This window comes from Citrus sinensis, chromosome 5 (assembly GCF_022201045.2).
Source record: "Citrus sinensis cultivar Valencia sweet orange chromosome 5, DVS_A1.0, whole genome shotgun sequence".
NCBI classification, from domain to species: domain Eukaryota; kingdom Viridiplantae; phylum Streptophyta; class Magnoliopsida; order Sapindales; family Rutaceae; genus Citrus; species Citrus sinensis.
This window is the reverse complement of record NC_068560.1, coordinates 35,713,600-35,990,741: the sequence shown is the minus strand read 5'-3', so window position 1 is coordinate 35,990,741 and position 277,142 is coordinate 35,713,600. Positions and strand designations below refer to the sequence as shown.

General features: G+C 35.1%; 37 protein-coding genes and 1 non-coding gene across 66 annotated transcripts; 16 read left to right on the top strand and 22 right to left on the bottom strand.

The window, feature by feature from the left end:
* Positions 1-5,109: 5,109 nt before the first annotated feature.
* On the bottom strand, positions 5,110-7,444 carry LOC107175414 (patatin-like protein 2). The gene is made up of 6 exons (XM_052440818.1): positions 7,167-7,444; positions 6,678-6,859; positions 6,370-6,556; positions 6,103-6,264; positions 5,534-6,009; positions 5,110-5,431 (listed from the first exon to the last, which is right to left on the bottom strand). Exons 1-6 carry the CDS (start codon positions 7,302-7,304, stop codon positions 5,350-5,352), a joined length of 1,227 nt encoding a protein of 408 aa, XP_052296778.1. The 5' UTR covers positions 7,305-7,444; the 3' UTR covers positions 5,110-5,349.
* Positions 7,445-13,114: 5,670 nt separating this feature from the next.
* On the top strand, positions 13,115-17,030 carry LOC102620341 (26S proteasome non-ATPase regulatory subunit 14 homolog). The gene is made up of 6 exons (XM_006473293.4): positions 13,115-13,364; positions 13,746-13,923; positions 14,634-14,715; positions 15,886-16,062; positions 16,182-16,349; positions 16,582-17,030. Exons 1-6 carry the CDS (start codon positions 13,223-13,225, stop codon positions 16,771-16,773), a joined length of 939 nt encoding a protein of 312 aa, XP_006473356.1. The 5' UTR covers positions 13,115-13,222; the 3' UTR covers positions 16,774-17,030.
* Positions 17,031-20,192: 3,162 nt separating this feature from the next.
* Positions 20,193-21,696, bottom strand: LOC102620063 (probable carboxylesterase 2). The gene has a single exon (XM_006473292.3). The coding sequence runs from the start codon at positions 21,469-21,471 to the stop codon at positions 20,479-20,481; it is 993 nt and encodes a 330-aa protein (XP_006473355.2). The 5' UTR covers positions 21,472-21,696; the 3' UTR covers positions 20,193-20,478.
* Positions 21,697-30,463: 8,767 nt separating this feature from the next.
* On the top strand, positions 30,464-32,873 carry LOC102619787 (succinate dehydrogenase subunit 5, mitochondrial). The gene is made up of 4 exons (XM_006473291.4): positions 30,464-30,755; positions 31,676-31,986; positions 32,076-32,261; positions 32,629-32,873. Exons 1-4 carry the CDS (start codon positions 30,584-30,586, stop codon positions 32,683-32,685), a joined length of 726 nt encoding a protein of 241 aa, XP_006473354.2. The 5' UTR covers positions 30,464-30,583; the 3' UTR covers positions 32,686-32,873.
* Positions 32,874-33,248: 375 nt separating this feature from the next.
* On the bottom strand, positions 33,249-34,889 carry LOC102619479 (uncharacterized). The gene is made up of 3 exons (XM_006473290.4): positions 34,686-34,889; positions 33,983-34,166; positions 33,249-33,881 (listed from the first exon to the last, which is right to left on the bottom strand). Exons 2-3 carry the CDS (start codon positions 34,151-34,153, stop codon positions 33,405-33,407), a joined length of 648 nt encoding a protein of 215 aa, XP_006473353.2. The 5' UTR covers positions 34,154-34,166; positions 34,686-34,889; the 3' UTR covers positions 33,249-33,404.
* A 6,003-nt stretch (positions 34,890-40,892) lies between these two features.
* On the bottom strand, positions 40,893-45,179 carry LOC102618221 (uncharacterized). 2 transcript variants are annotated; one of them, XM_006473289.4, is made up of 7 exons: positions 44,646-45,179; positions 44,426-44,514; positions 44,203-44,323; positions 42,268-42,366; positions 42,033-42,161; positions 41,552-41,814; positions 40,893-41,441 (listed from the first exon to the last, which is right to left on the bottom strand). In XM_006473289.4, the coding sequence occupies exons 1-7, from the start codon at positions 44,809-44,811 to the stop codon at positions 41,331-41,333; spliced, it is 978 nt and encodes a 325-aa protein (XP_006473352.2). In that variant the 5' UTR covers positions 44,812-45,179; the 3' UTR covers positions 40,893-41,330. The 2 variants fall into 2 exon arrangements, with proteins under 2 accessions (XP_006473352.2, XP_006473351.2); XM_006473288.4 differs by having other exon boundaries at positions 44,203-44,341; positions 44,646-45,177.
* Positions 45,180-48,885: 3,706 nt separating this feature from the next.
* LOC102617750 (uncharacterized) lies at positions 48,886-52,337 on the top strand. The gene is made up of 7 exons (XM_006473286.4): positions 48,886-49,334; positions 49,506-49,563; positions 49,877-49,957; positions 50,097-50,132; positions 50,423-50,662; positions 50,746-50,887; positions 51,435-52,337. The coding sequence occupies exons 1-7, from the start codon at positions 49,156-49,158 to the stop codon at positions 51,926-51,928; spliced, it is 1,230 nt and encodes a 409-aa protein (XP_006473349.3). The 5' UTR covers positions 48,886-49,155; the 3' UTR covers positions 51,929-52,337.
* Positions 52,338-54,208: 1,871 nt separating this feature from the next.
* On the top strand, positions 54,209-56,777 carry LOC102617063 (uncharacterized). Of its 2 annotated transcripts, none has more exons than XM_052441558.1 (6): positions 54,209-54,382; positions 54,525-54,853; positions 54,987-55,115; positions 55,195-55,359; positions 55,765-56,070; positions 56,422-56,777. In XM_052441558.1, exons 2-6 carry the CDS (start codon positions 54,590-54,592, stop codon positions 56,536-56,538), a joined length of 981 nt encoding a protein of 326 aa, XP_052297518.1. In that variant the 5' UTR covers positions 54,209-54,382; positions 54,525-54,589; the 3' UTR covers positions 56,539-56,777. The 2 variants fall into 2 exon arrangements, with proteins under 2 accessions (XP_052297518.1, XP_052297517.1); XM_052441557.1 differs by having other exon boundaries at positions 54,221-54,382; positions 56,398-56,777.
* Positions 56,778-56,918: 141 nt separating this feature from the next.
* Positions 56,919-60,061, top strand: LOC102616768 (B3 domain-containing protein At5g42700). 2 transcript variants are annotated; one of them, XM_006473282.4, is made up of 7 exons: positions 56,919-57,512; positions 57,607-57,705; positions 57,835-57,866; positions 57,978-58,140; positions 58,571-58,777; positions 59,131-59,220; positions 59,722-60,061. In XM_006473282.4, the coding sequence occupies exons 1-6, from the start codon at positions 57,378-57,380 to the stop codon at positions 59,218-59,220; spliced, it is 726 nt and encodes a 241-aa protein (XP_006473345.2). In that variant the 5' UTR covers positions 56,919-57,377; the 3' UTR covers positions 59,722-60,061. The 2 variants fall into 2 exon arrangements, with proteins under 2 accessions (XP_006473345.2, XP_024951787.2); XM_025096019.2 differs by lacking the exon at positions 59,131-59,220.
* Positions 60,062-61,179: 1,118 nt separating this feature from the next.
* LOC102616087 (probable protein phosphatase 2C 12) lies at positions 61,180-66,151 on the top strand. 2 transcript variants are annotated; one of them, XM_006473279.4, is made up of 10 exons: positions 61,180-61,437; positions 61,644-61,912; positions 62,241-62,412; positions 63,180-63,333; positions 63,428-63,491; positions 63,836-63,943; positions 64,362-64,487; positions 64,644-64,882; positions 65,105-65,307; positions 65,624-66,151. In XM_006473279.4, exons 2-10 carry the CDS (start codon positions 61,715-61,717, stop codon positions 65,656-65,658), a joined length of 1,299 nt encoding a protein of 432 aa, XP_006473342.2. In that variant the 5' UTR covers positions 61,180-61,437; positions 61,644-61,714; the 3' UTR covers positions 65,659-66,151. The 2 variants fall into 2 exon arrangements, with proteins under 2 accessions (XP_006473342.2, XP_015384400.2); XM_015528914.3 differs by having other exon boundaries at positions 61,183-61,912; positions 65,460-66,151.
* Positions 66,152-67,872: 1,721 nt separating this feature from the next.
* Positions 67,873-69,748, top strand: LOC107176418 (BRI1 kinase inhibitor 1). The gene has a single exon (XM_015528915.3). The coding sequence runs from the start codon at positions 68,288-68,290 to the stop codon at positions 69,311-69,313; it is 1,026 nt and encodes a 341-aa protein (XP_015384401.2). The 5' UTR covers positions 67,873-68,287; the 3' UTR covers positions 69,314-69,748.
* Positions 69,749-72,809: 3,061 nt separating this feature from the next.
* On the top strand, positions 72,810-81,311 carry LOC102615786 (phosphatidate phosphatase PAH2). The gene is made up of 12 exons (XM_006473278.4): positions 72,810-75,066; positions 75,275-76,178; positions 76,790-77,094; positions 77,218-77,291; positions 78,420-78,504; positions 78,812-78,898; positions 79,014-79,086; positions 79,765-79,808; positions 80,013-80,141; positions 80,246-80,344; positions 80,662-80,810; positions 81,039-81,311. The coding sequence occupies exons 1-11, from the start codon at positions 73,756-73,758 to the stop codon at positions 80,716-80,718; spliced, it is 3,168 nt and encodes a 1,055-aa protein (XP_006473341.2). The 5' UTR covers positions 72,810-73,755; the 3' UTR covers positions 80,719-80,810; positions 81,039-81,311.
* Positions 81,312-85,118: 3,807 nt separating this feature from the next.
* On the bottom strand, positions 85,119-85,457 carry LOC107176372 (polcalcin Che a 3-like). The gene has a single exon (XM_015528787.2). It carries the CDS (start codon positions 85,455-85,457, stop codon positions 85,119-85,121), a length of 339 nt encoding a protein of 112 aa, XP_015384273.2.
* Positions 85,458-100,508: 15,051 nt separating this feature from the next.
* On the bottom strand, positions 100,509-101,537 carry LOC112497733 (calmodulin-like protein 6). The gene is made up of 2 exons (XM_025096996.2): positions 100,955-101,537; positions 100,509-100,757 (listed from the first exon to the last, which is right to left on the bottom strand). Exons 1-2 carry the CDS (start codon positions 101,220-101,222, stop codon positions 100,720-100,722), a joined length of 306 nt encoding a protein of 101 aa, XP_024952764.2. The 5' UTR covers positions 101,223-101,537; the 3' UTR covers positions 100,509-100,719.
* A 2,774-nt stretch (positions 101,538-104,311) lies between these two features.
* On the top strand, positions 104,312-108,534 carry LOC102615483 (protein TIC 22, chloroplastic). Its single transcript, XM_006473277.4, has 8 exons — positions 104,312-104,796; positions 104,908-104,970; positions 105,238-105,312; positions 105,570-105,620; positions 107,378-107,437; positions 107,545-107,616; positions 107,854-107,889; positions 107,966-108,534. The coding sequence occupies exons 1-8, from the start codon at positions 104,431-104,433 to the stop codon at positions 108,056-108,058; spliced, it is 816 nt and encodes a 271-aa protein (XP_006473340.2). The 5' UTR covers positions 104,312-104,430; the 3' UTR covers positions 108,059-108,534.
* Positions 108,535-110,662: 2,128 nt separating this feature from the next.
* LOC102614817 (WD repeat-containing protein ATCSA-1-like) lies at positions 110,663-115,835 on the bottom strand. 4 transcript variants are annotated; one of them, XM_006473275.4, is made up of 11 exons: positions 115,356-115,835; positions 115,225-115,273; positions 114,854-115,070; positions 114,398-114,658; positions 114,139-114,298; positions 113,834-114,000; positions 113,031-113,274; positions 112,583-112,737; positions 112,381-112,470; positions 111,194-111,265; positions 110,663-111,106 (listed from the first exon to the last, which is right to left on the bottom strand). In XM_006473275.4, the coding sequence occupies exons 3-11, from the start codon at positions 115,001-115,003 to the stop codon at positions 111,065-111,067; spliced, it is 1,341 nt and encodes a 446-aa protein (XP_006473338.2). In that variant the 5' UTR covers positions 115,004-115,070; positions 115,225-115,273; positions 115,356-115,835; the 3' UTR covers positions 110,663-111,064. The 4 variants fall into 4 exon arrangements, with proteins under 4 accessions (XP_006473338.2, XP_024952603.2, XP_006473339.2 ...); XM_025096835.2 differs by having other exon boundaries at positions 114,854-115,063; XM_006473276.4 differs by having other exon boundaries at positions 113,031-113,259; positions 114,854-115,048.
* Positions 115,836-117,775: 1,940 nt separating this feature from the next.
* Positions 117,776-121,183, top strand: LOC102618695 (UDP-glucuronate:xylan alpha-glucuronosyltransferase 2). Of its 2 annotated transcripts, none has more exons than XM_006473823.4 (3): positions 117,776-118,115; positions 118,214-118,847; positions 119,874-121,182. In XM_006473823.4, exons 1-3 carry the CDS (start codon positions 117,921-117,923, stop codon positions 120,821-120,823), a joined length of 1,779 nt encoding a protein of 592 aa, XP_006473886.2. In that variant the 5' UTR covers positions 117,776-117,920; the 3' UTR covers positions 120,824-121,182. The 2 variants fall into 2 exon arrangements, with proteins under 2 accessions (XP_006473886.2, XP_015384296.2); XM_015528810.3 differs by having other exon boundaries at positions 117,982-118,120; positions 119,874-121,183.
* On the bottom strand, positions 119,000-119,072 carry TRNAR-CCU (transfer RNA arginine (anticodon CCU)). The gene has a single exon. It is a non-coding gene; the product is annotated as a tRNA-Arg (tRNA).
* A 5,205-nt stretch (positions 121,184-126,388) lies between the features above and the next one.
* On the top strand, positions 126,389-132,241 carry LOC102613729 (protein WEAK CHLOROPLAST MOVEMENT UNDER BLUE LIGHT 1-like). 3 transcript variants are annotated; one of them, XM_006473272.4, is made up of 5 exons: positions 126,390-126,574; positions 126,668-126,732; positions 126,840-126,906; positions 127,773-128,658; positions 129,968-132,241. In XM_006473272.4, exons 4-5 carry the CDS (start codon positions 127,807-127,809, stop codon positions 131,846-131,848), a joined length of 2,733 nt encoding a protein of 910 aa, XP_006473335.2. In that variant the 5' UTR covers positions 126,390-126,574; positions 126,668-126,732; positions 126,840-126,906; positions 127,773-127,806; the 3' UTR covers positions 131,849-132,241. The 3 variants fall into 3 exon arrangements, with proteins under 3 accessions (XP_024951737.2, XP_006473335.2, XP_006473334.2); XM_025095969.2 differs by lacking the exon at positions 126,840-126,906 and having other exon boundaries at positions 126,389-126,574; XM_006473271.4 differs by lacking the exons at positions 126,390-126,574; positions 126,840-126,906 and having other exon boundaries at positions 126,582-126,732.
* A 38-nt stretch (positions 132,242-132,279) lies between these two features.
* Positions 132,280-134,483, bottom strand: LOC102613058 (photosystem I chlorophyll a/b-binding protein 5, chloroplastic). 3 transcript variants are annotated; one of them, XM_006473267.4, is made up of 7 exons: positions 134,178-134,483; positions 133,947-134,079; positions 133,389-133,501; positions 133,165-133,269; positions 132,984-133,072; positions 132,720-132,887; positions 132,280-132,622 (listed from the first exon to the last, which is right to left on the bottom strand). In XM_006473267.4, exons 1-6 carry the CDS (start codon positions 134,390-134,392, stop codon positions 132,745-132,747), a joined length of 798 nt encoding a protein of 265 aa, XP_006473330.2. In that variant the 5' UTR covers positions 134,393-134,483; the 3' UTR covers positions 132,280-132,622; positions 132,720-132,744. The 3 variants fall into 3 exon arrangements, with proteins under 3 accessions (XP_006473330.2, XP_006473331.2, XP_006473329.2); XM_006473268.4 differs by having other exon boundaries at positions 132,743-132,887; positions 134,178-134,482; XM_006473266.4 differs by lacking the exon at positions 132,280-132,622 and having other exon boundaries at positions 132,692-132,887; positions 134,178-134,482.
* Positions 134,484-135,099: 616 nt separating this feature from the next.
* LOC102612748 (protein CYPRO4) lies at positions 135,100-138,723 on the bottom strand. Of its 2 annotated transcripts, XM_052442769.1 has the most exons (3): positions 136,777-138,723; positions 136,231-136,314; positions 135,510-135,654 (listed from the first exon to the last, which is right to left on the bottom strand). In XM_052442769.1, exons 1-2 carry the CDS (start codon positions 138,424-138,426, stop codon positions 136,258-136,260), a joined length of 1,707 nt encoding a protein of 568 aa, XP_052298729.1. In that variant the 5' UTR covers positions 138,427-138,723; the 3' UTR covers positions 135,510-135,654; positions 136,231-136,257. The 2 variants fall into 2 exon arrangements, with proteins under 2 accessions (XP_024952857.2, XP_052298729.1); XM_025097089.2 differs by lacking the exon at positions 136,231-136,314 and having other exon boundaries at positions 135,100-135,654; positions 136,777-138,717.
* Positions 138,724-140,628: 1,905 nt separating this feature from the next.
* Positions 140,629-142,978, bottom strand: LOC102612446 (alpha-amylase). Its single transcript, XM_006473264.4, has 4 exons — positions 142,239-142,978; positions 142,008-142,140; positions 141,104-141,909; positions 140,629-140,997 (listed from the first exon to the last, which is right to left on the bottom strand). Exons 1-4 carry the CDS (start codon positions 142,320-142,322, stop codon positions 140,746-140,748), a joined length of 1,275 nt encoding a protein of 424 aa, XP_006473327.2. The 5' UTR covers positions 142,323-142,978; the 3' UTR covers positions 140,629-140,745.
* An 848-nt stretch (positions 142,979-143,826) lies between these two features.
* Positions 143,827-145,118, bottom strand: LOC102612144 (sterol carrier protein 2). Its single transcript, XM_006473263.4, has 4 exons — positions 144,790-145,118; positions 144,607-144,667; positions 144,279-144,381; positions 143,827-144,182 (listed from the first exon to the last, which is right to left on the bottom strand). The coding sequence occupies exons 1-4, from the start codon at positions 144,916-144,918 to the stop codon at positions 144,101-144,103; spliced, it is 375 nt and encodes a 124-aa protein (XP_006473326.2). The 5' UTR covers positions 144,919-145,118; the 3' UTR covers positions 143,827-144,100.
* A 1,506-nt stretch (positions 145,119-146,624) lies between these two features.
* Positions 146,625-149,246, top strand: LOC102611856 (thioredoxin-like 4, chloroplastic). Its single transcript, XM_006473262.4, has 4 exons — positions 146,625-146,777; positions 147,234-148,012; positions 148,364-148,417; positions 148,942-149,246. Exons 2-4 carry the CDS (start codon positions 147,536-147,538, stop codon positions 149,062-149,064), a joined length of 654 nt encoding a protein of 217 aa, XP_006473325.2. The 5' UTR covers positions 146,625-146,777; positions 147,234-147,535; the 3' UTR covers positions 149,065-149,246.
* Positions 149,247-150,843: 1,597 nt separating this feature from the next.
* Positions 150,844-154,086, bottom strand: CYP707A4 (abscisic acid 8'-hydroxylase 3-like). Its single transcript, NM_001288907.1, is given in 9 exon segments — positions 150,844-151,169; positions 151,653-151,771; positions 151,965-152,071; positions 152,252-152,330; positions 152,443-152,532; positions 152,676-152,924; positions 153,019-153,168; positions 153,377-153,698; positions 153,812-154,086. Coding segments are annotated over 9 exon segments (1,413 nt in total). The 5' UTR covers positions 154,009-154,086; the 3' UTR covers positions 150,844-151,069.
* Positions 154,087-165,567: 11,481 nt separating this feature from the next.
* Positions 165,568-168,464, bottom strand: LOC102611279 (uncharacterized). Its single transcript, XM_006473260.4, has 5 exons — positions 168,131-168,464; positions 167,597-168,015; positions 167,186-167,381; positions 166,394-166,525; positions 165,568-165,930 (listed from the first exon to the last, which is right to left on the bottom strand). The coding sequence occupies exons 2-5, from the start codon at positions 167,914-167,916 to the stop codon at positions 165,808-165,810; spliced, it is 771 nt and encodes a 256-aa protein (XP_006473323.2). The 5' UTR covers positions 167,917-168,015; positions 168,131-168,464; the 3' UTR covers positions 165,568-165,807.
* A 371-nt stretch (positions 168,465-168,835) lies between these two features.
* LOC102610375 (cold-regulated protein 27) lies at positions 168,836-171,644 on the bottom strand. Of its 6 annotated transcripts, none has more exons than XM_052442128.1 (5): positions 171,384-171,644; positions 170,497-170,652; positions 170,085-170,343; positions 169,376-169,491; positions 168,836-169,262 (listed from the first exon to the last, which is right to left on the bottom strand). In XM_052442128.1, the coding sequence occupies exons 1-5, from the start codon at positions 171,477-171,479 to the stop codon at positions 169,188-169,190; spliced, it is 702 nt and encodes a 233-aa protein (XP_052298088.1). In that variant the 5' UTR covers positions 171,480-171,644; the 3' UTR covers positions 168,836-169,187. The 6 variants fall into 6 exon arrangements, with proteins under 6 accessions (XP_052298088.1, XP_052298090.1, XP_006473320.2 ...); XM_052442130.1 differs by having other exon boundaries at positions 170,214-170,343; positions 171,384-171,643; XM_006473257.4 differs by having other exon boundaries at positions 170,085-170,346; positions 171,384-171,642.
* A 2,719-nt stretch (positions 171,645-174,363) lies between these two features.
* Positions 174,364-180,666, bottom strand: LOC102610056 (uncharacterized). Its single transcript, XM_006473255.4, has 12 exons — positions 180,081-180,666; positions 179,508-179,682; positions 179,317-179,400; positions 178,797-179,038; positions 178,012-178,222; positions 177,661-177,825; positions 177,452-177,583; positions 177,107-177,220; positions 176,831-176,878; positions 176,186-176,264; positions 175,843-175,899; positions 174,364-174,721 (listed from the first exon to the last, which is right to left on the bottom strand). Exons 1-12 carry the CDS (start codon positions 180,266-180,268, stop codon positions 174,660-174,662), a joined length of 1,557 nt encoding a protein of 518 aa, XP_006473318.1. The 5' UTR covers positions 180,269-180,666; the 3' UTR covers positions 174,364-174,659.
* Positions 180,667-184,708: 4,042 nt separating this feature from the next.
* On the top strand, positions 184,709-186,553 carry LOC102609741 (protein DCL homolog, chloroplastic). Its single transcript, XM_006473254.4, has 3 exons — positions 184,709-185,292; positions 185,407-185,521; positions 186,146-186,553. Exons 1-3 carry the CDS (start codon positions 184,913-184,915, stop codon positions 186,332-186,334), a joined length of 684 nt encoding a protein of 227 aa, XP_006473317.2. The 5' UTR covers positions 184,709-184,912; the 3' UTR covers positions 186,335-186,553.
* A 5,793-nt stretch (positions 186,554-192,346) lies between these two features.
* LOC102608792 (bZIP transcription factor TRAB1-like) lies at positions 192,347-195,720 on the top strand. Of its 4 annotated transcripts, none has more exons than XM_025096482.2 (5): positions 192,349-192,559; positions 192,805-194,064; positions 194,981-195,052; positions 195,163-195,192; positions 195,295-195,427. In XM_025096482.2, the coding sequence occupies exons 2-5, from the start codon at positions 192,880-192,882 to the stop codon at positions 195,298-195,300; spliced, it is 1,293 nt and encodes a 430-aa protein (XP_024952250.2). In that variant the 5' UTR covers positions 192,349-192,559; positions 192,805-192,879; the 3' UTR covers positions 195,301-195,427. The 4 variants fall into 4 exon arrangements, 3 of the variants coding, with proteins under 3 accessions (XP_024952250.2, XP_052298086.1, XP_024952252.2); XM_052442126.1 differs by having other exon boundaries at positions 192,351-192,559; positions 192,893-194,064; positions 195,387-195,720; XM_025096484.2 differs by having other exon boundaries at positions 192,351-192,559; positions 195,387-195,720.
* A 947-nt stretch (positions 195,721-196,667) lies between these two features.
* Positions 196,668-201,617, bottom strand: LOC102609464 (THO complex subunit 5A-like). 3 transcript variants are annotated; one of them, XR_008055008.1, is made up of 9 exons: positions 201,218-201,617; positions 200,842-201,132; positions 200,427-200,763; positions 199,720-200,057; positions 199,337-199,596; positions 198,386-198,989; positions 198,166-198,297; positions 197,385-197,732; positions 196,668-197,196 (listed from the first exon to the last, which is right to left on the bottom strand). XR_008055008.1 is itself a non-coding variant. In XM_052442125.1 (9 exons), the coding sequence occupies exons 1-8, from the start codon at positions 201,458-201,460 to the stop codon at positions 197,466-197,468; spliced, it is 2,472 nt and encodes an 823-aa protein (XP_052298085.1). In that variant the 5' UTR covers positions 201,461-201,617; the 3' UTR covers positions 196,668-197,196; positions 197,429-197,465. The 3 variants fall into 3 exon arrangements, 2 of the variants coding, with proteins under 2 accessions (XP_052298085.1, XP_015384324.2); XM_052442125.1 differs by having other exon boundaries at positions 197,429-197,732; XM_015528838.3 differs by lacking the exon at positions 196,668-197,196 and having other exon boundaries at positions 197,204-197,732.
* A 304-nt stretch (positions 201,618-201,921) lies between these two features.
* On the top strand, positions 201,922-208,691 carry LOC102608303 (uncharacterized). Of its 2 annotated transcripts, XM_006473249.4 has the most exons (13): positions 201,922-202,121; positions 202,229-202,274; positions 202,370-202,424; positions 202,512-202,597; positions 203,237-204,038; positions 204,114-204,342; positions 204,429-204,521; positions 204,628-204,797; positions 204,934-205,165; positions 205,617-205,752; positions 206,250-206,344; positions 206,455-206,578; positions 208,365-208,691. In XM_006473249.4, exons 1-13 carry the CDS (start codon positions 202,039-202,041, stop codon positions 208,440-208,442), a joined length of 2,229 nt encoding a protein of 742 aa, XP_006473312.2. In that variant the 5' UTR covers positions 201,922-202,038; the 3' UTR covers positions 208,443-208,691. The 2 variants fall into 2 exon arrangements, with proteins under 2 accessions (XP_006473312.2, XP_024952248.2); XM_025096480.2 differs by lacking the exons at positions 201,922-202,121; positions 202,229-202,274; positions 202,370-202,424; positions 202,512-202,597 and having other exon boundaries at positions 203,237-203,344; positions 203,448-204,038.
* Positions 208,692-213,288: 4,597 nt separating this feature from the next.
* On the top strand, positions 213,289-217,508 carry LOC102607337 (uncharacterized). 3 transcript variants are annotated; one of them, XM_025096743.2, is made up of 8 exons: positions 213,289-213,623; positions 213,804-213,954; positions 214,084-214,179; positions 214,280-214,933; positions 215,416-215,776; positions 216,058-216,139; positions 216,834-217,091; positions 217,233-217,508. In XM_025096743.2, the coding sequence occupies exons 1-7, from the start codon at positions 213,438-213,440 to the stop codon at positions 217,041-217,043; spliced, it is 1,740 nt and encodes a 579-aa protein (XP_024952511.2). In that variant the 5' UTR covers positions 213,289-213,437; the 3' UTR covers positions 217,044-217,091; positions 217,233-217,508. The 3 variants fall into 3 exon arrangements, with proteins under 3 accessions (XP_024952511.2, XP_006473308.2, XP_006473309.2); XM_006473245.3 differs by having other exon boundaries at positions 213,291-213,623; positions 217,229-217,508; XM_006473246.3 differs by having other exon boundaries at positions 213,293-213,623; positions 213,804-213,948; positions 217,229-217,508.
* A 201-nt stretch (positions 217,509-217,709) lies between these two features.
* On the bottom strand, positions 217,710-220,864 carry LOC102607820 (triacylglycerol lipase OBL1). The gene is made up of 5 exons (XM_006473247.4): positions 220,439-220,864; positions 219,872-220,065; positions 219,695-219,728; positions 218,321-218,934; positions 217,710-218,175 (listed from the first exon to the last, which is right to left on the bottom strand). The coding sequence occupies exons 1-5, from the start codon at positions 220,743-220,745 to the stop codon at positions 217,924-217,926; spliced, it is 1,401 nt and encodes a 466-aa protein (XP_006473310.2). The 5' UTR covers positions 220,746-220,864; the 3' UTR covers positions 217,710-217,923.
* A 19,225-nt stretch (positions 220,865-240,089) lies between these two features.
* LOC107176388 (transcription factor HEC2-like) lies at positions 240,090-241,502 on the bottom strand. Its single transcript, XM_015528814.3, has one exon. It carries the CDS (start codon positions 241,108-241,110, stop codon positions 240,292-240,294), a length of 819 nt encoding a protein of 272 aa, XP_015384300.2. The 5' UTR covers positions 241,111-241,502; the 3' UTR covers positions 240,090-240,291.
* Positions 241,503-245,452: 3,950 nt separating this feature from the next.
* Positions 245,453-251,099, bottom strand: LOC102607043 (protein ROOT INITIATION DEFECTIVE 3). Of its 2 annotated transcripts, XR_003064522.2 has the most exons (9): positions 250,642-251,098; positions 250,435-250,548; positions 250,221-250,354; positions 249,957-250,104; positions 249,166-249,365; positions 246,969-247,093; positions 246,251-246,498; positions 245,783-246,061; positions 245,453-245,652 (listed from the first exon to the last, which is right to left on the bottom strand). XR_003064522.2 is itself a non-coding variant. In XM_025096623.2 (8 exons), the coding sequence occupies exons 1-8, from the start codon at positions 250,849-250,851 to the stop codon at positions 245,885-245,887; spliced, it is 1,356 nt and encodes a 451-aa protein (XP_024952391.2). In that variant the 5' UTR covers positions 250,852-251,099; the 3' UTR covers positions 245,453-245,884. The 2 variants fall into 2 exon arrangements, 1 of the variants encoding a protein (XP_024952391.2); XM_025096623.2 differs by having other exon boundaries at positions 245,453-246,061; positions 250,642-251,099.
* A 3,742-nt stretch (positions 251,100-254,841) lies between these two features.
* LOC102606748 (heat stress transcription factor B-4) lies at positions 254,842-257,020 on the bottom strand. Of its 2 annotated transcripts, XM_052442127.1 has the most exons (3): positions 256,522-257,020; positions 255,493-256,390; positions 254,842-255,034 (listed from the first exon to the last, which is right to left on the bottom strand). In XM_052442127.1, coding segments are annotated over exons 1-3 (1,149 nt in total). In that variant the 5' UTR covers positions 256,771-257,020; the 3' UTR covers positions 254,842-255,032. The 2 variants fall into 2 exon arrangements, with proteins under 2 accessions (XP_052298087.1, XP_006473306.2); XM_006473243.3 differs by lacking the exon at positions 254,842-255,034 and having other exon boundaries at positions 255,089-256,390; positions 256,522-257,019.
* A 14,447-nt stretch (positions 257,021-271,467) lies between these two features.
* LOC102631343 (probable BOI-related E3 ubiquitin-protein ligase 2) lies at positions 271,468-274,812 on the bottom strand. The gene is made up of 4 exons (XM_006473242.4): positions 274,645-274,812; positions 274,454-274,557; positions 273,689-274,005; positions 271,468-272,058 (listed from the first exon to the last, which is right to left on the bottom strand). Exons 1-4 carry the CDS (start codon positions 274,710-274,712, stop codon positions 271,531-271,533), a joined length of 1,017 nt encoding a protein of 338 aa, XP_006473305.2. The 5' UTR covers positions 274,713-274,812; the 3' UTR covers positions 271,468-271,530.
* Between the last annotated feature and the right edge of the window lie 2,330 nt (positions 274,813-277,142).

The following is a 277,142-nucleotide window of genomic DNA, read 5'->3' as shown; positions in this document are numbered from 1 at the left end:
GTCTTTGATTGTTCATGCTTTTCATTCTTAAGAGATTATAATACTCACAAATTCCATTTCCATACCTCAAAATGTGTATTTCTTGGTTACAGCCCTTTACATAAGGGTTACAAGTGTATGCATTCTTCTGAAAAAATTTTTATAGCCAGTCATGTGTTATTTGATGAAACCTCTTTTCTTTACACATCAAATTCAAAATTCTTAACTTCACCATCTAAACCCTCTGATTTTCATTACAGTCTTCTTCAAACTTATACTGTTTCACTTTCCAATAGCAATCAAGAAACCTTTGAAGCTAGCTCTGCAGAAGATGAAGCTCCATCTCATCATTTTAGTGATCATTCCTCACCTAACAGTCATAATACAACCTTTGATGTATCACATTCTCAAATACATCTTCAACCATCTACCATAGTTACTTCACATATACAACAACCATCATTATCTCCTATTCAATCCACACAACCATCCCAACATTCTCTGCCAAATCATCCCATGATTACTAGAGCAAAAGCTGGTATATTCAATCCTAAAGCATTCTTAACAACACATAACAGCCTGGAACCATCCACTGTTGATGAAGCTTTGTCAGATCCTAAGTGGAAAGCTGCAATGCAATTAGAGTTTGATGCTCTAACCATAAATAAAACCTGGACTCTAGTACCTGTGACATCTCAGCACAAGTTGGTTGGATGTAAATGGGTCTTTAGAACCAAGTACAATACAGATGATACAGTTTCTAAACACAAAGCAAGATTGGTGGCCAAGGGCTTTCACCAGACAGCAGGAGTGGATTATAAGGAAACTTTCAGTCCTGTGGTAAAGTCTTCTACAGTTAGAACTATACTAAGTTTGGCAGTGATGAAAGGTTGGAAAGTCAGGCAAATCGATATAAATAATGCCGTTCTTAATGAAGATATTTTAGAGGATATATACATGACACAACCAGAGGGCTTCATCACCAAAGAGGGCTATGTCTGTAAACTCAGCAATGCTCTTTATGGCTTGAAGCAAGCTCCTAGAGCTTGGTATGACAAACTCAAAGGGTGTCTTACAAGCTGGAATTTCTTCAACTCCAAGGCTGATACATCTCTGTTCATCAGACATGACACCAGAGGTATCATCCTTGTTCTTATCTATGTGGATGATATTCTCATTACAGGACCAGATTCTTCCTTGTTGGAAACATTCATCACTAAGTTTAGTAAGGTTTTTGCCTTAAAAGATTTGGGATTGGTATCCTATTTTCTTGGTGTTGAGGTGTGTTATACTGACAATGTGATGCATTTAGCACAAACAAAATACATCAAAGACCTCTTAAGTAGAGCTTCACTGCAGAACTAAAAAGGTTCTGATACACCTTTCAGCACAGGTCAAAAGTTAGAAAAGGTAGCAAATGGTTGTTTGGGGAAAGAATTTAAAAATCCAACTCTCTATAGAAGTATTGTTGGAGGGCTCCAATACTTAATACTCACCGGGCCTGATATTGCATACTCAGTTCATAAGCTCAGTCAATATCTAAGTGCTCCTACACTTCAGCATTGGCTTGCTTGTAAGAAGGTACTTAGATATCTTCAAGCAACTGTCACTCATGGAATATATATTCAGAAAGAATGAGAGCTTGAGGTTACAGGTTTGAATGGGTACTCAGATGTAGATTGGGCTTGTGATACAGATGATAGAAAGTCCATTGGAGCATATTGCATCTATCTTGGCAACAATTTAATTTCATGGTCCTCTAAGAAACAAGTCATAGTGGCAAAATCTAGTACTGAAAGTGAGTATAAAGCACTGTCATCGGCAAGTTCAGAAATCTCTTGGTTGGAATCTCTATTTTCTGAGCTCAACATTGTAAAGCTGCCAACACTAGTGCTTTGGTGTGATAATCAGAGTTCTGGAGAATTAGCTAAAAATCCTGTGTTTCACTCCAGATATAAGCATATCGAGTTGGACATTCATTACATTCGAGATAAGGTACTTCAAAAACAATTAGAGGTGAGATACATTCCTACAAATGAACAAGTTGCTGATGTTCTCACAAAATCTTTATCTCTTCCAAAATTCAGCTACTTCAGGTCCAAGCTCAATGTCATTAGCAGACCCTTGAACTTGAGGGGGGATGTTAAGGAAGCTCATATTTGCAGTCAAGCAGAAGATCACAACAGCTTCTATAATCAGTTGCAAGTTGATGACATGTACTGCCAGCTGGCACTAGGTGGTTATGTAGCTGCTTGTACTCATGCACGTGATAAGTTTGTTAATCAATTTATAATTAGTTAGTTAGTTTTGTAATCTTCAGCTGAGTAGTTACACTTGTATATATATGCTTGTAATCGTTCAGTAGCAACTTAAGCTTGAGAAAATAAAAGAAGAAAATTTTTCAGATCTCAGTTTATTTTCTTATTAGCCAAACACTCATTTTCTGTTCTTTAACTCACACAAACTATCCGTTTCAATCTTGAGCCGTCTGATGCCAAGGTCTCAAGCAAGGAGGATGCCTTGATATAAGCCCCACAGCTTAGCCAACGTAACAGAACAAGAGCCAATCATCATTCCAAAACCTGAGAGCCAACGACCAGAGAAATCGCGAATCACCCCACCTGCTGTCGAGACTCCATTAGCCTTATGAGCCCCATCTATATTCAGAGTACACCAAGGCCATGTTGGGGGATCTATCTAATCCATTGTGTAGCCCTTATCTTCCCCGTGACTAGAGGATGGTTTTGAATCTTACACATCTCAGTCGTGCGCAGGGAGACATCCGCCATCAAAGCTCCAGAACCCGTAGAGGTTTGATTAAAGACAAATTGGTTCCTCCAATACCAAATCCTCCATAGACCAATACCAAAGAAAACGGACATGTTGGCTATGTTATTAACCTCACTTTTGTCTTCAATATTCATGCAAAGCCAGTTAGTGAGATTGGGAGAAAAAAACGGACTCTACATGAAAAAGTTGGAGGTATTATTAGCTGTGGAATTATGTGAGTTTGAGAATGAGATTGCAATTATACGAGAGTTTGTAGGTTTTTTTTTTCTCTTTCAACGTAAGGAATTTATGATCTCTTATGATAAAATAATAACATTAAGAAGGAAATCAAACTTCAGTGTCTGAAATTTGGATCGGTATACGTGGGGACAATGAGCCAGCAGGTGGAGGGCTTGTAATAATGATGAAAATTTTCAAGAAAATGAAGGTGAATGCGATTATCCCACTGGTGGAGTGGAGTTGAGAATTCTCTCTATATATACCTGCAGCTTTCATGGAGTTTCAGCCTCAACTACAGTATATTAATTCTTCCCTATTAGTTCCATTTTTTTTTTTTGTTTAAAGTTACGAGTTCTTCCACTACTTGAAATCATGAGCGACTCATGAAACGGTCAAAATCAGGACTAAATTAAAGTTGATCCCCAAGTGAAACACCACGGCTTTGGTGTGCATATAATCGGTATCAAATTATGAAATGATAATTTTGAAGACTAGGTTGATCATTCACCGAAACATCACTGCTAATTTGGGTCATATTGAGTGACGATGATCTGTGTTTGTCACTCGGAGTAGGTAATTGATTCAGAATCAAATTAAACCTTGAAAGGAGTTGTTGGCGCAATAAAGCATGTAATGGAAGCAGAACAAATGCATACCGAAAGTGGAATAAAAACAACTTATCCAATGTTAAATCAATTCTCGCATTCTCTCTAAAGAAGCCAATGGATTTCCACATTACAGACTTATTTCGTTGATGTGTATTGCTTCTGGTTCTTTGTTTTCATTTTCTTGCGTTATTACTTTTCTTCAATGCCTCTATGTGGTGTGAGGCTCATTTTATTTGTCCTAATTAATACGTTATATTATTTGCTATCAAATCTTAATAAATTACCGAATCATTTAATACACAAAAAAAATCTTAATAAATTACCAATGTATTAAGGTTTAAAAAAACAACAATTCTCGCAAACACACCATTGCACCAGCCAGCTGTGGCGTAGATCCTCCCTTGCCAAACAAAAACAAAATAATAGATATTTTTTTAATGTATTACTTATTTACAATTTTAACTAATATTATAGATCATTTTATTTACAATTTTAGCGAAAGTGAAGAATTTAAAAAAAAAAAATCAGTACCAATTCATTTGAGATGAGAGATTATAATAGATTTGCAAGAGAATAAGAGATTTAATAATAAGTAGTGGCAATTGGTTAATATTTATACAAAAGAGCTTTGATGCAAACAATAAAATTTTCTATGCAAATTAATGTAAAAAGGGGGGGGGGGGGGGGGGGGGCTTGCAAATTGTCTAGAGAAATATATCATATATTAACACTTCATATAAATAATCATCAACGAATACGATAGCTTAGACTGACTCTACCTTAATTATTGCAACAACCCCTATGGGCTATGATTATTAAGAGTCATCGTTCAAATCTCTTTCCCGAAAAGCGATGTAATGTTATACAATATGGTAGCTTACAAATACTTCTGTAATATTTGTCATAGGATCACGACAAAGCAGTGTCAAAAGCCAATTTTTGTTTTTTTTAAATGGAGGAGCGAGAAAGCGTCAAGGGGAAATGTATTGGACGCTACTTTCTCATTCGTTTCTTCTCATATGTATGTTTTAATTAATTATAATAATATAAAAATCCAAGTAACAAGTATTGAACTAATAAAGAACAATGATCAACAAGCACCTAAGACGTTCTCATTATTTCGAACCCTTATATTATTAATTTAAGTATTTTGTCACCACATATAAGATAAGCACATAGTTAGCTGGCTATTCGACAATCTGATCAATTGATTTTCTTGAGCGAAATTGGGAAAAATTATTGTTGACCCCTATTTTTAGCATAGCATCCTAATATGTCAAAAATACTCAAAACCCCAAGTCGTTGCAACATTAATGAAGTATTAAAAGCGAATAGAAAAGCTTTTTCATGATCTTTATCTACAATGACAAATTGAAAATAATGTGTACATGCATGTATCGCAAAGTCAACGGGGCAATGTCATTTCTTTGTGAAATTTTCAAAATCTAAAAATCACAATAAACAAGTGAAAGGAAAAGTCACAATACAATAGATATTTGTATTGAAAATAATATTGAAGGAACAAAGAATTATGAGTTACAATTCCGTGTCTCAGGCACCGTATCCCATTCAAATTTCATTGGGGGGGGGGGGGGGGGGAAAGAGACAATCAGTAGCTAGTATAGGATGAAAAATCAGCCTTCCCCGTAATTTTATTTTGACAAATTGGTCAATTATCACATAACACTACAATTAACAACATTTAAATGAATTAAAAAATATATAATCCTTTGTGCTGGGCGATTTATATTGTTCAATTGGTGGCTTTTGCAACCTTTCCTTGCGGTGATCTCATGTCACGAATCCGCTTCTCCTTAGAAAGATCTTTTGCTAGTCTGCAAAATTAAATAAATAAAATAGAAAACATGAATTAGTATAAACATACACTAATACACACATGCATTGAGATACATGCTAACTGATTAACAGTTACGTACCTTATGAGAGCCTCGTCATTAGTACCCTGACCACAAGGCTCACATAGTCCAGTTTCGAAATTGACCTTTGTAACTGGTTTCTTCAGCAGTCTTTCACCAATTCCCACAAGACTCTCGAGGTTCTTTTTGGTGGCAACATCAACTGAAGCCTCGTCTCCAGTTAGTGTATCATCCTGGATGCGAAGATAACCGTTTTCAGAATGAAGGGCTTTAAAAGCAGTGGAAATGTGAAAGTCCGTCATGTCGCTGCTTGATTGCATGAACACATCCACCAATGGAGTCGAACTTTCACTCGACAACCAACCCAACACACCCCACTTAGCTGCTTTAATGGCGTCGTACTTCACTTCAGTTTTTGGCGCACCAGTCCCTAACGATATCACCAGAAACCGAGTGTAATCCATTGCGTTGATTGCATAGTAGTCAGAACTTCCCCGATTGATTTCTTTGGTTACCTCGTTCAAAGCAACTAGAGTCTGAAAATTATACATATATTATATAAGTTTTCCATCATTGGAGAATTTTTCAATAATTAATTAATTAAGATCGATCGAAATATATAATTATACCGGATTGTTAGCGGCAACGCCACCGTCAATGAGATCAAAACTTCTCACTTTTCCTGTGCAATCTTTGGTTTCAAACGAATGGGCTGGAAGATAAGTAGGGGCGGCTGAAGTTGCAACGCAGATATCGGAGAGTGAGGCATCTAGGCTGGGATTTTGCTTCATCTGATAATTAAATCACGAGGAACACATGCAATCAAGTTAGAGCTTAATTATTATAATGCTTTTTTTTTTTTTTGGAGAGATAGTGGTGAAGTTTTATGTATGGACCTCGTAGCTGGAGAAGATAGTTGGCTGGAGATTTTTGATGTCAAAAGTTGGAATCACAACGTTTGTCAATGTCTCGTGCAGCTTTTTATCTCCTAATTTTTCCTTCACGAGGCGATGTAGATATTTGCCATCATATTTTGGCCCAGTTAGAGACTTGATCAGCTTTGTAGCAGAACCAAAGGGGCAACTGTAATACATAAAATAAGGAAAATATATCAATCGAAATTAAAAAGTTTTTTTTTTTTTGTCTTTTTTCTTTTTCCTTTTCCCCCCTTCTCTTTGCCACACATGTGTATCAAGATTGTTACCTAGATTGGGGAAAGATTTTAGGGCAGTGATTCAGATAAAATTCCTTGATATCCTTAGCAGCAAACAGGGGGCGATTTTGCTCATTTGGGGCCGTTAGCATAGCGGTCACAAGACCACCGGTGCTCGTTCCTGAAATCACATCAAAATAGTCTGCAATTCTTGCTTCCTCTCCGTCGAGTTTCTGTTCAAATTTCCAAACAAAAATCATTATTACTCCATAAATCTACACATCCCAATTTTCTTATCCCAAAATACTATTCCATATGATGTGACAATCATTAATTCATTAATATGGATAATATAATTAATTCACTTCAATTTTGTAAAGAATTACTAGTCAATCAATGAATGATATATCATTTAGAATAAAATTTGAGATGTTTGTCATTACTTATATCTCTTAAGTATTGATACATGAAATCATATATAATATGCGAGCATGCTTATGTTGTAACCACATAAGTACATACTAAATCTATTAATACTACCTGAAGCTCAGACTCTAGGAAGGCAAGGATAGTTGCAGGGATGACTCCTCTAATTCCACCTCCATCGATGCTAAGAATGGTGATAAGGTTACCAAAAGTTGGAGGTTGTATCGGTGATCTTGGAGTTTGAATTTCCATTAGAAAAACTACAAGGTAATTCAAAAAGGAACCAGGGATATATGGATTAAGAAAGAAGGAGATCGTTCAGCTAATTGAAGTTTTTGGAGCCTTGAACTTGAGTGTCTCTGCTAAAATGATGTTGTAGTATTACGAATTCTTAAGGAAAGGCATGCGCTGTATTTATAGTCCTCTGCTTCGCGCAAAATTGATTTAGTTTTCAAGCGACTTTTCTACACTTTGACCCAGTATTCGCAGCTTCTCGGATGGCTTCAGTTCACATTGATCCAAATTCTTTCGGTTGCCTGGACTTGGATTGAGTTGGACCAAATATTCGAGTCCAAGAGGGCAACTGAAAATATATATGTAGAGAAATAAAATATACGTTAATGGAGGGTTAAAAGCACCACGTTGAATAGGTCAAAAATAAATCATTTAGCCGTGGGTCTGGGTTAAAAATAACTAGTGGATGATGAATTTGGGAATATCCCAGTTACAATTAATCTCCAGGCAGTTGCATTAACATGACTATGAAAGAATCAAAGCAACGACAAGAAGTAACTGTCTGAAAAGTCATCCAGTAAAGAAGACCAATTATATGTTAATGAGTTGACAAGTGAGCTGCCTTTCGCAGTTATACCAAGTCTCGAGGACGAGAATGTTTCCTCCGCCGAGGTACATTCAAAGAAAGCGCTTAATTTTTTTTTTTTTTTTCAAATTTTTAATCTCTAAGGTTATGTTTGGGAGTTAGTATTAAATATGGGATTAGATTAACTTTGTGATTAAATATTTTATCTCATTTTTAGCTACTTTGCTTGGATTGGATTAGATTAGGGAGGACTAAATTCTTAAATCATGAGATTAACAATTCCAATTTATAAGTGGGTTTAGATGGAATTAGAATAAGAGAAAAAATTTTATTCATATTTCTTTCATATATAATACTATTTTTTATTTGTAAGCTAAAGTTTAATTAATTAATTAATTATTTTATTCATGATTTACTTGAATTTATATTTTTTTTTTATAGTTTAATTAAATTGGTACTTTTACTCCAATAAAATTAACTATTTAATAATTTGTTACAATAATTGATTGTATTAAATTTAATAATCACCAATGTAATATTAAAAATAATCATGGAAATTAATAATACAAGTAAATAATTCGTTTTATATATACATTATTTCCTAACTTTTTGATAAAATAAAATAAATGTAAAATATCTTATAAAAATTAATCAAATAATTTAAAAAATTATTAATTTATATTTGTTTATTATAATTATGACTATCCAATGATTAATTTACTACATATTTAATGCTCTTGTTAATTACCTTTAAATTAATTTTAATTATTACTCTTTAACATTCATAAATATTTTTTTATATTTAAATATGATTTAACATTGTTCAATATGATATTGTACCAAATATAATATAGTATATAATATAATCCAGTTTAATTCAATCCAATCTTAATAATTAGTTCAGTCTAATCATTCGTTGTCAAACGATAACCTAAATTCTGATCGTTTGCAATTAGTCTGGCATATCGAATTGAGACAAGGTAATGTCAATCATTCACCTTATTTTTTTGTTCTATTTTCTTCGTTATTGCGGGATCATGCACGACTGTTAAACCTGTTAAAAAATTACTACAAGTGCCAGTTTCGAGCAGCCGTAGGCGCGCGGATAATCTTATATTAATCATTGTTTTATCACGTGAATTGAATTAATGGCTTGCGTTTAGGGGTTATAGGGCCGCCGCCAGTTCGGTCGTTATCCTCTCCTTAACGTCCTGGGAAGAAATAAATTGCTTAAACAATAATAATATAATCTAATCATAAATTATTATACAATCTCTTTCCTATAAATTAACAATCATGCATTTATTCATATGGGTTGAATGAAGGAACTGGCCGAAAAATAAAATAGTCATGAAAATAGTTACATGGGTCCTGTAATACTTTTATTCAGCTATAATTTATTATAAACGTTTGTGCAATTATTTGTAAATATAGCGCTATTTTATATAAGCGCCGCCTCTCACATAATTTAATGAATTTGAAAATTACATCCAGCGTATGCGTTTCCTTTACTTGGGTTGATGCTTGTCTTAAACATTATTGTTAAATTTTTAATAATAATAATTACAGAATAAAAAAATATTCACTAAAAATAATTTAGAGTATGGTGATGGTATATTAGTTTTTATAAATAAAAAAAAATGTTCATTAAATGATACACACTTTTTTCTTCTATTTGGAAATAATTCCATATGAGATTTTATGTTAGCGAATATAAATTTATCATCTACGGTTTGATTGAGTTGATGGACACCTCTTTTTCCCGTCTTTAAAATGAGGGTTCAAATTTCCTCGTATGTGTAAAAGCATATTTATTAATTAATTTTCTGTTTCACATTTTTAGCTTGAATTTTAATTTTAACAAATCAAAACCTACATTAGAGACTATATTTACTAGTATTAGTGTTGTGCCATCTCAAGTAAAATTAAAAGAAAAAGTGCCAATAACTATGTCCTTTTTCTTATATGATATTTTATATATTTTAAGAGATCATTCAGAGCTTAATAAGCTTAATACGGAGAGGAAATCTAATTTAATAAACCAGAGGCTTTTTTATTTTTACTTGTTTAGTTGTTTCTTATAATTTAAATTAATTTTAACTATATTAACACTTCCCATGTTTTTTAATATTAACTATATTAACACTTCCCATGATATTGCTTTACATCAATTTTCAATATTCTATATTTCAGAGAATTGTAAGCTTTGTTCGGGTTTCTGCAGAAGTGACTAACAAAATAAAGTTAACGAGAATTAACTTGATTAGCTAGAGATAATGAGAATTAAATAAAGTTAATTTGCAAAACTAAAATGGTATAATTTAGGAAGCTGATCAATTCTCTTGTACAATGGCTCCAATTATTTAAATATCGCAACAAACTTATCTGGGACACTCCAACCTACTTAATGCTCCGATGGACGACAAGTCGTGTTTAATTAGAATATGATCCAATGACCAGTTCTCTACCTTGTAAAACCGTGCATGACATTGCGCTGGTGACATGTGATTCACATCTTATTAATACAAATCGTTGGAAAGATAATTTTATTAATGCTATTCATGAAGAGAGTCTTTGGCCTGCCTGATCTCCGAGATGCACTTAAATTAAGATACCACTATAAAATTAAGTTGTAACTTCTGAATGCAGACCGAATTATTTAGACTTTGCTTTTTTTTTTTTTTAATGAACATAGAATAAATTAATGTAAGGATAAATACTTATTTAGTCCATATATTTTGAGTTAAATGCCTATTTAATCTTTATATTTTAAAAAATGTCTTAAGACATCCTTTTCATAATTATATTATAATCATACCCTTACTTTTTAGCTTATTTTGCAATAATATCATTGCAACAATACTTTTGGAGATATTAAGAAAAGAAAAAAAATATGAATTTATCAAATTAGCCTAGAAGTAAAATAATAATAAGTAAAATAAAAATTAGTAGTTATTATTCTACTTTAGGATTAATTTGGTAAATTTATTCTTTTGCAAAAAATTATTTGTAAGATTGTTGCTAGAAACATTAAACATTGTTTTAAATTGGCTTGTATTAATTTATTTATAAATAATAATTAGCAAGATTATTGCAAGGGTATGAAAAATATCATTTGTTTGATACTGATATTTATTCATTATTTGCTAATAAGTAATTATTGGTTAACTTGTTAATTAACTTTTTTTTATAGATTAAAAAATTAATGTGAAAAATATTGTTCTAAACATATTATTGTAAAAATAAAGAAAAAGTAAATGTAAAACTCTAATATATTTAAAAGTAAGGATATCTTGAGGAAAATTTCAAAATAAAAAGACTAAATAGACACTAAAATTAAAATATAGGGATTTTGTTTAACACTAAAAAACAGCTAAAATTCATGAAAAAAGAATAAGTCATTTTTTCTACTTTTTATCAAAATTGGAATTAGTCTAATATTTATTTTCAGGATAAACCATAATATTTAACATCAGTAAAATCTTATCTTTTACCCATTTTTTCATCCCAAAACTCTAATTAAAAAAAAAAAAAAGATGAAGAAGAAGTTGTTGCCTAAGGAGAGTGGCATTTTAAGTGTTTATTTAACTGACCACCTAAGCTCGAATCTTTAAAAAGGTAAGAAGATTAAATATGAATTTTATCTTTATAAACCCCTGTACCATCATATATATAATATATTCTATAATGCAAAAGGAAATGCTAACTTCCAGTACACAATTTATCTATTTCGTACCATATAAAAATCCAATATTTTTGTCGTCTCTATAGCTAGTGAATTATCCATTGTTTAGATTTATTATCAAATTAAAAAGAATTTTATAGTATTATTTTGTTCAGCTTTATATCAAAGAAAAATATTGTTGTAGAATAATAGCTGGCAAAGGTCAAATGCTGTTATGATTATCATTATTCTATAAATTAAAAAGAAATTATGGTTATCGTAATGAAATCATCTTCGAAGAAAATGAAACGATTTCAACAGTCTAAAACGTACTGCAACAACCTTATACAAATGCAGCGCTGCTATATACCACGGGTCAAGCCCCGAATATTGTGAAAAACGATGTCATTTTACTCTGATGCTTTTCCTTTTAATTTCAGCTGGGCAGCACGTGTGCGAGCATTCCATATGAAATTAAACGACGTCATTCTGCTTCAATTCATTCCAAACCAAACCACGTCACGAGCATATGCTTCGTCCTTTTATTTGCTTTCAACCACTTATTAAGAGTAAGAGGCCCTCTCTCTCTATTCAATAGGTGGAGTCGTGTCAATGCATCCCACCATGTCGATGAAAGAGAGAGATGAAACTTTAAGGGGGGAAACGAATTCAAGGGAAGGAGAGTTGAGAATCAACGGCTAAAAGGAAAGCAAAGGATAGTCTTTGCTATGCCAATGTCAGCAAGCTACTCTTTCTACTGTACCAGCTAAGGAAAAATGGAAAGAAAGTCAGTCCCGAAAGTTGGAAGTAGATTCTTTCTTTAATTGATAATGTCGAGGCAGAGGTCCAGGCTAGACCTTGGAAGCCGAGAGTGGAAGCAGATCAAAAGAAAGATAAGATTAATTTTTAGTAGTGAAGGGTGCAGATGAGCGAGAAGAGGCTATGAGAACAACCCTTTGACTGCAAGAGATCCCATGAAAACGATTTTGATATTGAAAAAATTGAATGAAGGCAAGACAAAGCATTTTCTTTCTATTGGTGATTGCAAATTTTGTGGATGTAAGAGTAAGAGAGTGCGTTTCTATTTCTGTGGTTCGTCAAAAGGAAAGGAAAAATGTATTAAACAGTGTTTTTAATTTAATCAAAATGGTGCGTTTTCAATTCGGGGCACGAGTTGGGGTTAAAGTCGGGGAAAATCGTTTTTTCCATACAAATGTGGCAAGAGCCAAACAGCTAAAATAGGGAGAAAAAAGAAAAGAAAAAGTTAAAAATAAATAAATGAAATAAAAGCAGAAGTGTGGCCGTTGAAACTTGAAACCTTAGCCGTTCAGAGTTAGGAGCCCAATCAAATCCAAGCCATGCCCAAGGTAATCCGAATTCTAAAGGCACCCCTATTTGTTGAAACTTGAAACTTTGCAACCCAACTTGAAACTTAAGCCGTTCAGAGTTAGGAGTCCAATCAAATCCAAGCCAAGCCCAAGGTAATCCGAATCTAAAGGCACCCCCATTTTTCCTTCATTCACACCCACTTTTTACAATATAGGCACTCCTGACTTGTCTTGCTACAAAAGAAACGCACCCAACATATAAAAATATCATCGCCTGCCTTTCCCCGGAAAAAAAAAAAAGAAAAAAAAAAAATAATATCGACGAGAAGGTTTTGAGGAATTGAAAAAAAGCTAGAACATGTCAGGTATGGAGCGATTGCAAAGAATGTTCGCTGGTGCCGGTGGCGCCTTGGGTCACCCGCCACCAGACTCCCCGACTCTTGATTCATCGGAGCAGGTCTACATCTCCTCACTCGCGCTCCTCAAGATGCTCAAACACGGTAAGATTTGAGGAATCCATTCGTCTTTTGGGTATTAATTTGTGTTCTTTTTTACTTTTAGACCCTCTAATTAAGCCTAAATTAGGGTTTCATGTTGTGGTTCGATTTTAAAGTTTGGTTGTTTCAGCTATCTAACAGATTTGTTAATTTCAACTAATGTCTCGTGTTGCTTAGCTCAAATTTTGGTTTTTCTTCTTTGGGTTCAGATTATATGTTTTGAGGTTTTACTGAGACTTTTTAGATATATGTGCATTGTGAATCATATGTAGGTTTTTTTTGCCTAAGTTTAATGGACATTGACTTCTGGTTCATGCAGATTAAGAATTTGGAGTGAGGTTGTGTAATGCTTTATTATTTATTATTATTTTGTGTGAATTACAGGTAGAGCTGGTGTGCCCATGGAGGTCATGGGTCTGATGCTGGGAGAGTTTGTGGACGAGTACACAGTTCGGGTTGTTGATGTGTTTGCTATGCCACAAAGTGGAACTGGTGTTAGTGTTGAAGCTGTTGATCATGTGTTCCAGACTAACATGCTTGACATGCTCAAGCAGACTGGAAGGTATCTTCCACTAATTCAAAATCTATTGGTTGATTGATTTATATTTGATTTGATTGATTTAGTTCTTCTACATGTATGCTTGTTTATCTCTATTATGAATGGCGGGATTATATATACCTTCAAAACTGCTGCATATTGCTGATTCATTTGAAAAAGTACTGGAAAACATTGTTGAAGACAGCAGACAATTATGCTGGAAAGCCAGGGTGTGTGTGACCCTGCACTAGTCGATGATAGTCTACTCGAAAATTGAACAGTGTGGAAAATCTGTTGTACTTCATTAAAACAAATTTGTATCAGAATGCAATGTTATTACTTCTTATTACTTTGATGGATAAAAATAATTGCTATTGTGATTGATTGAATTCTGCTATTTGGAAACTTATATTACACAATTGATTGGATAGAGGGAGCTGGCTGATTAAGTTGAGAAGTATAAGGTAAAAACTGATGTGTTAGGAGACTTAAGGTTTGCACACATATTATGAACTCATGTCGCTCTCATGGAAAAAAAAAAACACCAATGATTGGACACTCACCTTATTTTGTTCCTATTGCATCGTTATGGCATCCTCAAACATAATGATTTGATAACTGACATATGTTTCTTATCATTTTGCAATATAAAGCCATAATTGCGAACTTGGCTCATGATCTTGTGTTGTTCTGTATCTGGTTTGGCTAATCTATTCATATAATTGGTGTTGCAGACCAGAAATGGTTGTTGGATGGTATCACTCACATCCTGGATTTGGTTGCTGGCTCTCTGGTGTTGACATAAACACACAGCAGGTTGTATTTTATTTTCCTGCTTCTTCATTACCCAGGCTTGATTAGGGATGGCAATTAAACCCGGACCCGGATGAACCCGGAAAATCCGGACCGGGTTCAACCCGCACCGGAGTAAATAAAATCCGGTATCCGGATTCAATATTTTCAACCCAGACGTTTCCGGGTCTAGATCCGGATTCGATAAACCCGCAAATCCGGAACCCAGACCCGGATAAGTTTATTTTAATATTAATTTTTAAATTATTTTGATATAAATAGAAAATTCTAAAAAAATCAGCCCTAATGCCGATATTCACAGCCGTGGCTACCAAACCAAATCCAAACATTTCCTCTCTCTCTTCAGCCCTTCCTTTCATCAAATCGTCGTCGTCACTCATCATTGCTTCACCACCTTCACTGTGTTTGTGTTCATCGTCATCATCAACCATCGTTTGTCCAGCCATGTCATGGTTTTGGCTGCCGTTTGTCCACCTTCGTGAATCGGGATCTCGGTTTTGGTCGCTGCACTTCTAACCCCAGTTGTTTTGCATCTAGAAACCTAAAAGTTGTTGTGATTTACTCTCGGATGTTCATTTGTTATTTGGAGAAAAAAACTTCAGCCGCCATTTATGCTTTCCCCTTTTCTTGACCTAGCCCCACAAAGCCCAATTTGTCATCATCATCATCAAGACACCATGATTATGTTTGATAATTGAATTTGTGTTGTCTGATATCTTGGGTTTTATTTCTTTTTTTTTTAATTTCCATTATTGGTGTTAATAGATTAGGGATTAGAAAGGAGTTCACTGAAGAAAGAGATGGAAAGATGCATGTCGTTAGGAATCACCCGGGTTATAAACCCGGAATCCGGGAACCCGGATTTTTCCGGGTTTAACCTGAACCGGACCCGGGAGAAAAATATCCGGGGTTTACATCCGGGTCCGGAACCGGGAAGCCCGAACCCGGACCCGGATTTTGCCATCCCTAGGCTTGATTCATGTCATTCAAAGAGTAGTATGTAGTGGAACTTGATCTATAATAGAAACTTTCTGTGTGGAAGTAAGTTCTTTCTGGAGGAAGTTTACTTTTAGAACTATGATGGCTCGATTCTCTTTTGAGCATTTTGGAAAATAAACTTTTTGTCTTTGTCTTCTCTTTTGCGTGTTTAGTGATACTAATATTTTGACGCAGAGTTTTGAAGCTTTGAATCAAAGGGCTGTTGCTGTGGTTGTGGATCCAATCCAGAGCGTGAAAGGGAAGGTAGTGATTGATGCCTTCCGCTTGATTAATCCCCAAACCATGATGCTTGGCCAAGAACCACGGCAGACAACTTCCAATCTTGGTCATCTTAATAAGCCATCCATCCAAGTGAGTGTTGAATAGATGGTGCCATTTTTATGCACACAGATGCACATGCACCTGCAAATTCCAAAACCTATTTTCCTGTCACATTTTGATCTTGCCTAATATTGTTTATTTTGTTTTAGGCATTGATCCATGGCTTGAATAGACATTATTATTCTATTGCCATCAATTACAGGAAGAATGAACTTGAAGAAAAGATGCTACTAAATCTGCACAAGAAGAAATGGACTGATGGATTAACACTTCATCGCTTTGATTGTCATTCCAAAACCAATGAACAGACTGTCCAGGTCGGTGAAGCTTTCATCAAATTTAATAGATGCGAGAGAGATTATAAATATTATTCTTTGCAATTTTTGAAATGTGAAAGCTTTGCTTTAGTTAGTTTTGTAATCTTTTAGTTTAGTGATTAAGTTTTGCTGGTGTTGGAAGGCTGTATTTGGATTTTAAGTTAGGATGTGCATTCTATATGTAGTCAAAACTCATGGTATCTTTTTTTTTTTTTTTTTTTGGAATGTGCAGGAGATGTTAAATTTGGCTGTCAAATATAACAAGGCAGTTCAAGAAGAAGACGAGCTGCCGCCAGAGAAGCTGGCCATTGCTAATGTGGGAAGGCAAGATGCAAAGAAGCACCTTGAGGAACATGTCTCCAACTTGATGTCCTCAAACATAGTTCAAACTTTGGGAACCATGCTTGATACAGTCATATTCTAGATGTTGGTTTGTTTTCTGTAGTTTCACTAGCTTCACTCTTGTTTGACTATTTGTATGGCATTTACAGTTTGAATTTGTGCTTTATAATTTAACATTTTAATTCTGAAGGCCTATCCTTTTGTCATGGATGTGCTGGTTTGTGCTGAAACGTAGTATATGATTGTGGCTTACTTTTTATGTGGTTGGACAATTCATTGCTGTATTTTGCACTCAATTTTGATGCTAGGCAATGCAAAATAGTTTTGAGTTATAATTTAGTGTGGATTTCTTCGCTTTAAGAACTTGATGCACAAATAGATAACCATCTGCATTTTGAAAAAAATATGTGGACATTCCAAATCCTGATGATCTTCCAATAGCCTATAGAACCAAATATTAAGTAAACAAAAGAAAGGCAACGGTTATGAAGTACATACGCAGAGGATGCCGCTTTTTAGAATCACATGCTAGTGGGGTACTGGGGTTATTAATTCCTGACGAGGAAGTATTGTTTAGAGAGTATTCTACGGTTTATGAAAGAAGCTAGGCGCTTGACCAAGCTCTTAGCCTTGTCGGAATCGGGATAAAACCTCCTCCGGCTGTCTCCTCCATCTCCACCTTTCTCAGCCATCCACTGTTTGCCAACTTTTTCATAATAATCCGTAAGCATATCTTTCGCAGCAGCAACAGCAACAAGCACCTTATCACTGGCCAACCCACAAACAGGTTAACACGCGGATCATCCCACCCTTTTCCTGAACGGCAAACATCCATCAATTGTCCACCATTTTTTTTTTCCGCCAAATTCATCTGTTTCCTCAATTCCAATCGGCTCCTTTCCCCAGAGGTGGGGATGAGTAGAGCCAAACACCAGAAACCTTCAAGTCCGAACCCACGTGGGAGCGCATGGCCATGTGATGTAAAATGTTAGCTCCGGCACTATCAGCCATGAAAATCACTCTGCCAAAATCAACATAGTCTTTGAGCCAAGTTTCATTGGCATTGTTCCTGAATAGCTTCTTGCAAAGGGGCTTCTGCTTCCAGACTTTTATTAAATGAGAAGAAGAATTAGTAGCCGGCTATCAAGCTGCCGGTTTCTGGTAATGTCCTTAAGGGCGTGTTTAGGATTGAGATTGGGCAGCTGTAACTTAAAAGTTATAGCACCAAAGTGTTTGGTAAGGGTAAAAGCTTGTTTAGTCCCTATATTATGAGGTTAGTGTCCATTTAGTCCCTGTATTTTTAAAAACACCTCAAAACGTTCCTGATACTAAATATTGACACTTATGCCATTATTATTTTTTTTTTAACTTGCTTTTACACTATTATATTTTTACAATAATGTTTCTTTTTTGGATATTAATAAAAAATTAAATTATCAAATTAAACTCAAAAATAAAATAAAAACAAAAAGGTATATATTAATTTTTGTGGAAGCTCATGTATGTCTAAAAAATTAATATCGTAAAAAATTACATTATCAATTTTTTTAGAAAAATTAATATTTTAACTCAAGAGTGTGTTCCACAAAAATTAATATATTTTTTTATTTTATTTTATTTTTTGGTGTTAAACTGGTAATTTATTTTTTTCTTTTTAATAATGTCTAAAAAATTATTATAATAGGGCAATATTATAAAAATAAGTTAAAAGGAACAAAAGATAATGGCAAAAGTGTCAATAATTTAATGATAGGGATGGTTTGAGGTATTTTTAAAAATATAGGGACTAAACGGGCACTAACTTCAAAATATAGGGACTAAACGAGCTTTTACCCTGTTTGGTAAACACTAACTGCTGCAACTTGGAAGCTATATTAATATAATTTTTCATTTATACGATGAAAAATCTATTATATCTTTAATAATTTTGTAAAAAAATTTTATTTAAAATTTTTATTTATTACATATTATTAACTTTCATTTTATAGTTACAGTTTTTTTTTTCACAGCAGCTGTAACTTAAAATGTACAGCACCTCAATATCAAACGCAACCTAAATAAGATATTTGTTTTTGGATCCAAGCCAGCAGGAATGACTTGGGTTCCTTCAAGTCTTCTAATGGTTCCATCCTTCAATACCTATGGCTGTAGGAAAGGTAACACATCCTGGGAGTGGCGGAGCGAGGTAGAGACAAATGGAATCAGTTACCATGTGAGTCTTAATTTTTTTAGAAAATACTATCTAAAATTCAACCAAATTTTTTATTTGTCCCAATAAAATTTTTAATTTACCCCCACCGATTTTAAATAAAATATAAAAATATAAGCTCAAAATTAAATTATTATCATTAAAATCACATTAACTGAGTATGTTATATCCAAAATCATTTTAAAACATTTTAAGAAAATCGAATTTCTTAAAGAAACTAAATTTGCCCAGTTAGGTTTCAATTCTGACTTCGCAATGCCGGGATACTTCTTCATTGTTTGAACTCTTTTTTGTTAGGCTGATGCTGATCTATAACGAGAAAATGTTAGCAGTCGGTGGAAGATTTCTATCCAACAGATGATATGTATCCGCAGGTTACAGGCTTTTGATAGACAAAATGATGAGCCTGGGTGGTCCTGATAGCATAGAAGATTTATTTCAAGCTTCTTTCAATTTTTATAATGGCTGTCCTTCCATGAAAACGGGGAAAAAAAGAAGAAAAAAGAACACATTTATAGCCGTGAGTTTTCTACATACTGATTGGTTTCTGAGAAATTCTTTTGTATATTCGAGCTGCCACGTTACTAGGACAATAAAATCAATCACATTCATTTACGTGTGTATTTATTTAACAAATAAGTGGAGACATTGGGATAACCGGATTTACCCGTAATGAAGGCTAGATTCAGGGAGAAGATCCGCAACAAAACATTCACAAATAATTATATAGATTATTAATATGTCTTTCTCTGCGTTACAGAAAACGAAAAAGTCCAACCAAAAAAATCTTTGTAACATCATTAGCATGGCGCAATCATTAAGGACCATGAGGTATTAAGTAAAACACGAGATCGTAGATCCTGGTTACAAATTAGCCATAATCTCATTCTGTCTCATCAATTGTTCGTGTGCGATAAGCATAGCGCACTCATCAAGGGCCATGACACGGGGCGCTTGTTGCATTGCAAAGCAGCCGAAGGGAAAAGCAAGTGGGACTGGTCATTTCTCATCTTTTTTTTTTTTTATATTAATCATGAGGTATTTTGGGGAGGGCCCCAACTGTGGGAGGCACCTTTAAGTCCGTACCACAACTCAGACTAGAAGTCCCCGCTCGAACCGGTAGGCACTGGTTCTCCCAACAAAGGCGACTTCCTTGCGACTCGAACTGAGGAACAAACTCAGTCAAGCCACTTAAGGGGACTCCATTACCAGTGGAGCCAACACTTTATTGGTTCATGTCTCATCTTTAATATGGATGGTTTGGCTAGGATTTGTCTTGTTGCTATAAATAATTCTATCGAGCAAAACAACTTATTTATTCATAGAATAATACAGTAAACAGAATTTAAGCAGCGATCTTTTAACAACGAAAGTACATCGTTCAGGAGCGGTCAAAAGAGAGAAGGGAAAAGGAAAAATGGAAAGACAAACTATTAATGAACTTAAAATGGGTACGGGTAGCTTTCAACAGACTTTTATTTTCCACATAGATCAGCATTGAAAAAAAAGAAAGAAAAGAAAAAAGTTGGACGATTCAGTAAAAGTAACAACTGTTTCGGTTTCACACAACTGTAGCATTCAGTTCACTGAGTCTGAGTTGATGAAAGAAGCCCACCGTTTGATCAAGGTCTTGGCGTTGTGGGAGTTCGGGTCAAGGATATGGAACACATGATCCTCTCCTTGAACTTGAACAAAATCTGCCTTCCCAGCCCAGTTGCTACCCTTAACCAAATTTTCATAGTAAAGCCTGCCCCTGTCCTTGAGTACGTCTTTCTCGGCGACAATAACAAGCAGCTTCTCACATGCCAGGCTCGCAGCGCTCGGTGCGCCTTCCACCAACGGGTTGATAAGCGGATCATCACAGCCTTTATCAGAAGGACAAACAAAAAGCCACCAATTGTCAACCATTTGTTTCCTGAACTGATCAGTCACCTCAACTCCTATCGGCTTCTTCCCCCAGAAATAAGGCATGATCATAACAATACCTAGAATCTTCAAGTCCCGGACCTCGTCCTTGATCCGCAGGCCCAAGTAATGTGCAATAGAAGAACCAGCGCTGTCGCCAGCCAAAAAGACCTTGTCGAAGTCAACAAATTCCCGGAGCCAAGCTTCTTGATTAAGTACAGGTAGAGGGCGGTTGCCATCTCCCTCACCCTTAGCATGGGAAGCCACCCACTTGAGTGCACCCAAAGAGTCCTCAAATGCAGCGGGAAGAGGATGTTCCGGGGCCAATCTGTAGTTAACGGAGACAACAATGATGTCAGCCTCGGCAACCAGGTTGTTGAGGCTGGTGTGGTACTTGGGATCTGCGGATGATGCTATGACAAAGGCACCACCGTGAAAGTATACAACGAGGGGAACCTTATTTGTGATGTTACTGGGACGGTAAACTCTAGCTGAGACGCCGGTCTCTGGTATGATCAGGACGTCTTTGGATAGAACGTTGGTTGCAGGATCCAAGCCAGCTGCAGCCACTTCAGTTCCCGCAAGTCTCTCCACCGTCCCATCTTCGTATACTCGAAGATAAGGAAAAACCTCCCTCGAGACTTCTGCAGATTTGATTGAACCCATTTCGGAATTCAGAGAGAGATGCAAGTATCGTTTGTTAGAGTTGAGATCCTTTACGTGGCTTAAAATAAAGATAGAAGACGATTTCTTCCAACCTGCAGGACAACTGACACAGCTGACCGCTAAAACTTTTAAACAAGGGCACAGTGACGATGACTTTTTTATTGACAATTTGGCTTTTTTTTTCCCCTTCTGCCGGCGGGTATAGCCTTTGTTAGCAAATAGTAAATGCTATCTAGAACGTCTCCGAGATGAAAGCAAATTTCTCTCTGTTACACACGTTTTGAATCGTTGACAAGTGAAGCATCCGTTGATTCTGTATACCAATAATTTAATCACTTCCCATCTGTCAACAAAGATGTATCTTAATCAAATATTATTTGGAGTGCCATTTAAGAAACGTTTTCACGAAAAATTGAACTCGTCTTACCAGCAATATCCCCATTCCCCAGTCTCGCAAACAAACTATCGTGGGCAGATGTTGATCGTTCCCTGTGAGGTTATTATTAATTTTTGCACTATAGCAAAATAATTATAAAAAAAAAAGAAAAACATTAAGAAAGCATTATTGCACAATATGTCTAAGCATGCTATGCGACAATCATTTCTTTGGGAGTGTTCATTTTAAGTTGAATACCTCAACAGAGAGATAATTTTAGACGATGAGGCATTGAGTGAATGCGACACCATCGATATTATTGTTATTATTATTGCTAGTCTAGTAACCGAGAGGGACCGTTACACCCTGTTGTTTGGTTTAATATAATCAAATATCATTTTTTGTTTCTTTTTAAATAAATAATCCAATTCTCCATGAGATTCAATTTTCTCAAAGTATGACATTTTTAGTTCTACTTGACCGGCGATCTGATTCCAATCAACTCGACTCAAATTTCATTTTTCAAAATATCAAAAGATTATGACAATTTGGTGTTAAAATGTCTTCGAATTCAAGTTTCTCAAAGTAGGACAATTTTAGTTCTACTTGACCAGGGATCCGATTCTAATCAACTCGACTAAAATTTTATTTTTCAAAATATAAAAAAGATTAGAATAGTTTGATGTTGAAATGTCTTCGAAGCACCAATTTAATATTGTTCTGACAGATAAAATAAATTATTTCTATTATATTAATGTTGGTAGAATAAGTCGTCGTTAACTAAATATTTAATAAATTGTGTTAACGTTGTTAAAAAATATAATAAGTTCTTTTCATTTTTTTCAAAAATAAAAACAATTGCCATAGGTCCAAGGACTAAGCATGCGATGTGACAATTATTACTCGGTTGGGTTCATTTTAAGTTGAATTCATCAATGATGCCTGCCGCGACACCGTTGGATCATTATTTTGTTTGTTTATTTAGTTATTATTATTACTGATCTACCACCCGAGAGTTAACGTTTCCACATTGATTTTTTGTCTAGTGCCCCTGCCCCCCCCCCCACCCCCCCTTTTAATTTTCAAAAATACTATAATTTCCCATGCTATGATGCTAAAAAATTATCAAAGTTTTACATTTTGCCGTATGGGGTGTGGATTTTGATCATCAACTCTGACTCAATTTTCATTTCTTAAATATCAAAAGACTTGGACCACTTGGAAATGTCCTAACCTTAAGCTATGTTTATAAATAACAATTAGACCAACAAACCAACTGAGTAATTAGTAAATGTTTTATACACCTCGATTAATATATGTATATAATATAAAACTAACTATTGGAATCTAAACATGTAATTAATAAATACATGTGTACCTTGAAATTCTAAGTCATACACAAATGAAGTAATTGGGTAAAGAGAGTACAAAATTTAGATTTTTTTTTTTTTTAAGAACTTCTTATCAACATTTTGTCGATGTAATTTTTCTAAATTTATTTAGAAACCAAAGAAACAATTAACATTTTTGTCATGATGTTCATGAATTTTAATCTTTACAAAAAAATGAATTTATAATTTTTTCCATTTATTTGAGTATTGTTGACTAGCGAACTCAATGCTCAATACAATTTGAAGGTATGAAGATCCATTTAATACATGTTTACCCATCATTATTTATAACTAGTTCACTATATATGTGTTATAGTGTAGCTATGAGTTTGAACGTTTGGGACTCAATGGAGTATTTTTGTAATTACAATGTTATTTTCACTCCCACTCATAAGATTTTTTGTAATTATCATGTCATCTTTGTGTGAATTGGTTAAAATAGGTAAATAAATAATCATTCTTATATTATTATTATTTATTATACTTTAGAAATTAAATTTATTATAACTGTATAAACTTGGGAGTTTTTAAGAAATGCCTTGGCAAGGAATCTGAGAGAAAAAGTAAGTTTTATTTTTTATTTTTTTATTTTTTTTCCTTTTCATGCAAACGGACTTTGAATCAATGAATGTGGGTATGTTCTGGGGAGATATGGAGTCGATATTATTTCTCAAAAAAAAAAAAAGTATATGTATGTGAGTGTGTGTTTCTTCTTTTCCTATTAAACGAAACAATAAAAAAGAATCTGAAAAAAGAAAGAAAGAAGATCTTAGAAATATTAAATGGATGGGGGTTATTTTTTTTATATTTATGCGATGGATTTACAGAATATATTCATTTTAAATTTTCTAATGGGGTGAATTAATCATTGGAGTAGTTTTACAAAAAATAAAGAGCAGAGAATCACCAGTTATTTTCTAAAAGTTATTGTCAAGATCTAAGTCAATCTTTAATTAATTATTTATGTTTTTATTCCAAATAACATACCAGTAATCAATAACAGTTATGTGGTAAATAATACTTAATTTTTTATGCTATTACTAGTGAGATAATTTCACATTATCAATAGATAAATCACATGTGGTCACAAATCGTATCATTTTCTATGTATACTTTATAAGTATATTGTTACTCATCTATTTAATTATTTAGTTTAGAAGTAATACTCAGCTACCTCTAAGATTTATCGAATCTGAAATAATATAGGAATTTGCATCATCTAAGATTTGATATTGATTCGAATAAAGGTTTGATTTGGATTAATTAAAATGCACCTTCACTCCCGTTGTCCTTTGAAAATATTTTCGTTATTGTCGGCGAGTGAAAACCAAAATTGAATACAGAACAACTCATTCCTTTGCGCTATAAATAAATGTTTTGTACCAAATTTCAAATGAACTGTTAAGATGTCTTTTCCTGTATAGCGCACTTCATGAAACACGAAAAGTAATTAAGCAGGCCATCGAATATTATTTTATTAATAATATATACATACACAAATATATACATATAAACACATACACACATACATACATACATACATATATACATACATACATACATACATACATACATGTTGATGTAGAATCCGCCATACAACTATGTTAACACTTACATTTATAATTGATTGGGGACGATTATGAACTGCTTCCTTTCTTCACAAATAGGACTTTGCGATCTTGAGCTTCTCCTCTGAAGACTCCTAAACTCACAAACAACCCGTCAAGGACGCCAGAGGTTTTTCAGGCGTAAATCATTCGATGCTCAAGTCAACGATATGAGTTTACTTAGAAAATTTATGCCTCCAATCTTGTGGTTTAACTATTATTATCTTTGCTCCCAAAATCAAAAGAAATTGGTTTTAAGGCTTAAAGAAAGATCAAATAAAAGTTGTAAGGTGGAGAGAAAAATGAACATAGGTCAATTCAATCTGTAAGAGTCTAACCCCTTTACCTTCATCCTTTCTATCTCTTATTCTCAACCGGCATACTCGGTTTCACTACAAGAAAAATAATATTTTATTACAAAAAAATTTAGTCATTAAAGATAATAAATTAGTCACCTTACATTTTTTATGACAAAAAATAAATTGTCATATGATAGTTGTGGAAAGACCGTCTTAAAATGGTCTAACGACTAAAATTATTTTTCTCATGTTATAATATGTTTTTGTGACAAAGATAATTGTCTTAAAATTAAGTTAAAATTGTCACAAATGGTATTCAAAATGGTCAAATTAGAGACTTAAAAATGCAATCAATTACACCTCACATTTGTCATAATATGTGATCTATAGTGACAATAATTTTGTCTCGAGAGTTTGTAAATATAGTCGCAATAATTACTAAAAATCGTCATTTTAGAGGTTCAAATATACAATTAGCAACACTATTTTTCTGTTGTTAAAATTTACATATCGTGACGTTACATAATCGTCCCAAGTAGTTGTCATTTGTGACAATTTTTGCAAATACAATTTGTAATTAATTTAGTCTTAAATTTATTTTAAGGACAATTCATTTTACTATTTCGTGACTAATTATATTGTATCAAAAAAAATTAAGTGACCATTATCTCTTGTCATAAAATTTAAGCATTCACAACTATAACATTTAGTTAGAAAAATTAACATGTTGCAACGGATTCTTTCATTGCAAAATCTATGTAATATAGTCTCAAATTATTTTTAATCATAATATACTTTATTATTTAATGACTACTTCCAATTGTCGTTAAAAGAAAGCATCCACGATGACATATTATAGTCACATATATTGATATCTAGTGACCAAAACATTTTGATTCAAAAAATATTATTCCATGAAAATTACTTCCGTTTCAAATGAAAACCAATATTATCTCACATTATTTTTAAGGACGATGTATTTTATTATGTTACAACTAGTTACATCGTAATAGAAAAATTGGTGTGATTATTAAATACAAGTGTAGTCATTAATAAACAAACCAACAACAATGATACTAACATTAAAAAAAAAGACTTCAAAATATTTATTTATAATCCAAAAGATTTAAATACAAAGCATGACATTGAAATAATGCAGGAATGTTAAGTGAAAACGATGGTTGCTCTTTCATGAATCTCACGAGATCTTCAATTACCTGTAGTCTATTATCTTGTTTCTCAATCTTTTTTGCTTGCTCTTTAATCGTCTTCGCCATCTCCTGATTTTGTTGGAACAATGCTACGGTGGATGCTATCTTTGAAGGACCTGTCATTTTCTTCACAAAATTGGATTTCTTTCCTGACATGATTTTATAAATTTGATTATCAGTTAATGGCTTAACACTTTCCTCGATATTGAAGTTTTTCTTCATTTCTATCATTTAGTCCTGCATAATTAGAAGTTAATAATTAATATACCTTTAAAAATAATACTAAATACATCTACAGAAGAAAGAGAATCATGTCCTTATTGAATAATAAGTCTCATTGACTAAGATTAAACAAATAGCAAATAGTAAGACCAATAGCACTTGTAAAAATATGAGTGAAAAAATAACACAAAGCTAGAATAAAACATTAACTAAATTTTTCAAGCAAACACGTCCTCAATCCCAAATATACTTTGCATTCAAAATAAATATGTAAATTTAATTTCTACCAGTAAATATAAATAAATTGGAATAACTTACATATTAAGCTTTTGCTTCCATACTACACCACCCTTTTGGCCTCACTCTAGAACATCTTTGAAGTAAAGCAATCAATTCAGTAGACTCTTCAAGCGTTTCAGTCTTCTCAATACAAAAGAAGAAAATCATTTTAATATTTATAAGCATGATACAAGCACATAATAGAAAAAGTCAAAACAAAGTCTCCATCGTCTTAAAAAGTCAAATTTCTTGTACTGTTTCCTCTTCCTCACGATCATTACGGGGTCAATTGCATTATCGTGAGTGAACCGGTGTCGAGTGGGTTTTGTGCCCAAACTTTCTGCAGGAAACCCACGTACTAATAATTGTCGTTGACCAAATTTTTTAGTCAACTGGACCAGAGTCTCTCGTCGCATGTCCTCTGACCAAACATATCAGAATGACCAGTAGATGGCTCCTCGGAAACGAGTTTCCATGAGAGGAGCACGTTTGTGCTCATAGGTGTCCGGTCATAGTGCTTTTCACCCCCAAACAATACATATGATCATGTGCGTGATAGACCACATGTCATGATCATTGATCGGGTAATGGGGCGCCTACCAACAATCAGGCAGTAGGTGTGCCATTGCGCATATTTATATTTATAATAATTTTCTAATCAAGAATTCCTTATTATATTAAAGTTAGAGATAAACAAAATGATGAAATAGCACAGATTAAACTGCATATTTTATCTTATAGTAAATTAAAATGTATATTTATTAATCTTTGAACTTGTCAGTTGTCACTAACTTTAATATGGTTAGAGTTTTTTTCATTAAAAGCTCACTATATATATATAGAGTCATTCTCTAGTCAAGACATCAATGTTAGTAAAATACATACATACATACATATATATATTCTAAAAAAACTATTAAACCGTGCGATTTAATAGTGTAATGATTATGAAAGCTATTAAAATACACGATTTAATAGTATAATAGCATTATACAATTAAACTGTCGTTACACCATTGAATTGCACGGTTTAATAATTTTTTGAAATTTAATAAAGTTCAAAAAACGACAAACGTCATTTACATTGAATTTAGAAAAAGCAATCTCAGAAAGCAAGATAACAAGATAATGATAATAAAGTTCAACACATAGATTTGTAATTTAGAAAAAGCAATCTAAAGAACGACAAACGACATTTACACCCCTTCAATAGACACCCATTACTAATGAAATTACATTTCATTTGCTGTTTCTTTCCCTTTAATCCTTAAAAGAAACCCACATTTTATAATTGATTTGATTTGCAAACTCTTTCAATACACCAAAATGTCACTTTCTCTTTTCTTTTTTTTCTCTCTCTCTCTCTATCTATCTATCTCTCTCTCTATATATATATATTCCTCAATCCTCATCTATCCAATACTTTATTCAAATAATCCTTGTTTCTTTTCTTTCATGCTTTTTTTTAATAAAAAATATAATTATTTTCATACTTAGTTAAATACTACTTTTAAACTAAAGCTTAAATATGTTTATTTTAAATCGGAGTTATCACCCAAAAGAATTATTTAGGTAGAGGGTAGAGAAGAAGACTATAAGAGAAGTAATACTCCATTTATTTTCTGAGTTAGAAAACTGAAAAAACAAACAGAGCAAATGGAGTTTAAGAATAAAAGGGTATTTTTGGTATAATCGAAAACAGGGTTTCTCAAGCATTTAAAAATAGGTGTTGCTAGTTCTACTCATAATAGAATCGAGCATAGCAGCTATTGCCTATTAATGAAGCCCAAAGCCCACAAATCATAGTAAAGGAGGCATTTCCCTGTTGAAGAATGCAGCCAATCTTTTGATCATATCCTGGGCCTTTTCATTCCCCAGAGCATACAAATGAAACCCATGATCCTCACCTTGTGTCTCTTGAATCTCCACAACGCCAATCCACCCACGCCTGCCCAATTCTTGATAATAAAGCCACCCTCTTTCTTTCAACAGATCATTTTCAGCCACGCAAACCAACACTCTGCTACATTCAAGGTTCACCAAGCTTGGAGCATCTGCAGCCACTGGTTTGAGCGATTGGTCATCATGATCCGGATGTGAAGGACACAAAAAGGCCACAAACGGTCCGCTGATGCCATTGCGTCGGGATTAGCAGCTTCAGAGCCGGCAGGATCGGAACCCCAAAAGTATGGGTGGACCAAAGCACCCCCAAAACAGGGACAATAAGTTTAAGCCCACACTCGGGCTCGGGCCTAGGGTGTGAGTGTCCAGCTGTAATAGCTATATTATGAGCAATGTTGGGGCCAACACTGTCTTCAGATTATAGCCGGCATGTTCATTCAACCAAGACTCGTGTCCATGGTTATTTGAATGGGAAACAACCCATCGAAGAGCAGCCCAAGAGTCTTGGTATGTAGCAGGGATGGACCACAAACGGTCCACTGATGCCATTGCATTAGGATTGGCAGCTTCATAGTCGATAGGATCAGAACCCCAGAAGTATGGGTAGACCAATGCAACCTCCCAAAATGAGGACAATAAGTATAAGCCCAAACTCGGGCTTGGTCCCAGGCCCAGGGTGTGGGTGTCCAACTGTAAGAGCCATATTATGAGCAATGTTGGTGTTAGCAGTGTCTCTAGATAAAAATGCTCCTCAATGTCGGCATGTTTATTCATCCAAGACGCAGGTCCATGATTATTTAACTTGAATTATTATTACTATTATTATTATGAAGGATGCTGGTTAATAGTTCATTTTAAGTGTATAAAACCTAAAAAAATTAACAAATTTAATGATTTTTCAAAAGGATAAGAACATCATCAAAATGTTAAGAGCCGCATCAATATTAAATACTCTAAAAGACACTTTAATTAGGATTTTTTTTCAAATAAGGTATGTTTCTCCTTCTTTAATATTGTCCGGTTAGTTTATTTTTCTTCTATCAATATTTTATTATTTTTATTAAAAAGAGAAAATAACTATAAAACCTATAATTACTATTTATTTTTCCTTTCAAACAAAATAACAACTATTTAATGGTACTTTTTTTATCCTGTTAAATATCATTAAACTCATACATATATAGCTACATGTTTTTTTAATTTTATAAATAATATTATATATTTAATTTATTAATTACTAGTTATTTTTTTAATTAGCATGCATTAAATTAAAAATGGACAAACATAACTGAAAAACATATTAAAAGTACATCAATAGAATTATTAAATGATGATGATGATGATTATGACATTTAAAAACAGCATAAAATTACTTACAAATAAAGATTTAGTTAAAATAGTTGGAGTGATAAAATGAAGGGTAATTAAATTTGGTGAATGGAAATATTCAATTAAATTAATGTTAATTTTTACCTATTTGAAGAATTTTTTATGAGAAAGTTTATCTTTTTACTTTCTTATTTGTTGCATAAATAAATACTTAGTTATTTGAAGGATAAAATATAAAATCCGACGTCAGTTTCTATTTAAAAAGATAAGAAAATGATTAGAAATTTTCTATCTCGCTAGTTAATCATTGTAAAAACTGATGTGCGTTTAAGACGGGGTACATTGGTAATATCCATTTCTACATCGTACCTCACTTCAGCCATTTTTGCAAAATATCGTTTCTGCAATTCTCAAAAGTCGAATAGAGCAACAAACAACGCCAATTGATTTGAAGAAAACCCACAAGAGATTTTCGCATCACCACCGCAGCGAGAGAAATGGAGAAGATAGCAGTAATGAGTGTCAGATCCATACGGCAAGCAGCGTGCGTCAGATCTTCACTAATAGCCGCCGCCAACAACCATCATCTCCGCCACTTGTCGTCTTCTCGATCGCTCTTCAGTTTATCTTCACCTGCTGCTTCGATTCCTTCCAAATCCATCCCTTTTGGTACTTCCTTCTCTTCCCTCCTTATTATCAGATCCACAAATTAATAATTTATTTTTCTGTTTTTTATGATAGTCTCAAAAAAATTGATTATCCAAATGCATGCAGTTTGATCAACTTGCTGTTATTAAGTTCTGTCTATCTGATGTATCAGCTTACTTGGACTCGTAGCTCTTTTAGAAAAAAATGTCCGATTTGCTGTCCCGCTTTAACTTTGCTGTTACTTCATGGTTATGTTAGGTGATAAGAGATGTTTGAGCGAAATTTTTATTTTTTGAATTATTAGCTTTCGTGTTTTTGTCTCTTGTAGCTTTTAGCAAGCTAAAGTATATGCTACAGCAGGTTTATAGAGAGTTCTGGATGTCAAGATACTGTGCCCTTTCCCTAAGTAACAACTTATTTCAGCAACTGTGTTGGCCAAGGACCTTCACAAACATCACAAGTGATCACAGTTCTCTGCATTACTAGCAAGTTGCTGCTTTTTGCCTCTCCTATTTGTTTGAACTGAAACATATTATGCCAAGAGTTGGCTACTTTATGATTGTTTAGGGATTTTGTGAACCCTCCAACAACAACCCCCCCAAAAAAAAAGAAAAAAGAAACCAGCTTGCAATAAGTTTCAAATACATTAATAGATCTTTAAACTGCAACAGCTGTTGAGAATCATAGGCAATGGGTGTGACCCGCTACTTGTAATTTTTCTGGTAGAAACTTCAAACTAGGTATAAGTGATGGCTGCATTGCGAATATGTAGTTTAACAATTATCAAAGCATGGCCCATTTTGGCCATAATTGCTTCTGAAACTTTTGCACAATTTCATTTGTGTTTGGTTAGGTTTACTTGCACTTTTCTGTTTAACTTTTGTGCTTTTGAGAGATAGCTTCATGTTCTGAACTTGTTTTTCCATGGTGCAAATCTTTAGATTGCCGGTCTTCTCTTGTGATGAGCATAGGATGCAACCGTTCTTTCAGTGAAGATGTTGCTCACATGCCTGTAATAAGAGACCCTGAAATTCAGCGTGCTTTCAAGGACTTGATGGCTGCAGACTGGGGTGAGCTTCCTGCTTCTGTCATCCATGATGCAAAGAGTGCGTTGTCCAGAAATAATGATGACAAGGCTGGCCAGGAGGTCTTGAAAAATGTTTTCAGTGCTGCTGAAGCAGTTGAGGAATTCATTGGGATTATTATGAACATTAAAATGGAATTTGATGATGAAATTGGGCTAAGTGGTGAGGTACTATAAATTTTTATGTGAAAATGTACACTTGTTTTCTCTTTCTGCCGCTTCTGTTGTCATGTTCTGATGATCTGAATCTTTTGTAGAATGTAAAACCCTTGTCAAATGAATTATCCTCTGCAATTCGTACAGTTTATCAACGTTATGCTACCTACTTGGATGCATTTGGCCCTGATGAATCCTATCTGCGGAAGAAGGTAGAAACAGAGTTGGGTTCAAAGATGATTTTCCTAAAGATGAGATGTGCCGGCCTTGGTTCTGAGTGGGGAAAGGTATTTTATTATGGTTGTCAGTGTCATTGCGGTATTCTTGCTAGATAACTTATTCATGAATATTAGCAATTTACCTGCTTCATGGTACCATTCCTATTTGATGTTCCATAAGAAGCTTCATGTTTGGAAGACCAATTAAGGATAAAAATACGCCAATGTTTCTTACTGAGGAACAGACAAATGTTTCATTTAGGTCATAAGTTCAATTGACTTCTTCTATCTGTACATCTATCTAGCATAGATCGGCTAGTAACCATATGACCGCCTAGAAAATTATAATCCATTATTCTGTTATACGTCCTTCCCTTTCTCCTCCATCCCTTATAATTTTACACCCTCTAATAACTTGCTGTACTTCTGATTGCAGGTTACTGTTCTTGGAACCTCAGGACTTGCGGGGTCATATGTTGAACAGAGAGCTTAGCCCATAGCTGAAAGGTTTATTGTGATTATGGGTTTCTTTACATCTGGAACTTGCTTCTGAGTAGTGGGAGACAGTTTGTTACACTCACTCCAGCAAAACCGCGGTTGGAATTGCATGGCAGATGAATAAAAGCTTCTTTTGTCAGCAGTAACTAAGAATTAATAAATCTGTGGTTTATCGTGTTTTCATCTGGTTTGGGAAATTCTGGTTATTTCTCTTACTGGATATTCGTAAACTATCATCATTTCAATTTCTTGGTAGTGTGGCCTTACCAAATCTTAACCCTTCAAACAGGACCATTAAGTCATCAAAATTCCAACTCGAGTACGGCAGGACATGTACTATATTTATCTATATGACGGGATAAAAAATGCTTGAAATGGGCCAGTGGCATTTGGTTACAAGAAGTTGCACCTTCAATCACATTTGTGAGCCTAACTGACTTCAAAAGAAACCAAATGCAAAAGGAATGTCATTATACATACATTTTGAATTTACAGCTCTTAAGCATTTGCTAATTTTAATGCTTGTATTAAGCAATTGTGAATTTCTGAATGCAAATGAAGCGGGAATGAAGAGCAATATCGCGTGCCCTTGATTGAATTCAATATTCATCATGAAAAATAACAGCAAACCAATTGCCGCTGGCTCTCTTTATTATTCTTAATCGGCGGCGCCAGCAGTGAAACAAAAGGACACGATAAACAAGATTTATTCTTCTAAACGTAAGGCAACTTAGCAATTCTTCCTCGGGTGCCTTTATGCCATGACCAAGATTCAGATGGTGATTTGGGTAACGGTGGAAGTAGCACAGCCTTCCTGCAGAGACCAAATGGCCATCCTTCACAATAACAGAGTTCCCGTATTATGGACCGCCGCAAATCCTGAAAATCAAGCTTCCGAAAATCTTGATAATCAAACCCATTCAGGCTTGAACTGCGAGAGAAGTTAGTCTTAACAGAGTAAAATGTTTCCCCGCTCACGGCACTCGAATAACAGGACAAACAACTGCCAATTGAAAAGAATTCTTCTCTTGCATCTTCATCAGCTTCATCATCCTCCTCTTTTTGTTGTAAAGCTTTTATGTACACTTCTCTAGTCCCTGGAGAAAAGACCCAGGAAAAGCTATCTGTCATTAGTCCTGGCTTGCGCCTCAACTTCTCCATTGCTCGACTTCGGATCTCTGAAACAACCACCTGCGGTAACAGCAACCCAAAAGCAAAATGCATTCAATTCAAAGATTGATAATAAAATAGGATAATCCAAATCAAATCTGCATTGGTTAGTGGTTGAGTACTTCCAGTTCTTCATCGAAGTCATTTGTTTGATTCTCATCCTCTGGACGTGAAGTTGAAAGCCGTCCATGGAAACTGCGGCAATTGGAAAATGCATCCTTCAAAACCGTAGCAAGGAATTTGCATCTCTTGGAGTGGTGATGCGTTGGCTCTTCATGATAAAAGACACTCATGTTGGAGAAGCAGCTGGATGAAATATGCAAAATACAAATTGAGTTTGAGTCATGACTTATATAAAAAGCTCACTGTCTGCTTTGATGTTTGAAATCGACTTGCATCGCTTGTGTGATAGTGGCCTTACAGCTTACTGAAAATACTAGATTTCTAACACTTTGGGGTAAAGACAAAGTAAAAAAATGCACACAAGACAATCTAACAATCAGCCTCAAATCCCGCACGAATGCTTATCGCCGTTTGATGCTTATCTGTTTGCTGAAAATTCTAATACATCCATCTCTTTGAAAAAAAGTAAATTTATTAAAGCCATCCATCATCCGTAGCAAATGCTTAGTTTACAAGTTTTCGCTCCCGGAAGTCAAGTGGAACTAGACATGACACCAAACCGCACCGCTTGCTATTTGACAAATGCAATCAACGTATTATTCACAAGTTTTCTCATGCTAACAGAACCAAGAAACATATTATTCACAAATTGGGTTCCTTTCTAATACGAAAATAATTTAAATATCAGTTGAGTATACTTACCTGATTCTTCCAATTGTTTCCAATTCCTTGAACAATTGGATCTGATCAATATCTTATCTGCCAGCTAGAAAATTTTCGTTTCAATTATTGGATATTTCTTTATCAGTTACTTGTTTCTTGCTATCTTCTATTTCCTCACATGAACCACCCACTTGATCATTTCGGGTAGAAAAGATGATACTGATGATTCCACCACAAAGGTCAAAAAGCATTTAATGTGTAATTCATGGTCCTTTTTTTTTCTTTCTCCCTCTCTTTTAACCGACATGACGATGACTTAGATGACATGATGCAGTCCATTTGAAACCCGCATTAAAGTCTAAACAGTTAACAATGCCCCACCTGATCATGCTAGCAGGGCTGGATATTTGTAAAATCAACTACTTTTTGTCTTTTAAAAAGAAAAGACTGAGATGAGGAAGAAAAGTTTTCTTTCGAAGTTATGATGAGAGAGAAGCAAGTACTCAACTAACGAGGCGTGGAGTAAGCAGCCATGTAAAAAGTTCAATTGGGAAATAATTTCGTTCGTAAAATGTAATGAGTGAGCTAAGCGTTTGCTTTTTGAAGAGAATTTGTATCTGGATGTGTATGCCTATCTGTTAATTGAATCAGGGGATATCCTGAATCAAAAAGCAAACACTTAGCCGACTCATTACAGCTAGTAGAAGTCATCAATACATTCAACTATGAATTATTCTTTCATAAAATTGCTTCCTTACCCCAGAGGCGCGAACATAACAGGAGAAATATGAGACTATGGAAAGCCCTTAAGAATAATGAAAAACCTGAACGTTTTTATATATATAAAGGAATAAACGAAGAGCGATTTTACAATGTTGAGCAAAATAAGCCCATTTAGCACAAAATCATGATCATATTCCAAAATAGCATGTCTTACAAAAAAAATTTACACCCTTAGATCTGTCACATTTTCAACAGCTCAACTAGCTGAAACTGCATCCGATTCGGAATGCCAAAGAAACGCAAGAAGCAAACCTTTTCTCGAGCAAGAAGATCCTTCAACATTGTGTTCATGGCGACTTTGAGTGGTTTTTCAAAAGCTTGCCACATCTGATCTATATTCATCCCCGAGTATGAATCATCAAATAGAATCTCCAAACAATTGAACATAATGTTAAGAAAGACTGGCAATCTGACTTCTGCAAATATCAAGTCAAAGATATAGAAAGTAATTTAGTCCAACCTTGCACAGCCTTAATAAAAGCAATTTCACCAAACACTCTTTCTGGTTCGTCTTTCACAAAGACTGCATGAGACAGCAGAGCCATCTTTTAGTGATTAGGAGCATCCCTTATGACATTTGTTAGACAAATAACCTTAATTTTATCATATATAAATATTCTCACACTTTGCAGTAAATCCCCTTAACCAGAGAAATGAACTTGTAGCTGGAAGTAAAATTTTTGTTTCACAACAACAAAAACCTCCGCAACGAAAGTTAAAAATAATGAAATAAATGAATAAATAAAAACAAACACTACAATACTTTATAATAAGATCAAAGAAACATGCAATCAAGCAATTACCCATCTGAACATACAGTGTGAGCTCCATTTAATTCCACAACCAATTAAGTCAGTTAGGAGACTTGTGAAGTTGCTGAGATGTTAGAGAAATTAGCGACTGAAGTTTAGCAACAGCAGAAGTTTTATCAGGTGGGCATTTTGAGAGAGAAAGGTTCAGAGAATGAAGGGCCTCATCAAGCTTGCCAGCGGCCAACGCTGCACATCCTGCCTTATAAGCCTCATCTGCCATTTTTACATCAAACTGAGGAGTCACATTAGCATCAGAGTTTGTATTCTTCAACAGGGAAGAAGATGGAGAGTCAAGATGAGCAGTAGCACGCACATACTCAAGATTCGCAATAGCTGTATTAATCTCTGCCATGAGAACTTCAGGTGTTGATGGGATAATCTTCACACCATTAAAGACACTAAAACGGGGGCTTCCCTCAGCAGATCCCATCTCTCTTTTCAGCTGAGATTGTTAGTTCAAGTCAAGTGAAGGTTTTTCTTAGTAATAACTCAAGAATCTGACTTTCAATATTCATCACTGCAACATTGTCCACCAAGTACCAAAAAGAGGCAGTCTGCTGCTTGACTTGAACCTTAATAATATAGACAGCCTAACTAAACCTAGTCTTGACCCTTTTATGTAGGCAGTCCAATTGCTGATTGAAATTCTCAAGTGGCGCAAGCCTAAGAAGAATCACTTAAAATGTCAGAACCATAGTTCAAGATACAATTTTAACCAAGATTGTTCTGAGTACTGTTTTTGGCATATTGTTTCTGAAGCATATAACAGTTAAAAGGAAAAATAGAAAGAAAAAGAATATATACAAGAACATATGAATAATATAAACAAACAGCACAAATATTGAAGGAAAAAATAACACTCCTTACTTTAGCACAGGGTTAGAAAGAGTCCGTGAAGTTATAAAACCACAAAACAAGTCCTAGTCTGAAATCTCTCATACTTGTTTGTTAATGAAATAATTACAATCAGCAGTGGGCTCTTCAGACTAGAGACAAAATGATCGGTATTTTAATAGAACCGGTAAAATGCAATGGTGATTTCAGCAACTAATTTAATCCCATACCCATTTTTGAAATAGAATCAGCTCAAGCTACAAATCTGGAAAGTGATTTTCGCTGTATGTACCAACTACACGGCTGCTAACTGTACTTGAATTGCTTTTCTCACAGAAAAAAAAAAATGGTTTCTTTGAAATGCAAAATGAAATAATCAACAAAAGTCCAAATTTCGATTGGAGATAGATAGACTCAATGTTGCGGAGATAGCAGGAAGAAAGAGGAGAACAGAGATGATAAAAGCAGCTGTAAATAAAGAATCCATACCTCTCACACTCGTCACCCAAGCCTGTTTCTTCCTAAAATACTGGATGAGGTAAATCAGTACGAGGCCGCAACGCCTTTTTTTTTTTTTTTTTGTCCCCCCTTTTCTGTCCTTCGGCAAGATCCTGACTAGTATTATATTCCTGGGGAATCGGGGGTGGGACTGCTCTGATACGGTCACACGCGGTATTAACTGTAGTTGCCCTCATACGACGCCACGTGTTCCTAACCTTAAAGTTGAGAATTGGGATCAATCACCCACGCTGCGTAAGTCCGCATCATCATAATCTTTGCTTGTTCTTTTTAATTAAGATAGAAATGTGCAATTTTCCGTTTTTAATTCTATAGTATTTGTTCTGGTTATAAAAGATGTCCGTGTTGTACTGGGGATCTCAAGTCTCAGCTCAATGCACAAATAAACCAGAAAATATTAATCTGATATCATAGCGCCATAATATTGATAACATCAGTCAGTATTGCTGCTAACCATCATGAAACATTGAAACTAATTAATTGGAGGGAGAAATGTTTACAACAGAGGACTCTATTCTCGGGGTCTTGTCCCAGCGGGTACAAGTGAAGTGAGTGCTTTAGATAACAGCAATTCTATAACTTTGAAATCACGCTAAGCACAAATCATTAGCCACAAAATCAGGAAAAAAAAAATCATTCCACTTAATCACAAATGACCATCAGCTGTAACCTCAATGTCAGCATTGACCAACAAACGAACGTGCAGAGAACAAGAACCACAAGGTAGAATAACAGATGCTGGCGAAGTATCTGGACTTTGTAAAGAAATCTTATTCCCATTCTTTAACAATGTATAACCCATATCATCCAACTCCATTGAATCAATTGAAAAGCAATCACCACATCGACACTGATAAAAGAGATCCAGAACTTCTCCATTTTCTTCAATCATCATATCCTCTAAGCTAACATCCTCAGCAGCAATCATACCCTGTCTCGAAGCCCGGAGCTCGCTATCATACACTGCTCGGGACCTAGAATTGCTGAGTATTTCCCAAGCCTTCTGTACTTTTAGGAATCTGTCCCCTGACTCATGGTCATGATCAGATAGCTCGGATGTGTTTTGTAGTTTATCAGGATGATAATTGAGGATGGCTGATCGATATCCTGTACGGATTTCTTCATAACTCGCATCTACTCTCACAGATAGAATATCATAATGTGTTTCCTCTATTGCTCTCTCACCAAAAATCATGGTTGAATCCAATGGGAACAAGTTCAGCTTCCACTAGAGTCCCTACAAATACAATAAATAAGCTATCAATTTGAAGTTCAATACAAACAAACCTATATCAGAATTGATTATGAAGTGCAGAAATTAACACAGCCCTGCACTCATGAATAAAATCAGTAGTCCTGCAGATGTTTGTAGATCTTCTAGTTACCAACATATGATGGACAATCTACCTCAGCAAGACTTGCCAAAATGCAGGCCACTGAAACCACTTCCAACTTTATTCCAGTGACAGATTTATCAGCTCGTATTTACGATTAATCCACTAGGTGTTAACTAACATACGCAAACACATACAACGTAACAAAGGGCACTTGATAGAATGCTAGAATGGTGTAGACGGCATTGGGTAGGTGTTTTATTATATACAGCGTAAAACATCACAATGATAATTCACAAAATCCCTAAACGCAACATCACTCTTAATTCTCTGGGATTCTGATTACCCTAAAAAACCCCATTATTTCTCTTTCTCCAACCCATTGCTTACCTACCTTCCCAGTCAAAATCCAGTGCACCATTCATTACCCAACCCAAAGTCATTTACACCCAAATTGGGAATAAATAAATTGACAAATTTACATCATTATTCACACTTTTAAGATCGTCCAAATAAACAATTTGCCCATTTGTTATTAACGCTACCGGGGCCTGTTTTCGATGACAACTTAGAAAAAGGATCGGCGAAAACGAGGGAATCTGAGGATTTACCTTCGGTATCGGGACGGAACTTGATGGAAACGGCGATGATGGCGGCGTCGGAGGCAATTGAACGAATACGGAGAGCGCGCAGCTATATGAGTTTCGTGGGTTTTGGATGTAAACGTTCAAAATCCTATCAATTTTGATGGGATTTGTTTTCCCTATCTGAAATACGAGAAATTCAGTACAGCCAATTAACGTCCGCATATAGAAACCTTAAACTAAAAGTCCATATAAAAAAATAATAATAATAATATTTAATATTTTAACATAAATACCCTCATAAATATTAACAATACTTATATTTATTAGTTATAATAAATTATAAATAAATTATTTAATGGTTAAAAAAATTTGATAATGTTTACTTAATAAAGTATGAAAAATAAAATATATAGCTAAAGCATGTATTTATTTACATTAATATATGATACTTATAACATTATTTTTAGTATATTACATTGATATTTTTTTCTTGTTAATTACACAAGCCAATCAATAATTGTTTAGTCATTGGAATTAAAATAAATGTATTAATTGAAATTCAAAATCTATTATAAAAATAGTATATATAAATACAAAGAGATAGATCTATTATAAACACATTCACTTAAAGTTTTATTATATTTAAAATTCTCATTCACAAAAAAAAAGGTTGAATGCATGCATATAACAAAAGAAAGGATAAATAAAAAAATAGTAAAATGATAGTTTATATAATAGGAAATAAATCACGAGGGATATTGTCAAATTTTCTTCTATTGAAATAAAAATATACTACATATTCCTTGATTATTTTCATAATAGGGAAAAAAATGGTGACATAATTTTACACCATTACTTTTATTTTTAAATATACTTTTATTCATATTTATTATAAAACATATAAATTGGAATTTTAAAAAATTAAGTACTAAAAATAAGAAACATATGTTTTAGTGTGAATAAAAAATTAATAATAAGATATATTTCTTTAAATATTTCTTCTTAAATAAATATTTATTTTATATTCACAATATAAATTATCAAACAAATGACTCATTTACTCTTTTTTTTCTTCAACTTTTTTGGTGTTATGGAAATTTTTAAATATTATGAAAATAGTAGAAAGATAAGTGATATACATTGATTCTAACATAGGAAAATTGATAATCATCCAAACAAAATTATAGATTAATGTAATTAAACCATTTTCGAATGTATTCAGTGATCACCTGAAAACTTGGCCGAGTGAATGAAGCATAACTGATTCACCGTCAATTGCCCCAACTAAAATCATCAGGCTACATACCTGATACGGCATGTTGCAACAGGATTATCGATGAACAAAACTACATCTGAAGTGTTTTTAACAATAAAATATGGACCACAGAAAATCATAAATTCAAGTTTTTTTTTTTTCAAAGTTAAGAGATACACAGTTAGCATTAGGAGGATAATACAACATAGCTGTTTTATGTGTTCGTCTCTGCAAAACAAAACACCTTGCTTAGGCATCAGATTGCCCAATTTAGAATAATCTTTGCCAATACCATTACATCTATGCGTTACAAAAAATGACCGAAGTCATAAATAGTGGTGGAATCACACTCTCTACCCGCACCCCACTTTTATCTCCCCAAAAAGCAAAACCCGTAGTAAAGATATGTCAACAAATTCACCAGATATCGGGAGTGGGTAACGTGCAAGGAGTGTGGAACTTAATGACTGTCTGTAAATGTCTCAATAGCATGACAACAGTTGGCAGGTCATGATGCTTTTTTAGATCGACTGCCCATTCTTTTGCCAATTTCCATCCCATCACAAACTAACAACACCAGAGACCCATGGAACGACCAAAGGTGCTGCTGGGTGGGCATTTCTATATTTTTCAGAATATCTGTCCTTGAAGTTTAGTTTGGGCTTTTCTGCCTGCATTATGATGGGACAAATAGGGATATCAGACGAGAGCTTCATTAAGCCGCAAAAGAAAATGACAAAGTGACTCGATGCCTTAATAGAAAAAAGGTACTGATGCTTACATATTTCAGCCAGCATTCCTGGTATTTGTGTTCATATTTATCAGGGGAATGGCACCCTGTCTCAGCAGGGCAGTAAACCCATATATTGCATTTCATTTGACCTGGCTTTGCACGCTTTGCTTGCTCAATGCAAGCCTGGCAACAGTCAGCTGCACTGTCTCTATGGTGCGTAAGACCCCATCTGATAGCCACACCATCATAATCCGTATGAAGTTCGGCGTGACACTCCGGCGGAGGTGGCCTGCCAGGCAAAACATCTTCGTCTGGAGAGAACAATAGTACACACCTCAGAGAGTAGAAGAGAAATCTTAACACAATTTTATTCTTTCCATATTAAAGGATGTGAGGGCAGTAAGTCTGATAACAGTTTTAAATCCTAAAAACTACCCATTTCTAAGCAGCTTTTTGTTATTTTATTTATTATTTGATTGGGGAGAGGGGGTTCAGTTAAGTTTGACATGAGCAGAAATCAATTAGTTACCAAGATCTTCATCTTCTACACCCTTGGGCTTATCACCATGTTCTTTGTGAATGATTTCAGTGGGAATCCAAAGGCCAATTTCTTCAGAGAGTGCAGCCCAATCAGATTCCAGCACTCTTACTAGCATTCCTGTAGAATAATCAAAAGTGAAACTTAACACTGAATCTTGAAGGTTTTTGTTCAAATATAAATTCGAATTCCACAGAAACAAAGGCCTTGAGAGAATAGACCGTACTAGCTTCCTCTTGAAGAATGGTTGAATTTATTCCCTGCCTTCCAATACTCAACTGTTTGGCTTCTTCTAGTTTTTCTCTACGCCAGCTTTCAACTGCTTCTGTTCAACCAAAGGGAAATGCCAACAAGATGAATAGCAAGATATATGAATCACTACACACAAATTTCTATCACAAGTATCATGATAGTTTAAAATTCGAAAAAGGTTAGCTCAATCAATTACATGTTCTCATAAGTGATTATTCACATAATCATATGTGCTTATTGGTGGACACATCACAGATTCCCGGTTCTCTCAAGCAATGATTACGGTGCTGGTGAAGACACCTCAGGATACTTTCTGAACATTATAGTTTCAGAAATTCAAAAGCTTCATCCCACGGAGATGAGGGAATGCAATAAAAAGAAATAGTAATGCAGCTTTCAACCTAGAAACTGATATTTGTGAATATGTTGGAGAAAGGTAACTAAAGGGGGGAGACACAGAAAAAAGTCATAACCATCATAGAAACATATAATATACACTACTTGCATGACAAGGAAAACATGTTTCCAAATTGGTTACTGCAGTTGACACACATAAGAAGTGTACCTTAGGAAAATCAAAAAAATATTTACAAATTCAAGCAAAACCACCAATTGGATCCATATACATCCATGGAATACTGCACAAAATATAAAAACTGTCAGCTTAAGGCAACCCACGGGATGGTAATCTATGCATTCAAATCTTGAGACGATGTAAATCTCTTGGCCAAAACCTTGTCCATTTGTTTGCATTTAGAAGGAAAATGGAAGGTAGCAGCAAAAAAATTGATATCACCCTCCTTGGGTACATAAATTCTAGTGGAGAGAAAAAGGTAAAGAGGGATGATTAATCACTAAAAATTTCATAATCGCATGCCAAAATTGGCAGTATCCAGAGAAAAGGGAGCCTCGCTTACATATATATTTAATCTGAAGATAGAAAGAGGTTAGAAAAAGTAATACATTCCAAAATCTCCATTCCATATTTTAAAATTCTTTGCAGGGTTAATCCTTCAGCCCCATCACCCACTTCTTCTACAAGTCCATCTTTCATAGGAATTATGATGGCTGCTTAATTAATTTAAATGGTTAGAGATTGCTCTAGCAAGGGTACCTATGATAAAAAGCAGATGCCATTGCACAGTGTCATCTAAATGAATGTCTTTGACACTATCAGAAGGTTTCCCATTGACTATAAACAGTGTGTATCCAGGAAGCTCAATTTCCACTGGAAATAAATTTCTAAGACAATATGCAAAACTCATACAGAAGACCTCAATATCCAAATTACAGCATAACAGAAAAAATAAAATTCTCTGCACATGAGTTGCTATGTAAATTATTACAGATGCCGCATTCTCGGTCCACCCAAATTCTTCATCCGAACTATTTATCAGTTGGCATAAATGCCATACATCAACCATCAACTCCCTACTCATCCATAGGTGATCAAACTGCACCAACAGTTGGTAAGTAGCGGCCACATCAGCATGAACATAATTTATGTAAACAGAAATCGTAAACCTAGAATTATGTGATCACGTATTAAGTATTTGGATCCCCTGGTAATCAATCACCAAACTGGGACTAGACTGTCTCACCACATTACCATGCAATGAATCTTCTAAGGTTATCAAGCATTCAACAATAAGTATTTAAACTTGTAGTAGTTATCTGGTCCTGTAAATTTGACTTTCCATTTACGAACATAACAACTAGATCAAGTTTTCGGTTAAGACCTTGTGACACTCTGCGACCTTTTCAAAAACTTGTGTCTAATACAATTTGCAATACACATGCAGAAATACTACCAGCAAAAAAGTGTTGCATTACAGACTATGACAATTTGTTAATGGAATGAAAATGATGAGAAAAAAAGAAAAAACACATAAAATCAAGATGTTCTCACCTCTCTGTGCGCTAACATTGCCCTTAACATCCGAGCTTTGCAACCTCCGCAGGATCTCATCAATCATCCTCAGCTTAACAGCCCGTGGCAATTCAAAAACAGATTCGTCTCTAGAAAACTCCTGCTTCAATCCATTCACCTACGGCATTTCCATTAAGCTAAATCCAAAAACCACTCCACGCCAAAATAAGTTTATAGCCAATCAATGGAAACAAAAATTTACCAATTTAACAAGTGCCATTGGTTCATTATCTCTGCGAATCCGTACGGATTCTTCCATATTCCTAATCTGATCTGGTGTGTACTTTACAACTGTACATAATTGGAAAAAGAAAAAAAGGAAGTATTACTAATAACATAATATTTATCAATAATTACAACAACAAAAAAGAAAAAAAAAAGAAAGAAAATAATCAAAATAGAAAGAGAATAGCACTGCATACCTTTTAAATCATTACGTGAAAAAACGTAAATAGAAGCGTAGATAGAACGAAGGACATAGAGTGCAATAACAATGTTAATAAAACAAATGAGGAGAGTTGTTTTCTTATACGAACAGCACCATTTGCCTCTCCATAGACCTTGATATCCCCACTCTCCTCTCGCCATCTCCTCCCGCCTCCTTCCACGTCATCACACCATATCCCCCTCCTCTCTTTCTCTTGTGTTTCTTTGCATAGATCTGGAGTCACAAGATCGCAGCTATCGGACTTCCAATACAACACCCGCCTCTTTTAGACGAAACACGACACACGCACGTCAAACTTGTGATTGCTTTCTAGTTTGGGTTTTCTCGTTTCTGTGATTTTTAGCAGATAAATTATGTGATTGCTTTTCGTTGTTGCGTTGATTGTTCGAGTGGTCTGCGCGACGAGGCCTTTAAATTAAATGACTACAGGATTTAACGACGATGTGACTTTTAAATTTAATGATGCGGTCTGTGGTTGTGATTGTGAATTTGAGCCGTAGGAGGAATTAGGTAGCTCGGCCATCCTAATTATTATTATCATTATTATTATTATTATTATTAATTTAATTCCCCGTGTTTATTGGGAGTTGTGGGAATTAACGATTTTTTTGGTTTTATTTATCATTGCCATTTTAATGGCTAGCGAAATTAAAATAAGAAAAATAAAATGGCTAATGAAATTAAAATAAAAATAAAATTTTATCAGTGATTGATAATGCTTTGTGCTAACATGCGCCGGAGGGGTAGCGTTATTCATCGTTCGTGCACTGTTTATAAGGGACATGTTCAATCATTTGATTTGGTTAATGCGTTCCATGCGCTTGTTGATTCGAAAAAAGTAGGCAAGTGTTGTTGATGATTAGGTTATTCGTTTTTACAGTCTTATTGCCAACCAATTTGTTAATGAAGAAGTTCATTAATGAATAAATAGGTACTTCATTAAATAATACATTGCTCATTTTCCCTTTACTTTTATTTAATAGAGTAATTATACATAATTAACTAAGATCTTTTTTCTTTTTTTGTGTGTACATAAATTACAAAGAGACTATTATAAGAGTTGTTCAAACAACTTTAAATAATGGATAAACTTAATGCATTTCTTATAGAATATGTGACACAGTCTCTCTATTTGTAAATGTGAGAACAATGGGATAATGTGCATTTAATAATTTGTTCAAAATTTAACCACTTTTGTCTTAATAAACTATAAGAGTCTTAAACAACTATGAAATATATAATAAAAGAGTTGTTCGAAATACATGATAAAATAAATAATTACTCTCTAGCCGTGTCATGTTCAAAATATATGAGGTCAGTTAGTGGAGTATACATTTTGTAGAACATATTTTTTAAAATACAAGAAGTTAGGACACAAAAAAAAAAAAGAATCTATGGAAGATAAGAAATAAATATGTAATCATATTTAATCGCTTATTTTATAAGACATCTCCAGTTGTCTTAATCATGACGTAAATCTCATAAAAATGAAAGGCAATCATGAAGAAGATAGTTTGGAACCTAAATAAATAGTGAGGCAAGGCATTTAAGTTTCAGAAAACTATCCCGCAAGCTAAATGATCACATTTGCCTTTTGTTGAACCATTAATTAATGTTGATTGCGATTCAACGTTCATTTGGGAATTTTAGCAACAATGTATATTTTAGGTGTCTGACACTTGGCTCAATCATGTTCAAAATTCTAAATTTTATTGAGAATTACTCGCATAAATATAACAAAATTTACGCAAAAATTAATTATGGTTGAGTATCAAGTTTTTAACTACCCAAAAAAATAAAATTTATGGCAAAAGGTTGATGCTAGTTTTTTTTTTTAAAAAAGCCAAAATTCAGGTGGTGATTAAAGAATTTTTTGGTGAGTGGTGCAAAGATAATTTATGTTGTTCTAATTAACATAAGCCGACCAATTTGATAAAATTACCCATGCGATGTCTGCAAATGGGTAATTGTGTTAACGGCAAGATCACCGGTGGATTAAAAAAAAAATCAAAAGTTAGATAAATCTTAATTTTTTTTGGCTACATAAATCTCAATAAGATTAAGGTGGTGTTGATATAATTTATCCTTAAATAAGTGACCAAATATCGTTAGACAAGAGGCGTGACTATGAAAAAGAAAGAGGGGGGGAAACCAACCAACAAACAAACAAAAGGAGACCATATGTATTCTACCAAATCGCAAAGCAGATGACACATAACATTTAAGCTAACCTCCTAAGTTTGAGTTGGCAAAATTTGGTTCAATAATTTCATGTTAGTAAACGTTCCATGGCGCATAACATTTTGTGGCCCATGCTAAAACATGCCGCTGACCTGCTTAGTTTAAAATTTTCAAACGATGTATGTTATCTAATTAGTTGAAATTGTGAATTTATTTAAATACATTACATTTAAGTCAAAATTTATTTTAAAATTATTCAAAAATCTCATTCAATTATAATTTATTAGTATAGTTGTATAATTTAAATACCCAAGATCTAATTAAATCAATTAAAAAATAATTAGATTTAGTTTGAAAGTTGATATGATTTAATCCAAAATGTGCAACTTAATATTAATAACTAATCAAAATTAAATATATTATTTTAAAAAATATATTTCAACGCTTTGTAAGATTTGACTATGTTCTCTTAAAATTAGGGTAATTTTTAAAAACCTCCCCTGAGGTTTGGGCTTGTTGCAAGTAGATGACGAGAATTGATTTATTTGTAAAAAATCCCCAACCGTCAGTTAATTTTAACATTGACCGTTAGTTGACTGTGCAAAGACAATATTACCCTTAACAATAGTTTGTAGACGGAAATAACTAAAAAAAAAAATCAAAATTGTTGGCTATTTTATCCTCTTTAAATTATTGATATTTTCTTAAAATTCCTACAAAAAAGATAAAATTAAAAACTTGAAAAATCCTCTTTAAATTATTGATATTTCTTTAAATTTCCTACAATAAAGATAAAATTAAAAACTTGAAAATGAAATAATCATAATTTTTACCTATAATATTATAAATCTTTGGAATTGACAAGAATAAAATTATAAAAAAATAGGGTTTGTGTTTTTCGCGCCAACAATTTTAGTTTTTTTTTTTAGTTATGTCAGTCTACAAACTATTGTTAAGGGCAATATTGTCTTTGCACAGTCAACTAACGGTCAATGTTAAAATTAACTGACGGTAGAGGGTTTTTTACAAATAAACAGATTCTCGCCATCTACTTGCAACAAGCTCAAACCTCAGGGGAGGTTTTTAAAAATTACCCCTTAAAATTATAATTTCTCAAGGGGTGCAAAGAGAAATACTAATAAAATTACAAAAATGATAAAATAGGTTTATAATTTTTTTTTTTTCGATCTTTGATAAATTTTACTCTTATTCATATGATATCTTACGATGCAGTCTCAGATATATTGATTGATGCATCTAACTATGCACATCTTACTAATTGATAATGATACCCCGATGTCGAAGAAGTAGGTTTTGATTACCTTACCTGGATCTACAGTTTGGATCGAACGAACCTTAGCAATGTGAACGCAACCTATTTTGTCTCTGAAATGCAAGAAATCTTGTCTTCTTCTGAAACTTGTTTGAACTTCGAAGTGATTTTGCTCCTTTTTTTAAAAAAAAAAAAAAAATTTAAAAGAAAGAACTGCGTGTTTTGTATATACTAAATAAAATTAGCATCGCGTCAAGAATCAAGACAAATTTTAATTTGTTCTTTTAGTAATTTAGATGGCAAATACATTGAATAGACAGCAAAGAGATTTTTACATAAAGTTTCAAAGTTTGCATTTGCATCTTCCTTTTTATTATAATATTATAACAATTGAAATAATCACTCCGCTGGATGACAATCTAGTTATGTTTTTCGTTACGTCAATTACTTGTACAATAACAGCGGTGTGACCATGCCTGCATTCTCAGCTATTGGCTGGACCTCATAATTAGTATTTCTCCTTGATTTCTTTAAATATTAAAAAACTCCAATAATATCATCAACACAGAATTCTGAAGAGAGCAGCGAAATTATTCTGTAAATGTTGAAACAGCCCGCCACTTCCGTGCAAACCAAATAGAGGGGACGTTGCCATCAATGAGCTCCTGACACGACATCGTCGAGGATATTTAAGTCATTAAAGTCAACTCACCAAAAAAATTAACCTTTGTAAATTAAAACCAAAAAAAAAAAACAATGTGGCCCGCGTTTGTGGATATTGAAAAGGGTCCGTATTTGAAGCGTCTCCTTCAAGAATATGACCGTGATTGAAAAAAATCAGCAGGGGTGAGAAAATACTCCAGGACCTTATGATATCTCTAAATTTTGGTCCGTAGATCGAATCGAATTGTGCGCGTGCGGGTTTTTTTTTTTTAAATCTTGTTATTTGCAGCAAAACGAAATATCCGAAAGGGAAGTGAGTTCATCTAATCTTAAGTGGAATTGGAGAAAAAGAGAGAGAGAGAGCACAATGTGGGGATTTGGGGGTAGGTATTACTGGGGAAGGAAGGAAAGAGGAGGAAGGAGAGAAGGGATAGTGGTGGTGTTTGCTTGGATGTCTAGTGAAGAGAGACAATTGAAGCGTTTCGTCCAGCTTTACTCCTCTTTGGGATGGAATTCACTTATTTGCCATTCTCAATTTCTCAATATGTAAGTTCTATTTGATTTGATTGATGTGAGGATCATGCTCGATGGAAGGGATAGATGAATACAACCGGTTTTTTTTTTTTTATTTGGTTAATATAAGGGATTAGCTCTCCTTTTATGCTCACACGACTTGATGATTTTGTTCTCTGGGTTTGATTATTGTAATATCTGCAGGTTTTTTCCTGAAAAGGCTGAAAGCCTGGCATTGGATGTTCTGAAGGAACTCGTAGAGGTCAGTGCTTTTCTTCTTTTGTATTTGCATCTTCGAACAGTCTGTTTGGATTGTGGTGGTTTGACTTTCATTGCAAAGGTGCTTTCGAGTGAATTCACTAGCTATTAAGCAGACATGGGTTTGGATGCTAGAATTGATGTTTACCCAACTCATGTTTAGCTAATGTGGTGGAAATCAATACCATGCCCAAACACAATCTATGTTTTGATTGAAGCCTTATAACATTTTTAGACTTTAGTATCTTGAAATTTTTTAAAGGGTTGACATACTGAGTGTTTATCTTGTAAATTTATGGTTTTATTCTGGCAAGCAGGAGCTGAAGTTCGGGCCATGCCCTGTTGTTTTTGCATCTTTTTCTGGGGGTCCAAAAGCCTGCATGTACAAGGTTCTTCAGGTAATATTTTCAAGAATTTAGAGACCGCATTTATCTGTGTTTAGATGTCAGCAGCGAATTTCTTTCCTGCATTTCTGTGGAAGCTAAGAATGCATCATAGTTCTAAAGTCTTTGGTTTGGCTGGAAACTTATTTTGCAGATAACTGAGGGAATATGCGAAGCAAAATTGAATCTGGTACCTTTTCTATAAACCCATCTATTTTCCTTCTTTTTCTTTCTTTGAGAGATTTCTATATACATGCTCGGTTGTTATGGTTTCTTCCAATATTAATGCTTTTGATGAAATAACAAAACTCGCTAGGTAGGATGAAGTTTACATTTTCTTGTGTTTACCCATAAGATCTGAACAAATTTTGATATGTTGGGTTGACAAAGAGTTGCTTGATATACGTTGTGTAATTTTTAAACTTGAAAACACCATTTTTTGTGTGGTTTAATTACTTTTTCTTCTTCTTTCTTATGAAGGATGACCGCCAACTGGTTAGGGACTGTTTTTCAGGCCAGATCTATGATTCTAGTCCAGTGGATTTTACTAGTGATTTGGGTGCCAGATTTGCTGTTCACCCCTCAGTTCTGAACATGTCCCATCCACCAAGATTAGTCTCTCGGATAGCAAATGGCATTGCTTCTGGTCTTGATGCTTTCTTCCTTAATAGGTTTGAATCGCATCGAGCGGAGTATTGGCAGACTCTGTACTCCTCTGTGGTAAGAAGACAGCGGCTTACTTGATATAGAAAAGCTTTCCCTTTTCATGTCTCCTGTTTTTATTCAGTATAGTTCTTATGCAGCGGTTTGGGGCCCCATATCTCATTTTATGCTCGGAAGATGATGATCTTGCTCCTTACCAAGTTATCTACAATTTTGCTCAACGACTGTGTGATCTAGGGGCAGATGTAAAACTTGTAAAATGGAACAGCTCTCCTCACGTAGGTCTGTTTCAAAACTCATTGGTCTAATGTGTAGTCATGATCATGGTGTGTGATATCTTCTGCTGAGATTTTCTTTGACTGTTTCGGTTGTGCTTTTATATAAATTTTAAAACCAAATGGAGTCCTGTTGTGTGCTGTAGAGGGTTTATACTTTCAAATGCTCTGTATGCTGCTGTTGATGTTTTTTGTACTTTGGTTAAAGTTGTGAACACAAATTTTGGTCACTAGTATCTTGGCAGGGACTGAAAACATATGCCCAAACAATGCTTTAGAAATGATGCTGGGTTATATTTACAAATGTCAAAGGAGAATGTTATTTAATGTAGGTTTTCTCCAATGCGTGTGCTTAATGATGGCCGTGATGAATGTATGTGGGTGTGTGCATGTACAACTTCTGTTATATTGGAAGACAAATCATAACCATCATCTTATGACCATTTTTGTGAATCTGATGGCTGGTCCAACTTTCATCTGCAAATGCTTCTAGGCTGCATCATCCATATATTTCAAATCCTCTTTATGTGATTCAATCGTGATAGTTATTACAGGTCACTATCGGCATTATCCAATTGACTATAAGGCTGCTGTGACTGAGCTCCTTGGTAAGGCGGGTGCAGTTTACTCCCAACGGATTCAACGACTTGAAAGAGAAAAAATGGGCCTGGAGGGAACACATGATGATATGGCTGATCCAATGTACAACCTGAGTAAAGCAGCTGTGAGCCCAACCCGGAGCTTCCGAGGAACTTCTCTTGTGCCTAGTGATCATTTCGTCTTGCCCAGCTCTCTTGAATATTACGATGGCAGAGATGTCGGGTCCCTGCAAGATGAACACAAAGAAAGACTGATTCATTTGCCTAACCCACCAAGCATTAACACTCATGGGGTTCTTGGTCAAATTCTATTCGACGTCTGTGTACCCAAGAATGTTGAAGGCTGGGATATCAGGTCATCGGATTCTTTAAATGGATCCTGGTATAATTCATCACAGAGGCGTGCCCCATTTAATCCTATCAAATGTATGCGCCGCTCAAGATTGTAAGATTCTACTGACTACTTTTACTTGAGGATAGAATCTACTGAATCGTATCTTGTACGAGGCTCTTTGCTTAACACAGTGCTCGCCTGGCATCAGCCCAAGGGAACATGAATTTCCGCGAAGAATTAAAAAAGAAAAAAGGAAAAATGGAGACATGGGCATTTGAAATGTTATGTAAACGGAGTTGATAATCTGGCGTTTTTGTAAGACAATAAGGAGAATGCCATGTTTTGGGCTTGTGGCCTGGCCTCTATTCTGAGTTCTGACAAACTGTACATTGACGGTTACATGTATGAAAAGGCTCTAGCTTAATGTAGGGTTTGTCGGGATGATTTGTATTGAAAATAAGGGGAGGATCTGGATGTAAATCCACTTAATTTTCCAAAATGAAGAACCTCAATACTTTACGATATTTTCACATTGGCATTTCAATGTTTCCGTCATTTTTTAAAACGCTTTTTGTTGCTCGTGCATGATAATTCAACATGCAGCATCTTCTCCATTAACTTGTTAACGTTAAAAAAGGGAAAAAAACCCTTCTCATTTTTAGGGTTTCATGCAATAATTCATTTCATTCTTATTTTTTAAACAATAGCTCAAAACATCTTTCTGTTAACTCACCGTTAGTTGAATGTCGTTTGTTAATAATTCATTAAGGGTAAAAATAAATTTTCATCAAAGAGAAAATTAGAAAAATAAATAAAAGTTGACATATAACTAAAAATAATTTTATCTAATCCAACTAAATAGGAAATACTGAAAAAGATAAAAAATTTATATTTCAAGCAATTCTTTTTTCACTTCTTTCTATTTTAGCGGCATAAAACTATATAAACCCTAAATCTAAGTACCAAAAATATCATAATTTTCTTATTCATATAAGTATACTCTCTAATTACACTGTAAAATTGTTTGAATTGAGTTGGAGATAAAGAAGATATTCAGCACATGCAAGCACATAAAAATTGGTGGTATTTTGAGTTTTTCTTCCAATATTTAAAGAATAAAGATATTGTGTTAATTACAATTTGTTCCTTATAGCAATTAGGCTCCGTTTGGTACAACTTATTAAATAGAGCTTATAGCAGTAGAGCTTATACCAATAGAGCTTTTGGACAAAAAACCATTGGGTGTTTGGTTGTCAATTAAAAAAATACTTTTGAACCATTAAACTGTTTGGTTGTGTAAAACTAAAAGTGTTTTTGTGTAATTAAATTACCAAAAATGATATATATTCATAATTATATAACATGTAACAAAATGCATCTAAGCTATCAATTAAAAAGAAAAAAATCAGTTTAATCATTTTTTTAATTTTCAAAATTAAAAATTGCATAATTGATATATTCTCCTAAACAAATAATACTATCCAAATTAAAATGATAATCAATAATATAACTGAAATGTTAACGGAACATGAAGTGTCGCATTACCTAGCATCCTCCTCACTAAAAACGTTGGCTATGACTATGATTGCTCTCTCAAGTATTGGTTATGTATAGGGATTGCAAAATTAAAGTGTTGGTTATTTAAAAAAAAAAGAGAGATAAAGTGAAGTGGCGGCAACAATATTTTTAAATGGCGGTAATAGTTTTCGTAAGGTATATTTTATACAAAGGGTATTATGTAATTAATAAAATATGTCAAGGATATTTTTAATATTATATAATTTTTTGGAAAAGCTCTCTAACCTCTACTCCCAAAAACTCAAATTTTGGACTTTTGCTAGTAGAGGTAAATTAGCTTATTTAAGTTAAAAAAAACTCTACTAAAAAAATAACCAAACACCATAAAAAATTTTAAAAAGTGCTCATGGAAGTAAATAAGCACTTATGGCTCTTAAATAAGTCATACCAAACATGCACTTATTCAATGACTATATCGAACTATATTATCGTGGATTTTATTTAAAAAAAGTTTATAAATTTTGCATACTTTGTAGTGTTATTTAATTATGTAAAAAATATATTTTAATATAGTTTGTATCACTTTAATAAAAAAATCTTATTTTGTCCTCAATTAATTATTAGTTAACGGCTTTATACTAACGGTGAGTTAACGAAAAGATATTTTAAGTTATTATTTGAAAAATATGGATGAAATGAGCTATTACATTAAACTTTAAGGGTGAAAATAATTTTTCCCGTTAAAAAATACCGAGTTTGTTCATTATTGTAAGATGGAGGAATTTGAAGTCATCTTCGAGGGTAAACAAAAGTGAGGGCTGTGCAAGTGTACACTTGAAAATAATATCCATATCCATATCGGCATCCACATCCACATCCCATTTAATTAATGAATAGAGTTTCCACCGTTTATTTTTCATAGAGAGTTGCAATTATTAAACATGAATTGAACATATATTCTACAGAATATCATACGATATATCCTGCGCATGGATGGATAATATAGAAATTCCCAATAAAATATGCCATCATTCATATTGTATTGTAATTTTTAAGATAAATTCTATGTTATATGAAATGAAACATACACATTTTATAACAACCATATAAATTATATGGACTTATTATTTATGTGATTGTTGTGAAGTGTGTACGTTACATTTAATGTCAGATAAGGGCTCCCAATTTCTATTCTAATTGTGTTGACATTTTGTTTTAGCCGATTGATTCGACTTTGTGTTTGGGACAGGGAGAAAGTATGAAGATACTAGTGAGCGGCGCGTCGGGTTACTTAGGGGGGAGACTCTGCCACGCGCTTCTGAAGCAAGGCCACTCGGTTCGAGCCTTGGTCAGGCGCACCAGCGACATCTCCGGTCTCCCTTCGGAGGGAGCTCTCGAGCTGGTCTACGGCGATGTGACCGACTACCGCTCGCTCGTCGACGCCTGCTTCGGTTGCCACGTCATCTTCCACACAGCCGCTCTTGTCGAGCCTTGGCTCCCCGATCCTTCTAGGTTCTTTGCCGTAAGTTGAACCCCTAGTCACCTTCGTCGTTGAAGTTGAAGTTTAAGTTTAAGTAAAGTGTTCTTGTTCGTTTTTACTATTTTTATTTCGGGGGAATTGAAACAAAATCCGAGTTTTTAAAATTGTGCATTAGGTTAATGTCGAAGGATTAAAGAACGTAGTGCAGGCAGCTAAAGAGACTAAAACAGTCGAGAAGATTATATACACGTCTTCATTCTTTGCTCTTGGTTCAACAGATGGATACATTGCCGATGAAAATCAAGTATGAGAATTTATCTTTTATATGCGCTGTGTAAAAGTAACTGATTTATTGATTTAATTTTTGAATTATTTGGCGGCAGGTTCATGAGGAGAAGTATTTCTGTACCCAGTACGAGAGGTCTAAGGCTGTGGCTGATAAGATAGCTCTACAAGCTGCGTCAGAGGGGTTACCAATAGTGCCAGTTTACCCAGGTGTTATTTATGGTCCGGGGAAGCTCACCACTGGTAATCTTGTTGCCAAACTGGTAAGATTATTGTTTTCGCAGCACTTTTCTTTAGTTTTCTTTCATTGTCAAATTACTTGTCATGCAATTTAGGCTGGAACGAACCATGGAACATGTGCTTTAAATTGAGTCTAGTAGTGGAAGCTCTGGTTGTAGGCCAGTGATGCCCCATTGGTGAATGAACTCTTATTTATTTAGACATTGTTTTGAAGATGAACAGCAGATAGTGTGTTTCTCTCATCAGCTAATTGATTTATATGTGTTAACACTTTGCAGTTCTTTAACCACTTGTCTCTTATCGAGTACCAGATAGCTACCTTATTTCTTAAAAGTTGTATATACCATACTTGATTGAATGCTTTCACTCTTGATTGCATAGAGAAGTATCAGATGCTTGCTGTGATGATTATTGCTTTGTCCTTTCAGATGATTGAACGCTTTAATGGACGGTTACCTGGCTATATTGGCTATGGAAATGATAGATTTTCCTTCTGTCATGTTGATGATGTTGTAGATGGTCATATTGCAGCAATGGAAAAAGGTCGATCTGGTGAAAGATATCTTCTTACTGGAGAGAATGCGTCATTCATGCAAATTTTTGACATGGCTGCTGTCATCACTGGAACAAGCAGGCCTAGATTTTGCATTCCCCTTTGGTTGATTGAGGCATATGGATGGATATTAGTTTTCTTCTCTCGAATCACAGGAAAGCTTCCTCTCATCAGCTACCCGGTATGCGCTATGGCTTCTGAAATTGATTTATTGGCCCTGGTTGTAGCACTGGTTAGGATTATGAATTTTTTGAGTGCTAATTAATTTGATCATGTAGACTGATATTGACTTGTTTATAGACTGCTTACTTCAACAATATATGATGAGTCCCATCATTTTCTGCCTACACGTTTTCATTTATTCTCTTTTCGGTGCCAATGCTTACACTGTGAATCTGTTTCTGTGTATTCTTGTATTTGTTTCCTTGAACAGTTTTTCTTTCTTCTTCTTCTTCTTCTTCCTATTTAGCATGCATTATCTTCTTACAATGAATGAATTATTGAGCAGACTGTACGTGTTTTGGCACATCAGTGGGCATACTCTTGTGTGAAGGCCAAAACAGAGTTGGGTTATAACCCCAGAAGCCTGAAAGAAGGACTGCAAGAGGTGCTGCCCTGGTTGAGGAGCTCAGGCATGATAAAGTACTAAAAGGAGTATTTCATTTATATTGACAACATTGTTCGTTGCTTTGGACTCTGTACATCTCTCAATTATAAGAGCAGCCAGTGCCCGGTGATGATATCAGCTGTAGACTGTGAATACCATGTCTTATTTATTTAGATGCATCACAAAGATGTCTAGTCCCCTTTTAACTTTGATTATTTATGAGCAAACTGTAGGAGAACGATGTTCTAACTTCTAAACAGCGGTTGGAAGTGATTAAAGTACCACATGGTGCATGCTCTACGAAAATGTGTAAAGGAAATAAAATGAAGTATTACTAGTAGAAAAATGTGAAAAGGAAATTAAAAAAAAAAAAAAAACAAAATTAAGTATCTCTCTGTGTTTATAGGCGCGATGCGTGGTCATCTAAACACCGCCTTGAGTGACTAGAGTCCTCTTTGATAATTTGAAAATTTGAATTTGAAATACTATTTAATTTGGCGGCAACCACTAAAAAGTGGTGCCGGTCTGTGATCACTCACTCCTCACTCACTATGTATGATGGCTTCTCTAATGATATGATATCACATCTTTACTTATTGCAAGGGGGGAAAAAAAAATTGTCTCCTTAAATTTACATTATTATTAGTGAATTGCCATTAAAAAAATGAAAAGAAAATACAAATACATGGTGCTGTCCAATCGCAGGGCACTTTTCGGCTAGCTGGCTCCTCACTGGTAACTCAAACGAGTAGGAACTCATCGGTCACCTCGCTTAGGTCTTTACCGTTGTGCCTTTTTGTTACTCTCAAAACAAAATTACAAAATAGAAGGCTAAAGGATTAGCGAAAAGAAAAACAGGTTCGTGTTTGGTTCCAGAGAAAATGGTGAAGGCGAAGCCATCATACGAGGAATGTCGCCTTAAAAGAGTGGAGGAAAACAAGAAACGAATGGAAGCCCTCAATCTGCCCATGCTCTGTCAAGCTCTCCGCAAAAAGCCCTCTATTGAACCATCTCATGTGCCACCCTCTCTCTTGTTCTTTGATCATATATATATAAACTTTATTTTTCTAGTTGTCAATACAGCTGACTTTGTGTTTGCTCAATCGACAGGAGAAACAAGTGAAACCTCGTACAGTGAAGAAACAAGAGGATGTCGTCTTGAGGCGCTCCAGTCGCGTAGCCAACAAGCCCGCCCCTGTTTACAATGGAGTGAGCTTACCATTTCTTTACCTCTATATATCAACATTTGAGCCGTAGCCTTAGCATATAAAGCTTAATGTAGAAGAAAATGGAACTATGATGAACAAGTAACAGTGCCCGTTTTTGGTTTTGCAACAGGTTACTCTTGTTCGTGTGGAGATACCTAGAAGGTACACTTTATTCAAATTTCTCTTTTTTTTTTTTTTGCGTGATAATAACTGTAACGATATGTTTCCTATTAGTCTGATGTTGCAAGCTTCAATTTCTTCTGGAATTTTTAGAATTTCCTCCAAGAGGGATTTGTCGAACCGGGTTTATGCCTCAGATGAAGCCAGAGCAGGTGCTGTAGAGAAAGCGGAAAAACTGGAAGCTCGTTTAGGACCCGAGCATCCAACTTTTATAAAGCCGATGCTGCAATCGCATGTTACTGGCGGATTTTGGCTGGTAAGCTGCTTGGTGTTATTGGCTCCTAATGTTTTCTTCTTTCTATTAATGCATCTTTGTGGTTTTTTCTCTTTGGTTCATGAGTAAGTGGTAGCAAAATCGCGCTCATCTTTCTCATGGTTCATTTCTTTACTAAGTGTTTCTTATCTTTTGTTTGATTTAAATTTTGAATGATCCGAAATGACTTATGGAGCACAAGTTTAGTGATTTTATAGCTCAAAACATGATTGTAACTACAGTTTCACCAAGGAGGATATTGAATTTTTATTACCATGGTGTGGTCTGTAATCAGAAAGAAAAGGTGAATCCATTTGTAATTCAATTGTAAATGACTGGAATTGTGTATGTTATCTGAGGTCTAATTTCATTGTAATATATGGGTTGAAATTGAAGCAATACTCCTAATCATTTTCGAATTTATAAACAACAGGGCCTTCCAGGCTACTTCTGCCGGAGGAACCTCCCTAAACGTGATGAAGCTATCACTTTGATAGATGAAGATGGTGATGAGTATCCAACAGTATATTTGCCAAGAAAAACAGGATTGAGTGGTGGATGGAAAGCATTTGCTGTTGCTCATGGTTTGGTGGATGGGGATGCATTAGTTTTTCAGTTAATTAGGAATACTGCATTCAAGGTATGATTAAGCTATATATGAATTTTTAACCTTAGTACCTTCTAATGGTTTTCTAGAACTATTGTGTTTGGCTTAAGTTTGAGGTTCATTATGCTTCCCATGTGTTTGACCTTTCAAACACAATTGATCAGCATAATATATATATATATATATATATATATATTATGTGTTGTGTGGTGGGAACATAGCACATGCAAATTCATGCTCTCTATTCACCATAATATGTAGACTTCTGATTTTCTACTGTCCCTTCTCTGTAATCTTGCTTGTATCTATCTCTAGTGTGAATAATCTGTTTTCCTAAAATCTGAAGTGGTTAATTGGACATTGCATCTACCATATTCATTTTTCAGGTTTATATAATCAGGGTAAATGGTTCTGATCAGATGAAGAATCTCTTGAATTCCAAGTACCAGATATCAGAGCCCGTCCAATCAATTTAGGTAACCTTTTGGAAAAAATAAACACCTTCAATACATTGAACTAGTGTACTTCCCTTAAACGCTGTTCAGTAGCTTGACAGGCATGAATCTACAAATAGAATTCACATTGCTTCTTTAGGTTAACTAGGAGTATGGTGGCAAATGGCAATAATAGTAACATTGCAGCAGATATGTTCATTATGTATAGTGTTGGTTTTGGGGTTAGCAATATTTTTTTACACGAATTCCAAACAATATAGACGGACAAATCGTACATGGAAGGACAGAAGGTCATGAGTGGGTTGTATTGCACAGATTTATTTTGACAGATATTCAAGCTTAAAATCTTTGTTATATATTCTTTTCTGCAGATCTGGCGCTATGATGCTTTTATAAAATAATAATTTTCATAAATAATTCATACTTGGAACCTTCTCAATGACTTCATGTATGTTAATAATAACAATTTGGCTTATTCCATCGAGCATTTTAAGTGCTTTTGGCTATTTGTTCTTGTTGCAGGTAAAACATGCTGGGAAAAACAATCCATCTTGTCGTAAGTTTATGTCCTGGCCTTGCCTTGTTCACAGAATTAGCTGATATCAAATTAGACCATTACCGTTAGCTTTTGTTTTTATCACGACCGATCAGGAGATCAAGACGCTCTCAGATGTCTGATGTAATTTTGCTAGACACACATTAATTACAAGTTTTATGCTCATCAATTTTACAGTTAAACACTTCAATTAATGAGCTCAGCTGTGTGTATCTGTTTAACGTTCTTTTCTATTTTGGTTTTATTGTAACAATGATCTGCTGCACCTGGACCAGAACGGGCAACGCGCCAACGCCTCATTATCTTTGATTTTTGAAGAAATAACACCACATTTTTCTTCCTTGTCACACAAGATTCCATAAAACTTGACTTTTTTTTTTTGTTCAAAGTAATTATTTATCCGGGTCAATCTGAAATCTTTGTGGGGGTGCAATGACCGACTTCAGAGTCCCTGTTTAGGTGGATGTGGTGAGCTGTAATGAGTAAACCAGCAGTTGTTGATTGCAACAACACTGGCTAAATTGGCAAGCTGGACGCCTCTTTCCAGCTTGCATTCTCGAAGAATAAATATTCGAACATGCCTTGAACTTGCCATCAATCAGCTCTCGTCGTCAAACAACATGCAATGCCCAAAAACAAAGGGTCCTGATTTGTATTCATCACTGTGGTGGGGCCCATACGCGGAACTGTTGATCTCAGCCGATCGAGTTAATTTTAGTTATTTCACGCGGAGTTTGTCTGATAATCTCTCTCCCATATTAGAGATCTTCAATCCCACGCGCGCCCCGCTGTTTCGTGAAATCACGCTTCAATTCCAAAGACAGCTTTCAAATCATAGTACCATCTGATTCGATCGCTTTTGTTCACTCGCCTTACCGACGGGTGGGATTTTTAGTCTTAGTTAGGAATAACCGGCGCCGAGAATTCCGCGGTTCTCCAAGTGGAAGGTCAGAGGGTTAGGTCATACTTATGTACCCGGGCCCACCGGGCATGGTCCAATGACTCGAACTTTAAATAGAAGATCACAAAATAGTGAAATACTACTACAACGTGACATTAACAACTTGATAACTTTCCAAATTTAATTAACGAGAAGAAACTAATGATTATTATTATTCGACACTAATTAAAAATAGGCTTAAAAGCGTTTTATATTTTTGCATGCAATCCCGTCTAGCGAGGATTTTAAATTTGACTCGGTCTTTATTAAGATTATTGTCGCTTATACAATTAACTAATCCCGCGTCACTTCCCTTAACCGGCGCCAACCCAAGAAAGGGAATAGAGGGAAAAAAAAAAAAAAATCCAATCTTCGTCTTTATTTGAATCCAACCAATCAGTTTCATTTGCGAAATTACCTAACGTAGGGCCCAGGTTTAATCCAACGGTTAAACACGCAGCCTACAGCAAGCGGCTTAAAAAACGGCTTTTGAGCGCCGAACGAAAAGAACGGTGCGTTTTTGTCATGTCACTCGAGTGAAATTGAAAAACGAACCAGAAACGGAAAATAAAAAAGGAAATTGAGAAATCCAGCTTCAATTGCGCTAAAATTGTTTAGTTATTGTCTCTTGTTGAGAATGGAATTTGTCAAGGACGCCGGATCACAGCAATTTTTTCATTTCAACGCGTCTTATTTTCCTCTTCGCGCGTAATCGCCATCGCTGCGATTTTTTTCTCTCCTTGTAATTTTTCTTTTCCATTTCTCGATTTCGCCGATTGATTCACTGAGATTCGTATCATTCTTTCAAAGACACTTTTTTTTTAAATTTATTTTTTTGAATTTTATACCTTCTAAGATCCGCATTGACGAGGAATTCTGTAATTTCCTTTCCGATGTGGATTGATTTGCTCATATTTGTCAATCAAATGATTTGATTTATGTGATTAGGAATGGTGCAATAGAGTTTCTGATACATAATTTGCAAAAGAAGCTGTGATTTTTTAAATTGAAATCAAGTAATGGCCACGAGGGGCGAACATCAAACGGTCCCACTTTCGGTGCTGCTAAAGCGAGAATTGGCGAATGAGAAGATAGAAAAACCAGATATTGTACATGGCCAGGCTAGTCAAAGCAAGAAAGGAGAAGATTTTACTCTTCTCAAAAACGAATGTCAAAGAGCCATGGGAGATGGAGTCACCACATTTTCTGTATATGGGGTATAGTTTTCGATATATTTCAGTTCGATGGATTTAGTATGTGTTTTCTGAATTCTTATTCATGATGGCAAAATGTATTGATCACTTTTTAGGACTGGCTATGCGTAGTACTTAGTCAATTAGATGGGATACATTGCATTTAGATTGCTCCAATTGGATTAATGATGGGAAACAGAAAGTTCAATTGCATGAGTGACGGCCGGTTCTTAATCATGCTGATTTGATCTTTTCATTTATGTGGATAATACCATGTGTTCGATTGCATTTCTTTTGGATTCTAGATAAAGTTTATCTTGTCAAGTTGATTTAATTAAACTGTGTTCTGCAGCTATTTGACGGACACAATGGCTCAGCTGCCGCTATTTACACCAAGGAGAATCTTCTGAAAAATGTGTTAAATGCTATCCCTTCAGAGCTTAACAGAGATGAATGGATATCTGCACTTCCACGGGCCACGGTAGCGGGCTTTGTGAAAACGGACAAAGACTTTCAAGAAAAAGGTGGGGGTAGCTCCTTTCTATAATTTTCACTGTCACTACATATGTTGTGATTGTGCAACCTATACTTTAGGAGAACTCTGGTGATTGGTTAAAGTAGAATGGCCAACTTGATGTTGGATAGAGGGATTATTCACCAGAAAACACATGCACGCATGCGGACTTATACATCCAAGTGCAAACACTCTTGCGCATTCATTCCAGTATTCATATCCTTATGTGCTTGTACAGTCATACACATTGCCAAATTCTCATATATAGCCTATGTCATATGACTCTTGGTCAAGTACATATCTTCACACTCATGTATTTGAGTCAATATAAAAGCAATGGTCACTGCAATACCTTTTAGTTGCTTGCTTCAACAACTGTATTTGTGCCATATGTTTTGAGCCTTACACATGAGGCATTCATGTCGAACCAAACTTGATGCAGATATAATCAAGTTAGGATTAGTTCATTAGGTCAACATATAAACCAATCCTGATTATTAAGGATTATGATTTTGTGTGTACTAGTTTTTGGTGATATTATGTTAGACAGACAAATTTGAAAATACTTTCTATCATTGGAAAATATGAGGCTGGTGCTTGTGCATTTTCCACATGATCTGTTTGTGTAGATATTGGTGTCTGGATATATGTACTGGGACATTGCATTGGGCAATTTATTACATTTTGTTTGTCATCAATGGAAAATACCTTCTTTCTGGGTTATGTTTTGCTAGGCACATGGGTAATATTTACATTTTCTTTTGATTGCCATTTCAGCTCGTACATCAGGAACAACAGTCACCTTGGTGATAATTGAAGGATGGGCTATAACAGTTGGATCTGTTGGTGATTCCCGTTGTATACTTGAATCTGCAGAAGGTGATATCTATTACCTGTCAGCAGATCATAGGCTTGAATGCAATGAAGAGGAGTAAGTCACTGATATAAGCATTATGTGAAACACATAACTTGTCCACCCTTGAAAATAAAGACCTCACCTTTTTCTGTCTGGTGTGTTATATTAGGAGGGACCGTATCACAGCATGTGGGGGTGAGGTTGGTCGGCTCAATGCTGGTGGTGGAGCAGAGGTATCTTTCCTTTTGCATCATAATCATGTCTCTATTTGTTCTAGACTTTTAATGCACTTCTTGAGAACTTGTCTGGAAGCTGAGTTTTTCCTTTTCTAGTAAAAATTTATATGCTTCTTGATTTTTTAAGTTGGTATAGCCACTATACTTGGATAATAAGACACTAAAGACTTGTTGGCCAATTCATGTGTCAATCTGTCCATATATAATGATGATGCGGGGCCAAAATCTTGTTTGAGAAAACTCAAATTGGTGATGTCTATCTGCCATCTATGTAACTATAGATTGGTTCCTTCATTGGAAACATAAAATATTAAAAAAAGAAATGTTTACTTCATTTGTAGATTGGACCATTGAGATGTTGGCCTGGTGGTTTATGTCTCTCGCGATCTATAGGAGATATGGATGTTGGCGAGTACATAGTTCCTGTTCCTCATGTAAAGCAAGTGAAGGTTGGTTCTTCTGTAAGCTATTATTGATATATGTTAGCAATATCTATTCCATTTACTTGCTCCCTGTAGGGGCCTTGACTGTGGTGGTTGATCCATGTTTGTCCCTTCAATTATCTTTTCATATTTTACTCATGTATAACTTGAGTTTGGTTTTATGAATGTTATATCACATGAAGAAACTTTTTCATGCATCACCTTTTAGTATTATTATTGTTGTTTTCAGTAGTTCTTTTGGAACTTAACCAAAGGAATGAGTATAAATAATTCAAAGTTACTTTTTAATATTGATTTAAACTGGCTGCCTAATAGTTTTGACATATAGACCTACATAATCTTTTGATTCACATATGAGGCTGTGCTGCAATTCTTTCTGAAGAGATTTAGAAAGTTTGACGTATTAATTACTATTTTGCTGCAGTTGTCTACTGCTGGCGGTAGGCTTATAATATCTAGTGATGGTGTTTGGGATGCTTTATCAGCGGAAGAGGCACTTGATTGTTGTCGTGGGATGCAACCGGAAGCTGCAGCTGCACAAATTGTCAAAGTAAGCTAATACCAAGCAATTTCTGAAGATTATGTTTTAGGTTTCTGGTCAATGATGAAAACTGCATCATTGACCTTCACACCTCAGAACATAGAAATTTATGTTTGGTTATTCAAGCTTACTTTATCTCTTGCCATATCTCTGTTCCTTGTTCAGGAAGCCGTACAGGCAAAGGGACTTCGAGATGACACAACCTGCATTGTGATTGATATATTACCACAGGAGAAGCCTCCTCCTCCTCCTGTGCCTGCACCCAAGAAGCAGGTAAAAGGAGTGCTCAAGAACATGTTTCGCAGAAAGTCCCCTGAATCGTCTTCTAATACAGATAGGGAATATGTTGAACCGGATGTGGTGGAGGAATTGTTTGAAGAAGGATCTGCTATGCTTTCAGAAAGGTGTGCTGTGAAGGGTCATATTAGCTAGCTTATTTCTTTGATCATCACGGATAGTGCTTTTCTTGCTTTGCTCCTCCCTTTTTTTTTTTTTTTGTGCTTTGCAATTTGCTGCTGTTCTTGTTTGTGATGTTTTTACCAGTTACAAGTAGCAGTGCAGTCTGCTCAAAGAATGGCATTTTAGTTTGTCCCTTTTTTACTCAAGTCATATTTTCGTGATCACAGGTTGGATACAAAATATCCACTATGCAATATGTTTAAGTTGTTTATGTGTGCTATATGTCAAGTGGAGATGAAACCTGAAGAGGGCATTTCAATACATGCTGGTTCAACTTATTCAGGAAAGTTGCGTCCATGGGATGGTCCGTTCCTTTGTTTAAGTTGCCAAGAGAAGAAAGATGCAATGGAAGGGAAGAGGCCATCAGGAGGTATTGCTGCTCTCTCTCCCTCTCTCTCTCTCTCTCTCTCTCGCACGCTATATATATATATATATATATATGTATGTATGCATATGTGCATCAAGTATTGATGTTGCGATAGCTTAATAATTTTCTTTGTTTTTTTCTTTATTGTTTTCCAGATAGACATGGTAGTGAAAGTGACTAGCAAGCCCATCCCAGTGATTTTTGCATTTTGCAAGTGCTAACAATTGTTTTGAAGTTTTTCATAGAAGGAAAGATGGAGCTTCCATGTGATAATGAACTCCTTAAGTTTCTCATGGGGTTTTTTGTGTATTTGATCCAGCATTAACTTGTGGGCCAGTTTGGATCTTTTCCTAATTCCTTCCATGCTGCAACTGGTAAGATCAAAGTTATGAGTGCGCTTCATAAATCTGTTATCTGACTTCAGGAAAACTGTGCTTCCCTCCCATAAACTTGCGAATGCGTTGTGACACATTGGAGGTTATTTCCCTTTCTGTCTGTATACATTCCATGTTACACTGGTTCCCTGTTCATAGAGCTAACTGTGAATTATAGTGGCCTCAAGTGCAATCATCTGGTATAGGAGTTTGAGGAGTACTTACAGATTCATTCGAAGTTATGGGAAACCTACGTGTTCAGCTTGTTGAATGAGTTCGTTCATGTAGCATTAATTTTAATTTGATCCTTCCTATTAACAAGTTGGAAGGTGAACATTAAAAATAGAAAAGTTGGAAATTACGTTTTATTTTCATCCCAAGAAACCGTCTCTATTCTTTGTTAATCAGTGGCATATTTCATTTGTATAATATATATGCAACAAGCATTAGTGAAACTCTTCAACATGCAACTACGAACCCTTGTCATGTTCTATTCATAAATTTGATATAGACAGATGTATTTGGTTGAGCTATTCAAAAGGTAGGGTAGTAGTGTGTGATAATTATTATGTCTTTCGTTGAAATTATTTGCATTAATCATTGTGATCAATTTCTAAGTGATTAGACCAGGCAAAAGGCAACTCAAATTATATGCAGGTCATGACGTATTGTCTTTTATTGCCTTTTCACAAATTTATTTGATCCATTATGATGCTATGTCAAGTTCTGCTATTGCATTGAGTTGGCGTGGTCCAATCATTGAGCAGTGGAGCACGAGTGTTGGGTTCATGAATCACATGATAGGGGCCAACAAACAGACACGGCATAAGATTTGTATCTGATTGGTTGACCCAGCATCAGGCCCACCAAAAGACCACAGCGTAAAAAACAAATAATTAGAAGAAAGACAACCTAACTGAAAACAGCTTAGTCGCATGGTTTGTTTGTAATAAAACATGACTCGTCTCTATAAGTATCTACACCCATGCACGCACAGAGAGTGAGAGATCGAAAAGATTTTGTTTGATACCTCGTTTGGTGGTTGGCATTTAGTTTCAAATTGACGGGCGACTTTTGTAGAGTAGAATGGAATAAGAAATTGAGTGGCCACTGGCAATTGGCAAAAGCAGATGAAAAAAAAAAAAAAAAAAAAACAAGAGGAGGATGTGTTTTCCCACCGCATCGAAGAATCTATTATGGGCTCTGAGAGAGAAAGGTTTTGTTTTATGCAGTGTTTTTATTATTATATCTTCTCTTCTCCGTCTTATCTTTAAAAGAAAATGAATGTTGAATGAATGAATGAATATATGAATGATATTTTAAGTTGTTTTAGTGGTGAAGATGCGCCAGTGCCAGTCCATGTCCACCTAAATAATGCTTCCATGATTAAGATGCTGACCTTAACTAAACCCAACAAAATTCTCCCTATGCAATGCAATGCTTGATGCTTCTTCGTTCGTGGACCACTTTGTACACGTGTGTGTGGGTCCCCTTGGTCCTCACTCCCCTACCTAACTGTGAATTTTATTTCGTCCTTTTCCCAGACCCCATCTATCCTTTTGGTTACCCATCCAACGGCTGACACTTGACGTGTAATAAAAAAGTCAATTACCACCTAATTTTTATTGATTGACCGCGTATTATTGGGGGCAAAAATTTTGCATCCTAAGTTTATTGACCGATGAAACAAATATTGAACAAATTTTACACCTGCCTTGGCCTTGGGTATATTTTTATTAAATTAAATTGTACCAGCAGAAGAACAGAAAACGCACTAAACGACATAAGATTCAATAGAGGTCTTTCCGCGTTTTGAATCCACAGCATTTTGACTTGTTTACGTCTAAATTGGTTTACCAAATGAATTTGAACAAGGAAATTTCTTTATCAGGTTTTATTGAAGGCCGTGATATATACGTGATTTGGACTAAATCCTCCTCACTGCTTCATTCAGATCTTATCTTCTCTGCCACATGTCAACATTATAGTAGTTACCTTGCCCAAGGTACTTTGCCTATCAAATTACACGCAAAAAGATAACATAGTGATAGTAGAATTAAGAGAGAAAAAGGGCATAAATTTGTTAAGATTCCTCTTTGAGACGGGTGCACATGTATGTAGATAAGAACATGACTTCAGACATCTCTCTCTCTCGCCTTCTCATAACTCATTTCAGTTCCTCCCAAGAATAATACAACTCACATATAATAAAGACACATACCCAAATATTAAAGTTTTGCCTTCCCAATCTAGCCCTTACGAAGGCAAACTTGGATACTTGTGACCTCATTTTCTATAATCAGAACTTTAGTAGCTGTTGGATTTGACATGGACCCACCAAAAACCTTTAACAGATACTGCTAAATATATATCATCTCAATCATAGTGGCATATTGCCCACCACACCCTTTCTCGCTCTTTCAAGAATAATAATGCAAGACTATGTTTCATTGTTCTACTAATAAAGACATTTTAAGCACAAGTCCTCATTGACAATAATCTCTCTCTCTCGGTTTCTCCACTGCTTCCTGATCTTATCATTTTACTAGCACAACAGTAAGAGAACCCCAGATACTGAATCAGACTTTCAAGCATAATCCTTTTGAATTATGGATTCCCATCAGCATCAATCAAGCAAAGAGAAAGGTGTGGACAATATGAAGCACGGAGAAGGAAGAGAAAGTTTAGCGGCAGCAGCAAAGCAAAAGTCATCACCATCATGTCCTGCTGCTGCACCAGCAGCCTCGCCACCATCGGCATCATCATCCCCTTCTCACGAATTCTCCTTCACAATCTCTCTTCATTCTTCTTCGGCAGCAGCAACCACAACAGTCCCTGCTGATAATAATAATAACAAAACCAAAACAACCCCACCTTCATTTGCAATCGATTTGTCCCCGGCTGATGACATTTTCTTCCACGGACATTTGCTTCCTCTGCATCTCCTTTCTCACCTTCCAGTATCCTCCCCTCGCTCCTCCACCAACTCATTGGACAGCTTCACCCTCCCCATCAATGACTTAAGAGACAATCAGATTCCTGAAAAGAAATTTAGCAACTGCAGCACTAGCAACCTTAATAGCAATAACAGCAGCAGCAGCAGCAGCATCAAATCCTGCAACCATCATCTGCGAAGCAATGATCTTCATCTTGATCAATCAAAGAGAAGACCCAAGTCCAAGTCATTCTCATTATTCGGGTTCACAAGATGGCGAAAGGGTTTTGAAGTTAGAGAATGTGAAGACAATAGCAACAAAGATCAGAATAAGCAAAAGAGGAAGCTGAGGTTCGACGTAAGTCATGTAATTAGACGGTATGTGAGAATGGTTAGGCCATTGCTGCTTTTCAGAGGAAGGAAAGAAAATGGCCATCATTTCCAACGGCAGGCGTATTCGTTTTCAGGTAATTTAAGCTTTAGGAGCAAGCAAGATCAGTTTATTAGAGGAAGAAGAGGTGAATTTTCAGCCCCTGCATCAATCAGAACGTCTCCCACAAACAGCGGGTTGCTTGTCGCAACAACAAATATTTCTTCATCGACAAGTGATAGTACCATGGAAGAGTTGCAAGCTGCAATTCAAGCTGCTATCGCTCATTGCAAGAATTCCATTGCTGTTGAAGAGAAGATCAAATGCTAAGACTTATTCTATTTCAGCTTTTAGTATTATTCTTTTTGTTATTACCATTTGCATATTTATTTTCTTGTGTATAACATATGGTATATACATATATATGAAAAAGACAATATTACGAAGGAACTGGTGAGAACGAAGATGGAAGCAATATATATATATATATATATATATATATATATATTTACAAATACATCCAAGGATGATTGCAACATATGCTTTCTTGACGTTCACGTATTCCCGGTACATACTACATGCGGTGATGGGCTGTGTGACCAATCTCTAAAAGTTTGAATGTTAAGTATTGGGGATTCAACTCCATTCAATATTTGTTGTTATAATTTTTATTTTTATTTTCCTTCATGGGCTTATTTATTTTCCCTATAGAAGTTGAGCAATTCCAGTGTACTCCTTAGGGAAATTCGCATTTTTATTTTCTTATTTTCTTGTGTAGTAGTGGATGTAGTTTAGTGTTGAATGAGTCAATTCACAAGTACGTTTAATTTAAAACGGGGCTATTATTCATGAGATTTCGAAAGAAACAAAACAAAAGAAAAAATACTGTATTGTTAGACATATTGATAATTATTAGGTCTCTTGATTTCAGATCCACGTTAAAATTGTTTAGTTGGCCTGGGCCTTTGGATTCGGACGGTCCCAGATTTATTCAGTATCGATAAAAAGCTGCAAATTACGGATGCATAAATCAATAGTGGAACGCTAAAAAGAAAACAATGGCCTTTTGTCTGCAATCCCCATCAGAAAAGGAAATGGAGCCATTTATGGTTAGACATGACATGAGGGACGGCAGGGGCTGCAAAAAAGAATGTGGTATCTGTAATTAAGATTGATGAATGACTTGATGGTTTTGAAATTCATGAAAGGATACCAAGCAGTCCAACAATTCTATATTATACATTAAGGTATGGGGAGTACCTTAATCTGCTCCAAAATAGCATATCAATTTTCAGGGCTTGAGCCGAGTATTGTTTGAATTTCAAATCACGAGGATGTTCTGATGATAAGTTTGTAATGATTTCAGAATTGAGTGATCAAAAACTTTGGCTTTATGAATTATGATTATTTTATCCACCATCCCACAAGATTAAAACCGACCCAAATGAAAGTGCTTTCATTGTTTTGAACCACCACCATGCAGCCAAAAAGTTAAAAAAGCGGAAAAGCGCACAATGACTAATCGTTCTCCGATGACGAGGTGGCCGAAGGGAGTCCATGTTGATTTGTGCATGCGATGCGAGAGTATGCACGATCAAATATTTTGTGATTAGTGCAAAAAATATGTGTGTAATTATTTAGGAGCTATATTATTGCTGGAGTAGTCCACTCAATTAATATTCCAAGCGAGGAAACCCCACAAAAAGTGGGGTGGCTGTTGGGCTCAAGGAAGGAAAATCTCAAGACCGAAAGCGCAAACAATCACGATACCCTAAGAAACTCTAAGTAGCGATTCAGCAACACATATAAATAAGCCATAATGAGCAGAGTCACAAAATCAGATCTGCTTTTATCATCTTCCACATCATTAATTTTAATTCTTTTAAAGCATCTAATCAGAATCCGAATTCAGATCTCTCTCGGCAATCCGCAATGAGTTGAGCGCGTCAGATGAAGAGCAAAAGTCGAGGCGAACACTGGAATATCCTGCCAAAAGGTGGAACCCAGACAGCCTCACGACTCACAGGCCATAAAGAAACTGGCCGGTCCGGCCCTATTGGATTGAAATGGGCCTGGGTAAGTCCATCCTCCTCGAGGTTGACAAAGTGTCAACCCACGAAAAGTCCACTTGCTAGTTGCCACATAAGCTGAAAGCCCACGGGCCTGTAGTTTGGCCGCAGACCTACCATTCCAATAAGTTTTGCCGACTCACGGTCTCATTCGAATTACGAAGCACAACGAGCCATCACACTCGCACTAGCTAGCAATTAGCAAACGCCCCCTTATTGAAATGTTTTTGAACAACCCGCCGTTCTTAATTCAATTCAAGTTATATAAACCGCCACGGTCATAAACATTTCCGCCAATTTCCAGGAAAAAACTCTGCTGGGATTTTTCTTTTGACACCGTGACTTAATTATAATTCTTATACGATGTACGTATGATCGTTTTTAACTTAATTACGAATACATATGTGTTGGTATCTCATTGGATGGTAAAATGATGACGCAGTGGTGTGACTTTTTTAATTGTGAATCTTTTAATATATTTATTTTTTTCTCGTTTTAAGAATTATTTATGACTCAAACCTAAGTTTTATTATCTCAACTCTTATATGAAAAGAGTTTGAAACATACACTTCATTTTGAATCTCATGAAAAGAGGATGTACAAGAAGGATAGAATTGGGAAAAAAACTACAAGTTATCAAATTTCTATAAATTTTTTCTCTTCATTTAAAAAAAAAAATAAAAAATCCTCCATTTATGAATAATTTTATAAATGTTAATAGATGATATAATAGTAATGGTCGTGGACTACGGACCAGACGTAAATAAGATTGTAATAAAGTAGGCAATCTGAATCATATGTTTGCAGATAACAAAATGGAACGAACTGCGTTTACTTTTTGGATTGAAGTGGGAATCCTTGGATTAGGAGTGTGGAGTGGGAGTGGGAGTAGGGTGTTTACTTAGACTAAATGAAAGTATGGATTATCAATCAGAATCCTAATTATTTGTTTACTTTGTCTTGGATTGGGAGTAAATTATTTTAAATTATAATTTTATCCTTATGTACAAAATTATAATTTATAATTAAAAAATTAATAAAAAATAGTTGGAAAATAAAATAAATATTTTATTATATTTCTAAATTAATAATAATTACTAATATTCTTAATTATATAAATCATAATTTTTTATTAATTTAAATTTAAATTATGTGAATAAAAATTATTAATAATAACAACACAAATAAAATATTATTATTGATAATATAGTACAAAATTAATATTTTTACAATAAAATATTTATTATTATTAATTAAATAAATAATTAATATTTATTAAAATTAATGTTTAATATTATTAATTTAAGTATAATATTTATTTATTTTTATTTTATTAATTTATTTTATTAAATATTATTTATTTATTTAATTATGGGGATAAAATGGGAAGAGGGGGGAGTGGATTCCCACTCCCACCTCCTCCCATGGGAGTGGGAATCCCACTCTCTACTCCAAAATTGGGTGGGATCCACGAATTCCCACTCCCACCTCCCCCCATGGGAGTGGGAATCCCACTCTCTACTCCAAAATTGGGTGGGACCCATGAATTCCCACTCCCACTCTTCCTTTTTTAAGGTAAGTAAACACTAGAGTGGGAGGAATCCACACTCCATACTCCTACTCCAAAAAGTAAACACTACGTATACGTGAAACAAGCAAGCAAAGTGGCACAGACTGGCAGTTTGGTTCCAACAATACACGAGTAGTTGTATCTAATAGTTGCGTACATTTACATATGTGCCACGGGCCTTCTAGGCAGTTGGTCCCACACTTTTCATCAACTAACATCTGTGCGTACGTGTCACCCGCTGTCATGCAAAAGCAAACTGCGTATGATAATCGCTTCATTGTTATCTCTCAACGTCACCAAAAGTTCGATACTTCTCTCTGTTGAGATCCCGCTGTCACCCCTTGACCGTTTCTGCGTTTCCATCTCCGGATCAGCTTCGCTCTTTCTTCGTAACAATTTGTTTAATCTTCAATTCTTGATCGTTCTTTTCCCTTGCGTACATTATAGAATGGTCAAAATAAAATAAAATTAAAATGTGGGATGTGGCGTGTGGCGTGTCTTTTTGTTTTTGTCTGCTAAGCCTGAGATTTAATTAAATGATTACGGTTTTGGCGCATTCGAATAATTAAATTCGAATATGCCTTTTCATTCATTTCACCAACGGCTGCTGTTCTGCTCCTCGTTCTCGGCGGTTGGCTTTTAATTTGGTTTGCTTGGTCATAAACCTTCCTCATCTGGGCTTTCTTTGTCAGAGCTCAAGGGGAGAGGCAGAACGGGAATTTTTTGAGCTGGGTTTGGTGACATGTATATGTTATTGTTTGTTTCATTTGAATTTCTGAGCATTGAACAATTTATGACTTTGGACGCTTTCTAACTTTCTTTTTATTCTCTGGGGGGAATATTGTCTCTCTATGATCTGTAGTTCTTCTGAGCTAAAAAAGGAACTATCTTGTGTTGTGATCAATTGGGTTGTTTATAAATGTTTTATTTGGAGGCCTTTTGATGTGGGGGTGTCATTGGAATTAAGTTCTGGAGATACTTGTAGAAGTTCTTTTACTATATTTGGTTCTTGTTTGACACCACTAAAGCGTCATAATTTTGTGGCAATGATCACTTATATTCACGAATTATGACTCAATATTGAGATTTTGTTACCTGGGGTGGTTGTGCTTGAGAAATTCGGATATACAACGATGTATACAGTAGGAAGGATAGGCAGCTATATCTCCCGGGGTGTGTATACTGTTTCCGCCCCCTTTCACCCATTTGGTGGAGCTGTAGATATCATTGTAGTGGAACAACCAGATGGGAGCTTCAAATCGTCCCCTTGGTATGTCCGGTTTGGAAAATTTCAAGGGGTCTTGAAGACAAAAGAGAAGGTAGTTACTATTAATGTTAATGGAGTTGATGCTAATTTTAACATGTATCTTGATCATAAAGGGGAAGCTTACTTTCTGAAGGAGGCTGATGTTGAAGAAGGGGAATCTGCATCATATCCCTCGTCTTCTGGTGATGAGGCAGATGGGCAACCCAATAATAGTAGGAGACTGATGAAGTCCCAGAATTGCAATTGTGATGCTGATAAGCTGGATTCAGCTGCCCATTTTGATGCCAGCAATAGGAAGATGTTGCCTAGGACTGCTTCCCAACGGGCCAGGATTCTTGGGCTTGTTTTGGGACGGAAATCATTTAAGGAGAGTAGGTATCAGAAGGGAGAGGGTGATATTGACTTGGTGAGGTTGAGTTCATTGGAACGTGCTGAGTTTGCAGCTGACCTCTTGGAGATGAAGTGGTCTACCAATCTGCCTTCAAGTATGTCCAGGAAAGAAAATGTTTCCCAGATTTTACCTCATGATGGTTTGGATAATATGGTAGCTAAAGATATTCAGGTTAATAATGAAGAAATCCATGTGGACTTGTCTGTGGATGATTACGAGCGAAATAGGAATGACCAATCAATACTTGATAAGGAATGTGGTTCCCAAAGTGAGCAAATGGCCAGCGGTTCTCACTTTAGCTCTAAGAATCTGGAGAATTTTGTCGAGGAATCTGGCATTGATGTATCTTGTCTAGGCAGTGTAGAACAAGTAGTTGAATCTTCTGCCTTGGATGAAAGTATTTTGGACGAAAACTCTTCAATTGTATCTGAACTATCAAGAACAATTGGTGAATTTGGGGTAGACAATGCTTATCTAGATGAGCATGAACAGCAGAGTTTTCCTGATGCAAAAATTCAATATGAGCTTGAAGCACATCAGGGAAAGCACTTTGATGATGAACAGGCTTGTGACAATAATGATGTTGCCTCATCAGGCTGTAGAATTTCCACTGAGGCTGGATCAGACCAGTCCTTTGTATACTGTGAATCATCAGAAACCTCTATTGTTGGGTTTGATGGTAGCAATGGAAAAAGTCCGGAGACAGTTTACCTTGCTAGTGGCAAATGTGGTGAAGTCCATGTTCATCTGGAAACTGTACATGTCACAACTGAGCTACTATCCAAGGTAAATGCTTTTCAATGGTTTGCAATATTATTCAACTAGAACTTTTGATCAATATATATTTTGAAAATAAGGAAATTTTTTCAACTTATTAAATACTGCAATATTATATTATGGTGAGTTCACTGCCATAATCTATGTTAGAAATAATGTTTTCATTTCATCCTTTTCTAATTTTCTTGAGACTGAGTTATTAGAAGGTCTTCATCAGGACACAGATGTTGTGCAAGCTGAAGAAATTGAATTGGAGAAAGAACCAGGGGAGGTATTGGAGAATCATTCTGATCAAGTGAATCAAGCTCCTTGTGTGCTTGAGCATATTGAGAAAGACCTTAAGGAGCCCCCAGAGGCACCCAAATCCTCTACACAAGTGCTTGGTGAGGAGTCAGTACTTTGTTCAATCAAGGAAGTTAATTCACAAAATAGTTGCTTAACGCCCATTGAAGTTCAAGAGGAGAAAGGTATTACTGATGCCCTCCAGTATTTGGAGTCTACTGATGAATCTCAAGAACTTTACAATGATAGTGTCCTAAAAAGGGCCATAGGTAATTCACCGTCTGATAGTTCAGAGGAAGAACAGTTCCTTTTCAGTGATCTCGATGAATTCAAACTCAGTAAGGATCAGGGTGTCGATTCAAGTTCACCAGATAGTGTAAAGAAGAGTGATGATCCATCATTTTCTGCGGAAGGCATTAAGGAAGTGAATGGGTCAGTCAACACAATTGATGAGTCATCTTCTTTGTCGGAGATGTCTGGTCTATATAACCTGTTGAATGATTTTGAAAACACAACAGATAAACTGGGAGCAATATCGGATCCCATTATTATTCATAAAAGTCATGGACCTGCTGAGGAAGTTGGGAGGCTGGCAGAATCTTTGCCAAATATGAGGTCTCTCTCTGTCAAATTAGATGCTCATGACCCTCATCATCCTCTAAGCCATTCACTGGACTCAAATTGCAAATCCTTGAATTGGATGTTGTTCAAGGAAAATGATTCTAGCTGCATGAAGTCAGATACTGACATAGAACTCCATTTGGCAGAGGAACGACCTATTATAGATGATATGCAATTCTCACAGGGGCAAAAAACTGTTTTTTCCACTCCTGCAGCTGGTAAGAAAATTTTAATATGCACTCGTATGTCATTTTATACTTTTGCCGGTTGAATGCACAGAAATGAGATAGTTCCAATTTTAAGTTTCTTTTGACAGTTGTTTAAATGTTCCTTATAGCTTGTGCAATATAATGTTAATGATTGTAAGTAAGATTTTGTCATTGCCTCCATATGGTAGAGTGTTTTCATTTCTAGCATAGGGAACTCCTGTGGATGCACCTGAGAACAAAATGAAAACATTTCATTTGTTTCTGGTTTGTAAGTGCTTTTTTCTTTTTTTCCTTTTTTCTTTTTTTGGGTTGGAAAACATAGATAGCCCCATCCTTTCAGCTATGCAGAGATATCTCTTTGTAAACACTTGGTCTATGAAGGTATGGGTTCTCCTGCAGTTTCTCAAGCATTCGATGCTGAAAAATTGGATATAGATAAATTTACATCTCTAGGTCCTGCAGTTTTAAAGAATGATTGGCTTGTTGTCAGAATGGGCGGCTTTTATCTTCATGGGATGTAGCTGCTCGTATTGATCTAGGGTTGATTGCATTTGAAATTAAAGAACTAGTTGAACCAGAGGGTATGATAGCTATTGACTAAGTTGAGAGATCTCTTGTAGGGAACCCTGCAAAAATTACTGTTTCCCCTGGTGGAAGCTGGAGGCTTTGGCCTTTCTTTAGAAGATCAAGATCCGGGAAAGCAATGCAGCCAGTCATTAGTGGTACTAAAAGTTCCGATACTGAAGTTGCTTCAGATAGCATCAATGACAGGGACGGAAATAGAAGTGTGTGCAAAACCAACATGGCGAAGAAGAAGATTAAGGTGCTAACTCCAACTTCTGAACAGCTGGCATCCTTGAATCTGAAGGAAGGAAAGAACAGTGTAACCTTTACATTCTCCACTGCGATGCTAGGCAAGCAGCAGGTCCCTTTTTTTCTTATTCCCCAGTGCTATTAGCTTAAGTTACATATATTTTAACAACTGAACTCTTCTGTTTTCTGGTTATTCTTTTGGTGCTCACCTAATAGTACATTGCATTCCTTACAGGTTGATGCCAGAATATATTTGTGGAAATGGAACACACGTATAGTAATATCAGATGTGGATGGGACTATTACAAAGTAAGGTTTTCTAATTTTCTCTAATACAACAGAGTTGTTTCTCATATTTTATCTTAATCAAGTAGAGAACTGCTAGGCAATCTATACATCCTGGATTTAGTTTGTATAGGAAAGTGCTGCCTTTCCTTCCTTTCAAAGGGCAAAGTCAGAGATTCAGCCCACAGAGAGGGAAGTTATGCATAGGAAATGGGCTCATTTGTGGATTGATCTGGAGAGGAAAAGGGATAAACTGAAATTTTTAGATATATGTATGTTAAAAGTATCAAGTTCAATTTTGAACTTGCCACTCAGCTAGTTTAGGTAGTGAAGACTGAACCTCAAGTGTTGTTTTTGGACCTGCTACCATACTCGGGTTATTGAAGCCTGAAAATGGCGCTCTGTATGTATGTTAAAAGTATCCACAAGTAACTATAAAATTGAACTAGCCACTCAGCTAGTTTAGATGGTGAAGACTGAACTTCAATGTTGTTTTTGGATTTGCTAGCTTAGGCAGTGTAGTCTGATGGAAGTAGATCCCAAATCTTGTTATTGGATCTGCTTCTATGGTTGAAGAGGACAACCCATGGGCAAGGTTTGGCATTAGTCCTTTAATTGAGAACAAAAAGTCCCCTACTAAATTTTACCAGATGGGATGAAACAATAAAGTGATATGGTGGCAGGCTGTACCCTTGACTATTCTAAACCTTAGCTTATAGAGCCCTAGAAAGGTTTACTATGACCAAGATATCTAATTGCCCTGCCTGTGGTGCACGTAGGTAATGTTTCTGCATCATAGTTGTCAGACTTTTATATATGTATATTTTATATCATTTTTTTCCATAATTTCCATGCTCTAGAATTAGCTTGTAAAGGAAGTAAGTTTATGGTGTTTCTGACCTTTCTATCGATCTAAATTTTAAGTCTTAGAACTTGGTGATGCCTGTTTCTGAATCAATTCTTCTGGTTGTCTATAGTTCTGCTCTTGGCTCTATGAGGGCTGGAGTCAAACTCTCATCACTTAACTTTCTCCACTCAGTAAATTATTGTAGTCGGTCTTGATCTGATTTTTTTTTTTAGTACTTTCTTTGGTGAAGACTGTGATTTTTTCTGAATTATTTTAACACTGTTTATCACACATTCTTGTGACAGATCCGACGTTCTGGGTCAGTTCATGCCTTTGGTTGGGGTAGATTGGTCACAGACAGGCGTTGCACATTTATTTTCTGCTATTAAGGTTTGTGGCATTTCCATCTTGTATTTTTATTTCAGCTTTTGAGTGATTGGCGCTATATCATAGCCATTGACTCTAAACTGCACAAGAAGACTATTCTGATGGGTGCAACCAACACAATCTAATGGAAAGCTGCGTCTTTTAGATCTCTACTATTCACAATGATTTAATAAATTTTACTAGCTATAAGGTGCTCTGGTCCCATTCTGCATTTCAGATTCTTAAAAAGCCAAAATGCCCCACATGCATGCAATGTGAGTAATGTCTAGGGACAACATCAGTTTTTCTGAATGAACCAAGTTTGTTGCAGGAAAATGGGTATCAATTGCTTTTCCTCAGTGCACGTGCGATTGTGCAAGCTTATCACACTAGAAGATTCCTATTTACCCTGAAGCAGGTGAAATATACTAAGCTTAATTTTTGTTTTGATTTGAGAAATTCAGAATCAAGATAGTCTAATATTATGATATTTTCATTTATTTGTTAACAAATGTGCGTTCTAAAATTTGCAGGATGGAAAGGCTTTACCTGATGGGCCCGTTGTTATTTCACCTGATGGACTATTTCCATCTCTATTTCGAGAAGGTAACTGCATTTATGGAACTCATGCATTAGTTGATTTTTCCCTCCTTTTTGGCTGAATTAGACAGAATTGGCTTTGTATTTGCCAGTTAATTTCTTGTATCTCATTATATCCATTTAGATGTGTTGGGCATAGTTGCATTTCTTTTGATCCTACCAAATCCTGCAGGGACAGGTTGCACTGATGTAAAACATTAGGCCCCTAGCTCCTAAGAGAGGAAATTTCTTCCATGGATAAGAATTTTCACTCTTTGCTTCCTCACGTTTGGCAAAGATAGTATGAATTTATTGTTTTATTCAGTTCTAGTTTGGCGGGAAATATTGAAACTTAAGCAGTGTTTTTTGTTTTGGTTGTTTTCCCCACTTAAATTTTCTAAACTTGCTGACAGATTTGTGAGATGCTCATTGCTCTCCATCAATGTATAATTCTACATAGAGAAGTAATTTTTGGATTTTGTGGGTGTCAGTTTGTTCAACTCTTGAGGTTTGACGTTCAAAACCCAGTCACACTAAGATTGGGAAGGGTTTTGGTTTACATTAAAATAATATTTAATTTCTTTTTTTCCCCCTAAAAAAATTTATTTGACCTTTTTGTGCATAACTTGAATTGGTTGCAATTCATTGTCAAACTCTATCGGGACCGTAACATGTACAATTATTTATTTATTTATTTTTTGGCAGTTATAAGAAGGGCTCCTCATGAATTCAAGATAGCGTGCTTAGAGGTTAGTTTCCTTGGTATTAACTATTGCATATTTTTATTTTCATATTCCACATATGAAACTCCTCCAGTCTGATGTCATTGCTGCCGTGTAGACAACTAATGAGGTTTCTGCTTCTGCTGTACATAACTGATGATTGTTCGGATGCTCCATGTAAACCAATCAAGTCCATTATCTTTAAATGTTTGTAATTCATTTTAAATCCAGGATATCAAGGCATTGTTTCCTTCTGATTGCAACCCATTCTATGCTGGTTTTGGGAACAGAGACACTGATGAAATCAGCTATCTTAAGGTTGGAATCCCAAGAGGAAAGATCTTTATTATTAATCCCAAGGTAATTTAAGACCTCTGTGCTTAAAAGATGAAAAAACCTTCGTGCCTTAGATACTGGCAAATTGTATGCCAAATGTTCCTTCTGATGGGTTTCAACATTTGCAGGGTGAGGTTGTTGTGAATCATCGTGTTGACAGTAAAACATATAGTTCAATTCATGCGCTTGTTCATGGCATGTTTCCGCACACAACTTCCACAGAGCAGGTTTTTTTCTGCATTTTTTTTTTCTTTGCTCAATTCTAGGCTTGTTTTATTTCAGGTGTTCTGTTCTAAAATAAGGCACTACATCAGAGATCAAAATTGTTTTCAATGGTCCATTTTCTTTATTCCTTTCTTGTTTATGTTTAGAAATTGGTACTGGACTACAGGGCTATATATAAACATATCAGTTCCCAGATCATCTAGCCTCAGCATCTGTATCTGTTAGATGTCAGCTTAGTTTTGTCTGAATATTCAGGTTTCATTGATTGTTCTGTGGAGTGCTGATATTTTTATTAATTTATGTATTCTTCGTTCAACAGGAGGATTTTAATCAATGGAATTACTGGAAACTGCCGCCTCCAAACATTGATGTTTGAAGGTTTTTAGTTGCGTCCTAGATGGTATTGCCCGACTGTCCTGATATGGAGGGGGATGGGTGTTGCCCAATGCTTGTTCTGGAACTTTTGAGGTGCGTTTCAATTTCAACTAAGCAGTTTCATTTGAACCTAGTTACATTTTCCCATTGGTGGAACCTTTTCGGGAATTATATTGATGTTTTTCCTAGAAGAAGTAAAGGAAAATAAAACTTATCAAATAATAAGTTTGCAAAGGTCGTGGCCTCACAATCTCTCTGTGCTGAAGTTTAGCATCACTTTCTTCGTTTTCTCTTTAATTGTGTTGCTTTGGCAAATTACAGGCTACATGTGGCCAAGGCTGATGGCGAGAACTCCTTGTTGATTGCTGGTTAGCTGGGTTGGTTGATTTATTGGTTGCTTGGAGGTCTTGTTTCAAAATTTATATAAAAAATAGTGTGATTGATTCGTCGCATGTATATGCCGCTCCAAATTCCAGTTAGATTGTAGGGTGTTCATGTCATATCATGTTTGACGCCGTAATAGTTCTATAGGAATGTTAGTAACACTCAAAATGTATATTTGATTTTTAATGTAGATAATTTTTCATCGGTCAAGTGATGAGTTGGTGGTCAGCCCCTTTCTCCAATGGTGTAGACTGTAGATCATTTTGTTTGTTGGCAGTCTTGGAGATGACAATGAAAAAGCGCTTGAAAACAGTTTTGGACCTAACAAAATTTCTGCTTTTCCGCTGCTCCGCCCCCATTTATCCTTACCCAATAGTCTAAGGTGAAAAATAATCTTAATCGAGGGTAAAAAAAAAAGTCCAATGGTTAGTCACGTTCTCAACTCTCTCAACATTATTGCAAAAACCGGTTCAAGTCCCCATAATAAGGACAGATGTTTTTCTCTCTAATACTAACGAGAATAAAAATTTTTTTTAATTACACTTAAATGAATTTTTTTATTTGTATTATATGTAATTAAAATTCTCAATAAACCCTAGATTGTAAAATATCACTGCGGTGATGCTGTCGCATGATATCCTCGTCATACTAAGTTTCGTCATTTAATTTAATAGTCCTGCTCAAATAAAGAAGCAAATTAAAGCGTAAAGATTCTTATTCTGAAATCAGAAGCTAATAAGGGACACTTGCCTGATGCTTCGCAACAGATTGAAAAGGAATAAAGATTTTATGATTTACATCCACAAGGATAAAGTAAAAGGATTGGCAGAAAAGTTAAAAAGAATTCCATTCTTTTAACTATACAAACTCAGTAACAGAATTTTTGTATTTTATTTTTGCATCATTAGCTTAAAGGCATGGCGCGGACTTACATTTATCGTATTTATACTAAACAAGCTAAATATCATCATAATATATACAAAAGGAAAAAAAAAAAAAAAAAGGAAGTAATTCCAACTCCATTCTTTTCAAGTTCTTGTAGTCTCTTGCGGTTCTGGTGCCCTCAAAAATTGATGCAGTTTATAGTGAAACCTAGTCCTGTGGTAAAAATTACAAATTGAAAATTGTTACTCATCTTAATTTAAAACAAATACCGTGAAGTCTTATTAATGTATGATCTCAAAATAAGTCATTAAGCTAAGGCAAATACGTACGGAAATCGAAAATTTGAGGCTTCCTGGAAAGTGGAAACATTTTTGTGATTTTCGAAGTGAAAAAAATGATGTGTTTGTTAATTGTCAACGGGGTGAATAATTTAAATTTTTTTTTTTTTTTTTGGGGGTGAAGGGAAACGCATTTAATAAAATAAAAAATGAAAAAAGTTCTATAAACCGCGCCGCATGTATCCTTAAAAGCTTAATTGCGGGGGGAAAAAATTAATAAGAGATTCAAGTTCCTTAATATAACACATTGTATAATCATACTTGTATCATCAACTTGGATCATAACTCGCATTATCTTTCAGGATAATACAAAGTATGCCCCCTGGAAATGATAAGATCATAAGTGATCATCGATTTTATCCGATTCAAGAAGTTACACTCTATAAGTATATTGCCCGAGCTGCGCAAGGAAAATTTAATACAACGAATCCTCATAAAAAAATATCTAGTCATAGTCATAATTTAGTATAATTCGTGCAGCATCTACAAAGCAGTCCAAATTTTAGTAAGAGAATGATAATTGATAAGGAGGAATAAGCCGGTGGAAATGTGTACACATGCATTGTCGAATGGTTATGCCATCACCCCTTAACTAATTATATATAACTGTGTTAGATATACGCCTATAGTTATTTTTATGCAGAAGTCCATGATTTTTTACTACTGAGACAGATAACTAAAAGAATATATACATGGATCCAGGAAAAGTCTAACATAAGAATAATGATAGGGTAACAAATTGTTTCTACAAATTATATAGTTACGCTCGTGTAGATCACGTGGTATTTTCATTCAATTAATTATTGTTATACTTTCAACAAATGGTTTATATATAGCTCCAGTATTATTACCAGACTAGCTGCAAGTGTATCTAGATTTCCAATTATAAAATTTTATCTCAAACTTATTTTTGTCTTGTTTGGAATTGAGGTGTTGTACTTTATAAGTTGCAGCTGCTGTGAAAAAAAAAACTATAAGTATAAAATAAAAATTAATATTATGTAGTAAATATAATTTTGACAAAATTAGTAAATATATAATAGATTTTTCATTATACAAGTGTTAAAAAAAAATCAACTTACTTTCCAAATTACAGCAGTTAGTGTTTATCAACACTTTAATATTGTACCTTTTAAGATATAACTACCCAACCTCAATCATAATCAAACATTTTATCAACCAAAACATATAACAAAGTTGTGAAAAGAATTCAGATGTGACTTGCAGAATACGAATTTCATCTTCTTAAGCAAAGAATGATAGGATTCCAATTTTTTTTTAGTTATCCGCATGGTGTTCTATATTCTTTGTTTTTATGATGAAAGATAATATTTTGTGATAATTGCTAGTCCACAAAGATCGGCATACGAATCAGAATCAATCTAGGGAAAATGCTTGTCCATTTCTTCTTTGATAGTTATATATAAAATAAACTGATGGAGAATGGTGCATTTTTTTAAGTTCTCCTCTTGAAAAGCAAGATGAGAAAAGCATTCGATTTGAAAGAGTATACGTAGACCAACTTCTTGTAGACAAGAGGAGCCTGGATTAGACATTGTGATTGTGAGGGTCCAAATTCTATAGAGCTAGACTTTTCGGGGTTAAAGTTAAAAAAGAGTGTTTAGTTATTGGGTTAATGAGTTAATTTATTGAACTCTAATAGTGACTGTTGTTCGAGAGACAATCATGTATTGACTGGGAATAATTCTTGAATTAAATGTGTAGGTAACTCAATCTCAACCATCCGCTAGCTTTTTAAGCGCTATAGTACTACACCTTAAAGAAAATTAATTTTATTTATTGACTTTTAACTCAGACCTACAGAATAGAGTTATTTTATTTTTTATGATTAAACCCCTGCAGCTTTGACAGTTTTTTTTTTTTTACCACTTCAAGACTTTCTTTAATCTTTCTAAACATCAGCCTCTAATTTTCTCCAACAACTTATGAAAACAATCCGCATCCAACAAATATAATTTTTTTTTTATTCGACCCTGGAACTTTGACAATTTTATTTATAACTCCAAGACTTTCTTTAATCTTTCTAGACATCCACCTCTAATTTTCTCTTACAACTTCTGGGACAATCCGCATCCAACAAATATAATTTTTTGGGATTCAACCCTACAACTTTGAGAATTTTTATTTATTACCCCAAGTTTACTCTGAAGACTGTTGGCCCCTAAATTTGGAGGTGACAAAGATTCAATTAGACAATGAACGAGAAATTACGAAAGATTCTATGACTACGAGATGGTACTTTCCAAGAATTTCTCTAGAAACAGATTAATAAGACAGAGATTTATTTGCAAGACTGAGCTATTTATAGTATTTATAAGACTCAGCTATATTTGCTAAGTGCGCGCAGGACGCGGTTGCTTATGGTATATATGTACAAAGTAAAGCTAAGTTCAACAGTAAAAACATGTTTACTTGCTACCTCGAGTTTCTTCGCTCAAGTTTAAATATAAATTACATATAGTTTATTATATGCACAGAGATACAGTAACAGTACAAACAAAAGGAAAACAAAAAGGAAAACGAAAACTACTGAGAGAGAGAGAGAGAGAGAGAGAGAGAGAGAGAGAGAGAGAGAGAGAGCGAGGTGTAGAAGAAGTCAAGAAACGAAAGATATTCATAGCCCTAGCTAGCTCTACTGATCTTACCGGGGATTCAGATATATAGAATATGAATCCCAGTTTAGTAATTACTGCATGCTATATGCTATTTAAGCTAGCTGTTAAATAAAAAGATATGTAATTGAGGTAGAGATGTCTTGCTAGCTGAATTAGGATCAAGCGAGAGCATAGCCACGTTTGATAACATACTTGACAAGCTCGCGAAGCTCGTCCTCGTTAATGCATCCATCCCCGTTAGCATCGGCATGGCGTAGCGCTCGCCAAGCTCTCCAAGCCGGGAAAGTAGAACCAAGGCTTTTGAAGGCGTCTTGAAGCTCTTGTTTGGTAAGACGGCCATCTCCATCAGTATCGTAGCGCCTAAGCCAAGCCATCAACTGCTCTTCATTTACGCTCTCATTTAAGCTCACTTTTGCATTCTTATTATTATCACTTGTCGGAACCAACGTCCTATAGCAATCTTTAGGTATGCCTTTATTTTTGTGCCTATATGCCATTTCTTTAATGAAGAAGGAAGAAGATAGTAATAATTACAACTATATATTCAGTTCTCGTTTTACTTTTGTGCTGCAGTTTGAATTTATATGCAGACAACAGTTTATATATACATTTGGCATTCTTAAGTTTGATCTCCTTAACCGATAAGCCAAAGGGGTTTTCTTTATTCTCTTGGTCAAGGAGAATAATTTGAACTTTAGTTTTTTTATATTTTTTCTGGATAGATGCAATCTATTACAAAAAGAGGCCAAATCCTTTCATTGACATATGTACTCTACTTGGATACAGTGGACCAGGAGCATTTGATTTTGATACGCCGGGAAAGCAAATTTCAGAGTAACATGCATCATTGATCTTCCCTCCATCGTCGGTGCGATTCCAAGGAAAGGCGGTCAGAATATGCTATCGTATTGGCTAGACGGCCACGCTTGGTGTTTGTTATTTGTCGTTAGATTTGGACCAGATAAAGGTCAGTTAAGCTTAGGCCACTTGAACACAAATTTATTATCCGTTAATAATTGACAATAATTAGCCAGACATCAGAAAGAAAAAGATATCAAATATATGTCCTAAAGCGGTTGGAATCCCCTCCAAACTTTTTTATTTTCTATTTTGGTCTATATTAAAGATCTAGTAGCAAATTGTATGCCTAAAATTCTATATTATCTAAAATTCTATATTATCCTTTTTACCTAACAAGCTCATATTCTATTCATTATGAGCTACTTATCAACTTATTCTTTATCAATTTATTCTTTGCCCAAAACCCCCCCCCCCCCCATCCACCACCTTAATTAAAAGAATAACATATTAAATTATCATATGTTACTTAATTTAATAATTTTATGTGTCTGCAAACTAATTTGACATGTTATATATATGATTGCCACTTGCATTTTATATTACTATTCGTCGATTTCCTTAAAAATGAGAGCATGTGGCAATGAAACAATATTGCCACCTCAATTTATACTAATCAAGTTAGTATAAAAATTTATACCTGTACCATTACTCATCAAACTAAAATTTTCATTGTACATTTTCAGCCTTAGTCCTTGAAGAAAGTGATAATTATATAAGAAAAAAAGAACTTTCACTCTTGAAATTTTTAAGTGCTACAAAACCACATATTTATTTATAAATATGAAAGACAAAATAAGTGATAATGGTCACAGTTCTTCTTATATTTGTTTACGATAATGACTATGGTTCTTTTCATATTTGCATAACGTATATATAATCATACCCATTCTTGCAATGTTTGTAAGTGGAAATGTTTATGATTAAGAAAATCTCTAAATGGAGAAAGTCTTAGTGGTGTGGACACACCAGGTCATCATACAATCACCTAACAACTTAATATCATTAAGTATAAACTATGTAATTATGATGATTTCGAAGTTAGTCGTAATATCAATACTTGCAGAAGACGAAAAAAATGGTACAAATTAAACTACTTTGAACATTTAAACGTAATTTCTACTCTGTTTAACAAAAGAGAAAAGACCATGTAGAATAAAAGGACACGGCATAGTTCATACACGTTTGCCGCGGAAAAACCCTGAAAACGGAAGATAAGTAGAATGACAATTTACATTCCCAGCCACCTGGTTCTGCAAACAAAAAAAAAAACATTGAGGTGATAGTTATCTATTTCTTGGCATATAATCGTGTTTGACAAAACATTTAACAGGGACATCGAACTCTGCCTCCTTATGTGCCCATCTCCGTTTAAATCAGCATAACAACGACATCGCCAAGCTCTCCAATCTGGGAGTCTTGAACCAAGGCTGTCAAAGGAGTCCTTAAGCTCTTGATTGCTAAGCCGCCCATCTCCGTCAGTGTCGTATCGCAGGAACACACTTTTCAAATGCTCTTCAGTTAAGCTGACTTTAACTTGTGCATAATTCTTGTCGATGAACCAAAGCCAATTCCTTGGACAATTTTTGCGTATTCCTTTAGTTTGACTAATGACAAGGATCGATATGTCTAATGCAGGAGCATGCTTATGTGTTAGCCTAAAGGGCTACACATAATGTAATTTTGATGATAACAAACATGTGTCTTAAGTAAAAATAATAAATATTGTATTTCACATTTACACTAGTTTTTGAAGGATAATATTTATGCAAGTGAATCAAGTGAAATCAAGATTGAAGACACTCAACGGACAACGGCGAAATCAAGAATAAAGCTTAGAGCTCAACGGACGAATTATTGCGAAAAATTCTTGTAAAGCCGGTATGATTTAATTGATGCATGATTTAGCATTTGAGAAGCTCAAGAAATTAATTTAATTAAATACTTTTCATAAACTAAAATATTTTATTTTTATAAAGTAAAGTATTTTGTGGATTTAAGTAAATTGGACTTAAATGCTAAGATTTGAAATCTTTGATTTTAATAAGTATCAAATTTCGGAGTTGGATGTTTTTTTCAAACATTTTAAATATTTTGGGCCATACTATAATTTATGAATATTTTGAACTAAAGTGAAAGATTTTGAGAACTTTGAAAAATATGGGTATTATGTTGAAAAGGACCTTTGTGCGAAACAATAAAATCTTTGGGGTCATATCATAATTTTAAAAAGTTTGGGAAAGACACTATTCTTGAGAAGTTCTGAAATTGGACCTATTTGCAAATTTTTCTGACGTTTTGGGCCATATTATAATTATAGAAAGTTTTGGGCCAAAGTGTAATTTCAATGAACAGTGTTACTGTAGCAAATTCAAAAATAACGGTAATATTACTGTTCCTGAGCGGCTAGCCGGATAAATCAAGCGGCTAACCGCTTGAGCGCTGGAATTTGCCTATAACGGCTAGTTTTTGGGCTTCCACTATAAAAACTCAACTCAAACTTCATTTTAAGCACCAATACATGCAAATATAAGATCATACAACATATATTGAGCTTCCAAAACGCAAATCATTATTGATTGAATCATTGTTGAGCTATTAGTTGCATATCAACTCTTAAAGAGAGTTTTTGTTGTAATTTTCATTCCTTACCAAATTGTGAGTGTTTAAGTGTGGGAAACACTTGGGGTGAAGAGATTGGGGAGATAATCTCTTGGTTGTAAAGGTTCATTGACACCTTGGAAGTCAATTGTAAAACTTGAAGCCTTGGGAGGCTTAGATAGTGAAATCCTCGAGCTCGGTTGGCTTGGAGGCGTGGACGTAGGCGGGGATTGCCGAACCACGTAAAAATCCGCGTGTTTGTTTTTCTCTTCCCTTGCTCTTTTTATTTTTACGCTTGCTTGAATTTATTGTTCTCTATTTCATTAAGGCGTTAGATTGATTTATTGTGCGAATCGTATTGCATTATTTTTAAAAACCCAATTCACCCCCCTCTTGGGTTGCGTTACTTGCATTTCATTATGTTGATCCCGTCGTCCCGACAAGTATGACAGTTATTTTTCGGGGTATTGTTTGGTGCAATTTCGTCATGTATGCTATGAGATAAATTGTGTTTATTGTGGAATTATGTCATATGATTATGTATCAGCACTACTTTATTTTTATGTATATAAATTATATCCACTCACTGAAGCACTATGTCACGGGATGAATATATTGCATAGTAAGCCGTGCAGCACATAGACAACTTATAACACAAAAGTTGTTAAGTAAGCCTATTGAACTTTTCAAACTAGTTAAGTAAGGATGCTTGTGAGAAAGCTAGAGAGAAGATAGCAATATGACTAAAAAGAATTTTATTACTCGTAAGAGAGAACATAAGAGAGCTTTACAAAGTATGCTTGAGTTGCTTGTGCAAGGTGTGTGTTGTGTGTGGTGTGGTGGTGAGCAAGATGGCAAGTGTTATATCCTATTTATAGAGTGGCTTGCCTAGGTCTAGAGTCTTCCACACAACTTGTGCAACTTGCCTAAATATACTTTAGGTTCTAGGATACATAAGTGTAGAATTGTCTAGATATTTACAAGTGATTTTGAGTTGTAGAGAATTTTAGAATCGGGCCGGACTTGTTCACTTTGGCTCGTGAATTTGGGTTGTTTACTTATTTAGTGCGCTAATTGTATGAACTATTCCACTACTGAGCCGGCCCTACTGCTCTTCTACTGAGCGTACCCATGCTCACCAATTTAGCCTCCGTTGGTGGTAAATTTGAACGACCCATGACAACAAGCTTATTGTTTCCCTATTTACCCAATTTCTTGTTTCTGTAGGATTTCTCGTAGTTCAATTTATGATAAGATAAGGTTCAACCACAACATGAATTGCTATATATTTTACATTTTGAGCATGTTTATGACTATATACATATATTTTAAATGTATGCATGTAAAGTGAGATATATATGAAGTATGCAATTTTGATTATGTTGAGACAAAGATGCTCTTTATATGTTTTTAATAGAGGCTGAGACCAATTTTATATATTCATGGACTAAATTATGTTTGAGCTTTAGATACAAGCATGAGATAGATATTATAGTGATTGTCGCATGATTTGCCTTGGATCCTACAGAAAGATAGGGTGGATTGAGTGAATATATTCAGAGTTGAAGGATATGTATGTTAAATTATAGCTATAAGAGTTACCTTCCTAGATATATCATATATACATGTATAGTTTTTGGTTCCATCTCACAAATGTAAAGGCTCTTCTTAATCTTCCAAAAGAGAAGGAATTCTACAATATATTAGATATAGCATATCAAGCATACCCAAATCCTTTTTTTGATATATGCTACCCTTTTTTTCTTTAGAATCACCAAAATAGTACCTCTCTTATTTAGCAAACTTACTGTGCCTTCAGTTTAGTTTTAAATTCAACAGATCTCTGTTGAACAACTCGATTAATATAACTTTTTTTTTTAATAGAAAAATTTGACAATTATAATATGAGTGGATTTTAACATTAATTTTAAAGTCAGAAAATAGTAAGGAGCTTTTAGTAGATTTTAAATCACAACGAAAAAAGAGTTAATATCGGCGAATAAGAGAGGGATTTTGGCTGTTTTTGTTGAAAAGTCTGCACCGAATCCAATTTTCACATGCATATGGTTAGCAACTTTTTGACTATAATTGCATGTGCTTTCTAGCTCTTCACCAAAGACACACCGAAGCCATTAAAATTGAAAATGACCAAGATTTTTTTTCATGCATTCATACTGTAAGCTTTGCCTATAAATAGAGGAGCATAATGTATTTCTAAATCATCCAAAAATTGTGAGATTTAAGAGCATAGCAAGTGATCTCTCCAAGAGTTTAGAGAGAGTGTTTCCTTGGGTACTAAGAGGATCCAATTGGGTGTATTGAGTTATTGAGTTTTAAGAGTTTTTTTCACTTTTGTAAACTCCTATTTGTTAGTAAAATTATATTCCAGTCTTTGTCCGTTGATGTAGGCATTACGTTGAATCACTTAAATTATTGTGTCTTATTTTTTTTGCATTTATTTGTCACATTTATATTTCGCCAAAAGTCACAGTCATCATAATATTTGTAATTACTCAACACTTGCTTTCGCAACAGTTTTTTCATCCCAAAAGAGATGCAAATATCAGTATAATATGCATGGATAGACTACCATATTGGTTGATTCTAAGCAAAAGAGAAAGTTGGATTATAAAATGGTATCATTTTGCCTGTAAAACTACGCAAAACATGTATAAAAAGAAAGTTGGATTATAAATGGCATCGTTATGTATTTATCCTTCGTGTCTTGATCAAAAGGCGTCAATTTGTTCAGCCCATTTTCAGAAACTTTGCTCGATCTCACATATTGAGATGCTTTTCACCCAGGGCAACTTGGAAATGAAAATTTCAATCAAGATCGTGACTAGTTTTTTCTTTTTGTTAGGCTTCATTCACAGATTTGTCAATAGTTTGCAAATTTTAGGAAACAAGGTTTGGATTGCAATTAATATATATATATATATATATATGTGACGTACGTATGATGGGGTATTATTGTAAATTGCCGTCTGTTATTATCATTTTATTGTCAAATTTTGCATCTCAATATTGTATAAGTAGACAATTACTCTTTAAATATTAATGTGAATTGATTAAAATATAATGTTCTTGCGTACTATGTTTTCAAATTGTTTTTGAAACGAGATCCCTATACAAATTATTGAAGACAAGTGGGCAATTGGGCATATTGGAAGTGATTTAATTTAGGACCTAATTTACCCGAAGATGTTTGAGTGTGGGACAAATTTAATCTCTGATTTACAGTGACCTTATACTGTTGGTGTGATTTGATCGAAAAAGTATATTCGATGCTCGAGAGGTAATATTAAACCATTTTCATTTATATTCGACAGGTATTGTTATTTATCACACCATGATCAAACATAAATATGGCCATTCAACACATAAATTGATTATATAACATGTATGTATAAATTAAAATTAGTCAATCTGTATGGTAAAAGATTACATTTAATATCCAATATCATAAAATTTTTGGTTAATTTTTTTACACCACTTCTAAAATTAGGTAATTAAACATTTAATTATAAATGATCAAACTAATAAAAACAATATATGTGAGGGACCTTTCTTATATTGAGATAAGTATATATAGACACTCAATTAAGTCATATGATTTAATAGTGTAGTTATATTGACTCTATTAAATTATATAGTTTAATAACGTGTCTGCATTAAAGAAAAATAAGGGCACCTGCACGAAAGGGGAACTAAAAGTGGGGGCGCAACTAATTTGGTAATTGGTACAAAATCAAAGATTGGCAGGGACACAGGTGAAAACTCAAGATACTAAACACAGCATGTATGACCAAAAAGTTGTAGCTTAAAATTCAGTATACTTCTATGGAACTGAAGATATTCTCTCTCTAACTTTTGATATATACAAAGGATAATGTTATAAAGTGGATATCTAAATCTAACTAATTCCCACTTTCCAAAAATAAAGGCAGAGTCGAAAGATAAGTTTGAAATTTTAGCGGTGAGATTAAATTTAAAACGATAACTTTTGCAATAAATACCTGGATAATATATGTGATGTTAAGAATCTAATGGCGCATATCTTCATTTAGATAAAAAAAAATCTTCTTGAGAAGAGACGTGATGTAATGGACGACAAGTGTGGTTAATTTCAATTTACGTAATAAATAACTTAATTAACAAACTTTCAATATGAATATTCACGACACGATGTCATTATATTGAGTTGTTAATAAAGATTCTCTCACTATTTTTTTTTCCTAAAACCTAATAAAGCATTTAAACCTGTCCTGGAAAATAAATAAATTAATAAAGCACATGATTACAAAAGCATCAGTTATTATGATCTTTCGGACCATATACAGTATTTTATTTATGTTCCATCTTCTACATTTTTCTATTAATAATTATGGATTCTTATTACCCAAAACTTCTCCACTTTGGAGTTGGAGAGGTGTCAGCTCTCGAAACTATATTGATATAATTTTTTATTTATATAATTAAAATTTTATTATATTTTTAGTAGTTTTGTCAAAATTATTATTTAAAAATTATATTTTTACTACATATTTTTAAATTTTATTTCACAGTTACAGATTTTTTTTCGCAGTAGCTGTAACACCTCAATCCAAAACAGGACATGTATTAGTATACTTTGGACAAGACAAAAACTCCACATAATTAAATAAATCTTGGATATATGATTGGAACAAATTACATGAGTCAAAAAAAAATGATGAGGGATAGAACGCATGGTGCCAAAAGTTTGGAATTTTAGCTGATAAATCAGCCGTCATTCGATTATTAAGTGTGCAATTTTTCACTAACTGTAGAGTTAAAAATTTTGCAGCAAAAATCCCGATTAGGTGATTTCAAGAATCCAATATCGTATATCTTGATTTAATATTGAGGTTGTTGCTTAAAGGAAACGTCTAAAATTAGATTCTCTCCCAATAAGTAGCGTTGCTTTACACCTAATTAATCATTTAAAGCTGGACATGTACTTCATAAAATTTAATATAATAATATAAGTGCCAGTTATGTATATCTGATTATACATATCAGTGTAATGTCTGCTATAACAGCAGTTATAAATATCTGTACAATGCAATAATCTGATGCATAATTAGTATCTAACAAATTTAATCATTTAAAGCTGTTCCTCAGGCAAATAATTGAAGTACATGACTGATAAAGCTTCTATAATTATTTATATGTACATTTGGATAGAGATCAAGATCTATGATTTATTGGACGATTAACCATGACATTGCAGATGCTATTCCCCCACCTTTTTTTTTACATTAAAAAAACAAATTGTATTCGCCCCCTATTATTTAGTGAATTAATCAAATTTTCATCAGAATTTAAAATTCACCAGGACCCGTTAATAACAAAAATATTTTATGAACTGTCTCATTTTTCTTACTTCAAAATTATTGTTAGATTTCATTCATTTTTCAATTAGAGATGTTTCTTTTATAAAAGACCAAATTACTCTCCAAAAAATGTATTACATTGTCTAATACGGCTTTCCGATAGATTTTAAAAACACGAGCAGAATGGTTGATTTCCCCAAACAATTCGGGCTTTCTGCCATTGTATTCCTCGCAGTGCCATTTCGGGATTGCAAAAGGGGCTTCCCCGACAACAGCTTTCTTCTTCATTTTAGTACTCATATTAACTATTAGTTTTAATCAGATTTTCCGAATTGCAGAGAAGGTGTAGGGATCAGAAACGGAATCAGATCAGTAGTTTTTAACGGATATAGGTCTAGCTAGCAGCCTAATATCTATTCGTACAAAGAATGTATCATTAATTAATATGCAGGGTGTCACAAGAGTCAAGAAAATCGGAGGTCAACACAAAATACAGTAACAGCACTTCTCAGTTTGCTATTCCGCTGTTCTGTGCACTGTTTTGTTTCTATGAATTTTTTTTTTTTAAAACAAATTACTCTTCTTGCAGAATCTTGCTTTTTATTCTTTAATCGTTGTCATTTAAAAGATATAACTACAACCGGGGCCAGACTAGTTTGATTTTTGCTCCGCCCCATTTTTTCTAGCCGCTGCTTCGGATGATTAGTAGTAGATAAGCCCCTCCCTTTTTCTTTTGGAGAAATAGTAACAGGCAGCCTTGGTAGATATAATCATATAAGATGGGAGTTTGTGAGAGACGGTAACAATTAGATTTTAAAGAAAATACATTTCATTTATAAGATTTCAATATGTACACACAAACGCGCGCGTGATCTTGAACTTTTATTAAAAACAACTAAAATCTAATTAGAGAAGAAAAGAATATACATTCTATACAGAACAATCAATGAGTATAACCAATATATTTGACGAGCTCACCGGTTACTCATTGATTAAGAGAGAGTGTAACCAAATTGGGCGGCATATTTGACGAGCTCATCGATTTCTTTATCGGCTAAAAATCCGTCTCCGTTATCATCAGCATAGCGGAGTGCTCGCTTGGCCCTCCAGCCAGGGATGTAAGCGCCAAGGTAGCTGAAAGCATCTTCAAGCTCTTGCCTGCTGAGCCGGCCGTCTCCGTTCTTGTCACACCGCCAAAACATGCCTTTCAGCTGTTCTTTCGTGTATGGAATTGATGCCCGCCTAGGCGTAACCACATTCCTTCCTCTTGCTTTGTTATTGTTACGCATCTTTAATTATTATCTGGCACTGCAGAGATCTGTGGCTCTTGTTTACAAACTAATTGTTATCTGGCCTTTCTGCTTGCTTGTGACTTGTGATGTGTGTGTATAAACCGTGCATGAGCTTTAATTTATATAGATAACAAATACATATCCCTTCTTCATTTTGATTAAAAAAAAAAAAAAATTAAAGAGTAGATAGATTCGGTTTCTGATGCAAGAAGGCCCAACGTCATATGCTTACGCCAAGTGAAAAAATTAGCGGGCATCTCTAGGACAGCAGTTACTGAACCACACCTTCAACCACTTCACTGATCGACGCTTGGCATATATTCTCTAAAAATGAAAAAATGTGCGATTTATACTGCTGCAGTAATTCTGCATTTAATTGAAAACTGTTCGGTGTTTGAAAAATTATTCCTGAGCATTGATTTTGGATTAAGTTATATAAAAGTTGGAAAATTCTTAACTTTTAAATCAAGTTTTAAGTATAAATTAAACTCATAAACTTTTATATCCTGAAGATGAAAGAGGAGAAATATTATTACTGTTACAAGTCATATGTCAAATAAACAAAGGATTTGTATTTAAAGATTTGATACTTATAACATTAAGAGATATTGCCCCACACATGAAAGAAAATAACAGAAGTATATGAGGAATATATCTTAATCATGCTCAAAATTCCTTTCGTTTAGCTAAATTGAAGCCAACCAATTGTTTAATTAATTTTTTTCTTTTATATAAATGTATTGCCTGCTTATTTCCTTCTATATCCATACAAGTGGGTAAACAAGTCTATGTATTGCAGGAATAATTTGCCACCTGTTGGCAGAACTTTAAATGAATGAGTGACTATCAAGTTTCGTGCGAAAGGGATTTTGTCAAAAGAAGTGGGGGGGAAGCAACAATGAAGGGCTTGGGCTTGGGATTGGGATTGGGATTGGGGATACCGACTTTATAAAAAGTGGAGAATTTCATATGCGGTGCTGGTGGTGGTGGTGACCGACCAAGCTAATAATTTTGAACTTTTAAGACTAGAATCTGCTTAATTATTTTCCGATAACGTTTTTGTCGGGAAAATCAGCAACCTTCTGCCTCGCGTTCATCAACAACAAGATTACGAATTGGGATCGAATCCAAAAAGCAACAGTTAGGTATTGAGAATTAATGAAAAAACAATGGATGAAGTTCCTCTCCTCATCTTATTTTGCTTAAACTTCAAAACAGATTATGACATTCAAGATATGCTAGAACAATTACAATTTACTTTATTAGAAATCAAAATAAATCGCTTTAGTCGTTATTGAAGCAAATTAATAGGCGTTAAAGCCCTGCCACTAGTAATCTCTTTGCTTCGAATTGTCACATCCCAAATTCTCATAATAAACTCTAATTGATACCTCTTTCGCCACTTCCGTTTTGGCATCTTGAATTCCATTATTAAATTCGACCGCATTATATTTGGAAAATTTACGAAAATAACCATAAATTTTTATAATTTTCACAATTAATCCTCTCAATTTTTTTTTTATCAACATTAGCCAAACACACGCTTTTCTCCCCAAATTACCCTTCTTTACAAACCAAAACAAATTTGGTGCGATAAACACCTGTCGCACGAAGCCTGGTGCGACAGGCACCTGTCACACGAAGCATGGTGCGACAGGCACCTGTCGCACGAAGCCTTGGTGCGACAGGCACCTGTCGCACGAAGCCTGGTGCGACAGGCAGCCTGTCGCACGAAGCATGGTGCGACAGGTTGCCTTCCAAGGCACCAACAACATTCTTATTCTTCTTAGTCCTTTAATTTCCCTTTCAGTCGTAGTTACTCTTCCAAAACTGTACAAAGTAATCTGCATTTCCATTCTTTAAAGCTTTGATCTTTCACTTTGTTTCTTTAAGTAGTTGCTTTCTGCAACTTCTGGAGCTTTGCTTGTTGCAGCCTGTCGCACCAAGCTTGGTGCGACAGGCTGCAACAAGCAAAGCTCCAGAAGCTGAACCTGTCATTTTTCAGTTTTCATTATTTTTATAATCTGAACCTATCATTACTTTCTTTTGTTGTCAAACGAACTTGATCACGGTTCTTTATGTTCGGATTCATTTTCTGCATTTGAAGTTATGCTCTTTCGCTTTATTTGATTATCTGTTGTGAAACATGCAATTTTGATTGCTCATGGGGGAGTATTATCTCTGATTCAGCCATTTCCTTTTGTTTCTGCTTTAGCATTTAAGGGTTCATGAATTGAAGGCTTTGTAAATTAAACCTTTCCACTTAAAGCAAGATCATTTCTCTTTATTCGAAAAAGTTTTTAGCTGAAATTTCCACCTTCTTACGCCTCTTCGATAGGATTTTGATGGATTGTGTGGAGTTGATTATGTCAAATCTGAACTAAATATGTTGCAGCAATGCATCCTGCGACATGGGATTATCTTAGACTATATGTCCACAATTATGATTGCCCGTCTTTTCCTATTTATTAATCATCTCTTTGGAAAGTCCATAACTATGATGGCTTGTCTTTGCCTATGTATTAATCATCTCTTTGAAAAGTTACTTTGCTGGTGGTTCATAAATTGTCATTCATGGTCTGAATTTTCTGTGTGAGCACCATGCCACTAGACTATCTCTTATTCTCTTAAAATGGAAGTGTTCTTGTTAGATGTAGCTATTGTATTCTACTTTTTTACTTTTGAGTGTGCCTCATCTTTGCTGTTCCAACAAACTTATTGGTTCCAATCTAATGAGTTTCATTGAAGTTTAATTGTACAGAGGTCAAATATGTGTTTGAATACAGCTATAAAAAGTAGCTATCTGTATTTTATTTGGATTAAAAGTATAGGAATATGAAAGGAAAAACTTTAGTATGGTCCTTCTACTAGTTCATCATGTGTCCTGACACTTCTACTTCAGGTTGGATGTAAACTGATGTGAATAGTTTACATTGACTTGATATCATATGCAATATGAGAGACCACTGAGCTCTTCCCTGAAAGCAATTATTCTTCCCTTTCCGACTTAGAATGACCCTGTGCATATCATAATGAAATCAGCTTCTAAATCTGTATCTTATGACATATTGGATAGGCTAGGTTGTAGAATTTGTGATTTAACCAATTATGGAGCTAAGCCAATCTTTTAAAGATTAAGAAAAGTTTTCGCCAAATAGATAGTAACTATGAACTCACTTGATCCTTGAATATCTGCAACTGCAACCTGCATTCTCTAGTTTTAGATTGGTGCATAATTTTTATTTCTAAGTTTTACATAACCTCCTATTAGTTTTATCTGGGTCCCCATTATGGGATTTGAACCAACTTACCTTTTAGATTTGTGATACCAAACTTTTAAATGGAATTTTATGAAACGTGTTCATTATTTTGCCATCATGCAACCCCTTGATGTCAAAGTTGTAGTACTTTTAAGAGAAGCAGATGGACAGTCTCATATGTATTCCTGTGGACTTGTTAACCAATCAAGCTATAACGCTCAGATACCAGAACTAATTATGAGCACATTCCTAAATTGTTATTGAGCTATTTTACAAAGACAATTCCTCTACGGCATTAAACAGCAGCTTGTTGTGTTTGTTTTCGCCAGTCCATTCTTCTTTGTTAGCCACCTTCCCCCGATGACGTGGCAGCGCTGCCGCAACCGGCATTGGTCAGCGTCACTTCGACCGTAATCGAGGAGTACGACTCCGCTAGACCGAACGATTACGAAGATTACAGGAGAGAGAAGAAGAAGAAAGCGGTGGATGCTGAAATTAGGAGAGAACTGGAGAGAAGAAGGCAAGAGGAAGAGGAAAGGGAGATGAGAGTGAGGGGTAGTTTGGTCTCAAAGGTTCTTTTATGGCTAATGTTGATAGAAATTTGTTTGGGGGGTTAAGATGAAAAAAACCAAAATTTTTATGGTTATTGGTGTAAATTTCCGATTATATTTAATGAGTGTAAGTGCTAAAAAAATTATATCCACTCACCCACGTGTCTTAAAATGATATAAAAAATATCAAAGAGATAAATAAATTTTTTTCAAATCCGAATTGAAACAAGAATCAACATATAATAACTTAGAGAAGTGCATAACGACAATGTGCAATCCGGAATGAATTATTGGACTGATCTGAAAATATGACAACCAGCCGCACGTGATTACTAATTAGGTTACGTGCTAAAAAAATGAATAATGTCAAATAATTACAAATCTAATGGTAAAAAATAGTAAGTAAAGTTTGGACGGTGGGATTTAAATCTAAAATCAAAATCTCCCACTAAACCCACATTTCTCCATTTATAAAGACATGCTAAAATGATTAAGCTATGACTTTTGGCTATTCCCTCACTAGCTAAAGAAACCAAAACCTAAATTTTCTAAATTCAAAGAATATAAAGTTAGCAAGAGTGTCAAGGTGCATTCGCAAATAAGCATCTTGAGTCAAATTTGTTTCGTTTACAAAGAGCAATCGGGTATAATTCAAATCATTACTTCATTTATATCGTAGACCGAACTATTGAAGGATTTTTTTAATCTTTTAATGAGCAATGCTAACCTTTTCAAAATTTGTCACAAAAAAATAATCTCAAACGAAGCAGCAAGTTTTTGTATATGAAGAGTAAAAGAGTGAAATGAAAATTGTGCATTATCATTATCGCTCTAATGATCACCAAGTCACGTACACCTTATTCGGTATTAACCTTTCGTGATAAGATAATAGCAATTATGATAATGAGGTACAGATTTTGAAACTTCTGAAACCGCCATATTGAACATCAATACTATATATATTTGTATAGTAAATGATGTTTTAACAGTCATATTTGTCATGTCTTATTTATTATTGATTTTATTTTCCATCATTAACATGATAATCCCACACAGCACCAATAAATGAATGATTAGTAATGTTCTGGTTGTATTTCAGTTATAAATATATGTGTAACAGTGCTTTTTATTATAATATCATGCCACATCAATTTATACACTCAAGTTTCTACAAAGAGTTTTCATGACTTTATTGTTATTCTTGATTGAAATTGTGAAACCAAAGACTTAATTTCTCTTCAATTTGCTATTGAACATGTGTACCAATTAAAAGTACCAATCTGAAAAATTAACGTCATTAATTATTATCAAATAGTATATGCGTTTTAAAAAATCGATTTTATTTTTTTTTATTTTTTTTCTAATAAGCCTTAGAGCATCAAACATGAGCGTAGGGATGGCCAAAAGAACCCAGAAACTTGGAGCAAACCATTGCTTAAATCAAAACAAAAGCTAACAAGATCTATACGAGGTCAATTGTAAAATACTTCGTTGCTGCAAAATTGTTTTAATTGTAAACTTTAATTTATTCTTAATGAGTTTTCACCATATATGCATACACCCTATGAAACGGGGCTCCAAAGAATTGTTCCTACGCACAGTGGTACTGATAAAATTAAACAACTGATCAACACAAAATCGATCCCTAAGGCCTAAAGAAGATACCAATTGAGGTCGAGGGTTTAAATCCAAGAGGATATATTTAATTTGAGATGGCGAGGGTGGCAGTGCAAAGTGACTAAAAATAATAATATCATATGCTATCCAACAACCAGAGTCGATAATCGGCCACACACATGCAGTACAGCACCCGGCATGTGCACGTTAGCATTAGCCTTCTCTATCTCGATCTCGAAGAGTTCTTTTCTCCAGCAATCCCTGATCAATAGAAAACCGCAGAGTCCAATTATTATATCAGCAAAATGCATGTTGATTTGCAGAAACACAAACACCCCCTATATATATATATGCGCTAAATAGTAGCATGGTATACCAATTGAAACAAAACATACACGAAACGAAAATATTTGATAGTATTTCAGAGATCAATTCAACTGAAAGTAGAAAACACTTACTGTTGGACAACCTCCATTTAACAGTATATTTGACAAGGTCATTCATCTCTTCCTCATCAACGCATCCGTCTCCATTTACATCGGCGTAGTGGACTGCACGTTTGGCTCTGAATCCGCTGAAGTGCAGTCCTAGGTCTTTTAAGGCTACCTTCAGCTCGTTCCACCTAAGCTTACCGTCTTTGTCATCAGTAGCATATCTCTTCAGATAACGCTTGACCTGCTCCTCCTCTGGCGTTAAGCCCATACCTTTTGGTACCCACAAGGGCATTGCTCCTCCTCTTGTTGATTAGTTACTGTTTCTCGCTAATATATATGTTGATTAGCTGAATGCGATGCAATTGCAACAATTGAAAGGCTCCTTATATATGCAATACTGAATTGATGGGCATACAGAATTTAAAAGAAGAGTTTCCTTCTCGCCGATGTTTCTATAGTTTCTAAGACAACTTTAGTTTATTTAAGGATTATTAATCAACACGTGTTCTTAAAATATATAAAACGAGCTGAAATCTTAAAGCTGATGGAAAGAAATTAATATATCCCCATGTTCGTAAAATTAATCGCGCGTGCAGCCGAACTAATTAATTGTCTCCTCTTTTCTGATGAAACTTTTTGATGAAACTAGCCGTGTTATATCACAGAAAAGCTTTTTGATGAAACTTTAGTACCATTAAAATATAATACGAAATAAAATCTAGCCGCGAGGTTCTCTGAACCGAAACGTACAATGTATTTTGTAACTATATTGACATGCCTTTTGTCCTATATATAAAATAAAAATCTAACAGCAGTGCTACAATGGTTTAAAAAGGAAGAGGGTTAGCATAACGTACACGATATCTATATATTATTGTCGTCGTTCCCGAATCAGTATATATATATATATATATATATAGGCAAGCTCTAATATATATATATATATATATATATATATAACACACTTGGACTAAACAACTCAATACTCGTGGCTAGTACAGTGAATCTGTAGTGTGGTCTCGAAGTTTCTGACTTTCTGTGGGTGTGTTCAGCTAATTGCTGAGTGGAGCATTGCCTTTTAGATTATTTTTCTTTTCCTCATTTTACTGCCTGGTTATTGAATTTGGGTGCTAAGAACGTGCTTAAAGATAAATCAATTCAAAAAATTATGGGATCTGATGAGAGTCATTGTACCCGAACCCGCTCGGATTAATTAGAGAAAAACGGTGCCGAACTCAGTCTGAATTGTGAACCTGAGCCGGTCCAAATTTATAGTCCATGTAGGTTTGAGTTCAAGTGGATTCGACATGTACTTAAAGAACATGCTTAAAGCTAAATCAATTCAAAAAGTAACTTGCATCATACTCTGGTTCTGTTAATTAAAATTCCAGTTTTAGTTCGAACTTCGAATTGACCAATAGCATCATCCAATCATACCAACCATACTCTTGTTACAAATACTGAAAATAGAACATTTCTAACCAGACAACAACAGCATTTAAAGTTGTATTTGGGCCGACAATACAATTTTTTTTTTTTGTTTTTGATGAGGTTCTTATCTTTTATTTTCCATCCAAAAGCATCAGCCACTGGACTGTTTGTCGCCCAGAGTTAATAACACAACATTGATACAACAACATTTTAACAGGACAAAACAGAAAAAAAAAAAAAAACCTAGCTCCACTTAACATTATAAATTTGCATTTGAAAATTAAAATTACCATGAATGAACTACGAAAGAATATACTACGTGGCTGGTGTGGCAGTCAGTAGCTGCTCTCAGCGTGGCACAGCCATTGTATCAATCGTAAAGAAAATCAATCCAAGTGTTTGATAAATTTTATTTTAAAAATATTGTGATTTTTAAATATATTTAATAAATTTTATATATTTGGTAAATCTTCCTAATAAGATGTTAAATTACTATTATTCTTATTAAAGTATTAATTTGTTTCAATAATACAAATAAAATGAACTTAATGTTTAACGAAATTACATATAAAAAAAAAATTCAACAAAATTACTTGCACAACTATATATAAACACGTATGTACAATTTCTTTATTGTGTATATGAAATAACTGGCGACTGAAACAAAATTATATTTATACTTCATTGATGTCATTTCTTTTACTAAATAATAAGACGTTAAGATTAAGCTTTAACTTATCAAAACTAATCACTTTTGAGACTCCCATCAACAATCCCAAACAGATTCATAGAAACTTCGCATGACTGGGCAAATCTTCTTATCTTCAAACTTATAAAATTGATAACAACATACAAAATGACGATTCCTGTTGAACTTATTTTTTATTTATTTATTTATTTTAGATCAGTTAATTAATGACACAAATATAAGACAGAATCTTACACAAAATAAGCAGACAAATTAAATTTCAAAATCTTAATTTTCTTAGTTACAAGCTTAACTATGACCTCCATAGATTAGCGTCGTAGCTTGCTACTTTACTGTAAATCCCCATCTGGCCGCATAGATGACGAGTTCTTTCATCTCATCATTGCCAATGAAGCCGTCGTGGTTGGAGTCAGCATGATGTAGAGCTCGCCTGGCTCTAAAGCCACTGAAATGTAAACCCGAGTTACGGAAGGCAGCCTGAAGCTCTTTCTTGCTTAACCGGCCATCCCCGTCTTTATCATATCTCTTCAGAAGAACCTTCATATGATCTTCTGATAGAGCAATACTGCCATTTCTAGGAACATAAAATGGCATCTTAATTAATTAATACTACTACTGGTTCTTTAATTTTATTAATAAAAAATTATCTGTGTAGCAAGAGACCAGCAAAGAGGTTATTCTATTTATACTAGGAAAAAGTTGTGGGATGTGGTATCATAAAATGAAAGAAGTAAAATATATGATTCTCAATTCTCAAGCATCAACTTTGGTGGATAAACACCGACTAGTGCTAGCTGCGTACCCTTTAACATTAGACTAACTTTTGCTGCTGGTATTTGAATTTTCTTTGGAAAGAACATTTCAAATGTTCAAGTTCATTCAACTAATGAAGAACAAATTCGCACGTAAAGCACACGGTGGTCAAGACATCATTGTAGAAGACGTCTCCCCATGCATGCATGCGTTCCTTCGAGCTGCTAATTAGCCAGTGGCGACTCTTGTTTTGCTTCCTGCGATCAGCATGATTAAATAAATTTAGGTATATAAAATGAAAATTGCATTGTTAATTCCATGATATCACCTAATTAGAATAATCGGCTTCTTTTGATATTGGAGCGCGGCACTGCTGTAGAGAGGCCCAAAAGGGTTGGGCCTGGTGGCCCACTATTACGGTCGAATTTTGAGTTTTAAAAAACAACAAATTAGAAAGAGGAAAAATTGAATAGCTCCTCTACCGGACTGTGTTTTTAACGAATCACAGTATCCTTCCTATTCCTTAATTGAGACCAGAAGACTAGTGTGTAAATAAAAAAAAAAAGCATTGAAAATCCAATTTGTTAAGTGAAATAAAAAATCAGTAATGGAGTTCCCCAAGTCCCAAGTGCTCACAAATCCTCTCTTATCCCTTTCCACATTCATCCACCAAAACTGCCTCCGGCTGGGCTCCGAACTCTCCAGCCGGCTCGATGACACCAAGCGGACTCTAAGCCGCAGGCTTCAGCGTCCCCCTCTGTCTGTGCCGCCGTTTGCCTTTTTGTCGCAGCCGAAGCAGGCGCTTGCCGCCACTCTCAGCTCTGATTTTGTCTCGAAAACACTCGCCGGTACCGCTGTGTATACTGTTAGCAATTCTAGCAACGAGTTTGTGCTTATCTCGGATCCAAATGGAGCCAAGTCCATTGGCCTGCTTTGCTTTCGACAAGAAGATGCCGAGGCATTTCTCGCTCAGGTTTGATTTATCTCTCAAACTCTTTATATTTTCTGCTGCTTCTTTTTTGTTTTTTCCTTTTTCTTTTCTCGGTTTAAAAAATAATAATACAATCTTATTGGTGATTTTCAGGTTCGATTGCGGAGGAAAGAGCTTCGAAGTGCGGCTAAGGTTGTTCCTATTACTCTTGACCAGGTCAGATTCTGATGCTTCTTTTTGTTTCTTTGAGCTAGAAATAAATTAGTACTTGAAAATCAGTTCCAATAATTAAAATGTGGTATGTGATATCGGTTCAGGACAATGAGTTTGTGACTTATATTTCTGGAGCATACACATTGTTAACTTCTTTTGTGATCCATCATGCTTGTGTAATTCTAAAGGGTTTTGTTTGTTCCCCTTGAAATCAATCTACTTCTTTAAACATAATAAAATCTTTTGAATTGTTGCTTCTATGTCCTGCAGGTTTACATGCTGAAGGTTGAAGGTATTGCATTTCGCTTTTTGCCTGATCCAGCTCAAATAAGGAATGCATTAGAGGTGCGTTCATCAGATGAGTGGATAGTTGAACTTTTACTTTTCAGAGAGAGAAGAGTCGATTGTTTAAGTATTAGAGTGACAACGTGACCTTTGTAGGTTATACTGTATTTTCCCTCAAATGCTACCAAGGCTGTTCAGATTTGAGTACAATCAGCACCTATGCAAGTCAATAAAAATTTTAATTGACCTTACTAAGGCATGTTTACATTCAGATGAGCCGTATTCAATTAACACTAACAATATTTTATGATCATCAGATGAAAGCTGCAGATGTCAGGACTGGCTTTGATGGAGTTCCTGTTTTTCAGGTATGCTATATTTATGTTTGTTACTTTTCAGTTGTTCCCGAATATGGAAACATTTTAAAACCAGCTATTAGGTGTATAAATTGAGCAGCTCTGACTTTTTAATTCGTTTAATGGTTTGCTTCCACATCTATTGGGCATGTGTATGTGCATATTGGGTCTTGGCGAACTGATTGATCTTCACAATAAATTCAAGTGACATCCCAATAGCTTGTGCATGCTAGTGTTATTTGTTATGAGCATCTTTTGATCTGCCAATGGGCAAAGTCAATTCTTTTTCTGGACATGTCTCTTGAAGCAGTATATGGTGAATTACCAAACCATTTCAATATGTGTTCAGGCCACTATAAATCTAGAAAGGAGAGTTCCCCTGGCCCACAGGCCTTGCGGATGGGTTCGAAAACTCTACTCAGTATTTTCAAATCAGTTTCACTTACTGGGTGAAGATCTTTTGAAGATGATAATGTTGACAGTCTTTAAAAAACGCAAACAAAAAAATGTTGACAGTGATCACACCAAGCACAATTACCCTTCTTGGTACCCCATTGATCGACCATGACTGATTCATTTTTCTTGGTAACTAATGCTGAATTTTGAGACTGATTGTTTGTAATTAGATCCCTATTCCCCAGGCATCACTCATTTTCAACTCCTCAGAAAAGGTCTCCATTATCTTAGGAAAAGGCTTTACTCCAAGGACACATCCGCGAACCTTATCAAGTTCTTTGTTCAGCCCATGAACAAAGTCAAACACTCTCTCCTTGAGCATTTGGGTATATTTTTTATGATTTTCAGTGCAGTGCCAATCAACATCATGGAAAATATCAAGCTTCTGCCAAAGCCCACAGAGATCATTGTAACCATCTGTCGCTGACAAGTAGCCTTGTTTCCTATCTGTCAGGGCAGAACGAATCTAAAAAATCTGAGAAGAATTTCCTAGGTCGAAATACAGTTTTCTAACAGTGTCCCATATCTGTTTCGCTGTCTTGTAAAACAAATACTTTTAGCCAATTGGTCAATCTTGGGATCCATGAAATTGACCAGCCACGCCATCACCATGGAGTTCTTAGATTCCCAAGTCTGAAAGCCAGGTTCTCCTTCAGAGCCGTTGTTGCTCCTGTTAGATAATTAATCCTTCCTTTCCCTTGAATTACAAGCATTACAGATTGAGACCACTCTAGAAAATTGGTCTCATTCAACTTATGCTGGATTATTTGAAGAGTAGGAGTGTCATTCATACTCGAATTGATATTTGGAAAGGTCTGCAGAGAGGATTCACTGGATCACTTCTGCAGGTCCATCTCCTACAGTACCTGTATGGGCAGAACTCTCACAAGCTGCCCATGGATTGGATATTTGAACAATGTAACCTAGTTAGTTATTTCACTGCTCTGAGACCATATTTGCGGAGAAAATTCTTAGTTATTGATTGGACTAGCATCCATTAAATAGAGGTTTACAATAAAGTGATGGCAACAAAAAACATAAAATATATCTTTCTAGGAAATAGGAAAAATATTAAAACTAGAAGATAAGGAAAAATGATAATTCAGGAAACTTTCAAATTGTTGACAAAAAATGAAATCATCTAGCTATGCCCAACCAATATCGTTGTGGCACCGAACACTTCCTGTGATGTCACTGCAGGGGGCTTGCTAGGCAACCCAACTTTGATATTTACATGTATATATGTTATCTCCGCATGTGATTTTTTTTTTTTTGGTCCCAGATCAAATCTCTAATGAATGCTATGTGTGCAGTCAGAACTTCTGGTAGTGAAGAAGAAGAACAAGCGTTATTGCCCCGTATATTTCCAAAAGGTTTGTTGTTACTGGAGCTCCTAGTGGATGTTGTGCTTATCAGAACTGATTTTTGCAATGTGAAGTTACCAGTTCATGTCTAATAACCCTTGCCATTCCCTGTGCAGGAAGATATAGAAAAGGAACTCTCAAAGGTTTCTAGGGCATCAAGAGGAGCTGGTGTCTCTCAACATATTATGGTAGAAAAGCATCTTATCACTTTCATTTGCTCATTTGAGGAATACTTGGAATAATGGTGGGGCAAGACGAGCACTAAACATTTAGAAGTTGATGCAGTTGATAAATAACAAATCTAGACAATTCAATGCCAATGAAGAAAAAAAAAATCAGCAAAATGACAATGCAATAAAATTTTCTCATTCATGCTTTAGGGATTTGTAATTGTACTCACTATTTGAATGTACTTGTTCAAACAGGTAGGAAGTTTGGAAGACGTTCTGAAGAAGATGGAGGTACCGTGTCTTAATGTTTTTGTCTAATGAAAACAAAATTGAAGTGGTGGTACTAAGTCCTTTTGGTCTAATGCAGACAAGTGAGAAGAACTCTGGTTGGGAAGATCTGATTTTCATTCCACCTGGTAAGAGCCATTCTCAACACATTCAAGAGGTGGCGAAAGTATGAGGTGTTGGCTGGATGACTCCAACTGACATGACCAAAGGTCAAAAAAAGGTTTTAAAAGGATTAAAAAAAAAATGGAATTCTTATATCCAGGATAATACACATGAAGATCATCTATTATGATAAATTTCATCTTGACTCTCCAACCTTTATGAGGAGAAATAATTTCTTATAAGAGTGTCTGGAGTAGCAGCAGGATATGAAGGATAGAAGAAAGACGAGGACATTCAGTCAGGCAAAAGAGTGAAATCATCGTTAAATTATGTGAACTTGGTAGGTTGTATCTGTAGTGTTGGATGATTTTTCCGACGCAGTTAGTTCTTCTTAGATTTGGACAAGGGTAATGTTGGGTAATTATTAATTCATTCTTAACCTTAACCAATTGATGCTGACCAACACCACCAGTGAGAGGATTTATGTAGATTTGAAGTTAAGATGCATCATCATAATGCTTTTATTCTGGCATTTGATTTTTGGAATCTATTTCTGATCTCTCATTTCACAAATTGATAAGTAATCGAGGCAAAGATCAGGATTTTTCATGTTAAGGCAGAAAAGCTTTTGTGAGTAGCACGATATGAGAATGGTAGATGAATTTCAATTTTCTATTACTTCCATTCCAAAATCCATGGGAGAAAAAGAGAGAAAAATTAAAGTTAATCAGTATAGTTACATATAATGTAATTTGGACAATTCAAATGAAGTTATTCATGATCTCTTGTTTTTTATGTTATTACTCTTTTATATTCAATGTCTACTTTTAAGTAGGAGTGGGAGTGGATTGGGTGATAGAGTTTGTGAAAATTGAATCCAATTCACTGTTGAATGAGTTGAAATAAAATTAGAGTGGTGCTATTGGCACCTCTTAAATATGCTCATAAAACCTCTATTCTTAAGATCCCACTAAAATTAGTTTAAACAATTTCTCACTCTAAAAGCACCAATTCTAATTCCGCAAATGACTTTGCTCTCATCTCTCTCGGTACGCTACAATAAAAATTTGATCATCTCTCTCTATCTATCAAACTTTTAAAATTATTCTTTCACCGTTGGTAGCACTAAAATTTAATTTAAACTTATTCTTTCACCTGCTGGTAGCACTGGAATTTTTGTTGTTATTAAAAAACGACTCAATAAATAAACACACTAGTTTACCATTATTCTATTAATAAGTAGTTCATATGACATTTTAAAAAGAGAGAGAGAGGTTATCTTGCAATCAGCAATGCGTAAATAGCTTGTAAAAATTAAAAAATAATAATAATAAGGAAACAACAAAATTGAAAAATCCATCTTCTTCCACAATCGGTTTTCATTGAATACCCAAACCCAGGTTGCCAAGAACAAGTTGTATCATATTAGTCTTTTTTATTTCATTCAAATCATTTTTTTATGGAATTAGTTGGATGTCAATCTTAATGTTCATTTGTAAATGAAAGTCTAATATCAGGATATTAACAACAAATTAAAAAAATTGAAATTAATATCTCTTTATTTGATTAATGTTAAAATTGTAAATGTGAGTGTGATGGGTTTTGTAAGAGTTTTGAAGGGGTGCCAATAGTTTAACTTATAAAATTAATCTAACCCAACTAGATAATTATGTTCAACTCAATTCAATTCAATTTTTAAATCATCTGGTTTGATTGGGTTGAAGGTCAAATAAAAATTAAAAATTAAAAATTAAAAATAGAAATAAACGAAAATATGAAACTTAAAATGAAATTTATTAAATTAATTATAAATATATTAAAACGTGAAAATTTCATTCACCATCTAGTGCTCAATAAAGAAATCTAAAACCACCCATCTTAAAATAAATAAACTTTCGACAATGAACTTCTAGATATATATGTTTTGTGAAAATAAATAAACGAATTCAATATTAAAAAGAATGAATAAATGAAAGAAGTATCTTAACTTTAATTGAGAATTGAAATTTGAGAGAGCAATTTGAATTTTGAAACTAGAGTATGGTCTAGTAAATATGAGAATGAGACAGTATCTTTTATAAAAGAATAAAAAGAGATTAAAAATTAGGTAAAATTGTTTAGGTCTCTAGAGATTTACTATTGGGTTAGACGAATTCATCATAGTTAATCTAATCGAACTCAATTAATAATTAGATTTGAAAAAAATTATCTAATCAACCCACAATAACCCACTAAACCCATTAAATTTATATTGAATTGAATTATATTAGATCAGATCCATTACAATTTGCAAAAATGGAAATAAATAAACCCCATTGTTTTAAATATTCTTTGAACGGGTTATTAGGTGACAAAAATTGTTAATACAAATTTAGATATCCATCCCTTCCGCTTTCATCCAAAGGACGAGTTCTTCAGCCAATCTTACAAAACCAAATAGTACAAATAAAAAGTACCAATTACTAGTTCAAAATTTTGAAATGGGAGAACTTATGTCATTCTGTTACATTCTCTGTTAGTTATATGAAAATATTTTCCGTAACTAAATTTGTGGTAATCGTGCCATACTGACATTATACATGATTAATGCCTAGAGTTACCATTAATTAATACATGTCACATCGAATAATGTAATTCAATTGACTACCTCAAGTAAATAGAATGATATAATATCTACTTGGAATAGTTGATAGATCAAACTGTCATAACACGTACACAAATCAAAGACATTTGAATTGGCCAAAATGAAGATGCCAAACAAGCAAGTAATTATAATTCACAACTGCAGTAACTTGAATACTTGAGTTATTGTGCGTGTAAAAGTTGAAGGTGTGAAAGTCAACCATACAAGCTTGATATATGCAACTAGAGAAATTCTAGAATACATTTGTTGTACCATATCAGTCATAAAACAACAAATAATATCATGACATGTGTACATTTATTTTGTTAACTATCATGCAAGTGGTGGTTGTATTAAACTCAATTACACATGTCATGCATGCATTAATTGGTTGTAATACAACAAATGTATTCTAGAATTTCTCCTGCAACTGGCAACGCCAAATAACATAACTCAATCACTCCAGTTGTCCTGATCCTGCATGGGTCCTGCATCCTGAAAGTCCAACCCAGTATTTAGCACAAGAGAATAGAACTTGATAATAAATGTAAAAATATAATGCAACTGAGTTCATTGGTTTACCACTCCATCAGAAATATGCCTGGATGGACACCAGACAAGAATTTGTCGATCATTGCCACCTGTGTATAGTTCCTGCACCAGAGTAGAAAAAGCAGTCAAATCGATAATCTTCGAAAAAAGCTGAAGTAAAAATAAAATCATTGAATGAATGCCCGGTGCCAAATGTAGAGATTTTATAAAAATAAAATCATTAAATGAATGTACAGTGCCTAATGTAGAGATTTTACATCTTGTTTCTTTTCCCCTTTTTTACACCCTGAAACACCAAAATCCTAATTAAATGTTAAAAAATTAAAAAAGGGTGAAAACATTGTCATAAATAAAGCTGACAAAATTTAACACGACCCGATTACCCGAAACGAACACAACACCAATAAATAGGTATGGATCGTCGAATTTAACACAATTATTAAATGGGTCGGGTCCAGATCAACACGATTTTTTTCCGTGTCGGGTTAGGGTTAAAATTCTTGACCCATTTATCCGATTATATTTTTTATTTTAAAATAATTTGCAGATTCTTGTCATCAAAACTCAAATATTAGAGATGATTTTTTTATTCTTTAAAAGGATGAATATAGACACAATATTTTATTTATAAAATTTTAAATACATTTAGAGCTTTTGTAGTGTAAATGTATAAAATATTGGTAGACATGTATATTTTATAATATTGATATATAATATTATTTACATATATATAATTAAAACCTCAATAGTGTGTGTAATATTTTAGTAGATATATAAATTTTATAATATTGATAAATTATGTATGTATGTATGGATGTATGTATGTGCATACATATGTATGACAAAGTGTGAATATTTGATGTAACTTTTGTTTAATATATAGATATTAAGCGGGTTATTGGTTTACCCGATTATTTTTCCGTGTCGAGTTTGAGTCTCAATAATTTGACACGATTATTAAATGGGTCGGGTTTGGGTCGACCTAAATTTGACACGACACGGAGTTGACACAACACGAACACTACCCGATGACCCGTTTTGCCAGCTCTAGTCATAATTATTAGTTTCATATATTTGATTTTGTAAATTCGTAATTATAATTTCACATAATACATGGGATTACTTGATGAGTGAAAAGGCAAATTCATTTCCTGCTATTAACTATGTAGCAACTGATTAACTGAAGCAAAAGAAAACATTTCGGAATAAGTTTGTACCTGATCCTGTGAGCTAAAACAACAACAATTGACGTATTCGTAGTGGCCACGAAATGTCAGGCATGTCTTGCCTGACCAGATATCAAATGCCTGAAGAATTCAACACACACTTAAGGTTTCCAGATACTAATACATGTGTCTCATTCAAAAGCAAAATCACAAATAGATTAAAAGTAGAACAATGCAGAGAAAGATGTTTTACTTTCACAGCAGTCATGCATGGAACAAAAACAACAGCTGGATCTTGTGTTGTTGCTAATTGAATTGGCTTACTGGTTTGCAGGCGAACAGTTTCAAAGTTCACAAGTGTATTGCGGCCAGATTCAACGTCCCACAGCCTTATTCTAGAATCCGAGCCTGATATTTAAAAGCAGTGAGAGAGAGAGACAGCTTTTTATGACTAGCAGTTATTAGAAGAAAATTGTTCACTTCTACGGTGCAGGTTTGCTAGAAGAAATTAAATGAAGATGTCAAGATGAGTACTTAAGACTCAATTAAATAAAAAAAGCCAAGAGTATGTTTAACCACAGAAGGTACAAGAAACCTCTATATAGTATGATTAATAATGCTTATAAAAAATTAAATTATACAGAGTCAACAATGATATACTGTGTAGGTTCAATTGTGTGTAGAAAATGGATAAAACCAACCTGCACTTAGAAGATACATTCCATTTTCTGTTACTTTCAAACCAGTAACAGCACCATAATGAGCAGTGGCACGATCCTGACTGGACAACATCCCTGGGTGCAATCTCTGTCTCACAGATCCCTTGGCAGGGATACGACCAACAGATGACTGTCTCACACCATTTCCATTAGCAGACTTTTTTTGTGGTGCCCTTGGTTTTACAGACGAATTTTGCCCTGCAGACAAGGACTTCGAGATTGAAACCTGACTCAGAATCGAAGATTAGTCTTAAAAATTGAACCAAGGCAAATTCCATATTCAATGGCTGCATCTTATGGCCAGACCGCACAATTTAATGCAGTTTCAGCAAACTATTCTACAGATGTAAAGTAAAAAGTCGAAAACAGCAGACATGGCAAAAATCCAGAACCAATGCAGGAAAAGTCAAAACCAGCAGCTATGAGAACCAGTGCAGGAAGCTTTCTCCTAAAATTTCCTTTTCTGGCTGTCACTGTCCATACCCATCATTATATGAACATACCACATTTCAGTTTATCTAACCATCATGCTAGCAACCAAGGGCCTATTTCGAACAAACTTGTAGCCAGGTCTCTGGCACACCAATCAGGAGGGACTTAGAGCATTTCAATTATACTGCATTAGTTAATCATTATCAACCATATACATGCTTACAATGAACAAAGACATCCATGAATCATTTAAGACTAATTTTCATACAGGATATCAATTGCCAATGTAGAAACAGTTCTCACTTAACTTTTCTTCTAATGCACAGAATGTGATAAGATTACAAGAAGAGTACCTTACGCTTTAGGAGAGGTGGTCGTCTCCCAAGCTGACTCTGGGACTGATCCAAAACGCGAAAACATCCAGCACGTCTGATGTCCCAGAAACGTATTGCACCATCACAGCCCCCAGTTACCAAAATCCACTCACTGGATGTTGACCATTCTACCGTCATTATGCCATCTGCCACCATCAAAACAAAAACGTGCAGACTTATTATTTTCTCCTACTTTTAAACTAGTTGCCATGTTCTTGTCTCATAAAATAAGTAATAATACAGCATGGGGAAAGCAGAGTAATATCACCAAATCAGCAGCATACCACGATGACCAGATAGTGTCTGAGAGATTGCCCCAGAAGCAATATCACAAAGGCGGACTTGAACGTCTTCTGTTCCAGCAGCAATTAGCATATGGGATGCTGCCAATGGAGACATGGCAGTTCTATAAACCTTTCCAGGCATTTTGAAGTTCATTACTACCTATGAAATGAAATTAGAAAAACAACTTAATCAGCTGATGGCCCTAGCATGATGTGGAAGAATACCAAACAGTGAGAAAAAATTACTAAGAATTAATACCCGAGTGCAATTGGTATCCCAAACTTTTACATAATGATCATATGATCCCGTTACAAAAAGTCCCGTGTCAACAGGATACCAAATGGCTGAGGATATGGCATACTTGTGACCATGTTCATGCTGCTTGTCAACCACAAACACACTCCTGTGCTTAGCAATATGGCCACCACCTTCATAATCAGTGGCCCGTTGAACATCATAAACAGCTACGGATGAATCTGATGCACCGGACAACAAATACCGTTCCTCTGTCAAATCAACCTGATTTCATGGTCAAAACAGGTAGGCCTCTGAAAATTCTATACAAAAGGCATGCTTACCATGCGTACTACAACAGATGATAAATAAGTCGATTAATTTTATTCAAATGCCTAACTGCCAAAGAAAAATGTAATGGTTTTGGAGGAAATTAAATAAACAAGTGGAATGTATTGATAAAGAGAAATGAAACAGTACCTGGAGAGAATTGATAGAGCCTTTATGAGGAGAAACTATCTCTTTGTAATTGGAGAGTTGTAGAGTGGAAAGTCGATGGGATTTAACCCGATTCGCGAAAGAATTTGGGCGGATTTGACCCGCTTCTCTGCCTCCGATTTCCTTCCACATTCTCCAAGCATCTTCGGCCTTCAAAACTCGCTCTCTCTTCTCTCTCTTTAGAATACAATACTACATGCTTAGATATTCAATTCGATTTTTGATTCAAAGATCCATATACACATACATATATCAGGATTGAAGTGATGTTTTAATTTAACTTAATGTCATTAAAATATGTAGCATTTAGTTTAATTTAAATTAACTTAATGTAAAAGGGAGTCGCCACTTACCAGAATCAACGTCGACGGAGCGGCGTGACGGTGGCGGCGGCGGCGAAGGCTGAAGAAAGGGGCGGAAGGTCGTGAGGTAAAAAAAAATACAAAATAAAGAAAGAACAATGAAACCGAACAGAGAGACTCACCGTCACCGGCGATCGACCAAATAAATTGCACGGCGCGACGCGAACTGGACGGCTGGCGGTCGGCAGCTGTGCCTGGTGAGGCGGCGGCGCGGAAGATGAAAAAGTTCTCGGGTTTCGGTTAAAGTTGGATAGGGCTGACAAGTTCGTTCTGGATAAGGTTCGACCGGAGTTGCGAACATGGATCGATTTGCAATTGTAAATAAAGTAAAAGAACCAACCCAGTTGAGGATCGTCGGCTCGAACCTATCGTGACCAAAGTTCAATGGTACAACTTAGGACAGGCGAATTTGGGACGATGGGAATTATTATTATTATTTTTTTTAGATAGACAAAATGAACCTACAAACATAAAAATTAAAAAAATAACAAAATTATAGGATTGGTTCGATTTTGCCCGTTCGAATTTCATATAAACCGAAATTTTTTTGAAATGTGAAATTGAAACCAAGCCAATGCTTTTGTCAACCGGCTCACTTTATTTCGTGCAACCCTATGAATTTCCCATTTTATTTTTCTGTCATTTTGTTTTTTAATATATTTAGAGCCGCCCTCTTATTTAACCTGCATCATCATTGTGATAATAGAACAAAACCGAGTGTGTGCACTGTGTAATGTAATAGCACTCGCCTAATATAGAATGTTCATTATTGATTTATTCTTCACCTTTGCTAATCGGTGGTTTTCTATTTTTTGTGTCAATCTCCGATGCATCTTCGTAATGTTTGCAGATCATATAAGTTTTCGTGACTTAATGTTGCATTTGATTTGCAAAACCTTTTGCCCAACAATTAGTTATTGATCGTGGCAAAAAGCCAGGACTTTTGTATTACTGTTCAGCCTTGATTCGGATTATAGATCAGACTTTCGTATTTATGGGGTTGAAAAAGAATAATTTAAATCATATTTCGTATTAAGATAAGTGGTTTGTTGTGAAAAAGAAAAAAAATGTAGTTATGAAAAAATATATATTTGATAGTGCGTGGTAAATTTAATTTATAACTAACAATTATAACAAAAATATTAAAAAAAAATTACAGATTTTTTATGATACAAGTATAAGACAAATCAACTTAACTTCTAAACCACAATAGTAAATATTTACCAAACACTTAAATGCGATAGTTTTTAAGGTATATCTGTCTAGCCATAATACTATATAAGAACTTAGACGACTGTAATCACCAAATTCACCAATGTAATTTTGGATTTAATTAAGCTCCACTTAGAATCTATATATGCCATTTTGGTTTCATTATTTAGATATTGTTTATATTTTAGTTGAGAGTGAAAAAATAAAAAATAAAGCTACAACTATAGACTCTTTTATATGTGTTAAATATTTTACAAAAATTAATGTGACATAATAGCATAAAAGGGATTATAATATAAAACAATTAAAAAAAATCGTGAGCCATGTAGCATTTTTCATTTAACTAATATTATTATGCCACATTTTTTTGTATAAAAAATTTATGACTTCACCATCATAAACACCACACACATATGTATTTATTCATTAAATAATTCAAAAACGAAATAATAAAGAAATATATGATATGATAGGTGTATTTATTATTATTATTATTATTATTTTACGTTAATACATTCATAGATCATGATTAGACATTATTAGATTATTGTAAAAATTAACTAATATGGTAGGTTCAATGTGCATACGACCTTCATTGAAAGGAAACCTAAACCTAATGTTTAGCACAATCCTTTTTAAAAAAACACGAGTTAATGTAATGTTAATAGCCCACTCGCCTAATAATAGACCCACCCCAGTTGGTCTAATCATGAAAAAAGTTGACATTTGGGTGAAAATTGCGATAGTTTACCACACTCTTTTGGCATTTCATCATGAAAAACGTGACGTTAAATCAGTTTTGTTGAGTTGTTACATGCTGATGTCGAACTTGAAAGCCTTATTATTTTGCCAAATCAGGTTTAAAGCATAACTAGTGATAATAAATTGAAGATTGGTGTAGCCTTCACACTTCGTAACGAATAAAAACGACGTCTCACTGGTGTACGAAGTTGACGGGGCAACCGCATGGTTGTTGGTGGGCCTGCTTAGCCCGCCCACTTCTAGATTCCTACCTGGCACTTATAGCTTTACAATTCGACCCCTCCGGGAGTAGCAGTTTTGTCAGTAAAGTGTGGGGCACTTTGGGAAATTTGTGACTTTTCATTGAAAACAGTCGTGCCAACAGAATGGGAAAGAAGCAACGCTTTATTTGCCCCGACCTTTTTGTCATCAAGGGAAGGGAATCGAAATTCCAAATGCAACGTGAGATGACACGTGGAGCTCTTTAAATGGTGGTACGCCCTTTAATTTTTACTCAAATTTCGCTCTGCAAGCCCTCTCAGGCAGGCTATACCCACTACAGCCGAATCCTTCATAAAAATTGCCCATCATCATCACACACACACACGTACATTTCATTATTATATACTTTAAATTCAAAGGTTGTTAGATATATACACACACATATATACATATTTATATAAGTGAGCCCACATTAATTGTTGTGGCTTGGTGTAGCAATTACTTTGGGTGAGATGGGTGTGGGACTTGGCCTGCAGAAGATGATGAAGGCCACTGCTTCAAAGGCTTTGGTTATCAGAATGAACCTGGTGTTTCTTGCATTCTTTTTTATCATATATGTAGGTCTTTTCCTGCAGCCATCATCTTCTATCTATTTTGAGAATGCAGCATCACTTGTTCGGTGCTCACTGCGCGAGTGCCATCACAAGGTAAGGTGAGCCTGCCAAATTAATCTGCCGTGGTAATTAATTAAAATTGAATGTTCTGCTCTGGGAATTAATTGCCCCCACTTGATTAATTTGCATAGGTAGAAAAGGGCATGAAGATGGAGGCAATCTTGGAAGAGAGTAGTAAAGCAAAGCCTAAAAGATTAAACGTGAGCAAGATAGAGGTGCCGAGTTTCATGAATGCAATGGGGAAAGGGGTGAAGATTGGAATGGTGAATATGGATGAATTTGATACTGACGAATGGAAAGTACGTGGAGAAACGATCCCTATAAATTTCGAACCCGTCTCAGAGTATTTTAAATGGCAAGATTTGTTTCCTGAATGGATTGATGAGGAAGAAGAAAGTGATATTCCGTCATGTCCAGAAATACCAATGCCAAATTTCAGAATATATGACAACATGGACGTGATAGTGGCGAAGCTGCCATGCAGGTACCCGGAAGAAGGGTGGGGGAGAGATGTGTTCAGGCTGCAAGTTCATCTGATAGTCGCAAACTTGGCCGTGAAGAAAGGGAAGAGAGATTGGAAGTGGCGAACAAAAGTGGTGTTCTGGAGTAAGTGCAGGCCAATGTTGGAAATGTTTCGATGTGATGATTTGGTGAGACAGGAAGGTGAATTTTGGTGGTACTATCAACCGGTGATTGCGAGGTTGGAACAAAAAGTTTCATTGCCAGTTGGATCTTGTAAGTTGGCTTTGCCTTTGTGGGGACAAGGTATGCCTTCTATCTCACTTCTCCCATCTAAATTACAAAATATACATAGTATTTGTGTTTGTCAAGTTTTGCTACTATAAACAGAACAGAAGGAGAAAAAATAATAATAATAATAAAAGACAATCTCAGACTTTTAGCCAAAACAAGCTAAACGCGCCAGGAAGGGGTCGAACCTTCGACCTTCTGCTTAGGAAACAGACGCTCTATCCACTGAGCTACAAGCGCTCTTTTGACTTTCACAAGCAACCTTTTTTATTTTTTCAGTTTAGTTCTAGCCTTGAACCTGACTCAATCTATTATTTTCACGTTGGAAAAAAAAAAAAAATGTAGAGACAAATTGCTTATGTTTTTCTTGGTGCATGATTTGAGTGCTTTTATTGGTGTGGGTGTCTGATATAAGCTTGCTTAGTATTAAAGTTTAGAATAACCCTTAAGGGGTAGGTGATAATTTTATCTTCATTGTCTGTAGCCCTAATAGGACAACTCTTAAGTGGGAGGTGCTAATTGTAATCTTCACTGTCTGAAGCAACCAACGAATTAAATAGAGGACAAACAAAGTGTTTTGTTTTTATTCACCCGCAAATCTCTGTATGTGAATCTGTGATCAGTCAAAGGTGTTATGATACTTTTTTTAAAAATAAAAATAAAAATCTCCCGCACTCATTCTATCACTATCACAATTAATAAATGTTGAAGCAAGTTAATAGGTGGCAAAATTTAATTGGATATTTTTACACATCATTAACATGATAGAGATAACCTGATCAGATAAGACTAACTCGATCAAATCTTCATGTTATATATTTGGTTGAAAATGTAGCCATTAGCCATCTAAATTTAATTTGATCTTCAAGTGCAAAGCAGCTATCAATCGGCTAGATATGTCATGAATTAATTTGTGGTAGTTTAATTGTATATTCCTCTTCTTGTCTCAAGTAATTAATGCATGTCTCTAAGTGCTACATTGTTCGACTAAGATTGTTGTGTATAATTTGAAGAAATTGACGGCATATGATATCATTTCAGGTGTGGACGAAGTGTACGATCTCTCCAGGATAAAAAGTGCCACAAAGATAGCCAAACGTGAGGCTTATGCCACAGTACTCCATTCATCTGAAGCATACGTTTGTGGAGCAATAACCCTAGCCCAGAGCCTCCGCAAAACCGGCTCAAAACGCGACCTTGTTCTTCTCATAGACAATTCAATCTCAATCCCCAAGCGCGAGGCTCTCACTGCAGCCGGATGGAAGATCAGAATCATCAAAAGAATCCGTAACCCTAGAGCCGAGAAGAAGACGTACAATGAGTACAATTACAGCAAGTTCAGGCTCTGGCAGCTCACTGACTATGACAAGATCATCTTCATAGACGCTGACATAATTGTTTTACGTAATCTCGATCTCCTTTTCCATTTCCCTCAAATGTCAGCTACAGGTAACGACATATGGATCTTCAATTCTGGTATCATGGTCATTGAGCCATCAAATTGCACATTTCGAATACTAATGAGCAAACGTAAGGAAATAGTCTCATACAATGGTGGCGACCAAGGCTTCCTTAATGAAGTTTACGTGTGGTGGCATCGCTTGCCAAGAAGAGTCAACTTTCTTAAGAATTTCTGGGCTAATACAACATTGGAGGCCAGTGTTAAAAATCATCTATTTGGGGCAGACCCGCCGAAGCTTTATGCGATTCATTACTTGGGACTGAAGCCTTGGGCGTGTTACAGAGACTACGACTGTAACTGGGATATTGGGAATCAACGTGTTTATGCCAGTGACGTGGCACACGAGAGGTGGTGGAAGCTTCATGATTCAATGGATGACAAGTTACAGAAGTTTTGTGGGTTAACAAAGCGGAGGAGAATTGATTTGGATTGGGATAGAAAGAAAGCTAGAGAAGCGGGATTACCTGATCAACATTGGAGAATAAATGTTACTGATCCTAGAAGGTCAGAGTCTCATTTGATTGATTAGACTATGCGTCGATTATTTTATTTCTTTTTCATTTTTCATTTTTTTAATTACTTTCGAATTTTGTTTTTTCAGAACGGTGTATACATGGGATGTTTTTATTCCATATAATTTATGTGTGAATAGACAGATTGCATGAGCAATTGCTCCTCCCTCGCTTGTATTTTTGCAGCACATATTTTATACCGATTGTTGGCTTTATTTTCATTTTTTATTTTCATTTTTTATTTGTTTGGACTAGGGATGGCAATTTTTTCCGATGGGATGAGATTCTGCGGGATCTCATCTTATTTGAGACGAGATTGAGATATATTTTTGTCCCATAAAAAAAATTAGGGACGAGAGTGTGACATTTTTTTTTATCCCAAATTACATATGCGGGACGGGAGTGGAATTGATAAATTCCATCCCATCCTGTCTCATTACCGATTAAGAATGAAAATTTTTTCAATTGGGATGAGATCCCGCAGGATCGCATTTCTTTTGGAACGAGATTGGGATATATTTTTATCCCCCAAAAAAATATAAAGACATAATTGATACGTTTTTTCATCCCATTTACTTATACGGGATGGAATTTAACAATCCAAGTACCATCCCGTCCCATTGCCAACCTTAGTTTGGACCCGTACCTCCCAAGAATTTAAGCTCTTAAAAATTATTACTCGACCATGGCCTAGGACTGAGTTTTGTTTCCATATAATACCAGAGATTAGGGAAGATAGTATAGCAACCGGGTAATGCTGTTTGGTTTGCTTGTTCATTTCTTCAATGCCAATTCGGACTTTAACATTTAAACAGCCCTAACACTGCAATGGAGAGATTGTTCTATCATAAGGGTGGGTTTGGAGTGTTTTCGATGCTGTTAAAAGCATTGCCATTACTCATTTAAGAAAGTCGATGATGCGATATTTGATTGAAATGGATAAAGTGGTTTTATGGAATCTATAGATATTTACGAGATGCTATCAAAAAATGCACATGAATTTATGGAAATAGTAATGCTACGTGTAGAGATGTTCTTTTGATTTAAAAAAAAAAATGCATCTCTACATATGGTTATTTCTTGTGGGAAACTATTTGTTTTCAATTGCTTTGCATGAGCATTGACTAGTTCAAAACTTTAAATTTTCCGGTGACAGGGACATTTGCTGTGACCAAGGCTAGTCAAAATTCAGTAAAGGGTGCTTAAATTAGAATATGATTAAATTATATATTATCTAGTTTACTGCAAAATAAATTTTCATCCGATTGATCATCAGTTTTCTGTTTGCTGGTCACTTTATCATCTGAGATATGCTTCGGAAAACGCCAGACCTAATGAAATTATTAAAAGAAAAAGAGAAAAAAAAAAAAGATTGGGTGCAAGGCACGATTTAAATAAGAATCGTGTAAGAAATGTCAAATCAAAGTTTGGTCACACCAACCAAATCCGTATATAAAAATATAGTTTTCGTGGCCCAGAGAAAACGATATGGCAAAATTCTCTGCTTTCTGTAGAGTAAATGTAAAGATAAATAATTCAACTACAATTGGGCAAAGAAAACATTATCTTCAACGTAGTAGTTATTAGTTAGGTTAGTTGATAACCAATGTTTTATCAAAAGAATAACAAATAATTCAAATCCTTACATATGCACGGATCCGAAACATTACTGCACGTGGATAATAACTGTAAATTTTACAACAAAATTAAGAGCTCTTTTTTTTGGGGGGGGGGGGGGGGGGGGGGGGGGGGGTGGGGGAGGGAAGACCAGAACAAATATATAACAGCTGATTACTCGGTCATATAAACTAAAACGGATCAGTTCAAGGATCATCTGATTTTCTTTTGCGAATGGAATTCTTGTTGAATTGGTCGATCCAATATTAGAAGATTGAGGATCCAGTTCAACTCGATTCGCTGGCTGATATTGGGCCGGATCTAGTGATGGTTTTTGGTTCTTTGTGAATGGACCCAAGGCATCACAAGTCACTAACGTGCGAGCTACTTACCCCACGAGTTTCCTCATTAGCCCCTAGTCAAAATACAAAACAACGCTGATATTTGTCTCTGGTCAAATCTTGAAATTGGCTGAAACGACGCTGTTTTGTCTATTAATTTTTTTTTTTTTTCATTTGCTATGAACGACGACGTTTGGCTTGGATAAATCAAAAAAGCATCAACAAAACTTAGTTGCTTCTTTGTCTTCGTTCTCCTCATTTCATGAGACAACCATGTTTCACCAGACAATCGCAACTCAACTGCGCAACAACAACCCAACTGCAGATTGTCTTCCTTCAGACTCTGGTTGCAGCAGTCTTTGCATCATTACCATTTACCAAGCCCTTGAATCTGGTCCACTTTCCTTGTAAAACTGGCAGGCATTTTTTTTTTTTTTTGCTCCACGATGCCACCCATTTGTTTCCTTCGAAAGGGTGGTTTGTGTCAATTATTACAACTATCAGCAAAGAATCTTGAGAAATTTTGCTTTAAGAGAATATTGTTGGTGCACATAATTTGATCTTTTGTCGTCTCTTACTCTGTACATATACAAGTTATTATATACATCAGCTCCAGTGTGGGAATAATCATATTTCTAGGAATAATTATAAGTATGCTGCTACACGCATATGTATATATAAAAGCCCATAATTAAACATCTAACCCCCTCCCCCACTTCCCCTTTTTCTTAGATATATTAATGCTTCAATCGATTTTGGTTTTTTTAAGTTATAACAAGTCGTTCAACAATGTTATCAACACGCAAGAATCAATCTTCTGTTAGGGACGATGCCGAAAATCAATCTTCCAAGGACAATGTCGAAACTCGTCCAAGTTGAAGCCGCTGATGTTTGCGTGATTAAGGGTTCTGCAGCAAAGTGAACGAAGAGGAAAGAAGAAGCATGGTTATGTTTTTTTTGACTTTATGCAAGCCAAAACGACATCATTTCACAATAAATCAGGACAAAAAATAAAAGCGCTAAAACAACGCCGTTTTGACTCGTTTCGGGGTTTGACTCGGGATTTGACCCGAGGCAAACATCATTTCCAATACAAAATGGACGTACTCTCTCTTATTCACTTTTTTCTTTTGTTAATGTCTTCTCACCTACCTCAAGCTGTTAGAATAGAGAACCTCTCGATCTGTTGTTTCTTCTTTAGTTCTTGTTCTCTTATTCTCTTACTGACTTTCAATTTTTTTTTCTCCAACAAAACAAACGGTTGAGTGGGTAGAAAGTGATTTTAAAAAGTTAAAAATTAATTTTAGTGTTTGGTAGTTTTTTAAATCGCTTTGCAAAATCACCATGACAATAGATTTTGAAAAATAAAAACAGAATATCTTTTCAAAGTATAATTTTGAGAAGTTTTATACTTGAATACAATTTCATACATATCCTCATGTATATTATCAAAATTCAAAAGTATCCTTATTAATATAAAAGCATTAAATTTAAATAGATCATTATTGTCAATTATATTGAGATAACAAAATAAAAAAATAAAATTAATATATTTATTTTAGTTATCAATTGTTACACATACACAATTTAAAAAAAAAACTATATGCACGTTTGTAAATGTGTAAATAAATTTTATTTAATATTATGTTCATTTTAGTAATTTATATTCTTTAGCAATTTAATAACAAGATTTACTAAATACATACTACTGCTTTTAAAACTTACAAAACTTTTAAAAATAAATTTTATTAAATATTTAACTAAGTCTCTTCACCTTTGATTATTTCTAAAGTACTGCAACAATTATTTTTAAAAAAAAGTCTATATACATGTTTATAAAAAAAATTATTCAATATTATATTCATTTTCGTAATTTATAATCTTTTAGCAGTTTAACAGTAGGACTTACTAAATATATACTATCACTTTTAAAACCCACAAAAATCTTAAAAATAAATTTTATCAAATATTTAAATGATTATATTCACAGTTGGTTATTTGTACAACATAATTAGCAACAATTATTTTAAAAAGCTCAGTATTACCAAACTAGACCTTACTCCTTTATTTTATCTCACTTTTTATATATCATGACCCTATTTTGCAAATTTGTAACTGAGTCCCACTCAGCCATTACATCACCAATTTTACTAGAACATGAAATCGTTTTTTTTAACATAGAAATGAAATTATTTAAAATAAAGACTTCAAGAGTTTGGAGTTGAATAATGTACATCGAATATATTTTTCTTCCCATGCATTTTGCAACGCCACCTGAACCTTTAAAATAAAAAGAAAATGCAAATCTCCATAGATCGCCTCTTTGTATTAATCTAGACTTAAAAAATGAGCAGCTAATATTATTTTATTTTAACTAATTAAATAATTATGGTTGGAAAATTCCCTCATTGTTATTATTTTTAAACATTAGCGTGGTACACATTAATAAGTTTCCATCAAATTGTGATCTGTGAATTATGTGATTTGCGAATCAGAGTTTGCAGACCAGTTGTCCCAAACGGACCCTTCGTTTTGATATGCAGTCTCTAATGTCCAATGATGCTTGCCCATCACATTATTCAATGCAAGGGTCAGTTTCAGAAAGATTTTCAGCTGAGTTCGGCATGACGTGGTTTTATCAGACCTGCCATGGTATCCAAATGTATCATACGCTTTTTCTTTTTCTTTTTTCTTTTTTTTTTGGTTAATAACAAGATTGCCCACCACTCCACAAACGCAATTACACACCTCCCAAGCTTCGTATCTGCTGCTAGTCCCAGACCCCCCCAGATTCGTCCTTCTTCCGATTTCCAAACTTTCTATTTCTGCATTTGCTTCGGAAAAGAAAAACGCTATTGGGGTTCACTTTGAAACTCCAGAGCCAAAACTAGCGAGCTCCCAGGTCACTGACCTCAGGCACACTTTCAATTTTCAACGTTGATCCAACGGCTCTTGTTTCTCGCCACGTAGGCGCTCTGACATCAGATTATTTTCCCTCCACAGTGATTATGAATAATTTGGCCATCAAGTTGTCTTGTCATTTTCGATCTTGACCGTTTGCGAGGACTATTACATGGCTCAAAGTGCCTGTCACTTATCTCTCATGACAATACTATCCTTACCAGCTTCCATACATTGTACAACAAATTCACGTAAATTGATAAGTACTTGAATAGTTGGAGGAATATAACGGTGCTCGCTGATGAAAGCTCAACCACTCTCCTCTAAGAGAGTGGAGTGTAAATTTCACTCGTGACTCGTGATGGGCGGTGGCTTTAATTTATTATATTTTATTTAATCATAATGAATTTACTTTTTATTATTAGCATTTTTAAAGATTTAGTAACAGAGGGGGGAAAAAAAGAACTCCTCGTTTCTAAAATGTTGATATATATATATATATATTCTGACGTGGATTTTCATATATTTGTTTTTTCGGTTCAACTAAAAACGATCAAATTAGCGACGGAGTCGTGGGAGAGCCTAGCTGAATTCAGCTGACTGCTGAGCTTTCAAATCCAATCCAAAGCCACCCTGTTTTTAGTCAAACACAATTTTCTCTTCTAAGATTCTTTAGGGGAAAAAATAATAATTATTATGATTATTTTTAAGTTTTAACAAAAGAAAATGGGATACTTGATATAAATAAAAAATAGATCAAAACAAATCTGGAAGGAGAGAAAGGGAGAGCGTACAGGTGGATCTAGTCTGTGACTGTAATGCAAACTACTATAGGCCGGCTCCACCCCCACGCTCTTGTCCAAGCCTGAAGCGTCTCTTTCCGCTAATTTCTCGTTCCTATTTTTAACAGTAATAATTTCGACCTCCACTTTTTTAAATTTGCTAAATTTAATTTCCATAACTCTTTCTTTTCTTTTTTTTTTCTTTGTATGGAATTTTCAGAGGTCATCATTATCTTTTCGTTTCGACTCATCTCTTTTTCCATCGTTCATTTCTTGTGAATCCAGGTACGTTCCTTGTTCTCTTGCTTTCACTTTTAATTAGTTGATATGTTTAATTGTTGCTTAATTTCGTGATTGAATCTTGAATTGAATTATTAAATCCTGACATCCAGTATCGGGATAATTCTACGTTGACTGCCGTAATCGAGCCCGTATATATTTGCTGGATTGAAACGACAAGTGAGTCTCAATTAATTGATTCATTAAAATTTTGAATTAATTTTTTTTTTTTTTGGTTATAGTTTTTTCAATTGGCAAAATGTTTTAGCCTTTTTTCCTTTCCTGTATGGATGGATTGCTATTAATTTTCTGCTTATGCATGGATGATTTTCTACTTTCATGAATGCAGATTATTTTTGAAAACTTAAATCTGGCTCCATTTTGTTATTAACAAACTATAAATGATGTTAGAAAGATGTGTGCTTTAATTAATTATTGGTGGATATGGTTGCCAAACTGTTTAACTTGCGTTCTAAATTCGATTGGAATACTTGGAAGGTTAAAAGTGTTTCTCTTAATCACAAAAGACCCAAATTAACAGAGGAGCATTTGGTAACAAGCTAGGTTGAAGCATTTCACTGTATTGATCATAATTATGGGCTTCTGATGCTGACTAATGAATGCATCTAATGGGTTCTGCTTTCCCCGATTATCATTTGGCTATTAGATCTCATGTTCGGATTTCAACTTTTGAATTAACTATTGCTGGAGCTATCATTCTTGTTAGTGGAAAGCTCTAGCTAATTATTTTGGGCTTTTAATCGAAACAATAGTAAATTCTCCATTGGTGCTCACTTGCGGATGTCCATACGAAATAAAATGCGGATGGAGCTAAAAGACAAGCACACTATTTTTTTTTTACTGCATTAGACTTTGTGTTTTTTGTCTTTTAGCTCCGTCCACATGAATTTTTCGTGAGGACGCTTGCACCTGAGCATGACCAGTAAATTCTCTTACTGCATATATTGTGAGGGATTAATGTGAGATTTTGGCTCATTTTTTATTTGATAATTTAATTATTTAAGTCCTTATTATTTAAATTTCAGCATCTTCGGGGCACTCCTTAATAATTCGTAAGGAATGGAGGATGTTAAAATCGCTGAAGAGATGCCTCCTCCAGAGTCTACTTTATCTCCCAAAGCTGATAATGGTTCTTCCAGTGAGCTTCCGGAAGACCCAGTTACTAATAGAAAAGTATCTAATGAGTTGTCAAATATGGAAACTTCTAAACCAAAACCCGTAGAAGATACTGCTGATGTCCCGGTTGGGGGACAGGATGAAGTCCTTTCAGCAGACAATTCAGTTTCAAATTCAGCGGTTGCAATTGATGAATCAGAGACAGACCATAGGGATACTGTGATGGAAGATTCTAAAACTGAAGCCACGCAAGATAACCCTAATGGAAAGCAATCTCAAGATGATGGTTCTGTCATTGATTCCCATGTTCATACTGATAACAGCGATATACCCTCTGTTTCCTCTCCTCAGGTACATGATTCTAGAGATGACCAACGCATTGAACCATCAGATAAGCTTGCTCTGCCCCATACAGAGCTGGCCAGTATTGCTGTGAGAGCACCAGGAACTGTCGATTCTCCTAAACATGTTTTGGATTCTCCTAAACCTGGTGATTCTCCTAAATATGTTTTGAATTCTCCTAAACATGTTTTGGATTCTCCTAAATCTGGTGATTCTCCTAAATATGTTTTGAATTCTCCTAAACATCTCGTCAATTCCCCCAAGCATGTTTTTGGTTCTCCTAAACAATTTGGTTCTCCTAGATATGGTATCAGTTCTCCTAAACTTGCGAAGCAGGGTGAAATGAAGAGAGGTCTTATTGATACAACAGCACCTTTTGAGTCAGTTAAGGAAGTTGTGTCAAAGTTTGGTGGAATTGTTGATTGGAAAGCCCATAGAATGCAAACTGTGGAGGTATATGTCTTTTGGCTTTGTTATTAGATTGACTTATTTTGCTGCATTGTATTAATTATGATTCCTTTATACCACTGCGTGGTTGACCTACTGTATGCACTCTAATAATGCTTGCTAATATTTGGTCATGATATTTTTGTTGCGCCTTGCTGCAAAGCTAAAACAATAAGTTTGTTTCGTATACAGCAATTGTCAAAGTGATTATGTATAATTGGAGTGCGTGTCATTAAATTGGTGAGCTATTGTGAAGTATGGTGCAATGATGGCAGTTGTAAAGGCAATGACCTGAATAAAATGGTGATGAGTTGTTGGCTAGTTGCATTTATGAGATGTGTTAGCTATAGAGAAGGTAAAGGAGGCCATATTGGTATCTTAGTGGTGAGGAGCTAGGCATTGTGAAGGTGGCGATGATAGAGAAGATTTCTCAAAGCCAGAATACCTGTAGATGCCCTTGTTGAAATTTCATGGACCTTTCATTTCTTTGGTTTAATTGTCCTTGATCTCAAGTTTTCTTTTTCTGAAGTCTCAACTTAATATCATTTTCACTTTGTCTTTACTGCTTTCAACATCACAATTAAAATAAAATTAAGGTGTGTGTTTTGTTATTAATTTTACTGAATAAACTGGCTAGGATTTTTGAAGTTGGTGTAAGGATGCATTCCACCTTAACAGATTTGTGACACGGGGGAATTAATGAATGATTACTTGCTGAGATATCATGGAAATGAACTTAGGTGCCTTGTGAGGACTACAGATAATATGTTTCTGTTTTGAGTCCATCTTCCTAAGAGATACGGTATCATTAAAGGCAGCTTTATTATTACAGTGATACAAATTAAAGGAAATTACTCTTTGCATATTAGGGTTATGTGATCGTCTGCAGCAGCACTTCTGTCACTTGTTGAGGTGGGAGTTGTTATAGTTGTGAGGTTATAGTGCTGGGTATGTTTGGTGGTTGGAATGACACAAGGGCTAAACATATGCTTGATATCAACCAGAAAGAAAGCATTCTGTTTCTCTGCTTATGGAAAATGATTTCTTTCTGATGTTTTATTTAATATTATTTTACCATTTTTAAGAATGAGAAGAGTACTCAGTTTTTGACTTATTGTCAAAAGTTTATTTCTTGAATCTTGCTATTTCCCCACTTTCTTTATCCATTTTGTTCTTCTTCATCTTCTTAAATGTTTCAAGGAATGCTAATGTGAAGACTTGACTTTGAAAGTTGCATTGTATAGCAATGTGATTTACAAAAAAATTGTTTCTTCCAAAAATTGACTTTTATTAAATTCCTTCTCTGGTCATTTAGAGGCGCAAATATGTGGAGCAAGAACTGGAAAGGTCACATGAGGAGATGCCTGAATACAGGAAAAGGTCTGAGGCCGCTGAAGTGGCAAAAAACCAAGTACTCAAGGAGCTGGACCAAACTAAGAGATTAGTAGAGGAACTAAAACTTAATCTGGAGAGGGCACAGACCGAAGAACATCAGGCAAAACAAGACTCTGAATTAGCCAAGCTCAGGGTGGAGGAGATGGAGCAAGGCATTGCTGATGATGCCAGTGTTGCAGCCAGGGCACAGCTTGAGGTTGCCAAAGCCAGGCATGTTGCCGCAGTTTCTGAGTTGAAATCTGTTAAAGACGAGGTGGAATCATTGCGCAAGGATTATGCTTCTTTGGTGACTGAAAAAGACATAGCTGTAAAGAAGGCTGAAGAGGCTATTTCTGCATCCAAGGAAGTTGAGAAAACAGTGGAGGAACTGACCATTGAGCTAATTGCTACCAAGGAGTCCTTAGAGTCTGCACATGCTGCTCATCTGGAGGCAGAAGAGCAAAGAATAGGGGCAGCAATGGCCAGAGATCAAGATTCTCACCTTTGGGAGAAGGAATTGAAGCAGGCAGAAGAGGAACTTCAGAAACTTACCCAGCAAATTCTTTCAGCAAAGGACCTTAGATCAAAACTAGACACTGCTTCAGCCTTGCTACTTGATTTGAAAGCTGAATTATCAGCTTATATGGAATCCAAACTGAAAGAAGAATCCAATGAAGAAGGACATTCAAATGGTGAATTGGAGGAACCAGAGAGGAAAACTCATACTGATATACAAGCAGCGGTTGCTTCCGCAAAGAAGGAACTGGAAGAAGTGAAGCTAAACATTGAGAAAGCTACTGCTGAAGTCAATTGCTTGAAGGTGGCAGCCACATCCTTACAATCAGAGCTTGAAAGGGAAAAATCGGCCCTTGCTGCCATTAGGCAGAGAGAAGGAATGGCATCAGTCGCAGTTGCTTCTTTGGAAGCTGAGCTGGACAGGACTCGGTCTGAAATAGCTCTTGTTCAGATGAAAGAGAAAGAAGCTCGGGAGAAGACAGTAGAGCTACCCAAGCAACTACAGGTAGCAGCCCAAGAGGCTGACCAGGCCAAGTCACTTGCTCAGGCCGCTGGTGAAGAGCTTCACAAGGCAAAGGAAGAAGCAGAGCAGGCAAAGGCTGGAGCAAGTACCATCGAGAGTAGATTAACTGCCGCACGAAAGGAGATAGAGGCTGCCAGGGCATCCGAAAAGTTAGCTTTAGCTGCTATCAAAGCATTGCAAGAGAGTGAATCAGCTCAAAGGACTGATGATGTGGATTCTCCTACTGGTGTAACACTTTCTTTAGAGGAGTATTATGAGCTCAGCAAGCGTGCCCATGAGGCAGAGGAACAGGCCAACATGAGGGTGGTTGCTGCCATCTCTCAAATTGAGGTAGCAAAAGCATCTGAGTTGAGAAGCTTGGAGAGGTTGGAAGAAGTCAATAAGGAGATAGCAACAAGGAAAGAAGCGCTGAAAGTTGCGATGGAGAAAGCTGAGAAGGCCAAGGAAGGCAAGTTGGGTATAGAACAGGAGTTGAGAAAGTGGAGGGCAGAACATGAGCAACGAAGAAAAGCCGGTGAATCTGGTCAAGGTGTAAACTCCACAAAAATCCCGACACCAAGTTTGGAGGAGAAGAAAGATTCAAAGAAGTATGACCGCATGTCGTCGGCTGCCGCTGTTCCTAATATGACAAGCCCAAAGGCATCTATGCAAGGAAGTAACACTGAAACTGAATCATCTCCAGAAGCCAAGGGTCCAAAGAAAAAGAAGAAGTCATTGTTTCCAAGGCTTTTTATGTTTTTGGCTCGAAGGAGATCACATGCATCTAAGTCATCATCAACATAAAGCTTCACAAAAAAATATATGTAATTATTTTCTGTTGTGATTTTACCTTTCTTTTCGTTGGGGAACATTTCTCCTTGCAGTGACCATGAGAGCTGGATATATGAAGAGTTTTACTCGGATGTAAATGCTGGTGATTGTTGTATGTATGATATTGAATTATACTTTTTTTTTCCTCACAGAAATTATTTGTATGGTGGTTGGATTCTGGAGAATGTAATAAGTCTGTAATGTGTTTGATTGGGTTAGGAAAAATGAGTAAGATGGTTCAATGATGTATAGGATTGAATGTTTGAACCAAAGCTCCTGAGAAGATATGCTTGAGCTAGTGAAAGGATTTGGGACTTCTGTTTCTTATGGAATTCGCAGTAAAATCATTATTATTTTTGTTTTGTATGCCATGGTATTATTAACTTCATTAGAAGTAACGAAAGTCACTCAAGAGTAGAAAGTTCATTCTCAAATCTTATCTTATGACATGGTTTCTATACTCCCTCCAACGGGGATTATAACTTTTTCCTGTTCCATGCCTAGAAAATACCAGTATCCTGCTTCACTTACCGCTGTGCTTGATAATGGAATATTCTTTGCACCCCAAACTATTTTATTCAAGTGAGCCTCATTCGTTGTGATATCTCTTACGGGGGAACGAAATCAAAGAATATATAGGCTTGCAGAGATCCTCTATCTAATTGTCTATCTAGGGCGATTGATCTTTCTCCAATAGCCGTGGGGCTTTGTCTCGGTCTTCTACCTCGAAATCTGAGGGACCAGTTCCTATGGAATGAAAGGAAGGTCAGCGTAGCCTAAAGTGAAGATCTATGAGAAAAATAAACAGAGGAGGAATAGCAAATGGCCTCGCAATTTATATTACTTTCCAACTTCATTGTAAAATACATTTATGAGCCAGAGTTAGCAAGGGTCTGGATAATGGTTTTGTGCCATGGATCGGAGAGGTGCTCCAAAATGTTATCAATTGGACCAACATGAGTCACAGAAGCTTGCACAAAGATACCAAGCATAGCTACCATTGCAAGTCGTCCTGTCAAAAACGCTAAGCAAATCAAAACCCTTTCAAAATAATAACCATTCAGAAGGGAAATTAGTAGTGATTAACAGAGAACTAAGCAAATCAAACCATTCTTAATCTCTTTAAGCTTCCATTCGCGAGCATTTCTGATATCTTTAGCCAGGCCAAGAGGATTTAGCAGAGGACCTCCAGGGTAGCTGTTTGTCATAAGTCACAATAGTAATTCAAAACTTTATTCAGTTTTAGTGCAGTTGGCAACTTATAAGTAATGTGAGTCACAGAAAATTACCCAGGTTCTAAACCTTCCAGCGCAGCTTCCAATCCAAAGAAGGATCCCTCTTTGGTTTGTGATCCAGGACTAATGTAATCCATATACCTTTTGGTTTCAGCGAAGCTGTGCATAAAACAAATTCGAATTTTATTTGCTACGGAAGATGGAAAGGAAAAGGGAAAAAAAAAGCAGCATGACAGCAGATCGTTTGTGGAAAGTGGGTAAGCTAGTAAACATGGTACCCCATCAATAGTAGTTGCACGATGAACAAAGTTCTTGTGCTGGCAAACTTGAATTCAACTGCACCGGCTTCATACCAGACTGGTAACTCTCGGATCCCCGTTACGCGGAGTAACTGTAACAAACTACTGTAAGTTCACCAAAAATGCAATCTGGAAACTGTAAAACAATAAATATTACATTTTCTTCTACCTTTCCATTGATCAAATGAGTGCGCCATTGTGGTTAAAGACTCAGGGCAGTTCAATGTCACAGCATTAAATCAAGCATAAATACCATTAAACCAATGGATAATCTTCAAACTCTATAAATAGTTGTTGAACTCATCTATTCCTGGGATGAACAAATTCTAATTCCTATTGCGTGTGCCATTTTCCTTGCATGCTCTGTTAGATTATTGTGCTCCGTATTGGCTCTTGATTTTACATATTTGATTTTTAAGAGTTAGTGTTCAACAATTCAATAGTATCAGAAAACCATAAGGTGGATATATTAGGATAAAGAGATAGTAACAAATGAAACTTCGTTTGGCCAGGAAGAGTGTGTTTGATTTCACTCACATCTGTGAAAAGAATTCCAGCAACTCCAGCCATAGCAAAACGGGCATGCACCAACTCTGCCTGCACATACCACCTTAAGCTCTCCGGATCCTCTCCAAGCCCAAGTGGATCAAATCCAAAATCTCCAGCCAAACTTCAATAATCCAAAAAATATTTGAAATTCAAGCAAATCATAGTAAACAGATATGAAGTGATATGTCCAAATATTATATAGTACTACAAAAGGCTCACGTTCCATCAAGGTAGGGAGGAGGGTCGAGTCCAGGGAGCCATGTTGGTCGCTGCTGGGCTCGAACCACAGTTGCCAAATAACGTCGAGTGGTTCCTGATTTGGCAGGCAGAAATGCGCTAGTGATACCTATTGACGATTTATTTACGTCGTTACAAATGAAGGACGATGAAGAGGAAGGCTGAAGGAGGAAGCCTCTTCCAACTGCAACTGCCATTTTTGTTTCTCTCTCTATCAACTAGTTTTTGTTCAGGTATGCATCCACGCATTCATTTAAGATTTAACCAACTACCCGAAAAATGAAAAGAAATGAAGTCTCTAACTGAAAATCGTGATAACGTGGCCCCACTTATCGCCTTAACCACGGATAGCAATACCCACAGCTGAAAAAAAAAAATTATAAATCCGTACATAACCTGTAGTTGAGTTTTATCTTTTTAAAATAATCTTACTGCAGCGGATTTTAATAATTATCAAATTCATACATTAAAAAACACAAATATTAAACTTTTTTGCAAATAAACCTAAAGCCACGTGGCCGGATTTCAGAGGTAACGATCTCTACAAAGCATCTGCATGTATAAATAGATAAGTGATTTACTTTACCCTAAATATTTCTAAATATGCTCTCAATTTTGTGGATCATGCTACAATGCAACTGTGGCACCGTACTACAATTGCATCTAGCCGTTGAATGTAATTAGATTAGTGAGATTTACTGACATCCAACGGTTAAATACAACTGTAACATGGTGTCACAGTTACACCTAAGGTTTGCCCCAATTTTGCATGCCCAATTGAAATTCAGAGTTCTGCATCTTTTTCACTGTTCACAATGATTTCTGACACCAGATTTAAGAGGAATTATTCATGGAAGCCAGCAATTAACAAACAATTAAACAAAAAAAAAAACTAAAATTAAAATTAAAAAAGACCCATTTTTCTATGAAGGAAGCAATATCTGCTTTGTTAACAAATTATACAACAATAAAGTCGCGAGCTTTTTCACTTGCAAGTTGCATCGTGATCTAAAAACTGCCTAGGAGTACAATAAGAAATTATCAGTCTCTGAATCATTGTCAAAACATTAGATAATTAACAACTTAAAATATAATAGATAAGTTCTTCATCAAGCACTTGAAAATTCGTCAAAAACATAAAGTAGACAAAAAAAAAAAGGGGCGCTAGACAAGCTTAGCACTGCCTGCTAGATATGCTGAAGGAACTGACTTTCATGGGTGTTGCTATGACCAGGGGTGCCTCGGGCAAATCACTGACTGCAAATTTGTCATGCATGAAACGACTATCAACAATGGAGTCATCCTTGAGAACTATTTTATAGCAGTAACAGCTCTTCAGGCCCTCCTGATTCTGGTAGCACTCATGAGAACCATTCTTCACCTGTTGAAAGTTCCATATCACACTGAACTTGCCTACAGTTGCGACCAGGTGGCGTTCCTGCTTGCCATTCTCAGTGACCTATGTAAATTTGAGACACAAAACAGTTAAGATGTCCATAGGACTTTGAATGACCAAAGCATGTTCATTATACAAAATTAACAAAAGAATGAGCAGCAAGTATAGGGCATGATCATCCAAGTTTACTGTGAGGTTGTAGGAAAGGAGACTCTTCCACCATATTAATAAAATTATGTTTGCATAGGCGGAGCCATGGTGGGCTCTGGGCTTCCTAAAATTTCTCTTCATTTTTGACAATTAACCTAATTGTTTATTCTCGTTGTAGTTAATGCCGGTCTTATTTTGCAGAAGTTAAAAAAAAAACAAAATCTAAATTCTTTTCTGACTTGCCAACTGTTTCATTCCTCAACCTTTTAGCCTTCTTTCTTTCTTCTCTCAAAAATCATAGTGCTAAAAGCTTGGAGAAACATCATAACAACATATCATATGCAAATCTTATATTTTAAAATAAGGGATTTAGCAAATAGGGAAGGAAACAACATCATTAACAACCAACTAATCCAGAAAACAATTAAGCAACCAAAACTCAGTAAAACATTCATATAAAAACCATTATAGTTTAAAGAGACAACAAACTTATGCAACTTGAGGCAGGTCAAATGGTCAAAATTTCTGAGCATGAAAAGCACATCTCCCTTGAGTAATTCTCCAGTGAAGTAACTGAACAATAATGCAAAATATCACTTAAAAGTTTAGACCATGGCTCATGTCTGCCTAGTTTGAATAAATCCATAACTATAAAACTTTGCAAACCTTATCTGATAACATAATACATTTAGCAAACTGAGAAGGAAACAGCCTACTAAAACCAACTAATCTACAAAACAATTATAGCAACCAAAACACAGCATTGGCCGCTACAGTAAGGCAGGCACATGAACCATTAAACAGAAAAAACGCACAACTTCAAAGCACTGAAAAAGAAAAACAAGAATAACACCACAAAAATCCAGTAGCAGTGTGCAAGACCCCAGATGAAGAAATATGAAAAGAGTTCCTCAATTCATATCCAATGACCATTTGAGCATAGCATGACAGATGTAAATCATACTAGATTCATTGGTAGTGCAACGGCTAAACAACCACATGTAAACAGCTCAATAAAGAAATAAGTATGCTTACCCAAGAAAACTGAGCCTTATGAAACTTATTATTAACTCCAGCCAAATGTGAATCCAGAGGAGTCAGCTTCAGCAATCTCGGGGCAGCAATCTTATTTCCCATACGACCATTAAAACCAGTCTTTGTTGTACCATTCTTGTCAGTAAAAAGTGTGCAGATAAGGATCAAGTAGGTGTCAGTAGTCCCCAATATCCACCTTCCATCATAGGTAACATCCACGTACCTAATAGGTGACCCCAGGCCAGGAAAAGCTGTTTTGGCCTGTCTCATAGAATTGCTCGAGTACAACCGAATCTTTCCATCAAGAGACCCAACAACAATTGAGCCATCACCAGTACTTGCAAAGCATTGAAAATTAGTCCCCCTGGAAAATTGATGCCCCTGCGACCAATTCAACACAGGTGCGCCAGCATTTGCAAGATTTTGAACAATGCCATTTTTATCACGCATGTCCCATCTGCAAAGCCTATTGTCATCCAATCCTAAAAATGTGGAACCTGAAGGATCTAATTGTGCCCCTTTACTGTCATTTGCGATATCTCTCATTGTAATATCAGTCCCATCTTTCTCAAACTTCCATTCTGTAACAATCTTTCCTGTCTCAATATCAAGCTGATGTAACCCAGTATTATGAGGCTTTGCATCACTCATTGGACTCATGAATAACATACTAGTCTCAGCTCTCATAAGAAGTGCCTTTTTAGGTGTGGAATGGACCAAATTGGAACTGCTCCTATAATTGCCACCACTGAAATTCACAAAACCACCTTTCCCATGAATGCCATCGCTATAGTTCTTAACAACCTGGATACCGGAATCACTTACCAAGAAACTATTATCCAGTGCACCCAACGCCAAACTTTGTATCCCTACGTTGGCCTCCTCTTCAAACTCCTCTGTCAAATCTTGATTAGCCCTTAATGGAGTTGCTGACCCAGGGCTTTTCAAGAGACTATCATCTGCATCCTCCCACATCGAATCATCAGCCGCTTCAGGCTTAGCCCACCCAATAAAATCCTTGCCATAGACCTTCAGCTTGTTTGCTTCATTAGATTCATACCCATAAGTGTTCTCAAATAAACAATCTTGAAACTTAGTAACAAAAATTTTGTAATCGTCGTCACTAAGAAACTTCATAGCCCACACACCTTGTGCCACGAAATCAACACGACGTTGATCTTTAAAGGTCTTCAATTGCATCTCCGCGGAGACTTTGACTCGAATCTTAAAACCAACTTTCAATACCCAAAAAGGGTCTTCACATTCGCCTTCTCCATCATCATCATCCTCTTCTTCTTCACCACGGCCGTCGATTCTTGACGTTTTGAGGAACGAATAAGAAGTGAGTTTCTCGGAAGTGACCCATTTGGCTTTTGGTGTGTTGCCACCGATGTGAAGGTAAAGCTTGACGGCGTTAGGGTTTTGAGCAGCTGATGGGTACTTGAGTTTCAAGGCTTTAAGCTTAGATTCCACTTCGTCCAGAGACGAAGGCGTTTTGGGTCTGCGTCTCGAAGAAGAAGAAGAGGACCTATCCGGGGTTTCATCTTTGCAGTCCTCGTAGTTGTCTTCTTCTTCATGTTCACGTTCCGTTTCATATTCATCTTCGGAGTCTGAGATATCGAGATCTTCGCGACTGTGAGACCCACCCATTCTCAATTTCTCGGTTGATTTTGCCTTCTGTGTCTGTTGGTGCAAATGCAATGAGAGTAGATTTGATTTGGGGATGCGAAGGGCGCCAAGTTCGAAATTTGAAATCGGAGCGTTGCGGTTTTTGGCTTTTTCCTTTTTTTCTTGTTTAGGGTTTTGACTTTTTAATTGAAGTCCACCGGTTACCGCCTATTACCCAGCATTCGGTACCATTTGGAGATCCGGATCCAGTTTGAAGTATAGCTCCCAGATTAGGGGGATGCTCACTTGGGAAAAAATTAATATACATTCTTAAGAGTGCGCGCGCGTGTATAATTCACTGAGTTATTATATAATAACTTAGTTTGGTTTACTCATGTTTACGCGCACACAAAAGGACTCACTCTTATCATTAGCATAGTCTTCGAAATATCAAATATTAATACTACATTCTCGTAGATGCTTATTAATTAATAACTTAATAACTTTGATTTCACTTTTTCTGTCAGACAGCGTAGTCTTTTCCAGATATCAGTGGTGTATTATTAGCTAGTCAACTGAGGATTGGTGGCGCTGATTTCTCATGTAGCATAGTCATATATAATTAATTGAAGCCATAACAAGCATCAGTAGAAACATGAGCAACATATATGAAAGAACAAAGCTTCCATGGGAGTATGCTTGATTAATAATAGAATAAAAATAACCTTGGGGAGCAGCATGCTGAGAAGGTGGAGGAAGCCAGACATGAGTAGTTCCAGCATTAGCAATATCAGGAATTCTTTTCTTCAGAAAATTGTACCATCCTCCTTTCTTGTTACATGTTGAAACCCTGTCACTTTATTTAACTAAATTTTTTCAACAAATCATTTTTTTTTATTACATGAGATTATTGCTCAAATTACAACTCATATTACAAATCTGACTGTTACTGAGACCAACTTACATCAATATTTATGGAGCTCTACCTAGATTTTAATCCTCACTAATATTCGAGAAATGTCTACTCCACTCACTCTTGGGTAAGGGAGAATATTATTTTCACTCAATTATATAATATAATTAAGGAAGAAAATACCCCCACATTGCACTTATAGGGGTTCAAACTACTGCCCTCCAAGTTAGAGAGCAGCAACCCTAACCACTCAGCGCCCAAGTAGCTTCAACAAATCTTTTATTTTTTAATACTTATTATATAATATTTCAACGAATTATTCTTTCCACTCACATCTTTTTATATTAATAATCCAATTATTTACAACTGCTATTTCAACTTACCCAGATTATCTACTCCTCACAAATATTCGAGAATTGTTTACTTTTTTTACATTTCGTAATAATTGACTCCACTCAATCATACTTAATTGAAAGAAAGTGAGTCTTAAAACCTTGAAGAGCAAGCGGTCCACCACTCAGCCTTTGCTCGATTGGCAATTACATACATTCGTTTGACAATTGAATGCCTTAATTGAAATAACATGGTCGGAGACGTGAAAGGCGTGAAGACAGAGAGGAAACAGATTAAATTGAGTAGACTCATTCTTCTGGTTAGTCTCGTGTAGTTGGGTGGGGGATTCTGAGTCTTTTATATTATAGGCATCATTGGCCATTTTGTGCTCCTTTCCACACGTTAATGTAAGTAAGAAAAAGGAAGGATGGAAATTGGAATTCTTGTTCGCAGTCATAAGTATCAGATGTTTGGTTTGGTCCTCGCTAATTCCTGTAGTGGGTTTTCTTCTTTTTCTTTTCCCAGAATCAAAGGCCATGCAATTTGACTTCCCCTCACTTGATTTATTTATGAAATTAATTGTTATTTCATGAGATCTACTTGCAGTTAATTGATGAGTATGATGACCAATATGAGGTTACTGAACAGACTAAATGCAAGATTAATCTTTCAAAACATCATGGTTACAGTTGCAAGCAGTCGGCATCATCCTTAAACCTTCAAAGAGAATTAATTGTGGTAGCCCTGTACAAGTGATGACTCTTGCCCTCCAAATTTCAATCTTCGAGTCAACCTTCAATCATTTTTAACTTTTGTGGAACCGTTCAAGGTCGTTGCAGTCTCAAGTCTTGCAAATGGATGACTAGAGGAATATTATCTCTAACCAAAGTGCGCAATCGGAAAAATGTTAATCCTGATATCTGAACGGCTTCCCACTCATTTCTTCCAATACCCATAAAATTATCTTCTTTCAAATAACTATTTTAGCGAGAGATATGTTTACATAAATACAGAATATTTGCATTTTATTCGCACAAGAGCTCTTTTACGTGTTAAACAATAGCCTTTCAGAACATTATTATTCTAATAACTTGAAAATAAAATCTTCATTGAGTTCAGTTTTTTTCCCAGACAGCATAGTCGGTTCCATCGGCAGCCACTTTGAAGTCAGAAGGAATAAGATTTCCAATATCCATCTTTGGTCCAATCTTCATAATGACTCTATCACCAATTGCAGCAATGTAGACATCGGCATCTGAGGCTAAAATATTAACTCTGCTTGCCGTATTGATCCCATTCCTATTTCTGACAGCAGCCAATTTGCTAATCGCCTCCTTCAGACCCCAGTCAAAGAAGTGATCATAAAACTGCACAACAAGACCATGCATATATACTTTAGCACAAACACAGATTCTGCAGCTAAATTTCCAACACATTTAACGGATGAAACAGAGGATAAGTAACAGATATTACTATGCAAGGGGTGCCGGGATGTGTGAGGATGTAAGCATATCCAAGCATGACTTTATCCGATGGGAATGGCCACAGACGTTGAGTGGACCCTGTGTCATGATTGTCAATAAAAGTCACAGCATTTTGTGGTAAAATTCCTATCAATCCTGGCGGCTTGCCGTTCGAGTCTTTTAATCTCCACAGCTCCCCTTGCACAGCAGCTTGGAGGATACCCTTCGTGGTGAAATCAAAAGCTGCGACAGCCCCTCCAGCGGCTTGAACCCAATCTTTGAGTGCTCCCCTGTGTCCATCCTGATTAGCATCAGGCTTTCCATCAGGCCCATAAGAAAGGGAATCCCATTTCTCCCCGACTGCAAAATCTGGGGAGGTATTTTCCATATAAACTTTGGTGATACTAGGGGCGTATCCTTTAACAAAATCGAATCGCCATCCATCAAATCCAATTTCAGTCTTCAGCCAATTCATCCAGTCGGATAACTCTTTTTGTACCCTCGGGTTGAGATGGTCAATGTCAGGAGCTGGTTGGAAGTCCTCTCCTGTATCATCATTCCCTTGGCCGTCAGAATACTCCTTGTCGCCACGACAAATGAAGGACGGACCCCAGTCCAGACGGTCATCTGATGTTCCACCCTCGAAAATGCAATATATGCCTCTACCATCTTTCCTCTCTGCAGTTCGGTGATTTATGACCATATCAGCAAGGCATTTAATTCCCTTTTGACGAAAAGCCTGAATTAAAGACTTCAAATCAGCTTGAGATCCGTATTTTGATGCGTCAAGGTCATATAGCCTCCCCGGCATGTATCCTGGAAGAAGTTTTGGGTCAGAGACATTGAGATCAAAGGATAAACATGATTATGATTATGAAGACTCAGTAAGCAAATGCTGAAAGTACAAGAAGTACCTTGGGGTGCAACGGATTGAGACGGTGGAGGAAGCCAGACGTGAGTAATTCCAGCATTAGAAAGATCAGGAATGGAGTTCTTCAGAGAGTTGTACCATCCTCCTGCCTTGTTACTTGATTCCCAGTTAAATCCCTACGCATCATCAATTTCTTCAACAAATTAGATTGCAAGTTGTATGTACGCTACCGATACATGTGCCTTTTTTTTTTTTTCAAAAAGTAAATTCTTACCTGGAACAATAAGGCTGGAGATGTGAAAGGGAGGAAGATAGCAAGAAGAAAAGAGAGGAAGCAGAATGACTTTAGCGTACTCATTTTCTTTGTCTATCTTTATCGTTTGGTGATTGTTTCAGTTGTCTTTTATTAGAGATCATTGGCCCATTTTTGGAATTTCCCAATAGATATGGAGCTGACAAAAATTTCTCCCCTTCACACAGTGGATGACATGCAAACATGACAAGAATCATTTTTTGTGAATATGGAAAGAATCATTTCCCTTGTGCTAATCTGGAAATGCAAGTCAAACTTTCACATAGATGCAGAGCTTTTGCCTTCATCCATATTCGTTTAAATATCTGAGACCATAGAATTCCATCAACAGTGTCACATCATTTCAAATTGGCAACTGAAAGTAACAATTTTGTACCCCTAATCTCTAACTTTGCCTATCGTTCACTGAGAGAGTATTTGGGAGTATGAATCACCCAATTCTATCTCATTCGTTGTGTACTATGTGAAAAGAGCTAGATTTGATTTCATATTATTTGTGCAACACTAACTTGAGTCAGAACTTCTTTGTCATGCTTTTATTGTGCATCAAAAACTAACATCACGCTTTAATGAAACACCAGAAGTTGATAATTACATCACATCCACTTATACATGATATTGCGGTAGAAGATGGAATAACGCAAATAACTTCTGCCTCTGAAGTTGAACGTACGCTAAGTTGCGAGTGTTAAACCATTAGTAATTCTACATTATAGTGATACAACTGGTTAAACCAGATAATAAGATAAGAAATAGAAAATTGAGGAAGGAGATGGCGTGCAAGGCACAATGATCTAATATCTTATCGTATCCTACAAAAATGTGGATAATGACACATAATGCAAGACAGGATAATGAGAAAACTAATAGAGGGGAAAAGATTATTCACATTTGACTCTTGCGATCGACCGTTTGACACGCTTTGCTATTCGAGCTGAATATCTGTATTTTGTTGTTTGGGTCTCAGATTAGAAGAGAATCATGGGCCTTTTGCAATAGCATCAATTTATAATTTCAAAGCTGAACTGATAGCATGTCAGATTCAGCAAAGTCATCAACTTGATAATCTACCAAGTCTATAGATCATAGCCCAGCAAGTTCCAGTTTTGCTGGATCTCCAAGAGAGACGGATCTCTTAGCAGAGATATAATATGTGCTCATGAATTATCCACTGTCCATTATAAACTTTCAATTAAAATTTACTTAAAGTCCCCAGATCATTCGATCAGGCATAAGCTAAATAATTCTAATGAGAAAACTCATGGCTATCCTGGTTAACAACGAAGACTCAACAAGAGATAGGAAGAGGGGACCTGAATGACGATGATATGTTTGTTCAAAAGTGGTGTCTGAGGCACTGGCTTATGGACAATGGTAAATGCTGAAATGCTAAGCTTGGGATTTTACCCCTGAAAGGAGGCGTCAAAGCAAGGTTTGCATGCAATAGGACCGAGATAAATATCAAGCATGGTGAACAATGATAAGTTTAAACAAGTCTAATCAGGGAAGAATAAACAATCCACAGAAAGATAGTTGAGGAAACATTAAATCTGAGAATCGTAATGGAATTTTATTTTAAAGAAAATAAATCAATGATACGACAAGTCCATCATATGACATCATTTTTAATCCAATAAACAAGTGCAACATTGATTAACAAATACATAAGGTACCATTGATTTATCATCAACTGACAGATTCTTCATTCTGATGGACAAGTTCCAGAGATATTTGCTATCCTTGTAATCTATAGCCTAAATGTACCACTTCAGAGGCCAAAATGATAGAACTGTAATGCAAGTAACCCTCTTTAAGGTATCTGCTCACATCTTTGAAGGCTTAGGGAAAAGATCAGGGGTAAACTTCTGTGCCGCACTAAGACTGCCTTTAACTTTCATTAGACCCCTGCAACCATCAAACATCAGAAAAGAATATCACAAAAGAGACCACCAATCAGCTCCCTTCGAACGAATGATATGATGAAATCGTAAGAGAGTGTACCTCATGAAAGCAATCTGGGGATTCATCTTTCCAGTGGCAACCTTGACAAAATCGTCATCCTTGAAGGTAAACGTAGCATCGGGCTTTCCTCCCTCATAAGAACCTAAAATTTTTAGAACAAATTACTTGAACAACCAATGAGCTCAGCGAGCAGCCACAAGAAGCCCAAAATCATTAGATATAACTACATTCCTAATTTTCGCAAAATCCTAAGAGGCGAATCCAATATCCATGTAGCACAAGAGCAGAGTTTAAAATTAAGTGCCCAAAACAGCGTGAATCAATAGAACCAAAAAACAAAAAGCAGAGGAAGAATCAAAGTCCAAACCTTTGGTGACTTCTCCTTTCTTAAGATCAACAGTATAAGTAACCTCATCAAATCCCATTTTCTGCAATTTATGAAGAAAATAAAAAATAAAAAATAATCATAAAAGTTATTATATTACAACGGTCGGGTAGTGCTGGAAATAAAAATTAAAAGAGCGAGAGGATGGGAGGGGGTGAGCGTGACCTTGGGTGCAATATTGATCTGATAAACAAGGCCCAATTTCTTGACAACGGCTTTACCGGCATCGGTGCTGAGGTGTTGTTTCATCTGTTCTAGCAGAGCATCCGACTTGAGTTGAGTTGAGTCAGCCATGAATAATGACTTCTTGATCTTTGCAATTGCAGCTTACACGAAATAAAAGGTAAATATTGTATAAAAACTAAAGACAACGAACGCAATTCGAGAAGCTAATTATAAATATGGCCTTTTATCGTTGAAAGAGAGAGTGACAGGTAGGTGGGTGACGTGCTGATTATGTCGTAAATATTTAAATTTGCAGTTGCAGGAGTCGGATGAGGCGTTGGTGAACGGACGCTCTTCCCAAAATTTCTGTTAGTAATTGAGATAGAGTTGAGTTGGCTTTTTGGGTCAATGGCCTATGGGCCTATCTCGTAAAGTTTTTGTACTTTATGAGCTAGGTCCATTTTCTGTAATCACCCCACTCTTGCCGACATTTTAATTAATTAATTAATTAATTTTTTATAAAAGCTTTTATAACATAAAAATTGCCTACACTTACACTATAAGGGAATATGTTTGTTATTCTGCAGCAATATACTTAATAGTTTATGAACTGGGCAATTTAAAGCTTGAAAATCAAATCCGGTTATTTCCATAGCATATTACATGACATGTTATAATCAAAAACAATTTTTTTTAAAACATCAATTATCATACATACGTAGTATTACACAACTAAATTCGTTTTAGTCATATAGTGGTTGAGACTATATGAAAAAACAATAGGAATTATCCTAATGTTAATTGCAAATGTCAGGAGTATCCATATTAGTACTATCAATTATTCTAAAAAACAATATCATATTTTAGGAATATCAATTATTGTCTTTTTAAAATTTTAGGAGTATTTTGTTATCACAAGCAAAGCGTGCTTAGAGCCTAACTGAAATGTCTCTGTGTGTGTACGTGCATACGTATACACACACACATACACACTAGGGGTGTTTGCGGATCGGATTTTACGAATTTGACATCAATCCATATCCAATCCATGATTTTATGAATTATAAATTTTCAATCTAATCTGATCCACGGATTGATGAAATTCAATCCATACATTTGCGGATCAGATGCGGATTTGACCCAATTCATATCCAACCACCCTTTTGCAGATTAGTTTGTGGATTGAAAAAAACTTTTAATTATGTCCAATCCCCGACCTAACCAAATAAAAAAATTTAAAATAATTTTATTACCGATCAAATTTAAAATCAAATAATATTTAAATAAATCAACTATTTAAATAAACCTAAAAAATACATTTAAAGTTTAAAAATATAACACAGCAAAACGAAATAAAATCTCATTCGTTTAGATCAGTACATGAAAATTAACTATTTATGAAACTATATTTGTTTATTTAATTATTCTTTATTTTTTATTATCATCGGATAAGATATAATATAATGTTAATGTAATTATATTTTAACTTATTTATTTATTAGTAAGTAATAATGTCATATTTACAAGTTTTTTAATTAAATAAATACTTTTTATTTTTTTACGGATTCACAGTTTTTTACAGATTTACAAAAGTAAATTTATATCTAATCTACCAATCCACGGATCAGATTTATACGGATCGGATTAGATTCTGAACTCCCTAATACACACCCCATCGTTAGTTGCAAATGGACCTGGCATACCTGGCCCAGCATATAAGTTCATAAGAATGGGCCTCATAAAACGGGCTTTCAGGCCCAATTTCGTGAACCGGACAAGTTGATGAATGACAACAAAGGAAAACGATATTTTCGAATAGAGGGATTAGAGTTTGGATGGATATGGTTGATTGTTAGTGGTTACGGTGAATGTCATTTCATTCCAAGCAAAGCAAAGCTTTCTTTCTTCTTTCTCCAGTTGAGAGTTGAGCGTGAAACTGAGACTGGGGTATGATATAGCGAATGCAGTGGCAGCCTTAACTGCCCGAGGTAAGCGCTGACCGATGAATCACTCTTTGAACTTTCAAGTAACCGAAACTTGGCCTGCCCGTCTTTTCTTCATCTCTTTTTAACTGTTTCTACTCTATTCTAGTGTGCATAGTTTTGTTTCTGTTCATATCCTTCGGCGCCATTCAAGTTTTCTGCTTCCTTGAATTGAATAATGAATGCCAATTTGATTACCTCAAATCTCTATACTGTCATCTTATTTTGCCATCCGCGTAAATGCATACTCCGCACTACAAGTTCAGCGAACCATTCAACATCTCAAATTAGCTTCTACGGTCAAATTCTTTTAAAAGAATGCCGAATAAATTTAACATTAACTTTCAATATTTCAATAATTCTGGGATGCCATTTGAGTGAAAGATTTTGACTTTGAAAAAATGATGTTATATGGGTATCAAACTATTTTTTTCTCATTAATTTTATATTTTGTTGATGCAGATTCTTCAGAACCATTGAATGCTTTAGTCTAAAATGAATAATTTTTCGGCTTGGTTTGTGAATATCCTCTATACTTTGCCTACTATATAGAGATTCTCCTTTTACTTTTCCCCTTCGTAACAGTGATGATTATCATGCTATATATAACCCAGCTGATGGAATGAGACGAAGAATTGGGAACAAGTTGGAAGGTGGCTGTTCTATCCTGCAAAGTATTAAGGAACATGTCAAGAATTTATTATAAATTTTTGTTTTAAGTGTTATATAGGCCGTTGTTGTGGAAACTTGCTGTATATATTTTCATGCAAAAGCAGAATATTTTTTACAAAGGCGCCCTGTTTGGGGGGAGAAATGCAGATGGAAAATTCAGTTCTAAAGTTCCCTGTATGGTAACCAGCTTGCATCGTGATAGAACTTGTGCTAAATCTTTTTGCATGAGGACCAGAAACAGAATTCCATTTGAAAGTAAAAGTACAGGTTTAGCCTCTTTAAAAAGTAACCATAACCTGAGACATGGAAAAGTCAAAGGTCTCATTGATGCAACTCAAGGGGAATCTGATGAAGATGATGATCTTTGTCCTGTTGAATGTGTTAGAGAATTTAAGACTGATGCGGAGTTCTTCAAAATACTGGAAAAGTCCAAAGAAACTGGGTCTTTAGTTGTGGTAGATTTTTATCGCACCTCTTGTGGAAGCTGCAAGTATATAGAGCAGGGGTTTTCAAAATTATGCAAGGGATCCGGTGATCAGGAAGCTCCAGTAATTTTCTTAAAACATAATGTGAGTACTTTATAAGCTTGACTTGTCCAAACTGTATTCAAGTTACGCATATCTGTGTTTAATTTTTCATCATCTGTACTAACTTTAGTTTTCTTTTATTCGATTTCCTTAGATAACCTTGGCATCAAAGGTTTTGAGCTGAAAATGTTGATTTTTGTTTAATAGGGTCTTTCAGAATTCAATTTGCTAGTCGATTGGTAATTAGGCTGAGTATGGAGTATTCTTACAAATAGCCAACAGAATTTGGGTTCCCAGTAGCTTTTGTCCCTTCTTTTTTAGTTTTTTTATAGTTCATTGCAACTTTCTATATTTTCTGGAACAGACAATTGCTAATATGCTGTCTTCTTACAGGTGATTGATGAGTATGATGAACAATCTGAGGTCGCTGAACGTCTTAAAATAAAGGTAAACTTTTCTTTCGTACTGTTCCTTACCTTCAATGAATTTATTTTGATGGCAAGTGTTATATACATCACTTAGTATGAAAAGTAAAGATTCTAAAATTTCGATCAACTGACTGACTGGGGTGCTTTCGGAAATTTTTATTTGCGGCTAATTCAGGTTCTTTTCTAGGAAATCCTTCACTAGATTTTGTTAAATTTTTCCACAATTCTGATGATTAATCACAAAATGCAGCTTGCTAAGATAACTGGGGGGAGTAAAGAGACTAGCTTTCAGGCAAATTTCTTTCAAACAATGTTGAGAAGGAGAAGAAAACTTATGAAAGCAAAGAAAAGAAATTTGTGCAATAACTTTTTTGTGGTTATTGCACAAATTTCTTTTCTTTGCTTTCATAAGTTTTCTTTTTCTTCTCAACATTGTTTGAAAGAAATATGCCTGAACGCTGAAGTAGTCTACAAAGCATTTCTGAGTTCTGTTTTTACTCGATTGTCCTTCACTGACTATAAGATAACCTTGAAATGATGCAGACAGTTCCTCTCTTCCACTTCTACAAAAATGGAGCTCTAGTGGAAGCATTTCCAACCCGAGACAAAGAAAGAATTGATGCAGCAATTCTTAAATACACATCAACAACCTCTAACGACAATTGAGTTAATCTGATTATGTTTTCACAACTTTGCTTCTGGTTTACAATAGCGAGTGTGAAACTTAAGCTTAAGTTTCATTGATTATACAACATCTATAAGTCTGTATTTGTGAGTGAAAAACTAGAGTGTCCCAATACTTGTTCTCATTTTCTCTATTATCACTAATATCAATGCTTGTTCTTTTTTTTCTGTGCGTTGATTGAGCTACACGTTTAATATAAACATTGCGGTAGTGCATTCATATAAAGCAGCTGCTGTTGTTATTCAAACACAGTTTCTCTCGAGCTCACTTGAATGTGGAAGTTACTGCGAGCTTGACATCAAATTAACAGAGGGATAATTACGGATTATTACTCTTGTGAATTGATTATCTTAAAATCACTTTCATATTTTTGAAAATCTTAATTAAACTCTCATTTTTTGTTAGAAGACAAAAGAAAATACGTCAATCCACCTCAAATTTTTTCTTATTTTTTGAACAAAATTAGGGTAAGTCGAAGTTTTTAAAAGAAAAAGAATAATTTAAAGACAATTTCATGAGAGAATTCAAAATTTACCCTAACGTAAATGTGCAAAGATGTCACTGGATAATAGGCTGTGCCTCTTTGAGAAGCATCTGCCGCTGAAATGACGGCCCGAACATGCAGGCTGATTTGGAAATTAACATCGATGAGCTATGAAATTGAAATCATACTCTACTACGAAATCATAAAATGCTGCATTTGGAGTGCGTCTGGCCATTGCAATAACCCATAAGCAGATATCTCACTAAGAAGAAATTTTAGAATACATTTGAGATATTATATCAGTTATACAATAAGTAAATGATATCATGACATATGTGTATATATTTTGAACCACCATTATATAAAGGATCCTCTTAAGTTACGTGCATGTAACTTATAACCCTCTCATATAAATAGTGAGTGGACCCACACTATTTACTATTTATGTGAGAGGGTTGTAAGTTACATGCATGTAACTTAACATTAGCCTTATATAAATAGTAATTATATTAAATTTAATTATATATGTCATATATACATCAATTAAATATAATACACCTGAGGTATTTTAAAATTTAAACAAAGGTAAAATATAGAAAGTTTGAATAGTTTTGACAACCAAACTCAATTAGCCACGTTTACTAGTTAGTGGGGTCCATTAGGGAGGAAGGTTGCAAAAGCAGCAGTTAGCAGATTTTGTCATTTTGGAGGGTACCCTTCAGCCGGAGCCTGGAGACACCACCATTTCTTTTTGGCCTGTCGCTCAATGACACATGGCTGCTACTTTTGCAGCCTGTGGTAGGGAGCAAGGAGCACGCGCTGCGGCGATTCAAAGACGGAGACGTGGCGTCATGGTGAATTGGATTGCTTAAAAAACATAATATCAGCCGATTCAAATTAGTGTGGGGTAGAAGCAATCCAATCTCCATTCCATACCTAAGCAGACATTTTTTATTTTTCTGTGTTCCTTTAAAGTGTCTATTTTATTAAGAGGGCTGCTAAATATCAAGAACAACGAGAGAAAAATGAGAGAATTACCTCTTCTCTCTCCCTTGTCAGCTTTTTTTTTTTCTCTTTCTTCTCCCACCACATGCTTAATTCTCTCGTCCTTCTTTCGTTTTTTTTATACTTAGCATTTTCCTTTTATTAATATTGAGTGAGCAAATCTTTTTCTTCTTGGCTTTTTTTTTTCTTTAAAAAAAAAGGGAAAAACAAGACATGTTTCAATTTCAGTCTGTTCCCCTAGAATACTTCCAATTGAAATAAACTACATATATTAGCTAATTAGAGATTGCAAAATACAAATTACAGAATGTGTGAAGAGATATAACAGAAAAGAAATCATATTATATTCCTAGATGCTTGGAAGGGATGTTATAGTCTCTTCAATCAAATTACAGATTGCTTACCCAAAAATACAATGATAATAAAATTATAGAAAATGGTGGAGACTAATAATGGCATCTCGACTGTAGAATTATAGTAGCACCATGCTGCCTCTTTTAGCTTTTGGTTTCTTTCGAAAATCTGGCAGGAAATCCTTGATAGGGAATTGGAAATGGACCATACTGAATCCCGCTTTGGGATCCTATCACTTCCCACCTGCAAATACCAACAAAAAGCAAAAATATTCTTATCACTGATTATTCATTTTCCATCTTGCTTGTCTTCAAAGACGCTCTATCGAGACTTTTATTTATCTAAGCATTGTATTTTATGAATGCTACATCATCCGAAAGTTCATTTTCTGCATAAAAAATTAATTTAAAAGTTCCATACAGGAAAAAAATTTGTCACGTCTGGTCCGAAAGCATTATGTAGAATATTATTACTGCAGTTGAACTGGACCGTTGTTGGAAAATAGATTCAAGTTTCCGACTATTGTATAGGAACGAGATTTTCTATAGGAGTAATGTTATTTAAAACAGAAAAATCAAATAGAAAGAAGATAAAATTAATTACAACACCATACGGTTGGAAAAAAAAAAAGATAAAAAAATTAATTAATCCTATAATATTATACAGTATTATAATTCCTTTTTTTTTTTTTTTTTTGTAATTTTAGCAATTTTCTTTCAACAATACCTGAACTTGGTGACCAAATGGTGGATCATTACAAGCATCTCCAGCTTGGCAAGTTCATTTCCGGGACAGGAATGAACCCCACTGCCAAATGGCATAAATGTATTGGGTTTCGGCGCAACCTGCATTACAACCATGAAAACCAAAACCAAAAAAATTAAAAAAAAAAAAGAAGAAAAAATGGAAAGTCTTAGCCATAAGCATGTACTACAAAAATCTTGCTTAGTGCTACTAGCTTTACGCGTGTACACAAACAGAACAAGAAAACAGAAACACACACATGCACATCTTTGCCAACTAGTAGATCATTATTACCTCAAATCTTGAAGGATCAAATTTCTGAGGATCAGTAAAATATTCTGGATTGTGATGAATGTTCCTGAAGAGAGGCAGCACCTTCCACCCCTTTGGAATCAAGTAACCTGTGATCAATCAGGTCCTTAAATGTCATTTTCTACAAGATAAAACAATTGGCTGCTCTAATTAATTTTAGGAGCCGTTTTTTTTTTTTTTGGTTTTTGGTCCTAATCCAATTTGGCTATGGGAAAATGACCTCTGATTCAGGAATTAAAAATAGATATGCTTTGATTTGATAATCCTACCTTTGTATTCGACATCAGCCACTGCTTCTCTAAAGGTGAAGGATATTATGCTTGCCATTCTCAAGCTCTCCAATACGACCTGAGTACAGAGGCCATGTGTTTCTATTTTAGCAATTGTTGCAAGAAAAATACCCAAAGATGGCAACAATAAAAACAGATTTCTCCGAGGTGAGAGTGAGACAGTTGGTTACCTTGTATGTTACTGGCATATTTCTCGTTTGTGTCCAGCTCAACGGTTGGTTACCTTCTTCATTTAATTTACGGATGGCCTTCTGTTCAGCCTACAAAAGACGGTACCAACAAATACAATTAAATACATTCATATAAAATTCAAAGACAAAAGACAAGAACAGAAGGCTAGCGAGACTTGTTCTAGAGAGACCTCGCGTATGATTTGGCTTCTTATAGATAGACAAGACAATACCTTTACTCCCTCTAGAAGTTTCGGATTGTCATGGAGGTACTTGACAATCCACGTCATTACACTTGCTGTTGTATCTTGAGCAGCAAAAAGCACACCGATTATGTTGTCTGCGATTTTATCATCACTTAACACTTCTCCATTTTCATCTTTTGAGTTAAGAAGGCAGCCCAGCAGATCCTTCTCGTGCAATCGCTTCTCCTTCCTTTCGCGAATAATATCACTCAGAATTTCATTTAGCCTCTTTCTTGCCTATTAATTGTAAAGTTTAAGGCCAATTAATTATGAGAAGATATATTATAACGTAATGAGGATAGCTAATACTATAACAACTTAATTTGCCTACCTGTAAGGCCTTTTTGTATGGAGTTCCGGGTATGTTTGTAGAAAAGGAATTGTAGCCCTTATCCACTATCAAGTAGTTCTTCTTCAGTTCGCCTTTATAATTGTCTTTCAAGTGCCCAAAAATCGTCAGTGTGCCTACTTCAAAAGAAAGCTGCAATAAATCAAAGAAAATACAAACACGGCAGTGATGAGAATCTTATTAGATATGCAAGTACGAACAACTTTCAAGAAAGCTACAAAAGGGCAGCATAAATACCTAAATTTTAACCAGGCGTTCTTCTAAAGTAGAAAAGAAATATTTAAAAAAGAAATTTAATTCAATTGTATGTTTTCAACTGTGCAATGGAAACCAACAAAACCTTTTTCATTTCCTGAAAGGTGTTAATGATATGCCCCCCGTGCCATGAGTCCAAGGCAGCGACTGCAGCGGCTTCGATGTCGGTTACCAACTCACGAATTGCTTCGAGGGACAAGGAGCCTTGAACTATCTTCCTTAGACGAAGATGGTAGTCTCCCTGGTGAAAAAAGATCGCCGATGGACCAATTAAACGTTCTTTGCTTTTCGGATACGTGGGCTTGAACAAATGGGCTTGTGTAACCAAAACGAACTTAGCAGCCTCAGAGCTAGCCAGCATGACACAGGGGCACCCAAGAATATGAGTCTTGAAAATTTCTCCATACCTGAACCACCACGATCATCACATTTGTATTTGTAAAAATAGAGAGAGAGAGAGAGAGTAAACAATACGAAGGAGTAAAAGGAAACTACATATAGAGAAAGAGAGAATTGAAACCTTTTTTGTTTGGCGGTAAAGAAAACATTTGGGTCTTGAGAGTAGAGTTGAAGAGTTTCTCCTATGAGAGGCCAACCCATCGAACCTGGAGGAAGCTTAGCTTTTTTTCGAGGTTCTGTCTTGTCTCTTGCAAACAACATACACAAAGGTAGAGCAGCGAGCAGAAAGATGAAAAAACACAGAAGAATCCCCTCCATATCTCTTCCTTTCTTATTATTTCAGTAGGCGATTTAGCTTACGAATCCAAGTTAAAATGCAGGCCAAGGATTTGCGCTTTGGTGTGTTTTGAGTCACTGAAGCGAGAAGCCGAATGTTGGTTTATATAGAAAGGAAATATAGAGCGAGGATAAGGACAAAAGATAAATGTGAGTCCGAAAATTTTGGCCCTTTATTTATGTATATACGGTAAATTCATACAAATCCAACCAACAGGACATAAATATTACACGTAGTATTTTCTTCCATTTAAGCAGATATGATAAAATCCAAATCTTTAAATGATCGTCCCCACTATCTATACTTAGATTTCCCGAAATTACGGCTTGGATACAATATGTCGCGCAACAAAATCTTATTGTTCATTTACATCATATTCCAGTAATATACTGAATTTAAACTGATTAGTATGGTCCGGACAAGTTTTAGAAAGAAAAAAAAAAAGCCTTTTTAAACACATATTTTTCTTTTTCAACTGATTTTTTGTTATCAGCTGTTTACTAAAACAATCTACAGCCCCTGTTTCGTAGATTCTCTTAAGCCGCAGCTGGCAGGGTTTTTGGTACCGAATTAATGGTTTCCATGCAAAACTCCTCATGGCTTTTTTCTAATAAAAAAAAAAATTAGTGAAACAAATACGTCCTGGACCAGAGAAAATGACTTGCGGATCATAATTACATTTGAGGAACAGAGGTTCGAATTTGGAACACACAAACGTGATCTAATTTGCCACCAAATTAACTACCCCGTTATGTTTTCTTGATTTTACTAGAAATGTAGTCAAGGACGACAAAAATCTGCTCTTGAGATTGTGAAGGATCCTGGCCCTGAATGTTCGTTAATTCAAGGAGTATGTATACACATCAAATCAGGAAGAAATTAAGGCTTCAAAAGATAAAACTTTCTAAACATTTTGAAGACAAAATGGGATACTGTAATCAGCCGTTTTATTTTGCAGTCTAGACAGGTAATCTAACATAAGGCTAAAAGTCGTCGACCATTCACTTAATCGATAAATCACAAGAAACAACTAGCGGTTTCTTAATTGACCTTGGCCTAATTGCCATAACTTCTCAGACGGGAAAACAAAAGTTTGAATTTTGAACCACTAAATATTAATTAGTTCTCCTAACTGGGCGCATTTCGAATATTAAATTATTAATTAAGTTCACCTTGCTGATTAATTAGATTTGTTTGAAACGGTTCATATTTGATGCAAGAAACACGCAATTGCACAGTTATATATTGAGGAGCACAGGATACATATATCTGGTGGTCTCTGGAGACATTACGGACAGATGAGAACAAATTAAACTCTTCAAATTGGAAAGAAGAATACAAAAGATGATGATGTGTGAAAGGGTGTTGGCTTAGGCCGATATTGAGGGAAAATTCAAGATTTAACGGTAACTCGTGTATCATGCATTCTATGGATTATTGCGCCGCATGTAATAATAAGCCGATAAACAAGAGTTTAAAGGAAGAACCAAATACGAGTCCTTGATGTGATAGTTACCATGCTACCGAAAATATTAAAAATAATAGTAATAATAAAGTAATAGATGTGGACCCAACCATAATATCAAGACACGCTTCATCTGTTCATCATAAACTATAAAAAGCCATCTGTAGTAATTTTTTTTTTTTCACTTGAAGAAATATTTTTGTAGTAAAAAAAAAAGAAATTAGGAAACTTCGGTGCATTGTATGAATAGTGCTCCTATGGGCAACCGAGTTGTGTATCATTGTTGGTGTAGAATGAGGTCTTTACAACGTAAATTAATATCTTAATATTTTGTAATGTGCTATTTACATTAATTCTTTGTTTAAAAATAAAAACTTCATCTATGATTAGTATTACTCATCGCGACCACACTTATTTGTCATTTGTCGCCAACCATCAACATTTGTAAATCAATTTTGTATTGTTGGAATCTTCGTTCCTTAACGAAGCAACCATAAAAAATGTCACCAACGTCAGATGACGTTCGTAATTTTGACTCAAATTTTCAAATATTTTCTTCAAACTTCATCCATTAAATTTGACGTTGATTTGAAAAATAATTGCGTTTAGCTTACATATTATATCTTAGTTAAAACAATTTGACTTATAACCTTGCTGGAGTACCTTGAATTTTCAAAAAATTACCAAAAAGTCCATATTGTACATATGTTTTCATTAAGATATACTTACTTATCATATACTTTTTACCTGTTGTATATCAGATTTATTTAAAAATTTAAGTTGTTTTAAGCAGAAAATGCTAGTTTGAGCTGTAGATCCAACAGCTTCGAGAATAGTATCTACATGAGTGTTTTAGGTTATTTGCGAAAATACAAGCACTAATAGAATAGTTAGTTTAAACTATAGGAATCAAATGAGCATTTACTATAAATTGTTTAATAAAAACTGACATTATAATATGTTAACCATTCACCAATATATATATATAAGAGTATGTTACGCAGTTGAGATGATTCAATATTTTGTGTTAAAAATAAGAGTTATGTGATGTGAATCCCGTTCACATGGGTGGATAAGAGATTTAATAACCGTTAGATAATTTTTTTTTTTTTTAAAGAAGTAAAATATAATAAAATTTCATAATAATTAGACGAGGAGATTTGAACTGCTCGACTTCGAAGTTATCCAGGTAGATGATAGGTAAATTTTGGGGGGAAAAAAATAGTGATACAAAAAAGATGGACGAAAAAATATGCGAGCGTGAAAGGAAATTTTGGGGGCGGGGCCGACGTGGTAAAGAGTGACATCCAGCTCAGAATTCTTAGGATCTCCGATGACAAGATTAGTGGTCCTGATTGGTTTCGTTGTGGGCCCATCCAAGTCAATTGTATACGGAGAGCCATGTTTAGTGCAAACGTGGAACTCTCCCGAACAAACATGGAACTCGATTATATTTCAATGCACCAAGAACCATTTGTAATTAATAGATGAGGAATCGCTTTGTGCGCACAGTTGCACACTATTAAGATTTGGAAGAGAGAAATGGGTCCCACGACTTACAGCTTTTTATCGTAAAATCTTTACATACACACAGTAGCACAATATAAGATGCGCAACTATTTGTGCCTGTACAAAACCCAAGCACAAATAGTATAAATAATTCACTTAAAACATACAAAATTTATCAACTAAAAATAAAAGCACATTAGTGATTACATTCCACGTTATTTAGGGAGAAATTTTAGAGTACTTATATTGTACTGCACTTATTTAATACATATATGACATAAATATAAAATCATCATATAATTAATAGTCATATTTAATTCATATATGTATGTCGTATATGTATTAAGTGGGCATAGTTTAATAGAGGCGCTCTATGATATATCTTATTTAAAGAAGAATCTAGAATATATTAGACGTATCATGTTAGTCATACAATAAATAAATGATATTATCACATATATCATTTATTTTTTAAAATACTAATATGTAAATAGTAATTATATTAAATTCAATTACATATCTCACTCATACAATAATTAATTATATTATCTCCTCTAAATCGTACACTTTCTCCTTGTTTAAGCTACAATTTCTAATTCCACTTCCACTCATAAAAAAAATAGGCTTGTTATATGGGTGTTCGCAGATCGGATTTTATGGATTGAATATCAATTCATATCTGATCTACGATTTTATAGATTATAAATTTTCAATCTAATACAATTGACGGATTGGCGAATTCAATCTATATGTCTGCAGATCATATACGGATTTGACCCAATCCATATCCAATTGACCATTTTATGGATCAAAATTTTTTAATTCTATTCATTCTACGAACGAATTAAATAAAAAAAATTTATACAAAAATAATTTTATTACCGGTCAAATTCAAAATTGAATAAGATTTAAATAAAAATAAAATAATACATTCAAAGTCTCAAAATATAACACAACGATTTGTTTAAATCGATACATGAAAATTAACTAAAATTATAAAAATTAACTGTTGAGAAAGTTATATTTGTTTATTTAATTATTCAATTTATTTAATGATGTTTATTATATATTATTATCAGATAAGATATGTATAATATTAATGTAACAATATTTTAATTAATTTATTTATTAGTAAGTAGTAATGCCACATTTATAAGTTTTATTTTTTATTTAATTAATTAATTTTATATATATATATTTTACGAATTCGCTGATTTTTAAGGATTTACATAAATAAATTCATATCTAATCCACCGACTACAAATTTTTAAATTTTCAATATAATTCAATTCAACAATCTATATATCAGATGTATACAAATAAGACATATTAAACGGATCGGATTAAATTATGATCACCAACCTGTCAATATCATGGCCGAGCTAGATTTTGAGACTTTTCTCAATCCCGATGGTCCATTTCCAGAGCCTTCTGACACGAGAAGGCCCCTTCTGCCCCGACCCGCTTCTTCAATGTCATCGAGAAATCTTATTGGTTACACGTTTTAAGTAGCTAGTTTCGACTATTCGTACAAACTTCATAAATTCCCAAAGCTAAAAAACTTTTTATTCCCAAAAAAGGGGAAGAACGAGAGAAAAAGAGAGTGCATTATCCAGAATTTATCAAAGCTTTAATCTAAATATATTTTTTTATAAGAGTCACCGGACACGTCATCCTTTTCAGGATTTATCCGTACGTAACAACAGAAAACGTTTTGATCATGACGGAAAAATGAGTCACCTGAAAATGTATCCTTCAGAAGTCTGAATCTTTGAAAGCCAAAGGAACAACAGGGTGTGCAGTTTAATTTAATTGACAGCCATAAGGTTGAAAATGACTCCTACAGCAATACATGCTCATGAAACTTTTACAAACCTAACCTACCTTTGTAAACGTCAGGATTCAGGATCAAAATAAATTTTCCTTTCACACATAAACTCTTAATTAATGATCATCAGCAATTTTTAGAAAATAATTAAATTTACGGGAATGGGTTCCAATGGCGATGTTGTTGTGAGGGAATCCATTATTTCGATAACATTTTGCAGATAAATAGTTTAACCTCAGAGGTAAAGCAGACCTATAGGAATGTGGCACGATTTGCTGTATCCACGTGAATAAGTACGTCTCCCTTATTTTGAATTATTAGGTGGAAAATGGGCATTGAAGAGTCAAGACCTGTCACCCCACAAATCCCAAGCCATAATCATCAATTGTGGCCAGAACAATTGTACTGCTCCAGACTCCGTAAGCAATTATTATCTGGACAGATGCTCGATCGTAAATTTGCTTTTGACCAGATTCTCTCCCTTCAACACACCATGCAATCCTTGAATGTAAAATCACCTCATAATCTTCGATAAATAAAAATATGAACGTACTGCGATGATTCAATGCAATGCAGCAACCCTAGCTTCTCCGCTACCTTTTTTCTGAATAACAGCTCGCATCTAACTGTGGTTTCTGAGAAGGATTGATAAGTATCTTGAAAGTGATTGTACATGTATACCATGGGTCATAATTGATCCATCTTTATCTGATAAGCAATCCCATGGTCATATATTGTAGCTTAATGTTCTATGCTGCAAACGGTAACCACGTGTAAAGGCATTTGTCCAAGATATGCCAATCGGGAAGCAAATATATCATAAATTGATTTCTTGTGCAACTGTGCACTATCCAAATTTCACTACTATATGCATATATAAGAATGTCATATTCTTTGGTAAGTCTCACTCTCCATTATTGTCACGTGCGCTATCACAAGCTAAACAATATACATGCGGTGAAAGGTCGTTAGCGACACACACGCATGATGACTTGGTTTGCCCTTATTTAGAAAGTGGCATCCTTTTCAAAGTAAGCAATCATACATGAAAGGAAGTTAGAACGTGTTTCGACAGGGGGCCAGCTGAGACGTGTCGAACTTCTGAGTGTTTCTCATTCAGACTTTAATTCAACACCTGCTCAATGCTGATTTGATTTCGATGGCTCCACGTGGAAAGAAAATCTAGATCGAGATACTAGATTTATTAATTGCATGGGCAGGTGTCCGCTGCTTACTAGAGCTTACGGGTACGAGAGAACCACCATGCAACAGCATTGTGTTTGGTGAGCACTCAGTGGTCCCCAAGTTCCCACTATTACATTTACGTGACAGCTTGAAGACGAAGTTAGCTTAAGCTCTCCAATGCTGTTGATGCTCCTTCCATCAGTAAATAATACAGCACAGATTCGAACAGCCCGGTCTTGAAAAGCTGCTTCATTCTTTTTTATAATGAAAATTACACTATTTGATCCTCCATTCAACGTCCGAAAGGCATGATCCAATATTTGGCCTAAATTGTCCTCAAGTCGAGTGGGTGCAGTGTCCACGTAGCCTTGCATACGGTAAGGGTACGTGCATTCGTGAAGGGCGAAAAGAAAAGTAGCTCGTCTCCGCTGCTGTATGGTTATATTAATTGCCCACGTACTCTCTAAAAATTGATCATCAAAATATTATTGCGATCTTTGTTTTCCGGATGAGCAATATACTATAAAAAAATTACATATTTTCGTTAGGGAGAAAATTCTCATAGACTAAAAATAAATATAAGCTTGAGGCAACTCTTCACTCTTAATTCTTGAGTTAGCTTTTGAGATGATTAAGGATACTGCACTCACTGTCAAGTGAGGACAACTCTATCCAAATATCGAAGAATGAATTCTATTGGCTGCATGCAGGTTGTACATACTTCGGATGTACACAAGTTTTTCTCAAACTTTAGAATTTAGATCATAGTGGTGCGTTTAGGATATAGGATAGGATCTAGAATTCCGCTCTACTACTGCAGGAAATCAATTGATGAATTATAGTAGCTTGCAAGTTTCAGTGCTATCGAACCCTTTACTCGAGGAGACTCTCCCAGAAAATTCATGAAGATTAATTTTTGAATAAATCAAAAAAAATTTTACTGCCATAACTGAGTCAATCTTCGCTGTACACATCTGAACATCAGTTTAGGAGAATACTACGCTTTATTTTTCCTTTTATTTTCGTTACAGAGTCTCTTTATTCTTTACCAAACATAAACCACACTTGCGTCTGAATAAAATTATCTCTACTACAACTCTGCAATTTTTCAATTTCTACATTAACAAGCCTAGCAAGCAAGATACTATTGCAATGAAATATAGTGGTAAATATACCTAGCGCAGTGCATGCAGCATGACTGATTAAGGGTCATTTTGGTAATGCAGTAGGTTTTAAAATAATTATTGTTAATTGTGTTGTTAAAATAATTAGCCATGAAGAGAATCAATTAAATGTCTGATAAAATTTATTTTTAAAAGTGCTGTTCAAAAGCATTTATATATATTTGGTAAATCTTACGGTTAAACTATTGTAAGAATATTAATAATTGAATTAGACATAATGTTGAATAAAATTTATTTAAACATTTATAAACATATATATAAATTTTTTTGGGTGTATATATAATAATTGATAACTATAATAATTTTACATTATTAATTTTATTTTTTATTATGTTATCTTAATATAATTGGCAATAATAATCTATTTAAATTAATGATTTTATTTCTTAATTAATATGGATAATTTTGGATTTTCATAATTATATGAGAATATATATGAAATTGTATTAAGTATGAAACTAATTATTAAAATCAGATTTTCAAAAGCTACTCCTTCCCTCCTTTTTCAAAATCTATTGTAAAATGGGATCATTTTGCCAAAAGTGATCTGTAAAAAAAAAAAAAAAATTACCAAATACCAAAATTAGCTATTAGCTTTTCAAAATGAACCTCTGAAAAGCAATCCCAAACGGGACATAAATAATTTTAGTTCACATTGAAAAAGGGCAAAACACAGGCCCTAGTGTTACATTTTATTATATTTTTTATATATTATTTTAAGTATCTATTATTAGTTATATTAACTTATTAAATGATAGTCTATTTTTATATATTAATTATTATGATATAATATAATCAAATTATACATTATTTAATTATATTTTTAATATAATTAATATAAAAAATTTGTTTTATTAGATAATATTATTTAATAATAAATTAAAAAAATTTATATTAATTGTTATAATGTAAAAATAAAAGAAAAAAAGAATATTATACTATATTGTATTGTATTATGTTATATTATGATAATAAATTATAAAATTTTATTTATTTATTTATTATAATAATAAAAAAGAATGCGGCAAACTACCGCATTAGCTAAGTCCAAATGAACTGTATTGCATAATGCAATGCAGTCTCATATTATGAGGAGCACTAAATGAACCCTAAGAGTTCAAGTCTAATGTCATAGATGAGAGAGACTTGTTTTCTCCAATTATATGGAAATAGATTTTATTCTATAACCAAAATTTTTGTGCTTATAGGTGAGAGATTTGTATTTTAATATTTAAATATATATATATATATATATATATATGTCTGTCCCATTTTAGCTAGATGTTCATACGTTGGAATATTATTAAAAACAAAAAAAAAAAAACAAAAACAAAAAGGGAAGAATTGCTGTGTTTGCAAAGTAGGGTTAGAGGTACGACTATTTCAAACATGTTCTAACTCTCATAAGCGTAGTTAAAGCCAAAAAATACGTATGACTTTTGGGGCCACCTCCTTTTCTGTCGTATTCGTATATGCACCTTTGAAGGCTACTTTTTATTTGCAACAAAATTATCTCCGAGATTCCATATCCTCAGCGTAGTAAAAGGAATCTGAAATTAATGATGCCCTCTGTCCGCTGCCGTATACGGGTTTATTTGAAACGATGCTTTAATTGAGTAGATAATTGAAAAGATGCTCTTTTCTAATGTCAGCTTCTAGACTACACGTTAATCTTTAGGATTCTGATCAGTTTATTAGCTAGCACATATTTTGAGCATTAAGATTTAAGACAAATTTTTGCATGACAGCCTGGCATAAAAATGAACAATCAAAGACAAGCTGTGAATGACACCCCCATCAACCCCCCCCCCCCCCACTTAGTGTTGAAAGCTTATTGACGCTGTTTTTTTTTTTTTTTTTTTTTGTAGGCAAGAGAATAATAATTTATCTAAAAAGAGAATGAAAGAAACTAATGATCACAATTAAAGTAGCATTTGAATTCCTCATCAATTCATTGTTTTGTCTATGCATATTGTGGAGCCAACGGCGCCCGGTATGGACTACCATCGCATCGCATCGCAACTTGTATCCATCAGCACCCCTCCCCGCCCCCCCCTACCAATATGGTTTTTGAAATTGATTCACGTACCGAAGAGTCAAAAGGGATCCCAATAATTAATTAAAAAGGTTTGGAAAAAGAATATACGTTCTACAGATTTTTTTTTTTCTTCAATTCTTTTCTCAATTATATCATTCTTTATGTTCCGATAGGCTTTGCCATCTCTTTCATCGATCGACAACCCAATCCTCAAGCACATCATCAAGTTTCTCAAAATTTGTAGCTTTTGTCTTGTTGTTCAAGAATATCCTATGTGACGGCCGCAACACAGCAGGTGATTATCAAAAAGGAAGAAATTAAGTAATGTATACATAATGGTAATTAGCCGATTGAGCTCCATGGGCTAACAAATGAAATGAACGATAGAGAATTTAAGATTAGGCTAAACAATTTTTTTTTTTTTTTTTTCTATGAAATGATTGCGAAAATGAGTGGAAACAAAGGGGGAGATAAAGCAAAAATAAGAAAAGAAAGAAAGAAAGAAAGATAAGCCACTGGCCACTGCATACTTTACTTTTGTAATTACATATATAGAGGCGAAGATAACGACGCAACTGGATTGACTAGCGGAAAAGAGAGATATAGATTCTATGGAGCTAGCTAGCTGTTCGTCATTAATTTGCAGGTATAGATACATACACATAGATGTAGTCAAATTAACAAAGAAAAGAAAAGAAAAAGAAAAGAAATTGGTGGTTGAGGGTGAGATTGGGCAGTGAGAGAGACGAAGGGTCGATGTTAACATAACTATCAACACAGCTGGAGGTTCTCCAAAAGGCGCTTCAATTATTGGCTACAGGATCGAGGTAATAAACAAAAACAAATTAACAAGAATCTTACAAGATCACGACAGGTCTTCAACCCACTTATTCCATCATTGATTACTAGGTAAAGTACGCACTTGACGTCTCTGCAGTGAGGGTTCATCCTTCATGCATATACTCCCAAATCATTGTTATATTATCTTTTAATTATTTTATTATGCGAATATATTTGTTTCCCTCGGAGTAATCATGTCCGGTATTTATTGTCTTTAGTTACTATAGTTTTCAGGAATTATGGGTGCGTGGTAACTGGTAAGTATATCGACATACGCGTTCACACTGTCATGAATTGGCTAGCAGAGCCACAGGTTCATGATATCAGTGCGAATCTCGAACAGCGTCATTGGTGACGGTAATGTTGCATGGTGATGGCAGGATTTTGTGCTCCTCCTTTTCACTTTTATTTTCGGCCTGGTCAATGGTCATCATCAACTATTTCCAAATTATCTTCAGCCGCGACCTCCCTCCTTTTTTTCTTTTTCCTTTTCCTTCCATCCTCGAGAAATTAACTAAACCGTGTTACTTTCATGCATTAGCAAGAAGACGCACTTAGATACTCATCATCAACCATCATTTTGTTTGATTAAACTGCGTAACTGGACTAATCTCTAGTTAAACAACCCCCTCCAAAAAAAAAATTGTCAACAATTAATTTGATAATTATAAACTCATTTTGACAAATTGCATGTTGTTGTTGCTCTATCTTATGCTTGAAAATCTTACAAGTTATTCTTAAAATTGAGATTAGCCACCAAAAAATCATTTTCTTCCAAGGTATTTGAAAATCTTGCAAATTATTTGTTAAAAAATAAATCTAAAAATATTTATTTGACCCCTCTAATAAAAAAAATTACCTCCATTTACATTAAAAGTTTGAATTTAGAAAGGACACATGACTTATGTAACTGTAAAATAAATGAGATTTATTAAAAAGTGAGACTTATAACGGATGTCGGAACTCGGAAGAGTCAAATAATCACACTACTCCTCGATCTTCTTAACGTCTTATGAAGAAGCTTTGGTCCATGCCAACGTGACCATCATAGGCCTGAACTCCAGAAAGCATCGGTACCGGTCATTGGGCCATCCACTCCGGCCCAACGCCGCCAAATCCCCAATCCCTCTGGACACAAGCTGCAAATCGCGTCTCAATAAGAAGCAATTGGATGCTCCACCACGTTATGTAATTACTGTTAATATTTCACAAGCATATTATATTAAGGGAGCCCCTAAGTTACATTTAATGTCACTTACACCACTCACAAGAACAGTAATACCTGTGTGGAACCTGCATAATATGTTTGAGTGGTGTAAGTTACATTAAATATAACTTAGTATTTGCCTTATATTAGAAGATTCACATCAAAGCTTCATTTATGCGACAATTAATACTTCAATATTGATTGATAAAAAAAAAAAAAACCAAGTAGGGTTTACCGTCGCACATATCGAAGATGCCACATCTAAGTTATCAATAAAAGGTGGATTGACAAGGGAAAAATAGAAATGACTGATTAAGAGCCATTTATGACCATTTGAAAGATCAATAGCTGGATAGAATACAATCATAAAAGATCTATAGCTGGGAAGGATACAAAACTAAAACCACCCAGTGCCAGTTTCACATTGTCAGATCATTTTTTGTTTGATCTCACCAGCATTCAGACTGCTCTTTGGAGGATGACATTCAATCAGCAGCAACCTGATTGAATGGAAAAACCAATCTTCATACCCTCTGTTCGTAAGTGTTTTCAAGGATTGGGGCCTCTGGCCCATAAATCAACCGGCAGCGTTCACTGAACGAGCCAACCAATCGAGAGACCACCTCCTTAAAGAACATAGACGCTGCCTGTTAAGCAGAGCCCTCAGCAAAATTAGCATCCTTCATGCTTCTCTTCATAAGTATAGTAAAAGATTCAACAATGCTAATATCCTTTCAAGTTACAAGAGGGGGTGGACAAAGTTTACACACAACCAAACTAAACTGATAGGACTGAATTGAACTGGTAGTTCCATTTGGTTTTTCCCCAGAAATTGGTTAACATTTTGTTTCCATTTTTTACCGAGCAATTGGTTTGCCTCCGGTTTCAGTTCATTCCAAACAAAGATAGAGAGAGAGAAAGATTATTCCTAACTTGATCCTATGAACTACTTTAAAAGAGCATGCCCACAATTACTTTCAATTTTTTGCAAAACCTATGGAATTTTGGTAATTCATATCCCTCTAGAAGTTAAATTGCTGAATTGCCTTCCAACTTTGTTCCTCAATATTGGCAAAGCATGATATGAAAAACCAAATGAAGGACCATTACCTGTCGATAAAGTGGTGAGTGAAACTTAAAATCCACCAAAAAGTACAGGTTGCAAGTTCCAGGAGAAGGTCCAGGATTGAATTCCCAAATATTTATTAGATGGTCAAAAAGGGAACTGTCTGATGCGGTTGTCTGTAAAATAAAGCAGAACAAAAATTTAAGACCATAAAAATTCAACAGCCAAAAGGAGAAAACATTTGGAAATCAAAATCACCTACAGTAAGGACCGTCTCAGAGTTCTAAGATATCGCAAAAATGAAATGACCAACAAATGACTCCACCATTGCACATACTGGCTCGGAGTAGGTGGTCATATTTCATCTTTTATTCCATTTCATGGTAAAGCTAGCAGCAATATCCTACATTTAAGACTTTCATCTCGATCTCAATTCAAAAAGGTATAGAGCAAGAATTGCACAGTTAACAAGAAGTTTGAACTAAAGCAGTAGGTACACAAGAAGAACTCCAATTGATACACCGTGTTTACAACTCTTAACTGCATATCCTGTTGGTATGAAGTAGAGCATTTATATAAATACAAGAATGAATGATCAGTGTATTATAGTACAACAATCTACTAGGACCAAAGTTAAATTAATGAGAAGTTTGGACTTAAGCAGTAGCTATGCAAGAAGCAATCATTTGAACAACATGTTCACAGCCCCGAAATGCATGTCCTGCTTGTCTCAAAATGGCACATTTTCTTTAAAGACGAGAATGAATGCTCTGTGCATCACAAAAATGGAGTCCAAGAAAAAGGAAAACCCAATAAACAGTTTCACATCTTGTTACCTTAACGAACTTTGGTCTGTTTAACTCCACGTGGGAAACATAACTTTCAACAAGAAATTTAAACCCAATCTCCAACTCGGCATCAAAAGATCCATCTGGGTTGTGTTTCAGTATCTCTGACCGCTGACACCAGGGGACAAACCCGTGATACAAATCAACAGCAGCAACTACATCAAATAACTGCTCCGGAGAGTAGCTGGAATTGAAAAGATATATCAGCTAATGAAAATCCAATACAAAAAATCATTAAGGGGCAGAAAATATATATGCTGCAACCATGAGGAAGTAAATTCAAGAATTTTCTTCCACAATCATGCATACTGAAGAATTAAACTTAGGAAATGAATAATGAACAAGGAAATTCAAGTGGATTACCAGAAACAAAAACAAAAGAGTTTCAAGCAAAATTACCCTAAAACACGTCGCTCTTCATAAACTTTGGATAAGACATCACCCTCTTCCCCGTCTCCGACACCAAGAAACCGCCTCCTTTGCAGAACATTACCATTATTTTGGCAAAAATTAGCTAATGAAGAACTAATATTTTGGTGAGCACCAATCAATTTATGGACTGAAGATGTTTCGATCCCTGTTATTCCACACAATCGTCGAAACTGATTGAGCTTACGTAGCTGCCCATCGCTTTTGGCAGAACTAATCAAATGTCTACTGCCCGTTGTGCGTGAAACTAAGGAACCCAAGGCTTTTGAGACCGGCATGAATGGCGGCATTGTAATATCTCACAATTTCTAAGCCCTACTCCAACAATTGGTTATAATTATGGACAGAACCGGGATTCCACAAATCCCGGAAACCAAAGCAAGCTATAACTATTGAAAAAAAAAATATCAATTAGTTAGGAAATCGAACAAATATAAAAAGGGAAAAATCGAAACCCTGGAGATCGAGTCGAGATAATCAAGGAAAGCGAGGAGCATCGCCTACCTTTCAAAACCAGCGAGGCGACTTTCTGAGGAATGAAATAAATTGGACAATGAGAGGAATCTGAGGAGATGCGTGTCGTCTTTCTTTAAAAATTAGAAAGTTGTAAAGAAAGAAAAAGAAAATAATTTTTTTTTTTTAAAAAGAAAAATTCTTGTACTAATAATTATAAATATTAAGACTGTTACACGTCGCCTTTAATTTTCTTGCCATGATTTTGGTGTCGCCGCCGAGATAACAGCTGTACGGCTGTTCCGGTTCCTTTACTCAGACGTGTATTTTATTATTGTTTCTTTCTTTTTTTAAATGACTCTCGCTCTATTAAAAAACGAAATAATATTTAGTATTCTTTTTTGTATCGTTTATATATATATATATAAAGTACAAAAATACCGAATCGAGAGACTGGTAAAGGAATATTCAATTTTTCTAGAATTGCCAGCAATATGATCTTAACCTAATAAAACGGAATTTAAAAATGTTCAATTACAATTATTCAAATTTTTAACTTCACGGAAATATTCATGCTAACTTTTCTTTCTCAGATCATTGACTTATTATTTCCATGTATGAATGTCCTTCATTTGGCGCCGATGGATGGCTTCATTTATACGCATTGATTTTTCGGAAGAATCTGTAATGCTAAACTGATGCAACCAAATAATTTTCAAAATGATATGCCCATTCGCAAAAATGAAACATAGAATGTAAGTGAAAATAGACTCGATGCGATCTCTAGCATTTCCCATTTACCTTAAATTTTAAAAGAAATGAAAACAAAAAGAAAATCTGATATTTCAGCAAACATAATGACGAATAGTATAAAAAAGCCAAAAAAAACAAAAAAAACCACCAACAACAACATGATAGTGGGCTTTAGGCTTAGATGCAGAGAGTACAGTAGATGGAAATAGCAAGTCATTTCTCCCCAGCAATGCATAAATGCTCCTATAATCTTGGGTTAAGTCAGCATAATTGATCTGCACAGAGTCCCCCGCAAGCACTCCTTTTGTTAGAAGAGGAGTAGATAAGCAAGCCATTTGCATTCTTGTTCTTCATCTCATCTGGCTGGAAAAACACACTTCTCAGGACAGTTTTCTGTCATGGTACGCTTGCTTTGCTGGCGTGGGACAACCTAAAAGAGCATGACCAAGATGGACAATGTTAAACTAAGATCGCCCAGACAATATCATAATCTTACTTCTTAGCTCTCACAAAAGCTGCTTATGAATTAAGTGTACATGTTACCTGATCATCATGGCTTGAAGCATCAGGTTTCTCAGTTTTCATCTTTTTTGAGCTACATGTACAGCTTGCTTTCTCACCTTTACTCTCTTCATCAATGAAGTTCTGATCCGACACCTCTGCAAGAAATCAAAGCATCGTCAGAGTCTCAGAGAGTTGGTAAGCTATATGCAACATAGCCCATCACCTCTCTGCCAATGAATTAAAGAACCTTCTAATTTGTAACAGCAACACGAATCTTATTGTAGAAAATAAAATTTCTCATGAAATCATTTCTTGCTCTTCTTCCTCTAACTCTGTACTCAACTCGATCACACTTTACCCTGGACTAGATGAGGTGGCTTCATGAAAATTTTTAATCCCCCATGACTAAATCTTTATCTTATTCTTTCAAGTATATACCAGATATATCTATTACTGAACTCTTGTACACCCATATTTATCAATGCATATTGCCACCTTCAGCCTCCTAAGAACTTTTATGATTGACGAATTAGAAGAGAACAGAACCCAAAATAAACTATAGAATAAATCAAAGATGCGGATCATTTAATGTGATTAACCGATAATTTCACATTGTGGAACCGGTGATAAATTTTACTTCACTCATGTGATGACATTAAACAAGCAAGATACAGGAAAAAGGAGGTGTGAAGCAATGGATGTAAAGTAACAAATATTTGCCCTTAGATTAAAGTATAGCTGTCAGCACCTGCACTACTGCCAGACAAATCATGACGACACAAATGAGACGCATCAAGGTGTTCAGATCTAGTAGCTGCTTCATAGGACACTGCCTTCTTCCCACTAATATTGATTACTATTTTTGATCCAGCAATACCTGGAGGATATGGAGACGCAAATGTTTTTGGCTTGCATTCAGATTTAAAATGCCGGATCCACGGATTTGCCGAAAGACCATGAGAATTGCATGTCCTATTTGGTTGAAATTCAGGTCTCTCTAAGTAGAGCTTCTGCCAGCAACCACGTCGAAGAATCTTAAACTAGAATAAAGATAGAAAGAAACAATAAAAATAACAAAGACCACACTTTTGTAAGCACAGAACATGTACAAAAGCAACAGAGTCGACAGTCCTTCAAACAAGAGTCGTGTTCAAACAAACCTGGCCAGAAGTAGCACAATGCATTTTCCTAGATGATGTAACATCGCTCCGAGCAGGAATATCCGCAGCACTATATAACTGGTTAACAAATGATGCTTCCATGGATTTAAGGTACAAACTATGCTTCTCATCTGTCCATTCTGTTACTCGTGAATCCTGATATGCAATTAACATTGTGATCAGAAACCCTTAAACAAACAAGGTAGATTTCAACTGAGAACATGGGAGCAAGAAGCACTTTTAAGAAATACATGTAAAGGTTTAACATCATAAATCGATTTTGGCACTTAATTGCATTTTTATTTATCTACTTTCTTCTAAACAAAGCTTAAAGCCATTCAAACGTGTCGTTGAGAAGCCGTAATTTTAAAATATTTGGTAAACACGTATTGTAATTTGAAAGTTAAGTTAAATTTTTCCTGTAATTTGAAAGTTAAAGTTAAATTTTTCCACACTAAGCATAATGAAAAGCCTATATTATTATTTTTATCGCAATTATTATTTAAAAATTACATTTACCCTACATTGCCGATTTTCATTTAAAAACTACAACTTTTTTCTTTTCTTTTCTTTTTTCCCACGACAGACCTCAATACTAAACTGGCCTTGGGACCTTAACATGGTGACGTAATCAAACTACTGTCATTGACCTAATCTGATAACCCTTATGAAAATAAACCAAGCAACTTTACCTATTCCTTCAGGTAACCCCAATTCAATCACGATTAGTTCATCAAAGAAACCAAATATATCACGAAGGAAAGTTGACAAAATATTCAAAATTGTTGGTCTTTCTTAATATTATGCATAAAAGCTTGGTCAGGATTCATGATTTTATTAGCGCTTGTAAAGGACATCAAAGGAAGAAGAGATATATGATACCATACCAGGCTCCAAGGCTCTTTATCGCCTGATTTGTCAGGACCCAATTGATCAGATGCACGAGGAGTCGTCTGATTTTCATTGCTCCCTAAACCATCCATGCAAACACACAATTTTAAAAGCCCGCCCTTTATTCAGAAGATAAAAAGAGTGTTCTTTCCTTCTTTTATTTTATTTTTTCTAATTCTGTTTTAGAGAACAAACAATTTGACAAACAGAGTGAGAAAAAGAGAAGAAGAAGAAGAAGGGGGAAAGTAGAGGAGGTGGCCTTGGGTGAGATCAAAGAACGTTACAGTTGTCACCGCTTTTACACGTGTCATGGGCCATCATGTTGCCACGTCAACGCCCGCGCTTATTAGAACTGGATCGTAAGCAGATATTTTTGGGAATGTCGAAAATATCTCTTGCGCTTCCTTTCAACTCCTTGACTTGATAGTTAAGAAATACCGCGGCATTATTTCTGAATTTTTTTATTATTTTAATAAAAGAATTTTAAAACCCAAAAAAAAAAAACCTAATGTGAATAGTACCTACATTACAAAAAACTCCTCTGGCTTTGTTTAATGTGAACAGTGTGCTGTTATGGTATATTATAATGCACTATGATGCATTATTAATAATTTACCAAACATGAAATTGTATTGCATTATAATCTCATGTAAATTGTAATGTAGTGTTAAGGGTGGTAAAAATATCCATCTATTCTGGACTCGGATTGAGCTTGGGCAATGTGGGTCGAGTAATACTCGGTTTGGATCGTTCCTGAACATCACTTAATAAATCCAGGACTCAGCCTAGAACCCATATTTTATTAAAAAATATTATAAAATATATATATTATTTTAAGTTTTTATATTTGTTTAATTCATCTATTATATATATGTAAAGTTTTAAACATTTAAATCTTATATTTTCATGTCTAATTTCATTGAAATAAATTTAAAAAATTTAAAATTACAAAAAAAATAATAAAAATTATACTTATATAATATTAAAAAAAAGTATAAAATTCGGGTATTCAAATTAAAACCCAGCCCGATGCTGGTTTTTTAAGCTTGGCTTAGGCATCTAAAAATGTACATTCGGTCCTAATCCGGGCATTGCGATACTAGGACCCGAACCCAAGTTTTACCAACCCTACTGTAGCATGTTAAACAAATGAATTGTGTAGTATATACTCCAACAGCTCAAAATACACAAAATATGCATTGAATAGTTTGACCCTTCAATATTACAATAGTGTGTCAAATGAAGGAATTGCGTGGAATATACTCCAATTAGCTTAAAATACACGAAATATGCATTGACTATTTTGACCCTTTAATATTGTGCATGTATATCTCAAAAAACCTACAAAAAATATAAAAATACCCTCAATTAAATCTTCACAAAATTAGATAAAATATCTTAAAGTCAAGCGAAAAACTTACTATACTCCTACTGGACATGTTCAAAAACTTATTCAACTTCTCCTTGGCTTGCTCAAAAGGTTATTAGATTTCTACTCGGCTTATTTAAAAGACTTACTCAACCCCTATTCGACTTGTTCAAAAACTTACCCGACTCCATCTGACTTGTACAAAAAAAATTATTTGACTTATTAAAAAAACTTACATGACTCTTACTCGACATATTAAAATAACTTACATGACTCTTACTCGACATATTATTACTTGACTTATTCAAAAGACTTACATGACCCTTACTCCACTTATTAAAAAACTTAATTGACTCCTATCGACTCTTACTCAACTCTTACTCACTTATTCAAAACTTACTTGAATTCTAATTAACTTGTTCTTATTTAACTTATTTAAAAGACTTACTCGACTTATATTCAACTTGTTCAAGAATTTACCCTACTCCTACTCGACTTGTTCTTACTTGACCCTTCACTTTTTCAAGATGTTTATTCGACTCATGCTCCACTTGTTCAAAAAACTTACTCAACTAATTATTTGAGTCTTCTTATGCTACTCGATTTACTATTAGACTTAATCAACTTACAATTACCCTTACTCAACTCTTACTCGACTTCATACTGGACTCACTTTACTTATTTCTTAACTACTTGACTTACTTGACTCACTTCTAGTTCGACTATATACTCGATTTACTGAACTCACTCACTTCACTTTTTACTTAACTAGATACTCGACTTAATTAACTTGTTATTCGATAGATACTTTTTTGGGCCTATTTTAACTTTTTCTTCTTCTTTTTCTTGACATATCTATGTAACAGGGAGTAAATTTAACATTTTGGGATAAATAGGGTATATTTAAATTAAAGAAACTCGTGGCTAATACACCTTATTTCATTGCGAGATTATGTACTTTAACAGCGACTGTTCATTACTAACGTCTAACGCCGTTACTCCTACTCGCTCTTCTTTTAATCTCTTACCTGTTTGTGTCCCGCTCCTTTGCCAACGATTTTATTTAAAAACATAGGAATTTCATTTCCACTGAAATGGAAGTGGAACAGAAACAACAGGACCCCATCAATATAATTAATAGTTGGTTGAAAACGCAAGTAATCCAAAAGGAAAATATCTCCGCAACAAAAAGATCAGCACATTATTTCCAAGAAAGGGGCAGGCGAAGAAAACTGGACAAGTTTGTCCTGCCACACCTAGTTGATAGCATAAACAAGACAAATGGGTTCTGCACTTAATAACGTGCCGTTCTGTTTCCCGTATCAAAATCATCAGCAAACACGTGCATACATACACTCTCTAATAGGCGTTGAAAATTAAAATGGCCACTCATGTTCATAGAGTCATAGCTTCCACTTACAAATGCTATTGGATACTTAACAAATGGGGGGATCTCAGACTCACTGTAGTGATCAAACAAAACAAAATGAGCCCAGCGCGTCAATGTAGGTGTAGCCAGCTAAAAATTCTATTACAGGACATTAATAAAACTATATGAACTCTATTTCAAATGTGATTTTTTTAGCAAAATTGGCATTGACAAGGAATTGAGCTTAATCCAGGCTTTACATTAGCTCTTATTTATTATATCAGTATAAGAAAGAATTGAACATATTTGGGGCTTCACAGTAACTCTGATAGATGACATTTGCAGTACGAAAAAAAAAGAATTACGCTTGAGATCACATCGACTTTTAGGCTGACCTCCTTATTCTCGGGTCGTTACTCCCCACAGTTCTTTGCCATAATCGGTTTTTATACAAAACCTGCTTTTGAAGGTTATACACGCAATGGAATAAAAATAGGAACGGAACTCCCGAATAAGTAAAACAGAATGATCCACTCAGGTTTCCTGCTTCTGCTGATCACACTCTGAAATGGCAGTTTCCTGCACGTCAATCCTACCTGCATCAGCCAGAAAAAAATAAAAAAATAAAAAATGGGTAGTCGCCAGGGTTCCGCTTGGACTATATCAAGATGGACCTAGCTTGAAATCGTCAACTCTTTAAGTTTGTCAGTTGCGCAAGATTCAAGGCACTCAACTTTCCAGAACCGTTCCCCACGAAGAAAGTTAAAGAAAAAGTCATACAGGAGAATATTTTCTTCAAACATAGAAAAAGGAGTTCCCTAGTGGAACCGCTTCATTCAAAAGACGCCATGTCGAGCAGATAAAAAGTCCAAAGATGCTTGAACTAAGCTATAAACTATATAACTCCTATGTGAAGCATTTGAAGAAACATGTTTACAAGGCCTGAAATAAAAAAAGAACATGCACATTTGGAATGCAGTTCTGAAATTTATGGTGCATATATTCCAATAAAATAGTTATAGGAAAAATTCAATGTACATGTTTTAGTTGTTAGTTAATTCCTGCTTAACAGGGAACTGTATTATCATTATTATTTTTTAAATAGCAACTGTTCATTAATTTAACAAAATGGTTTCGCCACTTCGGCCTTGGCCGAAGTGGTGGGCTGCTGCCCTCACAAGCATTGTGAGGGCAGCGGTTCTAGCCCCCACAAAAGCATTGTGGGGGCTAAATGTTCTTTATATCCTTCTCCCTTGCGAAATGCAAGTGGAGTATGGACATCTCTCATGTGAGGGGTTATTTGTATTGGGCATGTACTTCATAGAATTCATTGTAATAATGTAAGTCCCAATCATGTATATCTGATTGTAAATATCAGTGTAATACCTCTGCTACAATAAGCAGTTGTTGTTGTAAATATCTGTGTAATGCAGTAATCTGATGATTAATCAGTCTCAAAAAAAAAAAAAACAAAACAAAAACAAAATGGTTTCATGATTCTCCTCTCAAAGTGCAACGCATATATGCTATTATGATAAATAGTTCCATAATCAGCTGTGGACACATAGTAAATCTAGGGAACTAGATTCCTCTGCTCTGATTACTAGATAATTTGTCATGAAAAAAAAGGTACAGCATCTCCTGTCACAGCCAAGATAGTAGTACAACCGTACCCAATATCAAAAAGCGTTATAGTAAAAGATATAGTATATCATACCTAACAAAGAAATCAAAGAGGGAACTTTTGATGATCCATTCGACCTCATGTCCGTACCTGCAAAACCACATTTAAATTAATAAATATAGTGCTGTATCTTAAATAATGCAAGATAAAACATAAACATTATATACCATCATCAGCATGATTTCATATTGTGCAGGTGACTTCCTCCCCCACCACCCCAAAAAATATGGAAAAAAAAAGAGAGAAAAAAAGAGAGAGGAGCCACATGGTTCATCATTCAGTCAAAACTAGGTTTGTCTACTAATATGGTTTACTAAACTAGAACAAGACATGAAAATGGTCTCCAAAAAGCTATTAAACAGCAGAAGCGGCCTACCTGAATTTTCAAGTGATTTAAGGACATCAGATTTCTTAAATGTATATCCGATAAAATTGGTATCTTTTGATGTCAGCATCTGCAAATCAAATGGAAAATGAACTAGAAATTTAGTATTGTATCTAATGTAAAACAATCATGCTAGTTAATTTAACACTTATCAGGTTATAGAATAAAAATTATCCCCACAGTTTAACACCAGGAAGCACTAAACCAAGAGAAAGCATTTGGTACACCAGGTTTTTAACTAATACAATTTCAAGATTTCAGTCAGAGATGTTCAAGGATATTTGAACTTCTTACGACTTAACTGTGTGAAACATAACTGCAGCCAGATTTAACAAGCTATTCAGCTTGTTTCATCACGTAAGCTAATAATCAGAATAATATGGAACTCATTATTGATCAAAACACCACCACCCTAATTCCATCACAACTTATAGAAAAGACAGGGAAAGAAACAATGAACATGCTTCAAAGTAACAAGCATGCTTCTAATCAAAGAACCACTGCATCGTACAGTCTGAAACTTCAAATGTTTTGTGCTAGCAATTCCTTTTATGAATGTATGCCCGCAAATTAAGTTAGCCTTCTTTGTGATCATAATAACATAGGAAGAATATCAGAGGAAATGAGAGTCGTTACCTTTCTCCAAGGTCCCACACTTGGTATCTCCGATGGTGGGCCGTCTACCTGTAGAAAATGTGGAGGCTCAGAATAGAATTAATTTTACAAGATATAAAACAGAAAAAAAAATGTAAAAATGTGGCATTGCATAAGGAGATTTGAGTGATTAGAATCTGTGTTGACGATTCTTGACTTGCAAGAAATGTTTCAACAGTAGAATGAGCTTCAAAACTGCAAATATGTCATTCTCTTATTACTCTAAACAATTAAACCTAAAAGTTCTAATCTACTTACTTCTGGAAACTTCTCAAAATTCTGAGTATCCAGCTCCCCATTGACTGTAGGCTTATATGCAGCTTCCATTTCATACAACTTGTCCCATTGGATTCCTCTGAACCATGGATGTTCCTAAAAAACATTTGATGACTTAAAATCACAAATATGAGTAGCACAAATCAATCCACCAAGCATAAGTATTTGGCCTACATATTCTTATTACTGGAATTAAAGAGATATACATCTACTATTAGCTGATGAATGGTGTCATAGTATCAACAAGGTAAACTAAAAGCAAAAGTTTCCAAAGTTCAATAAATAAAGTTTAATGGGGACACTGTTACATATTGTAAAGATGATTACCTTCAATTCTTCAACTCCTCTGGTTCCAAGCCTTGTCTCAACATCACAGAGCAAGTGACAAATCAGATCCCTAGCCTCATCTGATATTTTTGGTTCTTCAGGGAATTTCAGGCATGTTTTCCAATTGACTATCTGAACAAGACAGAAAGAATATTTAGCACATTTGAAGGATGTTGAGGGTGTAACTACAATCCTGAACTAGATATTACCTTGCGGCATGTGATCCTTGGATCATCAGAACAGAAGGGAGGATAGCCTATCAGCATCTCATACATGATTGCACCCAGGGACCACCAATCACACTCCATTCCATATCCCTTCTTAAGCAAAACTTCAGGTGCCATATAATCAAGAGTTCCAACAGTTGAATAAGCCTATAGAACATAGATACAACATGCTTGATAACTTTCAACAGATAAACATGACCACTCGAGAAGAATGACAGGAGAAAGATATAGGAACTGCAACAAGTTTCCGTACAAAAGAAAGCCATTGCACGATAAGTCAAACTACACCTAATATATAACATGAGGTTTAGAAAACGAGATTAATGAAAATACCAATGCACGGCGATTACGTTTCCACTGCTGCAAACGCTCTTTTGGCATCATCCACTGTCCTTCAGCTTCGCTTACAGTTTCCTGGTTTATAATGTCTTCATCTTCCAATAGAATTGATGAATATTTGTCCTCTAGGGGCTTGCACAAACCAAAGTCTGAAAGCTTCAAATGGCCATTTTTGTCTAGTATCAGGTTATCTGGTTTTATATCCCTGCAAAGCAGAACAACCTCAGGGCCAAAGATCCGGAAAAGCTGAATGTCATTCATTGCTGTTCAATTAATGGTCGGAAGCAGAATGTAGGGGGAAAAAAATGTCAGAGCCTTTTAATTAAGCAACATCTCTAATCCAGCTGCTTGGGTCAAGAATAAATTTTGAAAAACTTGTATATTTTTTGGTCTATCCTGACCAAATAGTCAGGCTCTGCAATGAACTTGCGCTGTGGCAAAGAGTTTTCACCACAAAAATAAATTATGCCTACGAACTTCAGCCTAGCAAGACTCAGTAAAAGGAAAGGAAAGGAAAGGAAAGAACTTTCACACAGCACTACTTGGGCCTGAAATTTGAACCAACCATGGTATACAGCAGGATGACTAAGCAGATCACAGAAGCTTGCTAAAAGTTGCCACAATATCCAAACACCTCTTTCACTTTCAGTGGATGAAAAGTCTATTGAATCCTTAAAAAAATTAGTGACATCCTCCCACCCACCAATTTTTCTATAGCAAAAACATATGCATAAATCTTTATACTGTCAATAATTTAAGCTACCATATAACTGTCATACCTATGAACATAGTTATGTTGGTGAATTGAATGAATAGCCAGAACGCTTTCTGCTATGTAAAAACGTGCAACATCCTCGGAAAGAATATCTTCTCTCATTAGTAATGTCATAATGTCACCACCAGGTAAATACTCCATGATGAGATATAAGAAATCAGAATCTTGAAAAGAGTAGAAAAGCTGTACTATGCACCGACTATCAACCTCTGCAAGTAAGTTCCTCTCTGATCGAACATGCTCAACCTGGTATACAGAAACAGAATAAAGAAGAAAATTAATGAATATTAAGGGGTACAAAAAAAGTATAAAAGTTAATCTGATTTTCAAAATGAATTATACATAAATATTATTTCTCAACAGCAAATCCATTGATTTGAAAAGTTAAGAAATTCATTGATTTCAAACTTTACAGTTACAACACTTTATCCAAGTCTTCTGATTAATTCTAGTTTATCAGCCTAATATCCATTGAGGGTAATGATCATAGCATGTAAATAGCAATTCTACTCCGGTGGTTTCACCTGTCCTCGTTTAAGCATCTCCGATTTCTTCAATTTCTTCATGGCAAAGATCTCTCCAGTAGTTTTAGCACGACATAACCTGACCTGTGTTGATAAACACAATTTTGGACAAGTGTGATGTTAACAGAATTTGATATTACCGTGCTCTGTCTACGCACATGGTTACTAATGGTATGTTCAATAAAACATACCTCACCAAATGCACCTTTTCCAATTAAAGTTAATTGCTCAAAGTCATCAATCCCAATTTTACGCCTCTGCAGCCTCATATATTCAGTTTCTCTGCGCTCTAAATTCCTCAGCATCTCCTCTTGTTCCTCATTTGAGACCGCAGCTTGTTGTGCTCTCATTTGAAGGGCTCTACGCCTAAAATATGCTCAGATTGATAAAGCTTTATTATTATTTATTTCAGAATTAGATCAAATAAATTCAATTTGCCTTTTCTCTATCTCATATGAAGGCAAAGATACGCATCGCTACTCTTAAATTATCACTAGATAAACAATTAATTAACATTCTAGCCTTAATTAAGTGTCAAGTGATCAATCAAACCAGTTACGAATTTAACATCAATATATGAAGAACTGCATCTACATTCTACTCTCAATATGGGAAATCAATCTATAAAATAAATGCAGCTCACATTAGCATAATAAGTAACAAAACCGCAAGCACTGAATTCTAGTTCTCCGGCCTTACATGATTCTAGACGACACACGTCAAATTCCAATAGAAACAAAAAAAAAAAGTTTAAAGAACTGAACCTCTCTTTACGATCTTGCAATCCTTGCAAGTAGTTCTTGTAATGATTCTCAATGAACTGCTTTGCGGCAGCGGCTTTCTGTCTCGTCACCGGCGATGAAACGGACACGTCTGGATCCAAATCGAATTCACGAGCAGCCGGCTTCAAGTTTAGAGCACCTAATCTAACCGTATCATCACGACCGTCCATTTTCGCCGAAATCAGATCAGTTTTTGCAATTATCCTAAATCAGAGATACATCTGCTGCAAAGCTTAGGAGGAAGCGAAGAGTTTCGAGGAGAGATCTTAGGAGTCAGTGTCAGTCTGTGTTTGTGAAAATGACTGAAAGAAAGAGAGAAATGAACTGGCATGTAACTTCATTTGTTGATAATTTATATGGCACGCAGGGCTGTCTTATCTGCTATCTGTTTTCCTTTTTGTTAAGATTTTAATTTGTCATTTCTTTTCTTTTCTTTTAATTTATAGGGAATTGAGTGCGATCAACGCCAGCGATTTTCAGACTTTCGTTTTCTCGCATGAACTGGAATCTCCGGAGCACAATTTGAAAATTAAAAAAAAAAAAAATTCATTTACTTATTTCTGACTTTTAAACGAAATTACAATCGGCTGAGTGGCTTGTTTCTCGGTCAGTGTCGGCGGAGATCTATAGAAAATTATAAATAAGTCTGAGCTGGCTTTCCGCACGATCGAATCACGCGCGCAGCATAGTACGGTTCCACGTGGCATTTCCAGCAGTCTAGTCAGTGTCAAAGGTGTTCTGCGAAGCAAGATTTGATTAATTGACTCATCAAATTTTGCGTGGTCCAGGGATCAGGAAGTGGACACTGAAATCGTGGAGTAGTAAGTGGTTCGTGAATCACGCTGCGAAAGATGTTGGTACTTCATTCAGCAAGGCCGCCGGCTTGGATTGGAGGCAGCAAGGGCATGCCACGTGGGTTCTAGAAAAAGGTCCATTGATTTCATATTCTATGGAGTAATTATGTGATCCATGTGCTAAGCTGTAAAACACATTCAATAATCGTCTTAAATGGGACAGCTATTGCAAGATACGGTATTTCATCTAGAACATGATCCATTACTTGATTACTTCCAATCACGGTGACATAGATGAACTTTTTTTTTTTTTTTATCTCATGTCTACTATCAAAGATTCAATTTGATTTGGGAACTCCTACACCATCAGTACTCTTCGAAAAAGCAATTATTGCCAATACATTTAATGATGATTTTAATTGCATCGAAGTGTAATTATCAGTTGAAGCCTAACCCACTTCAACTTTATAACTTGTACGACGCCAGAGAGTGCTAATCCAACCTGTTCCATTATTATAAGTAGATAATGCCTTTGTTATGGTTGTTTTATCATGTATGGAAACATATTACTACATGCTTCAACGATCCAAGAGGGTGCATCTGAATTAACACATACAAGTGAAGGTATTTACAATATGGTAGACAAGGGAAGCATTAGTCTTAGTCATGCAGCAGAACCACTACCACGCTTGAATTTGAATGTGGGCAGATTTGAAAAGTTCAACAGTTGTCTTACTTTTGCCATATGAGGTAGCGTCAAAATTAAACTATCAAACACTGAGATGCAACTTTTAGGCAGCAATGCACCGTCTAGGAAGTCAAGAATTTGCATTTCTCTATCCCTTTCTGCCAGACGCAAAATGATAACCTCCTAATGCCAGGCCAATCACTCATGTCGGTTGAAGAGGAACATTTAAACGAGAAGAGCTAAGACCGAAAATTAATGCTCTCGGTTACTTTAAGGATTGCTTCTGAAATGTCAAGTGCCAAAGGAGAACCTCTTGGGAACACCTAAGACCGAAAATTAATGCTCAAATAAGATCCTCAATTAGATCAAAAAATGGACATAGATGTAGTGAAAATGCAAATGAGGAGAGAACAAGAACTTACAAATCAAAATCCTCCAAGCTTTTGGGTTCTCCCTGCTCCAATGTAGCATTTGCAGAACTTAACTAGGAAGAACCAAGAAAGCTGCAGCAATATCACCACTCTCAAAGGCCATTGGGTATGAAGTGATAGAATTATACCTGTTCAATCAACTAGCTTGAATATCAATCCTTTATTCGTGAGAATCTTCATGTACCTACAAAAGGTACTTGGATGCTTTTGTCTGTATTTATGTTTAGAGAATTTATGGATCTAGATTTTGAGTTTCCCTTTACTTAAATTAGAACTATTCAGAAAAATCATTTCTTGATTCTTTTTGCTCTATTTATATAGATAGATACACTATTGGTGTAACATCTTATTGTTTAGATCTTCAAGTTTGATCGTTGATTATCTCCAGACTTTTTGTACAAGTTATTAATCTCTAATTCAATATATATATTTATAATATTTATTGGACACGTGATGTGGTGTAAGTGATTATTTTTTTTTAACACATCCAAGGTACTCTTAAGTTAATACATTGGCTTGAATTTTAAGAAGTTAATACACTAGCTTGAATTTTAAGTTTCTGATTTGATCATTAATCATCTTTTGACGATTTGTATAAGTTACTAATTTCTAATTCGGAATTCATATTTATAATGTTTGTTGGACACGTGGTGTGGTGTAAGTGACTACACACACACACACACACATATATATATATATATATATATATATGTGTGTGTGTGTGTGTGTGTGTACAGTCACAGAGTACCCATTTTTTGCGTTAATCTTCTTATTACTCCCTGGCTTGAAGTTTAAAACATTTATCAAATACCGTATAATAAACGAATTCCCATTGCATCCAACGGCTGCATTTCTCCTCTGAAGTGTCTTAATATCTACTGTGGATGGTTGGAGGCGTGAGACAGTCAACATTGAGGTGAGACTTGCCGTAACTTTTCGCCATCATTGCTGTAATTTTTTCTCTGATGTGTCTTAATATCTACCATGGATCAGTTGAAAAATCATTACTGTTGTCATACACTGCTGTCATGCCCTCTTAGCCTGAAAAAATCCAAAATGTGAGCAAGATTTTTCATACCCTCTTTTCTTTTCTTTTCTCTCTCTCTCTCTCTTTTCGCCTCCTTATTAACATCCTGTATTGTGAAAAAAGCTTAGGGCAAAATTACATAGCATGATCTTCAGAAAGTATATTCAGTAAATTATTTATGCAGGTTACACTGTTACTGAATCGATAATTGTAAAACTAGTTCAAGTCTCTAAGATCTGTTGGAAATAATTAACAATATGTACCACACACCCATAAGGCCATAATCTACCACTACTACAATTGGCACATGAGATGGTGTTTACGGCTAAGGATCCTCTCCTTACTTGATGAACGATTAAAATTCAGTATTGGATGACAATCAAGTAAATTTTTTCACTAAATTATGAAGGTAAGGAAAGATAAGGAGGAAGATAAATGAAGAAAGGATCATAACTCTCGTGTTTATAACCATTTATATAGAATTCATAAGTCTTGTAATAGAGTCAATAATTAAATAAATTAAGAAAAACAAAATTCGCAAGTTTATGCTTATATCGACTTTATTTTCAATATTTTAACTAATAAGCCTCTTCAGTCATAAAGCTCAGGAATCACCTGTTAAAAGGCCCTAACATATGAGCGTGGTTAGAATAATATGCCAGTTTGAGGAAAGAATAAAACTTTACCAATCATAATCTTTGAAATGCAAAACAAGCTGCTTAGAACAGGTGGTTGAGTGATGAAAATCTTGGACAGCTATTTCCATGGCTGATTTCTGCCCCCTGCCCCATCGAGCATGCCCCAGTATTTTTGGAGTCATTGTCACTGGACATTCATTCTCTCTGGCATTGGCCATGGCTTTGGATCCCACGAACAATAACAGAAGCAAGAGGAAAGAAAGAACATGAGACAACATTTTGCTCTCCATTAAACATTCACCTGAATGACTTGACTCTGTGATCTATCGAAATAAATATTATTCAACTTATGCAAATGTGTTGCAAGTTGCACAGTCCTCCCAGTCACTTCTAACCTTCAAAGAGGTGAAATGAAGTAAATTTTGAAAAATCAAACAACACAAACAAAAATTCTAGCTTATTCTTTTAAGAGTAACAAACTAACAACTGTCATATTAAGCAACCTTATAATTTCTAGTTTTTTTTTTCTTTTTCTTATTGTAAATGATGTTACAAGTTCACAACAATTTATCACATATATAACCCATTTAAGTGATGGATTACACATAATTTGAGTTTAAAAAAATAGATCAATTAAAATGTTATTATTATTATTTTTCAATTCGTTAGTTAAGTTCAACGCAACACAACATACACACATATATATTTTTTGGGTAGTTGTGATGCAATCACCGAGAATAGATAGCACCTGGAATGTATTATTTAGATATTCACCCGTTAATAAGTAATAACTACGTAGATTTAAAAATAATGACAAACTGACTAAGAAGAATAGTTCAAACTTCAAACCAGTAGTTGCAACACAACATTTGCTGAGAAATTTCATTGATGTTAGAAAGAAGCAAATTCGAAATTCACGGTTAATAATAGTGATGGGTGAAGGTCGAATGGGCCTGGATTGGATGGACCAAGGCCCAAACGGCAAAACAAAGAGGTGGACAACTCACAATCACAACTGTGGCTCAGTCACTAAACGCAGCGTAGAGGCAAAATTATCCTGTCAGATTGGTTTTTCCTTTTCCCTTGTCCATTTCCATGGCACTAATTCACTTCACTTGAGTAACCGTTAACTGCTTCTTCTTCCATTGCCAAAAGGTTCACCAAAACCCTAGATACAATGAGTGAGAACTAACGATTGAAACAGACAGAGCTGCAAAATACTATAAAGTTACTAGCATGAGCATGGCTTCCCTTGTTAAACCAACGCCGTTGGTTCACCGTAGCTCCCACAACCACTCAAACCCTACCTCGACCTCGCTCTTTCTATCTCCCGTTATCTTATCCTTTCCATTCTATCGGATGACTTCGTTTCTTCACCTACGTGTCTCTGCAGCCTTAAGATCGGACGGTGATAAAATTGGGAGCCAGGAATCGCAGGGCTTTAATTTGCTTAGGAAACCGGTAGTTTCGCCAGCGAGTAGGGACTTGGATGGAAATTCGGAGAAAGAAGAAGGGGAGAGCGAAGACGATGAGGGATGGATTGACTGGGAGGATAAGATTTTGGAGGACACGGTTCCACTCGTAGGCTTCGTTAGGATGATTCTTCATTCTGGAAGGTAAGTACTAATAAGTATGGCCATTATTGAATTGAAACTGAATGGTTCCCATTTTTTGAAGTAATGTTTAATTATCTGTGTTTATGTTGCCGAATTTGGATATTCTTGTTGCAGATATGAAAGTGGAGTTAGATTGAGTCCAGAGCACGAAAGGACAATACTTGAGAGGTTACTTCCATATCATCCAGAGTTCGAAAAAAAGATTGGCTGTGGAATTGATTACATTACAGTATGTTTCCTTGCTAAGATCACATTCTATTTATAGGCTAAAGTGCTGTTTTTCTTGCGTTACTTTATCCTGCCTTACCCATCAGAATGATTGTCTTCTGGATGCCTTGTATTACTAGTATCGGCAATGATGGTATGGTATCAAGTGTGTTACTATATGCCTTGGCTTCAAATTTCCTGTATTGCTTGTGTAAAAGCATTCGTTAGTTTTCTTTAGTGCAGAAACAACATACAGATAAGTTGGTAATGGTAGTGTCAAGTGTCTGTAGTTGAAAATTTGGGCCAAGTTTTTGGCTTGCTGTCAAATGTTTTGAGAAGATTGAAGTGTTAGTTAACAAAGTCTGGAAGCAATTATTCTCTCAATGTTAAAATGAATTCACTCATGCTTCGTGAAAAATGGTATCTAGGAAACTTATTTATTGAGTTTGGGGATGCAACGGTCTTGCTTAGACTTGATCCCGCAATCCATACAACATGGTATCACAACTTGTGAGCCCTCTGCAGCTGCAGCAATTGTTTTCTCATGTGTAACAATTTATTCTGAGTTAAAATGTCAGCTTCTTCTACTTAATGCAATTGAAGGAATTGTGTTGGATCTCTAAAGTTTCCTATTTCCTGTTGACAGATTGGATATCATCCTGATTTTGAAAGCTCAAGATGTTTGTTCATAGTTCGAAAAGATGGAGAATTGGTTGATTTTTCGTATTGGAAGTGCATAAAGGGCTTGATCAGGAAGAACTACCCACTTTATGCAGATAGTTTTATTCTCAGACATTTCAGATGGCGGCATAGGCAGGGTGGGCGACGGTATTAGTCTAAACTCGTACCACCTCCAATCAATTTTTCTTATTTTTTGAATTATGTAATGTCTATGAGCTCAAATAGTATTTCTGGAGGAAGTTTTTAGGTATCTATGTCCAGAGGGTGGAAGTGAATACTGCAGAATAACTTGATTGGAAATTGGTCTATTTCTTTCACACTAAATGTTTATATGCTCTTAATCCATAGTATATTGTGCTGGGCACAATTCATATTCTGGATTTTCAATTGTTTGGAATGAGCACTCCCTCTCTCTCTCTTAGATTTGGCCAAACTGGACTGAATTATTATTTTTTGGCGTATGATATAATGATGCTTAAGATACCTACAAAAGAGAGTGCCCGGCCTTGAGACGTAGAGTTAACATTTACAAAAAGAATTGTTCTATTGTCAACTGCAAGGAAAAATCAAAATAAAAAATAAAAACTGAACTAAGGCTATAAGTTTATGATTCTACATGTTTAGATGCGCTACAATATTCTTCATATAAGAAGTTTGAAAACTATGTCCACTTGGCAATCCTCTGCATGCAGAATTCAGTTGCCTAAGTTTGTCTGCAACTGATGAACCTACCTAGTACCACACCTAGCCATAAGCATGGTTTCTTTGCAATTGTGATTCCAACTAACCCAACCCTAGTCATTAGCAATTAGCTAGATTTAAATTCAGAGTTGTTAAAATGCAAACGCTGTTACAGATCTCTAGAGAAGGGAGGTTATTACTTTTGGGCTTCTTTGGCCACTGCTTCTCTTCCCAGGAGTGCATGTGTTGCTAAGACATTTTTTTAAAGCTGTTTGGGTTTCATCAAGCAGAGGTAATTAAATTTAAAGAATTTCCTTTGATTAAGTTTAACAAAATTTTGATGAAATTAAGGATTTGAGAGCTGGTAAAAAGGTTAACTTTTAGAAAACAAAATAGGTTTGGTTCTTTCAGGAGGATTATTGTGACTTGTCAGTGTAATTGTTAGCATATTTGTTTGCCCTTTAGAAAATTAGTGGTATTGGATTGAAAAAGATATTCACAAATTACAAATCGATCCAGTGTGATAGGACTTTTAATGTAAAGGATTCAATTCAATACTATCAAGTGACAGAAAGTCAGTCAAATTAGATCAGTTGATTTGATTTGTTTCGACTGGAATCCAAAACACCTATGCGCGCAGAGAGTATGTATTTGAATTCCACTATTTGCTGGTGGGCTATGTATTTGAATTCCACTGTTTGCAGGTGGGCTAAGCTTCGTATTCTTGTTGGCTAAGGTTAAACGTATGCCAGTTTAGAGTTGTTTTTTTGATAGGGCCAGTTTAGAGTTGTTAAACGAAGCAATGAATTAATGTTTAATAAAGCAATTGCTAGGCCGGGTAAAAGTTGATGTGATTCATTGACAAAGCGCGAATCCACGCTGTAAAAATAATTGTCAGATCACCAGGTCAGTCGGTTTGTGAATAGGTCAGCCCATTAAAACTTATTTGATAAGGGTCGGATTTAAGTTGAAGCTCAAATAATATTTAATAAATTTTATAATTTTACATTTTCGAACAATAAATAAATTGACTACTTAAGTAAAGTCACAACAAACCTTCAAATTTCTATGTGTTTATTGTAAAATTTGAAGTCACTGTTGTATATTTACATCTTTCATGTAAAGTAATTCTCCTTCTATAATTTTTTTCTCTTAAGATTTTAATCAATCACATCAATGCCTAGAACTAAATAGTTGACATTTTTTATATTATTTGATGATGTTAAACATGAAGAACATTAATATTTTCTTTTATTTAGTATTATATTCTTAAAGAACTTTGTTTTACAAATATCTATTTTTGTTTTAAACTAGACATATAATATTTAAAATTAGGGAGTTAAATGAGCTGATTTGAGTAATACGATAATAATATCAATTGGGTTGGAATTTTTTTTTTTTTTGACCTAATAAATTAATAGGCGGGTTCAAATATGTGTAATTTAATACAATATAATAAAAAATATAATACGAAACTACTTAAATACGATCTATTGTCAGTTCTAGCATTTACACGTGGGCTAACTTTCATATTCTTGTTGGCTCTCCGCGTTGGAAAATTGAGAGGCTCCCTTTGTGAAAACAGATGCTGCGGTTACCGGCTTAGGATGCTGAGGATCCAAAAACGCACCACGTGTAGGAAGCGACAACGCAGGCATTGGTTGGACGGCTGTTGAGTTAATGTGGAGCGCACAAGGTCCATTTATTTGCTTTCTATGGCATAATAACTCGACACGTGATCCTCACATTTTCCTGGACGTCAACCCACTAACCTATTAACGAAGGGCTAAAGCTCCCAATTTTCTAGAACAAATTTTGATCGTATATGACGAAATGTAATCGATTTTGACGTCCATGTGAACAAATGATTAATCAAATTTGGGCAAGAGGGGATGTTACTTCAGGCTTTTATCTTGCTGTTACATGGTGTTATTTTATATAATTCTTTTGAATTATCTGACCGTACCTTTCACAGACATTTTAGGTGGCAAGGACTTTCATTCATTTAGTAATGGTAAATTATGTGCAGTGCGCCTAGTGAGCAATCTCGTTGGCAGAATTTTGTTGTGGGCTCACAACATTCAATGAGAGCTCGCCAGGCATCTAACTGCTTCATTTCATTTACAATTATTTGCAGTCTTAATTCTCAAAAAAGAAATTAAAAAGTTTACTGCACTCACTTAATGGGCGTGATAATAAAACAGTTTGTATTTGTGTAAAAGATGGCTTAAATCTTCAAACAACCAACCCCACATCTTTACCTTCATTTTAAATAATCTATTTTGGATTATGTGATAAAGGCCAGAATAGCAACTTTTTTCCCGTTTTGGTCTTTTTGGGCTGTTGGCTTTGGGTGAAAAAGATTACCAAACTTCAATTAATTGGATATTTTGCGTTTTCTCTAACATAAATTATCGATCACTCCAATTTTGTAATATTGACTTAATCGCTCGAAAACTGAAGGCCATACAATTACAACCGCATGTCCATCGTACTGCACCGTCTTTTATTAATTTATAATTAATAATTAGACTTTGTTAAATAGCATGTACGATCATGCCGGAATGAATTAAATATCAAGGACAATAATGTCACAAAATATATTGTAAGGGCTTTAACTAGACATCAGAAAATCTAATCCTCTTCGTCGGTGGAAATTAGGTGAGACATTAGATATGCCTTGGTCTTGGACTGTCGATCATCATCATCATCATCATCATCATCATCATCGCTCATAGTCATGCATGCTGTCCAATCAAGCAAATTCCAACACTCATCTTCCTCCCACTCATTATTCAATTGCGTGTACCACACGGCCTCATTAAAATTACAGAAAGTGACCGCCACGACCGCAAGCAGATCTATTATTGAGAACGCGTAACCACTGTTCCCGTACCCAATGAGGAAAGGGGCACTGGGTAATAAATAGCATTGGGTTGCCTGGTGTTTAAAATTATTACAAATTGTAGTACAGTTTTGTATTTTTTTTCACGTGAGTCCCGGCATTATGGGGTATCAATGAAACGCTAATGTTTAATGGGCAAAGTAGGAAATTTATGCTTACACTTTTCTCTTCTTTTTATTTTTAAATTTTTGTTTCAATCGCGTGCAGTGGTCGTTGATAGCTGAAGAAAATGGAGAATTAAAAATCCTTAGCCGTTCTATTTTAGGTAATGTTTTGTCTACGATATTATCCAATAATCGATGTTTGATGTTCTCACGGGTCTATACCATTTCAATATAAATGGATAAGGATCCTAATCACCTAATTTAACGATAAATAGTTATAACTGGTGGGTATTGTTTTTTTGGGGCACTATGCAATTTTAGTCCGTGGAATTGTGGACACTCACTTGGGGCGTGTTGCAACCGTTGCAACATACCCCTATTTTGTTTTTACCGTTAGATAGAATGGAAGAAAAATCCAACGGCTGTAATGGGATGGGTGGTAAAAATAGTTGGCCACGTGTAAAAAAAAAGATTTGAGATTATAATTACATCACCGGTTTCTCTTTATTTGCATTCTTTTTTTCATCCCCCCCCCCCCCCCCCCCACCCTTCTGCTTCTCTTGATATGTATCCCGGCTCTCACCATCACGCCACCAACATTCACCATCGATTTCTTCCAAAGTTCCACCATCATAAAATTTGATCAAAATCAATTTAATACCACCAAATTTTGGCTTTCAAAACATAAACAATAACAATTTCTTTACTTACTAATGTCAATCAGCGGAAAAATCTCAAAATAAAAATAAGCGCTAAAATATCTAACGTTATTAAAGTTCAAAGAAAATTATCTTTTCAATTCATTGGTGTTCAATTATCTAATCACCCTATCTATACTTTTAAATCAATTGCTCAAAATTTAAAAACTCACATGTGGATAGGAGTGGGTAAACCCAATCCCATCTAATAGATTCAACCCAATCAAACTCGTGCAACTAAATTTGGATGGGTTGATTGCATTGATTTTTTTCAAGCTAATTAATAATTTGATTGAGTTGATTTCATGTTAAATTGTTAATGAACTCATATGACCCAACACAACCTAATAATAATGAAAATAATAGTAAAATTAATGCCAACTGTCAACCTCCCTTTTTATTCTTTTATAAAAGAGACTATTTTTAATTTATCTTTGTTAAACTTGACATTGATTGAATTCTCTTGATCCAAAAATGTAGAAATCAAATTGAATTTTTACTAAAAGTAAGTTGACAAATTTTTAAACATTATATCATATAGTTTTTTTTTGTTAATAGAAAATCCTTATTTTTGTCGCTTTGTTTATTGGTGAATTTTTAGGTACAACGAACAACATTTAATATCATAATAGAGAATTACTTTATCTTTTTTTTTACTATTTGAATTAATTTTAAGTACCAAATAATTTTTTTAATCTTTTTCTATGTTTTAATTTTTTTAATTTTTAATTTCAATAACCTGATCAATTCAACCCAACCCAACTCAATCTGATGATTTAAGAGTTTGATTGGTTTTGGGTTGAATATATTTTTTTAATTGGGTTAAGTTGAATTTTTATCAACTTAATCAATAGTGGGTTGGGTTGAGTTTCATGAATCTAATCCAACCCAACACAATCCTACCCCTACATGTGGACATGTACCATGATTGAACTGAAAGACCCGATTTCCAATTTAATTGCTATTAACTCAATGAAAAATATAACATTGAGGGATCATGTACAAATGTGAAAGTCACTTCAATTATAAACATAGTTGACGATAAGAGTTTGTGTTTGCATAAATTGTTTTTGTTTTCAACTTTATATTTTCTTTTGGATATTTCATTTTCGCGTTTTCTTCATAAAATTAATACAATTATTATTAATTACTCAAATTGTCATCATTATTCTTTTAAAAAAGGCAGGCCAGAAGACTTTTCCGGAGATATGATGTTCCTCGTGTTAAATAACAGTAAAACTAGCGAACATAGTAAGGGCGGCCGGTAAATGTTCCAAAAGAGGAAAAACGTGAAATCCAATAAAATGGACCTAAAAAATAGGGATACTTTCGACCAATAACGATGGCTCTTATTCTTTTTGCCCAATCGGACGCCAGTGATAATATCTCAAGATTTTTGTCGCGTCGTCTCCACGGTTTTCACGCGCACGATTCGGATAGGTAATAGATTAATTGGGCTCACAAAATGTTCGCCATTCAGACGAAAATGCCCCTGACTCGCCTCTGACCCCGAGTGCGCATTTTGCTCCTCAGCTCCAGTCAGTGCACTATCAAACCAACAACCACTACAGTACAAAGTCATGCAAAGCGCAGGATCCAACTGCTCATTTCTCGCTACGCGGGCCGTTCAGATTCTCCCATGTAGCAAAATATTATTGGCTGCAACGTCAAATCGGTACCTCCTACCCCATCCTCATTGGTCCACGTCGCAAACGCCAGCTGGCCCACTACAAATGTAATTATAAACATAAGCAAATATAAAATGATTAAAAATCCAATCTGCATGTCTTAAAAGCAAAAAAATAGGTAGAGATAATCGACACTTGGCGCTTATAGCAAGCCCTAACACGCGAAGAAGGAGGAAGCAAGACGCAGCCAAAGAAGCCACTGGATTTACCCCTGCGAAAAATAAAAAGAGAGGAAAAAAGGGACAAAAAAGTTTCATTAATTAAATTAAAATCACTGAGAAAAAAAGCGCAAAAATCCAGAAGGTAATTGAACTCCTCTCTCTTCTTTATATTGTATGTTTACTTGTTTAGTTTTGAAATAAGAATGTTATTAAGCAGTTCGTTTGATTAATCAGCTATAGGTTTGCTCTTCTTAATATGCTGCATAGTTTGATCTCCTATAATCCGTTCTTTGTCAAATTTTGCTCGATTTGTTATGTAATCCAGTTAGGGTTTTGAACTGCGTTTTGATATATTAATTGTTTATGCTTTTGAATTCTGAAATTTAGTTGAAAAGGGGACTAGAAGTGTGAAGTGCATCAGATTCATTTTCATTGGGGTATAAGATTCTTAGCTTTTAATCAATGTTTGCTTCAGATACCCATCTAATGGGGAGTAACATCAACTTCAAGAACTTCAGTAACGAACCACCAAATGACGTCGGTAAACCGCCGGGGAATATTCCGTTAACAAGGCAATCATCGGTGTATTCGTTAACATTTGAGGAGTTCCAAAATACTGTAGGTGGGATGGGTAAAGATTTTGGGTCAATGAATATGGATGAGTTGTTAAAGAATATATGGAGTGCTGAAGAAACACAGAATATGGTAGCCTCTTCTAGTGGAAACCAACCGGATTGTACTAATGGTTTGCAAAGACAAGGTTCATTAACCTTGCCAAGAACTTTGAGTCAGAAGACTGTGGATGAAGTGTGGAAAGATATTTCTAAGGAGTATAGTTTGAAGGATGGGATAGCTGGTGGCAGTGGTGTTGGTGGTCAAGGACCGAATAATATGCCGCAGGCACAGAGGCAGCAGACTTTGGGGGAAATGACGTTGGAGGAGTTTTTGGTGAGAGCTGGCGTTGTTAGGGAGGATTTGCAGTTTGGTGGTGGTGTTGGTGGCAAGGTTAATGGTAATAGTGGGCTTTTTGGTGATTTATCACGGTCAGCTAATAATACTGGAATGGGAATTGGGTTTCAGCAGATGGGTAAGGGTGCAAGTCTGATGGGAAATCGTAACTTGGAGACTGGTAATCAGATTAATATTCAGTCTTCGAATTTGCCTTTGAATGTTAATGGGGCTAGAATGAATCAACATCCCCTGGCTCGGCAGCAGCATAACCAGCAGACACAGCAACAGCCACAACAGCCACAAATATTTCCCAAGCAGCCTGCTATGGCGTATGCTACTCAGATGCCTTTACAGAGTAGTCCAGGAATTAAGAGCGGAATTGTGGGAGTAGGTGATCAGGCAATGAATGGTAATTTGATTCATGGTGGTGCACTTCAGGGTGGAGGGATGGGAATGGTTGGTTTGGGAGCTCCTCCTGTAGGCGTTTCTTCGGGGTCTCCTGCAAACCAGTTGTCATCAGATGGGATTGGGAAGAGTAATGGGGATACTTCTTCAGTGTCGCCGGTTCCTTACATGTTCAATGGAAGTTTAAGGGGGAGGAGATTCAATGGGAATGTGGAGAAGGTTGTTGAGAGGAGGCAGAGGAGAATGATAAAGAACAGAGAGTCAGCTGCAAGGTCTCGGGCTCGTAAGCAGGTAAAATTTTGTTTGATATATTTATAATCTACTATTTGTTTATGCCTATGGCTTTAAATCTGAGTGATTCGGTGTTTGCTGCTGTACCTTTTTATGCTGGTAGTGCTGTCTGTTAACTTAATAGAGCATTTGGATAGTCCATGATGCATGATTAAATTAAATGAACATGTGAAATGATTACTTATCGGTTTGTTTGAACAATCCCATGAGTTTTGACTTACTTGATGTTCTCATGGTCATGCGATTGCTGAAATATCCATCATATGCACTAGGAGTTGTTGCTGAAAAAATAGTTGGTGTCTGTTTAAATTCATTTTTGATAAACTCGTACTGCCTAACAGCCTAACTTTATTAACTTTAGGTTTATAACAGTTGAGAAACTTGTCTTTCTTTAAAGATTTACTTTGAGGTCAGGATTAAATAATTATTGAAGAACGAAAGAAACACAAATAAATGACACCAAGAGCATAACAAGTGATTGACAAGTTTCCTCTTCTTGCCGCTCCATAAATTTTGCTAGCCATTAACCTTCTGCTTTTATCATCTATGGACATGCTGCATCCTAAACTTCATGAAAGATTATGCGGCAGAATGATAATGTGCTAGCAACCTGACATGATCAGAGATGAAAGATTTTGAGAAGTCAAGGTCATGAGAAGTTTTAAGGATCCAGGTTGTTGCAAGGTAATGGAACATTGTTTGAGGAACATAAAATCCGGCAATAGTTGTATTGTGTCGACATCAATTAAGAGGATGATTAACTTTTTAACATTTTAGCTGATTGCTCCTTTGGATAAAGCAAAATAGAGAGGCAACAGAAATTACTCTATTCAATGATGAAATTATTTGTGTTCTTTTGTTGTCTCAGGATGTGTGATGAATGCTTGTCTTATTTTCTTTTTTGTTTTTGTGCTAGGCTTATACTATGGAATTGGAAGCAGAAGTTGCAAAGTTAAAAGAAGAGAACGAAGAATTACGGAAGAAACAGGTAGGTTTCATTTTCATGTGTATACAATGTGCATACACGCGTGCACTTGGAATTAATGGCTGTGGTAAGTTGTCTGCTAATTCTCATTTACTGTACTTTCATTACTGCAGGATGAAATGATGGAAATGCAGAAAAATCAGGTAAAAAAAGTTATTTTCCTTGTTCTTTTTCCATTTATCCGAAAAATCTCTCTTGTAAACACACAAACACAAACCTTTTGTCTTTGTTTCTCTCTTTCTCAGATATGACAACAATGCAGTTTCTTGGTATTCTTTAATGAATTTACGGATTTGAAGTTGAGTGACTCTAAAAGTCTGTATTCATTCAATGGCAGGTCTTGGAGATGATGAATATGCAACAGGGAGGCAAGAGACGGTGCTTGAGACGGACACAGACTGGTCCATGGTAAAGTGGAAAGGGCGGGCTTGTGATTTTGTGCTTGAAGATAATGTATGCTAGTGGTTGGCTGTACATATTTTGAGGCAGACACTTGGTTCAGTTGTAGATTAAAGAGAATAATATTGTAGTGTGCTGTAGATTTTTTATCTTCCAATATTAGCCTCTCTTCCGAGCATCATGATTGGCTAGGAGAAGAGAAGCAAAATATTTGGCCCTTAGTTATCTGTCGTTTGACATATATTTCAGAGCTTGTCCAGATCGTTAACTTATCGTTTCTCGAAACATTTTTCTGTATTGCAGCTTCTTGTTTACTGTGTCTAGGAATGTTTGCGATTTCTTTTCACCGACATATGCTGTCCGACAGGTGGATGTGAAGCGGTACATCAGGAGAAGTTTGCTTATTTTATTGTTTTTCCGAAATTCTTTCAAATTGAAGGTCTAACCCGGAAACTTGGCGTCCGTTGTGGTCGGGGTGGGCGACCTTTCTACTCGCATTATTAAGAGTAAAATTGGTAAAATTTGACACGATCCGATTATCCAATACGAATACGACATAAATAAATGAGTATGGGTCGTTAAATTTAACACGATTATTAAATAGGTCGGGTCTGTGTTAACACGATTTTTTTCCGTATCGGGTTTGGGTTAAAATTCTTGACCCATTTATCGATTAATGACCCGATTATATTTTCTATTTAAAAATAATTTACATATTCTTATCATTAAAACTCAAATATTAGAGATGATTTTTTTTATTCTTTAAAAGGGTGAATATAAACAATGTTTTATTTATAAAATTTTAAATACATTTAGAGCTTCAATAGTGTAAATGTGTCAAAATTAATAGACATGTATATTTTATAATATTGATATATAATATTATATATATATAATTAAAACTTCAATAGTATAAATGTGTAATATATTAGTAGATATGTATATTTTATAATATCGATAAATTATGTATATATGTATGTACATACGTATGTATGATAATATGTAAATATTTAATGTAACTTTTATTCAATATATAAATATTAAACGGGTTATTGGGTAATCCGATTATTTTTCCGTATCGGGTTTGGATCTCAATATTTTGATACGATTATTAAATAGGTCGGATTTAGGTCGACATAAATTTGACACGACACGAACACGACTTGATGACCCCTTTTACCAGCTCTAATTAAGAGTACAAATTTGCATTAACACTAGATTCTAGTGTAAAGTGGGCTTGGAGCATTTTATTCAAAGTAGGCTTCGGTCATGCTACAGTTCTAGCAGATTATACAATTTCATGACTTAATCGGAAAGTGCAATTTGGTGGGATTCGAACTAGTTATTTCTAACTTGATCGACGGAGGAATGAGAGATCCACAAGACCCATTAAAGTTGCTCAAGAATCCTGTGCCTTTACTATCGAAGAAAGAATAGATGAGGAGCATAAATCACAGGCAATAGAAGTTAGATCCTTAGCAATATTGGTTGACTAATGATACTGGTACATAATTTGCTTCAAGCTGACAAATTGAAAAACTCCACCAATCTCTCCAAGATTTCGGATGATATGAAAACCTTTTGCTTTCTTACGTGGGATGTTAACCATATCCTCTCAACCATATAGTGATACAGCATCCTTTTGTTGCCAAAGTACCAATTGTGCATGTCCATGAGTATTATACATATGCTTTACGACTGATGAGACCTCGGCAAACACTTAAATATGTAGTTTATCTGATTCAGACCTGAAAGTTCAACAACATGCAAGCAAATCAACGGTTTTAGTCTTGATAAATAACATCAAGTGGGACAGGTCAAGTTGTAGATTCACTACTAAAATAGCGGGGAGGGGGGGGGGGGGGGGGGGGGGGGAGAACGACTCAAATATTCTGTTGCACAATGTCATTGCTCAACATAACGACGGCAAGAGTACCTTAGAAAGTTCTTCTAAACCTAATGTAACATTAGTGGGAGTACCGTAGGCACTGTCGTCTTCGGTTCCAAAACTCAACTACTAGTACGGATAGCCAGGAGTGCACTCCATATCCTTCCAGGATATCATCTTCCTCCTGTCCCTTCCTCTAAATGATCTGGCGAGAAGCCTACCACTAACAGGCTTACATAAACCAACATCAAGCACATAAGTACTTTTCCTCTTTTGGGAAGACGGGGACGCCTCATCTACGCAATAGTCAAACAACATTGCAAGACAACGGACTTGATGAGCTAAGATGTAATTTTGTTGATCAGGAGGTACCATCTTTACCATGTGAAGATTGACCTACATGATACAAGATTAAAATGTGAAAATATAGCAGAAAATTTTGCGTGGGCTGTTTAAGAACATAAATATAAGTAGATGCAAGCAAGGAAACGGATAACAATGATAGAATTCCATTGAAAAGGGATCATCTTCTCAGTTGAAAAAATTATTGACAAAAAGCTATGACATCGGAGTAAACCAACTTATAGTACAGAGACATCACAGAACCCATCATAAACTACTGGATATAAGTGTTTTCACCAAAAGCTACCCTCAATTAAATGGTTAAAAACAACAATATTATGGTCTAATACTCTGATTCATCACTTGTCTGAAATTTACTGTTGATTAACTGCAATTAGTTTTAATACCATTCAATGAAAAAATTCCCACAACCTATCATGTCTTAAATTTACTGTTGACAGCTTTTCCCATCTAATCAATCACTAACCTCTCCTTCCATGGCACGAAGCTCATTGAACCACTCAGAATAATCATCCCCATGCTCATGTACTCCAGCAGCGTTCTCAAGACTCACAGCAAAAAGCGGAGGCCTAAGAGGATACTCAGTACTGATCTTGATCTGCCATTTAGCAGAAAAGCATCTTTAATTATTTTTTTTAAATGCCAAAAGAATGAGCAAAATGCAAGAAAAAAGATAATCTACAAACCTTAGCTTCTAAATTTACACTCTTCTTATTTGCATCCATTGTTCGGTTTAAAACAAGAGTGAATTCCTTAACCCCACAATCCACCCATGACTTTTCATTTGTCTCAGAGTGATGAATGGAAGCAGCATTGACTACTTCTGTCTGAATTTGTGCAGGTTCATCCAGTTCACTATCAATGTCAAGCAAGAGATCTGAATCATCATCATGTTTTTTGAAACTTTGAGACCTTGCCTTAGCAGCAGGAGAAATAATGCTCTTAGAAATTAAAGCAAGCTGCCTGGAATGGTCTAAATTAGACCCTTTTGAATGTGTTAGTTTAACATCATTTCCAACAGATGCAGCTTGAAACAGAGAAGGAAGCTCCCCATCTTCCCTTGCACTCTCTAGGTCTTCTTTAGAAGTACCAGATCTTCCATCCATATTAACGTCTAGATATTCCTGAGCTGGCTCTGTATCAATGGTGGGCAAAGAGGAAGTTTGTTCAGGTGGAGGGCCTACAATAGACCAGCTATACAAATTGCATAGTGGGGTATGCAAAGCCCATGGAACTCGTTCACAATTCAAAGTAGGCCATTTACGCTTCATAAGTGAATCAAGCTGTTCCCTGTAAACCATAAAAGAATACCAAAATTTTCAACATAAAGCTTACCTTACCACAAGGACAAAACAAACAAGACAAGAGAGCTACCAAAAAAAGGGAAAAGGTTCTCCAAGCGACAATAAGCACACATGCAATAAACAGGCATAGAAGATAGGTGTTCCAAAAAATGATATAATTAAAGTACTAGACACTTTTCATTATTTAAAAATTCGAATAGCAGTCCTAGCCAAGTAAACAAAACTTGAGAGCTACTGCTCAGATTTGAACACAAGATGTTAAATTGTTTCCTATTGATTTTCTGGTCTTCCCTTCATGATACAGAACTCCAATTTTACAGAACAGTGACTCACACAAGAGCCAGCTCAGCTTTTTTCCGAGAGCGAATTCGTTGCACAACTGTCTGTACCCTATTCTGTTGGCGATATAGTGCTAGGCCAGATACAACTGCATCACTTTTAACAGTCTCACTATTAGAAGTTTCACGACTAGCAAGCAACGGTGAGACTTCCGGTAAGAAATCAATTCCTGCCAAATGCTGGGCCCACTTGTATGGACGCGAAGTTCTCTTTTCATCAAATACCAGGGTATTACCAACAGAGAGCTTGGCTGACTGCATCATCATCCAGAAAAAAATAATATCTTACTAAGGGAAAATGTTACGAAGCATGAGTCGAAAGTTAGCTCATCGATAAATGATCAAGACTTCCAAGGCAAGCAAAAGAAACCCTCATACCTGGTGAGGAAGCTCAAGACCAGTGTCATCAGGAAATAAATTGCACAAGATATCTTTCTCAGTTTCTTCATGTGACGCTTCAATTCCAACACATACAACATTCAATTTGAACAAGTACTCAAACTTCAAGGTGATGAGTTTTGCAGATTTGGGATCGGAGGCCTCATCATCATATATATGAAGGATTATTCTAAGTGGATGAACTTGATGTACTCCTGCCTGGTCAAGACTCTCTTTGCTTGGAACTCTCTTTGGCCGCTTTCTTCTTCTCTGGCCATCATCCTCCTCATCTGGTGCATCATCTTCTAACTTGGAGCTCTCAACATTAGTAGATATACCTGGATCATTATAACTAATGCTATTCAATTTTATTGCTAATGAAAAAGAATAGAGAAGTCACAGTCAAAACATGTATGAAATGTAAAACTATCCCAGACACTAAGGTTGAAAGAAAAATCAAAAAGGCCAAGAAAGGAATTAAACTTTATGATGATAAAAGCTTTCCAAGCCAGCCACTGCGTGTTGGGTTTCTTCAAAACTTCTACAGTTAATACAGAATTGATTTTTTTTGTAGGCTTAAACTAAGGCATTAAATGGCATCATTTCAAGGTTTTATAACTACAATTTGGAATATAGGTTAATTTCATTAAAAAATTGCCAGGAAATTTTCCAGCTATTAACAGCTGAAGAGTAGAACTATTGATTACCAGTGTCCTTAATTGCTTGTTGGCGGGCAAAAGCTTGAGCATCTTTCAAACTTCCAACTATCTCTAGATCTATATTATCACCAAATGCTTCCTTCTGTGCTGTAAACTGTGAGTAAATCACATAGAGAGGTGGTGGAAGTAACTCAGCTGAGTTGAGTTGCTTTATTTTCTTCGTGTGCAAAACCCCTAATTGGCTCTGTATTGGCAACGATGCTTTCTTCAGAGACTTAAGATGTGAAGGAAGACTCGACAAGAACTTTTTCCGATTTGCAATCATCTCCTGTAAACTTTTCTTATGTTGTTCTAGCTTCTCATGAAGCTTGCACAGTTCTTTCCGCTGATATTGCACAATACATCAGTGATAAGTACTTCTAATTTTTTTTTAAAGGTGCCAAATTCTAGGGCTATGAGTTACCTGGTGCAATTCATAATTGAGCCTCTTGAGCATGAGATCATGTGAGATGTCATTAGACAATTTGGAGCCTTTAATCTTCTCTGGTGCGTCACGATGAAATTCTTCTTCGGGCACGAGATCAATGTCAGGATATTTAGACCTGAAGTCCTTGCACGCTTTAATTGCTTTAACATAATGACTCTTTTCATACATCAAATTATGCAGCTGCAGAGTCGTGGAATCCACCGGCGCCTTCGCCCGTTCCGTCTCGGCTTTCACCCGGTCTTCTTCTACTAATAGCGTACGGTTTACCTAAAAAACATGAATAAAATCAAATAAATTAAGCTTAATTTTCTTTTTTAGTCAATGAAAGAGCAAAACCCTAGGGGTAGATGACCTGGCGGAGAGTGACGAAATTGATAAACATTTGAGTGACGAGTTCTCTTAGTTGAGATTTTGGTTTGCTTTCGCTTTTGATTGTTATCATCTCCGATACGATTTCTTCAATCGACGATTTGGTGTCTCTCAGCATTTCGTAAGCCGATATCTGTGTCTTGCTCGGCGAGTTTGTTAACGGTGCGTCTCCTCCTCCGTCAACATCTACCACCATTCCTTCCTCTTCTATCTCGCCGTCTTCCATTCTCTTCAGTTTTTACTTTCCCTCCAAACGAATCCGGCTTACTGTTAGTGTCAGTGCTCCATGAACCCTGACTGCTGGTTTTTAGTAGCCTTGCCTAATTGCCTGCCGCTAGTAACCGGCATTTTTATTTAACATTGAGTTTTTTGTTTAATTGTTGAGCGATTATTATTATTATTATTATTATTCGTTACAGTGACAATATCTATAGAAAAATAAAAATCATATATCACAGCACTCATAAATAATTATATAAATTACGTACCTAATAATAGAAAATTGCTAATTGGACAAAGATTGAATTGGGTTTGCTAACAATAATTTATTAAGAAAAAAATATCAATACCTTTTTTTTAAAAAAATAAAATACACGTATCAATATCATCAATATTAAGAAAAAAAACTGCTATTTTTGGTGATATTTTTGTCACCTTTTTTGGTGGAAAAACTTATCAATAAAACGGGGTCGTTTGGCGGTGCAGAAAACTGAGAAAAAGCGTGCGAAAGCGGGATTGAGGAGAAGTCCCGTTGTTTTTACCGAGTCTGCCCAAAGAAGGATTTGGCTTTCGCGGCTTCACCAAATGGACAGTGTAGAACACGAAACTGAAGCTTCCGCTATTAAAACTCTCGGTTCACTCTTCAAGCTCACCGAAGTTTATTTATGGTGTGTCTCTTTCTCTTTTGCTCTTTAACAAGCTTCATGAAGACTGTATTTCGATTTCATTACGCTCTTTAACCAATTGTGCATTTATTTGTTTCTTCGCTCCAAAGGGACGACGGTTGGCCGAAGACTCCAGAACCAGAACCCTCTGTAACCGTAAGCATCCCTGCTATAAAGTAGCATGCATTTAACTGATTAAAAGCCCTTTTAACTTGGTAATAATTTGAAACTATTTTTGGTTTTGTACACAGAAATTTTGTGAAGATGTTGATGATGCCAGCTCAAACATTGTTTCTACTGCTTTTGGCGAGTGTTTCACTAGTCCTCCATTACATTTTGTCCTTGATCTCATGTCTTAATAACTTAAAAGTCATTGTCCCTTTATATTTGCAGATTCTAATTATTTACCTGAGGATGTAGAATTGTTTGTACAGATGAATGAATTGGGTCTTCCCCTTTCCTTCCAAACTAACAAGGAGGTAACCGGATATCTTACTTTCTTTATTCTGCTTGAAGCAACATATTTGTAAGGGTTTGGGTTTGAGGTTTTCTCATGGATTGCACTTGCTCTGTTGTGATTGACACATCTATGTTTGTTTCATTTTGTAGAAGCCTCTCTCTCTCTCTCTCTCTCTCTCTCTTTCCCCTTCTCCTTCTTGGAAAAATGATTGGCTGTGTCTGTGAAATGGTCTGCTAGGTAGTGTATGAAATAGTTGTGAATTCGGTCATGAACAAGGGGGCTGTCTATGTAGCTAATAGTAGATTGTTCCATTTATGATTGCTGATAATACAGTTATCATCAAACTGAGAGCTATTGTTTTATGTGCGAGATCAGAGCATCTTTGTAGGGCTTAAAGTTTGAGGTTAAGGATATTAGAATGTTGACATTTGAGTGCACTTACCCTTGTTTTCTTTCTTCTCTTTATAGAAGAGACATAGAAGTTGGTGATGTAAGAGTATAACTGCATAAGGGATATATCTCTAGATGATGGCAATGAGAGAAAAAAGAGAAAAAAAAAAAGTAAAAAAGGACTTCTATTTATTGAGTTGAAATATTTTGTCATTGTCCAATTATTCCAGTCTTTGACCTTTTTTCTCTCCCATTGACAATTTTTCAGAAGAGGAATGGCATGACCAGAAAAAATGGGAAGGCTACACACATGAATAGTTCTTTCTGTTGTAATGAAACTAAGGATGAAGCGGAAGAATTGTCCAAAGTGAGCGAGGTGGAGACAGTATTTCCTACTGTTTTCAATGATAGAACAAGAAGTTCTTTATGTTGCATGTCAATACTGGGCCAAAATGAATTATCTCCCTATGATGTTGCAGTGGATGTCAGTGAATCCAAACGCCCCTTAGGTGAAGGAGAAGATTTGGAATGTCCTGGTTGGATTTCTGGTAGTACTCTCAAGAAAAAAATTGGTGATGGGATATCTGATCTTGTGTCAAATGATGATCGGTACTGCGACATTGTACACGATGGCGATGATATGTCCAAAGACACGGCGAGTTCAACTACATTAACAGCTGTAGCTCCAGGATGCGATTTGGAAACTGTATATACTTATAATGGTGATAAAGAGAATGGTGGACATTTTATGGACTGCGACTGCCGAGAAGTGTCATTACTGGCAGATTGTGATAAAGAATGTGAGGGTTTGTGCAAAAGTAACAGTGCTGAGCAGCCACTGGTAGCTGACTCAGTTTTGGATTCCTCGAGCTACGAATTGACCAACTATGATGAAGTTGGCAGTTATGATTGCACTGATGCTTTTGGGGATTGGAATGTGTATTGGGACTCTTTCTACATGAGGAACTACTTCTACAACACTAAAACTCTTGTATCTACTTGGAACCCACCCCCAGGTGCGGAACATCTTGCATTTATTGACAATCCAGATAACTCTAGTGACATGACAGGTGAGGTGACTGCAATGATTGTTAGGCCTTCCATTTCTTGTGTCTGCTCTGAATCAGCAGATTTATGTGTTTCAGATAATAATGTGAAGTCCTTTGAGGCATCCTTCAATGGTGATGGACTAGTAGATCAACCACTAGAGAAGCCACCAGTGCAATGTGTACAAGCAGCTAATGACTTAATGTCAAACATAACTGTACCAATGATAAGCCACTCTTCAGATCACCCTGATGGAATTCATGTGGTCACTGAAAGCTCAAGTGATCCCATATGCTTGTTGTCAGATGCTCAGGAGCATGGCCACAGGTAACTTGTCTTCCTTATGCTTACTTCATTCTCTCTCTCCTCTTTTCCTCAAAATGATTTTTTAGTTCTTTTTAATTTCTTCACAGCCAGGAGAACAAAGTGAAGCTTGGTCTTGATGAACTCAGTAGCCATATGCAATGCAGTCATGATGCAACCTTTCAGGTATCAGATGATAAAAGGTAGAAAAAAGAAGCATGATCTTGGCTTCCCCATTTCAGATTCTCAGTTAGACCACCCAAATAAAGCTTCATTGTTCTAGCTATTGACATCCGATTCTTATTGCAGCTTGACCAGTGCACTCACTGAAGCAGTTTCCGATGGTGACGCTATACAGCTAGGATCAATGGATTCTGTAATGGATAAATTGGATGTCCAACTTGACCCTTCCACAACCAAACGAAAAAAGAAAGCGAGACGAAGACGTGCACTAAGGAAATTGACTAATGCAAATGAAGGTTCGTGTCCTCAATTTTCCTCTGCTCTCATCTGTATATAGACATGAAGTACTAAATATAAGCAGCAGTGAGTTGCTTACTTGTCTGGTATATTGCAAACCGAAAATTTAAACATGACTTTGTACTGCTTTTGCAGAGCTTCAACTTCAAGGGTTGATTGAAGAGTTTCCTTCCAACATCAGCAAATACTGGTGTCAGAGATACTTATTATTTTCTAGATTTGATGATGGTATAAGAATGGACGAGGAAGGATGGTTTTCTGTCACACCCGAGCCCATAGCTCGGCATCATGCGGTCCGTTGTGGTTGTGGAATCATAGTCGATTGTTTTACTGGAGTTGGTGGGAATGCCATACAATTTGCTCGGAGGTATGTTACTTACACTCTCTAATGTTACTTAAACCACTCTGTATCTTGAATAAGACTGTATGATTGTAGTAGTTTTTAACATATCTGGTCTTCTGGATGTTTATGCCTATTATCACCCTCCCCAAAATTTATGTTGCATCCAGGAATATTCACTGCATAAATCTACCATGCTTTATTTCGTTGGATACTCTATTCTGACTGTTTCTTTCACTTCAACTGCTTGATCAGTCATATATGAACTTGTCTGATGGTCTAGCAGTAACCTGGCAACAGTCGAAACAATTTTAATGTCACTTGTAAGGGTGCAGTTTATGAAGAATATTCAGCTTATTCATATGTGAAAGGGAAACCTGTTTTATTTTCATTTCAAGGATGTTTAACTGTGGACATAGTGCTTTTGCTGCATCGACCAAATGTCTGCTCTTGATGTTTGCTTTATTTTCTATCTCAGGAGCAAACATGTTGTTGCAATTGATATTGATCTGAAGAAAATTGATTATGCATGTCATAACGCAACCATCTATGGAGTCCTTGACGAGATAGATTTCGTTCTGGGGAACTTTTTCACCTTAGCTCCAACATTGAAGGTATCAAAGCTTTATCAACACCATTGACAGTTTTTATGGTGTTGTTATCAGTGTTCTTTGGTTTTTGTTATTCTTGTATGTCGATTGTCACCATTGACAGTTTTTATGGTGTTGTTATCCGTGTTCTTTGGTTTTTGTTATTCTTGTATGTCGAGTGCCACAAAATCCTTGAGCTAATATTTTTATCCTTTTCCCCTTCATCTGCAATCTGCTGTCTTGTTTTTGGTTCAGTTTTTTGTGAACTTAAATTTCAAGTGTTTTTTAGAAATGTTTATGGTGCCATGGAGATTGAGAATCCACTTTAAATTTTCATATAATTCCATAGTATCAGTAGCATATCTAGAATCATTCTTAGAAAAGGGAAGGTTATAAATGATTATGATATTTTTGGCCGGAGAAAAGGATCGGTCTACTTGATACCAGTGTATCAAAAATGAGGGTCACTAAAATATTTCTTTTATCTAATTTCTTCAGAATCTAAATTTTCAATGATGCAGGCTGATACAGTCTTTTTGTCTCCTCCTTGGGGTGGTCCTGATTATGCTAAAGTGAAGACATATGACATTCAGACAATGCTTAAGCCTCGTGATGGGTATATCCTTTTTATCTAAACATTTTGTGTCAATGCATTTTATTTGTTTCCGTATTTAGCCCCCTTTCACAAAGCTTGTGTCCATAACGCACTGATATGTACTTGTGCAGGTATTCTCTCTTTGACTGTGCAAAGGGCATTGCCTCAAGAGTTGTCATGTTTCTCCCAAGAAACGTCAATCTAAATCAATTGGCAGAATTGGCTTTATCTGCCGTTCCTTCATGGTCATTAGAGGTAGTATTACATTCATCACGCAGTTCTATATATAACCCAGAATTTTTTATTATTCTAGGCAAATTTACAAAATTATTGTCAATATTTATGTGAACGCGGGTGCATATAAAGAAATAAGAAATCACAAATAAAAAAATGCGACATTAAAACTCTTCGCACAATATATATATCTAATAAAAGATTGACAACAATGAAATAAATAAGCTTATAATATATATTATTAAAATTGCACCGTGAAAAAATTATTTTTGAAATCCCTTTTAATTTAAATTATTGAGAATGTGAAATCTTTAAATAATTTGATATAATGGAAAGAAAATGAGTGATTATGATTGTGAAGGAAATAAACCATGAAAATATGAAAATGTTAATTGCTACTATATGTTATTTTTTTAACTTTTTATATTAAAATATCTCTATAGTCATAATATTGGGACTAAACTAATTTAATTGTTATGAGGAGGTTATAACTTATTAGAGGTGTAGTTATAAAATTATTTTTTTGACTTGTGTAGTTCTCGTGATACAAAGATAAAGTATGCACTATATTAATAATTGAGGATATGAAATTCAATGTATAGATAATGAAAAAAGAAATAGACATAATTTTAAGAAATTAATATTTGTATTTATGTAGTGTTGGGAATATGCGAAGCTATTTTAAAAGTTTAAATGTTTGCATTATCTTTCCTATTTTTCTCTCAATGTAAATTCTATAAATATTGTCTAAGGATTTGGTAACGACTCAATAATAAATCATTGTCCCAAACAACTTTTGAAGAAATATTTATTCCATCTTACACTTTTAATATAATAAATCATATATATTTTTTACAACATACAAATAATTATTACTAAGTGAAGGGCAATTTCTTAAGAGGGAATCTAGAAAATTATTATAATGCGAAATTTATTCCTATTTATTATTGGCCCAAATGAAGACTGTAATTTTTTATAATTACATGAATGTTATTCTTATATAGAGTATCTCTATAAAAAAGTTTTACTGTAATATTGGTGATAATGTTGTAGTATATTCATATACTTTACTTTTAATTAGAACTTTTTTATAATAAGTTAAAGCAGTAATAACATTTTAGTCGCCTAATGATTTTAATTTATTCAATAAATATATAATTTAATAATTTTATAAAATAAGTCACTCACTTCAATTGAATATATATATATATATATGCATACATTTGTTGGGGGGGGGGGGTGTTGTGTGTCGATATATATATATACAATTTTGAATTAGGTACATACTTAAAAACAAAATAAAAAGTCTATTATCATAAAAAAATGAATAAAACATAAGGAGGTATGAATGATTTTTTACGGGGCTAGTCAGACTGTAGTTATACTATTCCTCATCAACAGATGGGTAATTGATGGGCTGGGAGTGTGCGGTGACCTAAAAATTGATGCTTAGTTATCCATGAGACAATAGTGTTGGATCATATTTTGGATTAGTAAGAGGTGGCGGCGTCAGCCCCTTTGCATTGCCCCATCTAAAATGGTAGTTAAGGCTTTATTTAAGTTTTAATCATTTAGGCTATGATACTTTTTGAGTACAGTAGTAACAGCAGTTTTTACTTAAACATCATTGTATGGAGATACATACTCCTTCCCTGGAAATTCTTGAAGTGTAATCTACCAATTCCTCAGATTAGACTCTTTTGTGTACTTATGAATGAGCGGTTTAAAGTATGCATTGCTTTAGTCAAAATTTAAAATATCATTGATGTTGTTCGGTAATCATATTGTATTCCTATGTCCTTACCAGGTTGAGAAGAACTTTTTGAATGGTAGGCTGAAGGCAATAACTGCTTACTTCAATAGAACGGCAGTTAGAGAGCAATGAACAGCTGGGTTCACGTGGGGGTGAGAGAGAGCATATGGAGGAGCTGGTATCAGTATTTTGTGAATGTTGACCGTTGCTGTTGTCGATGGAGTTATCTAGTGTACAGTTTAGCGTACTATTTCATATGTCTTATGATTGATTGGCTGGTTGTATCATCAGAGTGTGAGCAAATGCTATAGTGTTCGTACCAAGAGAGAATATAGATGATAACTGAAATGACCATAATCAAACTGTCTTTTTTTCTTTTTCTTTTTCTTTTTTTTTTTCCTTTTACCCCCCTATTTGGAACATTTTCTTATCTTGTTACCAGATGTCACATAAACAGACACAAGTTACTCGGTGTGTATACAAAATTAGCAAGGGCTTCCACACGGTAGCCAGCGCGAGTCTGTCAAAGTGACGGTGCGTCAAGTCTACTGAAAGAGGTTCTTTAACTGGAATTGAACACCGGTTGGGACTCAGATGTGTTGTCAGTCCAGCTACCTCGAATTGGGTCCGTAGTCATACAACCACTACCCTATCTTTCTCTCTGTAATTTTTTCAATTTTTTTTTTTTAAAAAAAAATTGACAACGTTATGCAATTGTGAGCGCTCTGCCTCATCTGCTCTCGTCAACAACTTTAGCGATTACAATCCAAACATACGAATTTCATGTGAACAAATAGTAAGTTATGGAGAGATCTTACGTTTGAACATTGCATTCAGACAGGGAGTTCGTCTTTGATCTTGTGAGCATTGACTGTTGATAAAAATAAAATAAAATAAAAATAAAACAAATGTGGAGTTTGTTAGGAGATGTGGAACTAGGGAGTTCAAATATGAAATATGATTGACAACAACTTATGACCAAAAGGGTCTCTCACATTCTTGGGATGATGATCTGTGACGTTCATTTATCATCTTGTAGAACCATTGAATCAAATTTGTAGGGAAAAATTATACTTTTTATCTTCCAAGTCTAATTTGGAAGTTGGATTTATTTAAATACTGAAGGGTGTGTTTGGTAATGTATTTTTTAAATTGATATTTTTGTATTTATTTTATAATATAGATATGATTAGTATTTGAAAATTGAAAAAATGAAAGGTTGTTTCTCTAAAAATATAGGAACATTAAAATATAGTGAATATATATATATATATAGATATATAATTTAATAGATCCACTAGCAATTATATTTCTACGTCAATACAAGAAACAAAATGAACAAGAGAGGAAAAGGGCAGTACTGGCAGAGCAGGACACACAATCGGCATGTAATTATATATAAAAGTGGTGATGGCTTCCATAAACGAAGTGAACAAAAATTCTACGTTTTCTAACCTGGTTTTGTCAATATTGTAAAAGGGGTATGATTTATTTTCTTAAAAATAAAAAAGGTCATCGTTACTGAGGCTTACCAAACACTTTTTTTTTTTAAAAAAAATATTTTCTTGTTCTTGTAAAATAGAAAATGAGTGCGCCCCTTAATTTGTAGGGTTAATCGTACAATAACATTGCATTGATTTTTTTTTTCATTTGAAATTAAATTACATGAGTATTATGAAACAGAAAATTATGTAGATTAATTATGTAGTTTCACATTCCACCTTCGACAATCCATTCCTACAAGAAACCAGGGGTGGGCACGGTTCGGTTCGATTCGAAATTAAGTAGAACCGATTTAAATCGGTTATTTTATAAAAAGAACCAAACTCAATAAGAACCGAATTCAAACGGTTCTTTTCGGAACGGTTCGGTTCGGTTCGGTTTTTTCAGTTCTGGATCTATTGGGCCTATTTTGAATTTTTAAATTTTTAGCCTATTGAGCCTCATGAATGTAATAATTTTTTTCAATAATTAATTTATCCTAATTTTATTACAAATATTAACAATAAATACAAAGTATTCAAAACACATTTTATCACTAATATCTTACTAACTATTAATAAGATACTCTCAAAATATGAAATATTAAAATTTCAAAATACATAGCCAAACTCCAATACTCCATCTATATAAACATAATCATAATATTATAAAGAGAAATAACACATGTTTGATTTGAATAAAATCAAAAAATAATTCGGTTTTTCAATTCAGCTAAGTGAACCGAATAACGAACTGACATTTCGGATTTTTTTACAAACGGTATTTGATTTTTAAAAAAAATAAAAACCGAACCGAATTAGAAAAAATCGTCGGTTCGATTTGATTTTTTTAACACTACGGTTTTTTTACCCACCCCTACAAGAAACTGGTCCATATTTGGTTCAAAAAAATAATTGAAGATTTCTATTGAACGCGTCGAGTGTCAGAACTCTTAAAGAAAATAAAAACCCACGGTTGGGTTGGGTCCTCAATCTACTCTAGAAAAACACAACCAACCTAACATTAGATCTGAAATTAACTGCACGACGACTGTGTTTCATTCAGGTCACATGTGATGGCGGAGTAAAAGACACTCATCTCCTCATCTGACTAACATATTCAAGGCCCTTAACTCAATTTACCAAAGCATTTATGCTTTCTGTCAATTTATTTACCAATTTCATAGTTACTAATTTTATTTCATCACCAATTTCACCGACAGTAGACGAAAAATAAAATGATAAGAGGTGGTGTTTGGCGTATAAACAATAAAACAGTTGAAGGTGTACACTAACATTATTATTAATTGAAAAATTATATTTTTACCATTTTTATTTTGTCATATGTATATTAATTATAAAAAAATTGATATATTTTATACATCACCTATGTTTTTAAATTTATATTAATCAACAATTTTATTACTAATACTATTAGAATCCGTTAAAAATCTAAGCAAAAATAATCATATATTCAAAAGTAACGAAATTTAAAATTATAAAAGAAGCACAATTATAGACAGACAAAAAAATTCGTTGAACAGACTTTTAACTTTTATGATGAATAATGATCTTTTAACTACATTTATAAATTTTATAATTTTTAAAAGATAAAACAGTGATAGTGCATAAATAATTTTCATTATTTAATTTATATGACTAGTTTTTTTTATTAATTGTTTATTACGGCATCACCCGGTTTGACCGGCGGGAGGGCAGGCTGTCCCCTGTCCAGCTGGCGGCATCTTTGTCGAGGGCTATTACTGACCATACGTGATTTGTCAATTGACAACAACAACAACTACTATGACAAAAAGAAAGATTTGCCATTACCTATCTCCTTTCCTTTTCGTGATCAAATTTTCAGGATTCCTCTACATGTTTTGTACTGACGACTGTCTTTTATTAAAAAAAAAAGAAAAGAAAATAATTATGCCTTTGCACGGCGATGGTAGGCGTGGCAGAAAAATAGTAAGTAGATTGGATGGCTTTTTGAGTCTGAGCACCCGCCGCGGCACGCTTTATGGGGACAGATGGATATGGTAAACCACTCGTCGACTCTTTGGCTTTGCTGCTGTTTCTAGAGGAAACACGGGCCACTTCACCACCGATTTCCTGTTATATTCATTAACCCTTGGCAATTTGAAGGGGATGATTAATTATGACTAACGTGGATTTACGGAACAACAAAATCTGCTTTGTCTTTAAATTTTAATTTCAACGCGAGTTTGCCTCAATTATGGTCATTATTATATTAGCCCCGATAATACACAAATGGAGCTAACCTATTCAGCTTATAAAGTTTTTGTTAGATGTTTATTTAATAGTTGATTTGTAAATCAATTCTTTTTTTTTTACTCTCATGGGTAATTGTATTCAAAATTTTATACTCTATTTCGTATAACTTTTTAAATATATGTTATTTAAATGAAATTTTTGTTAATAAAAATTTTGTAAATTGAGCTTTTACTAAAAAATATAAATTATTTGATTGTCAATGATAAATTTTATTAAAAATTATAAAATTATTTTAATAAATAAATTTTTAAATATTATGTTATGAAAGAATTAAAATAAAGTTGTCAAATGATAATTTAGGTATTTAATATTTTAATATTTTTTAATTTTTACTCTTAAAATTTAAATTTTGAGCTTTTACTAACTTATTCAATCTTCAAAAATTTTATTTTAAAAAATTACCAAACAACAATAAAATTATAAAATTAAATAAACACTCATGATTATTAAATAAACTCTTATTTTCTTTTATAATTTTTTTACGAGTACACGGGAGTACACAAAATAGTTACGCTTTCTCATAAACTCATAATATTATTTTATTTTTCTGAGCCCAGGCAGAATAATTGTTTTAAAATAATATTTTGACTCAAAAAATTGCTTGATTTGATGGATGTAGCGGCGCGATCAAAATATCAAATCCATTTCTAAAAAAAAAAATTCTGATAACGGTAAAATTACATCACATACACGTCATTTCCAGAAACGACGCTTTTTGTCTTTGATTGTTCAAATTATTACCCCTTTTTTAAAAAGAAAAAAGAACACGGACACAATTACCGCCCGCCCTTTCAAAAAGATGAACATTTTTTCTGGCCATCCATAATCAAATTGAAATTGATTCAATATTTGAAAAAGGAAATAATCTGAAATAGAATCCAAGGGTCCCACACTCGTTTACATATGACAGTCAAGGCAATGATGGAGCGACCAAAACATTAAAAGCAGCAACCCCCACTTACCACTCACTCATTCGCTCCACTCCGTTAACAGAAGCAATTAAACAAACAAACCTCGCCGGTCATTGTCCTTAATTTTTCTTTGAAAATTCCTTGATAATACTTTTTATTTTAAACGAAAGAAAACAAAAGCCGAATCATATTGTCATTTTCTCCGTTTTTGTTTATTTATTTATTTATTATTATTATTACTACTTAAATATATATTAAAAAAAGTGAGCGAGGCACGGGGGGGAGTAAGGAGTTTCCTTCTTTTATATACCCGCCATATTTTCATACTCCTTCAGAAAAATAGATTTTATAAGCTAAAAAGAGAATCTCGGTCGCTACTCTTCTGGTGGCTGGAGTGAGGTTACAGGTTAGGGGTGAATGTGAACTCGAGTTTCAGAATGCCGGAGCTAGGATTTCAGGAGCAGAGGTCGGCGTACAGAGCACGTGACTCCAGCCCAGACTCTGTCATATTCACCCTTGAATCCAACTTCAGTCTATTTTCTTCCGCTTCGGCGAGTGTTGATCGCTGCTCTTTTGCTTCCGATGCTCACGATCAGGACTCTCTCGCTTCTGAAATATCTCTGGTAAGTGGTAACATACATACAGATCACTCTGCATTGTCTCTGAGATCTGTCTCTCGTAGTTATAAAGCCATACCATTATATAGCATGTGGCCCGGCTGGCTGCTGGCTGGCTTTGAAGCTCGCTACCTTTTCCAGTTGTTAATTTGGTTTTGCTGCACCTTTTACTTCGGATGAGTGCAGCATTTGGGAGAACGTGAGCGGCAGGAGAGTTTAAGTGGAAGTGGTGGTCCAGATCGAGATCCAGATCCGAACAAAGTAGTCACAACAACGCAACAACGCAATAAGCACATTCGTCGTCTCTCTAAAAAAGCCGAACAGGTGAAAGGTACAGGTACTCGGATCCTTTTCTTTTTTTCATTTTAAATATAAAGCTAATGACACAAAAACAAAAGAAAGTCAGGACTCACCAGGCCCGCCTCCTTTCGTCTCACTGTTTTCCTTCAATTATAATTATAACTAGCATCTCGTGCTCAAAAAGAAGACAGCGTTGCTACTGCAGAAGACGATAATAGAACCTTAGATTCAGCCAGAAATTCATTTTCTCAATCTCTCAAAGGTAACCCCGATCGAAACGAATTCCTCTGTATTTTAAATTAAAATATTGACATTTTTACTTATGGCTAATGAGATGATAATCTACTTGTTTGTTTGTGTAGAGTGCCAGGAGAGGAGATTGAGAGCCGAAGCTCTTTCGAGGAGAAGACCTGCTTCTCTAGATCTGAACAATGCTACTTTCATTTCTTCTCCACGCTTGGGGGCTATGAAGAAAAGCTCTAATTTGTCGCGCAAGACGGGTACATTTCCCAGTCCAGGAACACCGAATTACAGGAACGCAAGTGTTGGGATGCACAAGGGTTGGAGTTCGGAGAGAGTACCTTTGCAGACAACTGGGAATAGGAGGCAAGTGGGTGCTGCACTCTTGCCTTTTAATAACGGAAGGACGTTGCCTTCGAAATGGGAAGATGCTGAGAGGTGGATACTCAGCCCTGTTGCCGGTGACGGTGTTGCAAGACAATCTTATGTAGCTCCTCAGAGGAGGCCAAAATCTAAGAGCGGCCCCCTTGGTCCTCCTGGGCTTGCATATTATTCATTATATTCGCCTGCAATGCCGATGTTTGATGGGGGCAATTTTGTCAACTTCATGGCGGGTTCTCCATTCTCGGCTGGTGTAATAGCAGCTGATCGATTGGCAATTCAACCTGGCGCTCATGCCGGAAATTTTCCTGTGAGTATGGAGCCTTGCATGGCGCGCTCGGCCAGTGTTCACGGCTGCACGGAGACTCTGAATCCACCATCATTGCCCCCACAAGGTATATGATCTTAGACTTAATGATTTGAGCTTCAGCGTCCTCTAATTTGACATTATGGAGTTCTATTGGTTAATTTTTTCACCATTAGCAGTAACTTATGGAGTAATTGTGATTGTTACAAAGTTATTGGATTTTTTATCAATTTAGGTTGTCATAATAATTTAGGAACTGCTATTAACATGCCTTTCTGTATGGTAATTGCATGAAGAACCTTTTTATGTCCAGACAAGAGACAATTGGTATTTCACGTTACAATGTTTGTTGGTTGTACTGGTTAAATTGAATTTTGGAACCAGCCATATACTCTGTCAACAGCTGAACCATTAGTCCTTAATATTGATATGGACAAAATACCTTGTCTGGGCTCTTACATATTATCTTGGGAAGTTGGAGAATTTACTGATCATTGGCATTTCTGTTTTATACCTGTTGGAGTTTCAAATATCTGATATTGGAATCTTGGTGTTTAATCTAACTTACAGATGAAAAGATTAATGGGCTCAAGGATGCTGCCACTGATATTTCTTGTACTATTTCAAGAAGGGACATGGCGACTCAGATGAGCCCTGAGAGTGGCTCTTACTCATCTCCCAAAAGGATGTTGCTCTCTGCCTCCACTCCGTCTGCCTTACCTATTGCGGAAATCCAGAGCGTTCGTTCCTCTAAATCAGATGTGAGGGATGTGCAGGTAGATGAAAAGGTTACTGTGACTAGATGGTCCAAGAAACATCGAACTCGAACCTCTGGGAAGAGCTCAGAAATTGTTGATGACTGGAGAAAGAAAGCCGCGGATGCTCAAACTTCAGCTTGGGATATTACAGAATCGACGAAGACCATTTCAAAGTATGTTTTCTTAATCGAAGAAATACTTATTGTCCCTTTGCATTTTTAAGTTAGTTAATGAGGATGACTGATCTGGAAGTGATTAAAGACCTAGAAAATCAGTAATTGAAATCTTGTAGATAAGGAAGACGGAATCCTCACCTCGTCAAGCACTATCGGCACTTAAGCCAGAAAACACAGAATTCCTGAATTATTAATAAAAATGTCTGCATTATTTTTTTCAAACTCAATCCAGTCCCCAGGAAGACCATTGTCAGATTATGTTTTTCGGCTTTTGATAGGATCAAAAGAGAGGAACTCAGAATCACAGCATGGGAAAACCTGCAGAAAGCAAAAGCTGAGGCAGCAATTCGAAAACTGGAGGTTCTTCACTCTTTTTTCTGCCTTCTATTTGTTTGTTACTCTTGGAATGCACTTGACATTTACTGCTAAGCATGAATCCTGTTTCTTTTAATGTTTATTAATAAAACTTGCTAAAAAATTTGTGTTAAACACATTCTTAAAACAAGGTGTTATCTTATAGCCTTCTTAGGATTTTGTTTGGAATTTATATTTGGAAGAATAGTCCTCCTTCAGATAAATAGCAGGCAATTGGATTTGACAGAGCATTTGTGATGATCTCTTGATCCCAATCTTGCCATCCTGCAGTTTCAGTCCTTAATATTGTATATTGGAAAAATGATTGAGGGCGTCTATGAAGAATTCTATGAAAAACAAGTAAAAACAGAGAAAAAGTAACAAGAAAGGAAACATTTAAAATTATGTGGATTTTCGATATAAAATTTTTGTTTCCTTTATTTTCTTCCTTTGAATGATCTACACTGATCTTGATCTATTTGATGTTCTCTGAATTCTTAATCTTTTATGTCCGCAATTACTTCTTTTTTTTTAAGAAATAGAAGACATTTCATGGTGACATCTGGATTACAGATTGGTGCTTTAAATTTTTTAAAAAAATCACAAGGCATGCATTTTTGGCCCTATGTTCCACAAACCTGGGTTTTGCATGACATCGGCCTTTGTGCTGTTGCTATGGTTGACTAACATATGATCTCAGATGAAGCTGGAAAAAAGGCGGTCATCATCTATGGATAAGATTATGAACAAGCTAAGATCAGCTCAAAAGAGAGCTCAAGAAATGAGAAGCTCGGTGGTTGCCGCCAACCAAGACCATCAAGTTGCTAGGACTTCACACAAGGCTGTATCATTCCGTAGAACCCGCCAGATGGGTTCCTTGAGTGGTTGCTTCACCTGCCATGCTTTCTAAGATGTTATCTATCCATCTGGTTCTCTAAATTATCAGTCTGAAAAGCAGGTAATTATTACTTGATTATTATTTCAGAACTGTAACTACAATTCTTTTGTTATTTTTCAAAGAACAAATGATCAACTGCGTTAATGTTAAACATGACAAGTTGATACTAACGCAATGTCTGTTTCATTTCTGGCCAGATAGGATCTGGCAGTTGGAATGCAAGAAGATCAATGGCACATAAAAGATGGCAACTGGTAACCACATCGGCACTAAATTAGTGTTGATGCAGTTTTGTAGGGACACGACAGTTTCTTGGTCAGAATTCTTGTATGAGCTGCAACATCACGGTTGCCACATTCCAGGGAATTTAATGTTCCAATGAAAGGAATTCCCGAATTAATCATGTATGAATGTATGTATGTACATCAGTCTTTGAACTTTCGTTATTGTGTTAATGTGCTTTTACAATTGGAAGCAGTATCATTAGTGCTGGGAAGTAGCGATGATAAGTAAATCCAGGGCACCTTAATTGTTGTGTGGATAGATACTTTGAAATTCTTCAACTACTATATAGACATATATGTAATTTTCTTATGACAATTTTAATTGCAATAACGCAATGTAGCCTTGCATCTAATGATCGCAGAGTCCTGGCATATTAATAATCAATGAATAACGTTGCTGGTATGATGCAGATGTATTTTATTGGCTGGACCATGCAAAATAAAGCAATTGCCACTAGGTGTACAACAATTTTGTCGATGTAAATTTATCTTTCCTCAAGCTAAATCTCCTTAAATGCAATAATAATTCAGTTCAAGAAACGAATGCAGAGGGAGGAATGCCAGTCAGGTAGAGATAGAATTTGTTCGTGTTAATAATGGAGGGAGTGTTAGAGCGGCGGAGACGAAGGCAAGGAACCCAATCGGAGAGCATTGTCATAATCTTGAGGAGAATGCGCTGATAGTCCAGGAATCACCAAGCCAACTACCCTAGCCAATCTCAAAAGCCAACCTTCTCTGTAATCTGGGCCCTTTTTGTACGGCAGAATAAAGCCCCGAACCAGCTCCCAAACGGCATTTATGATTTTGGGTGCGACCCATAACAAATTGAAATAGTTCTTGTTCGGCTCCTCCTCCATAACCTGAAATATCATCATCAATACAGTGAGCGAACAAACCCATTAATTAGGAGAGCTACGTTGTTTCTAGATAGAAACAGCATAAATTAGTACTTAAGTGCATGGTTTAAAATAGTAATGATATTATATCAAGAGGGCACCTTCTCACCTTGCCTTGGTAGCAGCTATTGAAATAGAGGCAGGGCCCAAAGTGCTTAAAAAAGAGGGTCTTGTCATCGTAGGGCAACCTAGGTACCAGGTCATTGCAATAAACATACCTCCGATAATTAACATCATACTTGTTTAAATTCTCCTTCATATACTCTCCAAATTGTTCGTCTCCAACCCTTGGTTGCCCAAATGTGTAAACTCCTTCCAATCTATCCAACAACAATGTCTCCTCGTGTAACACTAGCACAGACACAAACAGTATTGCCAACGCGCCCCCCAAGCTGTGTCCAGTCAATATAAACTTGGCTTCCTTGTTTTTTTGTAATATTTCTTTCAACATTTGTCTGATAGTATAGTAAGCAAATGGTGGTTGGTCACTTAATCTGTCAACTTCCTTTGGCCAACCATGATTTTCTTGCAGCCCTAGAGCTTTCATGAAGCCCTTATGCACTTTACCAACGTTTGTAACCTTGTACCACGAGACGTCGAGATCTACGGACCAGTCATCTGCATTGAATGGTTCAGTGCCTCTAAACGCCACCACGATCACATTAGGGTTAGCTTTTGTATCTCGAAGCAAGAAGGCTTGTGTTGAGTAGCTCTTCTGGAAATCTGTGAAATTAAAAAAATTAAGGAGAGGCGAGAGTTACTCAACTACTAAGCAATTCTCACTAATGGATCGAATCCATTTTACATATACAAATCACAAATAAGTTAATTTTTTAAGTAAATTACGGAATATATCTCTAAATTAAACCTGATCCTCAGTGATCTATCAAATTTAAACTTCATCTTAGCTTAAAACATTTTATATACATCATGTCTGTGTTAGATAACCTAGGCCCAATCAAATTTCAGAAAACGACATAAATATCGGAGTTGAACTGACAAGGTTTGTGTGTTTTTCATTTGTTCAACTTTCTCATGCTATGAGTAAGCTGTCTTACTCTCTAGCTCGAGTTGAAAACTCTATATTCCATAATTCGTGTTAGGCACGTAATTGGAAAATAATTCTTCCCGGTCTGCATCACACCCGTAGACTTTTAGTAATCGCACTATGTTACGTCAGAAATTACAGGTTGGAGAGTTGGAGAGATCTCACTTATCGTGTGATTACTAGCTACTTAATAATAGATCGTGGCCAGCCACGTGTAAATGGACCCGTCCATTTACTTCTGGGATTTTACATTAAGACCGTAAATGAAGGGATCTACAAGCATCGTTAAAATAATATTTAATTAGTAGCACTTTCAACGGGATGCCAGTGCTCTTCTCGGACCAGTTTGCATAATGTTTTAAAAATTATTATATGTTTGTCAGTCGTTAATTATATAATGAATAAGAATGAACTAGGTTGCTTCTCATTTCTTACCATTCCAAAAGTTGACGAACCCCAAGAATTCCATCTGCCAATTGAGGAAAAAAAGAAAAAGAAAAAGAAAAAAATCGTTAAACACATGCAAGTACGATATATGAAGAACACTTTTTAATTAAATCGATTTGAGGGCGGCGGACCATTGATTGTGGGACGTGATGAATTGAAACTTACCTTCCAGTGGTCTTTGACTACGTTATTGATGAAGGCTTCATTTTCATATGACAATTTGGCGGCCATGAGGGACAATGACGGGTAATATCTTCTGTCATTGGGTTGAATGCTTCTGTCTAAATCAACTCGTCTGTCAATGTTCCCCAAGAAAGATGTGAACTTTGCCGATGATCTATCTGGTATCACGAGGTTTCCTAATAGATAATCCCATTTTAATTTCTTCGCTAACATTTAATTAAGATATGCTATAAGCACTACATCCAATTAACAATACATGCACACCATATTGCTACCCATAAGCAAGCAAGCTATATACGCAGACGGATGGCCGCGTGTTTAAGGAAAAGAAACCCTGATAATACTTCTTCTAAATACCTTAGCTTTTAAATTTCATTTATTTGATGAAATATATATGCTTATATTACTGTCTTGAAATTTATGATGCATGTATTAATGAAGACAAATTAGCATATATAAACTAACTAACAAGTGATGTTAATGTACTGATTTATCTATGGCTTTCTTAATTATGGTACGTAGTAGAAGCAAGAACAGTTAAATTATTACCTTTTAAAAGATTGATCAAAAGCATGAGAAGACCGCCGTTGCTGGACAAAAGATTGAGCCACAGCTCGATCAGATATCCTACCGCGGCCATAGGTTTCCTCAAGAAACCAAGACATTTCTGTGCGACAACGGAGACGAATATAAGCCATCGGCGACGGAAATTCGGGTGCCTGCTGTCTTCTGGGCACTCAATGAATCCAAGTTTTTCCAAATTAGAATAAAATAATAGGAGAATTAGATCGACAAAACCTACTTCTTTTGGCTTAAGAAACAGATAATCGTGACAGAACTGTTTCTCATTAGCCATGACTTGGAAGCAATAAAGACGATGATGATGAAAATGAGTTGCTGCTGCGTCAACGTCTCAACTGAATATACATTTGCGAACTTAGTAAGGTTCATCTCCATCTTATATATATATCCATATAGATGCTTAACAATGTGACCAACCAATTAGAAAAAAATTTAAAAAAAAAGAAAGAGAAAAAGTCATTTATTAGTTGATAATGCGTGCTAATTTTGTTTTAATTAAAAACATAAGGTGAGGGGAGTCACTTACCTATAAATAAAAATAATTTTTGGAGGGGATGGTGCTAACGTTCTTAATTAATTAGTCTTTTAATTATTCATGAGGGTTTTGTCCTAATACAATTAATAACTACTGGTGCCTTCTTTGTGTTAGTGGAGAAATTTTAGAATACATTAAATATATCATGTTACCTATATAACAAATAAATAATATTATAGCATGTATGTATTTATTTAAAAAAACTACTACGTAGATGTTGGTTATATTACATTTAATCAAGCATATTATACATAGATTTATTGGTTGTATTATCTCTAATATATTCTAAAATTACTTAATTAATTCCGAATTTATACGATGACCCTTTACTGTTTTCTGCCACTTGAGAAACTGGTTTCAAAATTTTTTTCATCACCTCCAAGAGATGAGATCTAGGCCATTAAAATCCCAATATTGCTGCCCACAGGGATGTTATATATGGTATCATTAACAATAAATTTATGCGATGTATCTAGTGTTGTATTAAGGTAAACCAATTAGGCGCGGTGTTGATTTTTGACCATAAGAATGCATGTAAGTATGGGAATTTTATGTGCTTTCGTAGTTCAATAAGCTGCTGGTGTTTGTCCTTTTTTTTTTTTTAATCCTCTAATCTCCTACTTCTGCAGAATTGCGAACACGGAAACATCGTGTTGAATAATAAGAATAATAATTAATCACAAATGAGCCACCTTTTTACTTTATTTGTCATATTTTGGGTCCAACCTCTATGGTCGCATAGGGTCCAGGGTGGCGGCACATGTGTCCACGTGATACATAAAATAGACAAAGCTGGTGGAAATCCACTTCACCAAATATGACAAGGCGGCTTAGTTTATTTATCCTCGTGGATGTGGTTGTTAATAAATGGAACCCAATCGGGTGGCATTATCGTAATCTTGAATATATAGCATGGGCAGATGCTCCAGGAAACACCAACCAAACGCCCTAATCACTCTCAAAAACAAACTTTCTGGGTACTCTGAGCCCACTGCGTGAGGCAGAATAAAGCCAGGAATCAGCTCCCAAACAGCATTCAGAACCTTCGGCATTGCATATAATACATTGAAATAATTCTTGCTCGGCTCCTCTTCCAGAACCTGATGATAATAAAAATTAATTATAAACTAATACTAACAATTACTTAAAAATAATAATTTAACCAAAATTAAAAGGGAATTTTTAATTTCACAATCATGCTAACGTCATACATGCATGCACGCGTGTATTTTGGTTGCCATGCACTCACGTACGGGAGATATAGTTATAGAAAGCAATTACTATTAATTGACTAATAACTCTGACCTCGCCTTGGTAAGAGGGCCTTGTCATCAAAAGGCACCCTAGGTGCCATGTCATTGCAATAAACAGATATCAACATCTGTGGCTCTGTCTCATCATGTAGTAAGCAAGTGGGTGTTCCTCGTCATTTTTGCCAATTTCCTTAGACCAACCTAATTTTCTTTGGAAACCTAGAGGTTTCATGAACCCGCTATGCGCTTAACCATGCTGTGAAATTGGTACTACGCGATGTCAAAATCTCTGCACCAGTCATCTGCATTGAATGGTTCTGTGCCTCTAAACGCAACCACGCTCATATTAGGTTTAACTAGCTTCTTTATCTTGAAACAAGAAGGCTTGCGTAGACAACATCTCCATAAATATATGTCAAACAAATTAAATTAATTAAGGAGACATAAAAATGATATTTAGTCATACTAGCTGGTAAACAAACATCAAAATGCTAAAAATAATAATCTTTTATATTATCTGGTGAATTTTCTTGATTCTTTCAGAGAAAACTTATTCGATGGAGACGATGTCGTTACTTAATTTAAGCATGACTAGCTAGTTCAACTGTTTATTTTACGTACAATATTTAAGAATGATAAGGTTTCTTCTTAATTAGTAATCACCATTCCAGAAATTTTAGAACTTCAAGAATTTCATCTGCAATATTAAAGAGAAAAACAAATTGGTTTAATTTATAGATGGTACATATACGAGATTTAATACGATATATATTTTGAAAAAATAAAAATAAATAATTTAATATTCCCTTTCAAATTTGATTTTGGACTTACGTTCCAGTGTTTATTGACTACGTTAGTGATGAAGGATTCAATCTCCTAAGACAAATTCGCGGCCATCAGGGCCAATAATGCGTAGTATTTCCCCGTATTAACCCCATTAATTTTATATCTTGACCATAAGATTAATGTATACGAGTTATAAGTTAACTGTATATATGTATTATATACTAACCAGTGCCAGTGGTACGTATCATGCATTTGTATGCACACATATATCAAATAGTTAGTTAAATTATGGCATGTACGGAGAGATTACTGTACCTTCTAAATTCTTGTTTACAAGCTGGACGAGGCCACCATTGATCGATATTAGATTGAGCCACAGCTCCAGCGCATTTCCGAACTTGGCCATAGGTTCTCTCACGGAAGTGAGCAATTTCTGTATGACACTAAAAGTAAAAACAAATTTTCATGACTGCTGAATGCAGTTCAAATAAGTGTCATGTTGTTGAAAATACATTTTTCCAATGGCCACAAGCAGTCGCTGATAATCAGTGATTAGGTTAGAAATGCACTATTTTCCAATCGGGCACCATAAATATGCTTATTTTGAGGGAAATTGGCCATTATAGATACATAAATAGAGATCGAAAATTAATATGGACATGCGAACTGATATTTATGACCACTTTAAACTACAAAAAATAGTATTGCGATTTTCTCTAGCTATTGTATTTGCGATATCAATTTGAACTAACTAATTACCGTTAAAAGTGCATAATTTTTTAAGGGCAAACACAGTTGAAAAAAAGTAAATTACAATTGAAAAAATATTAGTTCTAATTGATTATGCAATCAAAAATATTTTATGTAGGTGATATAGGGTGTTGTGTGTCGCGAGTATGCTACCTTCCGAAGGCCATAACTTTAGGTACAAGTGTCCGTTTTCGGCGTATAATATATCGTTTCGAAACTTACGATGAGACAAAAAAACCATGAACTGTCTAAGCTGTTCTGCCTTATGGTTGAGCTGGAAATTTTACTTCTTTCTTGTTTGTTTCCTAGTTTTAAGATTTTTTTCTTATTTTTCCCAATTCTTCTAGGATTTTTATCTTCTTTTTTTTTTTTTTCTAAAACTCATATTTGAGCGCCATTTTTTTCCTTTTCTTATTTTGATTAGTAGAACTTAATTGTTATATTATATTTCGGATTTGCCTATTTTGGTAAATTCACGATATTGAAACTTATTATAAAAGGGACTGAAAACCTTAGTTTTATTCATTCAGACTTTTCAATAAGATTTCTCATTATTCAGAAACCTAGTTTCTTCTTTCAAGTGAGTTCAAAAACATTTCTATTTGGTCAGTAGGGGTAGGCATCGATTCGGTTTCGAAATAGACTTTCAAGAATCAGTTCGAGTCCGAAAATTAAAAAAAAAAAACCGCTTAGATTTTAAAAGAAAAAAATTGAACCAAAACTGACCTATCAATTTCGGTTCTCTTAATGGTTCTATTTTTCCTTATCGACTTCCAGTTAAGGACCCATTTGAAAGGTTTACAAAAAAATTGGGCCATAACAAAATTCTTATATGTAAACATTTCCTAAACATTAGGCCATAATAAATTTTTTTCTAAACGAAAGGGATCCAAATGATATTATCCTTCCACTTCATCTACAACCTTCGTCACTTAGCAGCTAGCACATTATCGAAATGGAAAAACTAAAAAAGCACAATAGCGTACGCATAGAGCTAATAAAACGAAATACTAATAATAATTTATTACAATAAAATAAAATAAGGCAAACATGAAATTAAAAAAGACTTTAAAAAATAGCTATTTAAAAAATAGCCATTTAAAAGAAAAAAGGAAAACAAAGTTATTTGACCGGCTAGCTGGCGACAGAAATGATGGAAGGAAGCAGCAACAACAGCGGATGGTCGGCAATGAAGATTCGGCAATACCGGGCACCTGCAGACTTGGATTTGGTTGGAAAGGTGGGACTTAGGGTTTAGGTTTGTGGCTGTTGAAATTGGAAGTGAGAGAGTAAAGAGTAAAGACCGAGAGTGGTGCAAACATGTGTAATTGTGTATATATGTTATGTGAAATTACAAAAAATGCCATTGTATCTGTTTGGTTCGGATTTTGTAATTTGTGATCCGAAAACTGAACTAAACCTAATCATTTGATTCGGTATTTATATATTTGGGTTTTTAGTTTTAAAAAAACCAAATCAAAACCAAAAAAAAAAAAAAACGAACGCAATTGATTTTTTTTCAATTTCGGTTCGGTTCTACCCACCCCTAATGTTATGTTATTTGGAATTAATTATATTTTTAAATGAATTTTAATATTTCCAAGAAGATGATTGTTAAAATTCATTTTATTCTACTTGATAGTTAAAATGATCATTTTATTAATTGCCTCTGGGGAAAAAATCAATGCACCAATGGATAAATATTCTCTTATGAATAATTTCAACAAATGTATGTGCAGCTCAAATAAAATACAAACAAGTATATACCAAAAGCTACACAATGCTACTGCAATGACTTAGTAATCAATGAAGAAATGACAAATATTCTTTTATAATTTCAACAATTCAATTAATGCACCAAAAGCTACATGATTGCTACTACATTGACTTATTGTTGCTAAAAGATAAAATCAATATGGATTCATCATTAAATCCTTGACAAATACTTAAATAAGACATAATACATCAAAAGCTACACGGTACTACTACAATGATATTTTGGTGTTGACAAAAGATAGAATCATTGTGAATTGGGTAAGTGAATCATTGTGAAAGTTGAATACCTTAATTTTTTGTTCCTAGGCTTTTGATTCTTTGCATAAAAATATTTAAAAAAAAAAGATAAAATTTAAAGTAGAAAAGCATGCCTACTAAACAAGAAAATAAATCTATCCTAATTAATGTCCCTTTCACTTGTGAATTAAAATCCAATAAATTAAAAACATGAACATCATAATAATAATAATAATAATAATCATAATAACAATAATAATAATAATTCTTACTTGCAAACCACAATTAATCAAATAATTCTCAGCGAACAACCTAACAGAGAAAACTTCAAACCAGCCTTGTAAGAGTGTTACCAACAATAATTGATGTCAAACTTAAGAAATTAAAGATGATGGAAAAAGTCAATAATATTTGAAAACATCTCCCCAAATTCTATAAAGCTTAATTCAAAAGAATTAATTAAGAAAATGGCCCTAAAATAGAGTTTAAAGCATTGGAGAGATGGATAATACAAAAGAAGAGGAGATGAATTCATCCATTGCGCTTAATATCATTGACTTTTATTAATTTATTTATTCTATTAATGGATATGATTTGTTAGAGAGAATGAAGAGTAGGTTAGCATTAACATATCACTTGCACTAAAAACAATATATTCAATTTTTTTAAAAAAATAATCAATTGATTTAATTATCCTAAGTTAGTTATTTTATACTGATAAATATTGAAAATTATTAGCATATGATTTGATCAATTGCAAAAAATAAAAATAAAAAACTTCTCACCATATTAATGCAAATTTTAAGTTTGTTATAATTACTCTCTAGCCTAAATTGATTTATAGAACATCTTTAACATAGATTTAAATTTAAATGGCAAATTAATAAGATAAACAAGAGATGAAAATGGATACCGACACACAAACTATTAAGCTACATTAGTTTTGATAATTCATAGTTAAGCTATGTCTCAAAAAATAAATAAATTATTTTGCAATAATTCTTATTATATGTTGAAATTAATTGTATGACCATTCTTAGACAATTAGACTAATTTAATAAAAAAATCAACTATAATTAAATGTTAATTACTAATTATCTAATTTTTTATATATATGCAATGAATGTTATGTAAGAAGTATGTGTTCCATGTTCCACAATTAAGAGTATAATAAAACTATGAAAACTATTAAATTCTATTTATTAAAAGTGTCACGAGATAATTACATTAATTTGAAAACTAGCTAATCTCCAAATTGATTCAACAATAATTATGATCAATCATTGACATTATTTCTTTAATTGCTTAACTATAAAACATCAATTAGTTTGATAATCAATCTCTAAATTGATTCAACGATAATGATTAATACAATTGAGACTTAAACATTAATGTAAGTTCAAGTTTGTTTATAAGATTGAATGGGATCATAAATATATTATTGAGTTTTCTTCAACTACAATGCTATTTCAGAGTTGATTGATGTTTAATTGTAAGATATCATACATTATATTTATGTTGTAATCAATCATTGGTATCTTCAATGGTATCTTATAAGTTAAATAAAGTAATTCAATTTTATTGTTGCACCTAGTAAAACCTTAAAAAGAAAAAATCAATCCTTTAGTAATTATTTAATATATAATTTATTGCATATCACTTCATGTCAAGTGGTTGGCACTTTCATATTTTGTTTTACTTTTTTTTGGCTGAGGGTTCAAACTTTGTGTGCATTGTAGAAGTTAATTTTATTTTAAATCAAGTACAATAATTAATTATTTATTTAATTATCTAGTTCATGTTTGATAAAATAAAAAATAAAAAAACTTATAATTACTTTTTTTTTAGATGATATCTAATTTTATATTTTATTTTCTTACCTTCAAAGCTTTGCTTTGACCAACCTTGCAAGTTACACTAGTGAAAAATATTATTGGTGTCCGTGTTGTCTGTTAAAATTTTATATTCTTTGAATATATTTTTCAACCAACTCCTAGGTACAGTTAAAAATATTTTTCTATGTTTGACGAAAAAACTACAATAATTAAAAATATTATTTTATTTTCAACCATTTTTTTGAAACAATAAAAAATAATTATACATTTCCAAAAACAATTAGTTACAGTGGTTATAAGTAGGGTCCAGCTACCTTGCATCATAGGTTTGGTACCCCAGTCATTTGTCTTATAGCCAATGAGCCAATGACCCTTTAGATTGTGAAGAAAGATATTTAACAACTGAGATTTAATATTTAGAAAATGGATAACCGGCTGAAGATGTTTTTTTGATCCTCATATATTTATGAACCACCAACAGGTACAGTCTCAGCATCGTCAAAATCCAAACTTTCTTTTGCCTTTGAGTGCTTATTCTCTGCACCAGGAACACCATCACCACCACAACCACTTGCTTCAGCCACAACCAAAGCGCCACAACTCATCAGGAAGTTTAGACCTTTCCTCTCCTTACATCCCTAAACTACCATTCTCTGATCCACGCCATGAGTTCTTACTCAGAAACCATCAACAACAAATGGGTTTTTCTTCAAAATGTGCATTTTCTTCCTCAGTATCTTCAACAAAAAAGTTTGATGGAAGCAGCAAAACAGAAGGTTTTAGGTCCGGGAGTGAAGAGATTTCTCGGCAACAACGTGCTTTACTTGACCAGCTCTAGAAGGTTGCAGAGTCGGTGGGAGTTGGGTAGGCATGAAGAAGCATAAATGGGCATAGGATGTTAGGCTTGGTTGTAAAATAGAGAATGGCAGGAAGACGTAGAAAATGGGAATATATTATGTTTGGCAATACATAACCTGATCATTTGCAAATATTTAAGACATAATTATGAGAAATTTTGTATCAATCTTAGTCCAACCAATACTAGCACGCTTGCAAAAAGTTGTTTGCAACCATTAGCTGCATATCTCGGTTTGTTATTTGTTTAAATGCGTAAGCTGTCAAAAAACTTAAAAACTTCTGATCGATTACATGTGCTCTTTTCCAATCAGTTGTTTTCCATCAGGTGACCGGCTCCTAATCGGTTTCTCAGGTTGCTCAAATTCTCTATGTGTATCTTTTGTAGCCGTTAGATAAAATCCAACACTGACTTTGGTAAATGACAAACGAGTGGGGTACCAAACCCATGATGTAAAGTAGTTTTGGCCTTATAAGTACCAATGGCACTAAAATTTCCTCCTAAGCTAAATTTATTATCAACCAATTTTGAAGTTATTTTCAACAATGTTCTTTTCATTAGAAAAATTATATAATTATTTTAGTTTTTTTTGATATCTTGATTTTTACAGTTGAAAATAATCGTATTATCAATTATATTTAACTACTGTCGAAAAAAAATTAATAGAAAATGACAATTTTTTTTTTTTGGGGCGTGAGCCCGGAGATGAGTATAACCCATCGTTGAGGAAAGCTACCGCGCCTCACCACTTCTGAGCACTCACTAAACTTTCTTTTTGCTAAATGCGAGGATAACAGTAGAAGCACCAGGTGAAGCAATTTTGCTTCTTTCGGCTTCAGAACCAGATAACTGTCAAAGAATTCTCCCTCGTTAGCCATTAAGTACTCGCAAGCAAATTAAGATGATAGCTAGAGATGTGATAGCTATATATTGCTTAATTAAGATGATAGCTGGCTCCATTAAACCGTAATAACAATTTTCTTTCTAGTTTTGGTCGGTTACTTGTAGCCAAGCCTTTTTTATTTGTTTTTTTTTCCGAGGTAGTCAATTAATTTTTCTGTGCCACTTATTGGCATAATGGTTTCACGATCGAGTAGACATTATGATCATCACATCAGATAAAGCTAATGGGTGCATATATTGCTGCTGTATTACTAACATTGCCTCGCTACCCATGCAAACTCTAAATAGACGAAATTATTCGCTTGTGGTAGCTTATATTATCGTATCATCAATTCTATATTTACAAAATTATTCAGCCAAATTATTCTAATTGGCATAGAATGATAATGCAGATTAAAGACCAATGTACTCGTGTTCAGTTAATTAAGCTGCTGATTATTATCTAGCAGCATCAAAACCTAAAATCATTTATTTTTAATTTTTACGATTCAATTAATACTTGTAAAAAAAAAAAGGAAGTCATAGGAAACTATGTTTGGGTCCATTGTTGTAACTTAATAGCTGCCAATGGAAAGAAGCTTCTAACCTCATTTTTAATAAATATGTAATTACTAGATAAGAATATATAAATAGTTAAATATCAATTATACACTATTTTAAATGTACTCATGATAGAAAATTATTTAAAGATTAGGGGAGAAAAAAAGAAGAAGATGACCATTAACTCCAAATTCTTCTAGAATACTCTTTTTTAAAATAAAAAAAATTCCCCTTTGGTGGCTTAATTTTTTTTAGCTCTATTTTTTTATGTTTTTCCTGTTGGATTTTTTAATTTGACATTGTTAGATCCTTAATCCAACGTTGAGCTTATATCTGAATAATTATGTATTGTGGACTGTCATATATGGTTAAACCTAATTAAATGTGATCTATTAAGTTTTTCGATATTATGGACTTTAATGTATCTAATAGGGTGTGGACATTTAATGTGTAAAAACATAATTGTATTCTAATTATACGATGGGCAAAATTAAGAATACCTAATGAATACAGGAAAAGTTGTTTATATAAGTAGTTATGGTCTCTAGGTCACACATATTTTTCCATTCTTTCTAACATTCCATCATCGGAGGGAGAGTGAACATAGAGAATACTAATACAAAAGGATTTTTTAAGAGAATGTGTTGATCTGGAAGGCCAACCACACAACCCTAAAAATCAATTCAATGTTATAAATTCAAGTACGCTTCCACATAATTTGTTATTGATTATTGGTGATACAACATGAATATTCTTGAGATATAGGTGATGCTTTTTACTAAAAGTTTTCTTGTTTTAACATTTCCTACCTTCCTTCACGTGAAGGTAGACATTTTCCAATAGTTCTAGATCCACGAAGTTTGTTCACCATCCGTTCTTAAATTAGAAGTGGACTATTTGCTAGTGTTCCTATGGTATATTAAGTTTTTCTTCTAAATCTAAAGCCACCATGCCTACGTTTGTAAGATATTAGGTACGGTAGTTGGATCTTTGAAAAAAATTTGTTATTGTTTTAGTTGGAAAGACCAAATTTGATTATGGAGGATTACTTAAAAGAGGTATCACTACAACAAACAATAGCATTACCGACCATATATTTTTGAACCATACATTTTTGAAGACTTTATTTACTCTCGGAAATAAGTACTTTTTGAAAAACAAGTGTGCAACCCAAGAGGGGGGGTGAATTGGATTTTTAAAAATTATCCTAGTCAAACCACACAACAATTCAATCTAATGCCTTAATCAATTCGAAAACAATAAATTCAATGAAACACAATATTAAAAGAGTAAGGGAAGAGAAAACGAACACAAGGATTTTTACGTGGTTCGGCTATCCCCGCCTACGTCCACGCCTCCAAGCTCACCCGCTTGAGGATTTCACTATCCAAGCCTTTCGAAGGCTTCAACGATTACAATTGACTTCGAGGTGTCAATAAACCTTTACAACAAGAGATTATATCTCCAATCTCTTTACCCCAAGTGTTTCCCATACTTGTACTCTCACAATTTGATGAGAAATGATAAATACAACAATGAATCTCTCTTTAAGAGTGGATATACAAATTGAAGAACAAAGATGATTTAAAGAATGATGATTCACGAAGTTGAAGCTCAATATATGTTGTGTGCACTTGTTCTTTCTTGTTGGAGATTGTTGGAGAGCTTCAAAATGAGTTGGATTTGAGTTTTTTATAGTTTGAGCTCGAAAACTAGCCGTTACTCACATTTTGGTCGTAACCGGATTACCGGTTATGGACATCCGGAATTCCGCTTAATGTTACCGTTACAGCCACAAATTTGAATTTCTGAACATCCGGATTTCCGCTTTGTCACATCCGGATTTCCGCTTACGCTCAGTAGCTTACTGCTCAACAACCGGATTTTCGTTTGTCAAGATCCGGAATTCCGCTTTTAATTCGGATAGATTCTGCCTCGAATCCGGACTTCCGTTTATCAGAAACCGGATTTCCGCTTGCTACAGTAACTGCTACAGTGAATATTTTCTCAAATTTACAGTTTGACCCCAAAACTTTATAAAACTATAATGTGGCCCAAAACGTTATGAAAGTTTGCAAAAATGTCCAATTTCAGAACTTTAGAATAATGCTTTGTCAATCCCACAACTTTCTGAAATTATGACTTTGCCCAAACTTTGTGAAATTATAGAATGGCCCAAAAATATTTAAATAGTTTCAAATAGGTCCAAGTCCGAAATTTAGAAAACTACTTGTTTATTTCAAAGTTTTCAAAATTCTTTCAATTAAACCATAAACTTTGAAAAACAACCAATTTCATAAAATCATTTTTCCATTAAATATGAAACATTTATAATATGAAAATAATGATTTATTTAAAAAGAATATTAAATAATTTGAGCTTAAAAAAATTAATCATTTTTAATCTTGTTTGTTATCATCAAAATCAATATTATGGAAACATATATGTTAACACTTTTTACAAAGATAAAAAAGAGCCATTCAAAAAACATTAAAAAAATCATTTGCTTTTTCAAGGTAATTTACTCTCGGTGATAAAGAATAGACTAGTCCGAAAGTGGATGAGTAATGCTAAAAGTACTTTTTTGTGCTAAAATTAAAAGCAAGATAAAGACCCTGACTAATTAAATTATTCCTTTCAATGGCTTTGCCTAATTAAATGCCCGAACATGACTTTAGTTGCTAATTAAATTATTCATTTCACAATGCCTTGGTTTTGCTAGCTTAAAAACCTAGACAAGATCAGATAAATTTTTAGAAAAAAAAAATTAAATAAATAATGCAATTAAAAAACTAAGCTATTGGGACCGCTCAAGCTTCTCTTCAGCTTAAATTGATTTCATTTGAACCAAAAAAAAAAAAAGAAGAAGAGAAGAAGACAATCATATGATCACGGCTCTCCCTCTCAATCTCCAATCACTTTTTAATCCAACTAAGATTTGTTCGATCCAGCCATTTACGTTTTTACATTTCCATTGTTCTCACTTCTCAATTGCAGGAAGGTAATTATCTCCCTGCTCCCTTGTTCGATCTCTTAATTTTGCAATTGCTTGCTTTGTTTTTTCAAATTAATTTAGGGTTAGGTCCAAGTTAGTTTTGGATTAGATCATGGTTTCCATCAAGTTAATTTTAGGTTAGATTATGATTTCCGTCACAGTTAGGGATCTCATAACCTTACTTAACAGTTAATGATAATGAAGTCTGCTTATTGTAAAAAAATAATAACAAAAAGCTGCTGATTGTCATTTATCTGAACAAATTGCACGAAATTGGGCTACGTACACCATCCGTGTGGGTTGGTCTTAAGAGAGCATTTCAGCCACTTTAGCCCCGCAAATTCTAGCCAGCAGCTTAGTTTGGCTCCAATGTAGTGCAGATCATTGAAGGAGCTGGGCCGATTCCCCGTGACAACTTCTAAGGCTTCTGCCTGCATATTAGTTAGGGTAAATTGTTGGAGTGAAGCTCCGAACACCCCTTTAAAACTCTTATAAAATGCTGTTTATTTCACACACACACATCTTAATTTGATCAAAATCATAGAAAGAACAAAAAACTATAGTAGAGTTAAATTAAATATTAAACATAATTTTTTTAATAAAAATCTTATCATTATACGATTTGTTACTTTATTGCCTCAAAATTATTTTAATTTTAAAATAAGTATTTATATCATTTAAGTATGGGTAGTTCATGATTTATAAGTTTAAAGATATTTTAATTTAAACAAACTCGTATTTGTCCTTTTATGTGAGTTCTTCTAACAATAGAACTTTTGTAAGGATTTTAAAGGGTTGTGAAAAGCACTACTCAAATTGATTATATATGATCCATTAACTCATACATTTTTCTTTTATTATTATTATATAAGAACTTAATAGAAGAAGATTGCTCCTCAACTACATCACTTTAATTATGTGTTTACTGATTGAGAATTAGAATAGAAATAAGGGAATAAAATTCATTAACTTGTTTACTTATAAAATAATAAAAGGATTATAATTAAATTGGTGGACCCACACCAATTTAGGAATGATTACTGAAGTTCTTATTACTAAGTGAGAGTTGGGAATTAGAACTCCATTAATGTGGTTGGTTATAAGTTATAACACCTTCAACCAAAATTTTAAATTCCCAACTTGTCCTCGTTTAAGGAAAAAAAAAAAGAGAGATGAAAATCACCAAATCCTAATCCGTTTCAACACAAAATCAAACGAACAACAGCGGACGATTGCACCACTAGAATCGCTTCACCGGTTAATGAGCCTCACACCAAAGCATATCCTCGCTATCGAGCATCGTACTGCCGAATATCAAATAACAAAAGAATTTGGATTGTGATTGATTTGATTATAATAGCTAACACGTCGAAATTTGGATTAGGATTAATTTGATTATAATAGCTAATCCGATTGAACCCAAAAAAGAATCCAATACCAAATCAATTAATGTCATCTTTCTTATAATAGCTAGTTTGATTGAAACAAAAAAAGAATAGGATACTAAAACAATTATTGTTATTGTTGTTGTTATTTTTAATAGATAATTTTTTAATAATAAACACAATTATTATAATAAATAATAATAATAAACATAATAAGTAATTAAGAGCACTTTAGTAATATGTAATAATCTATTTTGATTATAAGGGAAAGTAGACACATTAATAGAAATACAACCCATACCGATTTTGATTTTCACTAATTAAGTAAACAATTTATTCTAATTTCTATTTTTCATTCTCATTCCAACTCATTTCAATTTCAACACATTTTAATTTTAGCTCATTCCAATTACTAATTGATAAACACACCATAAGCATGAATTTAACTGCATTCGCAAACTGTGCCCTACATGTACATATGTTACTTTCAATTTAGTCTCTTAAATTACAAGGCCATGCTATTTATTTATTACCACCTAGAACGAAAAGCAATTCACATCTTCTTCGCATCCGTAATTGATAGAGACCGAGCTTGAAATTATTTCCTTATTAAATGTATGAAAGAAAAATGTGACGAACAAATCGTCCACCGAAAATTTAAAAGACATCATGAATAGACCACCAAAAATAAATTCATTTTGGAAGTAAATAAAAAAAAAATGGCGCGTTGTTGCCATCTAGTAGTTGATCATGTGCAAAACGATCGTTTTTATTTATTCATTTTTTTCCCTATTAATTTTCTTCACCTAATCCAATGGATATGACAAATATTAAATTGTTGGTCTCGCCAGTGATTCTAGAAGCAAAAGGGGGACAAAAGTTTCCATGATTTTTTGTGACGATATTCATCTCCCCTGCGAAAAAGGACAGATTGGGGAAGAATATTGGGTTGATAGATTAGATTGTGTTCTTCTTCAAGACTCAGGCGGCTAGCCTACCACCCATATCCAAGACCCAATCCCAAACAACCAAACCAACATTTTTAATAATTTTTCTTATTTAATATGTATTCACGTGATTGGTTTCCTCCATATCTTATCATTTTCTCTGTTTTCTCCCCACCTTTTTTTTTCCCCCTACTAAAACAAAGCACAAAAGTCTTGTTATAAAACACAAGATTGGAATAGATACAGTATGTGAAAATTGAAGAATGACTACATAGGATTCCCTTGTATCTGCAAATAATGAGTATTACTTTTTCAATATCACGTGACGTGTCGTATTTATAAAATCGAACATAGAATCCTTAAAAATGAAAATAAATTTTTATTTTATTTTCTAAACTCACGAATCCGAGAATGATTCGTGATTGAGCAGGAAGAGAATGAGATTTATGGCTTATTTGTTAAAATATTTGGAGTTTTAAGATTTTATTGATTTCATTTTCTTTCTAAATTTCTAAATTTAAAAGTATATATACTTAATATACTTATTTTTTAAATATCAAATAACCATGTTTAAGATTTTTCTTTAATTTATAAAAAAAAAATAAGATGCCATTTATATTGAGAGATATAAAAAAAAACATATCAAATCCATTAAAACCTTAAAAAAAAAAACTTAGATTCATTCAAAATTTTTTTTTTAAAAAAAAACACTACCTTAGATTTTTGTGAATATTTAAAGCATGTCCAAAGAAATACAATGAACCTATGGGGGAGAAAAGGACAGTGTCCTATATTTGCCGGACAAGAGGGCTCCCCTTATTCAAAATGGAAGAACCCTTAGTATTCGGATGTTGGAACCTTTGTAGCAACTCTCACATGGGTTTTCTGATGATTTTTTTGACTTTGTCTCACCTGTTTCGTATTCCTTTTTTTTTTTTTTTTTAATCCCTGGTAAAGTATTATATGCTTTTTATTTGCATATTTACCTGTTGATTGAATAGGATAGGGATTCTCGTCGGAAGGAACAAATTGTTCATCATCCTTGAAATTGAGACAAACAATTTCTATTCCGTCCAGCATTGGCACTTGGGAGGCAACTTACCTTCTTTTATAATGTGCGTGTGTGTGTGTGTGTGCACCAACGATATAATTAATACTCAGCATTGCTTTTTAGGCTGATATATACTCAGCCCAATTCTTAACAACTTGATATTTACTTTAAGTTGTATTTTATTCCACCAACCTAAAATTATCAAGAATTTTCTTTGATGGCTGGGTCAAATTCCTCACCACGAATTACTAATCCATATGTTTCTTCGGTTCGCTAAGCCCGGCCCATTTATAATCCCATTTAGAGACCACGACCGTGGCCGTATGAATCATTAAATACAGGGCATTGTTTTTTGTATTTGAAATAAAGTTGTTACACTGTCCGATTATACTACAATCTTGGAGTATTATTGGAGTTTGAATTCACATATCATAGCAAAGCCGAGATAGATTTATGCGCATAGCTCGGAAATCTGTATTAGTTGGAGGCGAGACTTCTAGCCTCACCTATGGAAGATATATTTATTTCCACTAATATTTGTGGTCGAACAAATTGATATTCACTTTAAGGCAGAAGCTTAAGTTACCATATATGTAATTTGTATCAGCTCATAAATAGTTTTTTTATTTAATCCTTTAGTTGTTTGATTGACAACAATTGCGCCATACCCAAAAAAAAAAACTGATGAGTTGATAACTTAGCAAGACTCTTATTTTAAATAAAGCTATACTTGTCCTATTATTCATGATTGATTGTATAACTGGGATATGAAAAGAAAAATATTTCAGAATAAATAATTCACTGGAGTGTGGCACATTTTGACTTAAGAACACTCGTAATTTTTACGAGCTTATCAATTTATCTTGTTAATATTTGTCTTAAATATTATTGTGAGGCCTTACTTATTAGCTTAGATTTTGGATAAAACAGCTTCTCTAACGCAGTATTAGAGCCAAAGTCTTAAGTTCAATCGATTCCCATTCGTGTAGTAAACTCTCTCACTTTCAAGCTCTTGTCTTCCAACTCATCTATGAGTTTTTGGCTCATCAAATCTTAGTCCACATTGCGTGAGGCATGCTAGTAAAACTTCGCATGAATATTATTCTTGGACGCTTATTACTACCGAGTAATCACCTATCATCTTAAAGATTTTGAGTCAAACTTTTTCTCAAACATATCCAATCACTTCAATATGGAGATGGGTTGTTTAAACTAGACGTGATTTTGTTTATGAAAACAAGTCTACTCCAAAAAGAAAATGATTCGTGAATTGGGGAGTTGTTGGTTTTTTTTTTTTTTTTTTTCATTTTTTTCCTTATAAAGTTATTTTGGGAAATGGATATGCCACTAATCGCTGAAAAGGGTAGCAAGCAAGTCCATATTGGAGGATGTTGGCCATCAGCAAGAGCTGCCAAACTGAGTTTAGATAATTATTTATTAAGGACTGATTTTGAAGTTGGAATATTTAACAATTCAAATGAGGTTCCTTTTGGAAGTTATGAAACTGCAGTCCACAAAACTGCAAAAAATACACTGTACATAACAATCTGCTTGCACTCTCTTCCACTGACAAAATATATATAATGTCCAATATACATAAATGTTTCTCTTATCAATGCTGTAATATAAAAGCTAGGGTGATCTTTAATTCCTTAAGGAAACGAATTAATTATTGGAAGACGTTAAAACAAATAAAACTTCGTAGCAATCATCTGTGACAAGAACATCTCGATTGCTGCTATATTCCAAACATAACCACTTGAAGTTCACGTGAATCTCTTAGAATAAAATGATATATGCATGTATGTATATGTATAATGATAAATGCTTTAATCACTTTCTAAAATTAGAACATGATTGACTGCTTTCACTACAACTGTCTTTCTGTTTTAACTTCAACTTGCACGTTCCTGGAAAGGTGACTAAATCAAAGCTCATAAATAATATGAAATAACTTGTCTGTAAATTTCTATAAATAATAGAACATAATATTTATTAATCACATTTTTAGGAAGTTCGGAAGTTGATTCAACTGATAGTTTCGTGAGATAATTGATATTATATATTAATTGATGGTAATGTTAAGTTTTTGGTTAGAAGGAAAAATAAATGAGAAAATCTGACGTGGATTTGCCACATCAGACCGAGTTGACCGAGTAGATTGAGCTTCACGTGTCGAAGTGGTCGACGGACAAAGACGTCATCACGGTGCCACATTGGAAAAGAGCCCATCACCGCGTTTTGTCAGTCCTTCACGTGGACTTCCCATGCATTTTTCTCACTCTCACTCCGTCTTTGTCACTATTACGCGCTGTTTTTGCCCTTCTGTACTTCCTTTGCCTCTTTACCCTTTCTATGGTTGAACGTGACGTGGAGGAAATCATCAAGAAAAGGTAACACACTCCCCAAAAGCTGCATACAATTTCTGTACAACTCATCTCCTATATCCCACCGTGTCTCACCTAATGCGTAGTTGGATTCAGCACCTGTCACATCTAACCAGACAACTGTACTTTAATTGTCTTTCATTTTTCTTCCATGATGTTTGTACCCGTACTAGAGTTTTGCCGTGGATGATGTGTCATCACTTGACCTCAAGAGCATGGAGATTTTGTTCACCAATGGTCTCAAGTTTACACACAACAGTCTATCAACAAAGAAGCTTCTCTCTCTAGTTTTTGTTCTCATTCGATTTAGTGGGGGTAAAAAAAAAAAAACAATAATCATATTTTTGCTTCGGATTCCGAAGATCAAAGGTGCTGCTACTGTTGGTGCAAATTTTGTCCCAACTTATGATGGTGAGTTCGTTCTTTGGGCCGATCTTTATAGGCCTTTGTATATACTCTTCTGAGTCCACTTCCTTAGGCAATCAGAAGATCCTTGTCTTGTGATACTCTACAAACACAAGAAAATTATCAGAGGGCCGGTTTTGCCGGCGTAAACCCTCCGACGGTCAAGTCAGTCATCGGACTTTTGAAAATATGAATTTAGAAAGAGAAAGATTAGAGGGAGAAAGTTAGCATTTTCCCCTTTTGAGTCTCTTTTTTGTCTTACCTTTTGATGAGAATGAAAGACATATTTATCGACCAAACTGATTTGACTTGGGTCCTAGTTATTTCGATGACAAATGTCATTGTTCTTGTGACATTTGGCAATACTTGTCCTCTCGAGCCCATGTGGATTGACACATGGATATACAAACTTGTCTACAAATTAGAGGAAGAAATGTTCTATCCTTAGGTTATTTTTACTAAGACCTTGGGATCATAAGAGCCTTCACACTTAGTAGGTTTGTCCTAGGATAAGAGCCTAGAACCTCAGCACGTTTTGGACTTTAAATCCTTGCCACCTAGTTGATTTATCCTAGGTGATTTGTCTTAGGATAGAAATCTAGGACCTTGGCTCCTTTTGGGCTTTGAAATCTTATTACTTAGAAGGATCATTCTAGGTCATTTGTCCATCACTTCGTGGGCTTGATTGAGAGGAAATTTATTAGATGGGCCTTATTAGACTTATTTTATTTTTGGTCCAACAGCTACTGTCCAGGTTATTCATTCTGTCAATAACTCGACATCTCTGACGATAGGTTCTTGATTATTTTCTGTCATTGGAATTGCGTGAATTTAAGAATTCCTCAGAAAAGGCGGCCACTTAGTCCTTTCATATAAAGGCATGATAAATGAAAAAAAAGGAAGAGATAGAAATTCTCTAGAATTAAACTCTTAATTATGAGCCATCTAATATCTTTGTTTCCAGCGACTCTCAAGTCTCAATCAATAATTATTTCATAACAATTCAACAGGGATATTAATTGATGACCATTACACACTGTAAATATATCAGGAGAGTTATGACAGTCATGCATGCATGACGATCAGTTTAATCTTTACAGCCCCATATATAATAATTAATTAAGCTAACATATCAGTTCAGCGCTACATGTAGATTGCAATTAGTTGAACTCCGGCTGGCTAAGCATCTCCATAATGCAGAGCACCATTTCGAACTGCAGGTTGCTGATATTCTTTTCCAATAATAGGAGGATAATTTCCGGTAGTGAGTGTTGCAGGGAACCCTATTCCAGCAGGCCTATTAGCCGCAGCTCTCTCCAGCGACTGTACTTGAGTCTTCAAGAACTTGACATAATGAATTGCTTCATCTAACATAGAGGCAGTGTCCATTTTGGTTCCTCCAGGGACAAGTCTTTGAAGTATTCTTATTCTCTCACTTATCCTCTCTCTCCTATGCCTTGCTGCAACACTTTGAGGATCCTTTGATATCTTCACGTTCCTTCTCTTCGGCGGCTTCACCGAATCTGGGTCAATATGAATTGGTTGCATAGCTGCAACTCTGAATATCGTTTCTCTCATCGCCGCCATTGAGTTCTGTTTCTGCGATAATGGTACTCCTGTAGAACTATTTGAATCTCCAGCTCCTCCTCTCCAATATCTTTCATTGGGCGAATAAGAGAAATAAGTTGGTATAGAAGTGCCTTGAGCTGCGGTGATACTGGTGCCGTTTAACGACGTGTTACTATTAGATAGCATGTTTGAGAAAGAAGGTGATGAAACAATATGCGGGCTATTGTTATCAACGAAATGTGGCGTGGAACTAGCAATATTGCTGTTGGTGGTGATGGTGGCAGAAGTGTGATCAGCTGGGAGCAATTCAGCGACATCGTTGTTGGTACAGGCTCCGTAGAACTCGGGGAACTTGTCCATCTGCATCATCATCACCATCATCTCCATCTGATCTTCTGTTGCAGCTGACTTTAACCGGTCAAATTCCATTGCTGGCTTTTTGGTTGGTTGGGTGGCTAGCTAGCTAGCTAGCTAGCTTTATTTCACTCTTTCTCTCTCTCTCTCTCTCTCTCTCTCCTAATTAAAGAAAATGGTCTTTATATAAGTGTGAAGAGAGCAACTGAAAAATTAAACTGATGGATAGGATAGACAGAGGAATGGGGAAGATAAAAGAGAGGTGTGTAGACTAGGAGTTTTATCAGAATGTGCAGCGATGAGAAGGAAATAGACACAAAGGGTAAGGAGAACAAGTGAAGAAAGAAAAAGGAATATAATAGTGTGATATATCGGCACGGGAACAGACTTATCATTATACTGAGAGAACCCTATATATAACAAGTGGTTCAATTTATTACTATATGTGTAATAGTATAAATGCTATTCCAATCTTCTTAACCTTTGTTATAAAAAAAAAAAAAAGAATATAATAAAGTAGTTGAGCCTTCTTTTTTCCCCGTTTCTTCATGTATATATATATATATATATATATATTCTGAAACAATAATTAAATCTCAAGATGGGATATAGTAGAAAGTGAAAATTCAATTATGGTGATTGGTACCTTGAAATTCAAAGCGTATGATGATGTAGCCATAGCATGCTCATTTTGATCAGGACCTTTGAAATTCTGGACCACCAATCTTTAAGAAGTGAAGCAGACTTAGTTACATATAGTCAATTTTTGTTTAAGCAGTCGTTAAAGTATCGATTGGTGTTTAACAATGGTAATCTGAAGCCTTCTGATTAGATCTTCAAAAATCTGTTGTCTTGTGTACATTATTGTTTGTGTACTGTCAAAATTTACTACGTAAATCAATTTAATTGCCAAAACTAACGTAGAAACAGGACACGATGTAATTTTCCAATTGTGAAGAATTATGCAATTAAAGAACGGGTTTAAATTAATTGTTTTTTTTTTTCTTGAAAAGAAATTTTCACATGCATATCGAGACGAGATGAAATTGGTTTCTGCAGGTCCGCCAAATTTGAAGCTGAAGGGCTCAGATCTACCAACTGTACTTCCAGGGAGTATCATCATACCATAAGTGCTTGTGTTGGTGCACGAATCATTATTTTTCTCTGATGAAAGCTATATATTATACAACGTTGAGTTGGGGTCTAACTTTGCCTTAAAAATTCACTTTCTTTTAAGAACCCCAAAACCCCACTCTCACATGACAAGAGTCAGAAATCTCACCAGACACCTTTAATATGAATTGCTTTCCCCGGTACCGGCCAGTTGCCGGTGGCTAACTTGTGCCATTGGATACTTCGCAGATTACACGTGTCAATGGTCCAGTGGAATATGTGTAATATATACATATATATATATATATATATATGGACCCTGGCTATACATATACTGTTAAAATCTGACAAGTTGCAGTATTATCTTGATATGGTGCTGGAGCTACAGCCAAAACTATCTCTCAATATCGCAACAGGAACGCTTTTCGAGAGGGATCAGGTCACTGTTGCAAGCCGCTCCATGTGCTGGAATAGCTTTGTCAACCAACTTTACCTAATTCATCAAAAAACTCCAACTCCATCGCATTACCTTTATCAATTATACAGGCTACCTTTTTCACCATCGTTAAACTCTGTGATCATTAATTGATTTCTTGATTTCTTATTTTGATAATTTAAAATATTTATAATACAAAGATGAAACATACATATCTCATGCGTTGTTTTTAATCAAATTCGTTATGTGTTCTTATCGTATTTAAGTTTCCCTTGCGGCTTTACAGATCATGTGTCCTGTACGAATATTGGAAGCCTTTTTTTACCTTTTTTTTTTTAAAAAAATAATAATTATCTTATTTTAAATTACACTGCCAAACTGAAAACAAAAAAAAAAAAAAGCTACAGACATCATTTAAGTACAATTCATTGGGAAGGACATTCGCAATATATTATTATTTTTTATTTAATGGTAATACAAATTCATTTAAAATAAAGAGTCACGGCAGGGGAAACAAAAAGTCAGGGCAATTACAGAAAATAATTCAAATTCCCATTTATGGATGGAGAGATAAAGTTCTAATTTGTTCGAGATTCCCTACAATCATCAATTCATGACTCTTCCTGAATTCCCTACAACCCCTAAGAGGGCTAGAAGCGTCATGGCAAAATAAGACCCGAAGAAAATAATTTAATTTAAAGCATTTGTGTTTGTTTTTACTAATTCCGTTTTTTAAGTAAATTGGATAGATAATTCAGGAAGAGTCATGATCTCATTTTTTTAAGCTCGTATAACAACATGAAACTAGCAAGATCAAATGTAATATTATATTTTCACCAAAAACTACAGTAAATATTTAAAATTTTGAGTTATTTTAGTTTGTTTTATTTCATTCATCACCAAAAAATAAAAATAAAAATGCGGACTTTGATAGCAATTAGTGGGCCTACTCGTGGACCACCGACTCAGCTCATAATGATATGATGTAGACATTAATAAGGAGACCTCCGGTGCTATTATTAATCAGGATGCTGAGAGTCAGGGCGCCTGTATAATGCGACAAATTCTACGTTTGCCGTTTTGGCAAGAGACAACGCTGTGGTTTCAAATTAAATTATCTGGCTAGGTGTCCAGTCATTTAATTTGTTTATTGGCGGCAAACTGTAGTTCTTGATTTGGTTTCAATATTACTGGAAGATCATTTCTTTTCCTTTTTGCAAGCCACGGACGTAAGTAAATAAACCGTAGCTGCCTGGTGGTGGACGTGACCTATCTCTGTAAAATTGAAATAAATAAATATTCCATGCAGCAACCACCTTTGGCAACTCGGACATGCATGTTATGTAACATTATTTTTCTTTAACTTCAGCAATTGGAGATCACATTATTAATAATTAGACGAAAAATGGCGAATTCAGCCTCATCGCGACAGTTGTACTCAGCAGCAGATGTGTAAGGTGCTAAAAAGTTTTTTTTTTTTTAAATTGAAAAAAAAAATGACAAAGATATAAGAAGAAAGAAGAAGAAAGATACATATATGAGTGGTCTTGTTGGGTTGTTTGTTGCTTGTTTTTATTTTCTGCAACACCAATCGAAAACACTGAAAACGCTCCACGCACCATGATTTCAGAGCACTGCATGTCCAGACCAGAATTAGAGATGCCATTCTATTTCTCTCTCACTGTCACTTACAATTACGGAGAAAACTCTAATTTTAAAATATTAAATAAAATTATTAAAAGAAAAGAAAAAGACATGAATGAATGAATGAATAGAGGGACATATTCTCTGCAAGAAGAGACTCAATTGGATAAAAAGAATCCAGGGTTAGAGATTTTGCTGTTGGGTTGGCATTTTTGTTTTTTCTTTCTTTTTTTTACAACTTAGCATTATCACGCTTGCATTGCACCACCTTATCTTGTCTTCCCCACTTCCTATTAATTTATGTTATCAATTATAATGCCTTTGCATTCGATATTATTACTATAGTAATATTATAAAATGAGCATTTATTATACTATTAAATTAACTTTTGTATCCCCCCACTTTCTTTCTTTTCTCGCTCTCCCTTCCTCATCGGGAACTGCAGGCAAAGGCTCTCAGAAGTAAAGAAATCTTATTTTATTTAATATGATATTGTTCGTTCAATAAGAATTGGTCCCACTCTTTCTCTCTCTCTCTCTCTCTACATGATTGTTAACACAACACATGAATTTGGGATCATTTTTTGTTGCCAAATTGCAATTTGCAACAGTCAGTCAGTCAGTCAGTCAAAGCATGCATCTTGGCTTTTGGGGTTTGCTTGGGCAACCTCTTTTGCTTTTTCACAAGTCACAGTATTGCACGCCAACTCCAGTCTTTGGAAGGAAAAAAAGGGTTGAAGAGAGTTGGGCTCAGCAATCAGCACGCCAAATTTTTTGGTTATTTTGTTTTGCTGGTGCTAGCTAACTGTTTCTCTATTCCTCATTATATGTTTGATGAATGGTGATCTCACGGCTTTTTTCCGACCTTTAAATTGTAATATTCTGGGCTTAGGGTTCGAGTTATTCATCATTCAAAAAATTGTACTATTGGCACCTCTTCATTAATTTTATTTTATTTTATTTTATTAAAATTATATTTAAGGATAAATATAAATAGAATTAACTATGTATGATTTTTTTCTCTGTTCAATATATATTATTGGTTTGCACATATTTATTTATATATTAAATAATCTTTCTTTATTTTTATTTCTCTTTTCATATTGATTGCGTTTATCTTTGAGTTGTAGTCTAAGGAGACATCGATTTTTCCTTTTCCCCCCTTAAAATTCAAAAGAAATCGGTGGCCTGGTGCCGCAGACAAGTGTGTGTGCGCACGCGTCAATAATTCAACTTTATGGTTTCATTTTCTAGGCCCAAGCTAGCTACACAATGTTTCCTGTTGGTGCCGGCCCAACTTAAAGTACGTTAAAGTGAGTGTTGTTAAATTAAATAGAACCAATTTCAAAACCAGAAGCCTGTCCTGTCAATTTTGTGCGTCATCCACGGAATGATGAGAAAATATAGAACGCGTCAATCCATAGCCTGTTAAACAAAGTCAAGTTTTCAGACTCAGGACAGGAGCATCACTGGAAAACCTCCCAAACCCAACAAAAACTGTACCTTTTATAGCATAAAACCCAAAAAAGAATGAAAAAAAGGAGCAAATGAATACCAAGAAATATCCTTCAAAAGGGTCGAGCCTAGAGTTCATCCCTCCAACCACTAGCAAAACTGCTAAACCAGTAAAGCTGTTTGTACAGGGAGAACAGCCTTCTCAGACAACATTTCGTTTGCTGCCATCCACTTGATCTCCATCCAAAAGCTCATTAACGCAGAATTCATGCAAGTTCTCGTACATTTTCTTCCACTGCTGAACCATTTGCAGTGTTCGATTACACTCACGCTTCAGCCTTTCCACCTCCATTTCTGTTGCAGCAGAAGAACCTTGTTGCTGCAGAACGTAAAGAGAGTATGGTCAGACAAGGGTTTCAGGAGGATCTAATATGCTGTTACGTATATGCACAAATTGGGTCATCATAGGAACCTACGAACAGTACATTGAATTAACAATATGAAAAACATAATCATACCTAACATAATAAAGATGATCAAGAATATTCAACATAAAGCAATTAAAAACCTGGAGTTCTTTTATATGATTCTCAATCGTGCGATGACTAATGTATGAGGCATCTCGAGGAGCATTGTAAAGAGAGGGAAGACGTATGACACCCTTTTTGTCCACATCTTCATCCGCCGAAGTCACATATTTATCCAGCGGAGGAGGTAACTGTGAACCGTGCCTCCTTGAGGAAGTATGCGGATTTGAAAATGATCCCAAATTGAGGTACAGTGGTCGTCTAACAACAAGAATATTGTTCACAGGTCCTGTAAAGCGCAGAACCAAGTAGCTTTAATGAGATACTTGGAAAAATGAGGGAAAATATTAACTCCAGAAAAAATGGTGACAACCATGGCAACAATACAGCCCAAAAATGCCAGCCAACACCAAGGAAGAGTTTTATGGAACAAGAATGCCTGTACATAACAGACAAGAAACAATTTGCATCTATGAAGCACAAATTAGAATTTCAACTCTTTAAACTGATGGGAAAAAAATGCAAGCACCTCAAATAAGAGATACCAAATGAACCATTTGGAATTATCATATCAGTTTCAATTGGGAAAAGAATCCTACAGAACTTTTAATACGATGTAAAAACATAACAAAATCTAAGATAAAAACATGCCCATTACAATGATAAATAAAGATAAGGAAAATAATAATAGTAATAATATTAAAAACAAAATCCTAACACAAACAATTAAGTAATATTGAGAGGTTGTTTGAACAAAACCTTTTGCAAGTCTGAACATGCGAACAATATTATGAGTTATTGGATCCCAAACTCGAACCATGCCATCCTCTGACCCAGAAATCAACAAATCTCCTGTACTATATGCCAAACAGGTCACAGCCTTGCTGTTCACAGTGAGAAAAACAAGAAGACATTATAAATCCACAATTTCAAGGGTAAAACAGGTTAATATGCCAAAAACCCTATCTACGTAAATGAAAGGTATTCAAATTTTAGATCATCCAACAAACTTTCTTTGGTAAACAGAGAATTCGATCTCTACAATTTAATGGAAGCTTATCACGCCGTAAAGCTGCATAAGCAAGCAATCACTTGCGGAATAATTGTCTTCCTTATAGAAACCGTTCAAACATAAATTCCCAATGAATACAATTTATTTTGGAAGCATATACTGGATGATGTGGAAGACGTGTTTCCATGTTATTCCAGTATGAAGAAGGAATAAGAGCTTTATTTTCCTTTTCAAACAGAGTATGGGCACCTGCAGCCTATTAATCGGAAAGTGGCTTGCAAAAATAATTTTCTCTTTGGCTCTCCTATATGATGGTGCAGAATGTCATGACAAGATTCATCACATCAATACTTTCTAGGGCTGCTACTAGCAAACGGTCTATCTAAAAGTAACCACGAAAACAAAAATAAGGTTGGATTAAAGCAATAAGAAGATGATGGAGCGAGGCGTAGTGGAAGCGGAATTGAATGGGTAGGAAACACTAGATATCGTTCTAGTACTGGACTAAACCAACGCGATTAGTTTATGCCTTAATCGAAGCATGATTAGATATCGTTCTAACCAAGACGACTTAATGAGATTTTTAAATACGCGTAATGAGAGATTAGATAACGCTCTACGAGATTAGATAACGCTCTATTCCAAACGACTCTACAAGAGAGATTTTGATAAATAATCCCAGAGGAAATTATAAAAGAGGGGTTTTATTGAATAATTGAATCTGAAGTTCTCAAAAAAATGACAAGGTCTCTCTATTTATAATAGAGGAAACCCACTTCCCTAAGTTAACCTAAAATGGGAAACTAAATCACAATTATAATGGAAATAAAAGACTAAGATACATACAATAATTGACTCAAACTAAAATAGAAAATCCTAAAATAATAAATATTCTAGCATCCTAAATTACCTTAAATAACCTAAATTGACTTCCTACATCAGAAGATAAGCAATGGGTTCGGAAATCCAGTAAAACTCATCACTGTGGGAGAAATTGCATTCTGTATATATTTCGTAATTTTCTCTTGAATATTTAATAGTATCTTGATATCTCGTTTTCAGTACTGGGAGATTTATCACTCAAAATTAGCCCATTCGGCATACTTAATACGATGACATGTGTGTGTTATATTTGGTGGGTGGGCCATTTTATATTTATTAAAAGAAGACTGTGTTCAGATATTAGCAAAATAATTGGAACATTTCTCAACAAAAGGAAACATCTGACATTCTTAATTGGACATAATCAAAGTAATAGCAAGCACAAGAAAGTGATTAGGACCAATGGGATCCACAATTGATGGATATGAACCTCATAGTCAATCTAAAGATATCTCTAAGGAAACTAAGTAACAGTAACAGGTAAGCTGCACCTTGAATAGGTTGGAAGCTCATCAGAGCAAACATCTGAAAAGCTAAGAGCTAAGCACTACTCCAACGCAACCCAAGACCTACATCTGAAAGTTCAGGATAAGCTTGGACATTAGACTAGTTTGTCTGCATCTGTAGAACTATTTCTTTTGTGTTAGGATTCTCATTTTATGAATACATTCACATGACTTCCACTGATGGGACCCATATTTAGGAAAGGAAAGGTCTAAAACATTTGAAGAAACATTGTAAGCACACTTAAAGATTCGAGGAAAACTTAAGACACTTTGACATTGTAATCAAATTTTGTGATTAGCCACGTTCCATCAACAGCAGCTATAAATGTCAAGAGAGCTGAATAGAATCAAAAGCCATGAATTACCCTCATTGGTAATTCCAAATGCAAAAACATATGCCGCAAAAGAAATTCAAATAAACAGCTAACTAATATAAAAACTACAAGGAAATCCCAAACAGTTGCAGGCAGTATAGAGATTTAAAAAAATGAAAAGAATAACAGAGTAGACAAATGTTCCATCCAGTAGTATGTGGAATCAAAACAAAATGAAAAACCTGTGATCAGATAATGAACCAATGATATGCATCCCGTAACTACTGGTAGAGGGACTTTCAGCATTAAGTGCAGCAATATAGATACTGCCATCTCTACTGCCGGCATAAAAGACATGTTCAGCGGGGTCCAATGCAATTGCATCAATTACTGAAGGGAATACAATATTTCTCAACAATCTTCCCTTCAATAGGCTCCACACCTAACACAGTGTACTGAAAAAATTTAGTACACATCTAATTTTCCGATAAGTAAATAGGAATGCACCACTGTGTGATAAAATGTGGGCACTACCATCTACATCAACGCAAAGAAACCTCATAATAGCAAAAGTAACTAAAAAATGAAGCAGAAATGCATACAGTGAAATATGGAAATCAGTTTTCATTACCCTGGTGTTTAGGAACTCCAACGATTGATAAATATTTCCTAAATCCATTGTTTAAAAAGCTCCTGTTAGTCTAGGTTATTACTTCCCTGAAGCAAGCACTCTTCATTAACATAGCATTTCAGCATCTCAAATCCTGAACTATACATAATACTATTTTTCATTTGCTCAGAAAACATTTTGAAGGTGGTTTTGGAATAAAAAAGAAGTATATAAACGATTTTCATGAAGCTTCATAGAAGCAAAACTCCCAGCCTACAGATACTACCACAGTTAAATCTAACATCCAGAACTAGTTTTATATAGCTTAAGTAACAAAACTTATCTTCTCTCAAAAAGAAAAAGAAAAAGAAAAAGAAAAAAAAAGGTAGAAAAACTTATCAAACTAAAAGCAGAATAACCAACCTTGCAAGTTCGGTCCTCAGAAGCTGACACTATAGTTGCACTGACTCCTCCATAGCCAATAACAATATCAGTTATACGCAGAGTGTGCCCAGTAAAACTATGCAAATACAGATGGCTTGCCCGCTGGCTTTCACACTCCTCAAATACCCTAAAATTGACAATAGAAAATAAAAACGGTGTAAATCATAATCCACAATAAATCAAAACCACCAAGAAACACAGCTCATTAACAAGGAAAATAACAATAACAGGATGGACAAGTACGTTAGAAGTGACCAAATTCTAACACATCCGTCCTCAGACCCAGAAATCAGAAATGAACCGTCTTCTGAAAAAACCAAGCAAGTAACGGCCCTATAATGCGCGTGCCACTTCTTTAATAATCTACCACTTGCAACCTATATCACAAATAATACATCACAAATTTCATTAACGGAAAAACAGAACACTTAAAACTAAAGCTCACGCTCGACTTTACCTCCCACATGTAGATATCTCCCGATTGACCCCCACCAGCAATATAGGTGCCGTGGCTATTAGCAGCAATCGGCTTAATCGGCTCCGCTGGTAAGCTCTTTACTTCTACCTGAGGCTGTATAAACCAAAATTTGTTTTATTTAAACCAAAAAAAAGTAGATATATATTTTTAAAATTGAGGCAAATAAACAAACAGTGGATATGCAACCTTGGACCAGGACCAGTAAAGGATGGAACCGGACGAGGCGGAAGGTTGTTCGCGAAGCTGCGAGGAGGCGAGGAAGCGTTGGCCCACACAAGCGAGTCCGTGCGGAGGCGAGGCGCACGATTTGTATCGGAGCTGCTCGGCACCTGATTCTAGGTCCCAGCACCCGATACCGGTATCGGCAACTGACGATGATGCGATTAGCAACTCCATTTTGATTGATTTGACAAGTTTGTTTTGTTTTTTATTTTGCTGTTTCACACTTGAAGTGCGGTTGACGGCTGGTTGTGGTTGTTGATCAAGATCACGTATTTATACGGAAGGTACTCCTCCGCTGAATTTGGACAAGTTCTAAGTTTTCGGCGGTGTTAAATAAAACCCGGGGAGAGAATAAAGATGCCAATGAATTCGGACAATGCAGGGTTTTGTGCGGGTTTTATTTTCATTTCTTAATTAATTATTGATAACTTAGCAAGTATTATCTTAAATAAAAATTAATTTCCTAGGAGAAGCTATGAATTTAAAGTATTGACAAACTCATATTCTAAAGTTTCTTTGCGACATTCAAAATATCAAACATATTAATATAAAATAATTAATTATTATTATATACATGATAATTATTTATTTGTGACACAGTCCTACAAATGTCATATTCCAAATCCTATAAATATACCGTAATACATCTATGATTAAAATAAAAAAGTTATTTTTATAAAATATCATTAAAGTAATCTGCATTTAGATAATTTTTAATATAAAAGTTACTAAGTAAGTTTAATGAACTTTTGAAACTAGCCAAACAAGATATTTTACGAAAAAAGTTAAAGGGAAAAAAGAACAATGGTAAAATATAAATTTTTTACTCACAAAAAGAAAATACAAGAGAACTTTAAAAAGAGTGCTTGAGTTGCATGTGTATTGTGTGTGCGCGCACGCTGTTGCAATGGTGTGTAGTTAGCAAAATGGTGTGTGCGAGACCCTATTTATAGAGTTCACTACGAAGCTCTTGAAACTTCCTAGCAAGTGGTGCAGCTTGCCTAAATACCTCATAGGGTTTAGAATGTAAAAGTGTAAAATTTCTCGGCAAACAAATTGTCAAGAATTCTATAATTTGAGCCGAGTTTTGTTCACGTACTGAGCGCATCTCACTATTGGGCGAACTTTTGTTGCGCGCCAATTTAACCTCCGGGAGATTTGAGCAGTCCTTGTCACATGTGTGGTTGTTTAATGTTAAGGGACTAATTTTTTTTCAATACTATGTTACTGTACTTGAATGGGGTTTTATAAGGATTTCGTGGGGGTGTCAAAAGTCCCACGCTATTTTTGTCAACTATTGCCGTCGCCGAACTGTTATTTTAATGACAGCAACAACAGTTTAGTAAAAGCACCCACCAATACTCTGACAGCGCTCATTTGATGAATAGGCCGCAACCCATTTATATGGCCCATCATAATGCCTGCTTTAGCGTCACTTTTATTTTGCGTCACGGCGCACGGTGCGCCGGTACCCCTTTTCGGGTACCGCCGATCAATGGCTTTTCTTGAATTCTTTTTAATAATGTATGCGTCTTGATTGGCACTAGAAGTTTATAATCAAATCATAAAATCACTTTGCTATATAATATAAAATAATTCGAAGTTTCAGAGAAAAACTTAATGAGGGAACTTCATTAAGTTGATAAACATTCAAGACGGTCTACTACAAAAATTAAAAAAAAAAAAGTTTCTCAACATATCAATCAACTTTTATATCTTGTTTAGTATAGATGTTATTATTATTTTTTTTTATTAACTCACGCAATCATTAATGTTCAGATCCAGCACATGAGCCTTAGGAAACCAGATCCTTATCGAAGTTAGACCTTAGCTTCAGTATAAATATTAATTTGATCAAAGTAAAAGATGCAGTTTAAATGAAAAATAATGTGACAATATTAAATAAATTTTTACACTGGTTAAAAGATTAACAATGATGAAGAAACTAATTTAAGGCAAGTGTCCAAATAGAAAATTTTTAAATCTTTTCTGTAAATTTTACTATTTGGTCCCTCTCGATTCATAGTGTTCATTTACTTTTCTAACTATAATCCTATGAAATTTTTTGTTTCACATTATGACCCTTATTGAATCATAATCAGGGATGCTATGACACACATTACTATCAACCCATCAACTTTGAGCTAAGAATATTTTGAACATATTTAAAAAATATTGTGTGTGTTGTTAAGGTTGGTAGAAATTCCTGCAATCCTAGCCGGGATTTGGAATAAAATTTTATCCCAATTTACTATTCGTGTTAGGATTCAGGGCATTTTAAAATTTTCATCTAGATCTTAAATGGCCCGAAATTTGAGTTTCCATAAATGTATGACAAGTCAGTTTAATGAATTATATGTTCGTTAACTTTGTATGACAAGTCGTTTATTAGTTATGATGCGTTGATTGAAAAATTACAACATATCAATTAACTCGTATGACATGTCGTTTGTGATAGAATCTACATTGTATGACAGAAAACTCATATCATCTGGGACAATTTAGAATCTGATCGAGATTTGAAGTTCCAATCGGGATGAGATCGTGATAATTATTTGTCCCGATTTATTGTTTGGGATAAGATTAAGATTGATAAATCTCAACCCATCTAGTCTCATTCCCAACTCTAGTGTGTATGTAAAAGAAATTATATTCATTAACCCACACTAACAAATACGTTTTTTTTCTCATTATTAAATCAATATTTTATAAAATTGTCGACAGGAGTAGTGTACAATAAAAATGTGAAGAGGAATTTAAAAAAGTGTATTCCAAAAGACAAAACGAAGCAATCGTGTATGTCTTCTTTTCTTTTCGTTTCGTTTCTTTTACCCATAATTTTATTTTTCTTTTTCCTTTTTGAGAGGAAAAAAAAAAGTTTCAAAAACATGGTCATGTGGTCCTCCAATACGGCTGTTAGCAATAACATACAATTGCCTTCCTTAAAGGCTAAAGCATTTCTTTATTCTTTTACCGGATGATCCGTATCCACTTTTAAGACCCAAAATCACCCACTTTTCTTCAGCATCACACGTGCAGTTTCTCGTCACGTGACACTCTTCAAAAAGACAAAACAAGCTATTGGGAAGCCCAGATAGGCCATGGGAGTATATTATTATAGAATTTATCATAGTGTTAAATTAGCTAGGGTTAGGGCTTGCTCTTTCATATGAGTAGTACTAGTAATAGTAGGCGACGAAATTATTACACACGACAAAGATATTCTAAGAATACTATATATTCCTACTTTTATCCGTCTACAGTCTAGCCCTGTAGATATTTCAATGGACCTTTTAAACATGCTTTCATCTCTGTCTCACAGAGTTTCCTTGTCTTAGAAATTAATAATTCCCATGAGAGCAAAAGAAGAACCAAGTTAAAATTCGTAGTCAAACATTACCAGAAACTTTACTTGTATAGGGATATTGGAGAAAGTGAGCAGTAAAGCCATTAAAGAAATAGGTTTTTTTTTTTAATTAAAAAACAAAAGAAGGAAAGAAAGAAAGGAAAAAAAAAAGAAAAGATTACCTACCGGTCAAAGGAGCTAAGTTAAAGCTCTCTCTCTCGCTGTGTTTCTGGGTATCGTCTGGAAGAAGAAAAGAAAGAGCTTGGAATTAGAGAATAGAGGTAAGAGGGATCCAAGGAGAGATTTTGAAGATGGTCGATCAGATACTTAAAGTAGGAAAAGTCAAGGTTTCTGATCCTCAGAGAAGAAGAAGAAGAAGTATAGAAGCCTTGATAGATACATTTCAAACAAACATTTTTCGTCACTTATCTTACATTTCGCTATCATCGAATAACTCGCTATTTTTGTTTGTACCTTTTTTTTTTTAAATAAAAAATAAAATTATACTTTATTTTTCTAAAATCTTAAAACTTTGTATTTGTTCTTTTGCGTGACTGACAGACAGTTCATAGAAACAAGAGAAATAGAGATTACAACCTTCATCAAACGAGATATGACATGATAACCTTCTTTTTCCTAAATTATAGTTTTGCTTTCTTTTTGACAATAATAGTGATGACCATAATCATAATTACACTACTAGTTAGTATGATTTTAAGGAACAAATTATCATATGGTGTCAGCCGATTTTCCTTTTAGCCTTAATTTATTAATCGTTCTTATCGGTCTTTTAATTAATTTACAAGACAAGAGAGCGAAGCATTTTCAAATCAAAAGCACGGCTGTACGCTTGTACGTTGCATTAATGGGACTTATCAGAGAAAGCCCTAGAGACATTGCAAGGAACCAGCTAGAGTCTGAACTGAAACCCTTCTCAGCTTTTTCTTGGTTTATAGAAGAACTGAGAAGGAAGTCATTAAAACACAAACACGGACAAACACAATCTCTCTCCTGCATTAATGTAACCGAAACATACAGACGTAAAAATCATGAAGAAAGAAAAAGTATACAAAGAAGAACAAATCTGAGCAAGGCAGTAAATTTGCACCAATGAAATAGAAGAACATCAAAGGAGAAAAAGATGTTGTTGCGGACGATTTAAACTTGCTTTCATCTTCACTCTAACCAAAACCCACATGCATTCATAGCTGTGGGGAACAAAGATAATACCGACACTTCAAGTTATTTACATAGTCACAAACACCCACACCCACGCACGCACACTCACACACGCATATTTCGTTAAAACTACTACTATCATCAGATTCTCAGACTCGATAGCGTAACAAAGGCAAATCAAGCAAGAAAATTGATGACAGAAAGAAAAGGGAAGATAAAAAAAATAAAAAAAATAAAAGAAAAAGAAAAAGCTAAGATCATTAATGAAATAATTATGAAAGGAAACTAACATGTGGAAGGAGGCATAAGATTCAACCCTAGATCATCCTTATCCATGACCAAACGGGCTTTGTTGGTCTCCGTATTTGCTGGATAATTAGATGTATACTCAGGGTGTACTCTCTTCTTGGATTGTAGAGGCACACCAAACAGTTTAGTCTTGCAGCTATTGCTGTTGGGTTCTTCAAGAATCGTCAAAGAGCTTTGTGATGTAGCAGTAGGAGAGTTCAAAACATGAGCTTGATGATGGGTAGCTTGCTTAGGGTTAGTACCATTAGTAGGATAATACCCAAGAAGCTGGTTTAAAGGCTTTTGCACCAGTGGAGTTGTATTAGCACACATAGGAGCAGCAGCAGCACTTGGTGTTGTGTTACAAAGAAGCAAAGAAGGAGAGTAAGAATTGCTAGGAGTAACTGGCTTCACATGATTTTGCACAAAATATATAATATCATTGTAAAGCTTTCTCATGTGTGCAAGTTCCGACATAAGCATATTGTTGCTTCTCCTCAGTCTCTCATTATCTTCCGACAAGGCAGTAACCGAGGTATTAATATTGATATTATTATTGTTATTGTTGTACCCGCCGCCGCAGCCAGCACCACTACTCATGACAGCAGAAACTCCCGTGCCTTTGCCTCCTCTTGGCGGCGAGTCACACCAGTTGTTAACGTGTTCGTCTGAGTCGGATGGAGAGATGCTGACTCGGTTCGGAAATGGGAAGAAACTTGGACCGTTGACCAGTACGGGAGAATGTGAATGTGGGTGCTGATGATGATGGTGATGATGGTTTATGGCAACTTGTGGCTGTGCAGTCTTTCTTCTGTGGATCTCACACAGCAAGTGCTTCTCTCCTTTCTTGAAGAACTCATTAGCAAACTCCCATCTGTCTGGCACAATCTTTCTAAAACCCTAAAAAATCAAAACAAGAGAGCAGAAACGAAATCAAAAACCAGTATCTGCGGTGACCGAAACGACAAACTAACTATAGAAAAGTAAAGGCCTTTTTTAAAGAGAGAGAAATAAGATTTCGTGTTACATACATAGGTGTTGAGCTGTCTGACAAAACTAGAAAAGTTGTTGTGCTTGAAGTAGTTGGGAAGAAGATCACGTGCGAACTCAGGGGGACGCCAAACGACGAAGGTGGTGTCGTCTTCGCCCCAGGAAACTACATGGTCTGTGGTGGGATCATCAACCAGCTGGTAAGTTTTTGTGAGGAATGGCGCCGGCACTGATTTGTGTGAGTCTAGTGATAGCAAGATGCCTTCGCAATTGTCTAACATAAGCGCCATTGAAAGAAGGGTGAAAGCAAAAACAAAGCAACAAGAAAAATTTTTTGTTCGGGAGCAAGTGAGAGAGAGTCGGGAGAGAGGGGGGCTGTGATGGGTAATTGGTGATTTCTTCGGAGGATAAAAAATGATGGCAGCAGATAAAGGGTAGTGTGTGGAACTGTATAAATTAAAAAGAAAAAGAAAAAAAAAATGTTTTGATTAAATTAATTGATATATTTAACGTATATATAGTAAAATATTTTTGGCAGCGTGAATGTTTATAATTAATTTGTTACCCTCCTCCTCCCCCCTCCTCGGTTATGTAGTGAGAGAGAATATGTGTCTGTCTGTCTAGGACTGTGAAATAAGGGCATTTCAAGACAAACCCGTGACTTCTCTTTCTCTCTCTGACTCTGACAAGGGATCCCGCGCACACCCACTTAAAAATCAGCCACAAGGGTGGTGCAGGTGCAGGTTGCAGCAGCCTGTCTTTCTAATTTTTTAATTTACAATGTCATCCCCCGTTTTACCGCTATAATCTAAGGGTATTTTGGTCAAATGCGCACAGTGTTACACTGTGTAATTAGCCGGTAACAATCCAATATTATATATATATTTATTTATTATTCATTAAAATAGCATTACGAAGAGAAGAGGAAGGTGTGTCTGAATTTGATTTTGAGTTAAGTGCTCACGTCAAACGAGTGTCGTCTTTTCATTTTGTAGCTTTCCGTTTGTTGTTTAATAACACACCCAACTCATCAGACACAGTCTCCAATTTCGAATCCCATCATTTTCTACTACTACTCTACTCTAGCAGATATATAAGGTAAAAGGATACATCGAACTACGTGATGGGATTTAACTAGAGCTCTTTTATTTTTTATTTAAACAAAAAAAAAAAAAAAAAAGAGTTTTGGTGACGACATTTCTTCTCTCAGCTTCTATTTCTATTTCCTCTACTGCTGCTTCTTCTTCTTCTTCTTCTTCTTTCTTTCTTTCTTCAAATTTTGATTTTTCTTTTTAATTTAATAATAATATTTGCAAACTTTTCAATGGATAGATACAACAGTAGTACACACATGCATGCTATCTCTGGCTACTATACCACTGCTGCCTTTTACTCACTAACTTACAATTGTACAGACTCACCCTACATAGCCTTTGGCCTCTGCTTTGAGCCTCCAACTTTGGCACTTGTCTCTCGGCTCGGCTTCTTTCCTTTGCTGACGTGTCCCAGGTGATTCAATTGAATTATTGGCCCAAAAGTTTCCGTTCCATGAATAAACACACACACACATATATATAACTGAAAAAAATTTCAGCTTTTCCTAATTTCTTTCTCGGATAATGCCCCAACATTCCATGTACTCTCCACGTTAATTTCTCATGATTTAATTTCTCGAGAATTTTTTTTTTCTCATATCGGAAACTCAATTAGTGTTTTTTTTTTTACTCTCTTTAAATAAATAAATAAATAAAGCAACAAGTGAAAGAAAAATGCATGAAATTAAATAAATATTGGAAGTAAGTGGTTATTAGAGATCGAGGGATCCTATAATTAAAAGTGAGAAACGCATCATTTTGGTTATGAGTAAGTGAACAGTCGGGCAAGGTAGGGACAGAAGCATGTTCAAAGTGAAACTATAGGAAAATGATTACTAATTATTTCACATAGATACTCAACTGATTATTTTGATCATGTTATATGATTCTCATTATTGGAAAAACAAAGTTAAACTGTCCCAGTCCCCCACCATTTTATTTCCTTTCTTTCACTTTTATTTAATGTGATTCTCTTGATTAATATTGTCATTTCATTTCTTTCTTCTCTTATGTAAGATTTTTTTTTTTTTTCTCTTTTGATTCCACTGAATGAGCCAAAATATTCAAGACCCACATTTAAAATTTGAGGGAGTAGCTAGTGGAGGGAAATAGGAGGATTCATTGCTTTGCATGTGACGTTGAATTCTTTTATTTTGCATTACATTTACATTTACATCTATACGGAGAAGCTTCAAATTTTGAAAAGAATAAGAAGAAGATGTCAGCTTCAAGTCCCGATATTCAATTAAAATGGGAAAATACATACTTTCCCTTGGCCCTTCGCTGTGGTCTGAGAAAATACCACCTTCTAAAACTGGATATGCCCTTCTCTCTCTTTCTTTTATCTATATCTTGGCTTTTATTAAAACCCCCCCTCAACTTCACAATTCACACACACACACACTTGTAAGTAACTTACCCCTTCTGCGGTCTGTGAAAAATTCGCAGCGGCTGACATGGAAACAGTTTTTTTCTCTTTTTTTTTTTTTTTTTTTTTTTTAATCTTGTGCTTGTATGCCATTCTCGTGATTCCTGTTTTGTTTTTTTCTTGCCTTCGTAAAATAAATAAATAAATGAAAATCTAAATATTTTACTCTCTATTCTGATGTTCATATTGCATGCATATTTATGGGAGGCGTCACATGTGTAATGTATGTAACATCAATCTAGATGCTTCCAAATTCCAACAAATATGTTCCCCCACAACCCATTACTTTTACTGTCATAATTTACAGATCATAGGAGGCTGCTATCTCAAGAGAATCAAATCAAACACAATAATATTACTCGAGCTACCTAGCCAGTCATTGTGTAATTAGTTTCGAAACCGTAACAGATTAATAATGGAAGCGCAGCAAATTGAGCATCTACAGGATTAAGCTAACCAATTATGTGATCATTAATTAATTAGAGGGTCTGTCAAGCAAATGTACGCAGCATGAGGGCATGGGACCCTATGGCATTGATGAGGATGGGCAGTTGATGAGCAAATCTAGCTAGCCAGTTAAACAAATTATATGAAGCATTTTTGTTTGTATCAGACATCGATAAAAGGTTGTGGACCTACTGAGACTGGAAATCTAGAAAATAAAGGCTGATAATTTTTATTTTTTACAAGTTGTCAGCAACTTAGACAGATCCTCCCGAGCCCACCACCATCAGTGGCAACCAAGCCAACACACACACACACACAAACACACATAAAAACACCATTTTCCTATTACCTCTAACAAGTTGAGGTGCCAAGAAGATTCTATTCCAATTTCTAAAACGCAGTGAAAAAGTGAACCCCACAACGCACAGCCCCCTGCTCCTCCTCCTCCTCACATGACCACCGCCGATACATTTGAAAATATTGTTATTAATTTCTAGGAATTATATAGAAGACAATTAAAAATTATTATCTGTTAATCTAGAATGAGAATTTCAAGGAGAGACAACTTAAAACACAGAGCGAATACGGATAAAAAATAAATGAATAAATAAAGAAAGAAAAAGTTGATAGGTTTATATAATAATCAATTAAGCTACTAAACATATATAATATTCAAAGAAGTATCTTTCTATCTCTCTATTTCTAAAGTGAAAAAGAATCAAAAGTCTGTATAAATACGTGACAAGCTACAAGGTTCTTTCTTCTGTCTCTTCTCGCTCTCTCTTTTGTCTGTTTCACTGACCCCCCTCCTCCTCTCTTCCCACCATGGCCAGGACCCAGGAACACAAACATATTATATACATACAGATATATACAAATGTCACATATTATACAATTAATATAATGTTGTTGGGTTCGTGAAATACGTAGTAGAGAGCTAGGGTTTGGTCAAAGAGAACTGGTTCAAAATGGGCAGACGGTGTGTACTTTTTTTTTTTTTTTGAATACTGTTATACAGGACTGTAGGTATTACAATTAATATTTACAAACAGATTCTACAATTGGGACCTTCATCGTGTCATGTACTCCTCTGAAGCGCTGCCCAAATTCTTCAAACCCTCTCAAATATTCGAGGGTTGTCCACTCTACTCACCTTTTGTGAAGAATAGACTGGCTCCACTCAATTATTTGATAATTGAGGAATGATTGTAAATAAACCCCATAAATGCTTTCATGGAGGCTCGAACCCTTGCACTCATTATTCTAAGTGCAAGGGCTCTCCCACTGGACCAAAGGCCCATTGGTGTGTACTTATTATGAGAACTAAGGGAAAAAAGAAATGAAGTAAAAAGGAAAAAAGAAAGAGTCACGAGGGGAGGGGATATGGATCCCACGAGGAAATGGCACACTGATATTAATTAATGGACCGGACAAGATCGCCGTTTGTCTTTGTAATGCATGCACTCATGTATACTCAGAGGATTTGTCCTTTGCGTTATTTGATTGACAACTTTGTCCTTCTAGAGGTGACAATCCCTCAGTGTCTCAGTCACACTCACACACACACACACACACACACAATCCTGTGCTGCTACTCCGCCATCATACTTATTAATATTTGAAGGAAAATATGTGGAACGTGCTATTCCTTTCGCCTCAGTCAACCCCTACTTCTCCTACCCATACCATAATGTCACGGGATGAGTGTTTTGCGCAGCTAACCCGTGCGGCACTTAGACAACTTTGCCGAATGTTGCTAAGTAAGCCTAGAGATTCTCAAACAAGAGAAGAGAGCAATTGAGCCAAAGAAACTTGTATTGCACAAAGAGAGATTACAGTGCTTGTTGTAGTGTTTGTTGGATACAAATGCTTAATGCCATCCCATATTTATAGGGGAGGCTTTGCCTAACTTTGCCTAACTTCACCTAACTTCACCTAACTTTGCCAAACTTGGTCAAACTCATGTGCTGGAATTGTATAAAGTATTCTAGAATATTTACATGTTCACATGTGCTAGAGTTGCCTAGAACCTTCCGGAATTGGGCCAAGCTAGCACTCTTGGCCTTGTGTTGGCTCTCTAGCCCGAAATTGTGGGCAATTGGGCTAGCGAATTGGGCGGACCGTAACATCCTCCCCCACCTAAGCTCGCGGCGTCCTCGTCGCGATCTCGTCCTTGCTCCTTGGGGGACTTGTTCCGTGATTTGTCGTTAGTCTTCGTGTGCTTCACTCTTGGGGAGGTTCCGCCACTTGCTCCGCATGTGGTTGTTTCCTTCTTTCGGTTGGTGTTGCGGCGTCCCCTCTTGTGTTTCCGCAACCCCTTATGCTCGGATGGCTTTGTGCGTTGCTCAGCCACTCGTCTCGGTGGGAGCTTCGGAGGCATAGCGTCCTTGCCTTTGTCATGGACGGCTCGTACTTGTTGTGGGACTTGGCTTGGAGGGCTTTCGGAATCCTCTCCCTTGTGGTGTTGCCGGATGGAGACCAAGTGGTCTGGATTCTTCTTGAATCCTCGTCTGCACTGCATGACTGAGAGCGCCTTTTTTGTGGGTTGTGCGCGCTCGACCGGTACCACGCATGCCTTATTCCCATCGAAGATGCTAAGGGAGTTTGTTGCTGGAAGTGGGAAGGCATGTACCTTGTCGAAGAATTCCATGCCAAGGATCATTGCGAAGTCATCCATCGGCACAATCGAGAAGTCGAGGTTCCCATTCCATGTCCCAAGCGTAACGTGTACGCCTCGTGTGGTTCCCGCAAATGGCTTGGCGGGTGAGTTTACAGCCTTGATGGTGCCTCCGTGCTGCGTTACCTTGAGGCCTAGACACTTAGCCTCTTCTTCGGAGATGAAGTTGTGCGTTGCTCCGGTGTCAAGGAGCGCACGAACGGTTCGGCCATTGATGAGCACACTTACGAACATGAGCCCTTTCCTTGTGGGTTCTGGCGGTTGGCTCACGAGTGTGCTAAGGCGTTGGAGCGAACCCAAGTTGTGTTGGGGTTCTTCCGTAGTTGGTGTGCATTGGCCCTTGAGTTGTGTTACGAGGGCATTCAACGACTTTTTCTCCGGGCAGTCGCGTACCCAATGAGGGCCATTGCAAATGAAGCATGGGCTTCGAGGCTTGGGTGGCTTCTCGGACTTACTTTGCCCGTCCTTGCCGCTTGGAGGCTTTTTCTTGCTCCATTCCTTGCAATTGCGGTTGTTGTCCTCATGGTTCTCTCCCCCACCTTGGTCATAGCTAGACCTCTTGTCCTTGAGCTGGGCGGAGTATTCGGTGAGCGACTCCGCAATGGCGATGGCGTCGTCAAGTGTTTGAACACCACGCCTATCAAGCTCGGTCTTGGCCCAATCCTTGAGGCCATCTTGAAAGTAGAAGAGTGAATCTTTGTCGGACATGTCGCTTATCTCCAACATAAGGGTAGTAAACTCGTTGATGTAGTCCCGAATGCTACCCGATTGCTTGAGGCGACGTAAGCGCGCTCGCGCTTCCTTCTCCGCATTGCTTGGGGCGAACTGCTTTCGGAGTTCTTGCTTGAAGTCAGCCCAAGTGTCGATGGTGCAAATGCCCTTGCCCATCTCGCCATGCTTGCGACGCCACCATAGTTGTGCAGCGCCTCGAAGATAGGTGGGTGCAGTGCCCACTTTCGATGCCTCATCTCGGACACCCATGGCATCGAAGTATTGATCCAGCCCAAAGAGGAAATTGTCCACGATGGTGGCATTGCGTGTGCCATCGTAGGTGTCAGGCTTTGGCACGTCAATGCGGCGCGCATCACTCAAGTTTGCGGAAGCTGGACTTGTGGAGAGTGTGCGCTTGTGCCATGCCCAATCCGAGCGGACTTCATCCACTTCCGCACGGACAGTACGTAGTTCGTCCTGAACAAAACTACGAAGTTTGAACAACTCATCATGGAAAGAACGAAACTCACCTCGGAGAATGTTCGCTTGCTCATGGATGAGAGCTTTTGTGGCCACCGTGAACTCGGCGTATTCTCCCTCGAGACCATCCACTCTTTCCTCCAATCCCACGAGGCTATCTTGAGCGGCGGACAATGCTATTTCGAGAGTGCCTACACGAGGCTCCAACGCATCCACGGATAGGGCCTTGGACTTGCCGCGAGTCTTGCCTTGGGCGCGTTCTCCCTCTCGGCCACGGCTTGGTTCCGGTGGAACATCCACACCAACAACACCCTCTTGTGCTACGTTCGAAGGGTTGGCCATTGCTTCGTGAGCTAATTTGCGTGCGTGCAAACCTTAGCTCTGATACCACTTGTCACGGGATGAGTGTTTTGCGCAGCTAACCCGTGCGGCACTTAGACAACTTTGCCGAATGTTGCTAAGTAAGCCTAGAGATTCTCAAACAAGAGAAGAGAGCAATTGAGCCAAAGAAACTTGTATTGCACAAAGAGAGATTACAGTGCTTGTTGTAGTGTTTGTTGGATACAAATGCTTAATGCCATCCCATATTTATAGGGGAGGCTTTGCCTAACTTTGCCTAACTTCACCTAACTTCACCTAACTTTGCCAAACTTGGTCAAACTCATGTGCTGGAATTGTATAAAGTATTCTAGAATATTTACATGTTCACATGTGCTAGAGTTGCCTAGAACCTTCCGGAATTGGGCCAAGCTAGCACTCTTGGCCTTGTGTTGGCTCTCTAGCCCGAAATTGTGGGCAATTGGGCTAGCGAATTGGGCGGACCGTAACAATAAGCTGTGATCAATGTAAGTTTTAGTTTTTCAGGTTTGGCTTTATAATAGAAGACCATCAAATCCTTGTGTTGTTTGTTAAACATTAATTATTTTTCCCCTCATATTCAATACCATCAAAACTCCCTTGTCACAAAAAACACACAAAAAAAAAAAAAAAAAAACCAAAAACAAAAACAAAAGCAAAAGCAAAAGTTCACATTTCTCTAATAATGACTTGGGAATTTTGATGAGTTTTAAACACGAGGGCGAATATTTAGTTTACAACTGAAACAACTATTATTGACTTGTTCCTCTTAAGTTAGCTTGAATTTCATTATTATTAATCAAAGATATAGGATTGTTTGACCAATTATGTAGTGAATAATAATAAAAGATTTCGAGTATTTCCAAAACTATTGAGCAATTAAAACGTAGCCTGAATAGAAAATACTTGATATCAGGATTGAGGCCAACTATTTTCCTTGTTTATAATCTGCACGTTGCTCTTGACTCTTGGTGATCTTTTGACCGTTGCTTAATTTGTGATATATATCTGATATTTATGATCGGCTGATTGTAGTGTGATTTGCTTTAATTTGTAACATCAACGAGTGTCGTGAATTATGACGTGCTTATTTTTATTTAGCAAGTTTATTAGAATTAAGTGGGAATTGTATGTTTAATTAGCAAAGGCTAATATTTATAACAGAAATAACAAAGTGCGCACATTTCTTTTTCGTTTTTTTTTTTTTTTTGTTTTTGAAAGTTTGCACTTTGTGTTTATATTCTATATTACAAGATCATCCATAAGCCTATACAACCAAATATTACTCTAAACAATAGATCAAGTTATAACTAATCAATGACAAGAGAAATTTAGTAACACATAGCATAAATTTCTTCCTTGTTTTTGTGAAAAAAAAATAAAAAATGTTTATACCTTAGATGGTATTTTTTTTTTTTTTTTTGGAGCCTCTCGGGACCTTTATAGCTCGATCTGGCGTTGCGGGTTTTGGACCCCAAATTTTCTATAACCATATCATATAAGATTTTATTAGTTCAATAGCCAGCACAAATACTTTTGTTGTCACTCTTTTTCAAATTGATGATCATGGAGTTAATTAAATAATAATGCTAGGGTCCCTCATCAGGTCTCCAGTCGCGAGGAAATGACTTAATTGCTTGCTAATTAAGAAGTACGTAGCCATTTAGATGTGTATTCTGCCTCACTCATTAAGAAATTATGTATATTTATAGGACTTAAAAGTGAACTAAGACATTGACCCAAATGAAGTAAAGAAAGTTTTTAAATTGATTGATTAAACAGAAAAGGAATCTATCAATGGAACATTAGAATATATATATATATATATATATATAATAAAGGATTTGTTTTCCATGCAAAAGCTCTATCCCTCCATAAAAGAGGTTGAAAAGCAAAGAATTTAGTCTTGCAAGGCCTATTGTTGCTTGTCACTGAAACAAAGCTCATTTTAACTCACTTTGGAGATACATTAAAAGGAGAGCAACAACAATAGATATCTTTCCCTTCATTTTTCTTTCTTTCTCTCTTTCTTCTCCTTCTTTCCTTTCTCTTTTCTTTTGCTTTCCCTCTTTCTTTCAATATTCTTTCTTAAAGGCATCAATTCAACTTCTACGTGAAAAAGCTCCTACTACAAACGTGAGAAACTTTATCGTGTATACAGAGAATATAATTGATAGAGATATATTATATACAGTATATTCTACAGAATGATTGATGTGATATGGTGTCTTTTGAATTCCACTAGCTAACGAGTAAAATGTCTTTAATGGAGTATGGGCCCAAAATTAAGTCTTAGTACAAAACATTAACAACAATGTAATGTTAGACCTAAACATGATTGTGCCAAAAAGTAATAGAGACCCAGGTGATCAATTAACTAATTTAAAAAAAAAAAAAAAAAAAAACACTAAAGATGGTTTGGAATTAATATTGGTGGGTTAAAAAATATATATACATTTGGTTAGAAGAAGAGGGGAACATAAAGGCTGTTGGATCACATGCACATCACATTCTTTTTCTTCTTCGTCTTCACATCTTTTTATACTGTGGCTGATAAAACGTTAAAGAAAAAGGTCCCACAATTCAAGGCTGCTGCTGTGCTAGCTACATGCTAATACTACTCCTCAATCCAAGGGATTCCCCTTGTGATGATGATCATCATCAACCTCATTTGGGTCCCTCCATCATCTTCACCATCATTTCATGCATACATATCAATTTCAAAGACCCACCTCTTACGTCCATTACTCACAAAGCAAAGTGCTTAAAGCGACATTTATTTTATTTTCCTTTCCTTTTTCTGTTGACGACAGCCAATAATTCATGATACACAATTGCATATCTGATTCTCATCGAAATTCGTCAAAGAAAAATATATGCATGTTTTTTTTTTTTTTAAAAAAAAGAAAAATAATTATTGTTTTGTAATTGATCGGATGGTGATCCATTATGGGGAACTGCAGTTATCCTCAAATCATTTGCAGTGTTGGGTCGATCCGGACTGTCCAGATTTCGTTCGTCTCTTTGTTTATTTATATTATATTATTATTATTTAAAATGCAATATACATATTCCAAATGATATATATAATCATGCAAATATTATTGCCACCTAATTATCCACTGAGAAAACCCCTTTCTTTTTTGCCTGGTCAATCATGTCAAGCAAAAAGCTTTGTAAGGAATAGATCGTTCACTCAGCGCGCACATATCCGACGGTCCATCTGTGAAAATGATGTGCATTATTTCATTCTTACACGCGCCACTCCCACTCCTTAAAAGCAATTACTTACTATACTGTTATTGCCTTTACGTTAATGAATTTGCATGAATATATATATATATATATAAACACACACACGTTAACTCTTGTTTCCTTTCTTTCTGATTTTTATAATTTTATAATTTAACAAAAGAAGCCAAATAATTAATATATAAAATATACAAATTAACCCCAGCGATTAGTCTTTCGAAACAAGTTAAGGTTATTGGAAGTAGCTAAGATAGATAGAGACAAATTAATGAAGAGAAGTTTTAATTTTGTTCCTAGGACCGCTGTTGGCTGTTGCCAAAAGTACTGAAGATGCCGACAAGCAATAGAACTTGGGACTGCCCTCAGCTACCTATTTGTTGTTAGTGACTGTGAAGCAGATGTGGAAGTGGAACATTGGCCGAGTCTGAAAACTAATGAAATGAAACACTGTGGAAGAAAATGGTGGGGAAAAATTAAAAAAAAAAAAAAAAATATGTTGTGTAATGAACTGGGGTTATATACTTAGCAACCAGCAATTACCTGTTTTTTTTTTTTTTCTGCAAAATATATTAATAAAAAAGCATGCTTTCATAAACTGATCACCTACTTGGCATACGCCCAGATTCTAAATTTATTGCTGATATTTCTTTAGAGAACATACTCAAAAAGACACTCTGAAATATATCCTACCGCTTAATTACTCATATAGATTTTCAACCTCACATATATGACGCAAATTTATTTATGCCAACTTTCCCAAAGTTTTCTTTGTCTTTCTATGAAGCTTCTCAAAGTAGACAGATAACTATCGTGTCGTGCTAGAAAGTAATTAAGTGCACAGGTAGGTAAGATTAGATAATTGCAAATACGTACGTCTCAAGCATTTTTATCTAGAGAAATGAGCGAAGAAATAAATATAGAGTAGAGAGAAATTAAAATCCCTCAACCTCGCTCAAGTGAAGCAATCTATCTATCGTGTGTGTGTGTGTGTATTTCATTTACAATGGGGTCATCCTTTTAATTACTACTGCACTAAAAGATCCCGCATACACGAAGCAGCAGCAGTTGTGGCTGTGGGCATCAAAAAGCTACATGTTCAGTTCAAAATCGTATAACTTTGACAGTGTAAGAATCACTGAACACATACATACTGGAGTCCCAGAAGAATCATTCACGAATGTACATCTAAGATGAAAGGAAAGGCAAAAGAGATACAAAGTGGAGGTAAGCCAATGCAGGAGTCCCCACTTCCACTTGAGAAAGCAGATAAAAATTAAAGAAAGGAGATAGATAAAAGAACAGCTTTTATGGGGAATAAGGTGGGTGTTAGATGATTGAACTCTATTAAAGTCACTCTTCCTTAATTTTGAAATTTGAATTTTACTCATATAGTAAAAATAATTAAAAAAAAATTAGTATATTATTATCATTATATACGATCAGATTTGGGTTTTAGATGATTCCTTTAATAATAAGATAAAGAAGAAGGATGATGGTACGAATAAAAAGAAAAGTAAAGGGACATGACAGGACTGAGATCGGCTGGGGTTTGCGGTGGAAGTGGAAGTGGAGGTGGAATAATGAATAAAAACAAATCACAATAATAATACATATGGCAGATAGTTATAATCATGGAAGAAGCATATTCACTTTCCTCTTTGTCATCACTTTCTAAGGCATGATTAGAAAAAAGTTGATGTATCTTCTCTCCCCCTTAAAAAGAAAAGCTACCATCCCTCTTTTCTCAATTACTAATTACTATAACATTACCCCCAAATCAACATCTTGTTTCCCAAGTCTATCTTCTTCTTCTACTACTAACATATTGGTTACTAGAAAATTGACAAAAAGTTCAAAGCAAAATTATTATAACTAATAATACTGGCTATAATTTTCAAGGCTCAAGGCTCAAGCTCAATTTTCGGAATTGGCTCGGCTTCAGCTAAAAATATATATATAATGTTTGCATGTAATAACGGAATGAGTAAGAGATGTCGCGGTTTGTTCAACTACCAACATAGTTGATAAACTGGTTTTCTAATAATAAGTTCGGAAACTGAATAATTATTTTTCTAGGTTTGATTTAACAAGAAGTTGTAAGTGCAGATTAGGTACAAATTAAGTACAAGATCCTTTTCTACAGTTTTAGAGATCAGGTACACAGGCTAAAGTAGTGATGAGTAGCTTGATTGTCAAAATTACGGGCAATTATTGAGATTCATATCTACCAGTCTCCTCCTACATATTTACTCTTCTCAAAGAAAAGGGGGGAAAAATAAAAGTCAATTAATTTTGACTGGCACATCCACATTTTCTATACCGTTTGGTATAACTTTCTAAATAGAGTATATTCAAATAGAGTTTTTTTTTTATTAAAAAATATAAAATTACTTTAGTATACAGAATTTTTAAAGTTATGTCATAAAATAAATAAAATAAGATTATGAAATAGATAAAGAGAATTTCTTAAATAATTTAACTCTTAAAAAAGCTCCACAAATCTACTCTAAAAAATGTGTGTAATAAATAAAATTTAAAATTTTTCTAGCAATGACAAAATTACTTATTTAATCCTAAAAAATTCTACTAAAAATACAATCAAATAACTCCAAAAACTTTAAAAAGCGTTTTGAATTAGATGAGCACTTTTAACCATTAAATAACTCGTTACATTACCAAACATGCACCAATTAGAAATGCTTGAAATGTTGCTTTGAATGTAACAGATACAGGTGTTCAGAAAAAATAAAATGAAAAATACACAGCCGTAATACATGTATAATAGTGAAAATAGCCCACTGGGTTTTAGCTCCATTCAACCTCGATGAGCCCAGTTCAATTGAACCCACCGAATGATTTGATGGAAGCTTTTACAGTCTTGAGTCTGCTTGGCGCCCGTTTTGTTTTTCATTTAATAATACACAAACAATAAATCAATGTTCCAAGGTACTTTATTATTATTATTAGGAAAATGCTACTTTTCCCAGGTCAACCCCCAATTAAACCAAAACAATGCCGTTTTGGATTTTTTTTTTTTTTACTTTTTACTTCCATGAAATGCAGTCGTTTCAGCACAGCGAAAACAGAAAAAACGTTGTTGCTTTTCTTCCTCTTCCTCTTCGATTCCTTTTTGCTTCCATGAAATGAAGTCGTTTCAGCCCAGTGAAAGCAAACCTAGGTTTATGCATTTTCTTTTAAATCTGAAGCCCTATAAGTCCGCTTGTAGTTTGTATTGGAGTTGTAAAATGCAGAGCAGTTGCAAGACAAATTGCAGACCAGTTCAACACAAATTGCAGACCAATTCAACAAAAATTACAGACCAACAAAGCACAAATTGCAGCAAAAATTGCATAAGTCACTTGCACAACAATTCATCACAAAATGCAGAGCAATTGAAAACAAAATGCAGACAAATCTGTACATAGTTTCTTCCAGACCAAAATCTCATTTTTATCATCATTCATCCTCAACACTAGGCATTAAGCACCCAAATCAAGTGCGGAAAGGAAAAATGAATATCCTTACTAGTGCAAAATATGTCCTTTAACTTGAATAAAATACCACCATCCTGACCAAATGAGACTAGATTAATGAATAATAGACTAGGGATTGCGAATGACTGCCAAATCTTAATTAAGTTCTCAAGGGCTGTGACTTTGGGTAGACTGGAATCTGATGCTGAGGAGAAATTTTGGAGCTTCCATAAGAAAAGTGTTGGGGAAGAGGACATTGAGTCAGTCTCAGATAGCAGCAAGCCTGCTTTATGTGAGAGAGAGAGAGAGACGGGAGCATCAGAAAATGGGTTTGGAGTTGGAAACAATAATGGGGACTGGCTAAGCTTAAGACGAAGAGTGAAGAGACTATGTAGGCATCCTGTATTTCAGTTCGATGAAGGAAAATGGAATGAGGCAAACGAAGAGGCAGCTGGGTTTTGAAGGATTTGCAGTTGGATTTGCAAACGAACGTGGCTGTCGGTCGATGAAGAGAACGAAGAGGAAGAAGCAATGGGTCTGTAGTTGGGTTAAATGAAGAGAAGGAAGAAATCAGAACAAAGAAAAAAAAATTAAAGCAGAACAATGTCGTTTCAAAACGAATTAAAGTAGAACAGTGTTGTTTTTTTTCTGTATCTTTCAAACGTATATTATTATTCCAAAACGAAATTTGTGAAAATCCTAAAGTTAAAATAGAAAGACGATATTCCATTAGGATGCCGAAACAATTTCCTTTTCCCCACAACAGAAATGAACTAGAAGATAAATGTCAAACCATACAAGTTAACATATACTTCCACCTAGGTCCCCAACTTTGATCCAGCACTGACACATAAACATCTTGCAGTGCGTCAAAACTGCAGGTAAAAGAAATAGTGTGGAGCCTAAGAATTCTACATGCCATTGCAACCTGGGTATTGGAATAGAAACACAATTTGTGTGGGTCTTACAAGAGAAAATCAAAAAACAAGAAATTCTGAAGAAAACACTGAAAATACAGCATGTAACAACCAAGAAAGAAGTAAAGAGGTAACAAGCAATCATCAAAATCATCAACAATCAAAATATACCATTAGCATAACATCAAATCTTAAACTTACACATTTATCCTGTTACATATAGACCTCCATCCCTATGAACTTAAATGACTGGCACATGGGGCAAAAACTGAGCTTACTTTCACATTCTTTACACAGACAGAGATGCTTACAAGGTAACAAAAGCATTGATACTTCATTCACTCTACAAACCTTACAGGTCATCAGCTCTTTCATATCATTGTTTTCTTTGCAGAGAATATGGAAATCAATGGCACGTCCATTGCAGCATGAAGCCGTATCGTCAACCTCGCTATCACCACACCCTTCTTTACTGTCTCTACTTTGAGCATATACATGCTGAAGATTAACCTTGAGGGCATTGATCATATTTTCATTGTGTCTGGCCCGCTGTTGCCAAGCACCCGCTTCCACACTCAATTGTTCCATTCTTTCTTCAAGCTCCAGATTCCTCTTGTTAATATTCTCCACCTCTGCTTCTTTCTCACGAAGTTTCTCAATAACTTTCTCTTCCACAAGTGAGATGGTTTGAAGTTGGTTAGCCTGAACCTTCTCTAGAATGGCTTGCCGCAATCGGTCAACCTATCATATTGATGAAGAACTTAGAACTTGGAACAATCAAATTGCAAAATCCTCTTATCTGAATCATAAAATGACACTGAGGACAGAAATTAAAGCAAAACAATTAAATATAACAATATCAAAACAAGGCAACTATATGAGAGAAAAAGTTTAACACAATGTGACAATGATTATCACTTGTTCATATTTCCTTTAACAATATAAATTTATGAAACAGGAAAACAAGTACGCAAGAGGCTATAGAGAGCAAGAGTTACAAAACAGAAAACTTCATTGTAAGCAAAACCAAGAATAAAACGATAGACAGTGTCCTGAAGATGATATTTCGATAAACGCAAAAGGTTGGAAACATCATCCATCACCTCTAACTTAGGAGTCATAAAAGCAATGTGAAATCTGTTTCTGTAAATAACCTTAATGCAATTAAATTCTAAAAGCAGCAAAGCAAACAGCCGCATATCTCAAACCAACAAAAAATTAAGTCCTCATCAACTAAGACAGGAGACAGGACTCCCATCTGGGTTTTTATTTCCCTAAATAACACTATTTGGATGGCCGTTTTATTATTTTTTCGAAAACTACAAAGTTAGTTTTGTACTCTTACTACAGCCAAAGACAGTTAGTTTTGTACTCTTCCTACAGCCAAAGACAATGTTGATCTCACCAAAATACCCTCTTTCTTCTTTACCTTAGTTCTGTCACAAGTTTGCATTAAAAAGGATATGAAACATACAACAACATCACGAAGACTGTAAAGGATACTGAAAACTTCAAGAGTTGACACCTACTGTTGATTTGGAGCTTCCAACTAGTAAAAGATCTACTTCTGTAGAATGGCTTAATCACCTCATTAAGTTGATTTGAATTCATAATGTTGGATATTTCAATAAATGTAACGCTAGATTTTTAGGTAAAAATGTTAGTATACAGAGTTCAGATGGGTGTCAATCAACCATTCAACATAATCTAGGCAAAAAATCACATACTTGACACGTTCTTGACAGCCCTATCAAGCATATGTGGGATATGTGTTCCCTTCTTCAACCATATACATCTTTGGCTATAAACGAACCACAAAAAAATGTAACATTGGGTTTTTTTTTGGGGAGAGGGAGGGGGGGGGGGGGGGGGGGGGGGCCCTTCTCAGCTTATATGCAATACAATCTAGTGTATCCGATCACTCAGTCAAAGGGCTAAATGCAGAACACTCCTAAACTTCAAATGAGAAGTTTTGAAGGGAGGCAGATTGCGCCATATCTAGTGCGGCGGGAATTAAATTCTCTCAAAAGAGAAAAAATGAAGCAAAAGGCATCACTTCAAATTTCTAGGTACACATAACACCTTTTTTTTTTTTTTTTAGGTTATGTCTTCACATAACACTTGACATTAACCAACATAAACCACGGTAAACTGTGTTGTCAACCTAACTAAGCAATTATCATAAGTATCTTAACAAATACGACAAAAGCACCACCTGAAAACATCATGTATGCTAACATTCAATCATTATGATACCGATTATCATTTCAATCACTATAACCATGCTAGAAAAGTAAATGTTCCAAAAAAATCAAGAAGGCGACAATTTTTTCAAACAAACATGGAAACCAATAAATTCCAGAATCTTCACCTGAACTTTGAGGAATCTGTCGATCTCAGCATCCTGTCGCTGTAGTTCACTATCGATGTCATCACCAATAAATGATAATAAAGCCGAGTCAGCAGAGGAAGCCATTCGTGTATTGTCAAGTGACAAACCTAATCCTGTTGATACCGGTCGTGCTTGCAGGAAATCCACTGATGATATCTGCGAGTTGTTCTCCAAAAAATCTTGCTCCTTCAATCTTTTCCTCTTGGGTTCTAAACCACTGTTCCACTGCAAATCAGCTCCCCCATCACTGCCATCCGTTGCATTTACCGGACCAGGTGCAAACCCAACAACATGAACTGCAATAAAAACATATACATAATATGTATGTTTAGTAGGTTAATGAAAAAATAAATTTAAGAAAAACGATTTATTAAAGGACAAAAAAAAATCTGTATATATGTTTTTGCTATGAATATGACAGAAATAAATGACAAATAATGTGAAACTTCATATTTTCTGCAGCTCAGGGCTCAGAAGATGAAATAATTCTGCCTATCTATTTATTTATTTATTTTTGAAAAGAATAAATTACGCGCAATCGAAATTTAGCCAAATTTAGCAATTTAGCTTAAGAAAAAGTCCACAAACTAGCTTAATCCTCTTTTTCTCATTTTCAATTCTTGAGAAACAAAGGAAACAGAATTTTATATGGTCTCAGGCCCTCAGTTCTTCTTATACATTTATTTATTTTGACAGTGATTTATCAGCAGTTAAAACAATCACAGAGAGAGAAAGGAATAATACAGGGAGGAATGTACGGAGGATGCTGGGACTGATCCTGTAAATTATTGGCCGAGCTGTAATAAGCTACCGGTGGCGAAATCTGACCGTCCATTGCGTATAAGTTCCTGATGGAGTAAAAAAAAAAATTAAATGATCAGACAAAAATAATAAGGTCTTGGAAAAAAAATAAAATAAATTTGAGGTATAAATACCTGAAGCTTTTGGACTGCTGTTGTGGCTGCTGGTAATTTTGCTGGAAATGGTGCTGAGGCCGAGCCATCGTTAAGACAATTCTAGAGAGGAATAGGCGCAATGGAGTTCTGTCAGTTAAGAGACGGGCGAGATGGTCGATGCCAGAGATTCTTCTATTTTACATTTATTCCTCATAAGTTTCCTAAATTTCCTACGATAGCCATAAAATATTTTTTGCTTGTTGAAAAGGCCCTTCAAGAAAGTTAACTCAATCATATTGGACCGGGCCTCCATGGTGAGGCCTAGGGGCCTGGCTAGCCCAATTGCTGTCCCGCCAATCAATTTAAAGTTATTATTATTACCTTTTTTAATCTCTCTCTCATTTTTTAAGTCGTCAATTACCTCCCAACCACGACTGAGATTTAAACTACGCATAACTCTCATGTATTTAATATAGGGGATTCTATCACCTTAATTAAAAGTGCGTTTGAAATTAAGATTAGGTAATTTTAGTTTTTAAGTTATAGTACTAAAGTGTTTAGTAAATATTAGTTGTTATAGCTTATAAATTATGTTGATATAATCTTTCACTTATATAATGAAAAATCTATTATATTTTAAATATTTTTTTAAAATTATTATTTAAAATTTATATTTACTACATATTATTAACTTTTATTTAATAATTATAATTTTTTTCTACAGCGAGTTACGGCGTCTCAATCTCAAATAAGATTTAAATAGTTTCCAGAGATTATGATTGGTATTATTATTTTTTGAATTGCAATCAATGTCACATTTGATCATATGAGTACGATATCTCAACGGTTAGAAATGCATGGCAAACTTTTATGAGAATAATTAAGGCGCAGCAGCAGTCCCAACTAGGCCTAAGTTTAAATATTCGACCTTCATAAAAAGATAGGAGTTTGGCCAAGAAGTTTTAGTAAATCAAATAGAAAAGCAGTCACATTGCGAAAGACAAAATCGTGTGTTTGTTTGTTGCTATTATCCTCGTTTTATAGCCAAGTGAAAAGACTTGAAAGACAAAATTTTACATATCACATCACGCTGCATTGGGGCATCATTGCATGTGGCAAACGGTAGATCCCAAAAAGGAGAAAAGAAAACATGTGAACAAAACAATTAATTATATACAATGAACAAATGGGGGAAACAAAGAGGCAGGGCAGGGTGCGGAGGACAGAGTTAATTAAGGGAGCTAGGCAACAAGGTGCGACTGATGTCATCTGCTCTCTTGCTCTAGTCGGCGAAAAATTTCAAATTTTCACGTGATTAATTTATTGTCTGCAATCACCACCATCTCATAATTCATCAGTCATAACCCTTCATCTGCCACATGCACTGCCTTCCCGTAGTAGTCTCTAGTCTCTACTATTATAATTCATCACTCCCCGTTTCCTGCTAGCTGCATGCTGAAAGCTAACCCAAATAAAGATTGATCACATCGATCATCAATGGCATTCTCGTTAGTTCTAAAGCTGCTCCTTGTCGTCTCTATGATCATCACTGTGAAAGCTCGGTATGATGAAGCAAGCTTCCCGCTGATGAGTACCGAGGGACATGGGTGGGCATCATGGACAATGTCTGCGTACGATGATGATGATGATGATGATGAAGAACGCCAGGATGAAGATGGTGGGATTGCCAGGAGATCTCTGTACAGGAGAGGAAAGCATTATTACATATAGGGGTGGGCATAAACCCACAACCCATGGGTTTATCCAAACTCAAACCAAATTAAATGGTTTGGGTTGGATAAATCATTAAAATGGGTTAGATGTAGGTTTTATGTAGAAAACCATTTCATTATGATTTGGGTATGGTTTACTCATGGGTTATGGATAAAATCCCAACACTTAAATTTTCAAATGAAATAAATGAAAATAAAATAAATTAATACAAATAAGTGAAAGACCACCATTAAATTTTTTACGGCATGATTAATTGTTAACAGTTAGAAAATGAAAATAACAGTAAAAATAAATTTATATTAAATAAATATTGTTGTAAATAACATCAATTTTTTTTCTTATTTACAAAAATAATTCCTTCCACATGGAAAGATCATCATAGAAAGAGCAGGAGACTCTACTAATGATCAATAATAATTCGGCTTGGACTAGGTCCGATATGCTAGATGTCGGCTAATTTTTGGTTAATAATTGAATGTAATGCCCATATTAAGTATTAAAACAAGAAATATATATTTTGATATGAGTAGAAAAATTAATAATAAAATTTTTTCTTGTAATTATTTATTTTGTGAACATTTTCTTATAATAAATATTTTGTAATATTTTAAAATTAAATGTAAAAAGTATAGGTAAAATATTTTATTATTTATCTTATAATAAATTTTTATTTGTCAATCAAGTTTTCTTATAATAATTTTTTTATCATTTGACTAATAACTTTCTTATATATTTATTATAAGAAAATTTTCAAAAAATAAATAAGTATAAAAAAATTTTATTATTAATTTTTTTGTTCATAT

Bases quoted from the DNA above. Each gene is read 5' to 3' on its own strand.
- LOC107175414 (XM_052440818.1), bottom strand. From the start codon at position 7,304: ATGGAAATTCAAACTCCAAGATCACCGATACAACCTCCAACTTTTGGT. The intron at 6,860-7,166 runs GTAGTATTAATA...AAATTTGAACAG, and splicing joins TCCTAGAGTCTGAGCTTCAG to AAACTCGACGGAGAGGAAGC. The intron at 6,010-6,102 runs GTATAATTATAT...TATAATTTTCAG, and splicing joins GCGTTGCCGCTAACAATCCG to ACTCTAGTTGCTTTGAACGA.
- LOC102620341 (XM_006473293.4), top strand. From the start codon at position 13,223: ATGTCAGGTATGGAGCGATTGCAAAGAATGTTCGCTGGTGCCGGTGGC. The intron at 13,365-13,745 runs GTAAGATTTGAG...TGTGAATTACAG, and splicing joins CCTCAAGATGCTCAAACACG to GTAGAGCTGGTGTGCCCATG. The intron at 16,350-16,581 runs GTCGGTGAAGCT...TGGAATGTGCAG, and splicing joins CCAATGAACAGACTGTCCAG to GAGATGTTAAATTTGGCTGT.
- LOC102620063 (XM_006473292.3), bottom strand. From the start codon at position 21,471: ATGGGTTCAATCAAATCTGCAGAAGTCTCGAGGGAGGTTTTTCCTTAT.
- LOC102619787 (XM_006473291.4), top strand. From the start codon at position 30,584: ATGGAGAAGATAGCAGTAATGAGTGTCAGATCCATACGGCAAGCAGCG. The intron at 30,756-31,675 runs GTACTTCCTTCT...GCAAATCTTTAG, and splicing joins TTCCAAATCCATCCCTTTTG to ATTGCCGGTCTTCTCTTGTG. The intron at 32,262-32,628 runs GTATTTTATTAT...TTCTGATTGCAG, and splicing joins TTGGTTCTGAGTGGGGAAAG to GTTACTGTTCTTGGAACCTC.
- LOC102619479 (XM_006473290.4), bottom strand. From the start codon at position 34,153: ATGAGTGTCTTTTATCATGAAGAGCCAACGCATCACCACTCCAAGAGA. The intron at 33,882-33,982 runs GTACTCAACCAC...CTGTTACCGCAG, and splicing joins ACTTCGATGAAGAACTGGAA to GTGGTTGTTTCAGAGATCCG.
- LOC102618221 (XM_006473288.4), bottom strand. From the start codon at position 44,811: ATGGCGAGAGGAGAGTGGGGATATCAAGGTCTATGGAGAGGCAAATGG. The intron at 42,367-44,202 runs GTGAGAACATCT...TTGGTTGAACAG, and splicing joins CAATGTTAGCGCACAGAGAG to AAGCAGTTGAAAGCTGGCGT. The intron at 41,442-41,551 runs GTAAGCATCAGT...ATCATAATGCAG, and splicing joins AGGAATGCTGGCTGAAATAT to GCAGAAAAGCCCAAACTAAA.
- LOC102617750 (XM_006473286.4), top strand. From the start codon at position 49,156: ATGTGGGGATTTGGGGGTAGGTATTACTGGGGAAGGAAGGAAAGAGGA. The intron at 49,958-50,096 runs GTAATATTTTCA...CTTATTTTGCAG, and splicing joins GCATGTACAAGGTTCTTCAG to ATAACTGAGGGAATATGCGA. The intron at 50,888-51,434 runs GTCTGTTTCAAA...TAGTTATTACAG, and splicing joins GAACAGCTCTCCTCACGTAG to GTCACTATCGGCATTATCCA.
- LOC102617063 (XM_052441557.1), top strand. From the start codon at position 54,590: ATGAAGATACTAGTGAGCGGCGCGTCGGGTTACTTAGGGGGGAGACTC. The intron at 55,116-55,194 runs GTATGAGAATTT...ATTTGGCGGCAG, and splicing joins ACATTGCCGATGAAAATCAA to GTTCATGAGGAGAAGTATTT. The intron at 55,360-55,764 runs GTAAGATTATTG...TTGTCCTTTCAG, and splicing joins GTAATCTTGTTGCCAAACTG to ATGATTGAACGCTTTAATGG.
- LOC102616768 (XM_006473282.4), top strand. From the start codon at position 57,378: ATGGTGAAGGCGAAGCCATCATACGAGGAATGTCGCCTTAAAAGAGTG. The intron at 57,867-57,977 runs GTACACTTTATT...TGGAATTTTTAG, and splicing joins CGTGTGGAGATACCTAGAAG to AATTTCCTCCAAGAGGGATT. The intron at 58,778-59,130 runs GTATGATTAAGC...TTCATTTTTCAG, and splicing joins TTAGGAATACTGCATTCAAG to GTTTATATAATCAGGGTAAA.
- LOC102616087 (XM_006473279.4), top strand. From the start codon at position 61,715: ATGGCCACGAGGGGCGAACATCAAACGGTCCCACTTTCGGTGCTGCTA. The intron at 63,334-63,427 runs GTAAGTCACTGA...GTGTTATATTAG, and splicing joins CTTGAATGCAATGAAGAGGA to GAGGGACCGTATCACAGCAT. The intron at 64,883-65,104 runs GTGTGCTGTGAA...TCGTGATCACAG, and splicing joins TCTGCTATGCTTTCAGAAAG to GTTGGATACAAAATATCCAC.
- LOC107176418 (XM_015528915.3), top strand. From the start codon at position 68,288: ATGGATTCCCATCAGCATCAATCAAGCAAAGAGAAAGGTGTGGACAAT.
- LOC102615786 (XM_006473278.4), top strand. From the start codon at position 73,756: ATGTATACAGTAGGAAGGATAGGCAGCTATATCTCCCGGGGTGTGTAT. The intron at 75,067-75,274 runs GTAAATGCTTTT...GGTCTTCATCAG, and splicing joins CAACTGAGCTACTATCCAAG to GACACAGATGTTGTGCAAGC. The intron at 77,095-77,217 runs GTCCCTTTTTTT...CATTCCTTACAG, and splicing joins CGATGCTAGGCAAGCAGCAG to GTTGATGCCAGAATATATTT.
- LOC107176372 (XM_015528787.2), bottom strand. From the start codon at position 85,457: ATGGCATATAGGCACAAAAATAAAGGCATACCTAAAGATTGCTATAGG.
- LOC112497733 (XM_025096996.2), bottom strand. From the start codon at position 101,222: ATGCCCTTGTGGGTACCAAAAGGTATGGGCTTAACGCCAGAGGAGGAG. The intron at 100,758-100,954 runs GTAAGTGTTTTC...TCTATTGATCAG, and splicing joins TAAATGGAGGTTGTCCAACA to GGATTGCTGGAGAAAAGAAC.
- LOC102615483 (XM_006473277.4), top strand. From the start codon at position 104,431: ATGGAGTTCCCCAAGTCCCAAGTGCTCACAAATCCTCTCTTATCCCTT. The intron at 105,313-105,569 runs GTGCGTTCATCA...TATGATCATCAG, and splicing joins AAATAAGGAATGCATTAGAG to ATGAAAGCTGCAGATGTCAG. The intron at 107,617-107,853 runs GTAGAAAAGCAT...TTGTTCAAACAG, and splicing joins GTGTCTCTCAACATATTATG to GTAGGAAGTTTGGAAGACGT.
- LOC102614817 (XM_006473275.4), bottom strand. From the start codon at position 115,003: ATGTGGAAGGAAATCGGAGGCAGAGAAGCGGGTCAAATCCGCCCAAAT. The intron at 112,738-113,030 runs GTTGGTTTTATC...TTTAAATATCAG, and splicing joins AATGTATCTTCTAAGTGCAG to GCTCGGATTCTAGAATAAGG. The intron at 112,471-112,582 runs GTAAAACATCTT...TGAATTCTTCAG, and splicing joins CATGCATGACTGCTGTGAAA to GCATTTGATATCTGGTCAGG.
- LOC102618695 (XM_006473823.4), top strand. From the start codon at position 117,921: ATGGGTGTGGGACTTGGCCTGCAGAAGATGATGAAGGCCACTGCTTCA. The intron at 118,116-118,213 runs GTAAGGTGAGCC...TAATTTGCATAG, and splicing joins TGCGCGAGTGCCATCACAAG to GTAGAAAAGGGCATGAAGAT. The intron at 118,848-119,873 runs GTATGCCTTCTA...ATATCATTTCAG, and splicing joins TTTGCCTTTGTGGGGACAAG to GTGTGGACGAAGTGTACGAT.
- LOC102613729 (XM_025095969.2), top strand. From the start codon at position 127,807: ATGGAGGATGTTAAAATCGCTGAAGAGATGCCTCCTCCAGAGTCTACT. The intron at 128,659-129,967 runs GTATATGTCTTT...CTGGTCATTTAG, and splicing joins ATAGAATGCAAACTGTGGAG to AGGCGCAAATATGTGGAGCA.
- LOC102613058 (XM_006473267.4), bottom strand. From the start codon at position 134,392: ATGGCAGTTGCAGTTGGAAGAGGCTTCCTCCTTCAGCCTTCCTCTTCA. The intron at 133,270-133,388 runs GTACCATGTTTA...TTTTATGCACAG, and splicing joins GTGCAACTACTATTGATGGG to CTTCGCTGAAACCAAAAGGT. The intron at 132,888-132,983 runs GTTTGATTTGCT...CGTTTTTGACAG, and splicing joins GCTTAAAGAGATTAAGAATG to GACGACTTGCAATGGTAGCT.
- LOC102612748 (XM_025097089.2), bottom strand. From the start codon at position 138,426: ATGGGTGGGTCTCACAGTCGCGAAGATCTCGATATCTCAGACTCCGAA. The intron at 135,655-136,776 runs GTAAGCATACTT...AAATTTACATAG, and splicing joins ATAAGGCTCAGTTTTCTTGG to GTCACTGAGAATGGCAAGCA.
- LOC102612446 (XM_006473264.4), bottom strand. From the start codon at position 142,322: ATGAGTACGCTAAAGTCATTCTGCTTCCTCTCTTTTCTTCTTGCTATC. The intron at 141,910-142,007 runs GTACTTCTTGTA...AACTTCTTCCAG, and splicing joins TCAATCCGTTGCACCCCAAG to GATACATGCCGGGGAGGCTA. The intron at 140,998-141,103 runs GTAATATCTGTT...CTTGTTGTGCAG, and splicing joins ATCCCGGCACCCCTTGCATA to TTTTATGATCACTTCTTTGA.
- LOC102612144 (XM_006473263.4), bottom strand. From the start codon at position 144,918: ATGGCTGACTCAACTCAACTCAAGTCGGATGCTCTGCTAGAACAGATG. The intron at 144,382-144,606 runs GTTTGGACTTTG...TAAAAATTTTAG, and splicing joins GAAAGGAGAAGTCACCAAAG to GTTCTTATGAGGGAGGAAAG. The intron at 144,183-144,278 runs GTACACTCTCTT...TGATGGTTGCAG, and splicing joins CCCCAGATTGCTTTCATGAG to GGGTCTAATGAAAGTTAAAG.
- LOC102611856 (XM_006473262.4), top strand. From the start codon at position 147,536: ATGCAAAAGCAGAATATTTTTTACAAAGGCGCCCTGTTTGGGGGGAGA. The intron at 148,013-148,363 runs GTGAGTACTTTA...GTCTTCTTACAG, and splicing joins TAATTTTCTTAAAACATAAT to GTGATTGATGAGTATGATGA. The intron at 148,418-148,941 runs GTAAACTTTTCT...GAAATGATGCAG, and splicing joins CTGAACGTCTTAAAATAAAG to ACAGTTCCTCTCTTCCACTT.
- LOC102611279 (XM_006473260.4), bottom strand. From the start codon at position 167,916: ATGCCGCCATTCATGCCGGTCTCAAAAGCCTTGGGTTCCTTAGTTTCA. The intron at 167,382-167,596 runs GTAATTTTGCTT...TTTCAATTCCAG, and splicing joins GAAGAGCGACGTGTTTTAGG to CTACTCTCCGGAGCAGTTAT. The intron at 166,526-167,185 runs GTAACAAGATGT...TTTATTTTACAG, and splicing joins ACAGACCAAAGTTCGTTAAG to ACAACCGCATCAGACAGTTC.
- LOC102610375 (XM_006473256.4), bottom strand. From the start codon at position 171,479: ATGGATGGTTTAGGGAGCAATGAAAATCAGACGACTCCTCGTGCATCT. The intron at 170,653-171,383 runs GTATGGTATCAT...ATTGCATATCAG, and splicing joins ATAAAGAGCCTTGGAGCCTG to GATTCACGAGTAACAGAATG. The intron at 170,377-170,496 runs GTTTGTTTGAAC...TCTTTATTCTAG, and splicing joins ATTGTGCTACTTCTGGCCAG to TTTAAGATTCTTCGACGTGG.
- LOC102610056 (XM_006473255.4), bottom strand. From the start codon at position 180,268: ATGGACGGTCGTGATGATACGGTTAGATTAGGTGCTCTAAACTTGAAG. The intron at 178,223-178,796 runs GTATGACAGTTA...TCTGCTTTGCAG, and splicing joins CAACATAACTATGTTCATAG to GGATATAAAACCAGATAACC. The intron at 175,900-176,185 runs GTAGGCCGCTTC...GTGGTTTTGCAG, and splicing joins TAAATCACTTGAAAATTCAG to GTACGGACATGAGGTCGAAT.
- LOC102609741 (XM_006473254.4), top strand. From the start codon at position 184,913: ATGAGCATGGCTTCCCTTGTTAAACCAACGCCGTTGGTTCACCGTAGC. The intron at 185,293-185,406 runs GTAAGTACTAAT...TTCTTGTTGCAG, and splicing joins ATGATTCTTCATTCTGGAAG to ATATGAAAGTGGAGTTAGAT. The intron at 185,522-186,145 runs GTATGTTTCCTT...TCCTGTTGACAG, and splicing joins GTGGAATTGATTACATTACA to ATTGGATATCATCCTGATTT.
- LOC102608792 (XM_025096484.2), top strand. From the start codon at position 192,880: ATGTTTGCTTCAGATACCCATCTAATGGGGAGTAACATCAACTTCAAG. The intron at 195,053-195,162 runs GTAGGTTTCATT...TCATTACTGCAG, and splicing joins AAGAATTACGGAAGAAACAG to GATGAAATGATGGAAATGCA. The intron at 195,193-195,386 runs GTAAAAAAAGTT...ATTCAATGGCAG, and splicing joins TGGAAATGCAGAAAAATCAG to GTCTTGGAGATGATGAATAT.
- LOC102609464 (XM_052442125.1), bottom strand. From the start codon at position 201,460: ATGGAAGACGGCGAGATAGAAGAGGAAGGAATGGTGGTAGATGTTGAC. The intron at 201,133-201,217 runs GTCATCTACCCC...CATGTTTTTTAG, and splicing joins ATTTCGTCACTCTCCGCCAG to GTAAACCGTACGCTATTAGT. The intron at 197,733-198,165 runs GTTAGTGATTGA...TGTATCATGTAG, and splicing joins TTCGTGCCATGGAAGGAGAG to GTCAATCTTCACATGGTAAA.
- LOC102608303 (XM_006473249.4), top strand. From the start codon at position 202,039: ATGGACAGTGTAGAACACGAAACTGAAGCTTCCGCTATTAAAACTCTC. The intron at 202,122-202,228 runs GTGTGTCTCTTT...TTCGCTCCAAAG, and splicing joins CTCACCGAAGTTTATTTATG to GGACGACGGTTGGCCGAAGA. The intron at 202,275-202,369 runs GTAAGCATCCCT...TTTTGTACACAG, and splicing joins AACCAGAACCCTCTGTAACC to AAATTTTGTGAAGATGTTGA.
- LOC102607337 (XM_025096743.2), top strand. From the start codon at position 213,438: ATGCCGGAGCTAGGATTTCAGGAGCAGAGGTCGGCGTACAGAGCACGT. The intron at 213,624-213,803 runs GTAAGTGGTAAC...GGATGAGTGCAG, and splicing joins TCGCTTCTGAAATATCTCTG to CATTTGGGAGAACGTGAGCG. The intron at 214,934-215,415 runs GTATATGATCTT...TCTAACTTACAG, and splicing joins ACCATCATTGCCCCCACAAG to ATGAAAAGATTAATGGGCTC.
- LOC102607820 (XM_006473247.4), bottom strand. From the start codon at position 220,745: ATGGCTAATGAGAAACAGTTCTGTCACGATTATCTGTTTCTTAAGCCA. The intron at 220,066-220,438 runs GTAATAATTTAA...ATTATCTATTAG, and splicing joins TTTGATCAATCTTTTAAAAG to GAAACCTCGTGATACCAGAT. The intron at 219,729-219,871 runs GTAAGTTTCAAT...CTCAATTGGCAG, and splicing joins TAGTCAAAGACCACTGGAAG to ATGGAATTCTTGGGGTTCGT.
- LOC107176388 (XM_015528814.3), bottom strand. From the start codon at position 241,110: ATGGAATTTGACCGGTTAAAGTCAGCTGCAACAGAAGATCAGATGGAG.
- LOC102607043 (XM_025096623.2), bottom strand. From the start codon at position 250,851: ATGGAGTTGCTAATCGCATCATCGTCAGTTGCCGATACCGGTATCGGG. The intron at 250,355-250,434 runs GTAAAGTCGAGC...TTTGTGATATAG, and splicing joins GAGATATCTACATGTGGGAG to GTTGCAAGTGGTAGATTATT. The intron at 246,499-246,968 runs GTTTTGTTCAAA...TGCGCTTTACAG, and splicing joins CATGTTCAGACTTGCAAAAG to GACCTGTGAACAATATTCTT.
- LOC102606748 (XM_006473243.3), bottom strand. From the start codon at position 256,770: ATGGCGCTTATGTTAGACAATTGCGAAGGCATCTTGCTATCACTAGAC. The intron at 256,391-256,521 runs GTATGTAACACG...TTGATTTTTTAG, and splicing joins TCAGACAGCTCAACACCTAT to GGTTTTAGAAAGATTGTGCC.
- LOC102631343 (XM_006473242.4), bottom strand. From the start codon at position 274,712: ATGGCTCGGCCTCAGCACCATTTCCAGCAAAATTACCAGCAGCCACAA. The intron at 274,006-274,453 runs GTATTATTCCTT...TTTTTATTGCAG, and splicing joins TCCTCCGTACATTCCTCCCT to TTCATGTTGTTGGGTTTGCA. The intron at 272,059-273,688 runs GTGAAGATTCTG...TCAATATGATAG, and splicing joins ACAGATTCCTCAAAGTTCAG to GTTGACCGATTGCGGCAAGC.